Source organism: Chionomys nivalis, chromosome 2, assembly GCF_950005125.1.
Source record: "Chionomys nivalis chromosome 2, mChiNiv1.1, whole genome shotgun sequence".
NCBI lineage: Eukaryota > Metazoa > Chordata > Mammalia > Rodentia > Cricetidae > Chionomys > Chionomys nivalis.
The window spans coordinates 32,260,521-32,504,823 of record NC_080087.1 but is presented as its reverse complement, the minus strand read 5'-3'; the positions used below and the strand labels follow the sequence as shown (position 1 = coordinate 32,504,823).

General features: G+C 39.2%; 1 protein-coding gene across 5 annotated transcripts; it reads right to left on the bottom strand.

Annotated features, from left to right (window-relative positions):
• Nucleotides 1-30,180: 30,180 nt before the first annotated feature.
• Ahi1 (Abelson helper integration site 1) lies at nucleotides 30,181-172,945 on the bottom strand. Of its 5 annotated transcripts, none has more exons than XM_057751696.1 (24): nucleotides 172,727-172,945; nucleotides 157,182-157,662; nucleotides 154,328-154,509; nucleotides 153,678-153,897; nucleotides 152,392-152,584; nucleotides 150,525-150,620; nucleotides 147,852-148,037; nucleotides 147,240-147,392; nucleotides 145,556-145,688; nucleotides 142,331-142,454; nucleotides 138,035-138,264; nucleotides 137,118-137,224; nucleotides 132,696-132,814; nucleotides 130,469-130,599; nucleotides 128,158-128,298; nucleotides 118,078-118,277; nucleotides 110,084-110,110; nucleotides 99,557-99,677; nucleotides 76,026-76,087; nucleotides 58,593-58,755; nucleotides 55,426-55,523; nucleotides 41,672-41,727; nucleotides 36,032-36,134; nucleotides 30,181-31,588 (listed from the first exon to the last, which is right to left on the bottom strand). In XM_057751696.1, exons 2-24 carry the CDS (start codon nucleotides 157,490-157,492, stop codon nucleotides 31,586-31,588), a joined length of 3,159 nt encoding a protein of 1,052 aa, XP_057607679.1. In that variant the 5' UTR covers nucleotides 157,493-157,662; nucleotides 172,727-172,945; the 3' UTR covers nucleotides 30,181-31,585. The 5 variants fall into 5 exon arrangements, 4 of the variants coding, with proteins under 4 accessions (XP_057607679.1, XP_057607689.1, XP_057607671.1 ...); XM_057751706.1 differs by having other exon boundaries at nucleotides 41,672-41,730; nucleotides 118,078-118,274; XM_057751688.1 differs by having other exon boundaries at nucleotides 41,672-41,730; nucleotides 172,727-172,944.
• Nucleotides 172,946-244,303: the final 71,358 nt, after the last annotated feature.

The window sequence follows — 244,303 nt, the reverse complement described above, 5'->3', positions numbered from 1 at the left end:
GCCACCAAGCCTGCCACATGCTGTCGTGCCTCCCTCCCACGATGGACTCTTAGGCCTGTAGAACCATGAACCCAAATATACATCCTCCCTCACGCTGCCTTGTTTGATGAGTCCCAGCGACAGAGAAGCAACCCATCTGTTCTGTCATACAGTCAATAGGACTTTGTTCTTAGTCACTGGTTTACTCTCTGTCTAGGGTGCTGGCGAATAGCTGTAGTTCTGGCTACTTAGGAAGCTAAAGTGGGACATTCACTCACATCCAAGAGTTCGAGAAGAGTTTGGGTAGCATTGTGCTGTCTTTTCTTAAGACAAACAAAAGCAAACACAAGCAACCAAAACATGCATCTATTCCTTCTGAGAAAATGGTAGGAACAGTCAACTAAAACAGGATAAAACTTATGAATACATATATGTACTGAGGCTGGGGATGGTTTAAAATCCATACGGAATGATGGGATTTGGGCCGTGGTACCTGATGTGGCCGTGAGGAAAGAGTGGAGGAAGGGGGCCCTTCTGGGCTTCTTTAACTCTTCCCTACAGCATCTTATTAGACAGCTACCCCAGGGATGCCTTCCTTCCACCCAGAAGAACGGAGCATCTTTCCCAGAGCAGAGAGCCTATGAACAATCTGAAAAAGCCTTGTGCAGTCTCCCAGCTAACGCATTAGGTCTCACCTCTTTGTCCACTGGAGCTATTTCTCAGCTGTCTACATCGGTGGTTCTTAACCTCTGGGTCATGACCCCTTGGGGTGTGTCAAATGACCCTTTCACAGGAGTCACCTAAGATCACTGGAAAACACAGATATTTACATTATAATTTATACCTAGCAAAGTTACAGTTATGAAACAGCAGCAAAAGTAATTTCATGGCTGGAGTTCACCACAGCATGAGGGACTGTATTAAAGGATCACAGCATCGGGAAGGTTGAGGACCACTGGTCTGCATCATCAAACTGGACATAAGTAGCCCAGTTTCCCTGTCTCTTAGGATCAGCAATTCTGAGGGTTTGTCTGTTACATAAAAGCTAAATGTAATAAATTTGTAGGACATTTTCTTGTTTACTTGTCTTTTGTTATAGGACTATATGATTAAGTGAAATGTGGGAAGAAAAAATATAATATACAATAAATATATATATATATATATATATATATATATATATATATATATTCCCTAAAGTTTCTCGTGCTCCATGTGTGCCTGAGATGTTCCACCTGCTCTGTAGCTTGCTGATGTGTGCCTGGCGTGCGTCAAAGGAAGCCACGGAAGGATAGTATTCTCTCTGGGATCAATATATGAAGAGCTTCAGCAAAAAAGAATTCAAAATTCTTTTAGTTCTTATTGCCTTCCTTTGATAGCTCACTTTCCTTAAAGGAATAAATTGTCAATGATTTGTTTATTTTATGTGCATTGTTGTTTTGCCTGTATGTGTCTGTTTGAAGGTGTCAGATTCCCTGAAACTGGAATTGTAGAAGGGTATGAGCTGCCATGTGGATGCTGGGACTTGAACCTGGGTCCTCTGGAAAAGCAGCCATTGCTTTTAATCACTGAGCCATCTCTCTACAGCCCTGCCCAATTTTTTTAAAGTCACATTGTATTTTTTATTTGTGTGTGTAAGTATGAACAGCATGCTGTGTGTGTGGAGGTCAGAGGACTACTTGGAGGAGCCACCAGTTTCTCCTTCCACCACGTGAGGCCTGGGGATAGAATTCAGGCAGTCAAGCTTGGTAGCAAGTGACTTTTTCTGATAAGCCAGCTCACTAGGTACTTCTTAATCCATTTTTTTTTGTTCCTAATGACACAGTTATATCAACTGGTGATTTATCGAGCAAAGAGTTCTATTTTGAGTCAAGTGTCTAGATCAGGGTCAAGGAACTGCATTTGGTATGCTCTTCTTGTTTATGAAATCCTCAAGCACTGACCTAATGAGCTAGCTAAATCAGCACTTAGAGCCAATCTACTGTCAAATGCTCCATTAACCTTTTGTAGTGGTTTGTAGAGGCTACCCCCATTGGCTCATGTATTTGAATGCTTGGTCCCCAGCTGGTGGAACTCTTTGGGAAGGATTAGGAGGTGTGGCCTTGTTGAATAAGGTGTGTCACCGGGGGTGGCCTCAAGGTTTCAAAAGCCCACACCATTCTTCAATATTAGTTCTCTACCTCCTGCTTGTGAACCAAGATGCAAGCTCTCAGCTACTGTCCCCGTGCTATGTCTCCCTGTGGCCATTCTCCCTACCATGATGGCCATGAACTTGAACCCTCTGGAACCCCAAATGAAATGCTTTTTTTTATAAGTTGCCTTGGTTATAGCATTTTGTCACAGCAGCAGAAAAAGTAGCTAAGACTTTTCAGTACATGAGCAGGGTTCATCTACCCATGGGGCAAAGCGCTAATCACCTGCTACATCTCCCTCCTGTATTCTTCCTTCTTAGTGACTTAGGGCAAGGATTACATGCCAACAAGTTTTTGGAAGAGGCAAATCTGTACAGATCAGTAAGTGCAGCTTTCCAAATTCGTGAGCAAACACTCGTTTGGGGTGTGAGGATAAATCTGCGTGCTTTTATTTTGTTAATCTGCCTGTGGCTACAAGCCCCTTGTAGATGTGGAAAAAAATAATCTTTCTTTTCTCCCTACACTATCAGTAAAAAGGCAATCTTTCCTTTTTAACTATTGAAAGTACTTTTTCATTATCTATAAAATTACCCTTTTGGCCCATGGTGTAAATACTTCTATAAGATACTAAGTATTTCTAAGAAATAAGGAAAATTTGCAAATAGAGTCATGTTCCTAAAAAGAAAGCAGTTTTAAGAAATCCAGTTAGCACACACCTTTAGTCCTAGTATTCGGGAAGCAGAGACAGGCAGATCTCTGTGAGTTCGAGGCCAGCCTGGTCTACAGAGCAAATTCCAGGACAGACTTCTAAGCTACAGAGAAACCCAGTCTCAAAAAACAAAACAAAACAAAAATCCAATTATGGTTTTAGACCAATGTTCAGGTTCCCAGGAGTAACTACAGGACAGGGTCTGTGACTGTTCACATCTTTATCATGGTCCCTACCAGTCTCAGAATCCCCGGCTCCCTGATCCTGTGCACCGAATCCTTCAGGGTATCCCTCCAAAATGGAGGCTCAGGTGGGGCAGGAAAGGTTGGTAACAATAGGACTCATGCCACATTGGGGCAAGGGAGAGCCAGGTCACTTCCTCCTTCTTCCTGGCTTCAGTTTTGTCTTCTGGAGTGTGGACAGAATAACCCCCACTATATGTGATCCTCTTGAAGAACAAAGTAGCAAAGTACCTGATCTAAACAAATGACAGCTCAAACCTCAGGTACATGTCTGAGAAAGGAATCTATACTGCTTAGGGTTTTGTTCATGCCTTCATTTGTTTGTTGTTGATTTATTACAAACTAGGGTCATTTAAAAAGCAGGAACTCAATAGAGAAAAGGTTTCCATCAGATTGACCTATGCAAAAGTCTGTGGGGGCATTTTGTTGATCAATGACTGATGTAGAAGGGTCCAGCTCGCAGTGGGTGGTGCCTGAGCTGTATAATAAAGTAGGCTGAGCAGGCCATGGGGAACAAGCCAGTAAACAGTGTTCCTCCAGGGCCTCTGCTTCAGTTCCTGCCTCCAGGAACTGCTCTGAATCCCTGCCTTGGTTTCCCTCAATGTGAAATAGAAATATAAACCAAATAAACCATTTTGTAGTGGCATTTCATTTGTATTTTAATAAAGAAAGCTTGCCTGGAGATCGGGAGAGTGAAACAGCCCCACTGGTGAGCCTTACAGACCAGGCAGTGGTAGCACACACCTTTAATCCCAGTAGCAACGCTAGCAGCTGTAGAAACCAGGAAGTGCATACCTTTAATCTCACTGGTGCACACATTTAATCCCAGCCCTAGAGAGGAATATAAAACAGAAGGAGACAGCTCACAGGCACAGTCTCACTCTGAGATTCCTGGAGGCAGGATCACCATTTTCGGACTGAGGTTGAGGTAAGAGCCAGTGGCTGGCTGCTTTGCTTTTCTGGTCTTCAGGTTGAACCTAAACATCAGTCTCTGGGTTTTTATTAATCTTGCTTTACCCTTTTCTCCCCAAGTTGCTTTTGGTCGTAGCGTTTATCCCAGCAATAGGAAGCAAACTGGGACTGCATTGTTAGGTGAGGCCGTTGTGCTCACACACAAACCTGGAAGGTATTGCTCACTCGCTCAAGAAGGCAACTTGAAGCAGGAGACCCAGCCAGCGTGGGACGCAGGAGGCTGTGCGCCAGCACAGTCAGGCATGCTGTTTAAAGTACACATTGTTTTCTGGAGTAGTACAGTCTGAGATCACAACAAAACACTAGCAACAAAACAAAACAGAAACTCAACAAGCCAGGCACCTAGCCGTGTATTATCATTATCAAATATGATATGCTGTACATAACTGTATTGCTGCGTTTCACACAGCTGCCAGCACAGTGGGTGATTTTACACCAGCAGTCCCCAACCCCCAACCCACGAGCAAATACATAGGCCTATCACGATAAAGACAACTACACCACTAGGCAATAGCAATTCTTCAGCTTCATTATAATCTTATGGGACCACTTGGCTAATATGTAACGATGTGTGTGGCATGAGTTTGTATTAAGAACATTTAAAAACCCCCATGTGGTGGGACATGCTTTTAATCCCAGCACATGGGAGGCCGAGGCAGGTGGATCTCTGAGTCTGAGGCCAGCCTCATCTACATAGTGAGTTCCAGGACAGTCAGGCCTACCCAGAGAAACCCTGCCTCAATAAATAAATAAATAAGTAAATAAATAAATAAATAAAACAACCAAAAACAAAGAACATTTAAAATTCGACAACACACACATGATCCAGCAACTTAGAGGAGCCCATTCTCTATTTCCTACGTCATAAGCAGCCTTAGGCCAATCTTGAATACAGTTGCCGCAGATTATGGTTCATAAATCCATTCTTATTTTGTACATCTGCACTTACTGTTCCTTGAACCACTGTGGACAATTACCCAAAACTGTAGCTCATTAACAGAACCCACAGGCTTTCTTATTAAAAGAAAAAAAAAGTGTGACTTCCAGCTAGAGAGTTAGCTAAAAACACATCCAATCCTATCTGCTCTCTCTCCTCCCTCCCCCATGCTTTCCTATTTCTTTGTTCCAGCTCACCAGCATCCTGAAGTTTTTGTGTGAATACAGGAACAAGCAAGCATCCCCGTGCCTTGCAACTTCTACAACCTCTGCTTTGGAATAGACGAGTTCTTCCCCCATCCGCTTGTTGCTTTTCCTCCCTCTCTGCGACCCAAAGCTCAGGCTGATGCCCCCTCTGACGTGCTGGAAGCGTGGTGGCACCTTCTGGATCTAAAACAGCCTAACCTTCAGGGATCAGCTTGATGTTAGGGCTGAGTTCTATTTTAATGAATTTGTGATTTGTAATTTTTGTGTTTCGAAAGGTCTTTTGGAGATTTTAGTTTCATTAGAAAAGCTTCACTGCCGTTGGAGTACTCTTTCTAGTCAACCTTCTAGAGGTGGTGGCTGGTGAAGAACGAGGGATGAAGGATTTTTCTTAAACATTGTTAAGTCCAAATGGGTAGTTCTGTGAAGCCATTGAAGATTAGTTCAAGAGTGGCCTTACAGTTACGTATTTATTAAGCGTTTAGGCAGAGTTCTATTTCAGTGACTATGGGAAATAACCAAAAATATGGAAAAAATGACCCCAACACACAGTGACTCATTTAAATCAAAGGAGGTGGGGGACTTTCAAGAGATTTTTGTCCAGGTTCCTTATTTCTAATTATGTCTGTAGTTGTCAATAAATAAGCAATGTAACTTTCAAGTGTTCCCATGCCTGTGGATCGGGGTCAAAGTAGAGTCACTGAGACATCACATGGGTTATTTGGGTGTAGGCAAAGAATAATTCTCTCTCTCTCTTTGTATGTGTGTGTGTAACGTGATTATGAATCTACACCACTTCCATCGTCTTCGATAAATACACCTCCTCCAGCTCTCTTTGGGTAGCATCTGACCTCAGAGATAACTTGTGTAAAGACCTGCCTGCAGCCAAGGTCAGAGATGCCTTTGGGGATGAAAGGGAATCCATTCTTGCTCCCTGGCATCCAGTGCAGACAGGCCTCTGCTGTGGAGGTCTGTCCATGGAGGTCCTGAGTGACCCTGGCCGGCCTTCTAGGGGGCAGGGCCAGCGGTTGGGATGCGGGATCAGGCCCGAGAATGTGGGAGGACACTCTCAGGAAACAAGGGAGACTTGGGTAACTCCATAATTCGATGTGACAGTGTGCCCAGGGCAGGGCAGCCTGGGGAGTGGGCCAGGAGTGGTTGGTAGTTAGGAGAGGATTTGCATAATTACATTCACCTGAGGGACTCCATTTATTCAACAATGAAGCTCATTGTGGTAAAGCCAGCAGCTGGCCATACTGTTGGAACAATGTGAGCCTTTGGCCTTATTCTTCCAAACCAAATGCTTGGGCTCTTGGAAGAAGAAGAAAAAAAAGAGAGACAATTAGCATGTCAAATAGAATAGAGTTAGGCACAGAGCAAATGTTACCATGAGGTATAGCCCTCCACTGTGGGACGTGCGTTTCTATGTAGCATCTCTATGCAAGTCAGAAGGTTATATGTCACTCATGTTGCTATGCTTGCATGTGCAGTGTGAACACTGTATTTTCATATGACAGACTTGAGAGTTATACAAAAAAGCCCACGAACAAAAGCAATGATCCGTGAAGCACACATTTTCCCCTCGCTGTTTGGTGGCTAGTCAACAGTTAAAGGCTTCCTTTGTATAAGCCTCTTGCTGTTTGAAGTTCAAGTACATCCTTTTCTGTCTATAGATGCTGATGGATTTGGGAGCTGCTGCTCAGGGTGTAGGGAGGAGGTGCTGTTCGGAAGAGGCCTGGTGTGCTCTGTGTCCTGCTTGGAGGCTGGGAGCGTGTTTACCGAAGACTCTGGATAGATATGGGGGAAGATCTACAGCGAATGTTCTGCCAGGCTCGTTTCCTGGTATTGCCCACATTTATATTAAAAAGAGAGGCACCTGGAGTGAAGTCTATCCCCTTAGGAGCTGGTTCTTTTAACCTGCTCAGAAATGGTTATATCTTCTTTCTCAAAATCAGAATGTGGGATGCATTTCCAAGGGAGAAAAACCCTTAGAGTGTTTGCTTATTTGCAACTTTAATTAAGTTTATTTTCTAAATGTGACTTTGGTTTGCTATTGGCAATCTTTCCTCCCTCCCTCTCTCCCTGCTTTCCTTCCTCCCTTATTTCTTTCATTTTTCCTTCCTTCCTCCCTCCCTACCCTTTTCCTTCCTTCCTTCCTTCCTTCCTTCCTTCCTTCCTTCCTTCCTTCCTCCCTCCCTCCCTCCCTCCCTCCCTCCCTCCCTCCCTCCCTCCTTCCCTCCCTTCCTCCCTCTCAGTCTCCCTCCCTCCTCCCTCACTCCCCCCTGTCTTTCTTTCCTTCTTTTGTTGAGAAGCTGGGGAAGATGACTGAGGAGGCCCTTCCTTGGAAGCTTATGCTTCTCTTTAGCTAATGGAAAGAGTAAAGACCATCCTTTTTAGCTGTTTCCAGGCAGGATGAGAAGGTAGAAGCAAGCAGGATTCCAGAGTTGGATGTCAGTAAGAGGTCTGCCTATCCTCCACTCGGTTGCTGTCTTACAGAGAGACCATCCCGACTAAAGACAAACCTCAGTTGGTCTCTCTTCTCCTGCAAGGAAGGCTGGGTAAGAACAACAAGTGAACGGCACCTTGCTGCCAGGGAGAACACTCTGCCAAAGAGAAAGAGGGAGTCACAGCCCAGCCCCTCCCAGGAGGGGTGGCAGGGGCTGCAACACCTGGCACACACAGGAAGCCTCAGCAGACCCATATCTAAGACCCCATCAGTTCTCATGACCCAGCCTCCCACTCCAGTCTCTGCCCCATCAACCCACCACCCCCTGCCCCGAAAAGGAGCTTTCTCAGACAAAAGAAAGCCTTTCCAAGAACTCCTCCTACTCCCCCTGGTTAATGGCAGTGGTCCCTAAGCCTACGGCCACACAGGAACCATCTGCACACAACCCCATTCTAAGCTGTGATGAGCGGAAGTGCTAGGGACAGACAGGGCAGAAATGGGAAGGTCGTGTTCGCCAAGCATCTTCATTGTCTGTAGAGGAAAAGTCCTAAGGTCCCCAAGGGGATAGCTGAGATGCAGTAATGTCAAATTCTTTACACACACACATACACCTGTGATAAAATTCAATATTTAGGCACAGTAAGAGATCAACAACTAACAATAAGGTAGAGCAATTATAATAATGAAATAAAAGTTATGCCAAGGTAGTCCCTCTCTGAAAGTGTCTTATTCTACAGATCCGAGCAATCTCAGTTTACAGATTTGTTTTTCATTCATTCTTTATTTAAAGGAGAACTTTTACCTCTTCATTTAAAAAAGCACTTTATAACCCAGATGATGCTTCTTCCCCCTTGGGGCTATTAGCAGGAGAAATGAGGGCTACCTGGATACAAACATTGTGATTTCCCCCGACACGCTAACTAAGGTAGCTGCCAGGTGAAGCACAGTCGGGTAGCATATAAAGCACGGATACACTGGCAACGCCAAGAGTCATGTCACGGGTACAACAGAGGACGATGGCATGAGAATTCGTCACAGTGCTCAGGATGGCATGCAATGTAAGGCAGGTAATCGTTATTTCTGGAACTTTCCATTTTGTGCTTTAGATGACAGTTGATTGTAGGTCACAGAGGCAGCAGAATTTGGAGGATGAAGATTACTTTTAAAGTTCTCCAGAGAAGTATCTGTAGTCACAGGATATATATTCCCAAGGGATTTTAATTTCCTTCCTGAGTCGTCCAAGAATTCTTAAGTGGGGGGAGAGAAGGTACCCTTGGACTTCCCTTTATCTTTTTCCTTCCCCCTCACTCCCACTCAGAATCCTTGCCTCGATCTCTCTTCTGGGCCCATTTGGTAGTCTTACTATTACATGTCTGTATTCTTTCCCTAGTCGTTGTCACTATCAGGATGATATTGCACAGTGGTTACTAAAGCTCACCTAGTGACTTGGGGAAGACGAAAGGCAGTACAAGCAGGAAACAATGATATCACCAGATACTGTACTCCTGAAGACTTAGCCTTTCACGCCGTTAGACAAGCCATGGGCGGTCAGTACTGTGGCCATATCTACCCTTGGCCCAGAATGCCCTTGTGCTATCTGCTCTCCTCCTGCTACCCACTTCACTTTCTTCCCCGCCCCCAATTTCCTCCCCTACCCCAATCCTCTTTGGTGGCTTCTTTGAGGAGCAACGCTGAAGGTGCCCAAGTTGGAGGTCTCTTCCCCAGCTTCTAAGAGACAGCCTTACATTTTTACAGAACAATTTTGCCCTTTATTTCCCATCATCTCACCCTCCAGCCCAGTCTCCCTGGGCTATTTCAAACCTATATCCATAGCCATGGATTCCCAAAAGGAAGGTTGATGTTCTTCAAGGACAAACTCTGGAGTTTTCCTTATATAGATGGAACTTTAAAATTGTAAATATAAAACTATCCTTGTTGGGATTTTGATTCCTGTGCTACTGTCCCTGGTCAAGGAACATTCCTTTCCAACTGAAGACCTTCTAGGGCTCTTCTGTGGATGCATCCCTGCTTCCCTTTGCTCACGGAATCTCTCAGTGGCGACAGCCTAAGGCTTTCCTTTGTCCACCCAGCCTCCGAACTTATTGTGTGGAAGTGGCCATGCTGCTGCATTGGAAGCTGTCATTCTCAGCCTTCTTCTGTTCTGAGAAGGCACTGTGAAGGCAGATCTTGTTCCAGAAGCTTGTGTCCTTGGCACAGAGTGGACTGAATGACTCATGACATTTACCGAATGCAGGAAGATGTGGGATGGTAACCTAGAGGTCATGAGAACGGCCACTCCAGGGTGAGCGTTCACCGAGCACAGGCTGCCTTCAGTGCTGTGGCCGGCCAGGTTAGGAGGTGTGCACAGGGCTTCACTGATGACGGGGAGGCTAGAGTCCTGCCCACCCGCCCATCCCCAGCTGCCTGAGCTACCCGAGGACATGGGTTTACAGATCGTTGGCTGTAGGAGGGCACAGAGTCTGCAGCAGAGCGTTTGAGCTGAGAGTTCCTCCCTGCTTGGGGCCCCAAGTGAGTCATTTCACTCCTTCTTCTCTGTCAGTGGAGAAAACATCTCCTTCAGTTAAACGAAGATACTTGAGGCAGGCCATTGTCATCCTGAATTCGAAAATGTTCACAGAGCCCAAACTTCCCATAGACTCTTCCTTCGCATGTAAAAGAAGTTACCAGTTCTCTTGAGTAGCCCCCCTGGTTCTCCCCCAACAGATAGTCCTGACTGTCCAAGCTGGAAGTTCATACGCACCACCAATGCTGCAGCCTGCCCCAACCTTGTTAGGTTAATTCTGACTGCTTTCTCCCTATTCTCTATCACCACCCTCCCACAGCTCCTCTCTTCTCTAGACTAAACTATACCAGTCTTCTAGAAACAGAGTCTGGTTTGCCTGTTTATGTACTTGTGTCTTCCTGTTTGATTCTCGGCCCTCTGGATGAAGTCAACCTCTACAGCTTGGTATACTGTCTGTGTGGTTCTGTGCTCATCTGCCCAGGGCCCTCACAGTCATGCGGGGGTTAGCCAGGAAACAGCAGGCTCCCTTGAGCTTCCCTAGCTGTGCACCTGCTGGTCCCCCCAGGTCCACACCTTTCCCCCTTGTCTATGAGACTCACTGGCCAGTGAAGGTGGGTTCCTACCAAGCTTCTCCCTCCTTCCCTGCACATATGTGCCTACCTCACAGCTGGACACAGAGTTTTTATTTCCTCATAACCTTGTCACCAGTGATACTGCTCTTCTCATTTGTCACGGTTTGTCCTTCCTCCAAGCACTGAACATTTTATAAGCTGAAAAATACCTAAATTGAAGGTTGCACCCACTAGGACAGTAGCAGCTGGCTCTGGGATGATGTGCAGTTACCGAGAACGATGGATTAGACCTGGACATATTCATTATAGCTTCTGAGTGATATATACGGTGGAGTTTTAGAAAAGGCACACACAGTTGTGTATCTAGGCCAGTCTGAATACAAAGAAGCTGTAGATGGAACCTCAGTCATCTTTGACGCTCTACAAGTGAGCCAGGAGGAAGGAGGGAAGGGTGACTTTTCTGTGTAAATCCATTGTTTGCCTTGTCACAAAGAGTTTATGCTGCTTTTGCAAAATCAATTAAGAAAAAGAAATGGTTGCTCAATGAGTAAACACTCTTCCGGAAAGACTTTTCCGAAAAGGAGGACCATTGCTACTTTGGGCATAGCTAGGACAACCAGATGAAGAAATTCCGAGTCCCCGGGAGCTGTAACCGGGCATCATCGCTTGCTTTGCAAAGGGTTTTCCTCTCCTCTAGAGGAGCCGTCACAGTTCTCTTTGACAAGACACAGTTCTACCAAAACTAGTAGGCGTTAGTCAACAGGTCAGTAAGTCCGGCTCTTGACACGGGTCAGCGCTGAGAGTCAGGAAGTTGGGGTCAGTTGAAGATGACTCTGAGGTGAATTTAAATGCAATCGATATAGTACTGTGACTGTAGTGGACATTGTGGCATTGACCAGAGTCCAAGCACACTCAGCTTTTCTGGAGAAAAGAAAAACAGAAATGTAGGAAGGATGATGGGCAATGACCAACTGGACAGTAGCCATGTCTACGCCCTCCATCTTACTGAGCAAGCACATCTTCTTCATGTGTCTTCCATTCATCAGAAAGGAATGGCAGGAAGTGATGACAAAAGAACAAAAATTACTTTTTTGAGATAAGGTTTCATGTAGCCTAGGTTAGCCGCAAACTTGCTATGTAGCTGAGGATGTCTTTGAACTCCTGATCCTGCTGCCTTGACATCTCAAGGGCTCAGATTACAGACTTGAGCCACCATGCCCAGATGTGAACAAACATTTTTAAAAGTAAAAGAACAGGGCCAGTAAGATGGCTCAATGGGTAGAGATGCTCTCACAGGCCTGATGACTGGAGTTTGAAACCTGGATCCCACAAGGTCGAAGAAGAAGGATGCTGACTCTCGAGAGTGGTCTTCTGATCTCTACATGTGTGCTATGGCAATATATGTACACACATATGCTCACACACACGTGTGTGTGCATACACATGCTTAAACACACATGCACACACACATAATACACATAAACACATATACACACCACACATCACATACATTACATTAAAAAATTAAAATTTCAAAAGAAATAGAACATTATCAAGAGAGTGAGTGGAGATATAACAAATTTTTAGTAATGAAAGCTGGAGACAGAGCTACTGACAGAATTTTAGCACCTCACAAAAGAAGAGAAATCAACTGGACTTGTCTTACTGACTTGGGATTCTTCTGCCACTAAAAATCACTAAAAAATTTTTTTCTGACAAAAGAAGAAAATCAATCCACTTGGGCTCTTGGGTTCCCACCTACAATTTTTGTGTTTGTTTGTTTTTGTTTTTCAAGACAGGGTTTCTCTATATAACAGTTCTAGCTGTCCTGGAACTTGCTTTGTAGACCAGGTTGGCCTCCAACTCATAGAGGTCCGCCTGCCTCTGCCTCTCGAGTGCTGGTATTAAAAGCTTGCACTACCACCACCCGCCCAGCCCCACCTACAATTTTTATATGAGATAATCAGGTTTTAAAAGGTGTGAATCTGAGGAGGTGAGAAAGAAGGCATGCCATGCCAGGCATTGGACTTATCTTGACAACACAGAACCAGGTTAGTTGATTTGCGGGGAGGGGAGTGAAAAGGCTATATAGTAAATATTTCAGAGTTTGGGGAGCAAAAGGACAAAATCTAGCCTAACAGACAGATACATAATGAGGGCAAAAGTTCCCTTACAGATTTTTTAAATTAGTGAAACTTTAAAGACTTTATGGTAATTCCATTAAACTTTGTAACATTTTTGTAAGCCACAAAATACTGTTCTTTTAAAAATCTCACCAACCATTTAAAAATGTGAAAAGATTTCTTAGCTCAAGTGTCACATAAACACAGGCTGTAGCCTGGATCTACACAAACACAGGCTGTAGCCTGGATCTACACAAACACAGGCTGTAGCCTGGATCTACACAAACACAGGCTGTAGCCTGGATCTAGCCCGTAAGCCAGGATTTGCTGACCTCTGCCACAGAAAATGTCTGGGTCATCTTAGGGTTCCAGAGTCCCAGAATGACTCAAGGACTGGGTGATCTGGCTTGTTGACTCCTGAACACACAGTAGAATTTGCTCTCCATCATTGTTGAGAAGTGGCCTGATATTTAAAAGGTGATTACGTCATGGAGTACCACCACCATGAATGACTTAATGCTTTTCTTAAGGGACGGGGGTCCCACTCTCTGGAGAGTAAGCTAGTTGACATGAGAGTGGGTGGTAAAGGGGGGCTACCGCTCATGTTTTCTGTCTTCCACATGTTCCTGTTGTCCTTCCTTGTTCCTGCCATGCTATGAGGCAGCAGGAGGCCATAACTGGAAACCGGAACCATGAGACCAAATTTCTTTCTTTAATAAGTCATTAAATCTCAGGTATTCTGTTATATTAAGAGAAAACAGACTAAAACATCCTCCAAGGATGTTAGAATTACGCTGGGAGAACCATAGAACAGGACAACATGATGGACGAGGGGTTGTTCAATAAAATATACCTAGATCCCATTGCAATGTAGGGACAGATGTCTCAGTTCAGGAAGCTGAACATTTAGGGCTGCTGCCACAACATACCATAGAATAAGGGTCTACAAATAATAGGTCTCTATTGCTAATCGTTCTGGGGGGCTGAGAAGTTGAAAATCAAGGATCTTGTCAATGGGCCACCCTGTCCATATACTAGTTGATGAGCTAGGGCAGTGCTTCTCAACCTTCCTAAAGCTGAGACCCTTTAATACAGCTCCCCACGCTGTGGCGACCCCCAACCATAAAATTATTTGTTGCTACTTCATAATTGTAGTTTTGCTACTGTTATGAATTGTCGTGTGAATGTCTGATGTGCAGGATACTTGACATGTGACCCCTGCAAAAGGGTCGTGACCCCCAGGTTGAGAACCACTTGAGTTAGGGGCTGTTTTGGCTGAAAAGGGATGGACTGGCTGCAGTATAACCTGGAGCGTTTGAGTTTGTGATGGTTTGGCACATTCGCTCTCCAAAAGAGAAATTCTGGAACTTCCCATGTGGAGGAGGGGTGGTTGGTCTCCTGGATTTCAGTCCTCCCAGACTGTGGCTTCCTTCTGGTGTTCCCACTTTCCATGAGGTTTGTTAGCCTGACCCAGAAGACACAGCCTAGGAACTCCAGTAAGGTCATTAGTGGCTATGGCAATAGAAACACTAGCAAAGGAGAGCATGCCAGGTGTGTTCGGTGTGATTTTCCGGTTTTGCTGTAACCTGCTGGCTTTGCAACCACATACTACATAGGACTGCTCAGATTCAACCCTAAAAGCTGGGGATAGTTTTGCTGTAAACATGACTCAATTCTCGGCCCATCTCCACTAGCATGGAGCCAATTCTGCTTCCCTTCCCACTGAAACTGCTGTTTGCCAGTCAGATAGTAATCTCCATGTTTGGCAAATAAAAATTCAGGGCATTCAGTCAGGTTTAAATTTTGTCACATTTTTTTTCCTTTTTTCCTTTCTTCTTCTTTTTTTTTTTTTTTTTGTTTTTGACAGCTTCTTACTATGTAGCTCTGACTGACCTGGAATGTTCTGTGTAGACCAGGCTGGTCTCAAACTCACAGAGATCAGCCTACTTTTGGCCCTTTTGTCTAAGACCAAAGTCATGCACTACCATTCCCTACCTTATCACAGATTCTTTACTATAGGTGTGTAGCAAATATATATTCCCAAAACAAATTCAGATTTGATTTGGAATCTTCTAATTTAGTTGGTGGTCTTACCGACCAAGAGACCAACTCTACCTCCTCCATAACGTCTTTCTATTTAATATTCCTCATCTGGGTTCCAGACTGAGCTCTGCATACTTCCCTCCAGGAGAACAGTTCCCACACATGCCTTCATCTCCATTTCTGTACACACAGGAATCCTTGCCTGTCTGGGGAGAAGCATGCTCCCTGAACTACAGTGAGTGACAGCATCCACACTGTGTGGTGTGTCTGTTTGGCTGACATACCAAACCTTGGATATATTTCTAGTTGCTTAAGGCATGAACTCTTAGAGCCCAGGGTAGCCTCCAACGTGTACTTTTTTAGGCTGGCTTTACATTCCTGATCCTTTTGCTTTTTCTCTTCCTGGTGCTGAGATTACATACCTTCCCACCTGGCCTCCTGCACGTTTCTTTGACAGACAAAGCCTAGTTCCTCCCAGTGACCACGCTGAAAAATCCCAAGGACAGTAAAGCTTCCAGGAGAGTTAGAAAAGATTGAGACCTGAGTCCTTCAGTGTTTCCTACAGATCAGAGGATTAAGTCATCAGCCAGCCATATGACATGCCTAGAAGCTATTCGTAGCTCTGCGTTAACCTACTGAACTCCAAGAAACAGCTCCTATATTGTCTCATGTTTCCTTTGAGGCAGTCAGTTTACAGGATGCCCCAGCTTAAAAAGACATAGCCAACATCTTTCAAGAAAACAACCCATGGAGCAATTACAAAAACACAGGCGTCCTTTGCTTCCACTGCTGACAAAGCCCACACCTTCTCCATGTGCCTGAACAGAATGGGCAAGTAGCCATACAATTCTTTGCCTTTTAACCTTGTAGGTCTTGTCTGCTAGATCCATTCCCTTCCTGGTCAACACCATCAGGTCTGGATTTCCTTTTGTCTCCTGTTGAAGCAGTGTCCCGCTGTGTAAGTCGGGGATAACAACCACAGTGTTGTGGTGAACCATCCCAAGATGAGCCAGTCTTTGGCTCTCACACTATAGGCAAGATGAAAGGTGGCCACTGGTTACCTCCCTTTCTCTTCTGTCCACTTGTGTTGTTTTATCTATGGTGCAGTGGCTGCACCTTAATCTGCTGCTATTTCAGCCAGCAATTGTGACTTGGGAGTGCAAACCTGCTTCTCTGGCTGTGTCGTCCTGGTTGCTTAGGCCTCAGTCTGGCAGGAATTCTGTCCCTGCAGGCACTGACTTTGTGACTGCAGTCACGAGCTCTGTCGCGGTTGCTAAAGGTAGTTTTAACTAAATCTCTATCGTTCTATTTATAAATAACATAAATAACACTCGAGATTCAAAGGCTGGGGTGAAAACTTGCTAACCCAGAGCAGCTGAGTAGCAACTAGCTAACCTTCTCTCCTTGTTGGTGTCTTCCCAAGACAGAAGCCTTCTGCTCCACCAAAACAAACAAAGGCTGGGCCACTCAAAATCCTTCCCTACTACTTCTGGCGCACCTCTCCATCTCTTCCAGATGGTTCTAAGGTTCTATGATAACTTTCTGTCAACTAATTGCGAACTCAGCCTCCTGAGCCAAGGTTAATTCTATTTAATTAATGCAAATGCAAACCTGGGGTTCACAGTGTGATCAAATATCCCCCGACACATGTGGGCATGAGGTTTTGAGTTCTTTAATAAGCTTTCCATCCGCCACGCTCCAGCCCCCGTCTGACTCCTGGCTTACTGCTCTCCTACGACTGCCGCATAGGACCCTGTGATCTGAGAGGCCTAAGCCATAGATAAAGATTTGTTTTGTAGCTGTTCTGGGAATTAGAAGTTCAAGATCAAGGTGTCAGCAGTGTTGTCGTGGGGCCTCTCTCTCTGGGTTGTAGGCCTCTGCAGTCTGTGTCTTCACCTGGCTTTTTTTCTGTGCATGATTGCTTGGCGCGTCCATATTTCCTCTCCATGAAGGGATGCTAGACACAAGGATCCAGGCCTACTCTAATAGCCTAATTTTAACTTGTTCTCTACCTTAGGGACCCTATCTTTAATACAGTCATATCGTGGAGTTCTAGCAGTTTGGGCTTCACCAAATGAATTGGGCGGGGGGGAGGTTCACCATTCAGCCTGTAACAACCACTGTATGTCCAGCAGCTAACTTGGTATCATCATACAATAGACAATGAATATATGTTATATTAATACAAGACCTTTAAGATGTGATTGGCAAGGCGCACGCACGGGGGCTATTATATTTCTTTTCACCCACATATTACTCGGGCCAATGGCTGTGTAATAGAAAGGAATACAGGCAGATGGAAAACTTGTGATGCTGCCTCCCAGCGAGGCAGGGGTGCACAGTGAGTTCATACATCATAATGGAAGGCACAGGGCCTCTCTCTGTCATGCTGGAGGGTGACTGGAGAGGTTCCCCAGGCTGTCGTCCTCCAGTCCTCCTTCAGCTGCCTTTGATTTCTTTCAAGCCACATGTCACCACTATCTTTTCTTTGTCATGTCTCCTTTCTTTCTTTCTTTCTTTCTTTCTTTCTTTCTTTCTTTCTTTCTTTCTTTCTTTCTTTCTTTCTTTCTTTCAAGCGGGAATTAAAAAAAAGAGCACCCACCAACGATCTTCTGCTTCTTGGGGGGGATCATGGAAGACTCAACAACTTACCCATTTTTTTTTTCTTCTGAGCTTTGCTCTATCAGTCTTTCAGGAAAGGGAAGACAAAGAAAGAAAGCCCAAAACTTTGATCCCTGGGGAGGTGAAGCGGAAGTTGATCTTCACTATTAAGTTTTTTTATAGATAGCAAAGTCCATGCTTCCCACCTGCACCCAAAGCGTGCAGGCAGCTGGCAGAACAAAGCACCAGGGAAAAGTGGCTGACCAGAACCTCTTAAATTGCCGGGGTACAGGTGCAGCTTGTTTTTCATCTTGGTAGCAGTCACTAGTGATCGACAATATTTTACCCAGCCGACTTAACCCTTTCTTCTCCTGCGTGCACCACGGCAAAGCCCCACAGCTTCAGAAAGAGTTCCTTCCTGTTGTGGGTCTCCAAAAGACTCATTCCAGCAGGGAGGGGGACAGGGCTTCACCCACCAGTGCTTCCTGCCACGGATGAAGAGGATGTCAAAGAAGGCTTTCAGGGTTTGGAAGGAGAGGTGACTCAGGTTGAAGTGAGGGACTTCTTTTTAAGAGACGCCTAGGTGAAGACGGGGCTTGATGTGCTCTGCGCTACTTGACCTAGAAATCCAGTTCCTCTGGCCCGCAGCTGCTTCTCCTCACCACCAAACACGCAGCCGTGTAGGCTAAACCAGAGCAGAGCAGAGACTCAGCCCTAAGGCCAGGTGTAGAACTGCTCCCAGAGCATGCTGGGATGTCTCACTGGCTCTGTAGCTTGCTTGTGTACCCCGAGAGGCTCGTGATATCCTCACCTGGGATTTCATTTCATAGCTGTATGCAAAGACATGGGTTATTGGAAGTCCCCTACAGAAGGGCCAAGTTTGTGTGGCATCTAGATAGACGTGCTGGGATGGTCTAGTGGTCACCGTGGGGGCAAACTGAAGGGTCAAATAAGGGCAAGCTCAATCATAGACAAACTCAAAGGCAAAAGCTGCGAACTCCGCAAGGCTGCAACAGTTAACCATTGGAAAGAGGCCGAGTGCATAGGAGGAATTGCTTCCTAAAACTGAGCCCTCCTAGTGAGAGAAATGGTGGGTGAAGCTGTGGACGCAGGCTGACTCTCCAGGGGAAGGCCCCAGAGCTTGACAGGACTCTGCAGCAATCCCAGACTCTCTAGGCATCCTCAGCAGGGCTGTGAGACCAAGAAAATGGCTTGATAGTGAGCTGTTAGGATCAGGGATGCGTTTTCATTTGGATAGGCACATTCTGAATCTTCTTTTAGTGTAAAAATGAGCACTCTCGATTGTTTTGATCCTTGGACTTATACCCCAGCTGGCAAGACCATGGCCCTGATTGTGCCCTCTCACAGCCCTGCAGAGAGGTTCTGGCTTCTGAATGGGGAAAATGGGAGGCTGGAAGCCCAGATTCCTCCTTCGAGAGTCTCGATACAACTCCAGTGATCACATAGGCTCAAGAAGCTACCATGCTGTGTCTTTGGGCTTGAAAGGAGTCCTTGTGGACCAGCAAAAAGAAATTTGTCTGGATGTTCAGGTTGTCACGCTCAAGTGAGCTAATCAAGAGTAAATCAAGGGAAATTTGTGGCCAAGAAAGCAATCTTTGCCATGCACAAAGCAGACCTTTAGACATGAGACTTGAGTAGTTCTGTGGCCCAAAGCTGCGAAATTAAGAAATAAAGTTTGAATTTTCATTAATCCTGTTGATCGTGGACATAGACACAGTGATTGTGCCTGAGGTGAACACCTAGCTCGTGTGGCATCATGGTGGTGATCCAATGCAGTGATGTTTGGAGGGATCACAAGGGCACAGGCTCAACAGGTGCTTTTTAGTCATCTGTGGGCAGTGTTGCACCCCAGCCCTGGCAGGCAAACCTCCTCCCCTCCATCGGAGCAGAAGACATCCCCAGACTAGGCTGCTGCTTTAACAGACTCCCCAAATACTTGTGTGCGACCACACTGGTCACTCCTACATCTGCTCTCGTCTGTCCTGATGTCGCCCCTGTAGTGTGGAAGCTTTGGCATTAACATCATAGAGGCCCATGGAGAAAGAGAGAGCTGGCCATTATATATACAATTTTCTCTCTGTTTGGCTATTCCAAGAGGGAGAGACTTTTTAAAATCCCCACCCACATTCTAAGAGATTTGCACACAAAGAGTGATAGCATGCTCTAGACTTTGGATATTCTTGACCTTGGGAAAACTTTTTTTTTTTTTTAAAGTTTGTAAAGGTAATTACCATTATTTACAGTACTGAAGGTGAAGCCCCACCCTGGGCTTTAGGCCAGGGGATCTTAGAGTAAGAGTGTAGTGGGGTGAGCCAAGTCCAAGACAAAAGCACAATTATGCTCACCCAAAAGCTCACTCTGTGGAGGGGGTGGTTAAAGGAACACCCACACTAGGGGAGGCGTGTACAGGGAGGGGCTACCTTTGAAGTTCTGCATGCATCTTAAAGGGGGTCCCCCTACATACAGTGTTGGGAATAAAGATGCATGGGTCTCTCATTGTGTTGTGCCATAAGAAAATGGGCTTCTTTCTTACTTGATTTGCCAATGTAAAAAAAAAAAAAAAAAAAACTTCAAATCAAAGAATTTTGGAAGAATCATGAAAACGGGAATGTCTATAAAAGTGGCAGTAAGTTTTCTTAACTTTCCCACAGAAAGGAATGCCAAGTAAAATCCCCATCTCCCTTTTCACTACTGAATGCCCACTTTACTTTCCAAGTTTGCTTTCTTTTTGATTCAGGCCAGGAAGATTTGGGGAAAGATCTAAAGCCATGCTTGTGGCTGGACTCAGCGATGCTTTCATCTGTCTGGTTCTACGAGACAAAACAACAACAACAACAACAACAACAAAAAACCCCAAAAAGCCATGCGTTAATATATGACTACCTGTATTGTAGGGTGTCTTCATGGCTACCATGCTTTTTCTTCCTGCCATGGGCTAATGTCTAACAAGCTTGTAAGAGAGGGTGCCAGTCCTTCACACTCATGGCACCACAGGGCAACAAATGAGAGCAGTCAGTGACAAGGGTACTGGTAACAACAGCCTTGGGGAGCAGGGACAGGAGTCTGTCACCAGCGCTCTAGGCTGTGGGTTCCCCAAGAGCTATCTCCGGAGATGCTTTTGGGCACTGGCTTCAGAAGCGCTCTAGAAGGTGAGGTTCCTCCTTTAGGCCTGGAGTGAAATACTTAGACGGCAGGCTCTAGAAGTCTGAGAAGTTTTGGGGCAGTCATGGTTGCTTCACACCCCAGATGCACGCGTCTAGTCGAACGCTTGTCAGCTGTGCGCTGTTTTCAGCTGCCTGCTGCACCAGGAAGGGCGAAAGCACTGCCCCCACCTGAATCCCAGGGCCTTGGGGAGTCCTTCCAACCACCTGGCTCTGAGGCTGATTCAAGAGACAGGCACAGGATTTGTTTGTCTTGCTTTTGTTTGCACCTCGTACCAGCTGGGGTGCAGGAGGGCCCTGCAAACAATTTTGATTGTATGTAACACAGGCGATGCTAAGAGTTTAATTGGTGGGCTGCTACAGCTGAGTTCCAGAGGTGGCTAGCACACAGGTGACCAGCAGAGGCAGGAGGGAGAGGGAGGGCAGGAGGAAGAGCTGAAGAGACCAATTTTCATCTGCAACGGAGAACCACGCTGACTTTGTCGCCTTTACGTCAGGATGTGAAGCGAATGCACGCTTCCTGCGTCTTAGGATCTCTACACACAATTCATACGTAGGTGGTTTGCTCAGTGACTGGGCCCGAATCTGCCTCTGTTCAGTATGTATTAAGCATGTCTACTGAACGTAGAAAGGAAACACTGGGATTGGGGGTGAAAACCTGGCACCACCATGCAGCGAAGCAGCAAGTGAACACGATGAGACTATTGCCTATCACCGAGGCAGACCTGGGGCTTGAATAGAAAGGGGCTGTATCCTCAGGACCTCGATTTTTGCCTCTATCAACCCTAACAGACATCATTTCCACAGAGTAAACACATTGGCAACGGCCTCTTTTTCTCATCTCTGCACCAAGATAAATTTCCTTTAACACGAAGATCCAGGAGTATTTTACTTACACTTTAAAGGCTGAAGTCACTGAAGTCAGTGTCTCCACAGCAAGAGGCAATTTCAGGACTAGTTGGATCAACCTGTTTTGTTTTTGCAGATGGCTGTTATTGTAAGGCATAGCAGAAATTTGGGTAATATTAAATGTTTTGATGTTTTACTCAGTGTTAAATAGTAGAATGTTATGTTTTGCCCACCGGGATTGGAATGAGCATTTTGTTTAAGGAAAATACAGTATGTAGTCAGCTTGGCAAACTCATGGGCAGTACTCTAACCATAGGAAAAAGGGAATTTTGGAATTTGACAAACTGGAAATCCGATCGTGCCACTCTGACTTAGAAGTCACACCTTCTAACCTTGAGGAACAGGAACCTTGCTTTGAAGTGGGAATAATACTTACCTTGCAAACTTATTTTGAAAATTGAAATAATATGTCTAAAATCCTTGGCAATGAGCTTAAAAAAAAACCTAGCCTGTTCTCAGTGAATGCTAGCTTTTTATCAGAATTGGTTTCATAATTATGGATAATTATAATAATAAATACCTTTCCTTTTCCTGCTCAAATATGATTGTACAGAAGACAGTGAGCTTAATATAATGGTGTGCATTTAATGGCTGTAGCGGCTAAAGTGGTAATGATGCACCCATACATGCACACATATACCAAAAATACAAGAATTCAAAAACCGAGGCTAGAAAGGGTTCATTGGATGATACAAAAACAAACCATAAACTCACAAAGCCCTGAATTCTTGCAGGGAGACATCAGATCCAGTGACAGTGGATCTAGGATCTAGGGTCCCTTCCCTTAGAAAACTATTAAAGCTGCCAAGAAAAGGGTAGTTGGGGTGTCAGGCTCATGAGAAGCAAAGCACACAAGCACAGCTTTAAAAGGCTTTTTACCCTGGATGAAAAGGAATGCAAAATGCCATGCAAATGAGACTTAACCTTCTGGCTCATTTGCCTCAATAAAAAAAGCAAAAGACCCAAAAGATTACATCCACATTTGAGGATCATGTTTTTATGTAAATAAGGAGTTGTTCAGAATGTACTAGGTGTGTGAGGAATGCCATCCAAGGTCACTGCGTGGGTACTCCAAGGTGGAGTCCTAGTTTCGGAGGCTGGCCCTCAGTAAGGCTTTTGAGAATTTAACTACTGTTAACTGTACTGATGCCACGCAGAAGAGAAAAAAAGGGACCCCCCCCAAAAAAAAAACAGAAAAGGGAAGAGTGTGAAAAAGAGTGGAGAATTGAAATGCTCCAACAGGTGCAGGTGAAAGACAGGCACTGTTCTTTGGAGTTCCACAAGATCCTGGTTTTATAGCCTGTGAGCTGGGTGTGGTGGCCCAACCCTTTAATCCCAGCACTCAGGAGGCAGAGGTGGTCAGATCTCTGTGAGTTCAAGGGCAGTCTGGTGAGAACCTGTCTGAAAGAAAAGGGAAAAGGAAAGAAAATGAGGTCATGCAATACTGGACACAGGGGTAGATGCCTGTGGACCATAGCAGGGTGCTAATGTAGTTATATTATTGGTTTGGTGTTACATCTCATTTGATTGATTGATTGCTGTTCTGGGCTTTGAACCTGGGCCCTCACACATGCTGGGACACCGCTGTTCCATTGAGCTACATTGGGATTGACATTCAGGTTAGTTAACATTTTACTTTTTTACCTCCTACTGTTTGAAATCAGCGGTAAGTTCTGGGCATACAATGATATTTCTACACCGTTCCTGTTTCCAGTTCACCATTAGTTTCATATCATGTGGACCATGCTCCAAGAGGCAGAAGGCACAGCACGGTGTGAGAAGACAATGAGGGAGGTCACTCTTCCAAGCCCCAATTAGGAATCACACCACATTCGATATTAAACTGGAATACAATACCCTTTTCCCCACAGAGGTACTGGGGAGGTCTTCCTTAGCATCAGAATAACTTAAGGGCTTGAAAAGGTTGAAAAAGGCCCTTGGAGGCCTTCCTATAGGATGAGTAGTGGGGCTTGCACAGGAAACCCGTGACTCTCATGCCTTGTGACAGGACACTGAGGGCTTTGACTGCTATGTGGAGCTACTCCAGGTCACCATTCCTTCAGGTACCAACTGATTCTCTTTTCTGCTGTCACCTCCAAGGTGATTGGATTTCATTTCAGTGTCCTGCGACACCAGCAAATACCAGGGTAGAGCTACAGGAATCTCCACGTCAGCAGGACAAGTCCAATGCTGTTCAGAATAGTCAATGATAGTGGATGTGGGAATGTCTGGGAAGAGTTTTAAGACAGGCTTTCATTTTACGAATGTGCCATGGGCCTTCCAAGTTGGTGAGTTGATCTAATGAAATTGTAGGCCAAAGGGAAATTTATTGTCCATTAAGAGAACAATGGAAAGTATAATTTATTTGCATTTGGACAAATCCCCTATAGCTTAAATATATTATGCATGCAAGCAATTTGTTTGACTTTTTAAAAATGTTTTTTCTTTATTTTGAAGATGGTAATTTAATTAGGTTTCTTCCTTTATTTTCTTCCCTCTTGACTCTCCCACATAAACCTCTCCACTTACCTTCAAATTCATGACCTCTTTTTTCAGTGTTATTGCGTGCAAAAGAAAGGTTTTGGAAATGGGACTAGAATTTTCTGTGTACCCTTTCCCCCTTTGTCTAGAAAACACAAATTAACATTTAACAATGTTCTTATTTGAACTGTGTTACAGGTTCATATTTTAAGTTCTTGCATGCTAATATATATTTAGCTTTAAGACTTCAACAAGAACACAAACACCTTTTCACAGCTGACTACCTAAAGGGGATACAACCTGATTCCAAAGGACACGTGTGAATGAATCTTGCTGCCCTTTAAATGGGGGGCAGCGCTTGGCTCTTCCGATAATGTACTTCCATATTTTTCAGATGTCAGTAAAGAGTTTTCCTGTTTGGAAAAAATGCAGTGCATGGGGAGGACCCCATTCTGGCGAGCAGCTGTTGAGTAACTCACAAAACCTTGTGAGTGACTTGAAAACACGGGGTGAGGTGTCCTCCTGGTAGACTGTTAAGGGACTCGTTTGGAAATGTAGGGAAAGTTCTAAAAGTCACTCTGTGGTGGCAATTGTGGTAAACACGTGGGCACTTCAAGGTGATTGTCCTAGCTCAGCTGTATCTAGCGTCCCGGAATCAGTTGTTGAATAAATAAATGCAGAATTGCACACAGGCATGAATGCACATCTAAACGCAGACAAACATGTGCAAATCATTAAGGGTCCTAAATTTATTTTTTTATGTTTTCAGCCCTGGGGACTGACCCCTAGGCTTGAGTATGCCAAGTAAGTGTCCCATAGGGGAACTACATCCCCAGCCAGAGTGCCCTAAATTATCAATGTACTTAGCAAAGTAGTTGATTCCAGCTCTTTATATGCAAACAGAATTAACTACTCTCGGCATCTAATTGTTAAAAACAAAAATATTATCTTACATGTGTGTAGAAACATCAACTCCTCTGGCTATTGCTTTGTTTACATGTCTACCTACTATGAACCCTTGATTACTTAGATCAATCATTTATAATACATAGACCAAATAAGGAATATTTATTTATGACTGTAAACAAAGTTGAGAAAATGTAATATTTCCATAATTAGGACTAAATAATGCAGTTTTATAAGATTGTTAGCTAAGAAACATCTAGATTTGGAATTCGGAGTGGCCCTGTCACTGGGTTGTAGGCAAGGTACTTAGTTACAGTATCTTAAAGCACAGAGGCCCAGGCCCTGTAAACCTAGGATTTGGGAGGGTGACGCGGGATGATTTCAAGTTTGAGGTCTGCCTGGACTACAACCTTGCCTCCAAAAAAATAAACAACCAACAAAAAGATCATTTTTGTTTGAACCACCTCTGAGTCTCCACTCCATTTCCGAAGTTTTTGGATGAGCTCTGGAAGGAGATGCTCACATGAAGAGGTGTTGAAGATCTGAGGCTTTTTCTTCACTTTCCATCACCCTGTCTGCCTTCTCTCCTCTCATTCCAACTCAGCAGCAGCCTTCTTCCTCTCCTCCATCTGGGACCCTTGTCCTCTTACTGACATTTTGAGATCCTGGGATCCAGATGAGTCAGGTTCTCCTGCTTATTGAAAGAACTCTAAATTCTCCCAGGAAACAGACAAAGCTATGCACATTTGAACAATGTAACTCCCACTTTCCCAACATCCTTTACTATGGAGTGTGTGTGTGTGTGTGTATGCATGTGTGTATGTGTGCATGTGTGTGTACATATACACATGAGGTCTACGGGTGTGTGCATGTGTGTATGTGTATACTCACCCATGTGTGTACTTGTGGAGTCCAGAGCTTGTCATCTTCCTCAATCATTTCTCCACTTCATATTTTGAGCCATGCCATCTCAGTGAACCTGGAGCTAACCATTTGGGCTATGCTAGCTAGTCAGCCCTGGGTGCCACCTGTCTCTTACTCCCCAGGCCTGGGTTGCTGGTGGGTGCCACCTGTCATGGCTCTAATGTTGGTTGGTGCTGGGCATCTACATTCATGTTTGTGCAAGCACTTTACCTACTACGTCATCTCTGCCCTTGGGCTCATTCTTCACACCAACCACGATAGCACCTGCGTCCAACCAGGCAGTGATCACTCTATAATCCTGGTAGGAAATGGGAAGGACCTTACTGTGAGGATCCATTTTCACAGTAACAGAATTATACTTCTCTGTACTGTTCAAATTTCAAGAGGATGTTACACAAATAGAGGTGGTTTTATGTGAATCTTATTCATATGAAAAGGAGTTTTCTAAGAGACTTCCAAAACCGATTCAAATCTCCCGTAAGACAATCCCATTATGTCTAAGTGCCAAACATATTCTGAGGGGAAGGGCTGAACCGGCTGCCATTCCTCTGCTGGGCTACTGCGGAAAATGCCATGCACGACAGAGAGCAAACCAGGTCCATTCCCGGAGCCCAGAGCATTTCTATGTGTTAGGGAGTTTTTGAGATTGCAAGAGGACAAATTGCTCCTGGATATAGGGCGCCCTGAAGGGTCATGTTTGGGAAGAAAGACTACCTTCGCTTGGCATGCTTGTGGGTCAGCAACCACTATAGTCTAACAGTCTGTTGCAAGCTCCGCGAATGTTTCAGTTTGCCAGACCTGTCACGATAAATTAATTACAGGATGTTGCAGAAATGGCAAGGCTCCAGCAGCATCTTGCATGGTTTAATATAGCCCCATTTCCCCATTTCAATGTATTTGTGGTTAGATAAATCCTCAGAAATTTACAGCTGCTATAGACTATTATGTAGTCTGCCTGCACACATGATAAGTATAGTGAGAATTTGATGTTCTTCAAGTGTGAGATTTGAGTGACATTCCTTTACCACCCTTCATTGTACTTTGCGCCGACAGGCGTATGGACACAGCCCTCTGAACGGTAACTTGTTAGCAGTCAGGGCTGGTGGAAAGCCTGGCTGCCGAGCCACCTTACCCCGGCTCCTAGTTCAGAAAAATGTTGTGGGGCATTTATATTTGTTCACGTTCCTGTGAACAAATTTAGCTCACACAAAAGCCAACTGATGCTCTGCTAAAAACACCAAAAGCTGAACTGAATCTACCCAGCTTTTCTCCAGGGAACCCTCCTTCCTCCACTTTTTTTTTTTTAAATCTTCAGTTGCTTTTTTGCTCTTTCAACAAGTTATCTTCCTAGATGACCTACTGTTTATCCTTCCCACTCTTACGTTCCTTAAGCAAGCCACCTCCACCCCAAGGTCATCTAAGAGCCGTCCTTTGCTGTGGGTTTAAGTCCATAAGAATGTCACTCCTAAATGTTCGTGTGCCTTCTCTCCATTCTGGAGAGGAATCAAATAATGAATTGAGAAACGAGGTAGAATACACCAACACTAGCTTGTTCAGTACTGTGAGTGTCGACACTGACGTGTGCTAGCAGTTAAGGCATTTTGACCTAAGCAATGGGAGTTGGAAAAGGAATTATGGATTATGACATATATGTCCCCTTTTATACAATTTATAAAGTTGTAGGTTCTTGCTAGTAACCATCTCAACTTTTTGAGGCAAAACTAACCCATCCATAAATGGTAGTGAGAGCGAGATTAGAAACGGGAGCCGCCCACAACCTACTGTTAGATGTGAAGAGGATCCAAAGACGGCCTTCTTTGCGTTTACAAAACAAATGTTTTTTTTATGTTACCCAGTTCCCCCCTTAGCTTAAAGCATTCCCTATTCAGCTTAATAATTAGAGCAGAAGGGTATGATGAATGAAGAGCCTCATTACTAACTTTACTTCCTGGGTCTCTGCAGAGAGGAGCTGTCTGCCTTTGCCGACTTAGCCCATTGTTAACCCTAAGTGATGCTGACATTCACTTCTCTTGCAGATAATTGGACCCATCCATAGATTGAGTTCTTCAGTCAACACAGTCTTGTGATTGACACTCTGCTTGATGTTTTTATTATCTTTTATATGTCTGAAAGGGCGCCTTTTCTGTTTCATAAATAGAATGTTACTGTACATGTAATTGGTTTGTTTCTACAGAACCCATTTCTTCAGGAGATATTAGAACTATGGTATGGTAAGGCCTTACTAAGAATAATTACAGAACACACAAGTGGCCAGTTTTTTTTTTTTTTTTTGGTTTTTCGAGACAGGGTTTCTCTGTGGTTTTGGAGCCTGTCCTGGAACTAGCTCTTGTAGACCAGGCTGGTCTCGAACTCACAGAGATCCGCCTGCTTCTGCCTCCCGAGTGCTGGGATTAAAGGCGTGCGCCACCACTGCCCGGCCAAGTGGCCAGTTTTATAAACAATTCTCACTCAGGTATATACGAATTTCTAGACTTTGGTGGAAGGTGGTTTTTGCAGAAGTCTCCAATGTAAGTGCTGCCTCGCTTTGTCCTCTACAGCACTTGAAGACCTGCCATGGACTCTACCGTCCACTTATGGCTACCATGGGCATTTCCAGGGTGTGCACACAAGGCAAGCTACTTAGCTTTCAGAGCCTTGTGTTGCTTATTTGAGAGCACAGGAGTTTTGGGTCCCTCAAAGATCTGTTGCAAGCAGAAATGAAGATTGCATGTAATAAAAATGAAGATCTGGGTAATATTTTCGTGGGTAAGTTCAATCGGGTAAAACTGATACCATAATGTTGATTTAAAAATACTTCCACCATTTAATTAACATCTAAGGACATCAGATGGAAATTAGTTGAAAATATATAAAAATATCATCACTAATATTTTGTTATCATTTTTATTTTTTCTTACCTCCTTAAAAATACTTAATAATGTATGACAAAAGCAAAATGTCATACTAAGCTCTAACATGGTGACTTCCAGAGACAGCTGAGCCAAAATTTCTAAAGAGAAAATGTCATGAAGGATAAAATTTCACAATAAATTATGCATAAAATTAAGAGTCAAGAGCAAGCTTCGAAGTGCCAGAAACCATACACAGAATTTCATATGTAGCAAGTGTTAGCCCTTTAATATGCTCATTTCAGTTAAAAATTACATTTTATGCCCTGAATTTTTATTTTTGTTGTAAATACTCCATGATAGAAATCTTTTAAAAACCTGAATTTTTTAGGTGGTTGGGGAGATGACTTGGTGGATAAGCATTTGCCATGCAAACATGAAGACTAGAGTGTGGATTCCTAGCACCCACGTAAACGTCACCGGGTAGGTGTGCCAGCCTGTATACAGGAACATGGCCACACATGAAAGCACTTATGCATACATGTCTACCTCTCACCATGGAAAAGATGTCAGGTTTTTATTATATTATTAAATTCTTGCAAATCTTAGTCATGGTATATATTTGATACTGTAGACCCCAAGATACAAAGATGGCACCAAACTGCTGGTCTGAACCAATAGTGTGATAACATTCAATACTTTTATAATTACTATGAAAAACAAAGGCTAGAAAAACCCATATGGTGCTGTAAATCCAGTGGGTGTGGAGCCTTAGTTCATGCAGGGGCCTAATCAGGACCTGCGACCTGAAGGCACTGCTACAGGGCATCCCCAGTTCTTCTAGCGGGTGCTAAAGACCTACTCCTTCTCTTCCTGAATGGAACCTAGGCTGACCCTGGCAACCCGGCAGCCTATGGATGGAGTGGACTGAGGAGAGCCCATGGTTCCTGGTACAGGACTCATCTGTTCCTGCTGCCTTCAGCAGGGGCAATATAAAGTCATCCTTCAACTGTTCATGTGCACACGAAGATTGCAGCGAATGCTCCGCTCCTCCATTATGTCTTTCAGTTAGTCTTGAAGTATTTCTACAGCTGTTGAAATGCTTTCTGCTGGATTTATGGCCCAAATCAGAGAACTGACATTCAGCTGAAAATCATGAGCTGGCCCATCTGAACGCTGGGCAACCAAAGGGGGTTATCTGTAATTACTGTCTCAGGGGCAGACATGCGGGATCCTTACTGCATTTCCTGAGAGACCCTGCCTTGAGGAATGAAGAAAGTGGAAGAAGGAAGTGGAAGAAAGTTTAAGGAAGATTCCTGACATCAATCCAGGGCCTCCACACACACAAATGCGCACCTGCACACCCACACACATGCACCCCCACAAGAACACGTGCACACACTCATAAATGATGAAAAGAAAACACTCGAGCCCAAATAGTAGGGACACATGTCTTTATTTTTACTGTTTGAAGCAGCACACTCACAAGATGGACAACAAGCACGTACAGAGTGGCTTGGCTGCCCGGCCCACCAGATGCACCGGGAGCACAGACACACAACCAGAGCAATGTATAGAGAGGCTCGGCTGCCTGGCCCAACAGATGCACCGGGAGCACAGACACACAACCAGAGCAATGCCGACCTGGCGCTGGCAGAAGAGACTCCGGTGCTGGCTGTGGGCTGCGGCAGTTTTCAGTGCCACTCTATGGGTTCGGAAACTCCTCTAACAATGACGATACTATAAAGGGTTCCACAGCAGGCTCGTGTTTACCACTTTTAAGCTTCTACAGCATGTGCAGGGATCAGAGCCAAATCTATTTGTACTAGAAGCTGTTTCACATCTGGACAAGTTTACACCTCAGTGCTCAACCCAGTCTTTCTCACTTCTTATTTCAATGGAAGCAATTGTCTACTTTGGTAAATAAGTTTTTCTAACTTTACCACAGGCTTCGACCTTGCTGGGGTTAAACTGTTTTATTGACAGACTTATCATGGAGTTGAAGACAGGAAAGAGTTAAGGAAAACCCCCAAAGTATGAATTTTCCTGTTATACTCAACTTCAAAACATATGGCTGTATGGTAACGGCATTGTTATTCTGGAAATAAAGACAGAAATAATGTTGTGAAATAATTTAAAAACAAATACTCAGGCTAAAATAAATATTAAACAATATATATCTATAAATTACTTGTATGTTTAAATATGAATTGCCTTTAAAAGTGGAAATAAATTTGGTAGACTATTGCTAGTCCATCCAAAATCACTCTTGGTTTTAGGCATAATGAGTTATACATATAACTCCCTCAAAAACAACGTAAACATTTAGCTTTTAGAAGTAACTTGTTTCTCTTGATGCCTGTTACTGAGGCAGTCTGAATCCACGGTATTCAGAGGCTGCTTGTCTTTTTACACAGTGAGCTTCAACAGCAGATGCTCTGCATTCTGCGCAGAGCGTTACACCAACAGCCACGTCACACACAGCAACACTGGATGGCGACATAGGGGATGCGTTAACAGTGCGCACACTTTTATTCACGTTTGCTGAGTGGCAGTTCTGGGGTTTCTTTATTGGTTTTTCCAACAGCAGCAATATAATTTTGATGCAGCCACTAACAGCACAGATACAATACTTTGACCAATAACACTCACAATGGTTTATAACAATTAAGCCCAGAGGCCACATCAACTTTTTTTTTTTTTAAATAGCCAAACTTCACTTTAGATTTTTCACAAGGTCAATAAACAGTAGATACTTCTTTTCTTCCAAAATCTAAAGAGAAACCCATCTGGCTTAGCTTTTCATTTCACTTCAATTCATCTGGTTGTTTCTTCATTCTTTTCCAACTTTTTACTAGGGAGGAAAGTATACAAAGATAATAAGCAAAGTCTTTCGGTATAACCTTTGTAACAATGCACATAAGAGGCCCACCCCAGCCCACACACTAAACAGAAGCATTAGGTTAATCTAGCTGTAACAGTTCGCCCCTCAGCTGTACTGCTCACATTTCTGTGATCATTAGCACCTGGACTGACTGCCCCTGCACTGACAGCCACCATGAGCAAAAAGACAAGTGTCTCCAGAGAAGACGAGGCGGGATGAAGTGAGCTCTCGGGATGCTAGGAGCACTCTGAGCCGGTGAAGTTCTCCCTTTCATAGGCAAAGATTCTTGTGGAGGACACTTCAATTTCACAAATAGAAAGAGACAGTCAATTTTCATCAGGATTCTTCTATTTACTCCACTTTTATAACTGGGCACATTATTATATTTTCCAGACTATATGAACCAAATGTGAAAATGTGTACTTCATTTTTGATTGACCATGATAGTGATTGCTAACCATGGATCTAGATACAATTTGTGAATAAAACAAATGAAATCATTACTAATCACCAAGAGCTGAGATACAGATGTTTCCTTCTTAGAGACCACAGTGGCCTGCCAGCTAGTGGTGAGCACTGGGGTTCGACACGACTGCTGTGTCACCACCCATGGCACTCTGAACTGTCTGGACTCAAGCACGTCTGCCTTCCTGCTAACCAGAGAGGCTGTCACACTGGACTGTCAGTCTTGGAACGATGGCAATAGGTTAGGTCAGCTCTGCAGAGCACCTCTGAGAAAGCGACGGCTGACACGCTAAGGCAGGCACGGGCAGAGCTGGCGCTTCCCCACTGGCTCTCCTGGGAGTCCAGGTGGAAGGCAAACACTTGGGTTTTTCAAAACAGGCTTTATCTTAAGTGCGTGGTAATATTATTTTTCTCCATATAAGAAAAATTTACATACAAGGTTTGGAAAAATTGTTATGGGTTCAAGCTTCCTGACTTTAACTTTGGTAATGTAATTAATTACACAGAGAAGCTCAGCAACAGAGTCAAGTGAAGCCCGTGAAAGCCGCTACAACATGCTAGGATATAAAAGTAACAGCAAGAGTCAGAACAGTCATTTCTCTTACCACATGTAATACAAAGAGAATGCAAAACTTTCTCCAATTAGAGACTGATAAAAATGAAAAAGAGTAAAGCAGAGGTTCAAATAAATGTAGGGTACAAGTCACACAGAGACCCTAAACCTGCAAAGTACACAGCGGAGGAAAAAGGTCTTAGGGGAATAAGACAACACAACAGACAAAAGAGGAGGGGCTCATGGTGATGGCAGGACAAACAGGACAGAAAGGGAAGGGTGACAAAGGGGGACACAGCTGGAAATCAGTGGGACGGCTTCTTCTGCAGGTGCAGGAGATGTAGGGCAAGTTGAAGGGCGGGGGGGGGGGGGGGGGGGGCCTGCACTGTGAGAAGTAAACAGGAGAAACCCCAGAGAGGAAACCTGAGCGAAGTTTAGAAAAAGCTGAAGCAGCAGCAGTGGAGAACATCTGAAGGGAAATGGCTCAGAGTACCAAGGGGAAGCAAAGATCCGCAGACTGCCCAGGAGCCCGAGGCAGCGTCAGGATGAAAGGACAGAAGGGACAGTGCACCACAGGCTGCTCAGAAGACGGGGGCGGGGGGGCACCTGGCTGCTGGCAGACAGGACAGGGACTTCAAAGAGGAGACACAGTCCCACTTTGCTGAAGCAGGGAAGAGGTCCCATCTAATTCATGATCACAAACCTAAGTCTGAGCCCGGTCTGAGGCATCTTTATACAGAGCATGCCCACAGTGAACACAGGAAAAGAGAGGCAAACTGAAGGCTTCAAAAAGCCACTTCAGACAAAAGGAGAAAGGAGAATCTGTACAGCGAGATTATGAAAACGACTATGAAACCGGGCTAACGTTTGTGTACCAGTGAGCTAACGCCATAAGAAACTGAACCTGGCCCATACACATTCCCCAGGTTTGCTTCTGTGCTGAGACCCAGGCTGAGTGCTGGGGGGCAAAAATGCCATACATGTAGGCAGAGAACCTGTACTGCAGACAGCTCTCAACCTCAGGCAGAAAAACACACCTTACTTAAGGTACTCTATGAGACCTTGGGCCTTGAGTTCTTGTGTAGAAAGGTTAGATCATACTAGAAATTCTGTTCATTTTGAAAGGAATCTTAAAAGTAGTATAAAAATGTTGAGTAGAAAAAAATTAGAAAATACATGGATAAAAATGAAAATCACTCCAACTTCAACACTGAGATAAAATTTGTTGATAACACTGCTTTCTAAATTTATCAATCATTTCTTTCTATTCACAATTTTGTCATATGAATGAGGACCTGACAATCTATTATATAAGCATTTCACAATTTAATAAATTCCCTTTCGAAGAGCAGAATCCACTGGAACAACTTTACAGTCTTTACGAAGACTTCCCATTGTCTTTGTCCCCAGTGGGCTCAGATCAACAGCCTCCTCAGTGACAGTCAAATCAACTGTACCAGCAAACTGAGTCAGAGATATCTCAATCCATGCTTTGCCATAAAGACTGACTTTTCTTTCTTAAACATCTACTTGAAAGCATAGTCTTTTAATTGAATCTCTCCATTGTGTTCAAAAGCTTTCCTACTGTCGAGTCAAAGGACGTTTGTATTTTGAGATGTGGTTTGACTAATTGGCCCAGAATGGTTTTGAACTCTTGGGCTCAAGTGAGTCTTCCACCTTAGAACTCGAGTCACTAGGACGACAGACACTCCGTCACCTCTGGTTAAGAATTCTGCGGACAAGACAGCCTCACATGCCCCCTTTTATGGAAATTAAAAAGCTTACCACCAAACTCTCATCCAGGAAGAACAAATGGATTGCACATAGGGGCATACATTTAAGAGGATAACCTACTTCCTTGTATTGTATTGTATTTAGTTCCTAAATTTTGAAACTTGGTGTCATTTTGTGATGAAAAATATTACTTTTGTTGTTACACTTTTCATTTCATGAAATGATTACTGCTAAAGTAAACACTTTTTGTTGCCAAATATATTTATTCTTTTAGTAACATTCCCTATACATTCTCCACTAGTTTCCTTAGTGATACATTTCTCCTTTTGATGATTTCTTGGAGCTTTCTATATGTTGCAGGTGCAATCCTTTAGGTAAAGTTTTTTTCCAGCCCAGCTATTATTGAAAAGCTTTATGGGACCATATTTTTGCTTTCCAAAAAAGATTTATTTTTATTTTATGGGTATGAGTGTTTTGCCTGTATGTATGTATGTATGTAGTATGTGTGCATGTATGTATGTATATACACCATGTAGTACTCAAGGAGGACATGAACAAGGCATAGGATAACATGGAACTGGAGTTGCAGACAGTTGTCAACTGTTGTATGAGTGCTGGGACCCGGACCTGGATCCTGTGCAAAAAGAGCAAGTGGGCACCACTTTTTTTACTTCTGACATGCATGATCTTAAAGTTTCCATTACATAAACTCAAATATCCACTGCAAAATGATTCCTGGCAGGATACAGGGTAGGTGGCTATATGCTCAGGTTCTTAGAAGCTAAGGCAGAAGAACTGCTTGAGTCCAAGAGTCCGAGTCCAGTCTAGGAAACAGAACTCTTTCCCCTTAAAATAAACAGTAACAACACAAAACAAAACAAAAAACAAAACCACCACATCACAATACAACCAATCAAAACCCAGAGCAAAACCAAAGGCGTTTTCTAATCCCAACATCATGCTTATGTAAAACGCCACTCCCAGGATTAACTATTCATCTAGGCTTTCTGTACAAGTAGATTTACTCATTTCTTTCCAATTAAAAAGTTACGGAACTCTGAATCTAATTCTACAAAGTAACAAATGTATGCTTGTAGGTGTAGTTAGAGCTGTAGCTAAATAAACTTTATTTCAACAGACAAACTACTTGTGCCTGCAGAGAAAACAAGGTCTCCTGAGAGGCTTCCTGCCATTGCTTGTGCTCGCCCTACCGCCACCATTTCCCAAGGGCCTGTCTCAGAGGTAAACGTGCTCCATCTGGCAGTGTAAAACACAAACCGGGCGTTTCCTCAGGCCTCCTCATACGTGGAAGGGCTTCCATGTAGCTCCCACCTCTCTGCAGAGATTCTTGTCATCCCCCTGTATAAAGACCTCTACAGTCTAAATTTCCAGCGCAGAACTTTGGAAATAAAGAAAGACTACTGTGGTGGTCTTTGCCTCGCAGAGTGCAGACAGCCTAAGCTATGCTTCTAGGACGTCATCAACCATTCCTCCAAGGCCTCTAACAGCCTCTCGGCCGCAATGCCAGCGCCCGTCAGTGCTCACAGCGGCAGCGGTGCTCTCTGCATTTGCCACTGTCACCAGGACGCCTGATCTTTCCCTGGTAATGAAATGGCTTCCTCCGGATCTTCTCTCAACCCTGACTGTCGATCCTCTCTTACCTCTATCAGCGTGACTTTCCGGGCTGGCGGCTCACTTCTCTTCGCCTGCATATCTGCTCTGTGTCCACGGTCCTCCCAGTTTTGCTCTCTGCCCTTCTCCATCCTACAGGAAGGGAAGATTAGAAATGAGGAGCCAGCAGGACAGCTGCTGAGTGGGTTAGATAAGGCCTGGATCTAGGGAAGGGACAGCGGGATGCAAACCACCAGGAAAACTACAAGCGCTACTCTCCAAAGGGGTGAGAGGCAGTGCTCCATCTCAGACATGAAAGGGACAAGAATGGAACAAATTCTGTTTAGATGACGAGGGAAAACCAGAAAATGTTATCAATGTAGATGGAAAAACAACCCTCTACTTTCACAGGGTATTTCTTAGAGACAAAGGAGGGAGTGGGAGAAGCTCCTACGAGAGTTTAAAACACCCAACTACAGAAGGCCGTGAAAAACTCAATGGTAATAGCAAAACATACACCATGGTTTGCGCAGTACAAACTGTGTAAAAAAAAAAAGAATATACAAATACGGAAAGAGAGAGACTGAGAAACTAGTACGTACAGTAAGTATGCACAGTAAAGGTGGGAATATCCTAAACAGCTTTAAAAAGACACAAACATTTAAAAATCAAAAGATTACCAGGAATGACAAAGTATTTGTGCACAAAACTGCATGTATATATATAACTCAAGTTCAAGGTCTAGCTTTCAATGTGAACTGTATCCGGAGACAGGGAGGGTGAATAAGCTCAATATGGTTTATTCAGTTAGGACAATAGCAGTGTCTTACAAGGACATGCTTGCTTGTGAGATCATGCACACACTCTCTTCATATGTGTGCAGGCAGAGGCTTTGTGAGGTTATAGTGAGAGGTAGCCGCATTAAAGTCAGGAAGAGAGGCCATATTTAGAAGATGTGATGTACCCCTGAAGCTTAGTAATACTAGGTGTGGAGGGCTAGCTCAGCAGGTAATGCACGTACTACCAAGCCTGACAGCCTGAGTTTGATTCCCAGAATCCACATGAAGAAGGAAAGAGCTGACTCCTTCAAGTTATCCTCTGAACGCCACACACACACCATGGTATGCAGGGCCCTCCTCCAAAAATAAAGAAAGAAATGTAGAAAAAAATTAACAGAAGTCTTTCAAGTATTAGAAAGGTAAAACATTATTTAAATAGATACTCATTTCACCAAAGAGATCACAAATATATATGGGCACACACACACACACACACACACACACACACACACGCTTGACATCATAATCCATTAGGGATAAGGATATACAAGGTCAAAGCATATGAGGTCCCTCTTGAATTGGAAGGGCTGGAATCACAGCCTGACTGTATCTTGTACTGGGGAGGAAGCACAACTCTCTTGCATATAGGTAAGCCTATAAACATGAGAGGATACAGAAAACGTATTAAAACAACTCTAGTCACCCAAATCTAGTTATTTACCCAATAAATATAGATGCAAATATCTATTTGATGACTTACACAAATACTGATAATGAGACAACTCAAAGACATATAAACAGATAATGAATAAACAAATTGTGGTCCTTGAAACTCTGGAAGGGGAGAGAAGTCACTGGTTTTCAAGGGATGGTAGTTACAGAAAGGAAGAAATGAAAGAATGTGAAATTGTTTGTGGTGATGGCTCATGAGTGTCTCTTTCTGAAAATCTGAAATGTATGTCACTTATTATATACCAAGTATATTTCGCTAAAAGTGTCACAAATACACCTGTATATATAAAACCAGACCTATAAAAATACATACATGCACATGTGTGGGCGTTTACTTGTATGGTGTGTGTGTTGATGTGCATGTTGGTGTGCAAGCACTTGTGGGTGCATGTGAAAGCCAAGGACAACCTTGGCGGTGTGCTAAATAGTTTAATGTCAATTGATAGAAGCTAACATCATCTGGGTGGAGGGAGCCTTAATTAAAACAATGCCTCCATAAGATGGGGCTGTACACAAGCCTGTAGAGCATTTTCTTAATTAGTAATTGATGGGGGACCCACCCCATTGTGTGTGGTGCCATCCCTGGGCTGCTGGTCCTGGCTTCAACAGGAAAGCAGGTTGAACAAGCCATGAGGAGCAAGCCCTGTAAGCAGCACCCCTCCGAGGCCTGTGCATCAGCTCTAGCCACCAGGTTCCTATCCTGGCTTCCTTTGATGATGAACAGCACTGTGGAAGTGTAAGCCAAATATATACCCTTTCATTTTTGGGCATCAGGTTTTTGGGCATGGTGTTTCATCACAGCAACTAGTAACCCTAACTAGGGCAGGTATCATCCTCAGGAACACTGTCTGTCTTCCTTGAGACATTCTTCCATTGACCTGGTGCACACTAATCAGGCTGGACTGGCTGGCCAGAAAGCCCCAAGAATTTTCTCTCTCCACCTCACCAGCATTGAGATTACAGGCATGGGTTCCCATGTCTATCATTTTTTAACATGTGTTCTGGGCATGAAATTCATGCTTTTGAGGTAAGGACTTAGCTGACTGAGGGATGACCCAGCCCCAGTTCTGACCCTTTCACTAACCCTCTTGCCACCGTACTTCCTGTAGGTATGGCCGAATCTCTTCTGATACGTTTAATATGATCTTAACTAGTTTCGCTGCCTTCATCCTCACCTATTAATGTGTATTCATACTTACCTCACATGTCAGAGTGATGCTGTTCAAATCTGCTGATCCCTCTATTTAATGGTACCCATGTTACTTAGTATAAAACATAATGCGTTACACGGTCTCATCACTGCTTACCCTCATCTTTTCGAGTTCTCTCAACTGCTTTTCCCATTCCAGAATGCTAGCAATTTCCTCACTGTTCCTTTAGGATACCAAGTATGCTCGTGCCTACAGTCCTGCCTCAAGGCCTTCTACACCTGTCACCCACGTACACGTTATTCAATTCCTTTTCTCCTTCACTCTTCTAAGATCTTTTCTCACAATTCAACTTAAAACAGACTCACTGTAGTGGCTAGTGGCTAGAATTCTAGCTCTTGGGTGGATAAGATCAGGAAGGATCACCCATGAGTTCAAGGCCAGCCTAGGATACAGAACAAGATTTGCAAACAAAAATATTAACAGAACAAACAAAACTCAAAACTGCAACAATTACACCTCCCATTTCTATCTCCTCCCCGTACTTAATTTTTCTCCACAGTATAGCAATTCTAACACAAATGTTTACACATTAGGAAGTAAAATGCCAGCTCTTTAAGGCAAGGATTTTCATAGGTTTACTTGTGTCCTCAGTACCCAGAACATTTTGATGGCATGTTAAGTGCCTGACAAACTTACATTTAGAAAATGATCTGCACAGCGTCCGTGTTCCTTGGCACACTCATAGGCACATATCATGTATTGTTACTAGTGCACACCATTGTCTAGCTCAGCAGCTACAGCAGAAAACTCCCAATCAGCATTTTCTCCATCAGGCTGATGCTCACAGTGGCTGCCGACTCTCACCTGGAATGCCTGCCTTCTCAGTGAGGTCAGAACAGGACTAAGCCCTGATACGGACAAATGCTTATGCAGGCTCATGTAAAACACCAGGCAAACAGAGAGCTGTGCCTCCCGATTCCACCTTCCAAACCTCTGCTGCTCCCAACTCCCCAATCCCACTCTGCAGGAATAAGAGCTCCAGTCCTTTCCCATCACAAGTCTCCGATCCCAGCACTGATTAGTCCCCTCCCAATCTGCCCTTGATAGCGTCACCTCCGTGTGGTGAAGCACCTGCCTCATTCCTGTGTCAGTGTGACGGCTCTGGAGGCTTTTCTGGAAGTCCAGCCAAAGCCTGCCTCCTCCTGGAGGTCTTCTGGCTCTCTTCACTCCTCCCCTCTCACAGTGACCATTTGTGCCACCTCATCTGTATCTAATTATATAATTTTTTGTCTTCTAAACCAAAAACAAGTTTTGGGGGGGCTGGGAAGAAGGGTAAACTGGAACTCCAAACTGCTGCCTTCTAGATTTCTTTCCTCCACTGGCAGGAAGAACGGGATACTTTTCCTTGGGGACACTGTGAGGATCAAATGTGATGATGTGGGCAATTGTGCTGACGTCACACGCACGCACACGCACGCACACACACGCACGCACGCACACACATATCATTAGCACTCATTTCTTAAAAATAAACAGCAAACTGACACATTTGGGCAGCGATAAATAACTGCTGAGAAAAACTACTTCTGATGACAATAGGGTCCTTTTGTCTTTATCTATTTTTGAAGAGCACTTTCCCTAACACACCAGGCTTCCTTGTTTTTTCTCTAAAGTCTTTCTTTCTACCATGGATGGTGTTTGCTAAACCCCATGCCAGCTTAAATGATGGCTTGCCCGCCCTCCCTCCCTCCCTCCCTCCCTCCCTCCCTCCCTCCCTCCCTCCCTCCCTCCCTCCCTCCCTCCCTCCCTCCCTCCCTTCCCTGTACCCCTCCTCATCACTGCTGAGATCTACAGTGGGCTGCCCTGGGGCTTTCTTTCAAACTATAACACTTGTCCTTGACTTTGGATCGAATCCATTCTTAAATTCTTTTATTAATGAGACTGAGGACCCCAAGAAGAGACCCTCAATCTCCTGTATCACTTGGCAATCATTAAGAGACCCCAGTGATTGCCAGAAACAGTATCTTCCCATGGAACCTGTGGCAGAGAATCTAGCTGAGAAAGAGACAAGCCCGGCAATAAGGGCTGGAGACTGAAGTCTTAGTTTAGTAGTGACGGCCATGCCCTATGACATTAGCACCTGGCGCTCCCTCTTGAATTTGTCAGCTATTAAAACAGAGGGGATGTGGAAAGAATTGTAAGGTATCTTCTAGATTATAACTCCATGGCTCTTTTAAAGTCTACTTAAAAATGCCACATCTCTCATCTGCGGAGCAGAATAATGTCTTATAGCATACAGCATGGTTTTATTTGGCAATTCCTGTCATTTCAATCAGGACATACATTATTCTTCAAATTTTGAAAGTATGTGGGACATCTTTAACTTAAAATAATATGTGTCTGAAGGAAGCCCAGCAGGGATGGTCTGTGTGCACATGTGTTTAAAATACGGGAGGTGCCAGCAGACGCTGTACCCAGGCTTTGCTGTGACATAGAGCACATTCACCCTGACGACATCCTGGGATCTGGACGTTTTCCCTTTAAAGCTTCAGAGGAGATACTTCATAATTTAGTTTTACCTAACCATTCACTTGTATTCAGTTAATATTATTTCAAAACATCACTCAAACAAAGTAAATGAAAATTAAAATGAGTCTTCTGCTGTTTAGTGTGTCGCCATTTTATATAACATTATTTCTCTGGCTTCAAACACATTCTTAAATTCTTTTTTTTTTGAGACATGTTTTTTTCTATAGCTTTGTAGCTGTCCTGGAGCTAGCTCTTGTAGATCAGGCTGGTCTCAAACTCACAGAGCCTGCCTCTGCCTCCCGAGTGCTGGAATTAAAGGTGTGCACTACCACCGCCCGGCCACTCTTAAAGTCTTTTAAGAGTCTGCTATTTGAAATTTAACGTGTAGTGTGATCACTGTGCCATGGAAAGGGGACAGGGACAGATGATTCTCATGACGACGACGACAGTAACAGCAGCAGCAAAGCCCATCTGTCTCTCACTGGACAGAGGCACTTACTGGGCCATGGACTGGAAGCCTAGTCTGGAATCCGGGGACCTGTCCTTATTCAGGAACTGCTGTGAAGAGGGAGAGAAAACAAATAGTAAGTCAACAGAAAGAGAAGAGCGCGGTCAGCGTCCACACACTGAGAACCCGTCAGCTTTCTCCATGAAGACAGAACATGAATGTCTACGTCCTATTGAACATGAATGTCTAGCCCAGTAACTTACTCACTCCTACGGAAAATCATGAGCTAATCTACCACAGTTTAAATCTTTATAAATAACATTAGTTTTCAGATGCTAGTACTGGGGAAAAAACACCAAAACAAAATTATTATCATCATCATCAACAACACCCACAAGGAGAAACAGAAAGGAGAGGCTGGTTATTAGCCTCAGGTAACTTAACCGTGGCTGCTGCTTAAGCTCCACACATCTCTTTCACCGCTGCATCTTTTCTTTCTAGTCTTCTCACCATCTCCATATTTTTTATATTGAGGCTCAATTGAACTGAATTTGAACACTCTAAATCTTTTACAATTTTTTTCAGTAAATCTTACTTCATTAATGGCGTCCCCGAGAAAAAGGCTGAGTACACACTTTCAGAGGCTCCAGCTTAACGCCGAGTGCTTACACTTCCTCTACGGAGGGAACGGTGTTTAATGTAACACAGTGCTTTATAAATCAACCCAGTGCTGCCCTAACACAGACTGAGATAATTAGATGTTACAAAGAAGATCCACCTGATATTCGAAATAAGACAATAACTTGCTGGACCGTATACAGATGGAGGATACCTACACCATCATTCAGAAAATGACAAAGAGCAGGAATGGACAGAGCTCTGCTAAACCCTGCTGGAGAACTCCTGCTTTTCCAGCCTCCCCTCCGCTGCAGCTCACTCTGCCTCTCCACGTTTCCTCCTTCATAACCAGAGTTCTGCAGGATGGTGCCTTGGCGAGCTTTGGCACCAAGTATCTTTCAACGAGCATTACGTGCATATTAGAATATTATAAAGAATTTAAGACAACTGCTTTTCCTGACTATGGTTATGTGTTTACTATCAGTCAGCTTTAAATCAAACATTTAGGACAAGAATTAAAGAGTGACGAGAGGGAGTGAAAGGTGAGTGCAGGAGAAGTAACCGCAACAATACAAGAACCAATAGTATATCTTGATTTTTCTTCACTGCTAAAATTGATGAGACTGAGAAAATATACTGAGAAAAAAATATATATCCACAGCCAATTTCAAATTCAAAGTCTAGTCCAGATTGCTGAAAATCCTACCTGCCCTCATCCAATAGCACACACAACAAGCAACAAAAAGCAACAAAGCCAAACTCAGGGAACATTAACTCTCACAGAACTTTCTCCACCTCTTTATGAGCATGTAAGTTCCAAACATATTAATTAAATTAAATGGAAGTTTTAAATTTAAAAAATTTCCTACAAGGTCTAAGTATTATTTCAACTTCATAGCCCAACGGAAGCCAGCATCTTACCAAAAATTTTTTGTATGTTTCTAAACCATGGTCAAATGACTGGACTTAATGAGAGAACCAAACACAGAGCTCTCATCACGAATTCCCACCAATCTGTACCCACTCTGGAGCCACTGAGAAATCAAGCCAAATCTCCCTCTTAAGCTAGTGCTGCCCTGTGTGGGTCTTAGTGTTGTTTATCACAGAGTCTGCTCATGTGAACGGAATGCTGGGATACCCTCAGAAATGTTGTCTGAAGTACACTGTAAAGAGTGTGAAAGAAAGCAGTCAGAATGGCTGTGTGTGTGTCAGAGAGAGAGAGAGAGAGAGAGAGAGAGAGAGAGAGAGAGAGAGAGAGAGAGAGAGAGAGAGAGAATAAAACAAACAAACAATATAAGTTAAATTAGAGAGTCAATACTGTCCATGCTATGTTTCCCCTTGTGGTCTTACCACTGGTATACCTGATTCTCTTTCTATCTCATAAATCTTAAGTTAGCAGGGAGCCCATACTGCAATGTTCTGACACTTAATTTAAAGGACACTTACTTAATGAGGACGAATACTTTAGACCCCTTTACTCACTCATTCCTTGGTCTCGGCAGCAGCACGCCACAGGGGTAGTGACTCGTGGAGGCAGTGGGGGCGGGGGGAAGGAGTTTCTGTGAGCTGTTGTTTGTCTTTAAACAGGAAGCCCCCAAGGCTGGAATGCAATCAGCCCATAGATGCCTCCCACCATCAACAAGGCCAAGGAGCATGGCTGCCCTTCCTTCCCTCCTGTCCACACACACCTCAGTTGTTTTGTGACTCCGTTTCCTCTTCATGGGCACCCTTGATTTGGAGAGGAGGATGAAGAGAGGAAGATGAGCAAAGCGAGGATGAGGAATGGGAGGACCAGAATCTAGAGACTCCTGCTTCCCAAGCCCTCAGCTTCTTGAGGATGATTTTCAATTTAGAATGCAATGAGGCTTAAATATGAAGGGAATGATAAATGGAGCGACTTAAAATGATACCACTGGTTATGTGGAGGTTTACCAAGAAGTAAACAACATACAAACAGCTTGAGGAAAGAGAAAAAGGCCATGCAAACAATTCATCAGAATGGATAGGTCTAAAAACGTGAAGGATGGGCAGAAAATCATATGAATGTTCAATCAATGTATGTTGTAGCTGGCACAGCAGCAGCAGATAAGGCAGGGTTATGATACAGTATAGCTTTATTTTACATGCTGTTATGCACCCACTGATACATTTACCTCTCCAAATGTTTCACCTCTATTTAGTGGGGTTGATTCTTTTTTTTTTTTTTCCTTTTAGAACATAGATACAAGAGAAGAAAGTTGCCAATGAGGGTTTGGTGGTTAAATTCTAGTCTTGGTTCTGTTTATGGTTAACTTTGTGTGGCCCTAGTAAGCCACTTAACCTCTATTGGGATTTCTGTTAACTAGAAAAGGGAGAGGGGCTCAGAACCAAACACAAGCTCTCACAGTACCACACTCTTATTTCTACAGATGAGGAAATGGAGGCCCAGAGTTACCCAGGCTACAGAAGCAGCTGAAGGCTTACACCAAGCTTTCTAAAGTTGAGTTAACAGGAAAACTAATTTTCCGTACAACTTTGTTCGAAGTCTCAAGTGCAAACAGGTAGTAGTATACTTCTCTGGGTTAACAACTAGGTTTGTACAGCCTGGCACACTCTGCCACTGGCATAGATCCCAGTGCTTTAACGCATAGGTCACAGCCTGTAACTAAATGTAGGGCTCTGTCATGCACCTCCACCAAGCAGCCTTGGTACTAAACCCACAGCTTGGACACTTTGTGCTGTGGTTGCCATTATGCCACATAGTGCCAGCAAAGGCTGCCTGAACACAACTAGGATCTGAAATGACTGTGTTTTGGATGTCAGTGTTTTTATTATACACACAGTTTTCTGCACTTATAGAACCAAAACAACTGCATTATGGAATGAAAAGAAACAAACACAGCCTTGTCTTGGTGTCATTCTTTAGCATGTGACAAATTAATATATCTCTGGATTGTTGAGTTAAAATGTTGGATTTTAAAAGTTGCTGCTTGAGTTCCATAAAAATTTTTATTAAATGAAGATTGTTTGGGATTAGGACAGACTTTCTAACTATGTCTGAAATGGCTTTAATGGTTCTTCTGACATATTATATGAAGTATGTATGCAATGCTCTAATGCGAGAGGATATATCCTGAAAGAGAGGTACTTGTTCACCTCTCCTTTAGCTATCAACCTCCACACTTTTTCACTAGCAAAATCAGAATGTCTAACAGGTATGCAGGGGTCAAGTTTGAAGCCAACATGAGCTATCACTCTGCATCCATCAAATAGACCCAAGGACAAGGAACTCTACCAGGCCAGGAATGCGAAGGGCTCTAATCCCCTCTTCTCTATTCTTTTCTCTAAAACAAATCAAAACAAAATGAACAAAAACAAAAAACAAAAGCCAGGGGATCTTTAAAATACTTCTTCTGTCTGTGGACTTGAATCAAAGCTTGTAAACCACAACAGAGACAATGGAGGTGACCTGGGCTAACTTGTCTCACAATGCACTTACACACACTCTGGTCTTTGTCTCTTGGCTTTCTAACACTGTAACATGGCCACAGGCACTGCAGAGAGGAATTTAGATGTCTTTCTCCTTTCTGCTTTGGCCAGAATTAAATAAATTAATTTTCCCTTTCCAATTTCTGTTTGCTGATTTCTTTGGAATACAGGGAAACCGAGGCAGTGAATTTATGGGCCTAAGTACTCTGAACCCTAAACACAGACAACCCTTTCCACTCTTATCACAGATTCTAGAGTGAAGAGTTGTTGGTAACATGTTACAAGGTAGGGTATAAAATGCGTCCTATCAGTGGTTTAATATGATGATCAATGCAAAATTTAATAGCATCACTGGGATGTATGGTAGGGCCTTGGTGGAGGAAGTAGGTCACTGGGGACACTCCCTGGAAGGGCTGTCCTGCTTCTAGCTCTTTTCTCATTCCCTCTTTGCTTCCATGGCTGCCAAGAACCAAGTGGCTCTAATCCCTCATGGCTTCTCTGCAATGGCCTGAAAACCATGAACCCAGCAGACTGCTGGCGAACCCTCTGAAACTGTGAGCCAGAATAAATGTTCATGCTTTTAAACAGTTTCTTGGAGGCATGCTGACACAGCAACAGAGCCGAACCCACTGTGAGTCCAGGGGGATGAACCCACAGGCATGTTCAAGCACCTCTCATCTTTATGTTTCTTTTCTTCTGGTGGTAGTGTTGGGGAGCAAACCCAGAGCCTCAACCTAAGCAAATACTTTCCTCCTGAGCTACATCCCTAGACAAAGAACGCGCTTTTGAAATAGATATTTGATCACATCACCGCTCTGCTTTCCACACTTTGATGGCTCCCGACCACACTTGAATAAACTCCAGCTCCCTAATGTGGCACATGAAAGCTCCCAAGATTCTTCTATTTACTTGGGGTCAGTCTTATCTCTTATTTCAAGCTCTTACCATGATGCTGCCTTAGGTCACCTTAGGTTCTTCACAGGCTGTTGCTAATGTCCCAAAGGTATTCCCCCCATGGTAACTTCCAGTTTCCACAAATGACCCCACAATTTCCCTCACTGCCCTCACTGCTTATGTCTAATTTTGTGACTCTCTGACTAATGCCACTTTCATTCTTTAGGCTGCAATGCAGGAACTAGTTCTGATTCATTGGCCATCACTATCCATACTCCATTTTACCAAGCTTTCTTCAAGTGTTCAACAAACAAGGAAGATGCCGAAGCAGGTGAAGCAGTGAGCATAGGATCCCCAGGTGAGGGTGAGCACCAAAAAAGAAAGCAGAAAATGAACCCAGCTTGAGGAGGGGTTTTCCATACAAGGAAGTGCAGATCTCTCAAAACAGATGCAGAAACAGGGTGAAATTATAGAAATATAGAGAAAATCAGGATGGAAACATGAGGGATTCATGTTTGATGGGAACTCCTGTGAAAGGCAAGAGCCAGTGCTGACTGGGAGCACGGGCATCACAGCTTGAGGGGAGTCGCAGCTTGAGGGGCGTGGGTACTATTTTCTTTGACAATGTGTGGGGAGTGTGGCAGTGTGTCAAGGTGAACAAGTAGAAAGATGACAAGACAGTGTGCCCCACAGAGGCAGGTAGTCACGGTTAACAAGGTGGTGATTTTTTTTGAAAAAAGCGACAAATAAACATAGAACACACATGACATAAATGGACAAGGGGTTTACTCTAGGCTTGGAGACCAATGAGAAAAATTACAGGTCCTAAGTGCTGCTCATGCATCGGGCATCAAGCTGCTAAATAACGGGCTTCTATGAATTGACTTCCTGTGGCCCAAGTGGTCTGGACTGCGAAGAACAGAAATGGACTGTGGGTAAGCAAGAAGTTAGAAAACATCAGAGAAGACCTCTATTTAAAAAAAGTGTGCCAACTAAAGAATAGTATGTGCAAGTATGTATGCACTTGTGAGAATGTGTGTGTGTCACAGAGTGTGGAGGTCACATGACAAGTGGCAGCAGTCAGGTCCTTCCTTGGACTATGTGGATAGCAGAGATTGAGCTCAGGTAGTCAGGCTTGAGAGAAATTACCTTTACCAGCTGAGCCATCTTGCCCAGCTGACACCTACTCCCCCTTTTTACAACTCCTGCAAACAAAAGAGCTATTTGGGTCTCTACTTCCTCTTTTGAGCAAGAATTATTTTCTAATCTCCCATCATGAGGGAGTAATTCTTCCCAAATCAGGTCATGTGGACTATAAGGAAATTCTCTGCATTAAGATACAGTAGCCTGTAGGTGGTGGCTGCGGAGACACACCCACAGTAATTGGGAAACAACAAGGGTGAAACAGAAAAGGCTCACTCAGTGCTGAAATGCTCAAGTCAAAGAGTGCTTAAAGCAAATTTGCTCCAATATGTTGAGAAAGATGTTTTATTTCATGGTTCATTTGAATTAAAAAAGGACCCTTGAATAAGAAAGGATCTATTTCCTTTTATGTTCCTAAAAAGAAACCTTAAAATTAGTACCACTATTGATCACATTACTGTGATTGTTAAGTAATAACTAGAACATCAGCATATAGTTAATTTTCCATGGTTTTTGCAAAGACTAGCATCAATTCCTCAAACACAGGAAACAAGCAGTATCAACAGGTATCTACATCTGATTAAGAGACATTTTATAAAGCCAGGTCTAGTGGCTTATGAGATAGGAGGGTTGCTTGGTTCAAAGCCAGAGAGCAAAACTCTTTTCCTCCCCACAATATTTCAACAGCACCACAAATTCTCAACCCTTGACAATGCACACCACATTCTAAACAATGCATTACCATCCTGGAATGCCAGTCATGCTCAGGGTGAGCATCTGGTAAGTAGGAAGGCTGCCAAAGTGAGCAGAGCAGAGCTAGGGTGTCAGAGAGCTCCCGGGAAAGGTCACGCTGCTTGTCAAGGCAGAGGCAGTGTGGCTGATCATAATCAGTCCTGCCACTATCTAAAGGACATTTCTGACAGAATGACTGGTGGGGCGTTCATCTTCCACATTTCAGATCTCTAACAGATTTTCAGAGAAATGTTATTGATGTCTAGATTACCCTGAAGACACCATCACGAAGAACACACTGTGTTACTCTGTTTAAGAGTCTTAGGGGAGAGTCGTGGGCCACGTGGAACACTGACAACAGCACAGTAGAGTGTAATGTCATATGTCATACATTCGATAGTCTTACTCAAGACTTCTTACCTCAGAGAAATCAATGAATTTACACAAGCAAACAGTCCACGCCCATAATACATTCTGAAAGAACTGGGATAAATCCCCTAAAAATACTTATTTGTGTGTCTTACAAAAAAAAAAAAAAGACAGACCGTTCACTGAAAATCTATTATTAGTCTATAAATTGAGCTTTTGATGGAAGATGGGCATAATAAAACGGAATGTGATAAAGGCTGAGTTTAGGCTCGAATTAGGAGCGAGCTGCTAAATGGGAAAACAATTCATATATATATTTTAAAAATATAAATTTAATTAAGAGGACAACAGGAATATTTTCTAAACCTACTTCTGGGGTCAAACTGCTGAGGGACTGTCCCAACGACTCTGTATTTCAGAGCTCGTGGCAATATTCTAAACCCTGCGCTAGGCTAGATAATCTAAAAACAAGCGGCAGTACATGGGGCCTCATCCTGTACCTAATGTTTTCATGAGATGGTAACAGGAACCACTAGTGTAAAATGTGTGTGTGTGTGCGCACGCGCGCACGTGTGCGCACACTGGGAGACAAACTATGATGGAATTATTATCCGATGCTTTGGGGTTCTCTGTTCTTACTTTGGACTAGACAACAACAACAAAAAACAAAATAAAAAAGGCCGATGCTACTGATTATAATTAGACAGTGCACTTTGGATTAGGAATTGGTCGTTTTGATTAAACCAACTTGCTCTTACTGACTCTACATGCCAGGGAAAAACTGAAAATAATTAAAACACATTCTTTTTACATGAAGAAGAGCTATGATATATAGTTTTAGAACTACCTTGGGAAATTAAAAATAATGGTTAGTATTTGTCTAGTGAATTTTTACAGATAATAACCAAAGCAGCACCATGACTGCTGTATTTCCAGAAGACATCTAGCATTCCTGTGTATAAGTTTCACTAATTCTGGCAGCAATTGAAATTATATGTTGAAACTATATATGAGACACACACACACATATTATACCTGTGTCAATGATGAGCTACTTATAGAAGATAAATGATGCTTCTCAATTTTAAGTAATTTTTAAAAAAATTTCAAAAAAAAAAAGAAAACTGAGAGTTTATCAAAAATAACAACACCCACAACATTTTAGGAATTAAGAATATTCTGGGTGTTTTAGTAATTAAAAATGGTCTAAAAATACAATTTTTCTGTGTCAATAAAAATTGTGCAAGATGTATTAGTAAGAGTAAAAAGAACTTTAAGTATAATTATAATTAATAAAATAAATCAACGTGAATGAAGTCATGCCTGCTCACATGCAGAGATTTTAGAAGGCCATGAAAAGCTTAGAATTAACAGGATTATAAGTGTACAGGACTTATTTTTAATCCTATACTATTTTTTATTCACTAAATTTTATAAAATATGAGGATGCATTACTTTTATAGTAAAACTAATTAAAAATGTTTAAAACAGAAATGAAAAAGTAAGACCAAATTGTTAGAACGGCTTTTTTCTACTAGATGCGAATTGGCAGCACATCTTGGTAGAGAAGTCCTAGATGAGCCTGGAGGAAACATCCATCTCCACACAGGCTACCAATGCTGCTACCAGCCACCCCCACTTCAGTGTGTCAGGATTTGCACATGGAGCCACACAGCAGGTGTGTCCACTGAGAGACCTTGGAGGAGGTGGCAGCTGCCATGCCACTGAAAGGCGTAATTTTACTTTTTATTGAATAGTTTAAATAGAAGTCAATTTAAAAAGGAAAGTTGAGGTTTCTTTCCTTAAAGTATAGAGAATAAAACTGAGCACTGGAACATGCCTGTAGTCCCAGCTACTTGGGAGACTGAGGTGGGAGAACCCTTGTACCCAGCAGTTCATGGTCAGTCTGAGCAACAGAATGAGACCCCCATCTCAAAAACAGAAACAAAACCTAAACTAAAATAAACAGAACATGATTCTTACAAGTTCCATGAGAAGAAGGCACACTGAAACAAACATAAAACAGGCATGTAAAAAACCACAGTGACATAAGACCTGGCTGTGGAAGTTAATGCTTGTCTACTCTAACAAGATGGCCGAGAACAGAGGACATGGTTTGAGACTATGGAGGCTGCACCCCTTATTAGTAGTGTCATCTGAATGAGTCTCTCTCTACTTTATGGATCTCACTTTGTTCATCTGTACAATGAAGTAGCTGAGCTAGAATCATAGCTTCACTCCTGGCACAGCTCCATAATGCTATGTACTCAGACCTCCCACAAATCCTAGTCACTTTTCATGCTCTTTAAAAAGCTTATCTTCTATACGATAATAAGAAAAGGCTTGCTTTCAAAATTAAATCTCTGATGCATTCTTATGGTATGTTTATAAGACAGAATCTTGATCAAATCAACCATACTTATTTTGATAAAGAATTAATTAAAAATACAATAAACTAGGTGCTAGGGATGTGTAGGTTCACATTTATCAAGGTTGATTGTCAGATTCAATGACTCAGTATTCAAGGCGTTTTAGTGCCTGGGGCAATATCATATTTATTGGGGACTTCTTTTTATATTAGCACAGATCATTTCTCTCTCTCCAGGAATCATCACACCGTCTAATACACATTCAACAAAAAATTCACTGGAAGATGTCTGCCTGTCTGTCTATCTATTTATAGGAACATATGCACGTTCCCAATTTTTTAAAGTACTGGAGACTGAACCAGTATCTTGTATTGCTAGGCAAGCACTCTAATACTGAATTACACCCACTGCTCTCTGTAGGATTCTAGTCTAACACATGGATTCATATAGACAGATCAAATTATATTCTCCCAGTAAATAAATTCATTCAACCTTAACTTTAAACCCCGATCCAAGCTCCATCTTTTCTGTGGGAATGTCCTATTTCCTGGCCCACACGGCTTCTTACTCTGTGTGACACTTGCTTTATGCATTAATACTGGTAACCATTCTTGTGCATGCTAGGCAAGCACTCTACAACTCTGCTACATCCTCGGCATAACTACTTCATTTTAAAAACTATTTAATTTGCATGTTGTATGCTTCCCTGAGATCTATTAGAATTAAGGTTTGGTCCTTAAAGGCTAGGCTTGCCATCTGAAGAACTAGCATGCTGGGAGATGGATGGAAGGGTGTGTCTGCAGGATGGAGATCCAAATTGGACACAAGTGCAGTTTGAACTATACCATGACACAGTGAGTCCATCTAAGGAGAAGAAGGATACAGGCAGTCAGAGTTCTCTGGAGTAAGTGGTCCCTTAGGAACACTGGGACATCAGGAAGAGGAAGGTCAAGACCAATTTCACATGAGTAGTTAAATATAGAAAACTCCTAGTTTCTCCTGTGGCTAACAGAAATAATGGAGAGGAAGACACTTAGGGTCAGGAGTACATAGCCTTAATGATCAGTATGGTGCAAATTGGGGACACCAAGATTGCTTGATCTTTCATTGCATTTCATACTAAACCAAAAGCTTTGTTATTGCCCCCATGCTAATGTTATATTTCCATTGCACTGATTTATCTAGGTTGTAAATTTAGTATAGAATTGCTGAGTTGGCGACATGTAGCTTTTCAAAATCCCCATGCTAAATTTCTAAGCCTCACAATGACAGTTTTTGTAGATAATGATAGAATCTTCACAAGTGGAATCTGTGCTTTTACAAAATAGACATAAGAGAGATTCTTCTCTATCTATCTATCCTGTGAGGTTGCAATGGAGCTGCAAACCAAAGTCCAACCTCAACAGATACCAGATCTACTAGCACCTTAACCTTGGATTTGCTAGTCTTGCCAGTCTCCAAACTGTGAAAATTATTCATCATGTAAGCCATTATAAATTACTACATATTTGTTATAACAGTCCCCAACTAAGACAAGCCTCTGCCTAATTTCGTAAATCTGGTGTTCATTAGTAGAAAGGAGAGCTTCCTGTAACCTAGTGGCAAACCTGGCCAGGTCTACCAGTCTTCTCCTTCTTCTCTGTCTTCTCCAAACTGATGAAACATGCAGGAAATCTCTCACTCTTTATTTCTAGACTTTACCCAAGTTATCCCTTCTCCCTACCCCCTGCATTTGAAAGGGATGCTGTTCTAAGCTCGACTCTCTTGCCATATTTTGTTAGTAGATTCTCTGTTGAGTTGTAGAGGGTAAGTGATGACCTCTAAATCCTGCAGAGATGCCGGTTGCCCCCGACCTGTTCCTCGTAGCTGAAATAACAACAAAAATCTCGCCAAATGTCTCTTGGGAGGCAAAATCCCTACCAGCTGAGAAGCTCTAGTCTACCCAGGACTTATCTAGCATTTTGTTCTTCTGTAATGAAACAAACTCCTACGCCTTCCACAATTCATTATGTCTTGATTTTGCCTCCACAGCATATCAGTCTGTGTCTCTTCAATACTTGAAAAATAACTGGCTATCTTGTCTCCTCCAACAACTCCTCACTCTCTTGGCCTCATTTCTCTGAAGTGAAACTTTCGAGAATGGCTTCCACTTGCTTCTCACTTTAATTCCAGCACAAAGCTATCAGGGTCCTGTTGACTACCAAATGCTCAGATAATCCAACGGCTTGACTGGCAGGCGTGTACAACCTGCAGCCTGTATCCCACAAGTTCAAGGACAGCTAGGAGGGTGGTCCAACACAAGATTATTTAAAATAAACTTATTTAAAATATCATTTAAACTTATTTAAATATTAGAGACTTGTAAGTGCATGTGTGTGTTTGTGTTCTTTTTCTTTTTGTAACTCGAATACATGGTTTTCAAGCAGGGACTTTGTAGCATCACAATGTTGGGCACGCCTAAATATATTCTTTGCGTCACCCTTAGATTCCAGGGCATGTCTTTTTCTTTCTTTCTTTTTTTTGGACTCTCTTAATACCAGTGTCAACTGGGCTCTGCCTTTGGCTTCCTTCTCTTCTGACTCCGCAGACCTTATCAGGGCCATGGCCTTTACCACAAACCCCACCTTCCAGCAGGGAGACTGACTACACTAATTCCTCTTCATTTGGTTTTGGAGCTCTACTTTCTTTCAAATCCCAGTCCGCACTTCTGAGTGCTTGTGGATATTTCTACCTGGGATCTCTGAAGACATCAGTAGCAAACTGAAATATCTAAAACCGAGCTGACCAGCTCTCCACAGCCACCTTGTCTCACCGCACCGTTCCCAAAGCTTCCTAGCTCGTTAATTTTGTAGCATTGTCACCTATTCAGCTATGACCAACCCAGCCACTTCAGAGTGACCTTAGGTTCTCGGCCACTAAGCAGCTGAATAATGAAAAGCCAGGCAACCACAGCCTCTGCCTACCTCTCATCCCTCTGGCTCAGTCTTGTATTTTCCTTCTATGTATCCCTAATGAGTTTCCTCATGCTAGGTTTTATTACCTCTATTTTAACTACTAGTGCTAGTGCTATAATTAAAATCATTTTATGTAATTTCCTGGGGTACCCCCCCCCAGGGGAACCCTTGTCTGGAGGATGGCAGAGTGCACTAGGTTGCTTGTGGCCTCCATTTCTCCTCAACTTTTCCCCTTTAAACCTACATTCCTCAGCTACAATTATGACATTCTATACCTTATTCAAGTCCTCCCTCTTCAGGAATGTTTTGTCCTAAGTTCCTGTAACACTTCTTTTAAATCTCCAAAGCTTCAGGCTATGCATTTCTCCCTTGGGAACTATGTCTGGGCCTTCCCAGAACAGAATGGAAGGTTTCTCCCGACATGTTCCCAATGAAACAGGCATATTATCTCCATCCTGGTTCCAAGAGTCTGTTGAAACTACCGGCTCACACATGGCTTGCCACCAGTCCGTCAAAATCGTTAGGGTAAGTGCCTCGTCCACTTATACCAGCTTCATTTGGAGTTACCACAATGCACGGCATGGAAGAACTCAGTAACTATGTGTTGAAAGTCTGAGCCAGAATGGGTTAAATTCTAAAACCACAAGATACATATTGGTGTGTGTGTGTGTGTGTGTGTGTGTGTGTGTGTAAGAGCTAATGTCATAAGTGGAAAGGGGCTAATAAGCCATATGCATAAGAAATACTATTCCTACCAAAAAGATACTGCTTTCTGACGGCACAGACCTTAAACGGCAATGGCATGTCTCTGGCTGATAACAGCTGAAAGTGCCTTCAATTACTAGCAAGTAAAAGGAGCAGTCTTTGAGGGCTAGGGCGTCTTTATTCTGTAGACTCCTGTGAGCCCTGGTGAGTGTGCGCCTTCTAGGTGAGGCTGATGCGGTGTTAGGGTGATGCTGGGGATGCCAGCGCAGAGTGGAGAGCAGCAGCCTAAAGCCACAGGCTCCACTTCCGGGCTGCATACCAGCACAGGCTGGGACTTGGGGGCTAGAACTCTATCCTCTCTGAGCCTCCTCAGTTTCCTTATCTGGAAAATGGCTACAACATTTACTTCATATACTTCTCATGGGTGCCCAGATCAAAAGAAATAACAATGTAAACAATGGTATATCATAAGCATGAAAAATAAAGGAATATTTTATACAGATTGAAAAAAATCAAAGCATCATCTATGTAACACATTTTTGACAATACGTACCTTTTGAGAAGCTGAAGGCTTTTCTGTCTTAGTTTTCTCCTTGGGAGTTAAAGGAGGAGATCGCTCCTTTACCTCTGGAGGTGATTCTCGATACAGTGCTGGAATTAAAACAGGAAGTCATAGATATGATCCAGGAGCACTGTTCCACCAGAGAACAAACTATGAAGGAGGGCAGGTATTTAAGTGTAAAGAAACTGATATTCAACGCTCGGTTGTAGCAGCAGGTGATGAGGGATATGCTCGCTAAGGTAGTCTGTAGTCTGACCCATTAGTTACAGGTAAACAAGCTTTAATCATGAAGATCTAGAATGCAGATGGCATCAATTCAATTGCTATGTAGTCACATAGATGCTTATTTCATTTTTTCTCAACACACAGTTACCAGGAACCTGCTGTATGCAAGGTTACTGCTAGGCTGTCACACAGTCTCTGCTCTCCAGGAGCTCCTGTCTGCCTAGAGGCAGCCATGCCCACAAATGCAGCATCATTGGAAAGGCAGCTAACATCAAAGCCAAAGTGATATGGGGGATGGAGAATCCTGAACAGAGGAAGTGGAAGGGGTGTCAAGCTCTGAAGAGCAGGCAGAACTGTGCCCTGAAGGATAATTGGGAAACAAAGAATGCATAACACAGATTTAGGATAATACTTAAGATTTAAATTTAAAACCCCTTTAATCTAAGATCATAATCTACATAGTCTATTGAGTCTACATGAAGTATATGTATGTAAAAAATCATATGGGAATCTTAAAGTACTAAAGTGAAAATCTATTTTAATTAAGAGTAAATCAAAATCGAGAAATTCCAAAGATATATTTAATTGAACTTGCACAATTAAGATTATGAGTTTTTAGCTGAATGTGAGTATGGGTTGGGGTTAGCCCTAGGTTTTTTATATCTTGAGAAAAGAGTGTCAGATGTGACCAGGAGGAACTGACGGTGTTGTCTTTTCAGTGGCTCAGACAGAGTCAGACTCTTTCACAATGGAATGCTATCTCCTCTTATGGTGCTGGTCTCCTAAACGCCCCTGTTCTCAGCTGAACAGTAGGTAGAGATTCTGTTCATATATAAACACACATTCGCTTTGCAGAATGTGGCTTCAGCTACAGATCAAAGACGATCCCTCCCACTAGTTTTAGGATGGGATATGTTGCTGAGAGTAATTTTCCCTGCTAATGCTAAAATCGGCAGTTGAGTTTTTGGTAAACTTAGGAAAGAAATAGGATAGAAGGGAAAAAGAACCTGCGGAAGGGTGAGATTGAGTTCTTATATTCTCAAGTATTCTGATTGCTCCCTACTCTCACCTACACAAGGCTCTCACCAGAAACAGCAACTAAAGGAAGTATTAATCATTCTAAAGCACAGCAAGAAATGCCGACAGCTGCAGGATGGTCCTGAGTGAGGGCGAGACATCAATTCTGCACAGAGCCGTCAGCCGTCATTGGAGGTGCTCACTACATAAGGAAAGTAAGCTTTGTTAGATTTGAACTCCCTGCAGATCATCTATCTGTAGCTTGTCAAGAGAGGCGAGCCTAAGGGTTTATTTCTGCAGAACATGCTATGGGAGACACATGATCTCTTTATACTGCCAAGTAAAAACAGTATCTGCAGATGTTTTCACTGGTATCTGACAGGAACAGGCTGATTCCTGTTAAAGTCACAGACATACTACCATGCTTCACGACAGCTCTGCCACGGCCACTAAACTTAGTTGTGACCCTGTTCCAGAGCTGGCCCAGGAAAGAGCTGGGGGAGTGGGGATGTTTATGGCAGCCAGGAATTCAGAAGTGTGGGGCATGTGGGAGAGGACTTTAACACCCTCTTAACTCCATCTCTTTGCCCGACAACAGTTTCCTTCCATTATCCCTTAAGCTTTCTCCACTCTGCATTATCTTTAAGCTATGCACTGTGCCTCCAGGAGACCTTACAAGCTGTCAGTCATTCCTTACAGGGGGACAGTAAAAGAAGTCCCTTCATCTAGCACAGTAATTTAGTACAACACTCTTCTTCCTCCTTTCAGTTTTAAGACTCTCCTTTTGCTCTCACAATCGGAACGTGAAGGGGATTAGTATTAGTACTTCTGTTCACTCCTTGAAGGGAATTAGTACTTCTGTTCACTCCTTGAAGGGGATTAGTATTAGTACTTCTGTTCACTCCTTGAAGGGAATTAGTACTTCTGTTCACTCCTTGAAGGGAATTAGTATTAGTACTTCTGTTCACTCCTTGAAGGGGAATTAGTATTAGTACTTCTGTTCACTCCTTGAAGGGAATTAGTATTAGTACTTCTGTTCACTCCTAGTTTGGTTTCAACGGGTTTCAAAGATTAGCATAAAAATAGACTATTAGGAATAATTCTTTGTAGAAACAAAAGAGAATAAGTACTCATAACGGTGTTGCCTATTTCACTTTAAGTCAGAACTGTATGAGTGTCTGTGTAGGAGAACTTAGCAGATGGAGCTCAATGTCTTCATGAGATCCACAGGTCTCCATCAACTGCTGGGCATGGGCTCCAAGGTGGCTTTCCTGACTAGAGTGCCGGGCTTTCCCTAGCATGCCACCAGGCCAGCTGCTGTTAGAGCATTCTTCTGAAGAAGTCTGCTGCCTGCTCCTCTCGTGATAGTTCACCTCACTTTCAGGCTTTCTGTGGCGGCTCCATTTTCACCTTGCAAAGCCTCACAGCAAAACTCCAGATCTTAGAAGGCCTCATCAGGACTCCTCCTGTTCACTCTTCTTTTCACTAAAGCTGCTCAGTGAGCATGCGAATGAGCCAGCCCCTCACTCATGGTTCAGAAGGCCAGAGCTGAGGGATACAAACAGGAAGAGCGAGAGCTGAGGGATTTGAGATTCTTCAGATGCTAGTCAACTGAGGAGTCACTGTGGCGAGCGGGGAGCTGATAGAACTGTGTGTAGCAGCTGGCAGGGCAGAAGGAGCTGCAGGAAGTAGTTGCAGGAGGGTCCCCAGGGATCACCTCCCATCTCACAGCTTGGGAGCTCTCTGGCACCCTAGTGCCTCCTCTTTCCAGCTTTTCCATTGCAAGAATGAAAAATGTTTCCTACTGGTAAACTCATGCAATGGTTATGTAGATAGTACACGAAAGGGTAGAAAACGATTAAATCTTGGGCACAATTTTACCATCTTAGGGTAGCAGGAAGGGAGCATGCACTTACTTTCACTAGCCACATGATTAGCTGGAAAAAACCCTTCCTGCCCCTTTCCTAAGCTGCCGTACCACCAGTCTTCATTATCTTTGAAAAACACTCGGATAATGTCTCCGCGATGGATGGTTAGTTCATCTGATCGGCTCGCTGTGTAGTCATAAAGAGCCACGACCTGAGAGAGAGATAAGACCACCACAGCTTTATCACAACTGTGCCACAGAAAAAGCCCCAACACTCACTTCCTCTTGCAGAAGAGCAGCTGAAACCAAAGCAGGACTTTGGTAAACCTGAGGCTGTCTCAAGGGTTGCTAATAGGATCAGGGGTGGTGGGAACACAGCAGGAGAAGCAAGATAAAAGACTGTGGGATTGAGAAATGGTTAAGAGTATTCAACATACAAAGATTAGTTTCAAAATACCAGATGTTGAAGTTTTAAAGTAAATTACTTTGAAGAAAAAAAAAAAAACAGCCCATCACACACCATTCCATTTCTTAGAAGTGCTTTCTGGTATACCTTGAGGTCCCATTCTCTGCTCTAAGCAGATGCCTCTGAAAGAAAAAAACTTCAGGTTATCAGCTTTACAAAAAAGGAAAAGCTCAATGGAAGAACTTGATTATATAATTCTATTATCATTATTGGCTTTACTGCTGAAGTCTCTTTTTGAGAAAAACTTTTCTTGAAAAAACAGTTTTTGATAGTTTTATAACAGCACCTACACCTTCTGACTTTCCTTTAAAAGCTAATCTTCGCTAGACACCAACTAAGAGGAAAGGCCTTTCTATGATATTCTTCTTGTTTTATAACAATATACATCCTATTTGACTTGTTTTTCTTAAAAAAAAAAAAAAAAACTACATGCAAGTCAAAAATGATGCTGCAGAGTGTTTAAAAGTCCTTTCTAGCATTTGGAAAGAGAGCTCAGTCCATCTCAGATCTGTTGCGCTATGTGAAGTGGGCATTATAATATGTATACACATGAATATGTTTATTCTACTGTTTATTCACTAGACAGGGCTTCAAACTGTGAAATGGCCTCTGAAACTACGTCAATCCTACTGTGGCTGGTGCTGCAGCCACAGTGATAAACCAGCAGCAGGGTCATTTCTAGAGGAGTTACCTCATGTAGGCTTTGTGGGAGACCAAAGGACAATTAGGAATTAGATGGGCAAAGTGTGTAGGTGTGCACCTCAGGCCCATTCCATAGCATGTTTGAGTTCAGTTAAGAGGAACCCCCAACTGGTTCAATATGGTGAAGCCCTGCATTATGAATGGTAGTCAAAGGCAGGGGAAGCTAACACTTGGGTAGTTAGCAGGGTCTGATGACACAGTCAAGGGAGTACTGTGGCTGCATGAGGCTAGCAGGCTTATTTGTACAGTTCTAGTTCTTCTGAAGGACAGCAGGAGGATCAGCTTGGATAAACGTATCATGTAGAAAGCCGCCACATCAGGTTTACGTCATCATGTGGACCAATCCTAATTTAGTTCATAAAAGTGATATATTAATGCTTTCACTACATTTTCCACAAGGGTCTGTTGAGGAAAGAAGCTCTTGAGAGAGGTTCCACAAGACCTAGCATGAGATTGCCCACTATACCCCTATGGTAGTGCCCATCCATTACTGGATGCTTTCTTAGGCTCCAAATGCAGCACACAGACTACACGCTACTAGTTGCTATTACCTGTGAACTTGCCACACACATTTTGTTATGGATCACACTGCACTCTTCAAAATGAAACCTTAAAACCCTAGCCCCTAATATGAATATATCTGGAGAGACAGCCTTTAAGGAGACAATTAAAGTTAAGTGATGTCACAAGTCATCCTGACCAATAGGATCACTATTTTTGGAAGAGGAAGAGATGCCAGAAGCACACAGGCACACAGAGAAAAGGACTATGTGAGCACACAGTGTAAAGGTGACCTCCTGCCAGGAAAAAAAGGCCCCAGGAGAAACCTACACAGCTAAAAATATCTTGGTCTTGGCCTACTAACCTCTGGAACTGTGAGAAAGTAAATTCCTACTGTTTAAGCCACCAAGTTTGTGTATTCTGGTAGCAGCTCTAGCAGACTGGCGTAGTTCCACAACTTGATGGCTTCAGATAAAACCTCATGTGGGAAGCACACATGAGGAATGCCTCCCATGCATCTACTTCCAGCCCTGGTGAGCCTAAGTTCCATCTTTACACTGTCTCTTGAGTGCTACCTCTAAGGCAGAGGCAATGCCTTCCTCATCAAACGTTACAACCATCCTTGTTGATGGAGGATGATGGCTGATGAAGCTTTAGCCTCTAAATCAGTGCTTCTCAACCTGTGGACCAGGACCCATTTGAAGGTCAAAGTGCCCTTTCATGGAGGTCACCTAAGACTACCTGAAAACACAGATATTTATAATATGATTTATAACAGTGGCAAATTACAGTTTTGAAATGGCAATGAAAATAACTTTATAGTTGGGGGTCACCACAACATGAGGAACTGTATTAAAGAACTGCAGCATTAGAGAAGTTGGAAATGCAGTTCTGAAGCAATGGAACAGTCTTTGGAGTGTGGCATCATGACATTGCTATTGACATCTGGCACAGCTGTCTATGTGTCTAACAATAAGGACTAGTGTGCCCGTCATGCCAACAGTCTACATTCTGGCAGTGGAGTCTGATCTTTGGCTATGCCTCTTCTCTTCTATGGAAAGTTCATGACAGAAACTATGTGGCTCAGGCGAAGCTGGTGGTATGGTATTCAAGTATGTGTTCCTATCCAAAACGCTATTACCTTCTCATATGAAAACACATACTCTCTTCTGATAATCAGAGTTTAATGGTGATCTTCTTTGGTTGAATTTGGCAGCAAATTCTGAATAAGTACTGACCTTTCTATCTACAAGATTTTACTGAGTGTTTAAGCAAAACTTAAAAAAAAAAAAAAAAAAGTCGGCAGGCAAAAACCCAGCAAGAGGGCAAGCGCTTTGTCTCCAATGAACAGTATCTGGATCAGCCTCTTGTTCCAGCAGCCTCCCTATCAACAGTCTGTTCGGAAGATTCTCAGTGCGTGTCTTCTGTCACTTACTATTTGGCACCCTACAATGGTCTGCATGTATGTAGGACAGAATTCTTTTCTGCAATATAATTCAATTCTTGAGATAAAAGAGTAGTTATGAAATTTTTCTATAACAGATGTTAAAAGATAAGTGCTAGTGTATACATCTTATTACATGTTGACAATAAAAGGTCTGTGAAATGAAATGTTTTATAAAATCCACTTTGTTTGGGCCCCTCAATCCTTAATTTTCTTCCATGGACAATCAGGGCCTTCTGTGGCCTGGGCTGAATTCCAGGACACGGGCTCGTTTTTATGTTTGGAGGCAGTGACAAATGGACTTTTTAATTTATTTCAGATGAATGTTTTATGAGAACTTGTTGCAATATGTATAAAAGGGAAATCTCTAAAAAAAAATCTCTAAAAAAATATAGCTGGTCTTTGACTTTTGAAACTGTTAGCTCTAAGAACAGACCTCTAAGTTTAAGAATCATAATTGGCAGATGCATCTAATATACCTAATCATAGCTTATCATGGCATGCCTTAAATGTACTTTAATAATTTATATTAAGTCTACACTTGAAAAAAAATCATCTAACAGTAATCTATTTACAGAAGGGTTGAATATTGCATACAATTAACTCAACATTATACTGGAAAACAGCATACTATTCCTGTGCCACTCTGAGTGAGGATCATGATTATTCAAAACAGAATCTCTCAAAGCCAAGGAGACTGCAAAAAAAATATTTACTTTGTTTCTATTTGCTTGTTTTTTGAGACCAGGTCTTTCTGTGTTACCCAGGCTGGCTTCAAATTTTTTGACTCAAGTGATCTTCCTGCCTCAGCCTCCGTGATGGTGAAACGATAGGTACAAACAACCACACTGAGTTAGGCTGGTCATTTGTTGTTGTTCTGTCTGACTCTCCTCTTTCCTTCTTTCCTCTTCCTTCTTTTTTTGGGGGGCGGGGAGGAGGAGTGGGTATTGGCAGTCAAACACAGGGCCTTACATAGGATTGGCAGGTGCTCTGCACTGAGCTATATCTCTAGTCAGGGTTCCTTTTGAGATAGGGTTTTATACACTGTATCCCATGTTGGCCTTGAACTCATGATCCTGCTGCTTCAGCCCACCCCCCACCCCCAAAATCCTGGATTATAGGTGCACTACCCAAATGGGGCATAAACTTTGGTTATGGATGCATAAATTTTTTAGTCTTAATGGAACTACCTACTGGACACTATTTTGTATTTTTAAAAAATTAGCCTGGTTATTATAAGATGCTAGGTGGAGTTTTCTTTGTAATATCTTTCAAGAAATTAAACATTTTAACTATCTCTGAAGGATTCTCAATTACCCTTGTAGGAACATTGAACAGTCAAGTTCAGCAGTCTGGCTGTTCCTTGTACTTTTATCTAGCATGAAATCCAATAGTCAATATTCATAATGCCCTCAGGCAGTTTACCAAGCCAAGTATGTTGAATAAACTCATACACTCAAGCAAGCAGGGCTTCAGCTGGCTTCATCCTCACTGGAGAACTTTGCTCTGCCAGCCTAAAACAAGTGCGACACCGGGACTCTACTACCTTCTCTGTGCTTTCTCCTTAGTTTACTTGGTCTCACACTTTCGTCTTCAGAACTGTGAAACAATGCGTTTTGCTTGTTTTAGTTACCAACTCTGCAGGAGTTTGCTACAACTCCTCCATGGAACTACAAAATGTGCATTTTGCTTTGCAAATGAGTTGGTTTTTCCTGTATTCCTTTAATGTGAGTTGGACCTTGCTGTGCCATGCAGTGACCTAAGGTCATCTTGACCCTTCCCAGGAGAACTTTTAAGTTTTGTCAGAATAATTTAAGAGACAACTTTAGGCCTAAATTGGTTTCACTGCCACGATGCAACATTGCTAATAATTCCACTCATGTCTTTCTACTCTTGCTACCAGAACATGCAAATTTTCCCAATTGGCAGATGGACATTCATCCAAACAATTAAGGGCATGTATAATGCTTACTGGTAAGTTTCTACCAATTAATTAATATAAGATAAAATTTAAAGAGCTGTTTAGCATTTATCTTAAAATTAATAAACTTTGAGGATGTTATTTCTAATACTAATTAAGAAATATTGCTTTTACTATTAAAGCAGAAATAAGATAAAATATCGTGAAAGGAAATTTAATGATAAATCCCGAATTGTGTAGAAACTCATCATTAAATGTTATATGACCCCTTTCCACATAGTGACACTGGATTCTATTTTACTTCATAAGAAGAATGAAGAAAAGCACACCCTATTCCTAGCATAGTATGGCAAATCATCTTCTAATTATTTATGGGAATGGGAATACAATATGAGAGAACCTGATGAGTATTTGTACAAAGTAATCAAGAAGCTGTACTTTTAACTAATCTTTTCTGGATAAAAACAGATAAGGAATCAGAGATAAAGAAAGCAAATAATTTCACAAAACATATCGTCTTGTACTAGACAAAAGCTTTGTTGCTGTCATGCTTTATAATGCTGGTATACGCAAAATCATAAATATTTTATCAAAGTATTTGAAAGCATTTGATTTATATTATGTTCAGATAAAACAACAACCATGAGTAAATCAAACGAATATCAAACTAAGAATCAAGAGAGTGAATTTCCAGTCTTTCTCTGTGTCCCAGGTAAAGTACAGTACAAAACACCAGATTTGTATGACTTTAAAATAAGAGGTTTGTGTAAGATGGTATCTGGTACACCTAACTTTCGATTTATTTTACTACATGTGTTCAAATATTATTTCAGATTTAATAATTCATTGATTTAAAAGTAATTTAAACTATGAATATACTGGATCATATATAAATTATAAAATCTTCTATCTGACTGACGCAATTCCATAGCAGAAAGGTCCTCAGTGATAATTAGTAACAGCTAGAAATGAAAATGGGAGTTCATAAATTTTACTTTAGGCTTCAAAAATAAGCACTTTATATGTGAAGGTTCATTTTTATATGCTGACTAGTGAGCTCCTATGAATTGCTGTGTCCCTCCATATGTTTTGAAAACTAATTACCAATCAGGATCTAGGGTCTATGGAAGCTAACTAGAGCACGGGGGCAAATACATCCTGAATTTGTGATACCACTGGAAGATGGATGAACCTTTAACAAGTGAAACATAGCAGAGTTTTTGCTCAAAACAAATTATGGGGTCCTGGTCTCTTTTTTCAACTTTTTGCTTATTGGCTACAATGAGCAGCTTCATTTTCAATACATACTTTCTCCATGTTGTACTCTCCTTCCACAGCCCCCAAAGCAACAAGGCCAAATATTAATAGACAAGTTCATGTACATGCATGTGAGTACCTAATGTGGAATGTTGACAGACAATTTCATGTATATGCATGTGAGTATCTGATGTGGAATATTGATAGACAAGTTCATGTACATGCCTGTGAGTACCTGATGTGGAATATTGATAGACAAGTTCATGTACATGCCTGTGAGTACCTGATGTGGAATATTGATAGACAAGTTCATGTATATGCATGTGAGTATCTGATGTGGAATATTAATAGATAAGCTCATGTACATGCCAAACCAAGCAAAACAACAACAAACCCACATTATTTGTAACTCTTTTTATACCCATCTAGTTGAAAAGGAACTTGATATAAAAGTAGTTATAAATACATACTGATAGGCTTACAACACATGAAAACATAATGAAAACAACAGCACAGATGATAAAGGTGGGGAAGAGTGACACTAAAACTCTTCCTAATCCAAATTAAATTATATTAAGATGTTAACTGAAATTCTAAAGGTAATTACTAAGAAAACAACTCAATAAAACTGCTAAAAAATAGAAAGGGAGAGCAAAAGAAAGATATGAATTTACCTTTCCCGAAATTAACAGTGGAAATATAACAGAATAACAACAAAAATACATAAGAACACTAAAAAGCTAAACAAAATTGTAGACTTATCCATACCTTATCAGTAATTGAGTTAAATGTAAATAGATTAAAATTTCAAAAAGAAAACTACAGGAGTGAATAAAAGTCATGAATCAACAATAAGCTGTATAAGAGGAGTACTTCAGATTTAAAAGACATCCATTAAATGAACTGGAGCATGATGTGGGAAGTTCGTCTGGATATGTGTTGCTTTTATTGGTTAATGAATAAAGCTGTTTCAGCCAGTGGCTTGGCAGAATAGAGCTAGGTGGGAAAAATTGAAGTGAATGCTGGGAAAAAAGGACGGAGTCGGTGAGAAGCCATGGAGCCACAGCAGAGACACGCTGGAACCTTGCCAGTAAGCCACAGCCACGTGGTGATACACAGGTTAATAGAAATGGTTAACCAAAAATAAAAGAGCTAGCTAGCAATATGCTTAAGTGATTGGCCAAGCAGTGATTTAAATAATAGAGTTTCTAAGTGATTATTTTGTGTCTGGGCAGCTGGGAATGGATGAACAGCCTCCCCAACAGGAGTAGCTGTCTTTGTATCAGGCAAAATGTTCTTCAAGACAAAACCTGTCACTATAGGCAAAGAATGATGTTTTATAATAAAATGCCAGTCAGTCAGGAAGATAAAAGTAAGCACAAGCATGGATTTACCATATACAGCCTCAGAACACTGAAGAGAAAACTGAATTAGAAAAATAAAATAGCTCTAGAATAGGCAATATGTGAGACCACAAATTAAACCTTTTTAAGGATATAAAATTTAAAAACTCAAATTCATAGAAAGCATATTCAACAACTATAACTAACTGAAATGGAAATCACTTACAAGGCGAAATTAGGAAAATTCACAAATATGTGGAAATTAAATAAAGTACTTTAAATAACCACTAGACCAAAAAAGAAAGCTCAAGGATAAATGGAAACAAATAAAAAATTAACAATAATAAGTGAAGATGCAGAAAAACTAAAACCTTTATTCATTTCTGGTAGGATTTAATAGTGATTAAAATATTTAGGAAATCATTTTGGAAGTTTCTCAAAATATTATATATAGATTTACCATATTATGATACAGTTATTCTCCTAAATAGGGAGGATACAAATACATGGGTTGTGTGTATGTATACATGCAAATTGGCATATTCTTGAACACATGTGTTTGTGTGTGAGCAGGCAAGTTTGTGTGCATATGGAGGCCAGAGGTTGATGCTAGGTGTCTTTACTGATGGCTCTTCAGCTAATAAACTGAATGCATTATGACACACTGTACAAGGTTGAACGTTGTGAAAACATTCAGTAAGCCTGATACAAGGGGCTACATAATACATGCACGCACGCACGCACACACACTCACACACACGCACACACACGTAATAAGAGGCTAAATTTTATGGAATGGGAACCAAATTAAAGTGTAGTTGTTATGAAAAATTATAGTTACAACTGGAACAATGGTTGTGGGAGGTGAGGGTGCTTAGGATAAGCATAACGACAGTACAGGTAAATGCACAAACACGAAGATTCAGTTTTCCATGTCAGAGAGCAGACTCTTGACTCTGGCCATGATAGCAAATGGTAAGAGGTTAGATTGTAGAACTACAATGGACAGAGAAAGCAACATATGTGGGGTACCTGCAACTAAAGGAGCCTAACAGTTACCAAGTGTTTACTTGTAGGAACCAATAGGCTGCTAGCAATGTCATAGAAAACTAGAGCAAAATGGGAAGGCCCTGGAGAAGACAGGACTATTGGGCAATACTTTTTTTTTTAGCTTTGTTTTGTTTGTAAGTTTTCAAATAGCAACACCCTAAATATTGATTATAAAGATTATTTTCTTGAATAGAATGGAAACAATAGTCACGATTAGAATAACAGCTGGAAAATGATTCACTTAGGTGTTAGATGTAAGTGTTTCAGTGAGCTTTCAAAATAGGTCTCAAGGAAGAGTGCAAGGAGGCCCAACCCCTCTCACTGGAGACACTCATAACTACCTTCTCATTCCTCCACTCCTGGCTTTCAAACAGCTGTCTGTGGCATGTGGGTGCAGAGCTGCAGGGCAGCAGGTGTCCCTAATTTCCTTTCTCAAGGTCACAGGTGACTCTGCCTATGCACTAGAAAAACCACAGCTTCTGGCCTGCATTCTTCCCACCAAACCCCAAGATCCCCTTCTCATATCCAGGTTACACTGACATATCTCTTTCAGCCCTCAGCTACTGAAAACCTCAAGGCTACTTTTCCTAGGAACTCACCTAGGTTATATCCACTACCTCAAACCATCTGCTTGAGACTTCTTCCTGGGCTGATAGAGTTCTTTACAAGACATGTTTTCGATAACGGCTCTCTCAGAAAGCATCTCTGGAAGGCACTTGTACTGGGCTATGTCCCAAATCAAGGTCTTCCCAGTCCCTCAGCAGTCTGCGGGCTTTGTCACACAGCTCTCTACCTACCTTATTAGTGTTACCCATTACAGTAATGTAACACAGGTTAGAAGGGCTAACAGACACCATATAGCAGATGTCTAAAAATAGCAACTGGGTTACAGGACTAACTGCCCTTATTACCTGAGCAACTCATGATTTCCACAAAATCTGCCTTGTGCTATGGAGTAACAGAAATTTAATGACTTATTAATGTGGATCAATAATACTTCTAGAGTTATTGTTATTGGTCCATCTTCCATAATGCATTAACACATTAAACTGAAGTGTTTCTAGATGATCTTAAAAGACTGTCTGCCTCCTTTGGCATATAATGATGTTAATGAGAATACCCTTGTCTACAGAATTATGATAGACAATGAAATCACTTATAAAAAACACTTTACACAGTATTTGGCATACAGAAAGTGCCCAATATGTTGGAGATAATTATTGCTATTTAACTTTTCAAAAACTCTTCAATTCATAGAGGAATATTGTTTCCAGTAAAACGTTTCTTTAGAACATTTAAAGTTATAAAGATGATGTTATATTCTAATACAGATGTTAACTCCAACTATAAATCTGAAAATAATCTTTTTATTAATTCCCATATTTGGTAAAATATGTTCTCAATTCCCAAAGTGCTCTGAGTGAAGCCTGCCTAGGCTGTACTAAGCTACCAGGAGTTTGTGAGGAGACGTTGGTAATCAGGAAGCTTTCCAACATCTAATGCAACCATAGAATAAGCGTTCTTCCTTTTACGAACTCATCATGGTCTTTACGCACCTAGCCAACCTGTGACTCAATGAAGTGGTTATGCCAAGGGTGTTGGTGTTAAGATACAGCAGTGCTGCCACCTCTGGCCGAGGCACAACTTGCTGTTGGCTGATGACATAACAAATAGCGCCCAGGAAGACGGAATCTGCTCTGTTTGTATTTGTCGAAGAAAGAAACTTATTATTTGAACATTAGTCACAGAAGACAATGGATGCCCAACTAAGCATTAAAAACAGTACCAGTTTGATAGTCTTTATTTATTTTATTTCAAGGCTGGGGATCAAACCCAGGGTCTTATAAATGCTAGGTTCTTATCACTAAAGCTGAGCCCTCTGTCTCTTGTTTGATACCCTTTAGTTAAATTTATCCTGAAATAAGAAATATTTCATGTTCACTGTTTTCTCTTCTGAATGAAAGTTTTCTTTAACAACACGGTTGACGCACGTTTGGTTTCTGTTGTAGAATATTTTGATACTTCTTTAAAGTGATCAAATTTAATTATTTTTTTACAAATGGTAAATTTTAAGTAATCACTAAATCCTGTTTTAAAAGATACACAATTACAACTTTGTTAAATATAAAATAAAACTGAAAATACAATTAAATAATAATTCTTAAGCAAAACACAGAAAAACAATGTTACCTAAAATTAAACCAGTAGCTGCCATTTAATTGTTTTGTATTTTCCTAATGTTTTGAACAGAAAATTCATAAAAGGACACTATAAAATATGACAATTCCAAAGAGACTGGAGAAAGCTATTACGTTGGTTTGAAAGAAAATGGCACTCATAGGGAGTGGCATTATAAGGAAGTGTGGCATTTTTGGAGTAGGTGTGGCTTTGGTAGAGGAAGTATGTCACTGTGAGGTAGGCCTTTAGATCGCCTTTTTGATCAAGTTATGCTCCTGACAGTTGCCTCCTGCTGCCTGTTGATCAAGATGTAGAACTCTCGGCTCCTTTCTCCAGAACCAAGTCTGCCTGTGTGCTAACCAGAGTAACAATTATGAACGAAATTTCTGCTTCAAGAGCTGATTAATGGGCCATCCTAGTAGAAGCACGGAAGAGAGTGGTGCTGAGGGTGATTAGAACTCTGGGGGCCTGGGATCCACACGTTTCAGAGAAGAACTATGTTGCCTAGAGATCATTGTTGTGATGTTTTGGCAAAGAATGTGGCTGCTTTTTGCCCTTGTCTGAAGAGTCTGCCTGAGGCTAATATGAAGAGATCTAGAATAATTTTATTGGCAGAGGAAATCTCAAAAACAGCCTAGTAAAGTCTCTGTCATGTAGTTATTAGTGTTAACTCTAATGACGATTTATAACGAAAGGGAACAAATTGAGAAAGTAAAAATATAAAATGTACAATTTAGGAGAAAAGGAGCACCAGGAAGTGGAATGGAGCTAAATCCTGTGTTCAAAGAGATAAACAGATTAAGAAATGGAATAAAGGGTGACCTCAGGGCAAGATCCCACCCAATCAAGTTTCCAACTTGTGAAGAGGAATTAAAGAAAAACTTAGAGCCAGACGTGGTGGCGCACAACTTTAATCCCAGAATGGGGAAGGCAGAGGCTGGCAGATCCTTGAGTTTGAGGCCAGTCTAGTCTACAGATGGAGATTCAGGACAGCCAAGCTCATGCAGCGAAGGAAAGCACTGAAAACAGAAAGCTGGCGGAGGTGTAACTGAGTGGGGTGTAGGGAATGCTCCAGTCCCAGGAAGCAACACAACTTGGCAGCTTTGGCCCTGTGGTTCTGGCTTTAGAGTCAAGGGTAGATGAAAGGGATTATGGAATCTTTCTCTGTGACTAAGGAAAGCAGAGGTGTCTATCAGTCTATAAACTGTGTGCGCTTCCTCCTATGATCTTTGGTTACACTGCCACTTCGGTCTCGAGTGTCCTATTACTTTTTAAAGTTTGTCCCTCTTTTAAGATCCAGTTTAGTACAACCTTACCCTAACCTGCATTCCCAAGTAACTCTGGTCCTGGGAATCCTTACAGCATTCAGGCCTATTCTGTATTCCTGTACTTGTGTACACGCTGCCATGGTGACATGAAATCCCTTCCATAATTGCTCTGAGCCTGCTTGGTCATTTTATACTTCTTTTTTAAACTGTGTATAGGTCATCTTTCTTATGGATGCAAGAACTAGTTAAAGACACTTTTCCTAGTTTGTGAAGACATGGATTATATGTTTTGTTAGTTTTGTTTTGGTATTTCAATAATGTTTGCCATACTCTTTTCCCATGTATACTGTGTATCTGCTGGTACTTTAGAATTCAGTTCCTGTCACTGTTACTTTATAGTGCTCCAGAGATAGGACCATTTTAGAGTAAGTTTGATGGATTAAAAAAAATAGTAAAGCAAAAAGAGAATTAGAATGAAATCTACAAACAATGTCAGTGGAGTGGCAATGGGAGAAACAACACAAGCTTTATAATTTACAATGTTCCGAGGAGAAAGAATGTGCACGCACTTAATATACTGTTTATTATGAACAGTCATAAATGGTTTTAAAAGAGCAACTATTTTGCATTTGTTTTCAAGTTTCAGTAGAAATTTTAGAAGAACTGCTTTGAATTGCTACTTCATTGATAAATGAAAACAGGCTCTTTTATGGCAAGCTATAAAAGCTTATAGTTTACAGGTTCCCTCTCCACCCTGCAATTACCTACAGGAAGAGCTCAACCATAGGTTCTATTTTATGAGTTTTATAGGGGCATAGTCACCTCAGTTTACATGCTATGAATTCCTGGAAAATGCTATACATTGGAGAAGATAAAGTGTGCCCTTTGAATCAAGACATTTCATTTAAATCCATACTTTTATCTACAAGTATGATATTACAACAATACATTAAACATGAAATTGTCATACTGTACATAAGTATATGTATAAAAAGTATTTTATAAAATGTAGTAATAGAGAATGTAGGAATTCTGTCAGCATCAGGACTAAACAATGAAAACAATATAGCAATAATGATCCAAAATGCTGCAAAATAAGACCTATCATAAAATTTCAAAGAGACACAATAAAATTTACTTTGTATGACTCAATCAATAAATTTATGAACAAATTTAGTGTTGAGGCCAAGCAATACCATGGACACCTCAAATATTTAAAAAGTAACAAAACAAGTCTAAAACTTTAAGGTTTAATACTAGTAAGTTATGTGACAAAAATTCATCAGTTAACCTTTAAAAACTGTACTGTTAATCCAAAGAATGAATGTATGAACAACTATTGAGCCAACATTCAAATTTCAAGTCAATTTGGATATTTTAAATCCTAATGATGAAAGGGCTACTTTGACAAATAATAGGTATTTCACAACAGGCATAACCCTAATAAGAGACTGTACTTTGTCTGAACCTGTTGTAGCAGATGTACAAATATAAATTTCTTAGAAAATATAAACCGTAATCTTAAAACTACTTCAAATCCATCTATTAAAAGAAAATGTGTGCTCAGTAAGAGGATCACTGAACAAATAAGAGCAAAGCATATTAGTAATTATAAAGATGTGAAAGGTAGGATCTTTGCAAAAAATTCAAGTCATTAATCAGAATAGGCCATTTTGATATTGTTTGCATTTTGCTTTATTATTTTATTGAGGAGATTAAATAACAAAACTCAAATTACTAAGAAGCATGTGTACATTTGGCATGGCTTACTATGTTTTAATGTCTTCTGCAAGTATAATAACATGCCACAAAACATAAAATGACATGCTATGCATATGATAACATATTAAAAGGCAGGTATACTTTAACTGTGTTTCCAAGGAACATTTATTCATGTTGGTTGGGGCTTCTTTTTGATTTGCAAATAAGTCCTTCATTTAAAGCAAATAAAGGACTCATGCCTATGCTGACTTAACTATTAACTAACTTTTACACCTGCATTTCAGGGTTCAGACAAGGACCTCTGAAAAATTAGAGACTGATAATTTACCCTTACCTTGCCACAGGCCATCAGCAGGTGCACAGACCAGTCTTTAAAGGGCATAATCTAATTATTTTCATATAATCTTTCTATAATCATCTAATTTTCATATAATCGACTAATGTGCCTTGCTTGCATTTTTGTAGAGTGTTCAAGTGAATACTGTTCAGCAAAAAAGTCAACACGAAGAAAGTTCCAGTTTTAATCTTCAAATCAGAACTGGGATATTAGGTACATATAAAATAAAGCCTATAATGTACAAGCAGGCCTAACAGGTTAGCTATACAAAAGAGTAGTAGGCTAACATTCAATAACTTGCCTAAGACTCTGCCAGAAGGCAGAGATGATCAACTTCTATTATATTTTTAAAAGTTATATTACCAAATAAAAATATGATTGCACAAAGAATACCGAGAGTTAGTTTTAGATATGTATACTTAATTCATCTCTTTTTTTTTGTTTGTTTTTGGAAATGCACTCTTAGGTAGAGGCAAGACTAAGACCTCAGCATGTGCAGGGTTGGGAGTTCAGCTCAGTGGGAGAGCACCTGCCTAACATGCCAGGCCACAGACTCACTCTTCACTTCTAAAACAAGGAAAAGCAAAACACCAGCTCAGCATAGAAATCAAAAGGGAAGTGTGACTTATTTTGATGCAGGGCATCAATCCATTCAGGCACAGCCCTAACTTCCATTAAAGGTAGTGCAAAACCAGGGTGCTATGTATGTCAAAGACAACCCCCCCCCCCACGAACCCAACAACACTCATGTGCTCATGTAACAAATGAAAATAAAAAGTAAGTAAGTCAACTGAAAACAGGGCTAGGCAATGGAGAACAAAGGCACAGCGGTGGTTTTGTTTTCAGGCTAATCTATATTTACCTATGTGGCACAGCATTACAGTGTTAAGAAGCAAACTCGCCCCTATAACCATATATTTAACTGAAAACTCTTCAGAATTCCACCTGGGACTCTAAAGAAGCAGCACACCATTCCCTGGGACAGAGGCTGAGAAATAAGTTACTTCCTGGCTAGCATCAAAACTAGCATTTAGTACTCTACAAGGCATGGGCTGCTGGCTGGCGCACTAGGAGCAAGAGCAAAGAAAGAACAGGTAACAGGTAGGAATGAGGGGCACTGAGGTTTCCAGACAAGTCAAGGTGTCACTTAGCCATTTTCAAATCTTGGGTGATTCCCTTTCTATTTTGTTTTTGGGCAAAAAAGGGGCTTAATACTTGAGCTTTCCAGGCCAGGGAATACAAGGTTTGCATTTACAAATATCTCATGGTGATAATTTTTAAGGACTGATTGCCTTCTTTTTCCCATAAACATATTGGCCTCTTAAACAATTAAAGAGCTCAAGAACAAAAGTTATGTAGAACTATACTTCTGCAAAAGTCAGACTTAATCTGTCCTGAGAACCTCAGGGAATCAGATAATGAAGAGACTTGTGATTCTGTGGAGATGAGCCAAGACTGTCAGCAGGCTGAAGGACTGCAACGGCAGGCAAAACATTCTTCAGTTTGTAGCAAAGAAACACCAGAGTAGCTGGTCCTACCTCAGAACAACCTATAAAAAGAGAGCTGGAGGTTTGGGAAGTTCACACACACACACACACACACACACATGCACACACGCACACATGCACGTGTGTATATGGTATATATGCAAAAATGTGTTGACTATATGAGGTAAAATGGTATGAATACATTAGTAGCTACCATTCATGATCTAGCCATGGGAACAGAATTGTTAAGACAAGAGCCAAGTACTACATGCATAAGAACCAGCTCCGACCTCAGGGTTCTTCTGGGGTCATTACTGTATACCTGCCTTAAATACTAATAACATCCCTGCTCTTGATTCCATGTGGATTAGGCTCTAATACTTCAATTAATAACAGAAATTCATCTATAATCATCTCAGAAACTACATAGCAAGAAAACTTATGGGTTGTACTTTTTAGGGTTCTAGAATCTACATATGAACCAGAAATTTGACACAGGTGCCATAGGAATGCCTGTAAGATTAAATTTCAAAAGTATGAAAATAATCTAAAGACTGAGTACATTACTCAAATACATTAAAAATAACAAATTTCCTTAATTCAGCTTCTAATTTTATTTATTTATTTATTTACTTATTTACTTATTTACTTATTTACTTACTTACTTATTTATTTATTTATTTATTTATTTATTTATTTATTTATTTATTTATTTATTTATTTCGAGACAGGGTTTCTCTGTGGCTTTGGAGCCTGTCCTGGAACTAGCTCTGTAGACCAGGCTGGTCTCGAACTCACAGAGATCCGCCTGCCTCTGCCTCCCGAGTGCTGGGATTAAAGGTGTGTGCCACCATCGCCCGGCTTCAGCTTCTAATTTTAGTAATGAATCAAACTTACATAATGTTGTAGCTACTCTCTTAGTGTACTTACTAAGGAAAACTGGAACGACCCTACAGTTGAATATTTTTCATGGTTTTGTTAGTGACTAACATGACATACATATCATATACCTTAAATGATAAAACACATTAAACTAATCAAATATATAATAAAGACAATTTTCTAGGAAGGCAATTTTTAATCACAAGACAATATCCAGATGCAGTTCAATATTGTTTCTATTTCATTTAAAATGATGAGCTGTTTCTCACAACAGAAAATGGTGAGTGATTTGAAGAGCTTGGAAGACTTATCCAAACGATGAGGGGACTACGCTGAAGGGAGAGCAGATGTCTTCTAGATGACATCATCTTAGGAAAATTCCAACTGGAAACTAGTTACCTGGGCTTATTTCATACACGCATGTTCAGAGACTAAAAGAAAATACCATTCTATGTATGTTACTATAGTAAATAGTATAACTGTCTTTTGTTATCTAGACAACAGGTACAATGTCACTCCCATAATAATGCAGTAAAATAACTTTTAAGAGAAATTGAGCAATAGGGAATTCTTTTACTATAATAAAACATCCACTCTAAATAATACTACTCTAGAAAATAATTCATCTTAGAAGCAAGTACCATATTATATATTTACATTATTAAAAGTATAAATTATTTTAGGTTCAAATATGAACACATGGCTGTTAAGATTGCATGTTATTTTCCTATATTTTGGCAAAAAATAGGTTTTCTTTTATTGTCAACCTAAAATTAATTTCTTGTAGGGCTGTACCTTTGGGAAAGAGAAGGTGCACGAGTTTCCAGGGACGGTGTCATCAACCAGCACCATTCTGTAGTTTCTTATCGTCTCAACAAGGGGAGGGGAGAGGATGGATGGAGGGAGGGAGGGAGCGTCCCTTACCATTGGTGGTGCATCTACTTGTACTTGACGGATGCAAGGCCTTCTTTCTATGCTGATAAATGCTGCAGAAAGGAAGAAACCTTTGGTTATTTGGTTATTATGCTCATTACCTTGAAAACATCATAGAGTTCATAAGAAAGAAATGTTCCTCTCAGAAGGCAGGATTCGTCCAAACTGTCACAAATAACAGTTGGTGAGGTCAGCTAAGCCACTTTCCCCCCTCAGGTGGCATCTAGCAACTGTTGATGATGTATTCATATGCTGCTCTCAGCACAAAAGTTCTACCATTATCTGGTCTCGGCTGCAATTCTTCTGGGAAAGTTCTATTTCTGACTTGAGGTCATTAGATTTATAATGTAACACCATAAAAGCTGTGAAAGAATCACTGCTTCCTTATTTCCCCAAAAGAATAAATAAATCCATTTGAATTTCTCTTTGATATGACTTCCTACTGTGATATATTCTGTTATTTATTCAGTCACCATAGGCTGTCAGAAAGTTCTGCTTTCTCTCTCTTTACAATGGCAACAATAAGGGCTAATCTTGAGAAATACCCTTTTGTCACATGTGGACTTATCTTTTTGTTCCCATTGTCCTTTATTGCATTTCTTTGTCATAAGAATCCTGTAAAATACAAAACACCCTGCATCTGATCTGTAAGACACTAGTTCAAAGTCAGGCACAAGCTAAAAATGAACACAGATGTGGGTCTCACTTACTTTTTAGTGTCTGTCCAGTAGCAAACATGTGGGTTTGTAACAATATATTAGAATGGTTTGATCAAATAATGCTAATGGCTGTCACACAAATGCTGGAGGTGAGAACTACGAAGTCTACTATTAGCAATTCACAAAATTCCCAGGTTAAGCAAAATGTTAAGTTTCACTCTTTTGTAAATACTTATCTGATTTTTCTTAAAGTAAAATGAGTAAAGTGAGATCAAAACAAAACTATACCATCTTTAAAAATGAAACATAATACATTTAAGAATGCAGCTTTGCTTCATCTGAGCACGGTGGTGCGTGTCAGCACTGAGAAGCTGAGGATGCCTGTCACAGCCCTCTAGAGACAAGAAAACAAGAAATTTCATGCACCATTCAGTAAATTCTAGTCAGAAAACAAAACAAGCCTTCAAGCAATATAAAAACAACCCCTCCCACATTTTCAGGGCCTATTGTTTGCCAATAGCTTATGAAGTACTTTAGAACCTCGGTACAACCAACTAATATTAACTGAGTGACTATCTGGTACTCAGAGAAAAAGATGAAATAGTAAAATAAAACAGAACTGTTCTGGACTGAAAAAATAAAGTAGAGCAAACGAGGCAGGGTTTTTCCTTAAGTGTAAAGTCTTGAAGATAACCCCAAGGAAAAGACATTCATTCACAGACTGATCTTACCTTTGAGTCAAAAAAAAAAAAAAAAAAAGACAAAAATTGGAAACATTTTAAACAATTTTGGTTCTTGTCAATTTGTGCAATTTCTATTGTCCCCCATATCTTCTATCCTAGCTCAATCAATGAGAAGAGTGTGCAATGGCTCATTTGCTTTCAAGTGAGAGTTGTCTTGTTTAGTTAGAAATAAAAAGTATTTTAAAAGGATAAGAACAAAACATTTCCTTTATTTACATTCTTAAAAGCTTGAACAACAATTGCAGTGGAAAAAAAGAAAAACCTTTCAGATTTCAGTTTTCAATTTCAAGAGTCAGAAACTATGTTCTTGTGTGTGTGTATAGGCCAAACGTTGGCATTGGGTTTATTCCTCCTTTGATTGCTATAGAAAGTTTCTGGTAACATCTTTAGGTTATTTAAACCCAGAGCTCACAGACACAAATGACCAATCTAGCCAGCATGCTCTATGATCTCCACTGCTCGGGCTGTGAGATCAGTGACAGGATGCCAAGTGCATATGTCATTTACTGCTACTGGAGGTTTGAACTGCAGTCCTCGGGGCTCGTGTGGTAATCACTCCAACCACTTAGCCATCCCCTCAGACTCCAAAGACAGCAATTTTAGAAATGGATTACATAAATTATAATCTTTGCTTTGTTTCAATAGCATGCAGAAATAACAGTTTGAAAACACAGTAGTACATGTTTGCTGAGGCTCAAGTTAAGAACATATAAAAGGAACCAGTACAGAGATGTCTGAAACAGCTTCCTCTTCCAGCAGGTCTTAATTTAAAAGTCTACATCTGACTCTGGCTTTCCATTTATTGGCACACAACACCTGAAGACACATAAGTGGTTTACTGTGCTGGTTAACTTCACATGTCAATTTGCCTAAGCCACGGTATCCAGACACTGAGTCAAACATTAGTCCAGGTGTTTCTCTGAAGGCATTCTATTGGATCGTTGTCACAGTTAAACCAGAAGAACCTGAATAAGGTAAGTTGCTCTCCACTGTGTAAATGGGCCTCATCTAACCATTGAAGGGAAAAAAAAAAAATGACCTTTTCTGAGAGAAAAAAATTCCACCAACAGATTTCCATCAGGCCACATGAAAGGCACAGCAAGTAGAGAATAATGAATTATGCTTTGATTACTTGCTGTGGTTTGAATGAACATGGTCCCATAGACACAGAGGAGGGGGTGGCATTATTAGGAGGTGTGGCCTTGGAGGAGGTGTGGTCTTTTTGGAAGAAGTGTGTCACTGGGCTGAACTTCACAGTTTCAGGAGCTCAAGTCCGTCATTCTCTACCTGCAGTAGAACTCTCTGTTCCTTCTCCAGTACCATGTCTGCCTCCACACTGCGTTTCCTGCTATGATGACCATACACTAAGCTTCTAAACTATAAGCCAGCCCTAGTTAAATGCTTTCCTTTAGAAGAGTTGACATGGTCATGGCACTTGCTGTAAGCAGAGACAGCTCTTATGTTTCCTGGTAGCCCAGATCTGAATAATCACACAGACTCTATATTAATTACAACACTGCGTATTTCTAGTTAGCTCTTACATCTTAAATTAATCCATTTCTATTAATCTGTGTATCACCACGAGGATGTGGCCTACCATTAAGGTTCCAGCGGCATCTACATGTTGTCTCTTTGGCTCTGCCTACTCTCTCTACATATCTCTGTTCCTGCCTGGTTTTATTCTGCCCTACCATAGGCCAAACAAGCTTCTTTATTAATCAATGGTAATGAAACATATTCACAGCATACATGAACTTGCCTTGAGAAATGAAATAAAAATCATTATGTTCCAACAGAAGTTGTAGAAGGCAGGGAGCTCCTGTTAAGTTTAACAAAGGTACTAAAACAGCAAGCGCTTCTGAAATGTACAAATAGCAGGAAGATGCACGCACAGGCTGAACATCCAGCTAGGACTTCACATGTGCCAGGCAGCCTCACAGTGCCACCCCCTGAGCTCTGCTCCCAGCCACCTCATGGAGATGGACTGGTATTCATCTGTGTTCATTTCTTCTGGCTTCTCTTTGTCCCCTTAGCCCTCAATATTTCTCTAGGTATTCTTTCATGATCCACGTGAATTTTAGATCAGTTTATCTGATTCTGGGGAAAGAATCCTCTATTTTAACTAAAATCTTATTAAACTCACATATTATTTTGAGCAGAACTGACAATACAGTGTTACACTGGCACAAAGGACAGAATGTCTTAACATTTCTTCAAGATAATTGTTCATTTCAGAAATATTTTAACACTTTTATCATACTGTTTTGTACATTTCCCACATTATCAAGAATTTCATCTTTGACACTGTTCATGTAAATGAGATATTCTCTTTCATCATGTCTTCTAATTTTCTTGAATATGTAAAAGGTATTAGTTTTAGATATTGTACTTTATATCCTGCTTTGTGAATTTCTATTTTGTTATTATGTTAGTTAGTATTGCTTTGGAGCTGTCTACTCTGACATTATCCAAAAAACGGTTTCATTTCTTTAAAAAAAAAATTAACCAATCGGAAGTAAAACAAAATAAGAAAAGCATAAAGGATATTTAAGGGTGACGAAGCCTCCTTAACTAAAACAGTGCAGTTCTGATTTGAGTTGACATACAGACCAACAGAAATATTTAGAATATTTTTTTAAAAAGAGTCAAATGCATATTAGCATACAAGAATGAAGAGACTGTTTTTGGTTTGTGGTGCTGCACTACTAGATGGACAATTTGAAAAAAATGATCTCTGTCTATCAATCTATACCAGTATAATATATTCAAAATGCATCAGATAATTAAACACTACAAATGAAGACATCCCAATCTTAGACGAAACAGGTAAACTGTGCTGCTAATTCAGCTATGGGGAAACCTCTTTTAAACAAGGTTTTTATATTTCAAAGTAAAATGGAAAAGTGGAGAAAATATTTGTAATCTTTTGTTGTTGTTTGTTTGTTTGTTTATTTATTTATTTATTTGAGATAGGGTTTCTCCATGTAGTCCTGGCTGTCCTGGAACTAGCTCTGGAGGACTAACTAGGCTGGCGTCCAATTTAGGAGACTCACCTTCCACTGCCTCCTAGTGCTGGGATTAAAGGGGCACCACTACTGCCTGGTTGTATCCTTTCTTTTTGATAAATGACAAGTTCATGTTATAAAAACCCAAATATGAAAGGAATTTAAACTTGAGGCAGTATCACTATAAACCCATTTCTAGATATGTTTATCGAGTGATAGGGCCTAAGAGGGATGACTCACAAGCAATCACAAATACACTGAGCCCTAGAATGCAGCTTCTGGATTCCATTATCTATTTATAGCATCAAAACTGTTAAGGAAATGATAGGTCTCGGGGGCAGGAAAAATACAAAGCGAACCTTTGACATCACAAGCAAGGAAACAAAGGTGAAGTGGTTCACATTAAAGGACGTAGGAACAGGTACAACACTCTCTCCAACCCTGTTGAATACAATCCCCAGGTTTTAGCTGGAGAAGTAAGACGAGTCAAAGACATAAGGGGATGCAAACAGAAAAGGAAAACAGTGTAAGTCTCCTTATTTGCATATGATCTGATTCAATATGTAAAATACCCTAAACTTTCTATAGTTGATAAACTCATCCAGCAACGTATCAGAAGACAAAATTAACATAAAAAATTTAGTAGTCTTCATAGATACAAATGACAAACACACTGAGAAAGAAATCAAGGAAACAACACCATTCGCAAAAGCCTCAAAACAAACAAAAACCCAACAACAAAAACTTGGAATAAATTTAACCAAAGAAGTGAAAGATTTGCATAGTGAAAATTTTAAGATACTGAAGAGAGAAACTGAAGAAGATACCAGAAGATGGAAAAAACGTCCATGCTCATGGGCTGATAGAATTAATGTTGTGAAAATGGCCATTCTACCAAAGCAACTACAGATTCAGTGCAATCTTCATCAAAATTCCAATGCAATTCTTCACATAAGTTAAAAAAATATTTCATATGGAACTTCAAAAGACTGACATCCTGACTCTGACAGGGAGAAAGGAGGAAATATGCTTGAACTCATTGGCACAAGAAAGAATTTTCTGAACAGGACCCTAATAGCTCAGGCATTACAACCAACAATTAATAAATGACACCTCTTGAAATTAAAATTTCCACTTGGAAAAAGATACTATCATTCAAGTAGAGAGGCAGATTACAGAATGGGAAAAAAAATCTTTAGCAGTAGGGTTAGGATTTGGAACATATAAAGAACTGGGAAAAAAACATCAAAACAAGAAGACAACAAAGCTAAAAGTGGGCCACATAACTAAACAGAGTTTTCAAAAAATGAAATACAAATGACTGAGGAACAGTTAAAAATGGCCAACATCCTTAGGTAATAAGGAGTTGCAAATTAAAATTTCTTTGATAATTCATTTTACACAAGTCAGAATGGCTAAGGTTAAAAAGAAGAAAAGAGGAAGAAAAAAAGAGCAACAAATGGTGGCATGGGTGATGGACGTGGAAAAAGGAGGGTACCTCTTTGCTCCGGTGGGAGTGTAAACTGATAAATTCATAATAGAAGTCAGTGAGGGGTTTCTCAAAAATGTAAAAATAGATCTACTTATTAGTCAGTTATACCACTTTTGGGTATATGGAGTACACAAAGTACTCCATATCCAGCTCTAGAGAGACCTACTCATCCATGTTCAGTGCTGCTTTAGACACAATAGTTAGGAAATTGAAACAGCCTAAACATGTGATATAGCTGTACAATGGAATACTCTTAGCTATTAAGAAAAATGAAAATTTCAAGTAAATGGATGGAGCTTGAAACAATCATTCTGAGGGAGGTGCCACAGAAAGAAAAGCATCACGTTTTCTCTCATCTCTGGATGTTAACTTTTATTTATTTATTTATTTATTTATTTATTTATTTATTTATTTATTTATTTTGGTTTTTCGAGACAGGGTTTCTCTGTGGCTTTGGAGCCTGTCCTGGAACTAGCTCTGTAGACCAGGCTGGTCTCGAACTCACAGAGATCCACCTGCCTCTGCCTCCCAAGTGCTGGGATTAAAGGCGTGCACCACCATCGCCTGGCTGGATGTTAACTTTTAATATTTGGATATGTGTGTGTGTGTCATTTCGAACATCCAGAGAGGCCAGAAAATTAAGAAGCCATGAGGGAGGGTCTTTCAATGAAAAGGGGATAGATAAAGGGTTAAAAGAGACTATCGGAATAGGAAGAGCTGTACTGGGGTTTGGGAGTGCAGCGAAGGGTGGAGGAGGGAGTATGGGAAGGGGCTTGTAACACCAAAGACTTTTAAAAAGTACACATGGACACCTACTACTACTACCACCACCATACACACACAGAGAGACAGAGAGAGAGAGAGAGACAGAGACAGAGACACAGAGAGAGAATGAGTTACCTACAATAAGGCACTGTGCCCCTACTAGAAATCGCAGTCTAAGAAATAAGGTGGTAGCCAGAAACCAGCTGCTTCTTTTGGAATTCTTGTCCAGCAAGGTCCTACAGACCCACAAACATCACGGACTACTGACACTGCTCTTAGTTACCCCCCAGAACTTTACTGTAAGACACAATTGCTGAAGATACCACATATTTGTGTCTCGGAATCTAGCCTAATCAAGCTGGTACTGACCTGGGTGTTCCCTCCCTACTGACTAGTTTTCGTAGTGCTGGAAGCTGCTAAGCCAGCTACCAGTGGAGAAAGGTTATCATCAGTCACAGCCATCTGTGAAGCCTGGGAGCTACAACAATGACTGGCTTGGCAAGACATGCCCACTGGTACAATAGTGGCCAAACACAATGGGGGTAACTGGCCACTCTGATGGGATCTGTTTCTCTTCACGAGAATAAATTCATGCCTGGCACCATTATCAGGCTGAGAACCTATGACTCTAGCAGAGAACCTACTAAGAATATGCAGCTAAATGGACATAGTATGAAACCAACTTCTAATGGCTTACTTTTAGACTCATGGACCAAAGCCCTCTCAGCCATCAACAGAGAAGATTATGGAGTTTAAGTGCTGCAGTTTCTGGCTGTGGTGATTTAAATAACAATGCCCCCCCACCCCATTGGCTCTTTTGTTTTGATACTTGGTTCCTAGTTGGTGGAATTGTTTGGAAAGAACTAGAGGTTCCTTGTGGTTCCAAAAGTTCATGCCACTCCAGGTGTCTCTCGTCTCTGTCACTGCTTTACAAATGTTGTTTCACTATGTGAGCTCTCAACTACTGCTCCAGTACCATGCCTGCACGTTGTCATGGTCCCTGCCACAGAGATCATGGACTTTAACTGTGCTCTGCTCTATAAGGAACATCACACACACACACACACACACACACACACACACACACACCAACGTGCAAAGATCATTGTGGAAGAGAGGAAATGAAAAAGTATAGAAACTGAGGTGGTGGGTAACTACAAGGAACTTCTTTATACACCTGGGCAGCTTCACATATGAACTCAAGAAAAAAAAAAAGGAATCAATATATTTCACTGAAGAAAACAAGCCAATAAAGTAGGAGGGAATTATCACTTTGAAAAAGCAGCATTTTGTATCTTCTCTCACTAGAACAATTAATTGAGGATGGATGGTGAAACTACTAAGAAAGTCTATTGGGAAGAAGGCATTGACATCCCCTAACAAATGCACAATAACGGAAACAGAGAGAGATCTGGTGTCCACCTCCTTAATCAAAGACTAGACTTAGCAACGCCAGTGGGATATCCTGACAACACATGACACTTGATAAGATGTGCAAAAGTGATTGTCACTCATAGTATTGCCACAGGCTCTGCTTGAATGAAACTCAGTGAAATAAATTTAAAACACTGATATTTTATAAGACAATTAGCCCAGCCTAGGTTAATTGAAATTGATACTAATATAACTAATATAGCTAATACTAAAATAACATAACTACTAATGAAAATATGAATCTTGACTCGAAGCTGGAGATACAGAGATTACTTAAGGCATTTCTGACATAATTAGGGATACCTGATGTGAGCATTTATTAGATAGTTTTACAAAGCCAGTACTACTTTTCATGTATGATAATGGTACTGTGGTTATATATTAAAATCCTTCTTTTCATTAGATGTATGAAGTTTCCAGAAAGAAAAACAGATATCACAAATTTATAGCAATATTTTAGTTTTTGTCTCAGCATCTGATTATCAATCACATGCCTATAATGACAAATACGTTAATTATGCAAGCATGAATAAATAGTTGTTATAATATATATTTATATACTGACTGACTTGCTCAAAAGTAATATTTGGTGCTGGAGATATGGCTCAGTGTTTAAGATCCCTGACTGCTCTTCCAGACAACACAGGTTTAATTTCCAGAACCCACAAACTGTCTGTAACTCTAATCCCAGAAGATTCAATGACCCCTTCTGACCTCCATGGGCAATGCACACACATGGTGCACATTCAGGAAAAACACTCATATATAAAATACAAAATAAAACGAAAAATTTCAAGTTATATTTATTGAAAAGTAGGCATTTTTACCAAACCAGAGGGATGAATTATTTATAACCCTCTCATTAGATTTTGCTGCTTTATAATTAATAAAAACTATGTTTGTTGGCTCAGTGGTTGAGAACACTGGCTGCTCTTCCAGAGGACCTGATTCTTGGCACCCACACCATGGCTCACAAGCATCTGTAACTCCACCTCTAGGGAATTCAACACCCTCCTCTGGTCTCTTGAAGGTATTAGGCACACATGTGGGCAGGCATGTACATCCAAGCAAACCATTCATATAGACAAAATAAAACAAAATAAATTCTATATTATTATTATTATTATTATTGGTTTTTTGAGACAGGGTTTCTCTGTGGTTTTGGAGCCTGTCCTGGAACTAGCTCTTGTAGACCAGGCTGGTCTCGAACTCACAGAGATCCGCCTGCCTCTGCCTCCCAAGTGCTGGGATTAAAGGCGTGCACCACCACCGCCCGGCTAATAAATTCTATTTTAGGGATAAATTATTCATATTACAATCAATATATCAATAACGTGATTTTGGAGACATGCTGTTTATATTCAAAAACTGACAGGAATTTATGAGACGTGTGAACTCAGTTGCTTGTCCACTCACAGCTCTCAGAAGAGTTCCCAGCCTATGCCACTCTTAAAAGATCTGTTCCATTCTTTCTCAAATACTAATAAAATACTAAATTCACACCAGAGGTGTAGCATACACTTATAATTCCAGCACTCAGAAGTTTGAGGCAAGGAATTGCTGGACCCAAGAATAGCCCATGTTATACAGCATCTCTCTGTCTCTCTCTGTCTCTGTCTCTGTCTCTGTCTCTGTCTCTCTCTCTCTCTCTCTCTCTCTGTCTCTCTCTCTCTCTCACACACACACACACACACACACACACACACACTACACTCTTGCCTTGGTTCTTGCTTGGAGAGACACTATTTTCTAGATAACACTGTCTTTCTTTTGTCAAATTCTGTTCAAATATCAGCTTTTTAAGTGGAATGTTCTTTGACTAATCTATTTAAATAATAACTATAAGGCCAGTGAGAACTTACTGGGTAAAGGCACTTAATGCACAAACCTAGACTTGAGTTTAATCCCTGGAGCCCATACAGAGGTGGAAGGAGAGACCTGACTGCTGGGATTATAAGTGTATGCTACACCTCTGGTGTGAATTTAGTATTTTATTAGTATTTAAGAAAGAATGGAACAGATCTTTCAAGAGTGGCATAGGCTGGGAACTCTTCTGAGAGCTGTGAGTGGACAAGCAACTGACAAAGCTTTCGACTGACTTCCTCCACCCCCCACAAACCCATACAGTGATAAAGTTAAAAATAAATTAATTAATAAAGTGATTGTCCTTATACTGCATGTGATTCTATCCCTCCTACGGTTTGGATCTTAAATTTTCTCTACACACCATGTATTGGAAGCCTGATCACTGGAAAAACTAAGGTTGTTAGTGCTGTGCCCTGGAAGGAGACAATAGGATTGAAGATCTTCCTGCTCTCTGTCTATCATCAAGTGAGCAGCTGTGCTAGGTCATCTACTCCCTGCCATGTTATTGTGCTTGTCATGGGCTCAGAAGCCAATGGGGACAATGTGTCACAGCCTCTGAAAACTGAGTCCAACTCCATCTCTACTCCTTATTTGACTATCTGAAAAATTTCATCATTTAAATGATAAGAGCATATACGTTTTCTCTACATTACATGTCATTTCTTCTATGTTTATTTATGTATTCATTGTATTTTTCACTAGAAGGCTAAGATATACCCAACATTTATCTACATAAGATTAGCTAGAATACCAATGAAAGATTTGTAAATTTAGACTTTCAATGGATCTAGTGCCTCAGGCAGAAACACTACTGGGTCCTTACTTAATATATGATTTTGCATTTCAGATTTGAATATATAAAAATAAAATATCTTTATAATTAAAACAAAACAACTAAAACTAAGAGCAAAGTTAAAGCAAGCAAACTGAAGAAATGGTTTATTAGATTGATAAGATGGTGACAATTTTGGAAGATGGGAATCTAATTACACTATTTACAAATAATGGCAATAATAAAATTTGATTTCTAAAGAAAAATTATGTTTTAAGCATAACCATGATTTAGAAATTTCCTATGCCTTTAATTAAAGAGAAGTCAGATTTAAAAATATCCTATCCATTTTCCTTATAAAAGATCACTGATTCCTGGCTGGGAATCAGATCAATGTCTCACTCAGCCACATCAGAGAAGTTTTCTCTAGCAGTAGATGAGAACTAACACAGAGAGCCACAATTGGACAGTGTGCAGAGAGAGAGACCTTGGAACACTCAATTCTAAATGGGCTGTTTCATCAAACCATTCAGGGATCAGGAAAGTATACAGAAGAGGAGAAAGAAAGACTGTAGATCTAGTGGGGATGGAGGACACCAAGGAAACACTGCCTTCCTGACACAACATGACTGTGCACATATGAACTCAGAGACCATGGCGGATCCAAGCCAGATAGACTCTACTGAGAGGGAAGTGGACACAGGCCTCCATTCCTAAAGCAGAATCTATCTCCAACTGATTATTGCTTGCTAAGAAAAACTAATTTTCTCCAATGGAGTCTCACTGGTTATACAAACCACACTTAAGTGCAGGCCCCCTACCCAACAGTAGATGGCCAACACAAAATGAGCTTAATAATATTTTTGGAGATGTTTTATAATGTTTATTTTGGGAATGTTTTTTATTTATTTGTCTTTTGCTTATCTGTTGTAGTTCTGATGTAACATTTTTTATGGGTTTTGTGTGTGTGCTTATGTATGTGTGTCTTGTATTTTTTTCTCTGTCGGTCTGTTGCTTTGTTTTATTCTTTTTTCTTTTTAATTGATTTTTTTTATATAAAGAAAGAGAAAAAGAAGACATGGAGTTGGATGGGGGGATGAAAAGGGTATGGAAACTGTGATCAAAATATACATTTGAAAAAAATTATTTTCAATAAAAAGCTCATTTATAATTGTTATAACTGCCTTTGTCATTAGCTTTTTAAATTGTTGTACTTTCAACTCTTTAAATACTTACTTCAATATACAGATTAAAAGACTAAGATAATATCTTCATAATGTCACTACCAAAAGCAGTGGCACACGCCTTTAATCCCAGCACTTAGGAGACAGAGACAGGCAGATCTCTGTGACTTTTAGGCCAGCTTGGTCTACAAGAGCTAGTTCCAGGAAAGGGTTCCAAAGCTATACAGAAAAAGCCTGTCTCAAAAACTAACTAAATAAATAAATAAAAAATAAAAATAAACAAAACAAAACAAAACAAAAAACCAAAAGAAGCTCAGAGATTAAACAGCAAAAATGAGAAGCCCAATCCCTTCCTATTTTTCTCACAGTCAAAGGAAGGGCAAATACACAGAACAAGCACACACACCTACAAGTGCACTGACGTATCTCCCTTCCATGTGACAACACGAACGCATTACTCACTCTCAGAACGCTGCAGCACCGTCAGCAGCTCTAGTTCTAAAAGTAGGGCAGCCATTGAAAGCCCACAGGACTTGGGAAACACTACCTCTGCCAAAGGTCAGTGACAAAATTCAGAGTCTCAGGTCTGAACTACCATTTAGCAAACCCCTTGAGCACACAATACTGCTCTATATTGCATACACAGCACAAATTTCTAAATGTGACCATGGAACTAAGAGCATTTTATAAAGTTATACATTTAATCATTTATTCTCTCCTGTTTCCCCACAGTGTGGTATGTCTATTCCTGTTAAACTCATGGCCATCACAGCGCTATGACTTCTTTGCTTGTTGGGCTCCCAGACTGGGAGAGCATGAGGACACACTTTCATGTTCTCCTTACCATGTGCTGGGCTGAGGCCCTGCACAGAGCAGGCCCTCATGAATTGCATGGTCTACTTTTTAAGTATAAGTATTCATTTTTAAAGCCAAAGAACTTTTTTTTTTTTTTTTTTTTTGGTTTTTCGAGACAGGGTTTCTCTGTGGTTTTGGACAAAGAACTTTTATTAGAAGATTTCTGCCAAAAATAAAGTGTTTCTAATTCTACTTTGAAAAGGGTTAAGAATTGTGCAAAAGTCATTTTTAAATTCACTAGTTATGAAAATATGCTATGCACATTTTTCTAAGAGAAAATTACATTGCAAAGAGTACACAGTCTCCTTCTTAGACGTTTGTAAGGCAAACCCTCCCACTATTCTAAAGCACTGACCAGTCACGCTGCGCAGTCATTTGTCAGTTTCCGTATTTCTCATCATCCTGGCTCGCAGCCTGGCAGGCAAGGTGCTGACTAAGAACAACACAAAGAACCATTCTTTACATTTCATTCATTTTTTTTCTCATTCAGGGAAACAGCTTCCTGACAATATATACTTAAAATTCTGGAAAATACAAATCAACATTGCCTTGATTTTGGTCTCTAGCCTTACCAGAAGGTCAGGCTCCTGGACCTGATTTCCACTGTTAGTTGATTACTTTCAGTACGTGATGGATATTCATTTCCAGAACACATTACCAGTAAGTTTTATGATATCATAGATACTCACTACTCAACCCAAACTGAGTAAACCACAAATGCAAAAGCACACACTTAAGTTCTTTCAGGGAAGCCTTGGGACTCTCAGTTCAGACCTTAGGTGGACGGCAGCCTGAGGAAGAGTAACTGAGTACTTAACATAGACAGCTCTTTTCTTACCAGAGCTTGTAGCACAGACATCTTAAGATGCTTTAAAAACCCAAGTTTATTTTGTTAGAGCTCTAATTAAGAATTACCTTGAGTCAGAGCAACTTACAAATGAAATAAGAATTATTTTTAAGTCATAGATTATATTTTATTTTATCCCTTGTTAAGGAAGGAAGCATGAGGAACATGCTTACTTGGTTATAGAAATGCCCACTCTAAGTAAATTAGTAAATAAAAATAATATTAAATATTATTTAAAAATTGTAGACTCCTAGAATGGTTGTGAGCAGCACTGGTGTGAGACACGTGACCGCACTGGAACAAAAAAGAACTGAACTGTGGAGGAGTAGTCTGTTGAGAAATGTCAGGAACCAGGAAGCATCCAGCAGAAGAAAGTAAAGGGGAGGGACTTACAAGATAAGAGAAAAACCAAGAGTGTGGTGACCGGAAACCATGCACCAAGAAGTCACCAAATGTATCAGAAGCTGATGATGGGTCAAGTAAGATAAGGGAGCAGAACTGTCCACCCGGACTAGCAGCACCAGGGCCACTGCAGAACTTGAAAAGAACAGATAGAAAGTTCAAACCCTGAACAATGGAAATGACTAGAAACCTTTCCTAGAAACTTTCCATGGGGTAGGTGCTGCAGTTGGTATGAACGCCATCCTGGCTATCATAAAACCTGTGAACATGGAGCCAGCACATCTGGCGGAAGTTGAACTCAAGGAAACCTGAGAATAGCAAAGACTCAAAGGTAAAACGTTTTTAAGGCAAATAGGCTGCCAGCCCTAAATAATGGGGGTGGGGGGAAGGATGGGGGAATGGGGAGGAGTTGTCCAGCATTAACCACAGTCAGGGAGAAGAAGAATCAGTCTCCAGAAGAACACTGGCAGGAGTGAAGGCTTCTAAAGACCCTGTCCCAGGGGTTCCCATTTTTGTAATTATTCTGACATTCTTTTCCTATTTATCTGAACTATACATTGTGCATTATTTGTCCTAGCCACAAATATAAAAACAAACCAGGGAGATTACAGTTCTTCACACAGTTGAAGAGATAAGCCATATTTCTAACTGCTCCTCCATCTGAAGATATGACCAACAAATAACAAAAAGCCATTGGCATGAAGTAAAACATAGAACACACATGCCAGAACTTTGAAAGACTTAGGCAGATGTAATGACCCATAACACGTGACTACTGGCGAAGTCATCCCAGACAGATGAGGGGGCAGCCTATCAATTGAGAGAGTTAAAACAAGGAAACTAGAGAACTCTGGGGGAGACCAATGACAGAAAGGAGGGAGGTGTCAAAGGTGAGTCCTGCCTTCACCAGGAAAAATGGCACTGTGGTCTCAGCCATGAGACCACTTCGGAAATCGCAGACATTTCTCTGAGGACTGTACACTCAAGGCAACACGACATTCTGCTGCATCCATAGAAACCAATTAGCATATATATCTTGCTACACATTTGTAAGAATAAACATTTTCTGTCAGATTATATTTTATATTTATTTCAGTCACACACTGTTCAACTTTTCCTAATCCTTACAATTTTATATTTGAACTTTCTATAAAAAATGTTACAGACAGATAACTTCACAAATCTTCAGAATGAAAATGGAGAAAATGAAATATTTAACACACCAACTGGAAAGCTTTAGAAAAAGTGAATATCAAGAGTATCATTAAGATATGAATTCACACTTTGGTTGTTAGGGTTACATAGTTTTTATATTCAGTAGTAAATTAGACCTTATTTAAAGTTTTCCTACAGCTTAAAATTTCCAGTTGCATGCTTTTATTTTCCACTGGCAATTAGTATACCAACTGTGCAAATACTGCAATACTGCAATATGAAGGCTCCTGAAGAGAAAATCCAAACAAACAAAAAACATAGCAGCACACAATGAAGTGACTAAGAAGTAAGAGTTGAGTGAGTTTCTTATTTTGAACAGATGGGGCAAAGCTGAAAGTTGTAAGGCTTAAACCATATGGACTCTATAAAAATTTAATAAAAGTGATTTTTTCAGAACATAAATGTCTAGGAAATAGCGGGCAGATACAAGCTCATTTGAATCTTCTGACTTAAGTGAGAAAAGTTTGAATTCATATTCTCCCTACTAAATTAGGAGGAATTTAATACTCCATGGGATAGTCGTGATAAATGCATATCCCCGGGCATGGCAATCATCCATGAATGTTGATAATACTGTGTTTAAAAATAAGAAATTACATGTAGCATATATTTTAAACTATCAACAGTGTTGGAAACAATCCAATTATAATAACATCAATCACTATTATAAATGGAGGCTAAATTAATAATAGTAGATTAATACCAATCACTGGATACTTAAGAGCAATGCTCTTCTGGGGAGTGAAATAGTAACCCACACCTTTAATGCAGATGTCAAACACAAGGTGCACAGGTTCCAAATACAAAGACAAACTCTAATAAATGAACTCTCTGTTTTGAAGAAGGGAATATAAATAATGGTGCGTCAGAGGACAAGTCCAAGCAATTAAGATCTGCCCAGTGATTAGAAAAATTCAAATAAGAAATGTGTCCCATCCTCAGACGTTGGGGTTGACTGGTGATTGGAGGGGTAAAGAATGGCATGAACATTAGCTTTGGAAGGAAGTCTTGACCTCTGGTAGATTCAAGGGATGGCTTCAGAATTTATATCATTACATATTCATCCTGGCTTTACTTTTTTAAAGCTGGTACCTTGGGCAACTAAGGAGAGGGAACCTGAAATGACCCTATCCTATACTGATGAATATCTTGCATATCACCTTAGAACCTTCATCTGGCGATGGATCGAGGTAGAGACAGAGTCTCAGTTTGGAGCAACGGTCTGAGCTCTTAAGGTCCAAATGAGGAGCAGAAGGAGGGAGAACATGAGCAAGGAAACCAGGACCACGAGGGATGCACCCACCCACTGTGACAGTGGAACTGATTTATTGTGAGCCCACCAAGGCCAGCTGGTCTGGGACTGAATAAGCATGGGTTGAAACTGGACTCTCTGAACATGGCAGACAATGAAGGCTGATGAGAAGCCAAGGACAATGGCACTAGGTTTCGATCCTAATACATGAACTGGCTTTGTGGGTGCATAGCCTGTTTAGACGTTCACCTTCCTGGACATAGATAGAAGTGGGAGGACCTTGGTCTTCCCGCAGGGCAGAGAATTTGAACTGCTCTTCAGTATCGAGAGGGAGGGGGAATGGTGTGGTGGGAGGAGAAGAGGAGTGGGGATAGGGGGAGGGGACTGGGGGGAGGGGGCAATATTTGGGAGGAGGGGAGGGAAATGGGAAATGGGGAGCAGGTGGAAATTTTAATTAAAAAAGAATAAAAAAAAAAGAAAGAAACTGCTAAAAAAAATCATGCTAGTTACAGAATAAGCTACTATTGTTGGATGAATGCTAGAAAATTAAAGTAGTATCCTCTACATTGGGTTGCTCAGACATTTTACAAGTGATTTCACACTGCATGTTTTCATGTTAGATCTCGAAATTCTTCATGAAAAAGCAGGAAATTGAGGCATGACAGCGTCCACTTCATACATGGAAATCGTTACAGATTCTCTCCACTCATCAGCTTTAAAGCTCCTCTCTCTCAGTTTGGATGCTCACCTTCCTAGACCTGGATGGAGGGGGGAGGACCTTGGACTTTCCACAGGGCAAGGGAACCCTGACTGCTCTTCGGACTGCAGAGGGAGGGGGAGAGAAGTGGGGGGAGGGGGACAGGAGTGGGAGGAGGGGAAGGGAAATGGGAGGCTGGGAGGAGGCGGAAATTTTTTTTCAATAAAAAAAAATCATGAAAAAAGGGCTCCTCTCTCTTTAATACGTACTAACTCTTAAAACACTCAGTTCAGCAATCACTGAATATTTCAGTTCTCTCTTGCCTTGACCTGGGCCTTAAGTCCGACTTAGGTGTTTACTGAACTACACTCATTTGCTTTCTTGTCTGTTTCTGACAACAACAGTAACGACAAAACCTGCTGATTCTTTGAAGGCAAGGTCTTAAAAAAATTGATTTTAAGGTGTGGGGAATCAAACTCAGAACCTGAAGCACGCTGGCCACGCACTGTCCACTATGGCTCCTTCCAGCTTCTTAAGTTCTTACTCTCACCAGTCAGCACCAGCACACTGTTTGGCCATCTGAACGCGCTCTTTAGAAGAGGGTAAAATAGTTAGGTGACTTGCTGAGCAACAACGTCAGAACAGTTTATTAGGCCAAGTCTTAAATAAGATTTCCTCTGCTACTTTAGCTGGAATGCAAATTACACGATTTCAAAATGAGGACGGGAAAACCTTGGATAACCTCATGTTTTTTAATCGCTAACCTTTTTGTGTATTTCAAAGTCAAAAATATTTTTATGGCCCTAGCAATACTCTGAAGTAGGAGATGTAGGTGCGTCTAGCTGGAGAGGGATGTATATGCTATATTCTAAAAAGTGATTTTTTTTAAAAAAATAAAGCCTTTCTTTCAAAAAACTACACATTAAAAAGCACTCTGCTTCTTTTTAATAATATCAAGTACAGTTAAAGATACCTGCTTATAGAAAAATCAGTTAATTCTGTGGATTATCTTTAATCTATGAGAATTAATTAATTCTTTCCATTTATCTCACCACTGAATTGAAATTCTGGAATTTTGAAAAGTTTGAAATCAGAATTCAATAGACAGTGGTTTTCAGCGGGCAGTCTGAAGTTCATTAGGTAACACCGACAGAGCTCTGCCAGCTCTGATGGGCTGAGAACACTCTTTGAAGCTTAATTTACTTTCTTTAAAATGGAAACCCCCTTAACATCAGCTGTGTTTATTGAGTCATTCTAGCTCCTATTTTTTTGCCAAAATGTATTTTTCCTTTGAAATGCAAGAATCATCATGTTTCCAGGTTAGATGTAATCCAAACCCAAGTTTATAATTAAAAAGATATGAAGATTAAATGAAGTTACTTTATCTTGCTTGACTTATCTATTTAATCTGAATTAGATTTAATTTAGAGAAATGATATGAAAAATACACTGAATACATAGTCTCTTTGAACAATAACTTGTAGAGATGATACAAACACTGCACTGCCAGCAACTAAATTTTTTCATATTTTCTCCCCATCTATTCTTAGCAGTGATTGAATATATTATTAACTAATTATTATTAGTAACAGTGATTGGGCATATTATTAACTCATCCACACTTAGGATCTTGCTCTGTGGTCCAGGTTTGTCTTGAAGTTGTAGGCTCGGGTCTTCTTCCTGCCTCAGACTTCTGAGTGAGTGGGACACCATGTATGTACTCCCATGCCCAGTGTCATATTTTAAAATCTAGCTCAACAGTAAAGACTTACCAAGGTGGTTGAATGGGACTTAGATTTAGGCAAAACAACACAGAATAAAATGTCTCTCCAGAGAACCTCTTTATTTCACTAGAGATCAAATGCCACATTACACTAGAATCCAGGCTTCAAAAAAAAACAAAAAACAAAAAAAACAAAAAACAAAACAAAACAAAAAAAAACCACAAAAACTCTAATAAGTGGCAAGCACAATTCTATTTAAAGGCCAAAGGAAATGTGAATTTATTAATAATTGAGAATTAAGATATCACCTCAGTCTCAAAAACCATACTTTCCCAAAAAGTACTATCTAAGTTCTTATTTTTCTGGAAAACCTGGCAAAGTAACTATAACTATCTGCTACTTTGAAGAAGTAGCTAGAAGCACATAGAGGCACAGCCTCCCTGAGGCCCTTGAACAAGGAGACTCCTTGCCCTCCAGAACTCGTGCCCTCCTTAGGGACTGGCAGCCCGAATGGTGAGAATGAAGCACTGAGTTAGATGGAGCTGCTACCAGCTGCATGACTCACGGCAAGCCAGTCCCCCTGCTTCTCAGATTCACTGTAAGTTCACCAAATGATAGGTTCAAGCTCTTGGAAGATTTAAATGATTTTACTCAGTATGATTCATGCTTAACTTCTATAGAATTGTGTTGTGGAGCAAATGAAGATACACATAACATTTTAAATGATTCTGTAAAGACAAAATGCTATTCGTTGGTATTTCTTTATCATATTAAAAATGTATGGAAGCAATTTTGATTTTCCAATTTAGTGGCATATAGGTTTTAGAAGTATGTCCTTATGATTCCCTGGATTTCATCAGTGTCTGTTGTTATGTTCCCCTTTCATCTCTAATTCTATTAGTCTGGACCACCTCCCTTCGTCTTTTAGTTAAGTTGGCTAAGGGTTTCTCAATCTTAATGATTTTCTCAAAGAACTAATTATTTTATCGATTATTTATATTGTTTTTGATATTGTTGTGTCTATTTTATTGATTTCATCCCTGAGTTTGAGTATTTCTTGTAATCTTCTTTTGGGTATTATTTCTTCTTTTTGTTCTAGAACATTCAGGTATGCTGTTAGCTTACAACTTTGAGAGCTCTCCAATTTCTGAAAACACTTCTGAGATATGGTATAACTTGCTCACTATATCATAAAGCATTTACATGAGCTGTAACCTGTAATTTCACCTAAAATGTAAGAATTAGAATTCCATTAAAAAATTCCTTAATAAAGATATAGTTCAAATTTTAAGAAAGTTGACTTATTTATTTCATTATCAGGGGTTTGGAGAACTATCTCAATGAACAATACCTAAAGTAGGTATTTCATGGGAGCCCCTTCCCACTTTAGCTTGTCTCTCACATAAGTTTTTAAAACACAGTTTACCTCATAGCATGTGATATACTTTTTATAGTCATGCCTTGGGTAACTTATTCTCTATAGAAAATTCAAAGTGAATTCCTGGTTTAGTATAGTTTAACCACAATCTGTCTTTGCCACAGGCAACTGCGCAGGGGGCAGAGTGCTGCACCCTGAAGACGTGACGTCAGCAGTAGGGCTGGAGGTCAGGCAGCAGAGGTCGGCCTGGATGTGCAGTCCAAGAGCCTCGTAACTGCTCTGGGCTACTGCTTTCCAGCAACACTGTTTTTAAACCTGCATTTTCAGAATTCACCAAACGAGCTTAATTCACTACAAACTCAGTTACCTCCCCAAGCACAGCATCTGTTTCTTGAAAGCAGGGGCTGTAATACTACGTATCTTTGAAAGGCTACAACAAAGAACCATTCACAACGATTTCAGAACAAAGTGTTTTATAAAGTTTGAGGATTATTAAGCCGTTTAAGAAAGAAATGGTTACTTTTCTAGTAGGTCCATTTTCCTAGAACTTGCTTTGAATAAATAAGGTTAACATAAACTCACTTCAGAGTATGAACTCTAGCACACAAACACTTTTCTACATAGTCTACGGTGCAAAGTCCGTTTCCATTAGTGCTAGTGGGCATCCATTACAGCTCCTGTACTAAGCACTGTAGGGCCTGCACATTTCATCTGGGCTTTCAGTGAAGGTTTCTATCCCACTGTGTGTGTGTATAATATGCATATATATAAATAGATTTCAAGATTTTTTTTTTATTTTGAGTCATGTGTGACCATATATTTGTATATATGGGTATGAGCTCCTTTGAGTACAGGGACCTGTGGAGTCCAGAAGGGGGCTTTGGAGCCCTGGCAGTGGAGTTCCAGGCTGCTTGTCAGAGGAAATTGAACTCAGGTTCTTTGCAAAACAAATATTCATTCTTATGCACCAAGTCACCTCTCCAATCTCTAAGATTTCTATTTATATATATTATATGCACATTATTTGTTTTGGTGTTTCTATATTTCATATCCTAACATATTTATATAATTAAGAACACTTATTTAGCCACATTTAAAACTTATTTGAACAATAGACAAGTAGTAAATTTTTTTCTAAAATATTTTTATCAATTCTTTAAGAATGAATTACAATGTATTTTGAACCTATTCACTACAATTCCTCTCCCAATCTCCTGCTAGACATACTCTAGAATTACAGAATTTTCTGATAGAAACCAAATGCCTCAATTGTCTGCAGGGTTGAGAAAACTGAAGACATTGCTTAAAACTCTATAGTCAATTACAACTGGGGCTAGGGCTGAACACCAGTCCATCTGTCTATGAGTGACGATTTCTTCCACAAAGACTAACTTGTTTGTTTGTTTTTTGAGACAAGGTTTCTCTGTGTGTAGCCCTGAATGTCCTGGAACTCACCTGGTAGTCCAGACTAGCCTTCAACTCAAGAGATCCATTGCCTCCCAAGAACTGGAATGCCCAGCTAGTAGTCATTTTACTACTGATCATATATTTCATCTTATATATAATATATATAAACTTTCTAGGAAGGTTATGACTTGAAATGAGGTCAAGCATATTAGTGACCAAAACAAAGTCAGGAGTAGCCACGTTACCTGTATCCTACAGCTCACTGGAAATGCCTCTGAGATAGTCCATCTCTGAATAGACATTCATGGTACAAATATGCAAACTCACAGAACCCACTGCTATGAAAGTCTAAGGCAAATGGAACGACTCCCACCTAAGCTCCTGAAGTTTGCACGAGCCCCTTTGTCTGATCCAGCTGTTTCTCCATTCTAAATGTTTATATTATCTGTTTCTGTGACAATCACTCTTCCTGCTGCTGGAGCCTTCCCATCTGTCCTTTCTTTTCTTTCCCTCCACAGAACAGGAACGTGTTCATGCTATCTATACCTTATTGGTTGGCAGGCATAAAATCTTCAAACTGATTTAAGATAATACAGTAACGCATCCAGATACTCAACATCTACGCCTTTGAGACCAAGTTTCTTCCCAGAAAAACAAAACAAAACAAAACAAAAAACAAAACACTGACTCGGCAGAAAAACGGTAAGAACTGATGGACAAGAGAGGTCCCTTCCTTTCTAGTCATTAAAAGGATAACCTCTAACTCAAGTCAAATATTCCTGTGCAGTATATGGAATAAATGTGTGATGGATACACTACATGGTATACTTTCCATAATATATAACAGTGATATGTATTACTGTTATAAATTCTGGTGAACATCTGGAACATTAGAAATTAAACTCCTAAGATGTGAGACAACTTAGTTATTATAATCCTTTAAAATTAGGATTTTAAGTATTTTTAAAACTTGGCTCACAAGCATGTTTATGATGTAGATGTCATATTTATATAGTTATTTATACTTACAAAATGTTTTTTTGTCACCTCAACTTAAGAGTTACCTCACTAATACCATTTTCAGTTTTGTAATAAAAATTCTAAGACAGGTGTAATAATAGTTACAACAAGGATTATATGTAAAATTTCTAAATATATAATATAAATATAATAAAAACAATAAAAAATTGAGAAAAAAGATTTCTAAATCTAAGCATTTCCTCATTAAAGTATATAATTTATATAGAGATTAACATAACTTCTATAATGATAAATTCCAAATGTTTTCACAGAAGAAAGGTGATATGGTTCCCAAATTTCTGGGTAAGTTAAGTTCAACTATTCAACTTTAAAATTTTTAGTCTCTTCATCACAGATAAGTATTTTGTGATTTTTAAGTTCTTGATTAAATAATTTGGTAATAGGAAGAATATTGTAATTTACAAACAGTTAAAAATAAAATTATAAGTCAGTTCTTTTATTCAACTGAAAAACTCAATCAGATTTAATATTGTATATGTCTAAATATTGTTTGAAATGATCTCCTTAACAGTATATATGCTCAAGGTAATTAATGTTAACATTACCAATTCTGAACTTTACAATCATTTCTACTTTAGGAAATAAAATTATTTCTTTATGAAATAAAACAAGAGAGAGAGCGAGCGAGAGAGAGAGAGAGATCCTAGGAGAGCATCTCTTTTGTCAAGTGTGAGAATTGACTATTTAGATTGCACAAGTGTTATTTCTGAGTAGAAATAAGTACATTCATTAAAAAATAGCATCGAACATTTAAACAAATATGCAAAGCAGGAAAGCTGCTCACCGGTCTGAGGGAATCCAAACTGATGAATAATCTCATCAGTGGTTAGCACAAACGACTGTTTCACCCTCTGTTTCTTTGTAGGGCCTGGTGGTGGTGAAGTCATTGAGAGATTTTTGTTGACCTGTAATAGGAAAGAGAAATCAGAAAGCACCTTACATTTCCTGGGTTACAATGCAAAAACTAGATGAGAAAGATTTGCTTAGTATCCAAAACAGGACACGCAACAGATGGAGGGGAATGCTAGTAACTTGGATGGTTGGTTTTTACAGTTGGGAGACAGGACAAGTTTTATTAATGAGGGAAGATGATGGCTCAAAATAATTTACCTTTCTAATCTACTTATTTTGGAATTGACACTATGCAATAATACAGGAAGGTTAAGTTTCAAAGAAATACAAATATAAAAGCAACTCCTTGATTGTTTTTAAATAAGAAAGTTCAAATGTTTCCTACCCACATTTTTCTAGTATTTTAGTGAAATAGCAGAGAAGTCCATTTCTCAAATGGAACAGAGAACACCTGTGCTATTCATGTTTCTAGGTATAGATATAATACACTACACTCTAACTTCATGAAAAAGTTTCTATGGCATAAAAAATCTTTTTGTTCAAGACTAAACACAGAATGATTGATTAAAAATGATAATCAAACAAAGTTTCCACAAGTAAATATAATATCCTATAATATGTAAAACCTACCTGAGTGTTCTGAGTATAACAGTTCCAAGAAATTAAATGTATAACAAGTGCATTTTCATTTGAATAGTTCACTAAAATAGTTAAAAAGTTTATTAGCAAATTTATCTTAGAATATAACTAATTTGAGGAAAAATCTAATTTTGTTCATTATGAAAAACTTCATTTAATATTTTTTAAAAATCATAAAATGTGATCACTTTAAAAAAATTGAGATAGTCTAAGTTTTAAAATTCACTTCAAATTCAAATAATCTTTGAATTAACAAAATACAAAGATAACATACATATATAAATATTGCTATGTAAAAATGTCTTTATTTTTATTTTATTTACATTTCTTTAAAGAATCAAAACCACACAGAACTTCACTAGGATTTTCATTGCATTAATGTTTAAAAATGATGTGTTCTATTTAGGCTAATGTTGGGCTATGGTTTACACACACACACACACACACACGCACAAACCCTTTATCTGTCTCATGGATCAGACTGGAGAAAACTTAATTAAGACGATACAGCAATACAGCTCTAGAAAACCAAAATCGTTATGTTATCTCATAAAACATTAAAAATAATAACTTTTCCTGGTATGACCATGGGAATCAAATCAGGACTCTGCACATGCTAGGCAAGTACACCACCCAGAGCTATATTCCCAGCCACAATAATTAGAAGGAGTCAAAACCACATCAGTGTTAAGTGACTGCCAAATGGAAAAATTCTCAGGCTCCATTAATAAGCTCTGGCCAAAGTTAATATATTCTAAGTATATGCTACTAAATAATAAAAAACCTTTGAGATTCATCAGTCATCTATAAATGGAGATTTCAATAAAAGTTACATATGTGCTTTAATAAGAATGTGCCATTAAATTTGACATGGAATTGTGATATTCTACTTATATGTTAACTATCAAGTACTAGGCAATACAGTAAATAGGTTAAGCAGTGCTGGTGATATTGTGCAATGCCAGAGCTTCGTCTGTGTTATAAAAAAATCCACTACTTCTCTCTGTGAAAATAAACTATAAAGTGTGATACAAACATAGTACTGTATAGAATACATAGAATAAATATTAGGTATTAGTATCATCCATCAGATAATCAGGAAAAATCTAATGTAGATGATGCAGTAAGTAATTATTTCCGAATTCTCTGTTTTTAGTGGAAGTTATACATATGAAAAGACATTTATCACTTAACTAATTAACCTCTTGTTAGAGCCACTTGTTAGTTTTCCTTTGGCATTCTTGGAACTCCTTTTCAGACATGTTAAACAGTGTGTCTAAAGTGCGGTGTAAATGAACAGGTGTTTCCTAGGGTTGTAATTATACAATTCTAAGTCTGTATCTATGCCACGGATATGGATATACACAGAATGTGTCTTTCACAATATTCTTCTTTGGCGTTTCATCTGTGCTAAAACAAAAATGAATAGCAGAAAGTTAAAACAGGATGTTAAATGCCTCTGCTCAAACAAGAAGCTTCAACACACTTTAAAATGCACTATTGTTGTGTGTGGGGGGAGCATAATAATTATATGTTTTCCCTAAGCAATTTTTATGATTCTGATCTTTCTTGACATCTTTTTTTGGATACCACTCAAATGTTAATAAAGTGATGAGTACCAACATTATAGAGCAGGTAGCTCAATTTAAAAGATTTGAGATAGCAATCAATTATTATTAGTGGGGATTTGAAATTAGAAGTCAAAAGATTTTCAAAGTGGTCTGACATATATTTAGAATTTCATTTAGAGGAAGAAAAATAATAATATCCATTAACTAGAGTGGAACAACACCTGCTTCTGAAATCTATGCTGGGGAAGATTGCTCCATAGCTTCACAGCAACAGAAAGGTTAGCTAAGACAGGCTACCCTATACCAATACCCTCTTTTCACAACACAGTTTTCGGCTTGCTTCATGCAAAACCACAGTTTGCCCAAGTCAGTTTAATGCCTCCATACTGGAGAAACCTAAAGGCACAAAATTTGAATAAAATTTATAATAAGGAAAAGGAAAAAAAATACCTAGATCTTCTGCCAAGTTAGTTACAAAACTGTTTTTCCCATTCTTTCCATTATAAGCAGCTTCATGCAAAACATGCACGCACTCATTTTTCAGTAGTAGGTTAATCCTTGTTAAAAATCATACTACTCCAACATAAAACTGAACGCAAAAGATTAATCACACTAATTAGTTTCTCTTTTAGTATTTAAAACTTAAAACCCTAGGAAAGATAGAGAACTCCCTTCCATGCAGGTTTACAAGTCTAATCACACCAGCCAATTTTAGATCATCTGTTAGTTTACCAGAACTAGAAATTTGTGAATTTTCAACCTCCAGTGATTCTTTAAAAACTTGCTTAGAGTTAAATCTGAAAATACATTGATGCTATCTTGTTAAAGGTCCACAAATTCATGTCTTTCCCAGACAGCTGCCATTTTCTACCTCAGAACTTAATTCTAAGAGTAACTATATTGCTTTGGCTTGCAGGATAGTGAAATGTACAAAAGGAGTAGTTTGTAGTTTTGTTTTTTTTTTTTTTTTTTGGATTTTTTTCGAGACAGGGTTTCTCTGTAGCTTTTTTGGTTCCTGTCCTGGAACTAGCTCTTGTAGACCAGGCTGGCCTCGAACTCACAGAGATCCGCCTGCCTCTGCCTCCTGAGTGCTGGGATTAAAGGCGTGCGCCACCACCGCCCGGCTAGTTTGTAGTATTTTAAGGAAAAACCTAAACATAATCTACAGACTCAGGTGCTTTCTTTATAACCAGGACAGAGGAGTGCAAAAGAGTTGTAATGAACTACATGGGAAGTTTACAATTGTCAGTGCAGGAAATCCTTACTCTCTCCCTACTCTCAAATCAGTTCATTATACTATCCAAGCAAGAGCTCGGTGTGAAGCAGTCACTGAGAACCTCCCTTCTATAATCTAGTTGTTTGAGCCTGTAACAGATACCAAGGAATCGTGGTTCATAGAGTACATGAAGTTCAAAATTAAAATCAGTCTAGCTCAAGCCACTAATACAGCAATATGCCTCCAAGTACGGCTACCTACCTACAGACTGTTGGTTTCGCTAAGCCTTTACCTCTTTCCTCTCTTGGTACTCTGTCCTTCCTCACAGGGAAACTTCATCACAAATGGCCTGAGTTCCTTACTTCTAAATCTATGAAACACTACACTTCTTGAACCCACTCTGCTTTCTTCTTTCAGTGAGGGAGAAGGGGCGCTTCAGCTCAAGGCTACTCCGTCTTCAAGTTCTCACAGGAGTCAGTAACTAGGCTCTTCCAAAGTCTGCGAAGAAACTCTACAGAGTCCTGTCTGCTTAGGACAAAAGAACAGTAAACCAATAAAAGCTCTCCCTCTACCTCAGGAACTCCCATAGGCTTCAATAAAAGAAAAGTTTTCTGAAAAACAGCATAGAAGCAATACCTCAGCTTATTTCAACTGAGCTCGTCTCCATAGCATGCTAAAATCAATCTTCACTGCGCCATGTTCGCTTTCTTCTCGCCCTTTCCTGCCATTCCTCACGTCTACCCATTTGGTCCCAATGTTGTTTGCTGGATGCGTCCACTTCTTCCCGCATATCACCTCACTTCATGGAGGTCCCCCAGGTAGGAACATCTATAGCATCACTTCATGTGCTCTCTAATTGTGTTGCTGAAATCTATGAAAACCTGTGTATAGAGGTGACCTAGCCTTTCCCTAGGAGCACTGCCACCCTCCCTTAGTGGACCAGGCAGGAATTCTTGACTCATCCCAGACTGCTCCTCACCTGCACATAGCAGGTCCTCCACCTAAGCCAGCCCCTCCACGCACCTCAGAGCAATGAAGATTAACTGGTTCTTATCTAGTTTCCAAATGTCAGGAAGAGATTATATTTTTACAATTATTTTAAAACATTTGCAAATAACTGAAATTAACTCTTGAAACACTATTCTAATTAAACCAACTGTATCTTCTTTATGATGAAAATATACAAGTAGATGTATACAGATAATATTTTTAAAATTTTAGACATGGTCTCAGAGTCCCGGTCTTGAATTTAATATGTAGGTGAATCTGGATTGAATTCCTGATTCTTAGGCCTCTACTGCTTGAGAGTCACCACTAAATTCAGCATATATAAATATATATATATCATATGTATGTAACATATATATTATATATAATAAACTCGGCATATAGTTATATTCTCTGAAATTTCTATCATTTAAAAATTTTTAGAAACATGTTTTTGGTAAATAGTACATTTCAAGATAGTTCTGACTAAAATACCATCCCTTTACAGCATTCTGTGTGTGTGTACAGGTTCATGAGGGTGAGTATACATGCATGTGCAGGGGTATCTGCAAATGATGGAGAGTAAGGATAGAAGTTAGGTGTCTATCTTAGTTAATGTCCACCTTATGTTTTGAGCCAGGGTTCTTTACCGAGCCCATGAGCTCAGCTTCCCTGCCTGTCCCGGCCTCCCCAGTGCCTGGCATTTTCACAGCTCACCATACTTCTGTGGCAGGCGTTTTACTGAATGAGTCACCGCCCCAGCCCTTTTAATTTTTGCTCCATATTCATGTACTAACCACAATCTATGGCCACAACACCCTTAACATGTCCAATCTTATCACATATTAACCATAATAACTAAATTAAACTTGATTGCATTTTTATTAATATAGGATAAGACATGATACTATTTTTTGAAAAGATGAAGTTCCCTGGCTTCAAGATGCTTACAGAGGAATGTGGAGAGGCAGATATGCAAGAAATAGTTGTGGTAACAATATTATAAAAACTTAGTATTCATGTTAGTATCATTAATAGGTTAGTAAAAGAAGAAGAAAAAAGTAAAAAGATTCTTTTGAAGTAATGATGATCTAATATTAGAAAAAGACAAACAGAAAAATTACATACAAAGGCAGAATAAATCTATATATAAAATAAGCCAGCTATGAATAAATATGTCTGAGAGTATGGGAACGTCAGTTTCTTGTGGAATATTTGTTTATACTGTGTGAGTATGAGAAATCACAAACAATACTTATTGGAAAGAGAGTCAGGCAAAAGTGCTACTGATATATTTCCATCCAATTCGGAGGAAAGGAAAGCACAAGGCAATTTGTAAATTGTAAATCACTATGAAGAAATTCTTGGGCTATCTTAATTCAAAAGAGCCTAACCTGACCTGCCACATGGGAAGCAATCGGATGTGACTTCTCATCTCCCCATCGGCAAATCTGCACCTGTGCATCTACCTAGCTTTACCTGCCAATTAGGAGAAGAAAATTCCCTTCTCTTAAAGCCATGTGAGAACTTGTACTTCTACCCTCCCACTCTTTAAAGAACTCCAGTCCATTAGTTACCACCTCCATGGCACATTATCAATGGCTAAATCACTACCGAGCTATTCACAAAGCAAAGAAACACACTTCAGCATCCATCAAATGTCCCAAATGGTTCCTACCCAGCTACTCCCCAGCATGACACACACTTTGGAAAGACTGGCCCGCCTTTGCAATATGGCATTTTTTTCTGTTCCATTTCCAGCCCATTACTAATGTGTTTTTGTGTCCATTTAAGAAAAGTAACCAGAGCCATTATCTTTCCAAATACAAAGGCCAACTCTCTTCTCTCTTTACCACGTGTCTTCACAACACACAGCACCTAAATATTCTTCTTTCTGAAATGTTCCTCCACAAAATCCCCTTGACTTGCCTTCTCAGGAACCATAGCCTCACCTATGCTGTCTCTATAGGAGTCCTTGTCCGATTTCATAGCCTTTTAAAAAGAGCTTTGGTCCTTCCCCTCCTGAACACAAGATTCACACAGCTGTTATCCACTTCAGTTATCCTTGCGCCCGAGACTCTACTTCTAACTCCCGTTCCTTCCACTCCAGAATTCTTCACCTAATTAAAAGCCACCAGCAGCATCTACACAATTGCTAAAAGCCCCAAACAGAAGATGCCCCTCATTTCTTTTACCACACTGGACATATCCGAAGACCTAGCTTCAAAATATATGGCCCCAAACAATAAACTTTATCTTCCCTGTTCACTATTTGCAACTTCATGCTGTTAGTATAGGTCTCCCCTGCATTTCTTCTTTCTAGAAACAGTGTGACTGTCAGCTGATCATTGTGCTTGCAAGACCTTATTCCACTACATCAATTCTCCCATTCACCCTGGATCGTTTCTCCAATACAGCACGTTAACTCCACCCTGCTGAGAGAATTCTTTAAAAGGATGCCCAATCTACTCCATTTTTACCTTTATAGGCCTGTCATAAAGCCTTGCTTGCCTTTGGCCATTCACTACCCAGTTAATCAAAGTAATAATTTCTGATCCTTAAATAACCCAGCGTTCTTATTCCTAGTTCAGGATTTTAGGTTTTTGTTAAATGTTTCTCTCTGGGAAATCTTCCTCAGTCCTCCTCTAGAGAACAGGCCCCAGCCCTTCAGCCATTCTCCATTCTAAAAGTTTATTTTGTTCACTATCAGTTATTATCTGAAATTACTTCATTCAGTTTCATATATATATATATATATATATATATATATATATATATATATATTTTTTTTGTTAATGTTACATCCCAAACACTAAAATACTTGTATAAATATCTGAGAAAGTGCTGGGTGTTGGTGGCATATGCCTTTAATCTTAGCAACAGGGAGGCAGAGGAAGGTCAGTCTCTGAGTTTAAGGCTAGCCTGGTCTACTGAGTGAGTTCCAGGACAATCAGGGGCACACAGAGAAACTCTGTCTCATAAAAAACAAAACAAAACTCCAACAACAATGAAAAACAAAAAAATGTAGAAAGCAATCTGAGCATTCAAAATTTTAATCATCAGACTGAGATTTGAAAAGGAGGAGACACTTTTATTAAGCACAGTATGGATGTATAAGGGAAAGCATAATCGCGCTCTGCTGCTGAGAGTAGTGACCAGTGACAACGGTGACAAGAGCACACAGTGGGGCCAGGAATGGTCCTTAAAATAAGTGGCACTAAGACAACTGGAAAGCTATGCAACATATAAAAATTAATTAAAAATAACCACATATCCAAATGTAATAACTAAAACTACAAAAATCCAAGAAAACAACAAAGAAGTAAATATATAAGACATAGGACCAGGTAATAAGATTTTGTATATGATACAAAAAAGATGGACAAAAGAAAGAAGATAAACTAAACTTCACTAAAACTAAAACATTTTTTTTCTTTTCAAAGGGTGGGAAGAACATACAAGTGGCATTAAACATTTGTAGAAATTATATCTGAAAGACAGTTGCCATTACATATGTCTCCATGTGTGTGTGTGTATACATGCATACATATATATGCATGTATGAAGCACTACTAGAAGTAAATAATAAAAAGACAAAAAATAAACAGGCAAATAATTTCAACAAACATTTCTTTTAAGCTCTCAGGAAAAACATGCCTAAAATGTTCAGCATCATTAACATCAGGAAAAGACAAGTCAAAAATCACACCATTAATATCATGCCTCATACTCTAGAGCAAGGAAAATGAAAAGAATGCAAAGAATTTAAGTATTGGTGAAGATGAGGAGAGACTAGAGCCCTCATACCTTTCCTTGTCAGGTTCTAAAATTATTTATCCATTTTGGAAATGAGTTTGAGAATTCTTCAGAATGTTAAAAATAGTTATTATGTGATCCAAAAAACTATACACTCCCAACTCAAATCCCAGAGAAATAAAAACACAGGTCGACACCAAAATTTTTTCATACCAACACATGGCCATAGCAGCATAGTCTTAAAGCTAAAATGTAGAAACAAGCCGAATGCTGATAAGCTGATGAGCAGGTGGGAAAATGCAACATACACATATTTGGCAAAAAAAAAAAAAGTACTGCAGATGCACCATATAAATGGGGACATCTTGGTGCTCGTAAGTAAAGAAGCCAGTCATAAAAGGCCACATACTAAAGCCAGGTATGGTGGCTCATGCCTCTAATCTAAGCACTTTGGAGACTGGGAGAGGAGGATCACAGTGAGCTTTAGGCCTATCTAGGGGACAGTGAACATCAGGGCAGCGTGGATTCCAGAGCTGAATTCTGTATAAAAACAAAATGAAAGTCTCAACTCCTAACCACAAAGACAACATATTATATGATTTCACTGAAGTGAAGTTTCCAACGTGCAGAAACTACAGACAGCACTTTGTTACCATGAGTCTATATGGATGCATGTTATGTTTATAAATTGGAAAGGGCTGCTAACAGGCATTAGATGTCTTTGGAGGAGGACTTGCATAATGCTGAATATAATTAAAAACAGTGAACTCATACCCCTTTTGGAATTTATTATGATTTTGTATTATCATGTATAATGTATATAGGCACACATGCACCAGAGTGTGCATGCGGAGGTCAGAGGACAGCTTTTTAGAGTTAGGTCTTTACATGGGTCCTGGGGAACAAACTCAGGTCCTCAGACTTTTGTGGCCTGTGCCTTTATCCCCTGAGCCACCTTGCTTCTTACATCTTGTTATGCCATGTTCAGTTGGTATCCCTGGGAGGTCTGCTCTTTTCTGAAGGAATACAGGAAGAGTATATCTGGGGGAGAGAGGAGGCAGCACAGGCTGGGAGGAGTGGAGGAAGGAGTAACTGTCGTCGGGATGTATTTTATGAGAGAAGAGTAAATTTTAAAAAAAGGGTATTAAGATGTGTGAATTATGTCCCAATAAAAAGCTATTTAAAATTATGCAATAAAGGTATTAGTAATGTTAATCTTTCCTAATTTTAATTTCCAAATATATAATTAATTATATTTTTGATGAATGTTGATTCTACATTTGTTACATGCTAGGGATATAAGACGAAGATGCTACCTATCACTCTTGGTGAGTTTTCAGATTAACAGAGGACATTCTCCTTAAATACTGGTTAGGTGTATACAAAATATCTGACTCAACTGACATGCAGACAGCGTTAGAAGAGAAGGCTATGGCACACATTGAGGTGGGGAGAGAGGGAGGAGAGGTAGAGATCAGGGCTAGTCAGAACAACTGCTACCAGTTTTATATATATAACACACTTAAGAAGATTTAGTAATCTTGGAGCTATAATCACTATAGCAATCATTGCTATCAGGAACAAGTTTCCTGAACATCTGCAGCCAAGTCAAAATAGAGCTTGTTCTCTTTTCCCCTCCCCATCTTCCTTCCTCTTGTGTATATTTGATATCCGGTTGACCTGTGATAATTAGGTAAAATGTGATGGGTCCTGACTGATCCTGAGCAGCTCAGTGGTGGGGTAAGCCTAGTACTTTCTAGCATGCCTGTCTTACCCCATGTTCCTGCTATCTGGTGCAGATGCTCAGTCAACACACTACTTTCTTCCTTTGTATGACAGTGCATGAAGCTCTCTTCTAGTCACCCTAATTCTCTCCCTTCCGGATGTCTCATCATTTACCATGTGGCATATAATTCTATTTGGTAAACGACAGACCGTCTATTCAGATGAATTTTGAGAGTGGCTAAGGAGGAGGGAAGGATGTAAACAACTATCGCTGTGACTACTAAGTACTTAAAGGTTGTGTGTAAACGTGGGCTTGCTTGTGAAAAGAGAGTGCCTGCTGTATGCTGGACCTGTACTGAAATTATATTCCGATTGCTAGGACTCCAAATCTTCTGGAGTTCCACCATTATAATTTTGGTAAATTGGAAGTTCAATAAGAAAAGTATACATCGGGTCAATTTTTGTAGAAGCTGCCAAGTCTACAATGGTGCATTCCAATTCTCAAGTATAGCATGAAAGAAACTGTAATTTTAAAGTTGTCTTCCTGGTGATAAAAACTACTTACTTTTGCAGCACAGGATCGTATCACCTCCTAAAAGAAATACAGTACAATAAAGAAGGATTCATAATTTTATTTAGATAAATATTGTCTCTTTTCAAAACATTCAGATGTAAATCTTCTAATAACCAAAATGAGCATTTGAAAGTTTCTTTATCACCCTGGATTGTCACTCTGCATTCTTTCCAATGAGCTGCAAATAATATGAATTCAAGAGACTTAATGACATTTTATAGTAAGGCCAACCTGCCAGTGGCAAAGTCACTGACCTAAACTTCTGAAGGCCCAGTTCTGGTTGTCTCAGGAAAGATTCGGTCTCCTTAATAAGCCTGGCATAACTTTCAAAATTCTGTCCTACCACGGAATTCAGCCAAAAATACAAACTGAACCTGCTAAAGTACAGTTATTACCATAAATGGAATCAATGCCCATAATTTCCAAGTTAGCAATTTTAATCTGATAAAAATCTCATAAATACTAAAGTTGATAAAGAATGGGGCAAGTAATTTTAAAAAGCAGAAAAGGGACAGTTTATAATTCACAGGATAAGGCCATAACTATCCATTTTAAAAAGAAAGTAGTAGAAATCAACGAATAATAGACAAGTTGAAAATTTGCTATTATAAAGACAACAAATATATTATTCAACCCCAATTAGAATTAATCAACATTTATCATCAGCCTGGTATATTAAAACAAAAACAAACAAAAAACCAAGAACAGGCCTCAAGTCTAGAATAAACAAATAAACTAACAAGCAAGCATAAAAGAAGAGCCCTGGGTTTTCCTTTCAGACCCCGCATTTAAAGGTGATGGTAATTCAGGGTCTACAGGAGAACTGGGAACCTCGCTTGAGTCCTGGCCTGGATCTCAACTCCACTCTTCAGTCTGCGTGCATTCCATTGCTCTCTGGGCTTCCTGGACTCATCCTCTACTATCTCCAGTGTTTGAGGAGTAACTATAACAACGCATGCAAAGCACTTAGAAAAGTACCAGAAACACATTACAACAAGGATTACTAATAATGAAATATTACTTATCATTAACTCTACAGAATGAATTGCTTTTGCAATAGAAAAAAATTAACCTTTCTCAATATGGAAATAAATAATTTTAAAGTCATTCCATTCTTACTTCCGTGGCTCTGCTTGGCAAGCATCTCTGTGACCATTGAGCTAGGCTCAAGTTACTGTGAAAACTGGGGCAGTCTTGAGTGGTCCAGCAGATAGAGAGATAGGTCTGCCTGTCATCTGAGGATGGTTTTTCATAGGTTCAGGTCTACAGATCAATTACTTGTCAAACTGGTTAATCCTAACAGGTACCCAAAGTTCCGAGCAGCTGTGGATGTAGTTACGAAGGCAGATCTCTGAATCTAAAAGTTAATAATGAGTGTATCCCTGAGAAGCCTCGCCTGAGCTGTAGAATGCCTTTTAGGTCTTACTGTGGGAGCAGCTGTCAGGTCTGCAAACTTTGAAACAAATGATTTATATGATGACTGAATGACAATGCTCTAAGGAACAGATTATCGCCTACTTCTATGTCCTTTCCTAATGAATAAACACCTATTAAATGCCTGCTGAGATGAATTTATTGTGTAGTTTAAATAATATACAAATAATACCTTAAACCCAAGTTCTATTAGAAAATATTCCTAGTTTAGTTTTTTTAAAGGCTATGTTGAGCTATTTATCTTCTATAGCTAGAAGGAGCTATAGTGAAAATGGTATTTGGAATCTACCAAGATACAGTTACAAGAAACATGATAAAAGACATTCTGATAAAAAGTAGGAAACCCCACCAACCTAAATGCTTGTAGAGCACAAAAAGAATGAGGGTCCCACAGGCTGAGTACATCTTAGTCTATTCTTATACACGCTACCTTATGTACAGACTGGAGGGAAATGGATCATACAAAACATAAAAACAAAAGTTTAGTAAAATATCTGGGCAGAAAAATAATGCTTTCTTTCTTTCTTTTTTTTTAAGCCAGAGACACTGGACAAAGATTTATTTCCAAAGGCAGCTTTTGCATTAACCCAAGACATACACATTCTGTAATTTAAAAGAGAACTCTGTGCTCAAAGCTGAACAACTAAAAACATATGAATTTTCTTTCATAAAATTACTATTTCTCCTGTCTTGGATTTAATTTCTTAAAAATATTTTTGACATTATTTTTCTTTTACACTTGTTTAATTTTCGTTTCCATTATGTGAAGATATAAAATGATATCAGAAAGCATGCCATAAGAGCTAGGTCAAGATGTCAGTTTTCAGACTGAGAGATTAGAGGAGAGTGTCACTATGTCTAGTGCTTACTGGTTCTTGTGTCTACAAAACCTTGTCACACATACAGGGTTCTTTTATTTTATTTTCTTCTATTGGAGATGTATTTTTCTCTAAATTTTAAAGAGTAACATATCTACTACAATTCCTTTTACTATGTGGAACACATCTGATTGGTTATATTAAAAACGCTAAAAATATGCAAGGATCAAAACACTGAAACAACTTAAAGCTATATGTTTTTAATTTTAATTGAGTAACATAAAAAAAAGACAGAAACAAATACAACCACCCTCTACCCTACTTTCCAACTAAATCTAAACCCAGGGAAGAGTGTACTCTGCACCCTGTATACCTCCTGCCGAAGGAGAAAGGGAGCAGCACGGCAAGGACTAAGGCTTGCAGTACCATTCTGGGCACGTTTGCTTTAAGTGTTCAAGGAGAGCACTAAGGGAGGAGGGAGGGGATAACATGTGTTAAGAGCCAAGTTCGGTGCCAACTGAAGAGAAAACAACAGCCCACGAGCAAGGCTGCTTAGTTGGCCTTCAAGAAGCCCAAGGCTAACATTATCTAAAGGACCAAGGTCAAAGAGGCTAGTATTCTTCAGAGAGAGCCTATGGAGCTATGCTAACAGTACACCTCATGAACAAAGCCCCCTTCCTGTCCCCATTTTCACTATTTTCCTGGTGATAGCTGGTTTCTTTGGCACTTAAGGGCAAGAAGGAAACCTCAAAATATGGTTATGAAATATTGATTTCTACTTGGAAGTTACAAGTTTTTTCTTTTATCATTTCTTTGTGGTTTTACTATTTTCCTTTAATGTTAAATGTGTGTGTGCTCTTATAAGCTAATGAGATTTTCTTTAATACAGCTTAATATTTTTCCATGTTGGTGGTTGCCACATATATGAAAACATCTATGTGTATGTATCATGTTATATATTACACATATATACATTTATATTTATCAAACAGAAATCTACAATTTATTTATATCTGGGGACAATTACTAATTTTAACTCTAGCAAGTCTTTCATTCATTTACATAAGAGAAACACTTGCAGCACATAATCCTAGGTTTGGGGTGTGTGTGGTGAGGTGACGCATATTGAATCCTGGGCTCTGGGCATAGTAAGCTGGTGCTCTGCCACTGAACTTCATGCCCATCTCCCTAGTTATTAACTGCTTATTTAACTTCTTGGTCAGTAAAGTTCTATTTGCATATGTAACCTAACATGTACGTTCTTCAGTTAACTTATGCTTATGTTTCCTAAAATTATAATTCATTTTCCCCTCTGGTATATCTAGTTTTATGAGTTTGCATCACAATATTTATACTATGTCAGCTTAAAGATGTATTTAAATATCTGGCAAGACAAGAACTGTCTTAATTATTATCTGTTCTTTTACCTGGCTCACCTGGAGTAGCTGAAAATACTTCTTGGCAGGTCGCTATCATTTATATATACATGGTTTGCCTCTTGAAACCACTTATCAATAATATACACAATTATTTAATACATATACTTCTGTTCTTATCAACAGTAACAACTATCATTATTATACTATATCTTAGACAACTCAGAAAGACTTGCATTCAGGATCTCATTGAATCTTAGAAATTCAGTTAAGCTGAGGTATATTAGAACCCTAACTTGCAGGGAGGAAGATTAGGCTTACTTGATGTACTCGAGAATCACAAAGCAGGCATGGTTAGTCTAAGCCCTTGGGCCCTAGAGGTACCCGCCGCTCCTTTACATGCATTTTTAGCATGCTGCTGAAAACAGTCCCCCACTTATCTTAGTAACTGGGTATTTTAAGTGTCAGCTTTCCTCCTACCATTTGCAATGCAGAGATTTTTAAAAATTTGTCATTGAAATTCCTTTATTTTTATCTTATCCAGGGAGTCTTTTAAAATGAAATTCTCAGATCACCTTTGGACATCATTAATAAATAATCTGATTTATTCTATTTAATAAAACACAATCTAGTTGCTGTTTCTGATGTTTTGCCTATAGTGCCCTTTTCTTGTCAATGTGCACAGTCGTAAATGTATGTATGTGTGTGTGTGGCATATGCACATTTGTAGGCAGATTAGAGAGAGGTAAATGTCAGATTTCTACCTCTATTGCTCTTCACCTTATTTTTGAGACAGGGTCTCTACTGAACTTGAAGCTCAGTGACTGGTTGGCTAGCTGGCCAGTGAGCTCTATGGAGCCTGTGGTCTCTGCCTGATCAGTGCTGGAACTACAGACACACACCACCATGCATGGCAGCTGTAATGAACTTATGTCCTTATGATTGTGCAGTAAGTACTTTATCCACTGACTCGTCTTCCCAGTCTTGAAATTCACAGCATCCATTAAATAGCACTCTTGCTTTAAATGAGATTATCCTTTCTCCATGAACACCAGTCTACTTTTACATTCTCATTTCGGTCTGTCCAGAAGGTTTTATGCAGCTCCATACATGAGTTCACATAGAATATCAATAGAAGTTAGGGAGCTAGTGATGTAGGTGGGTCTTCTCTCTATGTGTTGCTTTCATTGGTTAATTAATAAAGAAACTGCCTTGGCCTTTGATAGGACAGCAGCTTAGATAGGCGTAGTAGACTGAACAGAATGCTGGGAAGGGAAGTGAGGCAGACGCTATAGCTCCCCTCTCCAAGACGGACGCAGATTAAGATCCTTCCCAGTAAGCCACCACCTCGTGGTGCTACACACATTAATAGAAATGGGTTAATCAAGATATGAGAGTTAGCCAATAAGAGGCTAGAACTAATGGGCCGAGCAATGTTTAAAAGAATACAATTTGTATGTTGGTTATTTCGGGTATAAAGCTAGCCGTGCGGGAGCTGGGCGGGAATGCAGCCTGCAGCTACTTCTACAGAGTGGCGCTCCAATGTGGTAAACTGGATCCATGTAAAACCTGAGAGAGCTTAATTCTTTCAAGGAAGGGGAAATACAGTGTTATAGTGGGATAACATAGATATCATAAAAGGGGGTTAAGTGGGGTGGGAAATGGGAGGACAAGGATGAGGGGGCAACATGGGAAGGGATAACTAACACTAAGGACTTTTAAAAGGTCACATAGAAGCCTAGTACTGTAGCAGCTTCCTAAAATATATACATATATATCAATGGAGTTTAGATGAAGTTGCTATAAAATGTGGGTAGCAATACAATACCCCAACAGATATATCATTCCAAATAAAACTTTCAGTACCAAGAATAAGCTACGTTTTTTGAGTAATAACCCATACTTATTTCTAGTGGACTGACATTATGTCATTCAACTGAACGCAAATGGAATCTGATATCCCTCTGTCTAGTTTTTATTGACTGAAAGGGCAATTTATCCTGACAGCTTAACATTATTGACTGTTCTTGTTTTCCATTAAAGTCTATATTTTGGGCAGTACTTTCCTCTGCTTCTATCTTTAATGTCTTCTTGGCCTTATGCAATAGTTTACATACAAAATTATACTATGTCATTTAGCACAAGCAGAAGCTCACCAGCCACATACACAAAAATTAGTTATTATACCTTTTTATGTAGGAATTCTTTTAAAATAAGAAATTTTTGCACTATTTATACTTGAAAAAAATCTATGAAATCTATCTTTTGAATACATATAGTTAATAGCTGCTTTGTTTATAAAAGAAGGGTACCACTCACTATAGTGCCAATGTTACACATCTGCTACAATAAGAGTCAACATGAGCACTTTATAGTGTATTATTAAGAGAATAGGAAGGTAAAGAGTTAGGGAAAATGTCAATATGATGAATCTGGAAAGATAATTAAGGGTATCGATTTATCCCCTAAAGAGGAAGACAAAAAAGAAAACAGATTCTCTATACAAGGGAAGTATAGAAATATATGATGTGGAAATGATGGGAGAAAAGGTAGATTATTGAATCCATCTTTATTCAAAAAATAACTATTAATCTCAAAATATTTTACATTGGTATGGATTTTAGTTTATTTATATAAGTTTAAGGTCAATTTTGTTATGCTGTATGTATATTTCTATGCTTGTTTAAGGTATGATGTTTATGCAGCTCATTTAAAAATGTAATATATAATTAAAAATACAGATTAATAGTTATCTATAATAGTGAAACTTATAGCCACATTAGTTAGGTTTTTAGGTACACAAAGATATATTTCAATTAGATAGGTAATCATAAAACATTTCAAATACCTATTAATATGGCATTTAAAATATTTTAAGAACTCAGACTTTTCTCAACAGTGATATATGTCTGTTCCTGGCAGCACCAATTACTTCAAAGAGGATAACAGGCATCGAAAAAGCTCATTATGGAGTTTGCCTTTAGTGTGGTAAGGCTAGCCATTTGGGCAAGAAACTGCTCTTGCCTGGACTGCTTGACATTATGCGGTATATACTGGACATGCTGGACCCACAGGAAAAGGATTTGCCAAAGCAAGATAGGATGGTTCTTCAGGTTCCTGATTCACAGAAGAAACTATCAGACATTCCACAGGACACAGAGGAAAGCAACTGAAAAACCTTGCCAATATAGGTGGGACAATCCTTCAAATTTCCTACTTCACCGAAAAGTTTGACAGATACTCTAGGCCTTTAGGCTGAAGATGGATGCCCCAATGTTACAGAAGAACTTTGGGTTCTGACTGTCCAGGCAGCCAGATGTCTCTGTCATTTCTAGAGTTTTCCCCTCAACCATCTACTTATACTGAATTGTGAAAATCATCTGAGCAGACCCAGGATATAAATATGCTAAAAACAATCAGAGGTGCCTTCAAGGATATTACAGTGAAGACAAGTTGATGTATGACTTTCTTATATGCTATGGATTGAACCAGACTAACTGTTCTCAACAGAGAGTGCCCTGACCAGCACCTAGAAACTTGCCAGAAATGAAAACTGACAGACTAAGCCAGATATATTTAGGAATACAGCCTGGCAATTAATGCTCTAATAAGTCTGCTAGGGGTCTCTGCCATACCTTGAAGTTCAAGAAACACTCAAACCTAAGCTTTAAGCAAGATATTCCAAGGATTTGAATGCATGGACAGAAATATCTTGTTTAAGTATTATTGTCTGTTTTCTTATGAATTAATTTCACAGTGGTTCTCAACCTGTGACCCCCCTCAATAAACCTTTCTCTAAAATATTTACATTATAATTCATAACAGTAGCAAAATTATAAGTATGAAGTAGTAATGAGCATAATTTTATGGTTGGTGGGTCACCACAACATGAGGAACTGTATTAAAAGGTTGCAGCATTAGGAAGGTTGAGAACCACTTCTCTAGAAGTTTTGGCAGGGAGAATTCATAGGACGAGTGTCTAAACCTACTAGCCCCTACCCTCGATGATCCTATTATACAGAGCTCACATGGTGGTTTCTCTTCCTTTCCTAAGAAATCAAATTGCATGTGTGTGACAAGTGCTAGGTATGATTCTTTGTTTCAGAATCCTTCCTTATTATGTCTTGACCTGGTCTCTAAAGAAATGTCAAGTCCTAATAGTATGAGTTGACCAAGCTTAAATTTGTATGCTGTAAATAACAGCTTCCTAACTACTACTTGAAAAGAACTACATAAGAATAAAAAATATTTTAAGAAATTAACTACCTGCCTTATGTTAATTGTTGTTGGCATGGCAAAAGAAATGGTTTTAAATTTTCAACTACCATAAACAAACAAACAAATAAAATAAACATACTGTGACAGTTTCGAGTCTCTGCTTCACAAGTTGAATTTTTCTTGATGAATTATTTTCAGTGTTGACAAATTCATCAATCTGAAAAGAGCCTTGAGGGGGCAGTTTAGGACAGGTGCATAAAGCATCCTGACTTTGATGGATGCCAGGCAATGGGAGTGTCCCATTATACCGCTTGAACATTTCAGCCTCTTGCTGGGCTACTAAAAAGAAAAAAAGAACCTAAAATTAGCAAAAAGATAATCAAAAATTTAAGCCATGAAATGATAACATTTAACAAACAACCAGAAATTGAACAGTACATTTTAATTGCTAGGTGTCAAGAATGGCAAGATAAAAATTTGTAGGTAATATGAAATCAAGGAAAATTTATAATTTCACATCAAGTAATTTTATAATTGATCTTTGAAGGTAATCCAAATTGAGATATAAGCCTAATATATACTTACATACATATATATTTGAAATATTTACTAATGATACAAAATGATAAAAACAATCACTCACAAATACATAGGCCTAAACCATTTTTATCTCTTTCAGTTTTATACATATATCTATGTAAAATATCAAAATGTAAGTATAGTTTAAATTTTTGTCAATTTAAATACAAAAGGTTTCAAATACTTATAATTACCATTTTAAATATTTTATAATATATAAGAATTATAATTCTAAAACACTCTCCTGTCACTAAATATTTACGATGTTTGTCTTTTCATGTTGTAGATATTGCATGAAAAATTACTTTCATAGTTGGCTTTATTTTTGAACATAACTTATGTCTTGGATTAAATTCCTAGATTGAGACAGAGGCCTGAGTGGTGGTTGTTTTTTGAGAATAGTGGTCAACTATGGGAACCAGTGATGAGAGGAAGATCTTCTTCACTGCACTATGGTAACTATGGTAACCAGTGATGGGAGGAACATCTTCACTGCACTATAACTATGGTTACTATGGTAACCAGTGATGAGAGGAAAATCTTCACTGCACTATGGTAACTATGGTAATTAGTAATGAGAGGAAGATCTTAATTGCACTATGGTAACTATGATAATAAGTGATGAGAGAAACATCTTTTCTGCACTATGGTAACTATGGTAACCAGTAATGAGAGGAACATCTTCACTGCACTTTAGGGTTCATAAAATGCACTCGAATACACTATCTTACTTGACTGGATAAATAGATCTGAAAAAATTAACTCAAAGGAGAAAAATACATAAAGTTATCATTTAAAAACTATTTTCTTAATTATACAATACTGAAATAGAGGACTTTCTAAAAATGGCATGAAAGGAAGGAAATCAAAACATTAACTCAATGGACAAGTATTCTGTATACTCTTTAAAATTACAAACAGAAACATGAGGTGGTGGTATGTGTGTGTGTATATCTGTGTGAATGTTTCAGAAAAAGATTTATTATATTTCATAGATTATCCATTATAGGGTTATGTGAGTCATAAAAAGTTAGGAAATACCAATATTATTATGAAAAAATAGGATCAACTTTGTTTCATAACCATTTAAATCTGCAGACAAATAAAGTCCTACAAGGCTAGAAATTAAAAAGTAAATGACAGGCAATAAGTTTTTATCTTTCAGGATAAAATGGAATAAAGGGAACTTGAAATCACTAAATAATGAACAAATCATATGAGGGAAAAAATGAGCAGATTTCTTTGCAAGAAATATTTTTCTATGTAATATAAGATAGGAGAGAAAACAAAGGCACCTAAGGAACAAAATTTAGGAAGGCATTGACTCCTTAATAGTAGGCCTGTATCTCTGAAAAAATATCTGCATGAAATAAAAACAAAGAAACAAGCAAAAAATACTCATAAGCCACAAGAGTTAGGAACTTCAGTTAGGTTGCAGAACATGAAAGGAATATACAAAAATTAACTGGATGGCTAAACAAAATTATCTGTTTTCATAATGGTAAACAGATCAACACAACAGAGAATCCATCGCATATAGAGACAAGGAGTAAAGGTGACTGTGAAGGACAAACTTTTCATCAAATGCCATTGGGACAGTTGGACACTTCTATGTGAAAAGAATGAACTTTGACCCATAATTCATGTCATGTATTAAAATTAAGATGAAACACAGATACAAGCAGAAAACATAGAGTTATGAAAGTTATAGAATGAAACACAGAAAAATCAATCTGGACCTTTGAGTAAGCAAAAATTTCTTAGATACGGAACTAAAATCCATTAAAGAACAAACTGATAATTTGTACTTCAAAATTTCAAACTTCTGCTGATCAAGGTGTTAAGTAAATAGAAGACAGGACAAACACTGGGAGGAATATCTAAATCATATGCCAGGGAGCATTTGCATGGAGAACTCTCAAATCAAAACTGAAAAAAAAAAAGAAAAGAAGCCAACTTAAGTCTTTAATCCCAGCACTTGGGAGGCAGAGGCAGGCGGATCTCTGTGAGTTCGAGACCAGCCTGGTCTACAAGAGCTAGTTCCAGGACAGGCTCCAAAACCACAGAGAAACCCTGTCTCGAAAAACCAAAAGAAAAAAAAAAAAAAAAAAAGAAGCCAATGTAAACGGATACTGAAGAAGCTCCAAAGATGGCAAACTAGCACCTAAGAAAGCAGTCAACATCACCAGTCAGCAGGGATGTGCAGATCAGAACTAGGGCATAGCAGCAAGCCTGTCAGTCAGAATGGCTAAAATGACAAAGACCTGCCATGTCAGATTTGGCAAGGATCTGAAGAAGCTGGAACACTTCAAGGGGAAATGTGATTTTTGCTTTTCACTGAGACAGTCTCTGTATAGTGGAGGCTGGCTTCGAACTCACTTCCTGCCTGCCTCCATCTCCTGAGTAATGAGATTACAGGTATGCACTGCCATGCCTAATGGCTTAAGAAGATGCATCTGCAATATGATTCTGACCTTTCATTTTTATGAACTTACATGAGGAAAATGAAAGCATTTTCCAAAATAAAAACTTATAAATGCAGCAGCTTTCTTCGTAGTGGCTAAAAGCTGCATGTACGCAGAAGAGCATCAACAGACATCAGATGCACAGACTGTGGTGACTCTCTAGGATGGAGCAATAGCAGGCAGTTAGAAGTATGAGCTATTGATAAATGGTAAAACATAAATGAAATTCAAAATAATTAAGAATGAAAAAGCCAGACTTAAAAGAATTCAAGGTATATACAGCATCGTTTATTAAAAACAATTCTGGAAGATGGAAACCAGCCTAGAGTGCTTTCAAGGAATGAGAAGAGGAGGAAAGCAGTTAAAATGGGGCAGAAGGCAACTCAAGAATGGTAGGTGTGCTCATTGTTTTGATTTGAGGTGACAGCCTTGCAAGTATATAAATTATCAAAGCACAAATTTAAAATCCAGACAGTATATTGTATGTAAATGATCCCAATAAAGCTGTACACACACACACACACACACACACACACACACACAGGCAAATGGCAAACAAAGATGAAAGTGGGTAACTGCTTTTGATATGCAGACAGGACCCACAACAATCCAGTTAAAAAGAATAATCTAACACGATAACAAAGAACTATAGAACACTGCAAAAGAAGAACTAGGTAGCAAACAGCTAACAAAGAAGAAAACAGTAGTAAAACTGTAAATAAAATATGCCTTTTTTCCTGTCTAACTGACTGATGTACTTCTAGACAATTTTTCCTAAGGAAAAAAAATGGGTAAGAAAGGAATGCACTTAAACATACACCACAATTACTGTCTAAAATTATTTAAATAAATTATTGATGTGTGTGTTGGTGAGAGAGATAAAATGGAATATCATGGAATATCACCACTGATTATCAAGTGCAGAAATACAGTTATTGCCATAAAATAATATAAAGTAGGTTTAAAAGTGTGTGTGTGTGTGTGTGTGTATGTGTTTGAGAAAGGATCTCTCTATGTAGCCTTAGCTGTCCTAGAACTTGCTATGTAGACCAGGTGTGTCCAAAATTCACATAAATTTGTCTGCCTCTGCCTCTTTGGGTACTGGTTTTAAAGGCATGAAGCATCAGCCAGATTCTAAATAATATATACAGCATGAACATAAAACATGGGGCTTTTTAAAGTAAAAGTTATCTATGAGATATAGTGCCTGTAGAAAATAGATATTTTGATATCCATACACAACTTCATCTATGCAAACCGAAGAGAAGAGCCAGCTAATACATAGAGTTCTCTCTTCAGACCATGCTGGATGAGTTCCAGAGGACAGGGCCCTGGGAGCAGGCCTGCTGACTATCCCAACTGTCAATGACAACAATTCCTCAGGACCAATTTTTTGTCCGTAAGTGCAAGAGTTGCCACTGCATGTCAGTTTTTTCTTTTTTCGCATTTGACTCCAGTTTTTTGCATATATTTTTAAATTATTCCAGAGTAACAAGAACATTTACTTCACCTTCAGTTATTCAAAGATAGCTTTAAAAAATGAGGAACTACAAAGCTGTAGAAAAAGACTAAAGAGTAGTGTTCCACGCGCCAGCACTTGGAAGGCCTGCTCTAGAGCTGAGAAGTCAATGAACAGCATGTTTGATGATCTCTGCCTTCTCCGTTTTGAAAATTGTGCTATCAACCTTCAATTATCTTCTTGCTGTATGTAAAGCTACATCTAAGAAGAGCCTGTCATTCTAACTTACTCCATTTCCTGAGACTCTGTATTTGCCAACCACAATTTCATCCTCTGAGAAGCAGTCACAAGGATGGCCAAGAAGCACACATACTGGTATCACTAGGAAGTTAACGGGATTTAACTATTTTTTTCTCTTTTTCTTTTCGTTAAGCAATTTTTCCTAAGTATTATGATATACTAAATATGTATTAACTTTTCTCTTTCAAAGAAGATTTTAAACTGATAAAATAGCAAAAGGCACTGACTAAACAAGTCTTTAAATTTTTTCAAAGTAAGATATATTTAACAATGGTATTAAACTATTCTAAATGGAGTAAAATAACAAAACTCCAAATACCCTATGGGTATTTCCATGAAGCCCTGTTAACATTTTATATAAAAAGCTGGGCTTCAGGCAGTTATTTAAATACCTGACTGTATCCTCTGTTCCTTGACGAGGACCATCACAGTCTGCAGAAGTATTCACGAAGCGTACTTTCTCTAGACTACATACAGATGCTGCTTGTGAGTGCTTCAGTTCCCATACCACACAAACACCGATGAACACAACTGCTTAAGACATTCGGTTTTCAGTGTAAAATAGTTGGTAATAGATAACTTTTGGATTTTCCTTCAAGCTCTACGCTTGTAACAATCTGGAGGCTTCCACATTACTTTTAGGCTCCAGTTAGAGATCATGTTGCAATCAGATAGTCCTGTTTTTCTATTTTATCACATTTTTTCTTTGTGCTAATCAATTCTGTCCATTTAAGACTCGGCTCTGAAATAACATGCTACGTTTAAAGCTCACACTTGTAATATTTCATCCTCACCCTTTCATCCCTTTTTAAAAATGCCCACACACATGTACTAAAGCAGGCTTGGAGAACATAGAGACTCCTTTTGGGGTTCAAACCTCTTGGAGGTGAACCAGTTATTGCAGGAGCTAAGTGGCATGGCAGAGGAAGGGACAAGGTGTCAGGAACATGAAGGTGGCAACTGTTATTTACTTAAAAGAATGTTAGGACCCTGAAATGCTAACAGCTTGTCTCCACAGGCTGCCTACAAATGCCCTGCAGTAAGTGCCTGTCCTTTCTGTTGTCTTCCTAGCCACACTATACTGCGCAGCTGGAAGTGTGTGACATGGGCCGCTATAGAAAGACCACCAGCATTGCCTACTGAAGCCTGGGCCGTGACCTTTGTCAGTTCCTAAGCTCATGCCTTGCTTTATAGTCTCACTGTATCGTCTGGTAAGATATGAGGTAAGACTGAGTGTGTATTAGTTTCACTCCACAGCTTAGAAAGAAGATGCATACATACACTTGCTGAGGGTTGAACAAGGCTGCTGTTAGCCCTGGTCACATCGGCCCCTCTGCTGTACTTTACAAGGCACCCAGTTAAGCATAAAAAAGGCCCAGGGAAGAATTCATAGTTCTTGTTGATGTTCAAGACCATCATGTTGATAAATTTTTCATATTTCCTTAGTCATTGAATGTTATTGGCTTTAAAAGCCAAGAATCCATTATATGAGAAATAATAAATACTTCAGAATACAATAAAGCAGCTTCAACAGGCCTTAAAATGTGGCAGATTTAATTTTCAATGTCTTCTACTAGGCTAAAAATAAATATTTAAAATCCCATCCTATAATCAGTACTATCTGGTAAAATTTCATAAAAACATGAGAATTATAATATCTGAGCCTGATTTAGAAGCATAAATGATAATAAGCTGTGGCTATTAAATTCCTACCACCTAGATATGAATATCTTATCATGAAGACAACAGCCAGGCAGCCTAGAACCAAATGGTAGCTGTACCAAGAACTACTGCTTCATTCTTCTGTGGCTTGAGTTTCACTATCTGCATAAAGGTGACAATCTTTTTCAAGTATTTTGGAAGTATTCTATAAGAAAGCACATGATATCAATTTTACTAATGATGCCTTTCTATATTTTCATAAAATTTAACAAATAATTCTATTGCATAAGAATTTTTAACTTTTAATGCAAACATGTACTGAACACGAACTATGCTAAACTTAGTACTTTACAAACACTATAGGCAATTATCAGCTTGACAGATGAGGTCTCTTCCAGCACAGGCTAGCCTTGAATGTTCTATGTACCTCAGGATGACCTAGAAGTCATAATCTTCCTGTCTCTATCTGCCAAGTACTACAATTTCAAGCATGCACCTGTGCTCAGCTATAACAAATTTTACGAACGAAAAGGTGTGTATTTCCTGCACTATGGGAAAGCGTTCCATGGAGTGAAAAATAAAGCCACCACAGTGACAATGCAGATCACTGATGAGTACAAATTCTACTTCTGAAATTTTACAACTGTAGGAATGGTCTTTCAGTTTGACTAAAGTTTTTCCAGTACTTTAACCAATTATGTAAAAAGAATGAAGGCTAGAAGTGAGCAGGAAAATCTGAGTCTGATTCCTGGTTTTATAGCGTATCTAGTGCTACAAAAGGTTCCTACTGCCTCAGAAAGACAGTATTACAGTCCTTCAGAGGAGACGCTGCCACCTAGTGAGAACTCAGGCTCCTTACCTAGGAATAATAATAGTAAGAGTTTGTCAAACAGACTTGACCCTACTTACAAAACTGCATAAACAGCCAGTATATGTCACTATTCAGGCTAGGTACTAGTAATAAACAAATGAACAAGTCTATATTTTTGTTTCCTACAAGGTATAAAAATGCCATAAAATTACATATCCCACAGAGAAACTGATACTATACAGAAAAGTTTTAATATTCAAAAGTGAATTCATTAGGTCATTTGCTAGTAAGTAAATTTTGTGGGCAAATAAGAGTCCAGATTTCAAGAACAGTCTATGTTGATTCAACTCCTATATTCTGTGATATAGTGTGAAAACAACATTTATGTCATAAGACCATTGTGAACAATTTAAACACACGCACACACAAAGTTGTTAAAACATAGTGCTATGTAGGCACTATAATTATTCTTAAATGTGTAGCGACATTACAGAGATATAAGTAGACAAACAATGTTTAATAACAAAACATTTATTGCTAAAGTCTGGCTTCATAAAGTTAATTCAGTAGAAACCGTTTCTCTGCCCAGCACTTTGTTATGGGAATCCTCAGTGTACATTATTTGTGGTACCCTGTGACTAAACTTTGTATCACTAGATGATTAACCCTTTCAACACCAGGCAAATAAGACTGCCTTCTGAAAGTAAAAATCATATTTCTTACCCAAAAAAAAGCAAAAAGTCAGTAGAATGAAAGACTCAAAAGACCACAAGCTGAACATATGCTTAGCAGGGAAAGACTCCTGCTGACTCTTCACAGGTTCTGCTAGAACTGAAAGAAGGTGATGCATTTAGCTACCGCTGTGGTCTCATTTGGAGCTTATTTAACTTACAAAAAAAAATGAACTGCTTCTTTTTCCTTGAAAATTTCAGAAGCTATTTTAAAGTAACCTAGCCGTTCTGTTTCTTTTGAACTGTATATCATTAAAACTTAGTAAAACCGCACATGAACTTCATTCTCAGAAAATATATTTTGAGCAAAATACCTTTGTTAAGAAATAAAGTATAGGGCAAAACACTAATAGGTTAATTAAACATCAAATTTTAATGAAAAATGTAAAGATTATATAAATTGCTGATTGCAGTCTGTATTCAGTCAGTAAAACCCTTCAGACACTGAAATAACTCTTATTTCTGTTGTATCTAAACCATTCAAAAGAACTGAACCAAGTCTTAGATGGTTTGAGGTTATTTAACTTCTTCCTAAGCTTCCCCTTTTTAAAAATAGGCAACAAAGAGTCTGGAGAATATGTTGAAACATTTTCAGCTTAAATTCTTTTTGTAAAGGTGTATTATATCAAAACTGTGCTTTAAATATGCTGCATAAACTAACTGCTTTCATGTGCTGTTTCTCAGATATCATCATTTCTGAGATGCTCACTCAAACCCTTCCTCCTGTACTCTAAGACAATGTGGATACAGTTGGGCTGGGATGGCATGTGGGTTAATAATAGAAAAGAATGACTAACAGAGTAAAGGGGAAGACTGTCTTTTCCAATTCCATTCCACAGAGAGATGCTACTGGCTGTTAAAGCATAAATTCCTGTAAAGTTACATGGCTACTGGTAGATGAGCATAAACACAAATATTAATTTTGGTTTCTTCAACTAGAGTGCATCTCATTTTACGGGGCACCGGTACAGCCACTGTCTCGGAGTCCTTAGAGCTCTCTTTGGGAGGGGGGCACTATTACTAGAAGTATCTTTCAAGAGATGAAAGAGTGGAGGGTCAGAAAGGCAGTAGCTAAGGTCACAGAAGTGAGCAGAACAGGCCCTGAGATCCATGCTACTGTCCAGCTAAAGCACCTCCTTCTTTCTGAGCCAAGGAACGCTTCTAGCAATGAAGAGAGGGAAGCTACTTGAAGACAAAAACAGAGCGGAACTTAACTAATCTTTGAAGTGAAATTTCAAAAGTCTAAAAAACAAATTATAAACTGAATGAAGATGGTTGTGAAATCGCCTAAGAGTCTGAGGCAATAACTGTGCTCTCTTTTTCTGGACAGTAGTTCCAATCCTACAGTAATCAGGGGCAACTCTTCAGTCCATGGGAAAGCTAGAACAGGGCAGGCAACTGTTTCAGGATACTTCTTAGAGCGAGATGCCAGCTTTGGACACCGGGCGACCTGAGAAACCCACTGGCCTTCTCTGTAACAGGGCAGCACAACTCTGCTAACAGCTGCTAGTATACCTCAACGGTATCCACTGCCTGACAGCTCTATTACTAGCCTCAGCAGTTCCTAAACTTGAATATGAATGTAGAAATCATTTCTTCTCTATAAGGACCATTAAGAGAAAAACCTTCATTTCCTGCAGTCATTTTTAAGATAATTTATTGGGAAATGTATACTACAATCTGTACCACGAACAAAACCTTCAGGTTTATACCAGCTCAGTTGTCTAATCACATGTATCATAGCCTTAGATAATTCAACATATTTCATTAAAGTATGTTTATAGCTTCACAATAATAACACCCACACAATTGTATACTTCCATGTATATAACTATTATATATATATATATATCACTCTAGCTTATCAAAATACCGAATGATGTTGTATCATAGTCAAATTAAAGCAAAGAGAATAATAAAGACTTTTTTATTTTTTACAATTAATATATGAAGGTTATAAAATATTTCTGAGAAATATTGTGCAATTAGAAAAGCAAAATCCTAATTTCAGGACAGAAAGTAAATATTTAAAAAACAACATAAATCCAAATAATTTTTATAATAACCTATGCCATCTTTTTGGCTCTTTTATATAGTATAGTAAAAAAGACTATGTTAATTGAAAGGACTGCTAATAAATTTTATAGTGCTCATGCTATCTGGTCCATTATAAAAGTAACCATTACGTCATTTGCATAAGCAGTGGACTTACCATGGAAATCATAAACATAAAGAAGAACTGGTTCACTCTGCCCAAATGCACAAAATGCAACCATATTTTCAAACGGATGGTAGGATATGTCTCGAATAGTTGACTTGAATGGCAGGTCTGAATACATTGCTACTTGTTCTCCTAAAGAGAAAAGAAATGCGACAACTTGTACCATGTCACATATTTCTCATTCCAAGATTATTCTGTACCTTACGTGAAAATACAGCACGAGGCTCATATTATTTGCATAAAAAGCTCAAATACTTGTAGGTGCTGAACACCACTGTGATGAATAATTATCTCTATTTTGCATTTTATTGGCTTCTTTCTGCTTTTCAATTTTTGGGGAAACAAGCTGAAAACACACATGAAGTGTTCTGAAGGGAACAGGTGTGTGTGCCTGAGAGACCTGAGAAAAGTGAGAAAACTATAAGTGACAAAGAATTCGGCAAAACTGGGGTGTTGTAATAAGAGCGGCGGAGCTGCGTCCCCGGCACCCGGCTGCCCGCATGGCTTTACCCAAAATAATTACACGGAAACTGTATTCTTTTGAACACTGCCTAGCCCATTAGTTACAGCCTCTTATTGGCTAGCTCCTACATATTGATCTAACCCATTTCTAATATTCTGTGTAGTACCACGAGCTGGCTTACCAGGAAAGATCTTAACCTGCGTCTGTCTGGAGTGGGAGAATCATGGCGACTCCTGACTCAGCTTCTTTCTCCCAGCATTCTGTTCTGTCTACTCCACCCACCTAAGGGTTGGCCAATCAAATGGGCCAAGGCAGTTTCTTTATTAGTTAACCAATGACCTTCCTCCATCACTGGGGCGGGATTATAAGACTCTAGTTGAAGAAATTCTCTAGACAAGAAAGAATTGGCAAGGGCTCAACTTTTCTGTTTTACTCTTTCTCCTAGAGGCTGAGGTGTTAACTGCTTGAAAGGTCTGTCTTATGTCTAGAGCTAGAAGACACAAACGGAAGTCAATGAAACCTAGGAAATCAGCCACAAGTCAAAAGGCACCAGAAACGTTCATCAGAAATCCTCAGTGTTCACCCACCTATCTACCCACTTACAATTCAGCTTACAGTGTTCTGTGTTTTGTATTACAGTATTCATGAAATACTTTTCAAGCATCTGCACTATCTTATTGGTACAGAAAAAATAAATATGGATTTATAATGTGAAATTCTAAATTTACAAAGACATTAAAGCAATCAAGAACAAATTTAATATGTATTTAGAATACAAATGAATTTAATCAAATGTTCTGGCTTCGTGGGAGCCTAGCCAGTTTGGATGCTCACCTTCCTAGACCTGGATGGAGGGGGGAGGACCTTGGACTTTCCACAGGGCAGGGAACCCTGACTGCTCTTCGGACTGGTGAGGAAGGGGGAGGGAGAGGAGTGGGGGGAGGGGGAGGGAAATGGGAGGAGGCGGAATTTTTTTTTTAATAAAAAAGGTGGGGGGACAAAGAAAAGAATAAAAAAAAGCTATCTGTTGTGGACTGATTAAAACATTCCCTGTGGGCTCACGTGTTTGAATATTTGAGTATTTGGCTTCCAGCTAGTACTGCTTTTAAAGATTCTGAAACCTTTAGGTGGAAGAGGACATAGAGGAGGGAGGAGGAGGTGGAGGAAGAGGAAGTGGAAGAGATGGGCCTTGAAGTTTTCTAGTAGTCCTATTTCCTGTCCACTAGTCAGTCCCCCCCCCCCTTTTTCTCCCTCTGCATGTGTGTGTGTGTGTGTGGGGGGTGTCCTCACCTTATATCTTATTTGAGACAGAATCTTTTGCTTGCCTCTTCAGAGGCCAGACTAATTGGTCTGAGAGCTTCTGGTGTTTTTTTCCGCCTCTGCCTCCTTTTTGCCATAGGAATGCTGGGATACAGATAGGTGTCACTGATTCTGGGTTTACATGGTTTCTGGGGATTCAAACTATATCCCCACACTTACACGGCAAACACCTTTTTTTATTTACTGAACTATTTCCTCAGCCCCTGACTCTCTGCTTCCAACTCGCCATGTGAGCAGCAAACTCCTGCTCCTGCCAGTATGCCTTCCTCACCATTGATGTTATGTCTCTGGAGCTGCGAGCTAAAATCACACCATTCCTTCCTTACATTGCTTCTTTCAGGGGTTTTGTTACTGCGATGAGAAAAGTAACGAATATACTACCCGATTTTAAAACACGAAGTCAGATTTAAAACACGAAGGCATATTTTTCTTAAGAATATCAAAAACCATAGTTTTCACATATTTTAAACTTTCTATCCCATTCCCTAAAACATTTTTTCAAGATCAATAAACACTTACCTGTCTCTGGGTTCCAAACATACACTATTCCATCCTCACTCCCAGAGAAGAGGAAAGTCCCGCATGGGGTCAAAGTGCTATGGATCTTCTCCCGGTAATTCGCAGCTCCGACAAATTTCCTTGCTGCTAGTCTATAGACAAGCAAACATGTGCAAATGTAAGCCATCTTAACCGTTTAAAGACTAGTGGTGGAGGAATGGTCGTTGTAAATACTGAATTTAGGCATTCTGTGATGAAGACTCAAGAAACAAGAGTTTTCATGTTCCTTTTTAATTTATGTGACCCATTTCTTCTCTCCTCTGCTGAGTCCCCATAATAAAGAGAAATAAATATATATAATACAAACTACCTAGATGTTCTGACCTAGAGCAACCGCTGACATTGTTTCAGTGCTACAGGGTGTCAGATAACACAGACTGTATTATGTCAATACACTTATGTCATTGTCTACATGTATTTTAAGAAATGTTCCACTGTTTGACAACCTGCTCCTACCATGAACATGATTTCCATAACAATCTTGCTGCATGTATATGTATTTATTTTTTAACATTTTCAATTTAAATTTCCAGTCCTTGAGTTACTGAGTGAGACACTTCTGGAGTCCTTGCAGTGTGTTTCTTGTCAGCACTCTACTTACTGACTCTCTCACTCCTCCACAAAGCCTTAGGGACAGGATACACTATTTCTCCCACCTGAGAAACAAGGAAGGGGAAGAAAAAGTAGCAGTTGACTCTTTTCCTGCCTATGAACCCAGGTATGATATTATAGGGCTTTAAAAGGGAATAATTTGGTCTCTTAATCCAGTCCTACATTCTATTTTTTTTTTCTTTTTTGAGATGGGGTTTCTCTGCAGCTTTGGGGCCTATCCTGGAACTAGCTCTTGTAGCTGAGGCTGGCCTTGAACTCAGAGATCCGCCTGCCTCTGCCTCCTTAGTGCTTGGATTAAAGGCGTGCGCCACCACCACCTGACTTTACTTTCTATTTTTTTTTTTTTTTTGTTTTTTGAGGCAGAGTTTTATTTTTAAAAGCTTCCCTGTTAGTATTCCTTGTCAAGAAACCTCCACTCGGGCTCCCATCTGCCTTGAGCACATCCCGTCTACACTTTGTTTCATTTTCTGCCCTACAGAAAACCTCTATCTATCTGAGTTCTCCATCCTTCAGGACTGAACTCAAATGCTAGTCTTTCAACAGAACCTTAACAGAAAGTCTAAATTACAGCTGTCACCTTTATTGTTGCTGTAACATATACAGTAATTATTACTCACATTTATATTTATTAAGATACACATATTGAGAGCTGACTTATTTATTTGGTATGCCATGGATGTAAAGTATAGAAAAAAGAATATTCAGATTCCAATACCAGATCTCAAGTTTTTTGTTTATTTGGCATAGAATTTCTCTGTGTATCCCTGGCTCTCCTGGCACTTGCTCTGTAGACCAAGCTGGCCTCGAAGTCAGATTCCAGATCTCAAATTTTAATCTAAATGTTTGCTGTTGTAATGTGAAAGGTAATGACCAGATTATAAACTTCAGATGTAGTAATTCTGCTGTCAGTTTCCCACAGTACCCATGCCAGGTGTTTATGCTCAAACACTTAAGAGCTAATAGCACTAAAAAGATATGTGTTGCATTAATTCACATAGACTGATATGTGTATTTCTAAATAAAATAAGAAACCCATGCGATAGCTTTCTCTTGTTTGTTTCACATGGAATTCAAACACCAACAAAGAGAGACCCTAGTAGTCCATACTGTTTTGCCACACTCCACTAGTCTTCTATATTAAGGTATTTCCCACCCCTTTCCTTTGCTGAAGTAAAGCAGACAAAGAGGCATTACCCAAAAGCCATCTCCTTCACAACCTCCATCTACTGTGTATTACAACACACAGCATTATAATCTCAGTAGTATCATGGAAACAAAAGGTATCTCCCTGTTGATGGTATGAGTGCCTGCGTTTCATTGCAAACATAAAAACAGCTGATTCCATTTCAGCCTCAGCGATTCAAACAGCATTAATTAACTCTGTTGTGCGGGCTGTCTTAGCTATAGCACGCTTAGAAGCAGCTCTGACTTTCATCCAATAGCTGGAAGAAGCAAAAAAAAATCTCTACAGATAATGCCCCCAGTACACAAAACTGCTGGCTCAAAAATATTGCTGCATTTTATAAATGTAAAGTAACCAACTGAAGTAATTCTCCTGTTACTACTAAACACTTACATCCGCAGATCCATGATCCTCAGTGTGCTGTCTTTGGTGTGGATTAATAAACGTTTTCCACTGGGGTGGACCTCCAGATAACTTATTGGAACTCCCCTGAATTCAGTCTCCTTGATTTCCTAATATGGTGTCCAAAAGGAAAAGAAAGTCAAACTATTGCTACTGAAGTGTTTGTTTATAAAGGACAGAATGAATTTTAAAATGTCATTTCCTGCTGAAATAGCACCATATCCATACAATGCCAGCACTTGCGAGGCTGAAGCAGGAGGACTGCCGTGAGTTTGGTTACCATGGGCTACAAGATAAGAGCATTTCTCAACGAAATAAAATAAAAAATGAACCAAAAATTCAATTCTACTACACTGAATATTTTAAAGTTATTAGTAACAAGGATTTTATCAATGTCAATTTATATTTAAGAAGCAAAAATGTTAAACTATTATCTGTTATATAGTGCTATGTTCAATTATTATGTGTTCTGTCTGGTACTCTCTTCCTCAGTTGGTTCTCAGTGTCAGTCAGTCCTAACACAAGTGCTCCACATACATTTCCTTACATGGTCTTCTCTGTTCATATCACGTAAAAATTACTTCCACACTTGGAAGTCTTAGTTAGATCCAGACTTTCCTTATACGTTGGGAGCTGCAGACCCTCAGACCCTGAATGTTCTATGGCCCCTTGCCTGCTGGAGTAAACAACTTGCTTTTCTTTTTTTTTTTTTTTTTTTGGTTTTTCGAGACAGGGTTTCTCTGTGGTTTTGGAGCCCGTCCTGGAACTAGCTCTTGTTGACCTGGCTGGTCTCGAACTCACAGAGATCCGCCTGCCTCTGCCTCCCAAGTGCTGGGATTAAAGGCGTGCGCCACCACCGCCCGGCAACAACTTGCTTTTCTATGCTTGCAGCTGCTCTGAGCACAGAACCCTCAAGAGTTCCTGATAACAAGGAAGTGGTCTCTGGTGGGCTTGCAGCTGAAAAACCCCGAGGGCTAGGGCATGGCCACTAGTTATGGAGAGCCCTATATAAGCTGCCATGGAACATAATAAGATTGTCATTCTTGCTTCAAGAGTGACCCATGTCTCTGTGTGTTCTTTACTCCCCAGACCCTTGCCCAACCACAGTTCCAGATAGTGCATGTGCCACACTTATAAACTTCCACTTTCTATAAGAAGAATGTGCTACTGGCATAATATTTTCATTATATGATTTATATCATCATTGTGGAAAGGCTTTGACGACACTCCTCTCTCCGTTCCTTACAGTTACTTGCAGCAGCTAATGAAGATACCTAACTTATCATGTCATGTAGGATACCAAAATTGAAGAACTAATCTGCCTGAGCCTTGCATAAGAACTACCCTTCCTCACAATAAAAACGACTTATAGTAAATAAAATATGTATGGGTAAGACCAGAAACTATAAAGCTGTTAGCAACAAAGGGGAAAGCTTCTGAGCGTTAGCCTTGGCAATAGTTTTTGGAAGGGAGATGTTGGGGGAAGGTCAATGCCAAAATGTAGGCCAAAATATAAGTAAATGGGACTCCATTAAACTAAAAGGCAGGTACATTGTGGAATAAGCAACAGCACAATGGACTGCAGTGTATACACTCGGAAAATAATTTGTAAATCATCTACCTGCTAAGAGATTAATCCTTTCACACATAAACTTATAATCAGAAAAAACAAGTAACCTGGATAAAAAAATGGGAAAAAGAGTTGAACAGATATATCTCCACAAAGGACATAGAAATGGCTGAAAATACATGAACAGATGTTCAATATCATTAAGGAAATTCATCCGTCATCCATCCATCCATCCATCCATCCATCCATCCATCATCCATCTATTTTCTCTCCTCTCCAGTATTAGTACTATTCATCCTCACAAAACAGAAAAGATTTTCATTTGCCACAACAAAAATGAGTCTGGAAAACACCACATAAAAAATATTGCCAATACGGCAGTCTGAATTTTATGTGGAACTTAAAAAAAATCAAATGCGTAAGAAACCAAGTTACGAGGGAAACAGAAAGCTTTATGTCAGGACACACTGCACAGTGAACAACTCTGGTCATGTAGTATGCAATATGAAGGCTACATGCAATGAGATTATACTGAATTGTGAAAAATAAACAGATGAGCTTCTGGTCACAGAACAACTGAAAGGGCAACGTAACACGATGGTTTGGGTTAATTCAATTCACTATAGCAACAGTTTTACTATGTGCACTCTCATAACCGTACTACAACCTTTAATGTACAGAATAAACATTTTTAAAAAATGATTACCAAAGATCTTTCTTGGTATTGCCACAGGAAGAAAAAAAAACTGCAAATGCAAAATAACTTAGGTGTCAGCGATGCTAGTACTAGGCTGAGCAGAGCTGTCTCTCCAAATAACTTTGGTTAAAGTCCAAAGAGTCTAAGGAAAGTCCCTCAACCAGGGGCAGAACTCTGAATCAGCCTTCTTCTCATGTGAGCTTTGTATTTTTCACCTAGAGGTTCTCCTCTTCAGTGAAGGGACTAAACCTACAGTGGCAGGCAGGCACCCTGCTGCTGCCCTAAGATCAGCAGCTGAACCCCTGCTGCCATCCAGTTCTAAGATCTCTCAACTTTCGTTAAATATCACAGAAAACAGTAAAATACCGATACTACAGACAGGAAGTCGAGTGAGCTAAACTATCACAAATGAGAGACGGAAAAGCCCTGAAGGAGAGCTGAGCAACCAGAAGACATGCAAAAGGGCAAAATCCAAACCAATGTGGGACCAGTGACAGGTACGAATCTGAGAAAGCAATGGCAGATAGTGGTTATCTGTGACTTCCATCCTTCAAACTGTTCTGAACCATAGCCATGCTAAACTAAAACACCCTTGTTTTGGAGCCTGTGTAAGGCTAGTTAGGAGTCTGCACAAGGCCACTTCATCTTTAGGGGCAGATGAGTGAGTACCTCAGCACTTCCCATACTGCTGGCAGAAGACAGCTAAAGATGAAATCAATCCCCTGTTTACCATGTGCATTCACTCCTAAAAGGACACACCAACTCACTTCCTATGTTTAGTTCTGACTGTTTCAAATAATGGTAACATGTAGATTTTCAAGGCAAGCAGATGTCTGGGTTTAAGACACCTGTTTTAAGGTGTTTGAATACTGTTAACACTGTTTAAGCTAATACTGCTTAAATTATTTAATACTGTTTAAGACACTGTGTTAAGACAAGGAAACACAAAAACTTTAAAGCCAATAACTAAGTTGACATTGTAGGTTTCAATCAATTGATTGGAAATTTGTGCCTTTATTAGAGACTTAGCAATCGAGTAAGTGTTCATGTAATTAGAAAATTCTTTTAAAAATGTAATGTATGAAATCAGGCTACATGACGAGTCTTAAGGTGCCCCCTGTTAATCTGACAGACCAGATAAGAGTAACTAAAGACAGGATATTCTTGATAGATCTGATAGACTTGATTTAACTGAAATTTACAGATTTTTTTCAAACATGTTGGTATCTACTGTCAAAATTCATTAAAAAATAAAGAAAAATATGCAAGAGGTAGAAGCTATAACAATATAATAATATATAACAAAAGTAAGATCAAGTTTACCAATCCATTTATCTTTAATTAAAAAGAACTAACAAAATTGCTTACAGAACATAAAACTCTTTTCCATAAGGAATGCACTTCCGTATTTACTTCAATTGGGAACACATTTTTATTTTTTTTTTTTAGTTTTTTGAGACAGGGTTTTCTCTGTGGTTTTGGAGCCTGTCCTGGAACTAGCTCTTGTAGACCAGGCTGGTCTCAAACTCACAGAGATCCGCCTGCCTCTGCCTCCCAAGTGCTGGGATTAAAGGCGTGTGCTACCACCGCCCGGCAGGAACACATTTCTTGCTAGTTTCTATCATTAGCAAGTTTCAAATGAAGCAGTTATTGCGATTAAAGTGACAGCTTCCCATCATAATCACATTGCTCTGACACAGAGCACTGATGCTGTTCTTAGTGACCGTAGAGATCGAGGAGAAAACACAGGCTACCAGTAACAGAAAATTAGCTATTGCTTATGTGCCTATGTCACTGTGAACTTCAGTGAATGCCATGCTGCAGCTCGGACCTCAGAAGACGACAAATGGAATGAGGCTGGAACTTAATGGGAGAGCCGCTGCCTACAATGTTCCCGGCCCTAAACATAAAGAGTAAAGTGTGACCCAAAGGGAAAACCTTCAATCAACTATCAGAAAGACGTGAGAGTTAATGAATGACTATTGACTTTAGCCGCCAGGAAGACATGATAATTGGTTTTTGGAGTGAGAGAAGCTTAATTTTTCAAAGGGCAGACTAGGATGCCCTTATGGTCTTTTCCAGCCCTGTGTTTGATTCTCCTCAGTTTCCTTCATGGTTTCTCAAGGTATGAAATGGGGTTCTGTACCTTATTTACCGTCCAGTGGCGCACTGAGTGCTGCAAATCGGTCACTTTCACGTAAGTGTCCCAAACAACAATCACCCCGATGCAGTCTCCTGAATACATGTGATGACCTATTGACAACAGCAAATCACGCACTTAAGAATGTCGCAGAAGCTAGAAAACGGTATAAAGTTGGGGGAGCCATATACCAGATTAACAAGCAAAGCATTGAATTGCCAATGAAAGGTTTTTCAGTAAAAAGTTAAAAAGAAAAAGACAGCTCACACTATAATCCCAATTATCTTTAAGAAAATTCACCTTTATAGAGCATTTTTGGTAACATTTCCCTCTGTCATTTATCTGAATCTGAATACAAAAAGAAACGAGCAATGTAATCTACATGTATAGCACCCATATACTCATATCCAAACTATTTGAATTGCCCAACATGTATCTGTATTTATCATTATTAGACTATGTAATTTTTTATCTACCTAGGAAAATACCTGTTCTAATATATACTGTTAACATAATCCCAGTGACCATTGAATTTAAAATGATCAGAAAATTAATAAAACCATAATAACAAGTATTAATATCAGTCTTTAAAAATTGAGTGGGACTCAGAAACCATTATGGTCATGCAGGAATACGTTACACATCATTGCTAACAAATATGGTTATTTAGCACTGTGAATGTAATACTTTACAAAATAGCTTATTCAACTGGTGAATACTGCTATGTAGTAAAAAGCTCTTTTTAATTCTGAGCAAAACCAAAAAATTGTCCTTAATTTACTAGAATCTCTAAAGCTGATCTGAGTATCAGTTCAGTAACACAAATATTAATGCAAGCTCTCTCAAGTATTATCTATTAGTTAAAGAAAATAATCTCTCTCTTCATGTAACTATCCTGACTTATAGCATATTCTGTGATATACCTTCATCATCAAAACAGATGGAATTGACAAAACTCCTGTGGACATCAAGCTGGCGGACTAATACAGGAGTATCTTGTCTCATATCAATTTTCCATATCCTTATCATAGAGTCATAGCATCCCGTAACCACCAGCTCTCGTGTAGCTGGATGGAACCTTGCCGTGTAGACGAAGGAAGGATGAGGTAAGACTCGGAAGGTACTTGTACTGTTTATTTCATTCTTCCAAACCCTGGAAAAGGATAGAAAGCGACAGACTGATGAAAGTTCAAAATGTTCTTCAATTGTTTATAGAAGAATATAGCCAATAAAACTTAGGTAAGCAAATGCCAAACAACGATAAACTTACATAAAGTAATATTTATAATAAAAATATGATAATGACCACATATTACATTATCCCACCATTTAAAAAGGTAATTTCTCATGAAATATATTTCATCTGTAACTATAACCTATACTGTAAAATTAAAAACTTATTTTCACTAGGACATAATCTGTTTTATAACCAGTTTTGACACTGGGTAAATATACACTGAATAGCTGGTAAAACATCATTTAACACAATATGCATTAAAAGACAGGGAAGAGGACTGAAGAGATGGCTCAGAGTTCTGGCTGACTTTCCAAAAGACCCAGGTTAGGTTTTCAGAACCCATACAGTGGCTCACAACCATTTGTAATTCCAGTTCCAGGAGATCTAAGAGCCTTTTCTGACCTCTGCAGGCACATAGACTGCATGTGATGTACATACATACACTCAGGCAAAACACTCAAACACATTATATATATAATTTTAAAAGATAGGAAGAAACTTTGAAGGACTTTCCCAATAGTTTGTATGTACTCCTTTTGAAAATGTGGAGGCCAAGAGAACTAGAGAACCCAGTAACTTTGTATTTGAAAGCCTAATAATATACATATAGATCCTAAACACTTAAAACATCATAATTAAATAAGACATTTATTTTTTAAATGTTTATGTGTGTGTGCCCATGTGACACATGAAGAGGCCACAGTTTGACCATGGATGTGTTCCTCAAACATTTCTGAACTTTACTTTTTGAGACAGATGCTCACTGATTGGCTAGATGGGCTGTCCAGAAAACTCCGGGGATCCTTCCAGATGTGTGCTGCTGTGACTGGCTTTTATGTATACATGGTGGGGATCTGTATTCAGGTCCTTGTGCTTGTATGCAAACACTTTATCAACTGGTCTATGTCCTGCTCTATTTGATTAAAATAATCATGGTACTCTGACAGAGAACAAGCTCTCCTACACTAAGTACCACCTTTATGCTTACCACTCCATTTTTTTCCAAATGTGTGTGCATGTGTAAAATGGGCGAAATCTAGAAATGTATAGTAGTTCTATGAGTATTAATCATTGGGTATTTTATATGATGGATTAAGTTATTGGAAACAAAAGAACATATATATATTTTTAAGACAGAGTTTTTCTGTAGCTTTGGACTCTGTCCTGGAGCTCCCTCCATAGATCAGGCTAGCCCCAAACTCACAGAGATCCCTCCTGTCTCTGCCTCCCGAATGCTGGGATTAAAAGCATGTGCCACCACCGCCTGGCAAAAAGAATATATTTGTCTTGAAATTTTTAAATTTCTGTGTAAAACACATGTACCAAATTACAAATAAAAGAAAAAATAGAGTCAGCTATTCAATAGAGACATTTTGCATTTTCTCAGTAGCTGATTAAAATATATGCAAATTACTAAAGGGACAAACTAATAATGAAAGGATGAAAGAATGTTCAGGTGAAAATCAAGCATATATGTCATTGCCAAAAGATTTTATTGAAAAAGCATATTTCAATGAACATATGCTACATATAGAATTGACACAAAATAACAAAACTGCTCATTTGAAAGGAATATTATGATATTTAAAAGTAAAATTCTCATTTGATTACTAATAAATCTTGGTGTTATTATTTGACATACTATACATAAGAGAATAAAATGAAGACCTTCAAAAGGACTCAATACTGTGTGTGTGTGTGTGTATTTTAAATGAAGCTTTTTGTGGAAAAACTGAACTTGTTAGTTCATGTTTTTATGTAAAGGTAGACTCCAACATCAAAAGAAATGTATTAATAGTTTGTAAGCCATTCATAAAGAACAAAGAGATACAAATTATTAAAGAGTAGATGAAAATGCAAAGAAACCCTTTAGATAGGAAAGAAAATGTACATATGGAAAAAAGTTAAAGCAGAGTGTCTGAAATGGGATATAACTCAGGACACATGAGCCTACTGCAGAGCCGCTACAGGTGTTTGTCTTTCTGTTTGTATTAGAAGCTGCTGACTTGAGAAAAACCAGATTCTTCTAGAAGCACATACAGGAGAAAATAAGCTAAAACTATAGGGCAAGGAGCGAGCAGGTCAAAAATGGTTACCTGGGAGAAAGCAATGGAAACACGTGAATATGATCTCAGGAAAACAGATAGAAGGTAGAGGCAGAGGACCCACAACTTGCCACTTGTGAGCATGACCAACCCTCCTAACTTCCTTCTGGCTATCACTTCCTCATTACTAACATCCTCCTATCTCTTGCAGCAGCCGCTTCATCATTTTAGTCCTAGTTATAATGCTTTTTTCTTCACTCAGCGCTTTCACAAAACTTTTTATGATCTATAGAGTTCAATTCATGCCAATTTTAAAGGTACTTAGAGGAAAACATAATGAACGATATGTGACATATGGATACCCATGGTGAAATCTTAGTTGATTTAAAATTTTTAAATTCTGTGTGCGGGTGGGGGGGGCATTCATGTGCCACTGCACACACATAGTGTAAGCAGACAATCTGCATGTGTTGGTTGTCTCCTTCCACTGTGTGGGTCCCAGATATCCCAGGTTTACAGACTAGTAGTCTTTGCCTGACGAACTTCTTCATCAGCACTCTGGTTGGATTTTAATTGACTAAGGAGTCTATGCCCACACAGTTTCATCAAGAGATGACAGATACAAAACCGGGTCCACTGACAGGCATTATGGAGACCATCCATATATGCAGTGAAAATTTTATCATAAATTGAAGTCAGCAAATAAAAGATAATGAAACTGATGCATCTAATGTCTCGACCTGCTGCTTGTGGATGAGAAAAAGGAACTGAGAGACTGAAAGATGACTCAGCAGGGATGAAGGCTCAGGAGACTTACACCTTAAAAGCCTTTGTCATGGCTCAGCAAACTGGACCTTTTCTCTACTGTTATTAACCACCTCTAGATAGAATGGCTGCCGTAAAAGAGTAAGTCAGTCAACAGCTTTAGTACATTTAAGGGAGTAATAACTGCCCCAGACTAATAGAAACGGAAGTAAGTTGTCATTAATTATCACTTTTCACTTAAATATAAACTGAACAATGGTGACATTCCGACCAACAGTCATTTTACATAGGGAAGTTAAGGTTAGCAGTAGAAGGAGCCTAGCATTAGAAATCACTCGGCCTATTAAGCAAGAGCAGGAGGCAGGGAAAGTGAGAATGAAGTTAGTGCAGGTCACAAAAAGATAGCAGTGCAGTTTCCCAGGCGGTAGAGAACGTGTGTCTACCTAGTTTAGATTACAGAGAGAAAGAATCTCGAAACCCTTTTCTTTTTAGATCATGAATATTCAAGGTTAAACAAGGAGCTAAAAGAAATAAATAACATTTACAAATTAGCTCTTAAAGTATTTGATTGAGCCAGGTGTGATGGCCGTTCCAGGAATCCCTGCACGGGGAAGGCTGAGGAAGACAGACTGCACGTTTGAGGTCAGCCTGGGCTACAAGTAAGACTGTGAAAAAAAAATGTAAAGAATCACACAATAAATAAAATGCTGTGTTGTGATCCATATTAAATTGAAAAGGAATAAGTTAAGACTGATTTCATGAAAATATTAATATTTAACAAGCCATAAAGCTTTACGGTAAGTATGTAACCGAGTCCTTTACTGGTTTATACCTACCTACTGAACACTTTGGGTTCAGGCCCCTATACCTAGCCTACAATGAAGACAGAATCCCCAGTTACAATATAGCACAAATATCACACACTTCTTGCAAGATATTAGTTAGCAGTTTACACATAATCATTTGAAAACATTAAGGGCCAGTAATGATATACATTAAATAAATAAAAGAGAGTCAAGAGAATTGGCATCAAGTTTTACTACTGTCTAACCAGACAGTATGTATGATGCACAGCTGTGATGATCAGAGGCGTATTTGTCTCTCTACATTCTCTTAGCTTTCTTTGATGGCAAACAGCACAGACAGTAAGAACTTCTGGAATGTATACTAACCTGGCAGTGCCATCAGATGATGAAGTAACGAGATAGCGATCATCTTTTGACCAGTCAAGATCATAAATGATATTGAGGTGGCCACACAATTCTCTCATGAAACGTCCAGAAGGAATTTCATATACTAATAAAAATATTTAGAAATTAAATATCTAGGATATCTTTAATTCAACAAATATATAAATTCACAACTTCTAATAATTTAGAAAAAGTTAAGCATTATCTGCAAAATTAAAGTAAAAAATATTTACAATATTAACACAATTTCAAAACACAAGAACTGTTTTAATTTGATCTCAGTTTACATAAAATTTTTATATGCTACATTTTGACAATATTCTTTAATATGCTATCAATTACTCATATTGCTACAATCCCCAAAGAACTTTTCATAGTCAATTTATTATAAAAACTAAATAATATTTACACTGCAATTCAGTTTAAATAATTTATAACTTAGAATTTCATAAATAAGGTATTACTTTCCTCTAAAATCAATTAAATTCCAAAAATTTTTGGATGTAATGAGAAACATAAACTACTGCATTGTCAGAAAGAAATTCTAATAGTAAAATGTTAGCATGCATAATGGAATTAGCAGCAAATGAGTTGAATAGACAAAGCAAGGTAGGGCAGATACTCAAGGAAATCTAAATTGAGTGCTCAACAACGACCAGTGCCCAAGTCTCTACTTCCACCTAGTGGTGAAATCAACCACCCTTCAGACAACTAAGCAGTTCAGAACTCAGAGCAAAATCGGGACTTTGGAAAATCTAATCCCCTGTAAAAGAAAAAAGAAGACTTGCAAATGGCGTTACAGAACTCAGAATTAACCGTGCAAGGCTTGGGAGAGCTGGAGGAGCACTCACTTGAGAAAATGGTTGCTTCAGTAAGAACACTGAGCTTTGTGTTGTTACAACTATCTAATTCCTCTTTCCTAAATAAACACTGAAGAAACCGTAAAAAACAAAACAAAACAAAAAACAATGAAAATCAGAAGCCCAGAAACTACTCACTGATGCAGAAGAGGTCTGAAGCTCCCAACAAACAACTCTAGTGCAAAGACTTCTTCCTATTCTATGACCTGTCCTGCTCAAAGCAGGCTCCAAGGCTTAGTGAACTACTTTAGTAGCTTCCCTAAGCATCTGCTTCCAGTGTGCATGCAGAAACAACCAGGGGCACCCTCTAATGCTGTGGTTGCTTTAGATTGATGCCAGCTGGGGATAAGAAGCAGTGCACTAAAGAACACAAAATCTAAATACAAGCAGAACCTGGAATTGGATGGCTATGGAGAACTATAGACACCTTCAAAATATTGCTAAGAATCTAGGTTCCCCACACAAGTATGTAAAGGCAACATGCACAACCAAGAAAAACCTGGGAGGCTTTATATTTATGTGGGTGACCCGAAGTAGCTTAGGGACTTTTTTAAATTGTGTGCTAAATAACTGAAAGAATATCCCAGAATAATGCTCCCTGGCAAAGGGCAGCATCAGACTAGCTGACTGGGTACAGTGTACAGAGGATTAATACACAGCAGAGAACAAATTCTTTACAGAATGTGTCTAGGAGATTAACCGCACAATCCGAAGCAGTAGCACAGCTAAGGTAGCCGAAGGGAGAATAATGGAAGCACTATATTACTTCAAATACCCAGCTTTCAACATGAGGTTGTGACATGGAAACAGACAAACAAACAGAAAAGTATAGCTACACACAGGGAGAAAAAGCAGTTGTCCATACAGAAACCTGGGAAGCCCAGTTCTGATCTTTCTTAGCAAGACAATTAAACCTATCACTGTCACACGGTCAAAGACTTAAAGAAAGCCTAAGGCTCTCCTCGCCAAAAAAGAAAGCATAGGCAAATAAACAGAAATGCTAAGGATGAGCCCAAAAGGAGCATTGGAATTGAAAAGTATAATCACTGAAATAAAGAACTCAAGAGAATGGTTCAACAACAGACCTGAACTAGCCCAAGAATCACTAACCCTGATTTTAGGGGAACTGACACTATCCAATCTAAGGAACAGAAAATGAATGAAGAAAAATGATTAAGTGTCAGAGATCCAACAGACAACACTAAGTCTCCAAAGACAGGTGTGATGGCAATGGTAGGAGCAGAAAGACAAAGGCAGCAAACAGAACATCTGGAGAAATAATAAAGGGATACTTCCAAAATTCATGGAGCAAGCTGGGTGAATTCTCAGTCAGACATCCCATAATCAAAGAATGCAAAGCTAAAGATAATGATTCTTATTATATTTGTTGAGATTAAAGTAATAAATAAATCTAAATATATAATTATTTAAGCACAGAATAACATTTAACAGAGAAAAATCTAACACACACAAGTCATGAATAACCCTTTCATTCTCCAAAAGATAATAATGACAATTAATATGTTGGAACATGTATTTTATGAATATCATGAACCGTGTGAAGCTAGGTTAAGTCCAGTGTGGCCTGAAAATCAGGGCAGATGCCCACGAAGAGCTGGCTTCTTCTAGACAACGAAAGCTAATGTCATTACCGAGATAAAATAAACAACTAAATCCAGAATATTATAATCCTGCTTTTAAAATCTCCCAAGGCTAAATAAAAAGATCTCTTGCCTTTCTGCTGCCTTCCCTACCACAACGGAAGCTTTCTTTGAGGTCCTTCAGGATCACGTATTAGAATTTTAGCACATGGGGGGCTGGAGAGATGGCCCAGCAGTTAAGAGCATTGCCTGCTCTGCCAAAGGTCCTGAGTTCAATTCCCAGCAACCACATGGTGGCTCACAGCCATCTGTAATGAGGTCTGGTGCCCTCTTCTGGCCTTCAGGCATACACACAGACAGAATATTGTATACATAATAAATAAATATTTCAAAAAAAAGAATTTTAGCACATGGCAAAACTGCTGCACTTTGTAATTCAGATCATGACAACTACCAGCTAAAATCACAATGGGCTAAAAGCTTCCCATGATACTCAAAATTCTCCTAGTACTAGATGTGTATATTTAAAATAGACAATGTTTACAAAAATCCACCTGTTTGTTAAACAAATAACATCTTTCATTCAATCTTCTCATTCTGAATAGATATTATACAGTAACTATTCCTTTATTTTAAGAAATATGATTAATTTACTAAGGAATTGTTAAATAAGATTTCAGTTAACTAAAAACCCAATATTGATCACACTGAATACAATCAGATCAAATAGGTAGCGTTATTCTTACGTATAATCGGATATCCATCTCGGCTGGCACAGGCGGCTGCTAATATTCTTCCGTTGTGGGAGAAGCCAAGGCAGAAACACCCTCGCTCTCCAGCATTCAGTGAGAAGAGGTGCTTGTTAGGGATACGACAAGCCTTAAAAGAATTTATTAAAACTACATAAATTAGGAAACATTAAAATAAAATGACCCTATAATTTCCATTACCATAATTTCCTGCTAAAGTTCCTTTACTATAACACATAGGAAAAGAAATACACATACACAGAGTAATGAAAAACTATAAAAAATTATTCTTTTAGTACAGAATTGGTTTTCCATAAAACAAATTTATGTCTAATTAGCACTTAGGTAATCTAAAGCACAAATAAACAATTCAGTATCTAATGCTCCAAAACTATTATTGTTATATTGCTTTCATACAGCCATACTAAGAATGTTTTTCACCTCCTTACTCAATGACAGCAGTCACTTTTCCTAAGGTCAGAAACATTTGAAAGCTACAAATGCCATGCATGTCCTAGTTTAAATTCAGGACTTAGGAATAATCATCCTTGGCTTTTCTCTCCTAAAATAACCACCCACTATTGCTGTCTCCAAGACAGAGAGCCTTGCTTTCTCTGTGGTTTGAGTTATTCATGGTCACTATGGTCTGATAATATTATGTGTAGAATTCAGAAATAAATGATTTCTAAGTTTTAAAATGTGTTCCATTCTAAATAGTGTGTTGGAATTCTGCCACCTTACATCCTACCCTGGATATGAATTATCTCTGCTTATTGTATCAGTGTTAAACATTTTACTGGACCATTAGTGGTGTGGGAGAATGGTCTGCATTCTGTCAATTATATTTTAAATAAACACTGAATGTCCAGTAGCCAGGCAGGAAGTATAGGTGAGACAACCAGACAGGAAGTAGAGGTGGATCACCGAGAATAGGAGAATTCTGGGAAGGAGGAAGCCCATTCCTCTGGAGTTCTGGCCCGACCACAGAAGCAAGATGTGACTGCCCCGCTGAATAAGGTACTGAGCCACATGGCTAACACTGATAAGAATAATGGGCTAATAATGAGCTATATAAGTTATAAGAGCTAATAAGAAGCCTGAACTAATGGGCCAATCAGTTTATAGTTAATGTAGACCTCTGTGTGATTTCTTTGGGACTTAACGATTGCAGGGAACTGGGCAGGACAGAAAACTCAGTCAACACATTAGTAGTTGATTAGCTGTTAGACTATCATGATATTGCAGTGTTTGTGTTCAAATGATCTGTATTTTCATTAAGGGTGGTACCAAGCATAAAAAGCAATGCTGCCAGCCAATTTCAAAATACCAAGCTGTAAAATGCTTCCTTTAAAAGTGTTAAGGATGAGAAAGCCTAGTTCCTGAGCTACTTAAGAGGATGAAGTAAGTACACACAGAGCCCTTATTGTATATCATGAACGTTGACATCACTGCAAATGTCTTTAGCTATATTCATCACAATAGCATTACAAATAGTTATTACCAGATGACTGCAAATATTAACTAAATATAGCTAATAAAGATTATTCAGATGGTCAGGCCAAGCTTACTGGATGGAGGAAGTTGGTGCCAAGTAGACCTTTCCTTCCTTAAACCGTTTTTCTCAAATATTTTGTCAGAGCAATGGCAAATGAACAAATGAAAGCATCATCAACCCTCTCACCTGACCGGGGAGACGTTTCCACTTTATCACTTCCTTTGAATCTTCTAATCCAGGTTCTGTGTCTACTGAACTTGTCTCACGGTGGCGTTCACAATACACAGGTGTACCTTTTTCCTCCTGAAGAGCCATCATAGAGCGGTAAGATGGCTTTATCTAAGTGTGTAAGAAAAATGAGAAAATGTTAAACGTGCACAAACACGCTAAAGCCATGGCACACTTGTGGACGTCAAGTTGTAGGAATTGGTGCAGTTCTTCCTCCACTACAACCTTGAGAAGTTGTGATACCTCGCTACAAAGCCTAAAACATTTTATTTATTGCCCTTTATATGAAAATGTTTCCCATTACCAACTTTCCATCTATTTATTTTCAACTACAAAATAAAAAATTATGCCAAAACAGTTTTCTTAACAGTGAAGTCTACTCCTTAAAACTTACAAGTTCATCTACTCTTTAACTGTTATAGACTAAACACAGTCTTTGCAGGATTCTTTCTGTTACAGAAACCTGTTAAAATCATTCTGAGAGCTTAGATTTTTAAATATAGAAAGAACATTAGGTCATCCTTAATTTTGATAATAGAGGAGAGACATTTATATTCACTATTAACTTACACAGTCCGGAACTTTCAGTCCCCGTATGGTTACGTACAATGTTGATGGATAACGATTTCTTGGACACTTGGACCACCATTCAAAAACCTCAACAACATTTGACTGGGACCGAGGTTTGGTGGGTGGGTAGTAGAGCTGGAGACGAAGTTTTGAATTGATGTTTGCGTTTCCATTGGCTCCCAGAAGCTTAAAACAAGATTTTGTGTAAAATGTTATCTATTTTTGAAAGCACACATCCAATAAAGCAATCACAGAGCCAGAAGCTTGGTTTTAAAAGACTAAAACAGGTTGAAATGGTTTAGCTGTATAGAGAAAAAGGGAGCTGAACCTAGCGGGAGGCACTTTCTGATCAGCTTGGCAAATCTGAAGACATTTTCCAGCAGCACTCTTTTCGGCTGCAGAACTGCTGCAGACTGCTGAGAAGTTACATCATGGCAGCAGAAAAAGAGTGAGCAACAAGCACTTGTTTGAAATAATTACGATGAAGAGGAAAGTACGTATTACTGCACACAAGCATTTCTGCTTCCTGTCGGTACTTTTTCTCTAGCAGTGCTAAAGATGAACCCACCGAGGTCTTGCAGTGTGCCCCAAGTGCTCTGTTACTAAGCTATGTCCCGAACCCTTATTTTCCTTTCAATTTTGAAAGTAAACTACCAGGCTGGTCTTGAAATCTGGAAGTCAAGCAGATCTTGAGCTTGTAGCCCCTCTCCCCTGTCCCGCCTCAGCGTCCCCAGTATCTGGAACTACAGGACTACATTAATACTTTTAATGAGTAAAATGGTATACACAAATCATTTTAAGATAAGTTAATTCAAACCAACCACTCTATTTTTCAGTATTTTAGTTTACCTTCTTTGAAAGGTCTATTTAAAAAGCCAAGTAAACAAAACAAGATAAGCAGATAAATGGAGAGTATTAGGAAAAGAACTCAGCAATTCAAATGAAGCTTTCTTTTACTCCATAATGGCTAAATAGGAAATGCCCTTGTAAGCACTGTGTCCATTGTGAATTTGAGAAGAAAGTTAGTGTTTTGCGGCAGTTCATGGAGTTTTCAGGTGGCTAGGACTGGAAGCAAGGCACCGAGGGCAGGGCACTTAGCGCTACTGGCTAATGCAACTTGGAAAGAAGAAAAAAGAGCCAAGTGTAGAGTTGTCCCAAGAACCTATGATGACCAAAGTGCCATCACAATGTGAGGATACACATGTGCTATCACATGAGACTGGCAAGTCCTTAAGTGTGACTCGTGTAACTATGGAAGTAAATTTTTAATTATATTTTATTTGAATTAATCTGAGAAAAACATGATATGTGTTACTTATGGTTATAAACTCACGAGCCTAGGCAGACAATATGAGGAGAAGTAAGAGACAAGAGGAGAGGTAAGAGATTTGCCAGGATAGTCAAAGTTGAAATGTCCAGTAAGTAACTGTATTCACAAATCCAAAGAACAAGAAACAAAAGTGGGTTTAAGAAAACTGAATCCTTCAGTAGATATTCAACCCTTCTGTGTCTGTAAGTGTGGGGAGATAGTGAACATGAGAAACTCCAAGAGAATTATGCAACAAATTTAATACAACCATATACAGCAAATATAAAATAAAAACCAAAATTGCTCAAAGAATTAATCCAACAGAAACTACTGATAATTTGTAAAGCTTGTAAGTTTTACAATGAAGAAAAAGACACACAGTATTACAAATGGGAAACACATAGAATCCATTACCCTTTATAGGATCAGAGATATGGACTCAAGATTTCATACCTTCTAGCAATGATTCAATATGGATGAATTAAGACTCATTTGATCTTTAAAAGTAAAAAATAAAATGTTGTGACATTAAGTGAGTAATTGCAGTTTATAGCTCATACAGCAGATATGTACAAAACTTAACACAGAATAAATATGAGCAGTTTCTAATAAACTGCTTTTTGTTTAAAACATTATTATTCTTCACAATGTTCTTTAAAACTTAATAATGGCTTAGACTCTCCCATCTATTCAGTGCTCATGTTATGGGGTAAGAAATTCAGGGTTGTTGGCTGAACAATGACCGGCACATTGAAAAGGCTAAGTAATATCTCATAAATTGAACACAAGATGGCAGGAATGTATGTATCTTTGAGTACAGAATCTTTATGATCAAAAAGTATAAAAGGTACACACTGGGTAATTAGTAAGTATTTCAGCCTCTTTTTGGTTTGTTGAGACAAAGTTTTTCTGTGTAACAGCCCTGCTGTCCTGGAACTCACTTTGTAGACCCAGGCTGGCCTTGAGTACACAGAGATCCAATTGCCTCTGTCTCTTGAGCACTGAAATTAAAGGCATGTGCCACCAATCTCCCCCCCTCCACACACACACCTCATGTGTTTTATGTGCATTTGTGTTTGACCTGCATGTATGTCTGTGTGACGGTGTTGGATCCTCTAGAACTGGAGTTACAGACAGTTGTGAACTGCCATATGGGTGTTGAGAATTGAACCCAGGTCCTTAGGAAGAGCAGTCAGTGCTCTTAATCACTAAGCCATCTTTCCAACCCTATTTCAGACTCTTAATAAGTCTTGCTAAGACTTGAGTCAACAACTCGTTGAGACCAAAATGACTTAGTGAAAAACAGCCAGTAAAACTTGGAAGAGATTATTTTAAATGTATTCAAAAAACAGGTGATAACATACCTTAAGAAATGCCCAGGCAATTTTCCGAAAGCCACATTCTTGGTTTTTAACCTCAGAGTTATTCTTAATTTCATTCATGCTTAAAAAGTCAAGAATCTGTAAATATATTTTTAAAATTATTCCACAGAATACTAGACTGTCTAAATTTAATATTCTCTATGGACACATTATCATCTAGGTATTTAAAATGTCTTCCTTACAAGGAATAAAAAATATTTATATCATTTGCTTATTTTCAAATTAACTTATCCAACTATTAAGGATTCAATTTTGATATTAATAATTCCTTTTATTAGGATTTATTTCAAAGCATTAACTGCCTCAAATATCATAACTATACCAGTTAATTCAGTTTTGACTCCTACATATTGTTAAATACTGAAATGCCACATTTTTATCCCATAAATATACATGGTCATGGTTGTGTCTTTTTTGAAGGTAGGAATTTTCCCTTTGGATATGCTATGACTAGGCCTCTCAAGATTTTCATCATATCTTCACCCTGCCTGGATATTAAATATCAAGGGGGTGAGGCAATCTGCCATAGATGGTATTCCAGATACTTGTTTGAGGATATCACTTTGAGTTTAATAAATCTGATTAAAATAAAAAGGCTCGGTTGAGATAACAAATCTTTACAGAAGGCTGGGGATCCACCTCTCAGCCCTCTAGTGCTGTGACTGGAGATATATACCACTGGGCTTTACTTTTAAGTGGGTCCTGGGGAGCTGAACTGAGGTATCCATGCTGTGCAACAGCATTTTATACACTGACCCATCCCCCCATCAACAACATTGGTTTTATGCAAATTTAATGCTTTCTGTGCATTCTTAAGTACATGCATGCATGGAACTACAAATGCAATACATTATATTTTGCAATCAATTTTCATACAGAATGAAATGGATATCTATTTTTATGTTAATATATAAACATGAATATCATTTTAATGCTTACCTAACTGATCTATATATATTTTATTCTCTTAAATTATAAAGAAGTAGCAATAAATAGCAAATGGTAAGTTTTATTAAAGTTCCTTGAGATACATTATATCCTTTATAAACATAACTTTGTATAAATCACACATAACAGCTCTAAAAATCAACCATCAGCTCTGGTCACTGCAGTTTCTTGCTGTTCTCATCTTAAAATTCTCCAGCTTGGTAACATTGAATGAATGGCTTTCTCTACTTCCCTTTTGTTATGGAGAGAGAACATAAGCCAGACAAAGAGGAACATCATACTTTTGAGTTATTGTGGGAAACAAACTGCCCATACAGACAGCTGGAGTGCCTTTAGGAAAATCACTGTCCTCCCAGCCCCCTAGCCTTCGCAGGTGAGAAAACTGGAACAAGTCAGCTCAAAGTCTGCCCATGCCACAAGGCTTCCTGACTGTTCTTCCCATCCACTCCACATCTAAGAAGTTCTGGGCCGTTTTATCATGTGTTACATTGTATTTGCTAACTGATCTGCACATGCTTCTCTACTTTTCCAGGTTACATGCCTATATTTAGATAGTCTGATATAGTTAATGACTTTGCTTTTGTGAGATGGAGTCACAACGGAGGATTACAGTCAAATGGATGATGGCATTTGTGACTTTAGTTCATAATCACTGAGCTGATGTAAAGATTACAAGACATTCTAGAACAAGCCAAGTGACTTAACTCCTAGCACTGGGGAGAAGCTAGCTGATGTGCCGTCTCTGTTTCTAAAAGGGCTTCTCATTGGCACACACAGAGCATACTGCAACAATAAATTCCAGGCATTAAATTCTTACATTATTGCATTATAAAACTACAAAATTTATAACTCATACTTGTATGATATTTACTAAAATTGAATTTTTTTCTTTAATCCATACCTCAAAGAAGAGAATGACTTTTGGACACTCATCAAACTCTCGAAGCAAATAGGGAAAATTTTCATTAAATATAATTTGTTCTTCCCATTCTGGAAGTCTTGATTTTAACTTTTTAAAGTCATATGGTTGAGTCATAATAGGAAGAATATAGTTCACATTGTCTTTTTCATAATAAGATGAAACAGGACGTTCACTGTTCAAAGACAAAGTTTCCATTACTACAATTCAATACACTTTTTTAGAAAAAGGGAGAAAAATGTATAGTCCATAAAAGAAGCAGAAAAATAGCTATAATGGCACAAAAGCAAAAATAATGTTCTTAAACATATAAAAACTATAAATTTTATTAAAAATTAAAATTGATGGCATCTTACTACAATCTTGTATTATATTTTTTCCTTTGGGTCACATAATTTATTATAATAGAAAATGAAAGGTATGAATAACCTTTAATGTACAGAGCTAAAACAGCAGCTTCTTCAGAAGTTTAAATGAGTGCATGATAAAATGCATAATAAATCCAAATACAACTGTAAAAAGAACTCTTTTTCATCCTATTTTCTGCGTATGTATTAACACAACAAATTAAGTGGGTGTCTTTTGTTTTGTAATAATCTTAATGTTTTCCTCCCAATATCCTTTCAAGCAAATTTTATTTTGAATTAGTATAATCTAGTATAATGATTTATTTTATTGTTTTTTTGTTTGTTTGTTTTGGTTTGGCTTTTTTTGATTTTTCGAGACAGGGTTTCTCGTAGTTTTTTTTTTTTTTTTTTTTTTGTGGTTCCTGTCCTGTAACTAGCTCTTGTAGACCAGGCTGGCCTCGAACTCACAGAGATCCACCTGCCTCTGCCTCCCGAGTGCTGGGATTAAAGGCGTGCGCCACCACCGCCCGGCTTATTTTATTGTTTTTTAAATCTAGACTTTCACACATGCATTCTCTCTAGCAATAACCTCAGGGGAAAACATAGTCATTACACATTTGCTGCACCTCAGGTCCATATAACACATTAATCTCAAAGGAAAAGTGGGCAGTTAAACAGTAGATGAACAGTCACAATATTTACAATGAAAATTTATGACCTAAATACTATGCTTGATAGACTTTACACTCAAGACAGATGCACTTCCTCCATTTCCTCTATAAAGTCAAGTTGAGGAATGCCTATTCTCTAATACCAATCCACAGCTCTATGCCTATTAACTGTCAGTCATGAAGGGCAGCAAAGAGGATTTCTATTTCAGACAGTTTCAACTTAAAAGTGATTTAAATTTTTAAAAATTACCTATCATCTTTCTTGACATATTGACCGGTATGCTCATCAACCACATGAATTTTTACCATTGGGTGAGAAATCATAAAATCTGCCTTAAGCCGATCAGTTCGGTGAATGTAAACCCCCATGACAAGATCATCATCAAGCAAACATTTGGGATGAACTGGACTGTCTCGGCTTGTTATTTCATGAACACCATCACTATTCATGTCTTCCTTCTCAACCAGACCTACGGCAGGGAAGAAACACCAGTGTCATAATTGCTCTCACGTTAGGTTTACACAGAATTACTCTGACTATCTCCGATTGCCTTTCTCTGCTCTTAACAGACCTTCCAGGGAACAAAAAGCCTCTGCCAGCTTTCATTCACCAAGGAAACAATTTGCAGTTCTAACATCAGGAGCTTAAAAATTAAATTTTTTATGCCACAAATCAGCTACAAATCATATCCTTCTTTAGTTAAATTAAGTCAGGAACTATAAACTCATCATACAGACCCAGTTATTAAAAAATGAACACCTTACTCCACAAGAATTAAGACACACCAACAAGTGTAGGTTGACTTATTTTAAATTATATCCTTCAGTTTTCAGAACAAGTTTCTAGGGCCAAGTTACCCCACAAAGACACATAATTTTTATTTAATTTAGGCAACAAACCTGCTTTAGTCTTCTTTTTTGTCTTTCTGGGTTTAGGTTTTCTGGTCTCTGGCATATTGTCATCTCCCTTCTTGTCTGCTGAGCGTATTTCCTCGTCAGGCTGAGATCCTGGAGTAGCCGTCTCAAGGGAACGTTCTTTCTTCTGTTCATCTGCAGCTGCATGATCACAGACGTCTGAGGTACTGCAAGTATAACCCAAGAATGAGCCATTATAAATGTGTTATTTTTATAATTATTATTTATGGCATGAAAGAATGAATGGTAAATAGAAAAAAGAATAATATATCATTTTCCTCTTACAAATGTCATCATTTGGAATTTTCTTATATAACAAACTAGGAACCATAGATAATACTTTCTACCTGATGAAGAGCTATGTATCTTGGAAGCCAGTGTAAACAAAGCTATAAACACCACAGTGTACTCTCAGCACCAAGTAGACTCAGGAATAAGGACCACACAATTGGCCTCAGGAGCAAATTGTGATGCTGTCTAAAAGCAAATAAGCAAAGGGGAAATAAAATAATATTTCATGATTACAGACCTGTATTACATGGAATTTCAGAGTATCCTCATCCTGCTGTTGACTAAATGACTAATGAGCAAATGTCTAAATCACTCAAAAAGTAGAAGAAATTCTCAAAGTTTGTTCTTAAGAAACTTTAGCCACACAACTTTTGATTTCTAGAGGCTGGTATATGACTACATTTTTCAGAAGTCTTGATTAAAATAAAATCTGCACCACATGCATACAGCAAGAGGTAGCAGGCAGGGACAGAAACTGGCCTACTGGAGTCTGTTCATAATTTAGGAAGTAAAAATATGCCTTTAAATAATAAAAATTAATTTTCAACATACTCAGCTATCTTTTGAAAAAGAGCACTGAGAAATAAAAAGATTATGTAAAAAGCACTTCGTGTAGTTATTCCTAAAAACTATGCTATTTTTAATTTTTTTCTATTTATTTATTTAGGTTTTTTGAGACAAGGTTTCTCTGTAGCTTTGGAGTCTGTCTTGGAACTAACTCTTATAGACCAGACTGGTCTCAAACTCACAGAGATCCACCTGCCTCTGCCTCCTGAGTGCTGGGATTAAAGGTGTGCGCCACCACCGCCCAGTCAAAACTACCCTATTTTATCAGTCACAAATACTACTCTTACAGGACAGCCGCACTGGCATGCCGCCATCATGTACAGCATAGTTTGAGTTAGACTTCATAAACTAGTTCTCATTTCTCGTGAGAACGTCTTCCTGTTTCCACACCAATGTGGTAATGACTCACAGTACACTATGGGCAGCAGCCTATATGATGGCCCTGGCGGATCTTTGCTTCTTCATGTTCAAGTTTTTCAAGAATCCCACTCTATGACTACCTGCTGGGCCTCATCACCCAGTTCCAATAAGATACGGGAAAATGGATGCTATTTTTAACAGTTTCACTTCTGTCTTGCTATTACTCTGTCAGAACCTTGATCTGGGGAAGAAAGTTGCGGCCTGGGTGAGTTCACAATGGACCCAAGTGGCAAAGAACTTTCATCTCTGACTAAAAGCCAGTCAGGACCAGAGGCTGCCTATAGCACACAGCTGTGTACCAGACTGGAGGCTGCCTATGGCCTCAAGACTATGCACAGTGGTTCCTCTGAGGCCCACCCAGAAGAGCTGGGTATCACTGGTTACGGCTTTCCCTGTCAAGGCATCAGCAGGCTAGCACCCTGACTGAAGCTTATGAGAGCCTGTGAAACCCAGAGGTGCCCAGGTAAGTCACTCTCTAGTGTTCTGAGCAGCAGCAGCTGGGAGACAACAAACATCTGCTGTAGCCAGCTGCCGCGTTCTGGGGGAAACTGTTACAGTGCCAATAGAGAGCTCATTCGTAAACTAAAATATCCTTGAAGCACTTTGGCTTTCTTGCTTTTTCCATATCCTAGGTACAAGTGTCATCCTACATCTTCCAGAAACTTGGGTAGCAGCGTTCACACATACGGTGTGCAACAAGATCATGGGATTTCTTTTTAGCTGGGAGTTTAAGGGAAAATTCCCAAGACTGCCAAAGGCTAGTCACATGAAGATGGAGGAAATAACTAGTTGTTTAGGTAAATGAGGATTGCAGGGGGAAAAGGATTATGCCACTTGGGAGACATTTACCTTTCTATATAAAGAACTTATAAACTTGAATATAGTCTCAGAAACACTTACCATATATAGGAATATATGTATAAGCATCATACATAAAAATAAACTAAAATATTAAATTGCCAATAGTTACCACCTTTGTAATTGTTACACAATGAACAAATGTTATTTGTATAACAAGAAGAAAACATATCCACCCCAAAATCAAAATGAATTTGTGCATGTGTGTGCTTGGGTATAGGGGCTTTCTGAGGCAGGGTTTCACCATGGTGCTCTGGTAGGTCTCAAATTCACTATGGAATGTAGGTTGGCCTTGATCTTCAGAATCTCCTGCCTTGGTGTCCAAGTGCATCACATGCATGAAGCACCATGCTCGGTAGGCCTGTTATTTCAAAAGTGGGTGAAAGCGGGTACATGTAGTCAGTGTGGAGCTAGGATGTTAGTGTTCTGGCTGAGCCTCTTACTGGTGCTAGAGCTTATACCACCTAGCTTCTTAGAAAAACAGGATCATCCCATTACTGCTCCTCACAGGGCCATGGTAATGATTCAGTGAGTGAATTCTTGTAAAGCTTCTAGCAATAGCAAACACAGTACTGCACAAAGGGTCACAATTATCCCCTCAGTGGCTGTTACAAAGGCAGCACTAACATTCTTTGTTACGTTATAGTTTTCACTCAGAACTGGAAGATACTAGCATGTGTTTCTATTTGTCAATGTGAAGTACCTCTTTTCCGGTTTAGATGGGACTGGGACTTTCTTCTTCTTCTTTTTTCTCTTTTCGCTGCCCAGTTTGTCATCGTGTAATAGAGTATCTGCAGGAAAATAAGTCAGCTGCTCTTTTAGTTTCTTTCTTATCTTCTTCTTAATCTCCTTCGCCATTTCTTCAGCCACCTGGAGCTGATAGGAGTCTGCCAGTTCCTCTTTCCCTTCCAGTTCAGCCTTTTCTCCTCCGTCATTTGCATCATCGCCTGCCTCTGACTTGGCGCTAACGTTCTGCTGTGCAGAATCCGCGTTCTCTGGAATTTCTTGTTCCATTTTTCTTGTGGTCTGGCTGACTCTGATATGTATTTTCTTGCTTGCCTTCTTCTACACTAACATTGTCCTCTGAATCTTCAGCTTCTGATGACGTACTCCTCAGTGCTCTAGGTTATTAGTGTTAGTTTGAGTTTCTAAGGTATTCTGAAGAGTACTCTTAGGGTGGCAGCCTAGGAGAATATAAACCAAGAAAGGCTCAGTTCAGCATAGTTCAAGTGCTTAAAGGTAAAAATCAAGATTGATGCCCAACACTACTGAGACAATTACTTGTTTTTTTGTTTTGTTTCGTTTTTGGATAGAATGGTGCTTCTCTCGAGCATCTGATGCGCATTCTCAATTTAGAGTTGCCGACTTAAGATTAGAAATCTCTAAAAGTGATTTTAGATTAACTGAGTTAATTAATATTGATAAGAGTACTTACTTAAGGTCTTTACAGAAATAAATTAACTGTTCAGCTGATATTTCCTTATTGGTAGAGTAATCCAAAATTTAATTTGGTTAAGATATGTTGGAGAAAACTCATCAGAAAGTTATAGATAATAAAAACATTTCAAGTTTCCCATGGAAAAAATTGCATGGGTTATTAATATTGTCTCATAATTATACTTTCAAGCCAAGATTATACAGAAAGGCCATCCTGCATTTTTCAACTATATCACTGGAACACTAAATATTAACTAGCAATTCAAGTGACAAATATAAACACATATCCTTTTGCTAAATTTATTTAAGATAATTTTTTAATAAAACAGCAACAGGCTAAAATTCATAAAAGAATGTTTCCAGTTAGAAAGTACATTAGAGAAACTCTCTAAGAATTTAAAAATAAACAAGATTACATTGATATTCAGCCATTAAAAATGAAATTCACAGGAAAACCGCCGGGCGATGGTGGCGCACGCCTTTAATCCCAGCACTCGGGAGGCAGAGGCAGGCGGATCTCAGTGAGTTCGAGACCAGCCTGGTCTACAGAGCTAGTTCCAGGACAGGTTCCAAAGCCACAGAAAAACCCTGTCTCGAAAAACCAAAAAAAAAAAAAAAAAAAAAAAAAAAAAAAAAAAAATTCACAGGAAAACGAATGGAATTAAAAAAAATACTGAAGGAGGTAACAGGCCCAGAAAGACAAACTATAAGCAAAGCCTAGCTTAGAATTACTACATCTGTATGTTTGAGTTGGAGCATCTGTAGAGGTCTGGAAGCAAGGAAGATACCACAGTGTCAGGGGAGGTGTTAAGGATGCAATTGTGTAACTACAGGAGATAAGACAGTAAAACGTGGGGAAATACTCAACACATGAGTGAAAGATGTGGGGAGAGGACAGAGTTAACAAGAACTCAGCTAAGTTTGTATGAAAAAGCCATGGAGAAGTCTATTACTCTGGCCCTGGAGGAGAACCGTCTCATTCTTAAACCAATATGCATTCTAATGCTTATCCTTATACCCACAGAGAAGTATGGAGAAGTATGCTCTCCCTCCTTATCAAGGCTCCTTTTTGAAGCAGTTAGAAACCACTATAGAAATCTACAATTGGTCAAATGCTGAGAACAACCGGCTATACAACCCTTACACCTAAGGCTCATGAACATCACAGGAGCGAAGAAAAGGCTGTAAGAGCCAGGGATCAAAGACATCTGCTTTGATATTCTCCTATATATGAAAGGGAAGTTCAAGAAACCTCAAGATCCCAACTGTCTAAGCAGGATCAGCATAATGAAAACTCTAGTTAATAAGAGGGACAATCAGTTTTCTCTAGGGATGAAGCCCAATCTCAATGAGTCAACCCTAAACTCATATACATATGAGCAACAGACTCAGCACACGCGCGCGCACACACACACACATACGAGGAAATAGCACATTTAGTTTTATGTATCATATTTCAGGAGCAAAATGTTTAAAATAGTAACATACAAATTTTAAAAAAAAAGAAAATTTCAAAGATGAAGCAAAAATAAAAAGGTCCATTCAATTCTAGCAACCTGCTATGGTGAAAAATGCTGTTTATCTTTTCAGAAACCGTTTTTAGTTATAGCTCAGTAACTGAATTTCTACTATGCTGAAATGAAGCATACACAAATTTTTCTTTCTTTTTCAATGAATATCAGAAATATAGTATCAATGTCCACAAGTCGTGAGGACACTCAGAAGGAAATAAATAAGATAACCAAGACTGCAAAATCAGAGATTTATGATCTCAAAGAAAAGAAATTCTCAGTGAGTAAATAAAAAAATTTTAAAAGCTTACATAAAAGAGCTACAATAATATTGCTTCTTAAACTGGTTGAAACCTTTGAAGTGTGTTAAAACAGGGTAAAATAAAATCTGTCCTCCTCTGATTAGCCTTCCCACAGTTCCTGCAATGTGCTTGTTCATATGTTTTCACCTCCCCAATCCTTTCAGATTGTCTCTACCCTCCCAACTTCATGTTCTTTCTCCCCTTAAAACAAAACAAGAGCAACACAAACCTTGAAGACAAATTTGGGTTGGATGACTACCCTCGAGCATGGAGCCTGTCCTGGAATATGGTTGACACACCACTTGAAACCACTGAAGAAAACTGCTCCCACTTCTAGAAGCTATCAATTTTGAGTAGCTTTTCGGCTAGGGGTGGGGCTTCATACCTACTTCTCCTCTGTGCTGGGATTTTGTTTGGCTTGAGCTTATGCAGGTCTTGTGCCTCTGTGAATTCACACATGCATCTACCTGCTGTGTCTGGAGGACACTGTTTCTTTAAACATATCTATTAACCTGTGGCTCTTGCTATCTTACCTCCCCTTCTGCATAGATCCTTGAAAAGAGGGTTATGATATAGACATTTCATTTAGGGCTGAGCATTCTAAAGTCTCATTCTCTGCACTGACTAGTTGTGCGTCTCTGTTAATCATCATCTACTAAAAGAAGCTTCTCTGATCAAAGGTGATCAATGCCCTGACATATGCATAAGCATCATGTCATGATATGTCATTTTATTAATATATTCACTTAGCAGAATAACAGTAGTCTGTTTTTGCTCTAAGGCCCATGACCTATTTTGCTTCAGTTTCTTGGCCTCATTGACAATGTCAGGTGTGGGCTCCATATCATAAAATGGACCTTAAATCCAACCAAAAGTGGTTGATTATTCCCATAACATTCTTGTTACTATTGCATCAGTGGGTGTACTTTGCAGGTAGGTGATTATTGCAACTCTGAAGGTTCATAGCTGGGTGAGATGATGATTACTTTTTTGCTCTGGTAATGTGTACAGCACCTTCCAGCACAATAAAGGCTAGACAATATGGATAAAATCTCCAATAGAGTACCAGCCTCTCTCCATATTCTTTAACTCAAGTATGTGGTGTCTTCAGCAATAGGCAAATGCCACTGATTGGTGGAGTACAACCAATAGCATTGGCTAAAATCTATAAAGTTTGTGGGTTCCTAAGGAATCCCACTGATCCATTTCTTTGTGTGTATGTTCATGCCAGGTGGTAGACATACATGTTAGGTGTGTATGCAGAGGCAGGAAGACATCAGGTGTCATTTCTCAGTGCCAACCACATATTTTTTAAAACACAATCTCTCACTACCTTGAAACTTCTTGAGGAAGCTAACCTAACAAGAAAACAATGGAAGGCAGACACAGTGTAGTCCAACTAAGATTATAAACACATCTCAACTATTTGTTTAACATGGGTTTGGTGGTTGCACTCATGTCCTCGTTCAAGGCAAGCACTTTACAGAATCATTTCCTAGCCCTCCTTGAGCATGCTATGGTTATTATGTTCTGTATAGATATCCAATTGTTCCAGGACATCTTGTTGAAATTAGCCTTTTCTTTTTTTTTTTTTTTTTTTTCGAGACAGGCTTTCTCTGTGGCTTTGGAGCCTGTCCTGGAACTAGCTCTTGTAGACCAGGCTGGTCTCGAACTCACAGAGATTCACCTGCCTCTGCCTCCCAAGTGCTGGGATTAAAGGCGTGCGCCACCACCGCCCGGCTGAAATTAGCCTTTTCTTCACTGATAACTTTGCCAATTTTATAATGAATCAACTAACCAGGCCAGGGGTATAACTGAGGGGTAAAGTATGTTCTTAACTATGAGCAAGACCCTGGTTTTCAACCCTGAATGAAAGAGAAAGAAGGTAAGGCCAAACTTTCATAATTAATAATAAGTCTGTGTTGTTATTTGGGAGCTGCCTGGTAGGACTGATAAAGACTCACTACACCTAGCATAGTTTTCTTTCTAAGAGGGCTTTTAAGAACATATTCAAATAATTTAAAAGATATACAGTATTCAGGTTATCAACTTTTGGGGAGTGTTTTTCCTTTGAGGTATTCCATTTCATTTACTAAGTTTACTGTCAGAGATATTCATACTATTCTTTACACTTTCAAAGTCTATAGGCCTACAGTGAGTCTCTTCTTAGATCCCAAGTACTGGTGATTTGTGTTTTCTTTCGTTTTTCAAAGTCTGGTTAAAATTCATGAAAAAAAGAGCAATTTTCCCACAGCCAGTGAAATGGCTCACTGGAAAAATACGCACGCTGTCAAATCTGACAACCCCAATTTGATTTCCAGTACCATCATGATAGGAAAGCAAACTCCTACATGTTGTCCTCTGACCTCTACGTACACACCACATACGTGCACTCACAATAATAAATGAAAAATTAATTATAACACATAAATCTATTTTTTAAACCAAATAAAGCAAACAATACAGAAGAAAGGCTATGAAGCGCCATTCTAACCAAGATACAGCCACTGCCATCTCGGCCTTATGGGATCTGAGATTCTAGGCCTGCATGAGACTTGCCCTACAAGAGTCATCCATGGGACCCAACTCCTCACTGCTGAACTAAGGGTTAGTAACAGAATCTGGGAGAAGAGGACCATTGCCTTCAGTTATTTGCCCATTGCTGAAGTCCTAAGCTCCAGTGGATAGGTTCAAACCGTGGGTCACACAGATGGTCCTGGAACATTCAGTAAATAACAAATAAAAATTTAAGTTCGTGGAAAAGAGATCTGTTGAGAAGGAGGCCTCACAGGTGGGAGGGAGCTATGAGAGGGTGGAGGGAAGATAATTAGAATACATCGTACCTGTTTATAAAATTGTTGAATAACAAAGCAATTTAAAATATATTAATATATAGGTTTATTTCAAATTGTTTCATGTATATTTCAAATCCCAAACAAGGTCAAATTTAAGGACAACCCCTTGACAGGATGCTAGAAAGGGACCTCCCTGTTACTGGGATATTATATACCTGAAGCCTTGAGTCATACTGTATTACTATAAGACTTATTATTAACAATATGATCTATAGTGAATATATTTTCTTTGTATAAGGTTCTGTAATTAGAGTAGCTATAGTCACTCACTCAGGCACTGCATATGTGACTGACATACTCTTATCCACATAAAGCAATGGACACCAAGACTTTTTAATGGGCTGAATCCCATATGCTGTTTCTCTCTGCTGATTTTATTAATCTGTAGCCTTTTGGGCTAACACAATCCAAGTACATTAGCTTTTGAGTACTGTGAATATCTTTAGTAAGTTAGCAAGAAGCTGGGACCCTGAATATATAAAATAACCAATCCTACCACTCCTTTAAAAAGATTTGGATTTACTCTTTTTATTTTCCTCTTCTATTTATTCTGGGATTACTTATCGTTGATACTTTTTTTGTGAAAGCTTCTATGATGGATCTAAGATATCTTTATTTAACACATCTAGTGTGTATAATTAGTTTTCTGTTGCAGTGATTAAGTACCATGACCAAGACAACTTAAAGGAGAAAGGGTTTGTTTAGGTTGCCATAGTTCCAGAAAGGATAGTGCAGCATGGCAAGGAAGGCATGAAAGCAGGAGCTTAAGATTGCCTGGCAACAAAGAATCAAAGAATCACATGCTCTCCTTTCTTCCATCCTTTAAATCTTAACCTGTTTTTATTAGTGGGTTTTTATAGTCAATGTATACTTGTAACTTTCTTATCTGCCAGTCTTTAATTTTCCACTTCTTGAATTCTTTTGAGTTGACTTTCATCATTATAAATCATGGGATTCTTGATATGTCAGAGTTCAAACATATTTTCTTCTGCTTGTCCTTTTTCTTTTTCCTGTTTCATTATTTTTCTAGATTTCTCCATACCATCATTGGCTTTTCAGATATCCTTTTAAGCAATTACTTCATATTTTACAAAATAAGTCTAACTTATCACCATCTACAGATAAATAATGTCATGTCACATTTTGTGAATGCCTGTGTATGTATACATTGAGGGTAAATACATGTGTGTGCAGTTACTTGTGTGTGAATACATGTGAAGGCCAGAGGTCAACTGTCAATGTCATAATTCACTTCCTTTGAGAAAGTGTCTCTCATTGGCCTGAAGCTCAATGATAAAGCTGGACTGGCTCCCCAGTGAGGCCTAGAGTTCCTCTTTTCTCCATCTCTCCTGATTTCTATTCTTTCAAAATATAATCATGCCATGAGAAAGTGCCCAGCTTCTTAACAAAACTTTCATCATCTGTATTTTTCCACTTTCATTTTTAAACTTTGTGGCTAATTTGTTTGGTGAAATTTGTACATACATGATCTGTAAAAAAAAAACCAAATTTCTCTCTCTCTCTCTCTCTCTCTCTCTCTCTCTCTCTCTCTCTCTGTGTGTGTGTGTGTGTGTGTGTGTGTGTACGAAAATTAACACTTGCTTGTACGGGTAGGTATAGGCACATAGATGCCACAGCATTTGTGTGAGGGTCAGACGGCACCCTTCCTGTGTCAATCCTAGCCTTTCAGCTTCTCTGAGACAGAATCTTTCTTCACTGCTGCATGAGGTTAGCTGGCCTGAGATACACAAAATTCCCCATTTTCTATCTTCCTTCTCTCTGCAGATACATGTTGGGATTATAGATACTTATATGCAAACACTCAAGATATTTAACTTTTGAATTCTACATTTCTTACATTAGTTTCCTTCCCTTAAAAAAATAAATATAACCTGAATTCTGATAGCTTATAAAGTACAACAAACTCCTTTTCAAATAAGATTTATGTTGCTTAGTTGTTCCAAATTCTAGTATGAAATAAACAGTAACTACCCTCACAGGTAAAAATCATGACATTTTCTTTCTTGCATATAGGTTGTTTTGCTTAATCTTCGAAAACTATTTGGTTAAAGGAGAGAGAGAGAGAGAGAGAGAGAGAGAGAGAGAGAGAGAGAGAGAGAGAGAGAAAGAAAGAACTGATTAACAGTGAAGGCCAAAATGAAAAGCTCGGTGTACAAGTGCACACACAGAAAACAATAGAACACTAACATAGCATGTTTTTTAATGACATACAAACAGAAAGGAATAAAACAAAACACTATAATTGACGACTAAATTTCTGCTAAAAAATGTACCATTTGCTATGATATATAAGATTTTCTGCATGGTTTTTTGGGGGGGGTTGATTTTGGTTTTTTGGTGGTGGTGGTGGTAGTCTGTATGCACATGCATGTATGTGTTTCTGTGTGTGTAAACACTAGAGATCATAATAAAAAAATAGAACTGAAATACTGAGGTAGTTTGAATACTGAACAGTGCACTTACTATGGGTTTAAGTACAGATTCTTTATAATACTAAAGGAATCAAACCATAGTTCGTTACTGATTTATTTTTATTTTGAGTTTCCCTCAAAATAAGCTATATCCCTCAGTTCAAAGTGTGTCTCCAACATGAAAAGATAATCATCCCTTAAGAATCATTTCTTCTTAATCTACAGGGTAGGACATTACAGAAGAAATCCCAATAAAGGCAATCCACTGAATATCTGATATAAAACAGTACTCTATGCTCTTCACAATTCTGAGTAAAAGCATTTTCCTCAACAATGTACAGTGTACACACTTTACTGGTGTGTTGTATTGGTAGACGGCAACAGTCAACATGAACCACATACTTTAAGGGCGATGTGGTTCTAATGTGAACTTTATTTATTTATGCTATTTATCATGACAGACTTACTGATCTCAGTGCCAAACTTTATAACTTTGGTAAAAAGCTATAATTTGATGCAGATATTTACATATAACCAAATGAACAATACTCACTGTGATGTCTTCTCCAGATTTCCAGATTTATTAAGTATTTTCTTTAGATTTTTAGGGTTTTTGATTTTTCTTTTACCTATTAGACAGTTTGATGCTTTAAGTAATTCTTCAAAGTCAACTTTAGGTTTTTTTTTTTTTTTTTTTTTTTTTTTGGATTTTTCGAGACAGGGTTTCTCCGTAGCTTTTGGTTCCTGTCCTGGAACTAGCTCTTGTAGACCAGGCTGGCCTCGAACTCACAGAGATCCGCCTGCCTCTGTCTCCCGAGTGCTGGGATTAAAGGCATGCACCACCACCGCCCGGCCTCAACTTTAGTTTTTAACTTTGCTCTCAAATGTAAATGAAGACACAAGCAATTTTCCAAACTACTCTTACTATACAAATGTGTACTATTATTATGTTAAGGATATAGTCTTATGCTTGAGTTCCCTGATTTTATTAAAACAATTTAGTTCCTCTTTCTTCAAGTGATTTTTAAATATTTTGGTGACACAATTCTTCCTGGTACTTCTCTTACCTTTTGGAGACTTTCTCATAAATCCTCCTTTGCTCAGATACCATCTGAAGCACACTAGCACCTCCCTCCATTAGTCATGTGACCTTAGACAGGCTATTTAACCTTTCTAAATTTTGTTTTCCTCCAGAGGTGCATGAGAAATAACTAGCATTTGCTTAGCCTCTAGTCAGCAATGAACACATATTATTTCTTTAAAACAGAAATCAAATCACATTATTCTCCTGCTTAAAATACCACAGATTTCTCATCCACTTGTGATAAAACCAGTCCTTCATATGTGCCATAGGGTTCTAGACATTCTAACTCAGATCAAAACCAATGTTCACTTAGATACTGATACCCCAGTTATATTTCCTTTTATAGTTCAGGCAAAATAAATCCCTCTCATGGGAATGAATCTGCTCTTATTGGTACAAGTTTCATTCAATTTTTCAGCTTAATAAATAAGGGTGAAGCTTCTTATTTAAACATTGCACCTAAAAACCTCAACTGTGTTTTCTGCTTCTCACTTACCAGAGACCCTTTTCTCTCATAGTACTTAACCCATCTGGAATACAGATAATTACGTGGCTGCCTGCAGAAACACATTGTCTTGCCCAATGTACTATGTATCTTATATCCCTATATTATATTCATGTCACTAACATGAAGTCTGGTGCTGAGGAAATAGTTGATAAATACTTTTTCTTTTTGTTTAAGATCTGTTTTTATTTATGTGTATGTATGTGTGTCTGCATATGACATATGCCTTATGTATGTTCAGATAGAGGCAAGAGGATTTTCAAATTTAAGGGTAGCAAAGTGCATATAGTGATTTCCAGGCTAGTCAAGGTTCTGGTGACCCTGCCTCAACAAAAAACAAAGAAAAAAAAAAGGAATAGAAGTGGGATGAACAGATTTATGGGAAACCGACACGCTCACTGAGTTCAGAATTTTTATGGCTACTTTCATGCTTTATTGATAGGGTTAAATAGCTAGAGCAGAAACCAAACTTAAAATGGGTATTTCTATTTCTAAATATTATTTGACTAATTACATCTACTTTGTTTTTCTGCTATAGAATTCCTTAAATTAAACCAAACTTAAAAATGAATGCATAAAACATGAATTCTGTAGATTTCATCAATGTCTTACCAGTAGACATCTACCAGCTTTATGTCAAGAGCTGGTAAATAGGGTTAAGGTTGACTCAGTCAGAATCCTACAGAAACAGATGGCTAATGTGTAATATAGAACATCCAAATAGAACATCACAGACCATCCTGCACTTGAGATTGTGCTACAATGTTTTCACTACAGCATCAGGTTTACTTTAAAGTTCTGTTCTCTTACACCAATCTTCCATGAAGGGTTGTAGGACGTCTGAATTAGATTAGGATACTGGTATCAGGTTAAGTAAGCTGCATTATATTTGAATAAACTACTTTCACATACCAAAAAAAATTGAGAAAAGCAGCAAACAGCTCCCTCTGTATGTTAAACTTCTAAAACTATTTTAATAAGGAATGCTTTAACAGGCTTTGAAGGAATCAACCTGTCAAGAGGACACACTTATTACACATTAGTAGACATAAGCTTCAGGGAAGATGCCCTGTTTGCCGTGATAAATCACAGAACAAGTCAACCTGGAGGAGGAAAGGGTGGATTTGGCTTACATTTGCACATCATAGTCTGATGGAGGTGGGTCTTGTATCTTATCTGTTGATTTCATTGGTTAAAGAAACTGCTTGGCCTGATAGGACAAAAAATTAGGTAGGCGGAGTATACAGAACAGAATACTGGGAGAAATAAGCCGAGTCAGGCAGTCGCCATGATTCTCCCATCTGACACAGACGCAGGTTAAGATCTTTCCTGGTAAGCCAGCTTGTGGTGCTACACAGAATATTAGAAATGGGTTAGATCAATATGTAAGAGCTAGCCAATAAGAGGTTAAAACTAATGGGCCAAGCAGTGTTTAAAAGAATACAGTTTCCGTGTAATTATTTCAGGTAAAGCTAGCCGGGTGGCGGGACGCAGCCCAGCCCGCCGCTCCTCACAACAATAGTCCATCGTGAAGGAAAATCAGGACAGGCTATCAAGGCAGGAACCTAGAGGTGGGAACTGAAGCAGAGATCACAGAGGACCACTGCTTACTGGCTTGCTCCATTGCTTGCTCAACTTGCTTTCGAATATAACTCAGGACCACCCACGGTGGGCTGGGCCTTCCCATATGGCTCACTGATCAAGAAATGTCCAACAGTCATGCCCACAGGACGATCCAATGGGGGCAATTCCTCAACGCTTTTTCTTTCCAGGTGAACTGTGTCAAATTGACAGAAGTTAACCAGCAGAGTAGCATTTATGGATAATGATTTTAAGTATGCCTGTGTATGGCATTAAAAATTATGTGACAACAGAAAAGCTTAGGACAAGCATTTGTACCATTTTTCGCTAACGAATACCTTATGTGTTTTGTGTCAAAGCTATCGAAACCATGGATAAACTCAACACATATCTTCCCAAACTGCCTGTTTTATTTAAGAATGGGGACATGTATCTGTAATGAAAATACCAATTCCTTCAGCAGAATACAACGTTTCTATTTTCAAGAATAAAACTGGAGGTAATATTAGAAAATGAGGGAAGGAGAGAGGAAAGAAAATGAAAAACAGAAACATATTTTGTACTGACTCAGGCTTTATTAGTTAATGGTCCATGTTTTCCAGGCATCCTCATCCTTGTTCCTTGGGAGAAAAAGAGAATACTAAAAAGAAAAGAATGATTATATAAATGAATCTACTTAACACATGCAGCAAAAACCACTATTTTTGTTGCTAAAAAGTGGTGTTTATTCTTTAAGTAGATACAGACCTAATAAACCTGGTCACCTACTTTCCTTTCTTAAAAAAAAAACAAACTTAGTTCTTGACAGTTTCATATACAGACAGACAGATAGACAGATAAACAGATGATGAATTTTAGTTATTTTCACTGCCCTTTCGTTCTCTCACCGCCATCTCCCTCCCCCACTGAAACCCTTCTCCCTACTAAGTCCCCTCCAATTTTCAGGTCCATGTGTGTGACTCACTGAATTTAAGTAAGGTTGATTGTATAAGCAAGAGTGACAAATATTTACTAGAGCTTGGGTAACTTACCAGTGAGTACACTGCTGAAGAAAATGACACTCTCGTTCCCAGTAACCATATTCTGCCAATTGTGTCTAAGGCAGGGAAGCGGGGGGGGGGGGGGGGGGGGGCTGGCCGTCCACGATAAAATGTTGAGGGGTCTACCCTTATACAGGTTAGCCACAGGAGCAGTGAGCTAACGGGTTTAAGTCATCTCACATCCAGAAGACATACTCCTCAGCACAAACCATCCACCCTCCACTTATTATATTTCCCCCGTCCACTCTTTCTTGTTGCTCCCTGAGCCTGCGGGTGGTGGTGGTGGTACAGGCGTTCTAATCAGAGCTGAGCACTCAACAGTCACTGCGGGTGGTGGTGGTGGTACAGGAGTTCTAACCAGAGCTGAGCACTCAACAGTCACTGCGGGTGGTGGTGGTGGTACAGGCGTTCTAACCAGAGCTGAGCACTCAACAGTCACTCACCCTCAGCATTTTTCTTGTCATCTACTTTCTAATCCACACCGAATTACAGAGACAGAGGCTGCGAGGCCAGTGTGATCAGACCCTTGGTCACACCTTTGCCCTTGAAGAGAATGTTTTTAATATTTTAGAAACACTACATAACTAGTACAAGAGGTAGGAGAATTGAGGGTGGTTTCTTCTGTGTCTCTAGAACTAGAATAAGTGAGACAACAGTATTAGCTATAATATAATGCAATTACTATAACAGAACAGTTTTAAACCCAACTTCTAGTATTAGGTTTCCATGGCTACCTGTGTGACATTAGACATTCCTTTACCTCCTTATTTGTAAACTTTGCCTGACAGTGCTTACTCACGGTTCTATGGGTTATTCTAGCAATTAAATGACTTACCACAGTGCATTAAACAAGTACCAATAAATAGCAGGTACACTTACAACAGGAAATTCTTATGGGAACACAACTTAGTGTGAGGCACACTGACTGGGCATCTGAGACGTTCTAAGCAACCACAAGCATCAAAACAGTTATCAAACTTCTGGGTTCAAATCCTAGTTTTATCTGTCAGAAGACTACTACCTGTGCCTCAATGTCCTAATTTTTCAAGGGAATAAAAGTGAACCATTCGTAAGATTTTATACAGAATAAATGAGAACATACAAGCAACACACTTGGTACAATATTTGTCACATTGCCGGGCGGTGGTGGCGCACGCCTTTAATCCCAGCACTCGGGAGGCAGAGGCAGGCGGATCTCTGTGAGTTCGAGGCCAGCCTGGTCTACAAGAGCTAGTTCCAGGCCAGGCTCCAAAGCCACAAAGAAACCCTGTCTCGAAAAACCAAAAAAAAAAAAAAAAAAAAAAAAGTCACATAGCAAGCTTTCAAATATATGCATATATAGCAGTAATAACAGCCATAATAACATTTTTAATAAAAATAATAGCATAATATTATGTTTAGTATGCAGTAGAATGTATTAAGCCAGTAGAGGCTGCAGATTTGGGCATCACCTATATATACGATAGTTTCAGTAACATAAAATACCAAAAGGTTTAACTCTGGACCCCACAAAATAAAAAGAATTCGAGGAGAACGGCATTTTAAAAAACTGAGAAAAGGGAATGTTACACAGAGAAAATAATCTGTACTGTGAGGTGTCAAAAGATGCTACAAAATTTGAAGGATGCCTACTAGATTTACAATCAGGTAGCCACATGTGCCACAGCTGTTTACAGAAAGCTGATGGCCACAGACGTAAACAATGTGAATGTGGGAGAGGCATGTAGATAAATTCTTTCTAGAATTTTCTTCCACCTCGGAAGGACAAAACTATCTTGAAAGGATTTGACTTTCTTTGGTTGCCATGGAGAGGGGAAGCTGAGGGGACGCTCAATGGTGGAAGCCTGTTACGCATCTGCAAGATCTGAATTTGATACCAGCACCCCAAAATTTTCCACTTTCATCTGTGTAAAATGTTCTGTTCTGTAGCACACCCCCAACACACACACACACACACACACACACACACACACACACACTACACTGCTAGCCTCTGAAGGGCCAGCTCTGTGCCTCAGTTAAAAAAAAAAAAGCTGTCAACAATGATTCTAGTACCATTCTGTGATTTACTCATAAATGGCTTTGAATAAGGTATTAATTTCACTAGGCCTTGTCTATTTTAATGCCCAACATCTTAAAATGGCACCTACTTGTTGAAAGGAGAAAAGGGAAATTGCAAAAAAAAAAAAAAAATTACACATTGCAGGTGCTTAGTAAATTCTTTATGTCCAGTTAACAAATAACTAAAAAAGAAAATACATGATTAAATATATATTATCTAGTATTATTTGATATTTTGAGGTACAACTGAATAAACCCTAATATTTAATCACAACACAGCAAATATATTACAGAAATAATCATCTTTTAATGTTAAGGTATACTACAGAAAAACATAGAAATAATATCTCATATTTAATTAATAGTATCACCAAAATTTAAGGTTAGGTTTAATAAAACATCTTTGAATTTTGTGTTTATCATTTTATAAAACAATTTTTTGATTTTAGAAATCATCATACATGATATTAGATGTCATTATACCATTATTTTAAGACTTCCCCATTCGAAGAAGCTTTACAGGAGCCTCTAAGAGAGACTACGCAGAAAAATTAACGGGATTCCATTCCCTCCCTCCTTTGAAAAACATGGAGTATACGCCTACACATCAAGGCAAGAAAAAAAGCATACGCACTTGATGATTCGCTCTTTAACAAAATTTCAAAGCAAAGAAAAAAAGCAACAGAAATTTTGTTTGCATAATTCAACCAATAAATCAGTGATAGTCCTCATAAATAATGATATTCTAAATACTGTTAAAAATTCTTTTGGCATTTGAATGTTTCAAATATTCTTCTAAAATTTCCCCATCTTCCTCTAAGTCTTCTCCAGAAAGCTCAAACAATAATTTATGCAACAGGTGAAAAACCTGTTAGCATCTTTTTCTAAGAAAAAAAAAAAAACGGAGAGGAAACGTTTCCGCGAATGTTTTTGCAGTAACAAAAAAGGCAGAGCAAGCATTTGGTAGGTTTTTAAGTAGCCTCCGTGTGTGTGTGTCGGGGGATGGGGGGGGGGGAGTCGTATACTGAAATGACCCTATCGATATAATCTGACTCTTATAAATAGAACCCTCGATCACTCTTCTTAGAAGTAATTAAGAGAGCACGTCACTTGGCTGTCATTTAAAGGGAAAGAGACTTGGTGCGCATCAACGTGAGAAGCTTTTAAGCCCGAACTGGGAGCAGAGAGGAAGAGGCTGCATCCCCTCCATCCGAGCACCAAGCCGGGCAGCCTGGACCAGGAGAGCGGGAAGTAGTAGACGTAGCTCGCAGCCGCATCCCTCGGCCGCGCGCGTGGGACTAAGGCCGAGCTCGACCTACAAGGCGCAGTGCTGTCCCGCGCCCCGGGTCTCCAGCAGCCCCCTCGCCGCCCCCGAGAGGCCGGGCCTGGCCGAGCGCCCGCACCCCGGCTCCCGCCACAGCGCGCCCGCGGGATACTCACAGAGAGGAGCGCGCAGCGCGGCCTGTCCCGCCCGAGCGACAGCCCGGCAGTACGAAGCGGTTCCCCGCGCCCGGCGAGGGAGAGAGACGGCCCCTCAGCCACCTCCACCGCTGGCGACGCGCGCTTTGAAGAGTGGGCCCGGTGCCGCAGTGCGGGCTGCGCGCCGCCCGCTGACGTCAGGCCTGCCTCTGCCGCCGTTACCTAGGTAACCCGGTCGGAGGGCCCGAGGTCTCGGCTGGGCCGCGGCCCCGCCCCCTCCCCGAGTGCAGCCGAGCGCCGTCGGCAGCTCGTGCCCGCGGGCTCTCGGGATCCGGCGGGCACGCGCTCCGGCCCGGGTGCACGCGCGCGTGGCCGAGGTTCCGTGCGTGGAGCCGGAAGCCGGTCACGAGGGCTCCTTCTCTCCGCGGACAACATGCCTTCCGGGGTGAGAAGCGCCATGCTTCAGGACTCAAAGGCGTGGGGGTGGGGAGGGGTGGAGAAGCAGAGGTGGAAGCCGACGGGGTTGCGCCCAGCGTAGAAAACCTAATTGAATGAATGAATGCATGCATGCATGCATGCAGTGCGGCCCAGAAAGACTTGTCACCCCCTACGCAGTCGCGCCCACATAATGAAACGTATTTTTCATTGTGAATGAAGAGCCCCACTGCACACCAGTTCGCAGGGAGGACGGATTCACAGTTCCACTGGCGCCGTTGACTGAATTGAAAACAAGAATTAAGAACGTCACGTTTTCCAAACGCCCACTCCCCCTTTGTTCATTTTTGCTTCAGGCGCCATCTTTGGCTGTGAGTCACCAGGAATGGAAAAATACTCGGTGCATCATTCCCTCCACGAGAATTAGAGGCCATTTTCTGCAGCTCCCCTCCCACACAACCTGCCTTTGTGTGGGGACGGTATTGCGTGCTTTTGTTTGGAGGCCAGCTTTCCTCTTCTTATTGGCATCATCCTGCCTAACAAAACATGCATGTGGTTTTCAAAATGCAATGAGGAGACAACGGGCAAAGTCACCTATCGAAAGCCTGCCAAGTGGAGCTGCTGGGTTTTCCACCCAAAAATCTCAAAATTCCCCTTCTAAATCTTTCTTGATTTATGCTACCACCATCCCTTCAGGGTTTCAGCAAGATACCCTTAGGGGTTCTTAGATTTTTTTTTTTTAAATTAAACCTGTATTTTTTGTGTTCCCACTGTATAGCCTATCCATCCTTACCATTGCCCGAGGCAAGCTGCCAGTATGAACTAATGGGGAACTGCCCCATTCACGTATCCTGACTTCAGTTTCGTTGACTTTCTTTCGCTCTGTCATGAGGCTAACCTTACTAATGTCGAGCTGATAATGCTACCAACCTCTTTTTTTCTTTTCTTTTCTTTTCTTTCTTTTTCTTTTCATTTCTTTTTTCTTTCTTTCTTTCTTTTTTTTTTTTGGTTTTTTAAGACAGGGTTTTTCTGTGTAGCCCTGACTTACCACCCTCTTTTAAAAATTACTTTAAAGGAGAAAATCTAATCACTTTGTCACGGATACAGATGTTCCCTCCATCTCCCTGGGTTTTGTCTCTCATTTCCTTCTTTTCCCAATTTTAAAATTATGGACATCACAAAACAGGCAATATTGAGTTATATGTTGCACATAATTTTATACAATATTGAATTATGAATATGACGTTAAACAATTTACACCCTTTACAGCCCTGGTCCTTGATCATAGTGTCCTCCTCTCCTTGAAAATCTTTCCTTGTAAACGACTCCCAAATGGTGTCCCTTCTGTGGATCTTAGTAAGTTACCTACTAAATGAAATACTCCGAGCACTGCAAACATGTCCACCTCGCTAGACTGTGGGTGCCAGTTCTATATATTTTCATTGCTTCACTGTTTTCGTCCACAGCATGTACTGAAGTATCCAACAGTACTTAATCAGCATTTGTTAGATGAATAGCGAGCTCCTTTTAGAACTGTGCATTGTGTCTTACTTACTTTTCATGTTTCCACATAACTGACATTAAAATTCCCAGTTTCACAGTTCTAATGCTGGTTGCTTATTCTTGGTCAGTTATTGTTTGGAGCACACAGTTGGCTGACATCCACACCAGTGACCGTTCTGATCTCCATCCTTTTGACAGCTTGCAGAGGTATATATACGGGATGGGTGTTTGCAGAGAGCTACAGTGTGGCATGAGATAGTATTTCTAGCAGAAATGACATTTAAAACCTAATAACATGTACAGTTGTTTGGGTTGCAAAAAATTCTGGGTAAAATGATCTACGTATCTGCCTATCTATGGTTTTCCCCTAGTTTTGCCGGTTGGAGACACCTAGGAGAAACAATGAGCATGAGCACACGGTGCCTACAAGATCTTGGTTTCCTGAGCACCATTCTTCTTTAAAAGGTCTAGGGCCTCTTGGAGAAACAGTTAATCTTACAATAGGAACAGATAATATACAAAACAGAATTGAAAAATACTGTACCAGAAACGAAGGATGTTCTTACAGAATGATGAAACATACCAAAGATTGTCAGAAGTCATCTTGAAATGGTCACAACTGCGTACAGATGACTCAGTGTAAGCATCATTATAATCATATGTTACAATGCACTAACCAAGAATACTTAAGGCTATAAGTGAAATAACAGAATATTTCAAAAAATTGAGATACAGAGTTCTTCCTTATGAGTGGAGGTGGGCGGATCTCTGTGAGTTCAAGGTCAGCTAGTTCCAGGACAGGCTCCAAAGCTACAAAGAAATCCTGTCTCCAAACACACACACACACAAAAAAAAAAAAAAAAAGAAAGGTTCTCCTTTACATTAAAATTCCAACCAAGAAATATAGAAGGGATGATAAGTGCAAAAAATATCACCATTTGGCAATCTTTAGAATAATCATTTGTTTAGGAAAAAAAATCCTCACTGTATGCTAAAACCAGAGGTTAAGAGTTTAAGAAGCTCTTAATTTTATTACTTCACACATACTAAGTAACCTATTAAGTACATATTTGTAATAAAAGGGAAAAGGCACAAACTTGACACTGTAGAAATCTGCCAGCAGTGATCAAAATTACTGTTACCAGCCAGGCAAATATCAGCATCAAAACCCATCTGGAAAGAGGCACTCTATCGTCTGTCTGTCTGTCTATTATCTATCTATCTATCTATCTATCTATCTATCTATCTATCTATCTATCTATCATCTATCTATAATCTCTGTGATATTTTTACCAAAAAACCCCATAATCTAAATCATAGCATGAGGAATGATCAGATAGTCCAAACTGAGGGACATTTAACAAAGCATAGACTTGTATTCTTCAGGTATCAATGCCGTGAAAGGCAAAGTAAATCTGTTTTTTTTTTTAATCAGAGTAAAGTAGTTTAGCAATGTTCACCTCTTAAATATGCTACTCTGTTGTACAAAAATATTTTTGTGGTTTCAGAAAATACACAGTGGTGACATATGTAAGGAAAATGAAACATCTACTTTCGCACTGGTTTTTGTTTTTGTTTTTGAGACAGGGCCTCTCTTAGTAGCTCTGGCTGTCCTGGAGCTCTTTTTGTAGACAAGGTTGGCCTTGAAATCACAGATATCCTTCTGCCTCTGCTTCCCAAGGACTAAGATTAAAGGGATCTGCCTCCATACCTGGTCGTGTTTCTAAATCTTATCACAGAAGTTTAACCTCCACAAGCCCACTGCAGAAGTTGGCATCCAAATACTATCTATCATTGTGATCATAACATTTCGCCATCACCAACTAACATCTCCTTTTTGTTTGACAATGTAAAATGCATTTAATTCATTTATAAAAGTCCCCATAGTCTAGCAATTGCAACATTGTTCAAAAGTCCAATATTTCTCCTGAGACATAGACAAACTTGACTGTGAGGCCCTGTAAAATAAAAACATTAGCAATCGCGCGTGCGCGCGCACACACACACACGCACACATTAAATACAATATTTCTAAAAGATAAGGTACCGGGGTTTCTGTCTCAGGTACCTGGGTGGACAATGGCTACCTGTTTAACAACACAGACAGTCAGAGAGTACTACTATAGAGATGTTTAGTTTCAGTAGAATATATCCAGCAGGCTGAAGTCTATGCAGCAATAAACACATTAATTAGCTCAGCCTCATTCTAGAAAGAAAATCTGCAATTTTAGTTCTTCTCCAAGAGAGCAAGGTTGGTGTCATTGCTGTCCAAAAAGAAGCTGTGACAGTGTAATAGTAATAAAAGTTGACGACCACTTACAAAAGAAAATGCTACATATGTATACACGCATATGCATACTTGCAGGGATGAAATTGTTTAAGGGTATTCAAATCATTTGACATGCAAGTGGTGAATTTTATTAAATGAAATGTGTGATCGATGTCTTAGTTACCTCTCTCTGTTGCTGTGATAAAACATTATGATGAAAGCACCTTAGAGTGGAAAGGATTTGTTTGGCTTACAATTCCATGCCACAGTCCATTGTGGGGAGCTAAGGCAGGAACTCAATGTAGGAGCAGTAACTGAACCAGAAGCCATGCAGGAATTCTGTTTATTGGCTTAGTCCCCTAGTTTGCTCACTATGTTTTCCGATACACCCTGGGAACACCTTCCTAGGAGTGGGCTGAGACCCCCAACATTAATCATTAATCAAGAAAATGCCATGGGCCAGAGAGATGGCTCAGTGGTTAAGAGCATTGCCTGCTCTTCCAAAGGTCCTGAGTTCAATTCCTGGCAACCACATGGTGGCTCACAACCATCTGTAATGAGGTCTGGTGCCCTCTTGTGGCCTGCAGACACACGGACAGACAGAATATTGTATAAATAATAAATAAATATTTAAAAAAAAAAAAAGAAAATGCCATATAGACTTGTCTCCATGCCGGCCTGATGACAACATTTTATGTTAGCTATCTAGCTTGTGTCAAGTTGACAGACAAACAAAACCACCTAGACAATTGGTATACAAAAGTTTTAACCTGGGGTATAGGATGCCCATCAACCAGACTTGTATTCCCTTTACTACTTGTATTCATGTACTAAGTCATCAGAATGAACTCATTGCATCCTTGGTGACTTAAAGAATAGAAATTTGGTTTTTCACTCTTGGAAGTTAGACGTTCAGGATGAACATATCTGCAGGATTTCTCTCCTTGGCTCTTGTGTGTTCACGTGATCTGCTACCACTCTACCTGATTGTGTCCCAATGTTCTCTAAGGGCTCAATCATACTGGTTTAAGACCCACCCCAATGACCTCATTTTAAATCAGTTATCTCTTCAGAGACCCTTTCTTTAAATATAACCACATTCTAAAGCATTGGGCTCAGGACATAAGTGAATGAATTTGGAAGCGGGTATAGTACAGCCATAACAGTGTTTGATTGAAACAAAAGTTCTATTGAGTGGTTGGTTTCTGCCTCAAGTGAAATGACTATATAAAGATAAGTATTATGCAATCAAATTTTTATTGTGGTCTAAGTATTAGATGCTCTTAACAACCCTGTGGATGTGTAAGTATTTATCTTAAATGCACAGAATGACAAAATTCACTTTAAATATGCTTTCAAGTATTACACACTAAAATCAAAAAGTAAAGAAGACACTTCTATATCTAAACTTTGCTACTTGTTCAAACTGACAATTTTGCCGTACTCTTTCTTTGTATTTGCTATTTTCATAACAAACATATAAAGTAAAAAATACACATATTATGGAGAATTTGAAATATAGGGAGCATAAGAAAAGAAAAAATAGTCAATGTCACTATTGAAAGAGAATCTTAATTAGCTTTTTTGACAAATTTGTTTTCTGTCTGTTTTCATGCATTTTAAATTTTAGTCGTATTGTATTTTATATAAATATACATCTTATATGTATGTGTATAAATATACATTTTATATGTATATTTCTGCTCTCTTGAATGCATGTGACACTCTAATTCCATTTTCATATTATTCTATATGCCACATATAAAAATTTTTGCTTTATGCTTAATATGCATTTAAGGCAAAAATTCAAATAATCTAGAGGTTTATAATCTAAAATCTAAAAGGCAGTTGTAGGTTAGTCACATATCATGGTCTTTCATTTTTTCTTCTGGTAGTTTTCCATGCACACACTATTACCCTACATTGTGTCTGCGTGCTATCAATTTTGTTTTACCATACTATTTTTGTCCTTCATTGTATGTTATTATCTTAGAAGACTTTATGCCAGGAATCCAGTATAGTTGCTTAATATGCTGTCATTTCTATTACAACAAAGGAATATCATCTTAATTCTAGCAAAAATGCCAGAAAATGATATGATGGGTTGTTTTAAATAAGAGCGCTTTCTTACGAGACTCATTACTGTTTATTACTCCCCCTTTATATATTCTGCAGCTCTTTTGAATGCAGTCACTTCTCTTTGTCTAGCTAGTGATCGCATATTTTCTTGCCTCTCCATCCAAGGCTCTTGGTGTCATGTGGTTATTTGCTTAACTTCTTGATGCTGTGTCCCTGAGATAAGTTATTATTTAGTAGCTAGGCACTTTCTTCCAGTTCTACAGTCCACAGGCCATCCTGAACTTCAAGACTCGTAAACCTAACTGCATACTGCAAGTCTCTATTAAAATGCCATATAGATACCTCAGGCTTAACTTTCCTAATCCTGAACTCTGTATTTTCCGCCTCCTTAGAACATACTTGAAGGAAATTTTCTCCATATCTGTTAATAGCATCTACATTTTCATCATTATTTAAGCCAAAAACCCATCACCTGACTTTTTTTTTTTGATCTTTCTCTTTCTCTTAAACCTCATACTCATATCCAACCGATCAGATCAGTATGTATTTGAATTCTAATCCATGTAAGAAAGACTATGCTTACAATTTTGGAAGGGAGTTTTTTTTTCTTCCATCCAGTCTTTGACTCTGACCAACATACCTCCCTGTTTCTCTCTGCTGTTAGAGAAAGCCTGCTGAAAGTCCATACAGACATCTTTGCTCCACCACAGCAAGGCCATGGAGCCTGTGCTCCAGACGCCCATTATCTAGAACTTCATTCTTGCAATTAATAAACCCTCCCAGGGTGAGAAGCTCGCAGTCCTTGTTTCCCATCTTGTTTCCTCTCTGCTTTGTGTGAGTGTGTGTGTGTGTTGTGTGTATGTGTGTGTTTTTGTGTGGATGTGCGTGTGTGTTCCTGTGTATGTGCCTGAGAATTTCCTCTACCTTTCATCAAAGCCAATCATACAATTCTTCCAACATTCTGATTTTCAATTTCCCTTTCAGAGTATCTCTTTGAGCAAAATCATGTTATTTCTCTTTAATTCTGAATGTTAATGATAATTGGTTTGCAGTAGTCATTTTCATTCAGATTTAGACAATGACTTCTCAAAAGAATTTTCTTTCTCATATACGTTATTTGGGGTGTAATTCTGAGAAAACCATTTTTATGCATAAATACAGACTTGGCTGGAATTCTCTGAGCTTTCCACGGTCCATAATTCTCTGTAGATTTGTTGTCTACATATGAATTCTACTGTATTAGGAAACATTTTGACTTCTTGGAGTCTTTCATAAAAAATATAAACTTCTGCAGAGACTAAAAGAAAAGAGTAAATCGTCATCATCATTATAATCAGTCATCGTCATCGTGATTGTCATCATCATCTCCTCACCAGCACCTTACCACTGTCCATCCTTCCTCTTCATCCATGCTAGTTTGTGCTCATTCTAGCGTTCAGAGGCAATGACCACTAGAGGGCAGCATAGCAACACAAATCCATTCGTACCTGTGCTTAAATTGCTGTAAAGGGTGTATTGCATTACAATCTCCTATTCACTGTCATGTTTCCAAAATTCTTTCACTGATATTTAATTTATGAGCCTGAATTAAACCTTTTAATTTAATTTATTTTTATTTCTATTTTATGTTCAAGACTGTTGACTTGAATGTATGTATATGTACCTTTTGTCTACCCGATTCCCCTGGAGGCCAGAAGAAGGTGTCAGATTCCCTGGCATTGAGTTATAGATTGTTGTGAGCTATCCTGTGTGTTCTCGGAACTCAACTCAGGTTCTCTTTGGGAGCAACAAGTGCTCTTCACCACTTAGCCGTCACTTCATCCATCTATCCATCCATCCATCCATCCATCCATCCATCCATCCATCCATCCATTCATCCATTCATTTTGAGACAAGGTTGCAGTAAACCCAGGCTGGCCTTGAACTTGCTTGCTGCTGGGAATGAAATTGGACTCTTCATCCTCTTGAATCTATGTCCTGGGTGCAGGATTATAGGTATGGACCACCAAGCCCAGGGATGAGTGCAGATTCTAGAATCCTGCTCGAGTCATTTATCAGCCGTGTGACCTACATATGTTACACTTATAAGCCTCGCATCCTCAGGAGTAAACGGATATGAAAATTCTTAGAGAATGAGTTATTGTGAGGATAAATGGTTCAATATGGTTAGAGCATTAAATTGTTATGACTGTTATCTGTGTATTTTTATTATTTTATTACTATCTTTACATGTTTAAATAACATGTTTTTCTCTTAATTTTAATCAACTATATATATTCTTTCTCTCTTTCTCATTGGTTTTTTTTCAAGACAGGCTTTCTCTGTATATCCCTGACTGTCCTAGAGCACACTCTGTAGACCATGTTGTTCAGAATTTATTTTCTAAACATCTGATAAGTGTTTTATAGTGATCAAAAATTATTTATAACTTCTAAGAGTTTTATTTGATCTCTAATGTTCAGTTTTGTAAGATTTTATTTATTTATTGCTTTACAAATAATACCATTCAAAATTTCCACTTTCTCCCCTCCTCCCATTTTCTTCCCACCCCCACTCCCTCTCCCCCTCCCCTTCCAGTCCTAAGAGAGGGCAGGGTACCCTGCCCGTGGGAAGTCCAAGGCCCTCCCCCTTCCATCCAGGCTTAGGAAGGTATGCATCCAAATAGACTAGGACCCCCAAAAAGCCACTAAGTTTTGCAGGATTTTAAACACTCCATTTCAAACTATTACACCAGGCAAGGTTCAGTCAGAAAACATTTGCACAGGGAAAGTAATTGTGAACTTAATAAGTAAAAGATGTATTGGTGACTAAAAGGGACGCCGATGGTGTACAAGAGTAGTAACTGCGGTAAGCGGTACTCCTAGGAACAGTGCATGAGTACGGAATCAGAAACTGGCAAATAGGAAGCCTAGAGGGAGCCCTGTTGCCACAGAAACACACAGGCTGCTGCTATGACAACCAAAGCGACCCTTGCATTCGAGATGAGAGAGAAATGAAATGACACCAGAAAGAAAGGCTCTTCTTCTCGATAGTGTATGGCCCTCTTAATGAGATGGTGAATTCAATTTTCTAGTGTTTTGCAATCGTCTTCTCTAGAGATATTAGTCTATAATTTTCTTTCCCTACAATGTCATTGTTTGTCTTTGGTATCAAAGCAACTCTGCCCTTGTTCTTTCAGTTTCAGTGTTTTGGAAGGGGCTAAAAAGATTGGCATGGATACCAATAAGGTGATCTGCAACTAAGCCTTGTTTTGGGGCAGATTGATTACGGTTCCAATATTCTTATTCACCATTGGCCTGTGCATTATATTTTTAAAAAAATTCATCATGATTCAGTCTTCTTTTAGCATGTTTCTAAGAATGTGTTAATTTAAGGTTGTTGAATTTGGGATATAATGCTCACAGTAACCTCTAAAGATTTCTTTTCTGTATTATTTACTTTATTTACTTGGATATTTTTCTTTATATCTTAGTCTAGCTAAAGGTTTATTAACTTTATGTTTCAAAAGATAAGTTAGTTTTAGTGGCCTTTCCCAGTGTTTATTCATTTTTGCTTTAATCTTCATTAGCTCTTTCCTTCTGATAATTTTAGACCACAGTTTGTTCTTTTCCTAGTATATTAGTGCATTTTTTAGGCTATGAATTTTAAATAGTTATAAATAGGCCCCAAAAAATCTTTATTAATCAAAATAGGAACCATTACAATACACATTTCTTTTTGGCAATGAGAAATAAATGTATTCCTGTAGCATAAAAATCCAGGCCTTGGGATTTGATTGACTTTTGGAAAGCATATTCTGCATCCTGCCGGTTATAGAAGTAGTTTTTCCTGCAAAGAGCTGTTGAGGTGCTCAGAGGAGTGCAAGTCTATTGAGGAGAGCTCATTTGCCTACAATGGAGAATCTTGTAGCACCCTTACTTCAATTTTTGAAATATCTGAGTGTACAGCTTGAGGTGAGGCATCATCCTGGAGAAGAACTGGGCTTTTTATGTTGACAGAGACCATCTGAACCTGTCGCAGGTTTCAGTGTATCTCATCAATTGCTGAACACTCTGCCACGTTGTGACGGTTTCACTGGGACTCAGAAAGCTGAGGAGGATCAGACCAGCAGCAGGTGATGACATTGTAAGCTGACAATTACTGGGATGAGTTTGACTTCAGAGCTTCTTTTAAACCCAACCATTAAACTGGTCATCAGTGGTGATTGTAAACAATCCAATCAAGAAATGGTTCGTGTTGGGGCTGGAGAGATGGCTCAGCGGTCAAGAGAGCTCGTTGTTCTTCAAGAGGACACAAGTTTGGTTTCTAGTACCTATGTTAGGTGGTTTACAACATCCTGGAACTTAAGTTCCAGAGTACTTGACACTCTCTTCTGACCTCCACGGCACACACATAACACCAGCATCACACACACACACACACACACACACCTAGAAAAAGTTTAATAAGTGGTTCACTGTTGCATAGAATAAGAGAGAACAATAGCTTAAAACAAAAAATTAAAAAAAAATTCCTGTTAGCTCATGAAACACCCATGTAATGAGCTTTTTCACCTCTCTGATTTGCATCAAATGACAAAGGACCATTGAATGGTTCTTGTCTTAGTTACTGTTCTATTTCTAGGGAGAGACTCTATGACTAAGGCAACTCATACAAGAAAGCACTGAGAACTTGCCTGAAGCTTCAAGAGGTTGGTCCATTATTGCCATGGCAGAGAGTGTGGCAGCAGGCAACCATGGTGCTGGAGATGTAGCTGAGAGCTTGCCTTTGATCTTCGAGTTGCAGATCAAGAGAGAGACACTGGGCCTATCACGGACTTTTGAAACTTCAAAGCACACCCACCTCACATCTACCCCAACAAGGCCACACTTCCTAATCCCTCCCAAACAGTTCCACCAACTAGGGACCCAGCATTCAAACATTTGAGCCTATGGGCACCATTCTCATTCAAACCACCACAGTCCATTCCCTTGCTACTGTAGGTTTGTAGCCTTTGTGGCTGCATCATAACAAAACCTGCATTTAGTCCAATTTAAAGTCCCATAGTCTTTTTTTAGTTTCGAAGATGCCTAAAAGTCCAAAGTTCAAAGTTTCTTCTGAAACTCAAGGCACTCTTGTAACCACAATCCCTGTAACATCAAAATAAAAAAGCAGATTACATACTTCCTATATGCAACGGCACAGAATATATATTACCATTCCAAGATGGAGGAAATATGGCAGAGGGAGGAATCACTGGACCAAAGCAAAACTAAAAACCGGCGAACAAACTTCAAATCCCACACCTCCATGTCTCGTGTTGAATGGCTTATTGATTGCTCTTCCCTTTCAACTTTGCAGAATGCAACACCTTTTTCTCTCTTGAGTTGGTTCCACACCATGTTGGCATCTCTCCTGGGTAAGTATCCGATGGCTCTGGTATCTATCTGAGGGGCCCCTGGCGGTGGGACCAGGATTTATCCCTGGTGCATGTGCTAGCTTGTTGGAGCCCATTCCAAACTGATGCTATGCTCAGTTTTAATGCAGCAGGAAGGAGCTGGGTCCTGACTCAATTTAATATGCCCGGCTTTGTTGGCTCCCCATGGGAGGACGTACCCTTTGGGAGAAATGGATGGGGAGTGGTGAGGGAGGACTGAAGTTGGAATGTAGAATGAAATCTTAAAAAATAAATAAAGAAAAAAAATTTCTTGAAATTGTTTTGGTTTAATGCTATTTAAATGGTAGAAAACAAACACAAATTAGTAATTTATTAACAACAGAAGAATGAAATGAGAAATGAACATTAGAATGATCAATAAAATAGCCATATTTATGAAAAAATATACTCCAGTGTCCACTGACCAATTTCAACAATGCAAAAACCAAAATTACTTTTTACCAGTCTAATAGCTCCATAAAGCACAGAATTAACTTTTTTATTTGACATCTTTCTTTTTCCTATGTAATTTATTGCTATAAATGCCTTTACTAAATTTTTTTTCTCCTAGGAATTTCGCATGTTGTATTTCTGCATTTGTCTTAATGTTTTCTTAAATGTTCCTTTTGTTTTCTTCTTGGTCCAAGGTTTGTTCAGGGTTATTATTAACCCTAAATGTCCACTAGCCAGTGGACTATAGGAGGAAAATCTGGTATATACCATCAAGAAATTGTTCCTTCCCCTTGAAAAAGAAAATCTTCCCATTTTTGACAACATGGATTGATCTAGATATATTGGGCTGAGGAAAATAACTCAGACACAGAAAGCCAAATCTGTACGATCCCACAGACTTATGAAGTGGGAGTGGACTAGTGATGGCCAGGAGCTAAGGACAGAGAGAAGGAATGGTTAAAGAATACAAAGTCTGGGGTACATCAGAAACCTACCACATTGCATGATGTCTAGAGACACAGTTTTATACTCTAGTCTTAAAATGTATTGTCAAGTAATATCTTATGTCAAATGTTAGCCATAAAGATTGAAGGTGTAAAGGAGATGAACGTTTTAGATTTTGATGGATATACAAGTGAATACTTATTTCCAGATTTATCAAATCATATCATGAAATACACTTCAATCATCCTTCAATCAAGTGGGTTAAAATAAAAATAAAATATGACAAAATACTTCATCACTAATGACATTGCCAATTTTAGCTCCAGTGCTTTTTTTTTCTTCCTCAACCCACATAAAACCAACTGCCAATTACCAGATGTTGAGTGCAGTTGCAGCATCTCAAGCAGGAAAAAGAGGAGACAGCTTAGAATCAACAGGTAATAAATTATTAATTGCTATAACTATCCACGGGCATTTTCAAAAATCTTTTTTATTTTATTGCTGTTTTCTTTTTTTCTTTGAATTATTTCAACTTTCTTTCCAGACTTTCTTTTTTTCCCCCCCTTTTAAAAATCTCTCCTAGCCACTCTTTAAAGTCTGAATCTAAAAAAAAATATTGGGGGCTCCCTAGTTATTTGTTACTTGTTAAGAAATAAAGCAGTGAGAAATGGGGCAGATTGACAGCTGAGGTCTTCTGTGAGTCAACACTACTTTAGTGTCTTCATCAAATGGTGGAGTTTCTATGGTGAGCTTTAAGTCAAAATCTTGCTTGTGTGGTAGATCCCTGGCTGGCGGTCATCTCATGGTTGGGGAGGTAAGTAATGGGAGCAACCTTTTTGACTTCTACTTACATTTCAGCTTGTTCCTGTGGTGGTTTGAATGTAATTAGCCCCCATAAACTCATAGGGAGTGGTACTATTCAGAGGTACGGCTTTGTTGGAGTGGGTATGGCTTTGATGAAGGAAGTGGGCCATTGTGGGGGTGGGGTTTCAAGTTTCCTATGCCCAGGATATCACTGAATGCTGCATGCAAGATGTAGGGCAGCTGTGAGATATTTGATTACACTGTGTAAAGATATGTCACTCTGATTGGTTTAATAGGAAGCTGGATGAGCAATCAATAGCTAGGCAGGATTTCCAGGCACAGAGAACACCGGGAAGAAGAGACGTTAGGGATGCAGAGCAACCTGCATGAGCATTACAAAGCAAAGGTAACAGAGTCATGTAAAAGAAGTAGATTAGCCGGGCGGTGGCGGCGCACGCCTTTAATCCCAGCACTCGTGAGGCAGAGGCAGGTGGATCTCTGGGAGTTCGAGGCCAGCCTGGTCTACAAGAGCTAGTTCCGGGACAGGCACCAAAGCTACAGAGAAACCCTGTCTCGAAAAAAACAAAAAAACAAAAACAAAAAAAAAGTAGATTAAAAGAAATAGGTTAATTTAAGTTATAAGACCTAGTTATTATCCAAATTTTCATAATTAATAAGTCTTAATGTGTCATTATTAGGGAGCTGACGGTCCCGATGAAAAAGTCTGATGACTTAGGACTCTCTGCTACCTCTCCAGCACCATGCTTCCCACCATGCTACCATGCTCCCCACCATGACTATAATGGACTGAACCTCTGGAGCTGTAAGCAGGCCACCCTAATTAAATGCTTTCTTTGTAAGAGTTGCTGTGACCATGGTGTCTCTTCACAGCAATAGATACCTTTAACTAAGATGGTTCCCCAGTTTAACTACAAGTTCTACTATCTCTTTTAATTGCTGTTTTCTCTACTTTTATGTGTTTCTTCAAGGCCAGTTTTTATTTTCTTCAGGTTCTTGATACTTTGTGTATTAGTTTCTTATGGCCACCCTAATAAATTCTTAACTCACAGAGTAGTTTAAAATAACAACACCATCAACAACAACAAAAAAATTATTTCATGAGCCTGGAGGCCAGAAAAAAAGAAAAATGATGCCATCCCCTACAGAAGTTCAAGGGGAGGGTATGATCTCGGTCACACTGAGTTCCTGGTGACAGCTGACATTCCTTGGCTTATAGTTACATTACTCCCGTCTGTGCTTCTGTCTTCATAGGGCCACATAACCTGGTGTCTGTGTGATTTCATGACGACTCTTCCCAACTTTAATAGAGATGCTTATCACTGTATTTAGAGTCTGCCAAGAAAAATCCAGGTTCATATTCTAACTTTCAGCTTGCATTATCTGTGCAAACACTCTCTTCAAAAGGTAACATTAAGGGGATACTTGGGGTAAGTCATAGGCTTACCCTTGGACATCATCCTTGAGTTGCCATGATCCTTACTTCTTCATAGCTAAGAAATGAGTTGGAGTGTGATGTCTAAGGGTTTGCTCTCTGACCTCATTATATGTTAGTAATTTTGAATATGGGTTTTCATACTCTCTCAGTAATATGTAATGCTTGCTTGTGTGTGTATATATGTGTTTATGTCCAGTATATGTGTGTTAGTTTCTTTTATGGCCATTTACTGGGCTGTTAGGAAAAAGGATAAATATATGTGGTCAGTCTAATGTCTTAGCTTGGCATATATTCAAAAGAATTTTTAGAAGGTGTTATCTGAATAAATCAAATTAAGCTAAAATTTTAAAAGTACAGGATATGCCAGGTTATGTAAAAGAATTCAACAAACACAATTTCAATCCTTTTAATATTTTTCCTGCTTCAGCCATGATCTACTAAATATGCAAGTTCTTCAGGTTTCCATGGTAACAATAAGCATTCAGCAGTTTATCTGACACCTCTCAGTGATGGCAGGAATTGCATAATAGAAAGGAAATATCATTACCTTATGCAACACTAGTCATTATGACATTTTGGATATGTATCTTACCTTTGTAAATTTCTGACTTCTTTTGCAGGATTAACACTGAAAAATTCTGGCTATTGGTAACAATAAATGGCATATATGCTGTCACCATGCTGTGCATAATTGCTAGACGGTCATATAATTTCTTCTCAGTAAGCCAGGCTGTGTATTCAGAATTATTCTCAATATAGGACTATTACTGGAGCCATCTCTGTTCCTAATTCCCTTCCATAGAGAGCTCATGACTTCAGTATAGCCTAACACTGTAGGTCTATTGTAGGGTTGTAATTGTGACATCTCTTCTGCTCTAGCTAAGATGTTAGAGAGGCCAGCACAGTGTCTTCTGTCCCACGAGCATGTAGTCTGTCCTCCTCTCCATGTAAGAACACACCAACAGGCTGCCTTCACTGAAGCAGAGGCTAGCCTCCCAGCATGCACAGAATTCTCAGGGACCTTCATTTTAGGACCTTTCAAGCTGCCAATGGTGGACTAAGAACTGAGGAGAGTCTGTGGTATGGTTCCAGTCCAAAGATTGGCTGGCCCAACAATCAATGTTTCAGTTAGAATCCTAAGGCATGGAAAAACCCAATCACAGTTCCAATGGCGTGAGATGGGAGGAATTCCCTCTTGTTCAGAAAATAAGTCTTCTTGTTGTCTTTAGTTCTGTGCTGGTTGGTTTTTGTCAGCTTGGTGTAGATCTAGAAATATCTGGGATGAGGCAATCTTAATCGACAAAAAATTACCCCATAGGCAAATCTGTAGGGACTTTTCATTGTTAATCAGTGATTTGTCCAGTTCACTGTGGGTGCTGCCACTCCCAGACAAGTGGTCTTGGATGATGTAAGATGGCAGATGGAGCAAACCATGGGGGAGGAAGCTAATAACTAGCATTCTTCCATGACCTCTGCACCAGTTCCTGGCTGCCAGCTCCGGTACTCGAGTACTTGAGTACTCAAGCCTTGGCTTCTCTGATGATAGACTATTCCTGTGAGTCAAATAAACCCTCTCCTCCCCAAGTTGCTTTGGTCATTATGTTATCACAGAAGGGAAGCCAAACTGTGACAAAGTCTTTGAATGATTTCTTAAGACACACCAATGCTAACAAGATCAATCTATCTGATGTGCTTTAGTTTTTCCAAACTTTAACTCATCAAAACTACTCTAACAGAAACAACCAGCATAATGTTAGACCAAATATCTGGACCCACACTGCTTTATTTGAACATTCATTCATTTTTTTGACTTTTTTTTAGTAAGAAACGATAAAATATTAAATTTCCCCTTTTTAATGGAATGAAGAAATAGAAACTTTTTTGATATGACATCACAGATGATATGAACTGCATGATGATATTGAAAAGAATGAAGTGCAAACAATTGGAAAGGGATGTCATTGCCAAATTCTGTCAGCCTGTGCCATTGCTTGCTGAGGCCCTATTGAAATGCTAGGTATATGCTAGCTGAGTACATAGTATGCTCACATTGGGGGACAGTAAAATGTTTCATTTTGGTGTTAAAATGAATAAATAAACTTAATCTAATATCAAAAAAGAGTTATATTCTATTATAAGAGTGAATGAAGAGTACTAATGTAGTTTTATGTGTATTTTAGTTTATTTCGGGGTTTAGAAATGCCTAACCCTCTGTCTCCTTTCATCACCTAAATGTTTTTTGTTTTTTTTTTTTTTTTTAAAAAAAAGTAGAAATGCCTAACCCAACAGCTCTTACTTAGTGATGACTAATGGCAAGTGTTACAAGATGTAAACAGTGTTCTCTAGATGGTACCCAAGCTTGGCAAGATGATGGGAGCTCCATTTCTACAAATAAAGTCTGGGATCATCTGCTACCCTAGGCCTGCTATTGAGTGAGCTCTGTATAAGCATTCATTGGCCAGCAATATTAAACCTGTGTTCCGGATCCTCACTGCACAGTGTAGCTAGACTATTGTCTCTGTTTCCGTGTGCACATTATTCTCTGCTGGAAGGGGATTCCAGCCTTGAATCCCAGCCAAATAGTCTGGGTCTGAGAAGCCAACTAGTCTTGCCAACGTCTCCTCTCCAGGGAACTTGGATCTTATCCCAGTGTTCTTCCCTCTACAGCCCCACTGATGAAGGTCTTGTTCCAGGCCAGACAACTCCTCCCAACCCAAGCATAAAACTATCATCATCAGATACTAGTCAGTTTCTGGTACTTTACCCCCTCCTCCTGGCTTATTTGAGATGATGACTACCAATCTAGCCTGTCTTGAGCTTGAGTTCATGTGTTATGTCTCAGATGTGAAATTTGGAGAGTTCTGTAGCCATATCCACAAGGTTGACCTTGCCCCACAGTTGTTGGCTTGTTTCCCCCCTACAGAACCACAGCCAGAGTCCTCTCCTGGTTCTCCTGCCAATACCAATTAGATCACAATACTAAAGAGTAAGAATTTCCAGTAGTCTAGACAATCTGCTTTTCTGAACAAGTCTTTAGATTATAATGCACCTTATTTATGCTTATAAGTAACATTTGATCCTTTCTGTAGAGTATTAGGCCCCCTTACAAAATTGTCATTTTCAAAAATGTCCTTTGATTCAAATATTACATCCAATGTTTTTTATTTTTGCAAGCAGTATGGTCCTAATTCAACATATCCAGCGGAGTTCAAATCAATGGTTCTTCTAGCTTCAACAGTATTAAGCTTCTACTATGTTCATGGCACTAGACCAGATGCTGTTATAATGATTTTTCATTTCCAGGAAAAAAATAAATTCAAACATGGAATAGAAAGTCTAAACCCATGAAACTGGACTTACTTTGTGTTTTAGAAATTCAGCATACCATAGCTGTGTGCTTCAACTTGGTTCAAAGAGGATGATAAAATAAGACATTATTATGGTTGGGAATTTGTTATTATTTGAATAAATAGCCAAGTGAAAAATGCTTTCAAAAACCAAAGCATATGTACTTGCAGGGTGTAATGAAGTTACACATTCCCCCACTATGGCCACTGTGACATATGGCCAGTTCAGAGTAGCTTACCACTAATCCTGACGCTCTTTAAGGTGTCCAGCTTTCCAACTCCTTCCCTTTGAAAATGCCTGTGAATTTTACTTGCAATAAAAAAGAAATTCATGGGGCTGGAGAGATGGCTCAGTGGTTAAGAGCACTGCTTGTTCTTCCAAAGGTCCTGAGTTCAATTCCCAGCAACCACATGGTGACTCACAGCCATCTGTAGTAAGATCTGGTGCCTTCTTCTGGCCTGCAGGCATACATGCAGACAGAATACTGTAAAATAATAAATAAATAAATAAATCTTTAACAATAACTCATAACATTTTATTACTTTTGGATGTGACATTTCTATTGAAGGATACCTGGATTAAATCAACATATATGTGTATACATATAGATACACAAATACATTATTGAATGTATTTGGGTTTTCTAATATTCTTACCAAAGAAGATAGAGATTTATGTGTGTGTGAATAGGACAAGAACAAAACTGCCTGAGCTGCTATTGACTTCTTCCTGAAGTCTTCCAGCATTGAATTTTAAATATACTCTTGAACAATTCAGAATTATTGCCTTTTGTTTTTCAGATATACAGAATAGAAAACAGACTGAAATGTAAATGTACTAGATAACCTTCTAAAATAATTTTGCAAGTCTATACAATAATGTTTGATTTAGAAACATCAGCATTTAGATTTTATGCTCTAAGTGTCACATCTATGAATGGAAAAAGCCACATGGCTACAACTGTCCAGGAAGACATCTTGCTCAATTGTGTCAGATTATCTTGACACAATCCCAATATATTTATTTCATAGGTGTTTTGCTCTCCAAGTCTTTCTGACCCTGAAATTATAAAGACCATACTTAGTAAGTTAAAAGGTGACTTGTAAAATAAGATTTTTTTCCCCTCGAATGGTGCCTAATGTAAGTGAGAGGTGAGCAGTATTGTATGATAAACATTTCTTCAGATGAGGGATCTGACTTTTACAACTACTTTTCCATAAGAGTCTTAGTATGGTTATGGTTTCAAAGACGATTTTCCAATTTTAGTGAAAGTACAATTTAGTAGAGAGAATTATGTTAATATAATTATGCTAAAATATTGCAAATAGTAATTCAATAATCTGTGTCTCTCCAGCTATCTCTGTTTCTTTCTGCCCCCCACCCCAGTTTCACATATGCCAGGAAAGCACTCTGCCACTGAATTGGAGCCCCAACCATTCCTCACAAAATGGCCTACTACAGTCTTAAATTCACTCTGGGGCCTGGCAGGACTGCAAGTTGGATTCTCTTTCCTTACCTTCTCCAGTAGCTGGGATGATAGATCTTCATCACTTGACCTAGTGAGGATGTTTCCAGTTATTGAGATATAGATCATGAAGTTCAGATGTCAGCTACTACTTATCTAGTCAACTTGAATATTTAATAGTAGTAGGTTGTAATTATCAGAAGGAATATGAGAAAATATATTTCCAAATATATATAAAATATGTATAATGGTGAACTGAATCAAATAATCCTTTCATGGGGAATATGTTATAACAACTGGCATTTAGTGATTCTTTACTGTATTGCTTGATTCTTTGCTAAGCACTTTGTAGGCTTTATCTAATTTGATATGTAAAGACCTTTGAAAGATAGTTATGTGGCTATCTGCTCAATCATACCACAAGGACATGTGCTCAACTAAGCTCATAGTAGCATTATTTGTAATAGCCAGAACCAGGAAACAGCCTAGATGCCCCTCAACCAAAGGATGAATAAAGAAAATATGGTACATTTACACAATGAAGTACTACACAGTGGTACAAAATAATGATACCTTGAAATTTGCAGGCAAATGAATAGATCTAGAAAAAAATATTGAGTGAGGTAACACAGACCCAGAAAGACAAATATAGTATGTATTCACTCATAAGTGGCTTTTAGGCATAAAGCAAAGAAAAACCAACCTTCAGGCCACAACCCCAGAGAAACTAGACAACAAAGAGGACCTAAGAGAGACATACACGGATCTAAATAGGAGGAGAAAAAGACAAGACCTCCCGAGTAAACTGGGAGCATGGGGATCATGGGAGAGGATTGAAAGGGGAAAAAGGAGGAAGGGAGGGGAGAGGAGAAAAATGTGTAGCTCAATATAAACAAGAAAATGAATGAATACATAAATAAGTAAATAGTAAAAAAAGAAAGAAAGTAAGAAAGAAAGAAAGAAAGAAAGAAAGAAAGAAAGAAAGAAAGAAAGAAAGAAAAAAGAAAAAAAGAAACTTGGGCTGGCCAGATGGGTCATCAGGTAAAGGCTCTTAGTGTCAAACATGATCATTGAATTCAGTCTTTGGAACCCACATGGTAGAAAGAGAGAACTGACTGCAGCAGGTCATCCTCCAATTTCCACATACATACCACAGTGCACACCCCCCCCACATACACACATGTGTACAAACCTGAACAAAATAAATTAAAATGTATTGAAATATATTTTTAATTAGCTTTATTGTAATGTTGCTGGTGCTATAAGGAAAAGTAAGTGTTCCTACAAACAAATTGGGATCTTCAGCATAACTTCCTTTGATCCATTAGCATTTTCTCATTAAGTTCGTTCTTTGACAATTCACACACACATACACACACACATACAATGAACTCTGTCCAATCTTCATCCTTTCTTAGCATTATCCTCCTCTCCCTACTAAATCTCTTCCTTTCTTCTTTCCTTCTCTCTTTCCTTTTTTCCTTCCTTCCTTCCTTTCTTCCTTCCTTCTTCCCTCCCTCCTTCCCTTCTTTCCTTCCTTTGTTGAAAGGAGACCGCTTGTTGTTTTCCAGTTGCTCAGCTCCAAAATAATCACACACAAACTGTATTATTTAAAACACTGCTTGACCCATTAGCTCTAGCTTCTTATTGGTTAACTCTTACATCTTCATTTAACCCATTTCTATTAATATGTGTTTCACCACATGGCTGTGGCTTTCCAAGTAAAGTTCCAGTGTCTGTCTCCAGCAGGGCTACATAGCTCCCTTCTTACTCTGCCTTCTTCCCAGCATTCAGTTTAGTTTTCCCTCCTACCTCTATTCCCTGTGCAGGCCCAAGACAGTTTCTTTATACCTATGGTATTTACAGAATACAGAGGGGAATCTCCCTTCCTTCTTTCCTTCCTCCCTTCCCTTCTTTCCTTCCTTCCCTTTTTCCTTTCTTTCTTCCTTCCTTCCTCTCTCCCTGGTTCAAGACTTCCAGTTTTATTCTGTGACCAGTTTCACTGAGCCAGTGTGATCACTGTGATCATTGAAGTGGACTATTCATTGGAGCCTTGGGGTCACCAGTGGTCATACAATCAAGGTTACATCTCGCCAGTTACAGATTATTCTGGTAACACAGTCACTGCTTCAGTAGTATTTTGGTCACAACTCTTATATGAGTATCTCTTGTCTTGCAAACTTGTTCAAAGAAAAATCATCTCTTTTTAAACTTGTCTTGGACATGGTAGGAGCAGACATTTATTGAATTTTTATACTTCATTAAAAATTGATAAAAATAACACTATGACATAGGAATATATGAAAAAAATTAAGGATTAAATAAGAATACCTTGTGATTAAATTACCTCATTGTTGCTTAATGTGTTTAGAGGTTTAATATATTAGATACCATTTTTGTTTTTACTACCAGTTTTAGTCAGGCTAAGTAATCTGCCATTCTGACATAAACAAAATGACTCATAAATCCTTTGAAATGGTTTTACTGTCCTTGAGTGAAAACATTCATTTAACAAGTGTTTACTGAACATTTACTAATTGCCAGGTGTTACTGCAGCCACTGAAGACAGAGGTGAAGATAGGAAGAACAAACCAAAGTCCTTTCTCTTATCATGATGGTAAATTCTAGTGCAAACAAGAAGTAGAGGCGAGGCAGAAAATAAAACTGAGAAGAAAGATCACGATTATGAGTGTCTCTGCTTCAGTGTGAGGAGTTGGGAAAAGCTCCACCATAGTTTGCGGAGATCTGAGAGTGGGAGGGACATGAATCTTGCCAGCGTAAAGAGGAGGATGATTTAGTTGGAGCACAGTGAAGCAGCACATTTTTCAGCTATCTGAAACAAAGGCAGGAACTGCCTGAGTCCCTCTATTCCAGACTTGCTAGGTAAGTGTGGGAGAAATAATTCTTAGGAAAATGTTCATGTGCTTGAGTTTGACACCACAGGGCCTTTCAAAAAGTTTTTAGGATAATTTCAAAACCTCCTACTCTGGTCACTTAAGTGACTAGATGGCATATAAATTCTTCGGGGACATTATTATTCTTCTGTCTTATTCTTATTTGAGGGAGGTATAGGCGATTGAACCCAGGGTCCTGCCTGTGCTATGCATCACTCTACCATGAAGATATAACTCAACCTTTTCCCCATGTTCGTTTGAGACAGGGTCTTATGAAGTTGCACAGGCTGGTCTGAGAATCACTCTGTAACCAAGAAAGGCCTTGAAGTTGCAATACTCCTGCTCCAGCCTTCAAAATAAAGGGATTACAGGCCTGTTCTTTTATATGGCCCAGCTTTCTATTTCATTTTTGTGTTTCTGAGTCATCTTGTTATATCTTCTGCCACAGCAGATATTTCATCTGTACCCTTAGACACCCATCCACACAATCTGTACATTTGAGGAGGACTATCAACCTCCTTCCTAATCATGACCAATGACTGGCTTTCTTAGGGAGACAATTCCAGGTTACTCTGTTTCTCCAGCCGAAACTTTTACCCCTGGGCCACACTCTTGACTGACCTCCATTGATTTCTCCTCCATATCTGATAATCTGGATACACTGTGAACTGTGCTGCCCTTTACAACCAATACTTCATCAGACTTTCAGCTCTTCCCCTATTTACCATTCGTTTCTTTTTGAGCACTGTATCTCATCTTTATCTAATGTATCTCATGGATTCACTCTCTCAGTTTCTTAAACCACTTTTCAGCATCTTTTCATCGTCTAGACCCTATGACTCATTGTTGGAGTCACTGTTTAGCAACAGCATCCACAAGTCTTTTCTATCCCTGAACTTCCCCATGCAAATAATTACTGATGGCTGGTATCTGTTTGCTGAGCGTCTAATAAATGCCTCCTGGTTCTGTTCTTTGGAGCTGGTAAGTAACTCTGTTTTCAAGAATCTCTCAAAATTTCTTTCACCATCCCCGCATTAGTCTAGTTTTTCATTTCTGTAGTGAAATAATGGAGTTTTCCATTCCAGGCCCAGTTTGTTCTCTCTGCCTCCTGCCAGTGGATTGGGATGTGAGCTCTCAGCTACTGCTCCATGACCATGCCTGTCTGCTTGCCTCCTGCCTGCTGCCACAGGACCTGCTATGATGGTCACTAACTCTCTATAATTGTAAGGAAGCCCCAGTTAAATGTTTTCTAAGTTGCCTTGGTCATGGTGTCTCTTCACAGCAGTAGAACAGTAATGAAGACAACAAGCTTTTGGATGAATTTTGATGGAACAAGAGGATTCCTTACAAATGCTAAAGTTTTGCAAATGGTAAAGTTTTGCAAATGCTAAAGACTGGATAGCCATCTGTGCCATGTGGTGCTACTAACATCTGAAAGCTTGATACTTACACAGGTAAAAAGAAACAGCATTAGCAACATGGTTTATAAATCTTAACTTTCACATCAGAGATACGCCAGCCTAAAGGATAAAGAACCCATGTAAAAACACTTTTTCCAATTGAGTCTTTTCAGCATAGCTCTGCAGTAGCAGAGTCTAAGACAGCAAACTCCTTATTTATTACTAACAATAAAGTAGAAGTAGCTTTATAAATTGCATTGATTTCAGTCCCCTTATTTATTATGAATATTATAGATTAATTGAAAAATAACTTAAAGTTCAAAAATTTTGCATTGAAAAATTTCACTGTAATATTTAAATGTTCGAAAGCAAATCCCTTCCTTTGAGGTTATTTATATTTTCAAAGTTGTATATTAAGATTTCTCCCCTTGGCTCCCCAGCTACACTTCCTTATCAATATACTTACTAATTCAAGAATTATAGATTGAAGTTCTAGCAGCAGAGAAAATTGACAAAATTCTTACTTTCACAGAACTTATTTGTGAGGGAGAAGGGATGTAAATAAAATGATGTTATAAATATGCCAAAGGTGAAAAGACAGAGTAAAAATAAAGCAAAGAAGGAGGCAGCATGTGGACAGATATTGAAATATTTCAATGCCATCCTACTCAAATTCTTAAACTAATAAAACATACAGTTTCTGGAATAGGTATTAGCTACACTCCAATCTCCATGCAGATTCCTTCTTGCTGATCCAGGAGGATCACCCCTGTGGACTGCAGAACTGAAATGTGCCTCTCTTCACCTTTCCCTTTTCCATTTCCTTTTGTCCTTGGGGTGTAGACAACTGAGGTCATGGCACGGTCTGGGAAGGCAGAAGAGAGAGAGAGAGGTGTAGTGGTGTTTTCTTGCCATCCAGAACTTCACAACAGTTTTAGTAATGGTTGTATTCCTCAACAGCTAGAACTCATTACTGGTAATCCCGTTATCAACAGTACTTGCTGTTACCAGCATTTTTGCTTTTCACTTAAAATTAAATGGAGTGGTAGTGGTGTCTCCCTTTTGCTGGACTCTGTACTTTGCCTGCCCTGCTGATATGAATGACTCCAAATGAAATATTGGGAGCTTGTTGTTGTTTTGTTTTCTAAGTATGTCATCTCTTAGCTCTGACCCAGACAGTTTTGAAACTATTTCAAAAGATCTGTATTACAGAGTATTTTCTTTAATAAAGCCATTTTAAAGTTTTTATATGAAGATACTTACTGAAGCATCATGGTTAATAGGAAAGTGAAAACAGCTTATATACAAATGCAGTCATATCAACACAATAAAATACTTTTCATCTCCAAAGTAAGACTGGGAAGACCATAGAAATAAAAGTATTATTCTCAAATGAGATGCAACTTCATTGTAACTATGTACAATTATGGCCATATTTAAATGAGGGTTAGAAGATAATAAGAAAATATAAAGATAATTGTGCTTTGGTATAGATTGCCTGATTTTTTAATTTTAGAAACTTATGTAATTAGGTTTTAAATTATTTTAAGTGTTTCACAATATTCAGAATTATAACATTTTAAGTAGTATACCTAACATAAATCAAGATAAATGCTCCAAGCAAGGGAGAAAAAAATTGCTAAATATTAATGTTCCTCTTCTTACATACTTAATTACAAACCCAGACATGAGTGATTAATATACCTGGCTTCAAAGGTTGAACTCTAAGCCTTGTATATTGGAAATTATTATTTTATGTATAATATTTGTTTATAATCAAAGCATAAGCTCTTAAAATTAGCTTTAAAGGGAAACATATTAGCGTGTATACACATGCATGCATACTAGATGACTTGGTTCTTAGCTTTTCAATGAGCTCCAGTTAGTAGAATTTAGTTTTATGTGCCTGTTTTTCAAAATATCCAGGTTTCCTTTTTCAGCCCTATATAGACAAAGTCATAAAGATGATCACATGCTAGCTTTCAAGGAGTTATAAACGAAGAGGAACAAATTGTTTAGCAGAAGTTTGCACTTATTTCAGATTTCTTGGCAGATAAGAAGTACATGCATCTGGTTATTAAGACAGTGATTTTATGAAGGTCATGCTCATTCTACAGAGATCTGAAAATAATGTTCCTTAGCACACCGAAAACAACGGCATTCACTGAAACACAATGACATGAATCCAAACCACTATGCCCAAATTACTACACAGCCTAGATTTAGTTGCTGGGTATATTCTCTTTATCCAGTTGCAAAGTACTTCATATCATTGGCAATTCTATGTACGTATAGACATTCCCAAGCTGTGGTGGGATGTTGGCTCTTACCATACCCATCATTGCACTCCCTCCCACATAACAAAGAAAACCTGTCTTAGCATCTGTTCTAGAACCATTTATTATAGGCTACTAACAAATTACCCCACAAGAGGTCACCAAAGCTCTAGTGTTTTGTGTGCGGTTTTCTGAATTTCTCCCTTCAAATGACATAGACAATATTATACATTTCCTGGTTCTTGTTTTTCTTTTGCTTTTGTGAGAAAGGGTCTTATTTTGTAGCCTGAACTGGTTTCAAACTCAAAGCAGTCCATTTGTCCCATTCTCCAAGGGCTGAGAGAGTAGGAATGGGCCACCATATCCAACTCTGGGGTTTCTGACTTTCTACCTTGGATAAGCAACTGAGAGTCAGTGTTTACTGTAGCTCTCTACGTCAAGTCTATAACATGGGTTTCAGAGCAGTTTTCATTACAACTCGTTGTTTTTAATTTACCATTTTAAAACTTTCTTTTTGTGATTATACTGTAATTACATTTCACCCTTCCCTTCTTTCCCTGCAAACCCTCCCATATATCTATCCCTTGCTGCTCACCTTCAAATCCATAGTCTCTTTGTTCACTAATTGTGCACAAATATATGAATATATACATGTATTCCTAAATATAAGCTCAGCCCATACAATGTTACTTGTATGTATTTGGTACCAGTTGCTTGCTCTTCCCTGGGAGAAGACCACCTCCCCTGATCCCCGCTTTCCTCAATTGCCTAGAGCTCTTTGTATAAACCTGAGGTCTTATGTGCTTTTCCCCATCAACTTTGGCAGGTCCACTTGCCATCCTTGTTCAGTTCACGTTTGGGAAGTCATGTTGGTGAGACTTCATGGGTGTAGCTGTGATATTACCAGGAGACACCATTTCATAGCAAACTCCTTGATTCTCTGGCTCTTACAATCATACACTCCCCTTTCCACAGTGAGTGTTTTCTAAGTGTTAGGTCTGGGAGTGTTGGGACTGTTTTGAAGATTTTTCCACTGGGTTTGAGCTCCATAACTCTGTGCTTTTCTGTGTGTATAAGGAGAAATGTTCATAATTTGTTGTTAAGGATGATGATTGAAAAGTTTTTGCACCCTGATAAGCTTCTCCGTGGACACAGCAATCCAAATCAGACCAAATCAAACCAAATTAGCCACCAGCCCAGGCCAGAGCTGAATTGGAATTCAGATCTTGGAATTAGAAACCAAACCTACCACCTGAGTTCAGGAGAAAAATTAGAGCTACCAGCTCCAATTCACCACATCTTAGCTTCTATGTAAAGAGGGAAAATACACAGAATCTGGATACTGTATGTTAATGTGTTGTCTTTGAATTGTTTGACTGCTGAGGAAGAAGCAACAGCTGCTAAAAATCCTACATGTCAGGCAGTTATAGAAAGATCAAATAAAACTATAAAAGATATGTTAAACATAAAGAGATGAAAATATCCCCAGAAATGGAATGCATAATGCTTTATTAACTTTGAATTTTCCAAATGCTAATGAGAAAGGAACAACAGCTGCAGAGAGACATTGGATAGTAGAAAAAAATATGGGATTAAATCAGCCAATATATTTTAAAGATGTACTGACCTCAGAAGGGAAACCAGGGCATGGTTATGTTGGGTAAGGGGTTTTGTTTTTGTTTCCACAGGAAGTGAGAAGTTGTGGATTCATTTTGGGTTAAGAAAAAGAAGGTTTGATCTAGGAAGACCCCTTTTTAGAGCCCCTCTGTTACAGTGTCCTGTCCTCTGGGTTCCACTCCAGAACAGTTTTAAGACTGCTGACTAAAATGACCTGGCCTCACAGAATACTCCAGTCAGGACTTGACCATAATCCTAAATTTTCTTTTTGTGCCCATAAGAATATCAGGTGCCCTCAATCATCAGGAAGTTGCCTAGAAACCTATGCCCACATTTCCCAAGAATGGATTATGGGGATTATGTTTATCTTTGTTTAGAGTCCTGGTTACAAGTTGTTATGAATAATGGTCAGGAAAAAAAGCTAAACAAAGGAAATTTGATTTAAGGTTCTTGTTTTGAAAATATAAAAGGGAGATATAGATGTGATAGGATAAAAGTGTAGATTATTGAATCTACTTTAAAAAGCAACTACTAGTTTTAAATGCTTTACATTGGATCAGACTTTTGTGTATTTTATACACTTTGTATATTGATACAAATTTGAGAATAATTTTGTTAAAACGTACTGTGCATACATTTCTAATCTTGTTCAAGGTATTGCACCTATACAGCTGATTTAACAATGTAATGCAGACCTCTAGTCCTTGAAAATTATTATTACTAACTGTTTAGGGTAATAAGGAAATATACGTTAACAATTAGTCACTTATTATAATTGAAGTCGTACTCACATTAGGTATGTTTTCAAGGTCAAACAAAGATGTATTTTAGATAAACAGGTAATCTTCAAACAGTTCAGAGATCTACAGATGTTTTAATAACCTAGGTTCTTCTTTTTTATGACAATGAAACGTATCTTCTCCTGGCTGCAGCAATCTACTTCAGAGAAGATAATGGGCACTGAAGAAACTCCACATGGAGTTTACTTTCTTTGTGGCAAAAGTAAGTCACTGGGCAAGAAAATGCCCCTGCCTTGACTGCAGACAGTATGCTGTCCTAATTAGACAAGCAGGACACAAAATACCCTGCTTCACAGAAAAGTCTGTAGGATATGCTAGGCCTGTAGCCCAAAGATGGATGCCCCAATGTTACAGAGGAACTTTGGTTGACTGCTCAGAAATCCAGCTGTTTCTCTTATTGCTCATATTTTTTTTTGAAAGTCACTTGATTGCACTTCCTGCTTACTCAATATTATTTCTTTCTTGGATCTCTGAAGGAGTTGAAGACTGATTGTTATAATTTTCCTTGTTTACTTGATGCAGAAAGCAAGTCATAGTAGAAAATAAATTAGGTCAAGACTTTGGACTCACTGAAATAGGATAGATATGAAGTGTTTTCTCTGAATTTGTCAAATGCAAATGGATTAGATACTGTTAATTCATTTATTTCCTGTATATATTGTATATAGTTATTGTACTTACTATATATAGTTTTTCTTATATTAGTTATAGTTTTTTTTTATTTTAGACAAAAAGGGAAATATAGTGACATTTCACTTGTATCTTAATAAATAAAACTTGCCTGAGGATCAGAAAAGTAAAAGAGTCACAATGGTCAGCCTTATAGACCAGGCAACAATAACACACACCTTTAATCCCAGTAGACATACTAGTTGGCCATAGATTAAATGGTTTTCCTAATACAAGAAAAACATGTTTTAATGAAAAAAAATGCTTAAAATTTGAGACTTCTACCCTCTCTACTCTCAAAAGAATATCATCCTAACACAAAGTTTGATTTCTTGGTTTCTCCATCTCTTGGGTCTTAAAGGAAATGGTCTTGCTCTTAGTATCCTTGGCTAGTGAGATTTCAGGTGCACATCCTGCCATCAAGTGTCACTGGCTACATTTTTAGTATGGCCTCTTTTGTGGAGCAGGGGCTCTAGGCACAGACTTTTCTGATGTTATTTTTGCCTTCTCTAAATGAGAATCCTTAATTTAAAATACTGTGATTTGGACATCTTTACCAAGAAATGGTTTATCATTGTTAATCAAATATTCTAACAACCTTATAATTGGTTTCATAGGAATAGCATTAAATTTTATTTTATTATTTTTTTTAAGACAAGGCTGGCCTTGAACTCATAGAGATCCGCCTGCCTCTGCCTCTTGAGTGCTGGGATTGAAGGCGTGTGCCACCACTTCCCAGTTTAAAATTTTTAAATATTAGTAGAGATGCTTTCTTGAGTCCTCGCCCAGGCTGCTATGTTGTTCCTCAGTTGCAGTTGTCAATCCTCCATGTTCCTGTTAGTAATCCTGATAAACTTATAGGCCCATCAAGCTGGGCTTGGATGGAATCTTCTTTCGCTATTGTTGTCCTCTCTCCAAGAAAAAGAATGTAACAGTCTGTTGACTATACCAAGACGGCAAATTCTGAAGGCACAAAGAATGGCAAGGGAGCATGGGGCCAGCTTTGACATGGTAACTTTGACATGGTTTTTAATTACTGCTTTATTGGGAATGTCCTTTTTAAAGTGGCCTGATGTTCATCATGTCAATGTCCCCTTCCTGTGCATTATGTTGAAAAAAACCCACAAAGCAGCTTTATGAACATGGGAATGTCGGGTTGATTTAGTTATGAGGACTGTCTTCATGAGTGAGACTAGGGCCCTTAAAAGGACGTAAAGACTTCTCAGCCTACAGAACTAGATTTTCTATATTTATAGTCAGTTTTACTCTGTAGCTCAGGCTGGTTTCAGACTCACTATGATCCTCCTGCTTCAGTCAGCCTTTCAAATTGGAAACAACATGAGTCATCAGGGCCTGGTCACATTTTCTATTGTAAATCACAATCAAAGGTATTTGTTGCTGGGACAGTGGTGACACGTGCCTTCAATCTGAGCACTGAGGAGGCAGAGCCAGGCAGATCTCTGTGAGTTCAAGTCCAGTCTGGCCTACAGAGCAAGTTCCAAGACAGCCAGGACTACACGGAGAAACCCTGTCTCGGGAAGAAAACAAAACAAACACAAAACGTATTTTGTTATTGAAGCCTAAATGAAACAACTGACCATGTTTTAAAAAGGAGTAGCCTGAACAGTATTTGGAAGCCTGATAATAGTTATGTATCACTTAACAATGGTAGACTCTTCTAGTAAGTATGTACTGCTTATGTAACCTCTGGAAGGGGTCTTCAGTCATAAATTTCAGAGTCTTGTACCTCCTCATGAAACGAGATTTTGACAGTAAGTTGTCATCAAGTGACTGACCCAGAAATGAAACTAAAGGTGATCAAGAACTAGGAAGTGGGGAGAAAAGTCACTGATGGCTATTGCTTATTAAGTCAGCCATTGCACCATAGCTGTGCCCTCGAAGAAGGAGTGTGACAAACTGTACAGGCAATCTGCTGCATTGAAGGCCAAGTGCTTCATAAGCCACCCTGCCCCCTCCAGGAGGTCTATGTATCTATGAATAGGAATTAGCTGTACAATAAACCTCCAGGTCACACTAAAAAAAAAATAAACATTTCAACTGTAAGGATGATACACCTATAAAAACTCCAACACTATGAATATTGTGAATATTAAATAAGTTGATTTCTAAGGTCCCTTCTATCTGGAAGATTCAATGACTCTCTTTAAATTCTCCTGCTTTTGAGCAGTAGAAGGTTCATTTTTGTTTCAGTGAGGTGGAGGTCTTCCCTGTTTTGAATGGTTGTTTTATTACAGCAGCATAGTTTGAAGTTAAAGGTTCATCCATTTAAGATTTATTTTCCGTAGCTTCCAAGATTTTGCATTATGTTCTCAATAATACTTATCTATTTTTATCTCTAATATCTGTTTTAATGACCACACCGTTGAGCTGCAAAATGCAAATGGAATTCTTCCCCCCATTTCATTCTGGAGAAAGGTGCCACTTTAAAAGTCATGATCATGAACTAAAAGACCCAAGTGGATAATAATACAGAGATATTGAATTTCTATTTGACTTTAGCCATCCTTCAGGGGAAAAAAAAAATGAAAAGCAAAAGGAAATAGGCTAGCTAGGAAAGTGGGGTATGAGCTATACCTCCAATGGATCAGAAGGCAAATTCTAAGGAACTACTGATAAGTCATTTTTAATGCCAGTATAATCTACTCTACCATCCTGGTCTAGTGTTAGCTGAGAAAGCTCGCTGGCTGTCTGAAGTTTGCTCATATCAAGCTCTGATGGGCACAGACAGAAGACATTTCAAGGACCTGCTGATTACAAACAAAACAGAAGGTCACAACCTTCTAACCGAAGTTGGGAAAGATTGCATTTATATCTTTGTTTTTATTTATTTTTATTCTTTTTTAATTAAAATTTCCACCTGCTCCCCATTTCCCATTTCCCTCCCCCTCCTCCCAAATATTGCCCCCTCCCCCCAGTCCCCTCCCCCTATCTCCACTCCTCTTCTCCTCCCCCCACTCCATTCCCCCTCCCTCTCGATACTGAAGAGCAGTCCAAATTCCCTGCCCTGCGGGAAGACCAAGGTCCTCCCACTTCTATCTAGGTCCAGGAAGGTGAGTGTCCAAACCGGCTAAGCTCCCACAAAGCCAGTTCATGTATTAGGATCGAAACCTAGTGCCATTGTCCTTGGCTTCTCTTCAGCCTTCATTGTCTGCCGTGTTCAGAGAGTCCAGTTTCAACCTATGCTTATTCAGTCCCAGTCCAGCTGGCCTTGGTGGGCTCCCAATAGATCAGTTCCGCTGTCACAGTGGGTGGGTACATCCCTCGTGGTCCTGACTTCCTTGCTCATGTTCTCCCTCCTTCTGCTCCTCATTTGGATTTTAAGAGCTCAGACCGTTGCTCCAAATTGAGTCTCTGTCTCTATCTCGATCCATCGCCAGATGAAGTTTCTAAGGTGATATGTAAGATATTCATCAGTACAGGATAGGGTCATTTCAGGTTCCCTCTCCTCAGTTGCCCAAGGTACCAGCTGGGGACATCTCCCTGGACACCTGCGAGCCCCTCTAGAGTCAAGTCTCTTGCCAACCCTAAGATGGCTCCCTTAGTTAGGATATATACTTCGCTGCTCCCGTATCCACCCTACCTATATTCCAACCATCCCATTCCCCCAAGCTCCCCCCATTCTCCCCTTCTCACTTTTCTCTCCCCATTTCCCCTTAGCCCCTTGCCACCTCACCCGCAAGTTCCCAGTTTTTGCCCGGCAATCTTGTCTACTTCCCCTATCCAGGAGGATGACTACACGATTTTCTTTGGGTTCACTTTCTTATTTAGCTTCTCTAGGATCACAAATTATATGCTCAATGTCCTTTATTTATGGCTAGAAACCAATTATGAGTGAGTACATCCCATGTTCCTCTTTTTGGGTCTGGGATACCTCACTCAGGATAGTGTTTTCATTTTCCATCCATTTGCACGCAAAATTCGAGAAGTCATTGTTTTTTACCGCTGAGTAGTACTCTAATATGTATATATTCCACACTTTCTTCATCCATTCTTCCATTGAAGGACATCTAGGTTGTTTCCAGGTTCTGGCTATTACAAACAATGCTGCTATGAACATAGTTGAACAGATACTTTTGTCATATGATAGGGCATCTCTTGGGTATATTCCCAATAGTGGTATTACTGGATCTTGGGGTAGGTTGATCCCAAATTTCCTGAGAAATCGCCACACTGATTTCCAAAGTGGTTGCACAAGTTTGCATTCCCACCAGCAATGATGAGTGTGCCCCTTACTCCACAACCTGTCCAGCAAAGGCTATCATTGGTGTTTTTGATTTTAGCCATTCTGACAGGTGTAAGATGGTATCTCAAAGTTGTTTTAATTTGCATTTCCCTTATCGCTAAGGAGGTTGAGCATGATCTTAAGTGTCTTTTGGCCATTTGAACTTCTTCTGTTGAGAATTCTCTGTTCAGTTCAGTGCCCCATTTTTTAATTGGGTTAATTAGCATTTTAAAGTCTAGTTTCTTGAGTTCTTTATATATTTTGGAGATCAGACCTTTGTCTGTTGCAGGGTTGGTGAAGATCTTCTCCCAGTCAGTGGGTTGCCTTTTTGTCTTAGTGACAGTGTCCTTTGCTTTACAGAAGCTACTCAGTTTCAGGAGGTCCCATTTATTCAATGTTGTCCTTAATGTCTGTGCTGCTGGGGTTATACGTAGGAAGTGGTCTCCTGTGCCCATGTGTTGTAGAGTACTTCCCACTTTCTCTTCTATCAGGTTCAGTGTGGTCAGACTGATATTGAGGTCTTTAATCCATTTGGACTTGAGTTTTGTGCATGGCGATAGATATGGATCTAATTTCATTCTTCTACAGGTTGACAACCAGTTCTGCCAGCACCATTTGTTGAAGATGCTCTCTTTTTTCCATTGAATACTTTTAGCTCCTTTATCAAAAATCAGGTGTTCATATGTTTGTGGGTTAAAATCAGGGTCTTCTACTCGGTTCCATTGATCGACTTCTCTGTTTTTATGCCAATACCATGCTGTTTTCAATACTGAATCTCTGTAATAGAGTTTGAAGTCAGGGATGGTAATGCCTCCAGACGATCCTTTATTATATAAGATTGTTTTGGCTATCCTGGGTTTTTTGTTTTTCCATATAAAGTTGATTAATGTCCTCTCAAGATCTGTGAAGAATTTTGATGGGATTTTAATGGGGATTGCATTGAATCTATAAATTTGGTAACAAAGCAAACTTACACAGTTACAAAAAAATATCGGTAACCACCTGTGTCTTATCAGATCACCATGGATTAAAGTTAGAATTCAACAACAATGCTATCCCCAGAAAGCCTATGAACTCATGGAAACTGGACAGTCAACTACTGAACCACACCTGGATCAAGGAAGAAATAAAGAAAGAAATTAAAGTCTTTCTTGCATTTATATTTTTTATACTTGCCTCTTGTCTTCACTGTATTCTGACCTGAATACTGAGGCTTTTTTTGCCTTTACAATCAGCTCACTGAGCAGTCGAGGGAAAGAGAAAGCAAGATACCAGACAGCTACAAGATTGCATAAGCACCCAAACCTTTACTTCTTTTTTTTCAGTGTTTCATAACTCAGAAATCTGATTGTATCTTACAGTTGATGGTGTTGTACAGACACTGTGTCTGGGTGGCAGTCCTAAGTGTTCTTGATTTGTGCAAGCACAGGCCTACTCAGAACTCTTGATATCATCATTCATGCACTCATTTTATGCATTTAGATAGGGTGAAAGCATTTTATTTTTTATTTATTTATTTTTTTTGCCATTTGAAACAGATTTAAACATTAGGCCACGCCTGAGAACTAGCATAAAAAGCTGTCAGGCCAAAAATAGTGAGGTGGGGTGTATCTTTTGTGTCAGCAGGACAGACACTTATGCATTGGGATAGTCTCTTTGCACATTGTGTGAAGATGTGTTTCTGCCCTCCATCTCCTTCTGATTGGTTTAGTAAAGAGCTGAATGGACAGGAGCCAGGGAGGAGAGGATAGGCAGGACTTCTGGGGAGAGACAGGAGCTCTGGGAAAGAATTTGAGGTGAGGGGGATTTATAACCAGACATGGAGGAAGTGGGACACTTGGTACTGAGGAGAGGTAATGAGCTATATAGCAGAACATAGATTAATATAAATGGGTTAATTTAAGTTTTAAAAGCTAGTCAAGAACAAGTCCAAGCTAAGGCCATGTTTTCATAATTAATAAAGCTTGTCCAAAGAATGACTTGTTACAATCCTGGGAGTAATAACCTCCATTTCTTATTTTCTTGTAAATTGGTGAAGTTTTATGAATCTTGAGAAAAGAAAACACAAATGAGCTAACTTGAAGCTTTGAACAAGATATAGGCAAGAGAACGGTTTTTCACCTTGTCACAACACATGAGGCCTCTGACCAGAAGCATCAGCATCATTTAAGGTTTTAGTGGAAACTGGATCACAGGCTGCACGCCTGACTCTCGACACCAGAACCTGTGCTTAATAAGGTCCATAGGGGATACACGAGCACATCACTGCCTGCGAATCTCTGACATCATAAGGAAGGCAATTCACCCAGATGCAGGAGACGTCACCAAAATTCACAAACAGCGAGCAACTGATGGGATGGATTCATCTCTTGTGAGGGCTGTCATCAAGGTGTCCAACTGCACTACCAGAAACTTCCTGCTGTGACATGTGACTTGATGAAAGTAAAATTGATGCTGTTAGTTGGTTAAGTAGGAAATGCCAACAAAACCTTGGGCTCTTAGATGCATTACATCCTTTCATTAAGATAACTCTTTTGGTATGCATAAAATGAAAGTTCTAAGTAATAAGACTATTAAAATTTTATCGGACTATTTAAACAAAAATCCCTCAGTGTTTAGCAAGCAAACAGTGTGGTTTGTGAATTCTGGTGTTGCAGAATTGACGGAAAGCAGTGTAATACAGTATGCTAAGAGCTACAGCAGCAAGACTATAGATAAGGAGGTGCACATCTCTCGCAATTAGGGAAGGTTATTTTAAGACAATGTTAGCAGATGAAAATGGACTGGAGGAAGGTGAGATGCAGGGAGAGAGCATTCTAGGAAGAGTGAGTCACCTTTACAAAGACATCAAGACTGCTTGTCAAGAAGTGGCAGTTCTGATTTTTTTTCTGGGGGTGTACAGAGTTGGAAGAGAAGGTAGATTGTGTTTTACTATGTTATAGCTATGCTGCTATAGCAAAGGAAAATACCTCTGAAACTCTAAAAGTACGTGGTGTTCAAAGTTCTCCATTTTCCATTGGAAGAACTGAATTCAGGATTATTATTATTATTATTTGTAGAATTAGGTTTTTAATTTCATGAATGAGGCTAGCTTAGAGGAATGGAATCCTTTTCTGCATATTATTATTGCCCAAAGTTATGCCTAAATCCCACTCACAGAAATTCCAATTTCTGTGGCTGGAGAGATGCCTGAGCACTTAAACATATTTTCTTTCCCTCCCCCCATATATATGTCTGTCTATCTATCTATCTATCTATCTATCTATCTATCTATCTATCTATCTATCTATCTATCTATCTATCTATCTACCTGTGTGTCTATTATTTTAAATAAGCTACACAGTCTATGGGAATATGGTTTATCCCCCTCCCCATGGTACTACTCTATATAGTATTCATAGCAACGATCTTAGGCTGAAAGGAGTTACAGGTGCTATAGGTGGGTCAGTCAAGGACAGGAACTTCAACACCAAGAACTTCTCAATACAGACAAAACAAAGCATTGTTCAACACCTTCCCTTGCTGTGTAATGACAGCAGTAACCTGTAGTAAGGAGGTCGCTAGTTAGTTCCTGGCCATGTAGCCCCAAAATAATCACACAGAATCTGTATTATTTAAATCACTGCTTGGCCCATTAGCTCTAGCGTCTTATTGGCTAACTCTCACATCTTAATTTAATCCATTTCTATTAATTGGTGTATTGCCACATGGCGGTGGCTTACTGGGTAAAGTTCTGGTGTCTGTGTCCTGCAGGGCTATATGGCTTCTCCCTGACTCTGCCTTCTTTCTCCCAGCATTGCTTAGTTTTCCCCACCTAGCTCTGTTCCCCTATAGCTCTGCTATAGGCCCAAAGCAGTTCCTTTATTAACCAATGATATTCACAGCATACAGAGGGGAATCCCACATCAGTAACCTGTTGGGCAGGAGTAATGGGGAAATGGAATATAATTTTATGCCATTTCTTCTTTAACTTGATGACTCATTGACACCTTTGGCAGCTCAGAACTCTCTCCTTCTAGCATAACAAATCTCTTTTCTGGCATCATGGGGCTGTAAAAGACAGATTCTCAATGTTCACACTCAGCCCCAGGTCAGGCACAGCTGGTAGAGACTGTGAGGTGTGCCTACCTGTCTGGTAATTCAGCTGCTTTCTGATGGTACAGAAAATTGGCAGGCCCTTGTATGAGCTGTGCTGGACAGCTCAAGTGGTAAGTAGCAGGGAGTTAAAAACCCAGGGTGGGATGTTCTCTCTATGTCTACCTTCAGAAAAGTTCTATGAGCTCACTTAGCCTTGCACCCCCAAGCTTGTGGCCTGGAACTATAAGGCATCATGGTAGTAAAGTATAGCATTTATGTTTCTTGCTTGCTTCTCATTGCAATAATTTTGCGTTGAGAAACACACCCTCAATTCAAAGTCTATATATTTCAAGTAACATGGGTTCATAAAAAGAATTTGGCAATAACTTCTCTGTTTCAATATTGTGAAATACATTAAGGAGTATAGGTATTAGGTCTTCTTGGAAGTTCTGGTAGAATTCTGCATTGAAGCTGTCTGGACCTGGGCTTTTTTTGGTGGGGAGGTTTTTTATAACAACTTCTAATTCTTCGCGACTAACAGGTCTATTTAGATTGTTCACCTGGTCCTGGTTTAACTTTGGTATATGGTACTTATCTAAAAAAGTGTCCATTTCTTTTACATTTTCCAATTTTGTGGCATACAGGTTTTTGTAGTAAGATCTAATGATTCTCTGAATTTCCTCTGTGTCTGTGGTTATGTCTCCCTTTTCGTTTCTGATTTTATTAATTTGCGTATTCTCTCTCTGCCGTTTGATTAGTTTGGATAGAAGAAAACTTTCCCAACCTTAAGAAAGATATTCCTTTGAAGGTCCAAGAAGCATACAGAACACCGAATCGACTGGATCAAAAAAAAAAAAATCTCCTCATCATATAATAATCAAAACACAAAACATACAGAATAAAGAAAGAATATTAAGAGCTGCAAAGGAAAAAGGTCAAGTTACCTATAAAGGTAAACCTATCAGACTTACACCTGATTTCTCTATGGAAACCATGAAAGCCAGAAGGTCCTGGATAGATGTGCTGCAGAAACTAAGAGACCATGGATGCAAGCCCAGACTACTGTACCTAGCCAAGCTTTCGTTCACTATAAATGGAGAAAACAAAATTTTCCAGGATAAAAACAAATTCAAGTAACATGGGTAGTCCAAAGAATACAACCTATTTATACAACACTGGTGAGGTGGCAAAAGTCGTTTTTATTTTTTAAATTATGGCTAAAAGATCAGAAGGATAAAAAACCCCTCATGATTGAAAACTATATAGGACTTAAATTCAAGTGTCAAATAATAAAGCTTGTTATAGCACAGCTGTGCTCATTGTACATGCATCTGCTTTCAGTTTACAATGGCAAGGCAGAATAATGGTGAGTGGCAATGTGGCCTGCAAAGCCAGAAAGTATCTTACCTGGATGTTTACAGATAAGCTTTGCCGACCTATAGATCATCGCTGTCCCCATGGTAGCAGGGAATGGTCAGTGCGTTACTAAGATGGAACACCTGGATCATTTTTGAGCTGTTCCTTCTGCCGTCTTAAGTCAAGTCCTTATATCAGGAACCAGGTGTGAGCCTCTGAGGATGAGGACTCAGTCAAGCTTATCTCAGTCCATCCAAACTCTGGAATCTTCAGCTATCAGAAGCAAGAGCTAAAAGCTTTGCCGCTAATAGGCAAGGACACTTAACAAAACCACTTGGAATAAACTCGCAAAGCATCATGGGTGACTGCTTTTGCCTAATGGAGAGGTTGTCTCCAGGTCATACATAAAAGAATGAGAAAGAGAGGGCAGAGAGAATGGGTTGACAACACAAATAAATGGTGCATTTCAGAGACAGAGAGAGACAGAGAGAGACAAAGAGAGAAGGAGAGGGACACACACACAGACACACAGAGACAGACACACAGAGGGAGGGAGGGAAGGTGAGAGAAAGGATGCCTCATCTCAACCTCAATGTGCTTGCAAGTTATGCAAATGTGGGTGGGTCTCCAGAAAGAAGGTCAGGGCGCTGTGGTGAGGCTGTACCTTCTGTGGCACACATGGAAGTCAGCAGGTCTCCACCTGTTCCCCCTCCCTCTCTCCTGGTTACTGATGGCCTCTCCTTGGCACAAAGAATCCCAAGGAAGTGGAAAGTTTCCCCAGCAGTGCTGTGGAAGGAGAGAGTTCTGAACTCACTAGGTAGGATTTTCACAACCCCCTTCCCTGTCCCCAGCATGAGAGTTTGACACAGAAATTAAATTAGGTCAAATACAAATGTTTCTGACACACAAGGATTTAGGGACAGAGACCTGTGGTGTTCTAGGCCATCAATGTCACTCCTCCCCTACTCTAAATGTGACAGCAACAGCATAGGAGGGTCAGAACAGGTCACTCAATCTTACTGCATCACAGTGCTGTTTGCCTCCTCTCCAGCCCGTTTGATAATGAAGACTATTCTTCACCAAGGGAGGGTGAGTCACTGGCTCTCACTGGGGAGCTCTTCGGGGAGATTTTCATACCTAGTTTATTTTCTTTTACGTATAACCAGTGGATTAATAAAACAAAACACTGTGTTTTATAATTGTTCCTCTCCTTTAATCCATAGCAGATTTTGTGGAAACATTGACATAGCAGCTCTTTGAATAGCTCTCCTTCAACCAAAGAAAGAACAATATGAGTAATCTATTATTTCTAAAAATCTCAATTTCCTGATGCTGTTTTTTTCCCATCAGTCACCTGGGGAAAAAGCAAGGTAAGAAAACAGACACAATGAACTATGGTAAAAGCTTTTCACTAGCAACACAGAATGAGACTTTGGTGCTGTTTGGGCCCACAGAAGGATGGGAAAACTGAAGAGGCAAGTGACTCTTGGCCTGGGAACTATCCTCCATACTCCATCCTGGAGGTTATTGGGCAAGTCTGGGTATACTTCCGGCTGTGCTTGTGGAGGAGGGAGTGGAAGGTGTGTCTCTGGCATGGCATTTACTGGGGAAAGGCTTAGGATGAGCACAGCCTCACCCGTAACAAGGAATGTCCTGACTTCAAATGTCAATAACGTCAAGATTGAGAAATTCTTATACAAGAATAAGATTTTGCAAAGAAGACAAGAGCAAGCGGGGAGGATAAATAGGGTTTGTATAGACTCAGATGAGGCGTGTGGACTTTTGTTTCAAAAGAGGGGGAAAGCCATAGGTACCTGAAGAATTAGATCACTCTTTTATATTTATGGCACATTTTAAAGGGAGACTGCTTTACAGACATATTGTTACAGAGTTTGAAAAAAGTAACTAAAGCTATTTTTTTTTGCACTAAATAGCAATAAATACACAAACAAAAATACAAATGTAAGAAGGCATGGCCTATTTCCATTCAGCTTGATTGTAGATTGTATAGGCCAATACATGCCCTAGAAAAGGTGGTCATGTGACCTTTGCTTTGGGGGTTCTTCAATGATAAATTAAGGAATGTAAATCCAGTTGTGATGAGAAATGTGTGCATGTGGAGAGGTCCTGTGCGTGTGCATGCACGCACGCGTGTGCGCACGCACACACACACACATACACACACACACACACACACACACATGCTTTTCATTTGTAAAACCTAGAAAGTCTAAGGTCTTCTAGAGAGATTCACAAACTGTAGATTAAGGAAGGATTTGTTGCTGCAATCTGTGATTGGAAGGCTGGCAAAGGCTAGAATATCTGTTTGGAGGTGGAATTCCTTCTGAGGACTGTGAGAGGCAATGTGCACTGTCCCATCGTCACATTCGTGGGTGTCTGGGTTAGCTGATGATGACTAAATTCCTTGCAGAAATACCGCTCTAGTTCCTGCCTTCATCTCACAGGGCATTTCCCCAGTGTGCATGTCTGGGAACAAACCGCCCCTCTGCTGTGAACCCCAGACATTTTGGATTAGGGTCAACCTAACAACCTCATCATTACAGCTCCCAGGCCTTATTTCTATTCTGAGATTTTGGGAATAATGATCTCAGTATATGAATCTGGAGGTGACAGGGACTTTAAATAAATATGTGGCATTTTCTAAATTGTTCTAAATGGATAGCATTATATAATTTTCTACTTTCCCAAGTATATCAGTTATAAGAAAATGTTGCAGCAAAGGCAAATGAGACAGAACCTTAAAATACTTTTGAATATTTATTATTTCTTGATATATGTCAAGACACACCCATATATATATATATATGTAGAGTCGTTATTATATTTCTTGGCAGAATTAATGTTAGTAATAAAAGACATCTTTAATATAAATTATGTAATTCCATCTCCAAATCCTATTAAGTTATTTTTGAGGACAAAGTTTCCAGGATGAATTCTAGCAGATAAACATCCAAATCATAGAAGATGAATAAAAAACATCCAAAACATTGAAGATGCATAAAGTAAATTTAAAAATGCTCTTAACCTCTTTTTGAGGGCTGTTTGGTTTATTTTCAACTTCTTAGTTCTAAAAGAAATGGTACGGTAAATGCTACTGAACAAACATCATTTACTTGTATATATATATATATTTTTTTTTCAGATAAATTTCTGGGATTACAACTGGTAAGCCAAAGGGTGCAACCACAATAATTGCTATATTAATAAAAGAACAGTTGCCATTTCTCCATTAATACATGCTCATTTGTCCTCCATAGGGTTCTTTCAGGAGATCTCAGTAACACTGGTACTCCTCTCAGATGGAGTTTGTTTATGCTGCAATGCTAATTAAGTTACTATTGAAATATTAAATTGTGCATTTCTTTTAATGTTTGTCACCAAAATTACACTCCATATGTTCCACTCTTTGAGTTTTAGCTTCTCAAAAATGAATTAAAAATGCATGTTGAAACTATAATTACAATCTAAAAGGCTAAAAAATTGGGAGGAGACAAGGCATTAAGTCTGAGAATTTTTAGAGAGAGGGTTGCCCATCCAATCTGAGCATTTCATAGAAGGAGGAACTAGTTGCTGGGTGCTCTGCTTCTCCTATCTTTCAGCTTTCACCCCCCTAATGGCTGATTCTAGGTTTTTACTGTTAAGACCAATTAGAATTTGTGCAACAATTTAGAGAGGACTTTGCTTCGTGAAGTTCTGTGATTATAGAAGGGTGATATGGGATGTCCTTATGTATATGTTTTGCTTTTATTGGTTAATGAATAAAGCTGTTTTGGCCAATGTCTTAGCAGAGTAAAACAGGAAATCTGAACAGAGATAGAGAGAGTAGGCAGAGCCAAAGAGATGCCATGTAGCTGCCAAAGGAGAAAGATGTCAGAGCATTACTGGTAAGCCACAGCCTCGTGGCAATATATAAATTAGTAGAAATGTGTTAATTTAAGATGTAAGAGCTAGCTAGGAATATGTCTGAGCCACTGGCTAAACAGTGTTGTAATTAATGCAGTTTCTGTGTGATTATTCGGGTCTGGGTGGTTGGGAAATGAAAGCACAGTCTGATTTCAGAAGGGCTGTTCAATTCTAACTGGTTTCACAACAAAACAACCTTCTCCTTTTATTCAAGGTAGGGTTGTTTCAGGACTGCCAGTAGATGCCTAAAACATCAGATAGTACTGATTCTTATATGTCATAATCTTTTTTCTCTCCCTCTCTCTTTTTCTATGGTCCTTGGAGCATCAAGCCAAGAACTTTTCACACTCTAGCAAAGCTTCTTCCTATGAGATATCTTTCTGGCCCTGAAGTTTGTAAGTCAGGCATAGTAAAAGATAACTTTTGCAGGGTCCTGGTGGGTATCCTTTGGGGGAGAGGGAAAAGTAGGTGCAGTACCAATGAACAGGCATTGGGAACAGGTTGAAACAAGCTCCGGTTTATTTTTAAAGGAAGGGGTAAGCCTTATATACTCCCCATCCTGCCTGGGAGCAGGGGTCTGCTGAGCAGGCATCTGCTGAAGTGATGTGGTCATTGTCCACAGGTTCATGTCATCTCCTGCCAGACTGAGCCACTGTTGTCAAGGTCCCCTGGCATAACTAGGCTGACTTCTAGGGAATAGCTACTGTGCTTGCTCTTTACTATAGGTGTAGGCCAGCTGGCTCTCAGGCCCATAAATGCTTAGTCATACCACAAACAACAATGGATAATATAGCAGAAAATTCTAACAATGTTTTATAGAACAGGCTGCAGTTTTCTTCCCTGGGACTGTAAAGTAAAATAGTGTCATTGGATAGAAGCTCTGTGAAACCACCACAGCTGGCCTGCTAACGTGGTGGCTACTAATGACTAGTCTGTATGTTATATGTTATATGTTTGTACAGTGGGCAAAGTGATGGCTCACATGCTGGACCATGTGAAGTGGCACAGTATGAGATTTCACCACCGTAAAATCACTGTTTGAGAACTAGTACAGTGCCCAGCATTAAATACATCTCATAATTAGTAAGTAGCTGTGGTTATGTAAGAGTGAGATAACCATTTTAATGTATTCATTTTTAACACTTATGCTTTTGTATGTGTGTCTGTCCCTGTGTGATGTCTGAGTGTTTTGGGCACACACATGTGGAGATGAGAGGAAAGCCAGCAGAAGTTGATTCTCTTTCCACCATGTACGTCCTGGGGCTCAGACTCAGGTGGGCAGGCTTGGAGGTAAGCACCTTTGCACATTGTATCATCTCATTGGCCTCGCACACACTATTGATTTTAACATAAGAAAACCTATGCATAGCCAAGTGATCAATTAAACGTATAATAATTTCAGACTCGTAAGGCCTTAAAGTATTTTCCTGTGTTGCCTACTTTCTCAGAAACTAAAGAAGAGGATGTCTTCATTGCTGATAACGTGATAAGTCAAGAAAGAGGTTCAGGCAACAGAATTATAACAGAAGTAAACCCAAGGGAATTCCCAACGTTGTTGCAAGTTGATAACTTAAATACTTTGCCTATTTGCCTGCTGAGATATTAGTCTTTTCCTTAATGGTGAAGGTCTTTATTAAGTATGAAACCCCGTGTCTATTTGTGCAGTTGCAGATTTTATCTCTAGGTGTTCTTGCCTTTTGATCGGCTATGACTTATTTTATTATAGAGAACCTTAAAATTTCTACACAATCAAACTCACCAACCTAAGTATAATTTTTAGTTTTAGATTCAATGGTCCTATTAAGTAGGAATGAGAGTAGGTACATGGGAGGTACAGAATTGCAGGCCATAATCCTATATATAATTCAGGTTGCACCTACAGTACTATTTTGAGTTACAGAAACTAGACTAGCCACTTGATTTCTTTGGACTTTAGAATCTACAAAATAATGAAATTTTTATTAGATATTTGCAAAGTCTCTTGTAACTATGGATGTTGATCTATTTTGATGTCATGTAATGGGAGGCTTTGGCAACAAATTTAAAACAACCTCTGGAAGAATAGTTAGAAACTATTGATAATAAAAATGTTCAGATCGAGATATAAGAAAGACTAGTTATTTAAAACCCAAGAAAAATAAAAATCTAAATAGCACAAACTTTCCAAGTGACTAAGGACATCAGAGAGAAAAAGGCTACGCCCTCCTTTCAGCTGTGGTTTGGTTATTCCACAGCAGTGTGCGTGGAAGCAAGAGATGTCCAGCTGGAAAGGAGAAGCAGGTGGGGACTTGCAGATGCTCTGCCTGCGGCACACTTTTAACTCAAACATGCACTTTTTGTTTTTCTGCTAGAACAGCTCGTTCACTGTGGAGACACGTGACCATAGAGCTTTGAAACTCACCACAGGACAGATTTACAGAATACTCTCTTCTTACTCTCCCTAGCACAGGCAGGAGGAGGGCAAGAGATATCTAAAAGGGAGTTCCTAGTCCCAAGACTGTATGACTGTGTTCTTTCTATACTAGCACTCCATCCAACTTTTACCCAGCTCTATCTCTGTGGTCCTTTTACAGTGCTATGACCTGGGTAGAATTTTCACCAGGATTATCTACAAACAGGAATGAGACAGTGCATCATTTGTTTGCATAGGACAGTGTAATGGCTAGTTTTTTGTCAACTTGTAACAGCTAGAAACATCAGCGAGGAGGGAACCTCAATTGAGTAAATGTCTCCGTAAGATTGGGGAGTAACCTATAAAGCATGTTTCTTAATTAATGATTGATGGAGAAGGGCCTAGCCCACGTTGGGTGATGCCATTCTAGGCTGGTGGTCCTAGAAAAAGGAAAAAAAGCTGGATAAGCAAGCCATGAAGAGCAAGTCAGTAAGCAGCACTCCTCCATGGCCTCTGCATCAGCTCTTGCCTCCAGGTTCATTCCTTGTTTGAGTTCCTGTCCCATCTCCCTTTGATGATGAACTGTGATGTGGAAGTGTAAGTCAAATAAACACTTTCCTCTCCAATTTTCTTGATCATAGTGTTTCATCGCAGCAATAGAACCATAACTAAGGCAGACATAAAACATTACTTGTCTTTTTTTTTTTTTTCCAAGGCAGGGTTAGTTTTAGAGCCTGTCCTGGAACAAACTGATGTAAACCAGGCTGGCTTTGAACTCACAGAGATCCGCCTGATTCTGCCTCCCGAGTGCAGGGATTAAAGGCGTGATGCAATATAAGCACCTCTCTCCCCACTGGCAGGTTTTTCATGTGTTCATCCAGATCATCAGAAGTGGACCCGATTTCTCCGCTTTGCACTAGACTCCATTTCTCGTATTTTCTGTTGAAAGTTGATGCTTAGTCTCACATGCATACCGTGATAAAGTCTTCACAGTTGAATAATTTGTGATTTTGTTTGGCCTTGCTGAAAATTACATAGTCGGAAGCATTTCATTAGTATCAGAGAGACAATAATATAAACTTCCAACCTCCATCAGAGTGAATGGTTAGGGGTTGAATGATCTTGAAAACCCACTGTATTTTCACACACTTGAGACGTTGATTTGGGTAATAGACTATAAAAGAGCTCTTTCTAGAGTAAGCAATATAAGTGTATTAGGTTTTTGGCACATTAGAAGTCTTCCTAGGCCGGGCGGTGGTGGCGCACGCCTTTAATCCCAGCACTTGGGAGGCAGAGGCAGGCGGATCTCTGTGAGTTCGAGACCAGCCTGGTCTACAAGAGCTAGTTCCAGGACAGGCTCCAAAACCACAGAGAAACCCTGTCTCGAAAAACCAAAAAAAAAAAAAAAAAAAAAAAAAAAAAAAAAAAAAAGAAGTCTTCCTAGATTAAGTTCTAAATGAGAAAAAAATTATATTCATTTAAAAGAAACTGAAATATACTGAAGACACTCTATTAAAAGATGTGTATTCATTATAACTGCAGAGTCATTTTAACAATGATTTTATATGGCTGTATGATGCTAAGCATTTAAGAAGGTTAGACATCCTTTTAATTATAAAATAATGGGTACATGTTATCAAGTTTTGGAATGTAGGGAAGAACACAATACCATCACTCTAGTAAACTATTGTTTGCATTTTCATTTTTTCATTCCAGCAAGCCATTGCTCTTATTTGCTATTATCCTTCCAATTTTCGTCTTTTTTTAATTTCTAACTTATGTGTATGTATGTGCTCCTATGTGAGTTTATGTATACTATGTGCATGCAGAATCCCATAGAGGCCAGACGAATGTGATATGCATCCTGCAGCTGGAGTTACAGCTGTGAGCCACTGTGTGGGTGCTGGGATCTGAACTCGGGTCCTCTACAAGGGCAGTCAATGCACTTAGTCACTGAACCATCCCTCATGTGCAAGGTTTTTGTATAGTTGTATTATCTGTACTCAGTAGCATATTCAGTAGCGTGCCGAGTAAGTTTTTAAATTAGCTACATTTTCATAATCATATTTGCAGTGGTAAAGATAATGAAAAATAGCTTAAAGGTATATTGTAACTTGCTTAAACTTTTCTGGTTTCTTGTATTTTTTTCATTTCCTATTAAAGCACCATTATCATATACATGCATTATATCTACTTTTTAACCATATTTGGGTGATATTTTTAAGAAATATGGTTAACAAATTAAAACTTATAACATTTTTTATAGTTCTTGATACAGATAAAAAACCACTTTAAAATTATTATATCCATTTAGAGTGATGAGCATTGTGGAACACTCTCCACCACTAAATGAGCAGTGTAGAACTTTCACCACCACTAAAGTAGAATTTTAAGAACCTATTTCAGTAAATTAAATAAATATTATTTTTATTCTGTTTGGGTTTTAAAATAATAATTTTGGCAGATTGGGTCCATTTAAAATATTTAGTTAGACAGAATATAATCAGTCATCCAAGAAGTTTCTGGTGGAATTTAGCAGGAAGGGAGAGAATAAGAAAAAGAATATTTCAGTTGGTTGTGGGGTGGGGTACAGAAAGGCTTATGTTTTAAAAGAAAAGATCTTTTTCTACATTTTTGGATTCTAATTTTAAGACGTGATCAGTTCCTATTCCTTTACTACAATAGCAATAGCTATCATCTGCTCTTTCAAGAAAACATTTATTAGTTTTGTCCCAGAGTACATTCCCTTTCTGTGAGTCAGGCAGAGGTGCATGTGAAGCCTAACCGTCACCTACCTGTGTTGTCAATTTTAGAGTACAGCCTGGTGAGGGGACGACATTTTAAATCTAAAGCCCAACTTTGGAGACTACAGCTGAGTTCTTTATGTATGTATTTTATATAAGTAACAGTCCAATGGTCTCTTGTCATTTGGCTACTGGTGACTTAAAGCCAGTGACTCACGAGCTTTGTGATCAGCAATAGACAGAACAGAAAAACATAGCCAGGGGCTTAGTGTAGTTCATGCTTGAGGTAAAGGCTGCAACCGACTTACCCCAAAAGGTGTGTGTGTGTGTGTGTGTGTGTATGTGCCTATGTGCATGTGGGCAACCACCCTATCTCCCCAAAAAGCAATGACCCTTCAGTTATGTTATCATCTACATAATGCAGGAGCCAGGGAGACACTGTAGCTCTCTGTGTTTTGTGACTTTTGCCTTTCTTATGGTTTGGTTCTGTAATGCCACCAAAGGCCATGGGTTAGAGATTTGGTTTCCAGTAGAACATTGTTGGGAAGTATTGAGAACTTTAGGACAGGAGGCGGGGGTTGGCAGGGCTCTAGGTCATTGAGGATGTGTCACTGGGGGCACTGTGGGGCTTCAGTCCATCCTCTTTCTGTGTTCTGTTTCCTGGCTGCAATCTATGTCGCTGTCTCTGCTCCTCACTATGATGTCCTCTGCTCCCCATCACGATGCTCTTTGCCCCCCACCATGATGGTCTCTGTTCCTCACCCTGATCTCTCTGCTCCTCACCCTGATACTCCCTGCTTCTGACCACGATGCTCTCTGTGCCTCACCACAGGACCCAAAACAATAATGTGCTGATTGGTCAGGTCCAGAAACCTCCAACACTATGAAGCAAAATTAATCATTTCTCATTATAATTGCTCATCTAAAGTAATTGGAGTGATGACAGAAAGCTGACTAGCATGGTCTAGAAGACCCATAGTTTTCTTTAAGTCAAAAACCAGGACTGTGTATTTGGTTCCTGGTTCTGCTACATAAAACAAAGCATAAGGTGAATATCAGTTAGAGGAAAAAACAGTTTCTATGTGGGCTAGTACACACTAGTGCCTGTGTTCAGCAAAAGGGTCTGGTGGTACACTAAATGGCACACAGGTTTGAGTGTTTCTGCTTTTAAAGATAGACAAAAGCTGTTATGGCCTCTAAACAGTAGACGATCAGGGAAGGGATCTGCAGAGATAACTTAGTTAAGAGTGCATACTGCTCTTGCAGAGGACCTAGCTTTGATTGCCAGCATCCAGGTTGGGCTGTTCACAGCCACCTTTAACCCCAGTTCCAGGGCGGATCCAATGACTGGGCTCTGCAGGTACCCACCTTCATTCACATGTACACACCCCCATAAACGTAATTTTAAAAATAAGTATTAAAGCAGATGTCAGAAAGAGAGGGAATGGCTGATGAAACAATGGCCCTGAGAGATAGCTTCTTCATGAAGATATGACTGAGCAGGCAGCAGAAAGGGGAGGAGACAGCTCAAGAATTGACGGGTGACATGTCTCATTCAAACGACCACAAGTTTAAATGTGCTTGATGCAAAATTTATGTTTTAGAGTGATTTAAATGGCAAATCTTATGCTATGTGTCTTCTATCACAGACACAAACTTGTTTCATAAAATTACAGCCATCTCTTGACAAACCAACCTTTGGAACTATATCTATTTTTATAGTTTACATTTTATAGAAAGATTTAAAAAAATATAAGATCTTTCATATTTGCAAGGTATGGTTTCAGTTCTCATTTTTATTCCTAAGTTTGGCCATCAACATTGCTTATTAAGCTCTATAAATATTCAAAATACAAATTTCTGGGCTCTGTCCCAGAACCGCTGAAGCATAATCTCCAGGAGTGGGAGCCAACATTTAGTATTTTAACAGGTGCTTTGAGGAGCCTTAGGCAGCAAAAAAATTTTTAACTCCTCAAATTTCTCCATCTTCATCAGGATCTGGTGCGGCTCTAGAGAAGTGCACTGTGAGTTTCTTTTCTTCTTGTTGTGGCATAATGCTCGATAGAAATAAATGAAAAGAAAAAGGCTGTTTGGTTCATGTAACTTAATTTCTTGTGAAGGAGAATTGTGGAGAGCACAACAGCTCGTCACATCACGGCAGAAGAAATGAGAGAAAAAGTGGGTGAGGGGAGGGACCAGGCAGAAGCACCCCCAACCCTGCCTAGGGGTCTGTGTCTTCCAGCTAGGTCCTACCTCCTACTTTTCACTATCTTTCAATAAAGATATCTTATTGTAAATCTATCAAGGGATTAACTCATTAGATCAAAGCCAACAGATCTACTTGCTTCTGGAAATACCACCATAGACATCCTGTCTTAGGGTTTCTATTGCTTTGAGGAAACACCATGACCAAGTAGCAAATTGGGGAGGAAAGGTTTTATTTGGTTTACACTTCCACACCACTGTTCATTGATGGAAGTCAGGACAGAAACTTAAACAGTGTAGGAACCTGGAGGCAGGAACTAATGCAGAGGCCTTGGAGGGGTTCTGCTTACTGACTTGCTCTCTATGGCTTGCTTTTTTTTTTTTTTTTTTAAAAATAGAACCCAGGACCACCAACCCAGGAATGGAATCACCCTCAATGGGATGGACTCTCCCCCATCAATCACTAATTAAGAAAATGCCTTTCAGCCAGATCTTATGGAAGCATTTTCTCAACTGAGTCCCCTCTTTTCAGATAACTCTAGTTTGTCTATCAAGTGAAAATAATACTATCCAGCATACATACCCAGAGGTGTGTAAATACTCTCATAAACACACCCAGTAGTGTGCAAATACCCTCATAAAAACACCTCATAGACACACATAGTGGCATGTCTTTCTAATTTCCTAGATATGTCTCAATGCAGTCACTTGACAATATAACTATTACAAGGGAAATGGACTTAAATTTTTTATTCTTTTAGCAAATGTATACGAAAACCAGCCTCAGGGAATTTAATACTTTCTTAAAAAGACTTATTTTATTTTTAATTAAATGTATATGTATATGTCTGTGTGTGAGTATATGTACATGGGAGTATAAGGACCTTCAGTCAGAAAAGGCATCAGATCCCCTGAGCTGGAGATACAAGGGGTTGTGAATGGCCTGATGTGGCTATTTTGAACCAAATTTAGGTCCTCTGCAAGAACAGTATATACTCTTAGGGAGCCATCTGTGCAGCTAATATTTCATCACAATAATAAAATAAAAATAAAAAAGTTAACAGATAAATTAATAAAAAAGATAATGTTTTGCAAAAGAGGCTGAAGAAATATCAATAATAACAGGCACTGAATTATTACCATCCTTAATGAAAGTTTAGTATGACATATTGTTTGATTCATGAAAAGAAGACTTGAGATTTCTGATATATCAAGCACTATGGAGCAACTAACACATACATTACAATTAAATATTAGATTATAAGGACATTAACTTACTTTAAAAGCCTCAACATGAATGCTTACCAAGCATTACTATACAGACATGTCATAATCCTAATGGTTATTAGTTAAGTGTCTTTTGCAAGATTTGGTAGTCAGGGCCTTTGGGGCTCACACAGAAGAGTGCAGATGCAGGACACTAGATTTCAAAGCGGTACAGAAGAAAATGGTTCTCAGGCTTTCTCACCAGTTTGGCTCACGGGGTAGATTTGTCTCAGCAGATCGTACACCGGCAAGAGCGACTCTGTAAACATTCTGGAAGTGGATTTCCTACCAGAGCAGACTTCCAACGACAGGTATGCTTTGCTGAGACTGAACACATCATCTTTCAGGTTTTTATTTACTCTGCTTTTGAGTTTTCTGTGTGTCTAGCCATTGCATTTCCCTTCCCACAAACCTTTTATTTTCTGTGAAAATGTTGAGCCAACCAGAGGCTCTGCCAATCCCAGGACTCAAGAGCACAGTTCCCGTGACTAGTCGGGGATTACTATAATCATTTTCGTCATGGGCATCAGCATTATGCACCTACTCTTCATTACTTTAAGAGAAAATGGACAAGTAACTAAAAGCATTTTAATAAATGTGCCAAGGCGAGGTACTGACATTTTAGGGGAGCAGTTTTGCCACCTCTCGTCCTCTCTTTTTATTGAAAAAGAAAGGAAAAAAAAATAAACAGGAGCTGACTTCTCTCCCATGGAGGATAGTGATGAAGGTAGAATTGGAGAAGCTGAAACCTGTGGCTCACCTTCTGGCTTCTAGTAATTGTGGTCATATTTGTCCTGTTGAGGGCACCAGAGACAGAAGGACACTTCTATAATCTCTAAAAGCTGTTTCCACCAGCATTTCTCAATGTCAGGGGCGGATAAGTGGGGCTCAAAGGAGGTACAGTAGTAGGGAAGCCATAACGGAATAAGAGCCTGGACCCTCTTAATTTTTTCTGTACAGGGCTTTAAAGGGGTAAGAGTCATAGGAGAGATAGTAAGCACCGATCAGATGCTTATATGCTTACATGGGGGAAGATTCGGATCCAGGAATAATTGGACAGAAGAAAAGAAGTTGGCCCACTGCAGCATCCTGTGCTGTGGAGCAATTCATTATGTTACATATTACCATTTGATGATGGTGGCGGGGGTGGTGGTGGTGGTGGGATGTGTGTGTGCGCACGTGTGTGTGTGCTTGTGTTTGATCATACACACAGAAAAGTGAGCCTTTCCATGAACAATGTATGAGACAAATAGGGAAAGATGGTGGGAATGTGTCCGTGTAAAATTCAACCTCCTGGCAAAGATCAATGCATACTTTAGAATTGGGCAGTTTTCAAGAAAAGACTTTGGTACAAACTCTGTTTTTAAGACTGTATTTAAAACTATCAGAATCTATAGCATTTTTTTTGTTTTGTTTTGTTTTGTATTCTGTTGTTCTGATGGTGAAATCTGCTTGCTGTCAAGGGTCTGTGAGAAAATACCAGTGGGAGGCATTTTCTTCTCCTTTAACTGATTAAACTGCGTGGAGCCGCTGTGATGATCTCCTCTGTGTTTCCTTTGGCTGCAGATAATACCACAAAGCTCACTCGGTGACGCACATGGGCAGCTGATAACACCTGACATGTGAACTTGAGCCAAGTGGGTATTATCAGAAAACAACCTAAAAGCCCCATAAAACTCCCCACCGCCTGCCTCGAAAACACTCCTTCTCTAATCTTTTAATGACACAGCAGATGATAGTTTTAATTTTGCACATTGAGACACTTGCATTGAAGCCTAAAATGAGGATAAAAACATGTTCTTTACAGGCTACAAACACAATAGACTACATAAGTATAACATGCATCTTGTTAGCAGACAGAGTAACTGAAAATTGTATGATATTAGTATCATTCCTTTGGCTTTATGATTAGGTATTAGACAGTGTTTATTTAATTTTCAATTAATACCTTATTTAGAGCTAAACTGGCAGAATTTTAAAAAGCAACCCACGAGCTCTGCAAGGTTTAAAGAAACACTGCTCTGCTGGTGTGTCAGCACCAAAGATCCCTGCTTTAAGCAGCACTTCAGCCACTGCATTAAGTGTGCTATTTGCTGTGGTGTTTTAAACTAGTCTGCTTATAACCATCATTTTTCATTTTCCCTACCTAGAAACTACGTAAGGACTTCTTGTAGTGAATGTACAAATTTTACTCTCCATTACCCTATATTTCTCTATCCCCATATTTCTCTTTCCTTTCTTCTGATGTAGGTTTTGATTAAATTGTTTTAATACCTTTTCTTGGTTAAATTCCATGTTTATTATGATTATTCAAATAAATCCAGCACCGAGCTGCAGTGAATTAAAATTTTTCTTGTGCAGCTTATTATTTTTTCTGTATGTCCATTATTAATTTATTCCCACACTCCCCATTGGACAGACTTAGGGCAGTCTTCCATTTTAATGTGTTCAGATATGGGGAGGCATTGCTTGGGTTTCCTTAGATGAAAACCTTCCATAGGAAGCAGTGATTGCTGTCACCAGTAGCTGCTCTTCTATATGGTCCAACTGTACATGTTCTGGTGCTGCTTCCAGACAATGACTGAGTTTGGTAAAGATGTTAGGGTCCATTCTTACCCTAGTATCAACAAGTAGCCTTTGCTGTGAAAGTTTCCATTGGTGTGGCCAAAACTTTCTCTTAACTGTGTTGTAGTCTAGTGATTTTCTGCTCACTCCCCTGTTCCCCTTTCCTTCCATGGGGCGAGTTATTATTCTTTCACAGTCTGAAGGGTCTTCATGCTTAATCCAAGGCCAATTTCTTGGTCTTTCACAGTTGCTTCTCCTGAAACTCTTGTAGAACTAATCTTATCTTGATACTTCACAGAAGACAGATGAAGGCACAGAGATACTGGGAGAGATCTGAGAAGACAGGCAGGGAGATAAGATTTGGGAACTGGCTTGCTATCTGCCTGCATGGTGAGGACCTGTGAGTTCCATGGAAGATGGATTAGGTACAGTTGGAGGCCCAGTCACTAAGTATTTCAATCGTGATGATTTGGGAAAATGGGCATCCAGCGGGTGGAGCAATGGACATTAACATTCTGTTGATGTCCTAAAAGGAAAATGGAACAATGGGGTGGAGTGGGGTGATACACAAATAGTTAAGAACTCAATGTGAGGGCCGAAGCTGCTCTTGGTATCTTGTAAGTAACCATTTATGTTCTACAGTGGAAGGATACAGTCGAAAAACAGACGCAATGTTTCTGAGTTAAAGTCACAAAGTACTTGAGACATTTGAATAATTAAGGCAAATCCTGGGACCCAGCAACTTGGGATGGAGACATCCAGGAAAACATCCTGGAGGAGTGCTGGCACTATAGATTTCCTACAGCCTTAGAACCTACAGTGATAGATACTTCCTCAACAATGAAGGACAGTGCCTTCTTATGGTAGAAGACCCTGGTGGAAACTCTTTTCCACAGGTTGAGTGTCACCTTAGGAATGTTTCCAACCCCTTTCATGATCACTCAGATGATCACTGGGACTAAGAGCTAAAATATCCTTAGTGAGCAGCTTGATAAGAGGACAAGAAAGAACTTTTATGTGTTGGGAGGAACTAGGGCACTCCATGAAGATTTAGATTTTTAGGAGGCTTGATTAACAGGCTTGGGAATGAGAGTGTAGAATGCATATGAGTGAAAATGTATTGACTTTTGGGCAGTTTATTGGGCAAAGGATTATTAACACACTGGAAAGGAACTTAGGCAATGAAACAGACTTGTTGCCAGTGAGTCTTTGGCACCTAGTGGAAGCTATGATCTGAGTGAGGTGAAAAGGATGAGGGTAGAAAAATGTTAAAAATAATGATTTAAAAAAAAGCTAAACAGAGAATATTAGATTCAGAGTTTTTTTTTTTTTTTGGCTTTAAAGGGGGGAAATGCTGTGGGACAATGGTTTGTACCCTGTCAATTGTATTTTAATAAAACTCTGATTGGCCAGTAGCCAGACAGGAACTATAGGCGGGACAACCATGAAGGAAGTAGAGGCAGGGTGATGAGAACAGGAGAATTCTGTGAAGAGGAAAGCTTGTTTGGCAGTCGTGACCCAGCCACAGAAGAAGCAAGATGTGACTGCCTCGTCAAATAAGGTACCGAGCCATGTGGCTAACATAGACTTGAATAATGGGCTAATATAAGTTATAAGAGTTAATAAGAAGTCTGAGCTAATAGACCAATCAGTTTATAATTAATGTATACCTCTGTGTGATTTCTTTGGGACTTAACTACTGCGGGAACTGGGCAGAACAGAAAACCTCAGACAACAGAAGGATCATGAAAGTTACTGAAAGTCAGCAAGGAGAAAAGCTTTTGTATATTCCTGAAAGACTACAAGATGAAAGAGGCCCTAGGCAGCCAAGTGGACAAAAAGATTGGATGTTGGTGTTGGTGTTATCTAGTCTTCGTGATCAGGAACTAATGAATGACATGAAGAGACAAGTTATGGTGACAGGAATAAAAGGTGTGTGTGTGTGTGTGTGTGTGTGTGTGTGTATTCGTGTGCGCACAGTGACCATTCATTTACCAAGATCAAAGTATCTGCTACCTCTGACCATCCAACTTGTAGGTAACTAAGAGGAATGCTAGACCTCTGATACAGCACAATTGCTCTAGAGACCAAATAAGCACTTGGTGGCAAGTCAAACATATTGGAAATAATACATTCTGGAAGAACCACTGTTTGTCAATGGTTTCCCCAATCAAGGGTAGACATCTATTTTTGGTATACTTCTGTCTTTTGTATCCACAGGGGTTGACACATCACCATGTTTTCAGGGTTTACACAGCATCGGCTCTACCAGCGTGAAATTCTATATAGCATGGTATCAGAGAAGAGATTCGTTTGGCAGTGATAGGGTCGTGAGGGAGACTATGACCACGGCATCACTAGTCTTACCAGTTGATGCTCCACCTAGAAACAGCTGCTTCAGACTGATAAGAGATCCTTGCAATGACATGGTGGTAGTAAGGCCAATCCAGTAGCATTTCCATCCGTGATTATTTGATTAACCAATGCGTGTATGGGAGTTACTTACAGAAACATAGTTAAGGAGTTATTCACAGGAGTATGGGTAACTTATGGTACTACCCAAGAACAATATTTCTCCCAGCAATGGATCACTGCTTTTTTATCCTCAGTGAGGGATGATGTACTCTTCCTTAAGTACATCCTCTCTTCCATGAGGAAATGAAAGCAGCCCTATTCTTGTCACTGAATGTCATGTCCAAGTAATCACAGCTGCTCTGATTTCAAGACAGCAATGCAATGCCTGCCATTCCTCTGGAACTAAATTCCACAGCATCTGAGTTCTACAGAGAAACTAAATGAATAGGAATCTACTCCTACCCACACACCTATACATATGAAACAAATTTGCTTCTTGGGTTACAAATATATATGCGTGTGTATTTGTATATATATTAACAATCTATATAATTATACACTATATGTAACTATATGCATATATATTTAAATCTTTAATGTTTGCCTTGAAAATTAGGTAATATTGCCCCACTGGCTGTGAAAAGGGTGCTGTGTTTCTTACTCCATTCCTTTCTCATATGACATTCACTTAAGAACTCCAGTTGTGTGCCTGGCGTCTTTCTTAGTTTAGTAAGAAAATGTTCAATTAATCAAAGGAGGGGATGTCTGATGTGTGAATCTAGTCATTTTAGAGTATGACAGTTTGCCATAGGTCAAAAATGAAGTATCTGATGGGCTCACCTATTTAATGAGACACGGAACTATTACTTTATACAGCATAGGCAAAAGGTTATTCCATCATTGTTATTTTACTTCAAGTACATTCAAATGATTGGAAGCTGAAATGTATAATGTCTCTATTGTAATTTAGTAGATGGATTATTATCATGCCTTTTAATGAATTTTCTTTTTATATATTCAAAGACAATGTCTTGAAGGATTCTAAAACTCTTATGAAAAGATTACCACTAATAGATTATATAGAGAGTCTCTCTTGGGTTGCAAATTATAACGGCTCTGACTTTGAAGAAATAATTTGCTGCAGTAATAATTTATGCAAAGTTAAAAGAACTATCATTAGCTTGAGGAATAGTAGTGGCTGGTCATAAGTCATCACCTAAAATGAGCCATGTTGTAGATCGTATTTGTTTTTTTGTTAATGACTTCAGCAATTTATTGAAGCATGAATAATATTTACTTGTACACCCTATTAGTGTTTCCAATTTCGTTTGTGTTTATATTCTTATTGGTAGCAGATGGAAATGGATGAGCATTGTTGGGCACTTTGTGTATGTAAGAATTTACTGGAGAAAATGAAGTATTATAGCCTGTCTAAGGCCATACTAAAAACAGCAGGAAAAGGGCCACTGGGCTAAGTGCTGTCTTGTAGTAGTTACTGTCATGACATGAGTTATGGCACTTTGTGGTGAATGGGCTTAAATGGCTGAGCACCTCCGAAAGCAGTGTTGACCTTTGGGCAAATACAGTGATGAACCAGAGACAGACAGCAAATCAATCACCAAGAGTTGAGTAAGGAGGATGAATTACACTGCCCAAATGTTGGTAACTTTATGACTCTCTTTGGGAACATGTAAGCACTTAAGTCTTTAGGGTCTAAATTTGGGCAATTCACAAGTGTGATATTGCCAGCCTGTTAAGCGAGGCAGAAATTATGCAATGCTTTTAGAACACAATTTTAATAGGAGCCTACTGGAAACCAGACAGGGAATAGCACTATTATGTTAATGACTTTTATTTTATTGTGGTAGAACTGTTAATTGATTCCATGAAGATGGAACAAAAGTGCCTTTCTAGAAATCCATTTGTCCTTCTAGGAAGCGACAGAGGGGGCAGGATTTCTCACTTTTGTCAGCCTCTGACTTAGCCGTTCCTTTTCATTCAGAAAATATTTTCCCTAATAAGTGTGTGGAAATATTGTGTGGTTCAAGTAAAAGACAAAACTACAAAACTATGAAGTCTCTAATTTCCTTAAACTACCCAAAATAGTCTAAGCACAGCCATTCATGGCTTTGCTTGCTGCTGAGATGTTTGCAGAGAGGGTTTGCACTCCTCAGTACTTTCTACTTTTGTGACTTTCAAACACAACTCCTCTCACTATTCCTATATTTCACTGTTGCAGTAAAATACATGCAATGAAGTTCAACACATTCAAGTTTTTTAGAATAAAGTGTGTCCCTTCTGCTTCCATGTGGGATCCAGTCACAGGGGCTTCCCATGTGAAACAAGCAGAAAGTCAGGTCTATGTATCTAGAAAAATAGTTCTAGGATTTTAGACATTTGACACAAAGGTATCACAGAATTGTGATCCTCTGAGGAAATGAATGAATGAATTCATAATTATTTTTGTGCAGTACAGAGCACATTAAATGCACCCTGGAGACGAGAAAGCTTACTGTGTTGAGGAGAAAGAGGTTACATCAGAGCTCTGTGGAAAACCATAGATGAGAACTGCAGAAGAGACAGATTCTTGATTCAAGATATAATTTGGATACAAATTTGCTTCATTTCATTTCATTTCATTTTTTACTTCTGTCACCAAGGAAGCTGCTAGGATCTCACTTGGACTTAGTTGATTTACAGCTTGTGTTTTCCTTTTCTTTCTGTTGCTATGATAAAACAGCAGGGCAAAAGGCAATTTAGGAGAGGAGATGCTATTTTTTGCTTACAACTCCAGATTATAGTCCATCATTACAGGGAAGTCCAGGCAGCAGGGACTTGAAGCCACCAGTCACATCACATCCACAGTCAAGAGCAGAGAGAGAATAAATGCATGCACACTTAGCTGGTTTTCCCTTCTTACAAATTCCAAGACCCCAAACCAGGCAATGGTGCCACCCACCTGTTTTTAGGCTGCTTTTCTCCCCATGTCAACGAAGACAATCAAGATAATCACCCACAAACTTGCCCATAAGTCAAACTGACCTAGACAAGTTTTGTCAAGTGACAATTGAAATGATCAGCACAGCTAAGAAGTACATGTGAGTGAAGACCTTAAAGACAAGTCCTGACTGGTTGATGGTGAAAGAACAGATGTGCAAATGTTCCCTGACTTCCTTCTTCTGACAGTTGAGGAGGAAGAGGCTCAAATTCGTTAACTGTTTTATAGTTTTACATTTATGTCAAAGTATAGGATCCATTTTTTTTTGTGTGTGGGGGGGTGGTTGGTTTGTTAACTGTTTTATAGTTTTACATTTATGTCAAAGTATAGGATCCATTTTTGCAGGGGAGTTGGTTGGTTTCTTTTTTTTTATTTTATTCTTTTTTAATTAAAATTTCCAACTGCTCCCCGTTTCCCATTCCCCTCCCCCTCCTCCCACACATTGCCCTCTCCCCCACTCCCCTCCCCCATCCCCACTCCTCTTCTCCTCCCCCCAGTCCATTCCCCCTCCCTCTCGATGAGACTAGGTATCACTCCGTAGCTCAGGTTTGTCTTGAAATCATAGAAATGCTCATGCTTCAGCCTCCCAAGTGCTGGAATTTCAGCCACCATGGTTAGCTCCCACTCTGCATTACTTTTGTAAAGGGAATAAGAATAAAACATCATTCTTCCCACATAAATGTCTAATCATTTTGCTTTATTATTAAGACTACTTTTTCAAACCTATTCAATTACCTTGACATTTTTTTTTACTCTATTATTTTTTTTTATTCTTTTTTAATAAAATTTCCAACTGCTCCCCGTTTCCCATTTCCCTCCCCCTCCTCCCACACATTGCCCCCTCCCCCCACTCCCCTCCCCCATCCCCACTCCTCTTCTCCTCCCCCCAGTCCATTCCCCCTCCCTCTCGATACTGAAGAGCAGTCCAAATTCCCTGCCCTACAGGAAGACCAAGGTCCTCCCACTTCCATCCAGGCCCAGGAAGGTGAGCATCCAAACAGGCTAAGCTCCCACAAAGCCAGTTCATGTATTAGGATCGAAACCTAGTGCCATTGTCCTTGGCTTCTCATCAGCCTTCATTGTCCGCCATGTTCAGAGAGTCCAGTTTCAACCCATGCTTATTCAGTCCCAGTCCAGCTGGCCTTGGAGAGCTCCCAATAGATCAGTTCCACTGTCACAGTGGGTGGGTGCACGCCTCGTGGTCCTGATTTCCTTGCTCATGTTCTCCCTCCTTCTGCTCCTCATTTGGACCTTAAGAGCTCAGACCGTTGCTCCAAATTGGGTCTCTGTCTCTACCTCGATCCATCGCCAGATGAAAGTTCCTGTGCCATTCTCCTTGGCCTCTCGTCAGCTCTCATTGTCCGCCACATTCAGAGAGTCCGGTTTTATCCCATGTTTTTTCAGTAGCAGTCCAGCTGGCCTTGGTGAGCTCCCAATAGATCGGCCCCACTGTCTCCGTGGTTGGGTGCACCCCTCATGGTCCTGACTTCCTTGTTCATGTTCTCTCTCCTTCTGCTCCTCATTATAACCTTGGGAGCTCAGTCCGGTGCTCCAGTGTGGGTCTCTGGCTCTATCTCCATCCATCGCTAAAATTGGGATCAACCTACCCCTGGACCCAGCAATACCACTCTTGGGAATATACCCAAGAGATGCCCTATCATATGACAAAAGCATTTGTCCAACTATGTTCATAGCAGCATTATTTGTAATAGCCAGAACCTGGAAGCAACCTAGATGCCCTTCAATGGAAGAATGGATGAAGAAAGTGTGGAATATATACACATTAGAGTACTACTCTGCGGTAAAAAACAATGACTTCTCGAATTTTGCATGCAAATGGATGGAAATAGAAAATACGATCCTGAGTGAGGTAACCCAGACCCAAAAAGAAGAACATGGGATGTACTCACTCATAATTGGTTTCTAGCCATGGATAGGGGCCACTGAGTCTATAATTTGTGATCCTAAAGAAGCTAAACAAGAGGGTAAACCCAAGGAAAACATATAGATATCCTCCCAGCTATGGGAAATAGACATGACTGATGGGCAAAAAATTGGAATCTTGGGGGTGGGGTGGGATGGGGATGAGGGGTGATGGGGAGAGAAAAATGTGCAGGAGAGGATGAGGGGAACTGGGGGAATCGGGGTGATTGGGGATAAAGGAAGGTTCGATAGGGGAGCAGGGAAACTCATACCTTAGGTAAGGGAGCCACCTAAGGGTTGGCAAGAGACTTGAACTTGGAATGGCTACCAGATGCCCAGGGCAATGTCCCCAGTTAGTTCATTGGGGCACCTGAGGATAGGGAACCTGAAATGAACCTATCCTATAATCATACTGATGAATATCTTGCATATCGCCATAGAACCTTACCTTGACATTTTTGTTGAAAGTCGTTTTATATATATTTCTGAACTCTTAATTTTATTCTATGGGATTTTTTTTTTTTGGTTTTTTGAGACAGAGTTTCTTTGTAGTTTTGGAGCCTGTCCTGGAACTAGCTCTTGTAGACCAGGTTGGTCTCGAACTCACAGAGATCCGCCTGCCTCTGCCTCCTGAGTGCTGGGATTAAAGGCGTGTGCCACCACTCCCTGGCTATTCTCTGGGTTTTTAAAATTTATTTATATGTTGCTTTCTTGATTGCTATAGATTCAATATGTTTTTCTCTGACTCTCATGAGTCATTCTATCTTTATGTGGCCTGCAGAAATAGAAGTCAAGTTGTCAGGCTTATTGGGTAAGCTTTAATCCATTGGGCCTTTGCACCAGGTCCTTCAACAGAATACTTTTGTTTTTATTTCTGGAAATTATCAAGATACAGAATACTTAGTTATTTGCGTCTATTTTTTTTGTTTTTGTTTTTTTTCTTGTGACAACAATATTAAATCTATGGAGTCTGGTGCCTTGATGAGGCAGGGTAGGTAACTGATTCAGAATTCTGTCCTAACCAAGTTCATTTCCCTTTTGAGACACACATTTCACAACCACACAGCATGAAATGCTACCACAGAGACTCACAGTAGCTGACAGACACAGGTTTCCCCAGATCAAAATCTTGTGCAGGGAATGGGTTTGTTTGGAAATCAAATAAATGCTATTTAAATTTGGAAATAGATACATCTGTAAAGGGCTCTAGAGAAATAAGGCAAGTATCTGCAATATGAGAAGGTTTTCTTAATTCCCTCTGAATACATTTGATTAAAAATCAGCAAAATCATTTGAAAACCCATTCACTTGGGTTCTAGTAGTTATTTTGCGAGAATCAGCATTTTCCAGCCCCGTCTTAAGACAGTGCAGTTCTCCTGGCTGAGCCAGTGACACTGAAACCACGGAATTGAGTTTTACTGAAAGGGACCCACCTGCACATTGCTCTCTTCTTATGGGGAGTAGAAGGAAAGAATCAATAAGATTAAACTTGTTCTAACATAAACGCACCTAACATGGGGATTTCAAACGAATGTACATGTTTTCATTTTATTTTGCTTGTTTAGTCTGACAATTACCTTTAAAATATTTTTGGCATATTAGATTTTTAAAAAATTATGCAAGTGAGACTTTTGCCTGCATGAATCTTTGTGTCCTGTGTGTCTGGTGCCCACAAAGGACGGAGGAAGATGTTTGGTCTCCTGGAACTAAAGTTAGAACAGTTATGAGCCACTATGCAGGTTCTGGACACTGAACCTGAGTCTTCTGCAAGACCAAGAAGTGCTCTCAATCCCTGATCCATCTCTCCATTGCTCATTCTTATAAATTCATTTTTTAATTGAAAGTTTTCACTCTCTCAGACTTCATTATTATTTTAGAACAAGTACTGTCATGATCAAAGTTAGACAATGCTCTAAACCTGAAGGAAAATTATAGATAGTAATGAAGAAAACAGTTTTAGGATGAATAGGGGTTTGAATACCTAAGTGAATAGCAGAGTCCACCCTCACAAAACCAGTGAATGAACATTCATGACTAAGAAACATGACTAAGGGCCTGCTGTCAAAGACAACAGGCTGTTGAAGGCAGGCAGAGCACACAACTCATGGATAAAAATCAAGAGATGATGAGCATTTTCTTTCTATTCATTAGGCTCTGATTCCAACCTCATACATAAAATGGGTTAAGTGCACAATGCTTGTGCCGAATGGTTGCTGTGGACAAAAGAGCTATCACAGTATTGTGATCACCTCATCATCATGATGACAAGGATGATATCATAATTGATAATCTTGCTTAATAAGCAGGAGACTACTCTGAATGACTTGAAGGCTAACGGTAGACCTATGACTATTGCTGATTAATAAATTGATTCTTTTTATTATCAGTTGAAATTAATAGTTGATCTGATCCAAAAACACTGAAGGAGAAAGGAGAGAAGGGTGTCCTCACTGGATCCTTAAAAAAATACACTATGCCATGTGGTGTGCACAGGGCTCTATTTGGAGTGCCATTGTCATGAGTCTTTCCATCACAAGCACATTCCTCCAGCTCAGGCCCAAGTGTGTCTTTTTCCGTTTTGTCACTCACATGGTTTTGTCACAGTGCTGATGTGCATGAATGTGGCTGTTCTGTGGTTTTCTTATGGGTTCTAGAAAGTCACAGACCAGGCAAATGGTTATAGATCACTTTATCTTTTCAGATATAGAGTGAAATAAAATTCTTAAATGCTGGAGCATTACGGAGTAACCTTGCAATTTTAATTTGCTTTTCCATGTTTAAAAACAAAATGCAAAAGGGTTACAGAAGTTCAATGGACACAAAAGGCTAAAAGTTAGAAATAATTAACACAGAATGAGACCCTTGAACCTATGGAGTAAACAAATGGCACCAACACACACACACACACACACACACACACACACACACACATCTTACTTGAGCTCATTTCTCTTACTGTTCTCTATCTCAAGTATTTCTTTTCCTGGGAAAAAGTCTGAGGGTGTTTCGCAGTATTTTTAACATGAGAAAAGGCTAATGTAATGTAATATGAATCTTTAATTTGCAGTAAGTGGTAGAACAGAGAGAGACAATATAAATCTGATAATGCCGATAATAAAAGACTTGTTACTAGATTAAGAATATTTAGAAATGCTGTTTGTTTCTTGATAAAGTTAATCAGGATATCCCAACGGAAGTAGCAAATTAGTTGTTTTCAGTCTTGAAATCTTGGAATTCTCTCTTTTCAACATTCTAAGAGGTGGTAGACTTTCAGGAAGAGATGGCTTCCTTGGGGAATTTTTAGTCCTTCCTTTTTCCCCCTTTAGTGAAATCCTGTCTTAAGGAGCAAAGTAAATCTTTTTTTGATCCTCTTACCTGAAAAATATGTGTTTTGAAAAACTATTTGTTTTTTGTTTGCTTGTGTGTGAGTGTGTGTATCTGTGCATGTGTATGTGTGTATGTGTGTGTGTGTGTGTATGTGTGTGTGTGTGTGTGTGTGGTAGAGGATCAGATCACCTGGAACTTGAGTTACAGAAAGTTTTGAACTGCCTAGTGTGATTTCTGGGAACTGAACTTGGGTCCTCTAGAAGAGTAGCAAGTGCTCTTAATCAGTCAATCAACTCTTTGGTCTTCTAAATATCTATTTTAAAGGCAAACTTAGAAGCAATATTTTTGTTGTTAAGCTGTAGAATGGGAGATATGTTGCTTTCTAGTAACAACCCTCTCTCATGGCCATACAGTAACCTCAGATCTGAGCTTCAGGAACCTCAGTGTGTATATGAATCCAACCATCTTATTGGAGCTCTGGCCTGGGGCTAAAGATTCTGCACTGACGATGAGCTTCCAGGGATTATCAGCTGTTTTTTTTTTCTTGCTGTGTTGAAACATCATGACCAAGGCAATTTATAGGAACAAGAATTTATTAAGAGTTTATGTGTACAATTCCAGAGGGTTAGAGTCCGTGATGGCAGAGCAAAGGCAACAGATGGGAGCCATGGATGCTGGAAGAGAAACTGAGGACTCACATCTTGACCTGCAAACACAAAACAGAGAAAGTGAAACAGAAATATCATGGGTCTTTAAACTCTCAAAGCCTCCACTGATGTACTTACTCCTTTAAGGTAACACTATTCAAGCATCCCCAAACAGTATCAGCAACTAGGGACAAAGTGTTCAAATGCTGAGACTCTGTGGGACATTTATTATTCAAAAGACCATAATGCCAAGGAGAGATGCTTTGAAGTTCACCAATCCATAGGCTAAAATCATAACCATAGAGATTTCGTGAGGCCCAAAGTAGCTTTAAAATGTCTGTCTATCTATCTATCTATCTATCTATCTATCTATCTATCTATCTATCTATCTATCTATCTTTTTTTTTTTTTTAAATTTAGATGGGGTTTCACTCTAGCTGGTCTTGAACTTGTTATGTAGACTAGACTGGCTTCAAACTCACAAAGATCCACCTGTCTCTGTCTTCCCAGTGCCAGGATTAAAGGCCTGTGCCATCAGCCCTGGCTGCTTGCTGAGATTTGGATTCAGTGTATCTAATACAGGGTCCAGGAATCTGTTGACAGACTCAGTTTGACTCTAGTGCAGCTATTCTACGGACCAGATTTTGGTTTAGCAAGGATGTGCCTGTTGCAATTATGCACTGGAACCTCACCAAATCATCATAAGCATAGTTCCTGTGCATCTGCAAAGCCTTAAAAAAATCTTTCTATCTGATTTGGAAACCGTTCTACAGGTTTGTAACAGAACTACCATTATGGAACAGCGAGAGGGCCACTGGGCAAGAGAGTTGGAGGCATAAATGTGGCAACCTGAGCTTGAGCCCTGGTACCCATGTGAAGGTGAAATGAGAGAACCAACTCTACAAAGCTGTTTCTGACCTTCACATGGGCCATGGTCTGTGCCGTCTCCCTAGCCACAACCCAGTGAAAAAAAGAAGAACCACCATGTCATGAACATAGTGAAAGCATTGCAAAGGAGAGCGCACACAGTCTTAGGAGTTACAGACAGTTGTGAACTTCCCAAAGTGGATGCAGAGAATAGACCTCAGGTCCTATGCAAGAGCAGTATGTTCTCTTGATTGCTCAGATATCTCTCCAGTTACTTTCTTTCCTGTTTATATTTCCTTGATTTCTTTTGTTTTATTGCTTTAGCTAAGACTCTAAGGATAATACTGAATAAGAGTGGAGAAAGTAGATACTCTTTTTTCATTCCTGATTTAAGGTGAAACATTTAGACTTTCACTCCATTTGGTATGAGGTTGGCCATAGGTTTGTTGTATGTAGGCTGTGTTATGTTGAGGTATGTTTCTTTTATTCCAGAGTTTTTATGATGGAGGGGTGTTAGATTTTGTTTGTTTGTTTGTTTATTTATTTATTTTTATTGAAAAAAAATTTCCGCCTCCTCCCACTCCTCTCCTCCTCCCCCCACTCCTCTCCCCCTCCCTCTCCAGTCCGAAGAGCAGTCAGGGTTCCTTGCCCTGTGGAAAGTCCAAGGTCCTCCCCCCTCCATCCAGGTCTAGGAAGGTGAGCAGCCAAACTGGTTAGGCTCCCACAAAGTCAGAACATGAAGTAGGATGAAAACCCAGTGCCATTGTCCTTGGCTTCTCATCAGCCCTCATTGTCCACCATGTTCAGAGAGTCCGGTTTTATCCCATGCTTTTTCAGTCCCAGTCCAGCTGGCCTTGGTGAGCTCCCTATAGATCAGCCCCACTGTCTCAATGGGTGGGTGCACCCCTCGCGGTCCTGACTTCCTTGCTCCTCATTTGGACCTTGGGAGCTCATTCTGGTGCTCCAATGTGGGTCTCTGTCTCTATCTCCATCCATCGCCAGATGAAGGTTCTATGGTGATGTGCAAAATATTCATCAGAATGGCTATAGGATAGGGCCATTTCAGGTTCCCCATCCTCAGCTGCCAAAGGAACTAACTGGGGACATCGCCCTGGGCACGTGGGAGCCCCTCTAGGTTCAAGTCTCTTGCCAACCCTAAAATGACTCCCTTAATTAAGATATATACTTCCCTTCTCCCATATCCACCCTTCCTTTATCCCAACCATCCCATTTCCCCAAGTTCTCCCCATCCTCCCCTTCTCACTTTTCTCTCCCCATCTCCCCTTACCCTCATCCCACCCCACCCCCCAGATCCCAATTTTGAATAAATGGGACCTACTGAAACTGAGAAGCTTCTGTAAAGCAAAGGACACTGTCACTAAGACAAAAAGGCAACCCACTGACTGGGAGAAGATCTTCACCAACCCTGCAACTGACAAAGGTCTGATCTCCAAAACATATAAAGAACTCAAGAAACTAGACTATAAAATGCTAATTAACCCAGTTAAAAAATGGGGAACTGAACTGAACAGAGAATTCTCAACAAAAGAAGTTCAAATGGCCAAAAGACACTAAAGGTCATGCTCAACCTGTTTAGTGATCAGGGAAATGCAAATCAAAACAACTTTGAGATATCATCTTACACCTGTTAGAATGGCTAAAATCAAAAAGACCAATGATAGCCTTTGCTGGAGAGGTTGTGGAAGAAAGGGTACCCTCATCCATCGCTGGTGGGAATGCAAACTTGTGCAACCACTTTGGAAATCAGTGTGGCGGTTTCTTAGGAAATTCGGGATCAACTTACCCCAGGACCCAGCAATATCACTCTTGGGAATATACCCAAGAGATGCCCTATCATATTACAAAAGCATTTGTTCAACTATGTTCATAGCAGCATTATTTGTAATAGCCAGAACCTGGAAACAACCTAGATGTCCTTCAATGGAAGAATGGATGAAGAAAGTGTGGAATATATACATACTAGAGTACTACTCAGCGGTAAAAAACAATGACATCTTGAATTTTGCATGCAAATGGATGGAAATAGAAAACACTATCCTGAGTGAGGTAACCCAGACCCAAAAAGATGAACACGGGATGTACTCACTCATAATTGGTTTCTAGCCATAAATAAAGAACATTGAGTCTATAATTTGTGACCCTAAAGAAGCTAAATAAGAAAGTGAACCCAAAGAAAAACATATAGTTATTCTCCTGGATATGGGAAGTAGACAAGATTGCCAGGCAAAAAAAAAAATTAGATTTTGTTAAACTGATCTCTCTGTAATATTCAAAATCTAAGCAGGTGGATCTATTTTAAACTTATGCATTAGGAACTTTGAGAATCTAAGCACAGTCCATAGACTCTTGAATTAAGAGGGCAGAACTATTAGAGCTATGAAAGAGCTTTTTGGTAGTACTTACTAGCAGGTTTTACTTCTGGAATAAAATTATAATGATTCTTAAAAATGTCTCTAAAAGCTTTACATACTTAGGAAGTAGAAATCCTGTCAATTGTGACAGAAAATTTATTATAAAGAGTGGCTTAAATTTGTTACTAGGAAGATTCTGCAAACCCTTTGCTCATATCTCTGCTTTTGATGTCTGCTAAACACTTAAGACTATATAAAATTCAAAACAATGCTTTCCATATCTTCTTTTCTCATCCTTTCTCACATTATTATTGGAGAGAGGTGCTCAATTATTATGTAATTACTTACTGCATAAAATCAATTGAGAGTTGACACTTTAATCAAATTGCTACGGATGAGATCAGTATTTGCTATGATTAAGATATGAACTGATAGCTGGGCAGTGGTGGCACATGCACTGCATCCCAGCATACAGGAGGCAGAGGCAAATGGATCTCCATGAGTTTGAGGCCAGCCTGGTCTACAAGAGCTAGTTCCAGGACAGCTAGGATGCTAAGACTGTTACACAGAGAAGCCCTGTCTCAAACCCCCCCCCCAAAAAAAACCCCAACAAAACAAAACCAGCTTCATCTTCAGTTGATGGTGCTGTTGACACATGATTGAGTCATGAAGGGTTAACTTCATCTATAGACTTATTTGCTGATAAGTTCATACTATAAGGAGGTACAGCCTATGAGGTCTAATTGGAAGAAGGAGGTTACTAGGGGCATGCCTTTGCAGTGTTATCTTATTATAGATCCTCTTTTCTCCCTCCCTCTCTCCCCTCGCCCTCCCTTTTCCCCTTCCTCCCTCTTTCCTGACTGTCATAGAGTAAGTAGTTTTCTTCCCCGTGCCTTTATTACCCTGCTAATTTTTCTGGCCAAGCCCAAAAGTGATGAAACCATACAACTGTGATCTGAGACTTCTGAAACTGTGAACTGAATTCTTTCTTTTTTAAAGTAGATTTCCTTAGATGATCTGTCATAGATTAAAAAAAATTGAATAATACTTTTATTATACAAATTTTGATGAAAATATAATTTAAGATATGAAGAACCTATATGTCTAAAATGTTAATAGTGAAGATTTTTATATAATTAATATATAATAAACATTAATATTTAATATAATATTTTAGTAATTTAGAAAACTTGTTATATCTGCATATATATTTTCATATATAACATTGGATATAGTTTCTTGAAGTTAATCAGATTCAGATAAAAACAAAAACGTTAAGACTTAAATGAACCTAAAATTAATTTGAGAGCTAGAGAGATGGCTCATAGGATAAAGGCGCTTGCCTCATGGAACCACATGGCTGTCTTTTGACATCACACGTGTACTGTAGCATGGGTGAGCTCACATGTTCACGCACACACGCACACACAAATAATCAAAATGACTTGTAAGTAAAAAATTTAACATCCTTATTCCATTTTTTTGTAAGAAAAAGATTAACCTATGTGGTTCCTCACTAAGATTCATGTTTTGCTTAAAGTTTACTGGGCAAAACTAAACAAACAAACAGATAAAGAAAGAAAGAAAGAAAGAAAGAAAGAAAGAAAGAAAGAAAGAAAGAAAGAAGGAAGGAAGGAAGGAAGGAAGGAAGGAAGGAAAGAAAGAAAGGATGGAGGCAATTGTAAAGGAAAAGACTTGGCAAATCAATGAATCTTGCCTTCTAGGGGAAAGTACAAGCTCTGAAAGAGAGTTTTGTGTATTATAAACATGTAATTTAAAGTTGGTACAATAAAAGTTAGTTATTCTGTTAAAAATATTGAAATAGCTCACTTCATTACTATTCATTTAAGATACTTTAATAAAGGAAATTATTACTCAATTTATATATATATGTATAATGGTTTATGCTGAAATCAACATATACAGATAAAAATGACCAGTGATCTAAGAAAATATTGCAAAATATATCTGAGGGTCAAGTTTAAGCATAATTATATAATAAATGAAGCATACTGTTAATGGGAACTCATTAATGTTTTCAATAAACCTCATACATGATAGATCAAAGTAATTTTAAACATTATTTAAAATAACTGTTCATTAAACAGTTTCATGTTGTGGAGTTTTCCACTTGCCACACCATTTGGAAATACAAGTTCCAGATTTGGGACATTTTGCACTTAGGTGTTCAGATGAGGGATACTGCGTAACAGTACAAACTATATTCAGGAACTCCCTAAGCTCCATCAATATAAAATTGGCAAAAAGTAGTATTTCTATAGTCATCCAATGTGACGCTAAACATTTGGGATAGTGTTTGTATCTGATATCATAAAACCATGTTATACTGTGGGTGATTGTTTTTATGAGACAAATTATACAAATGATTGCATGTGGATTAAACATGTACAAAAAGTTTCACAGTATTTTCCCTTTCAGTAGAAGACTATGGGTAAGTCTGTTTCCTTACTGTGAGTTTAAATAATATTTAGTTCAGACAGTGGTGGCTCATACCTTTAATCCCAACACTCAGGCGGCAGAGGCAGGTGAATCTCTATGAATTAGAGATTTATGGTTTATGGAGTGAGCTCCAGGACAGCTAAAGCTACACAGAAAAACCCTGTCTTGAAAAACAAAACAAAACAAAACAAAATTTACCATTCAGCTAAGTTTTAAATAACCATGTAAAGGTTGAATTTCTACATTTATTGTATTTAGCTTTGTGAAAACACAGGGGTAGTAAAACATTTCATGGAAAGTATCTCCAGCTCTTTAAGATTTATCTAGTCCCATCACAAATGACACATTAATTATAGCTTATAGATGATACCCATGTGTAGAAGGCCATTTGTTCCTCATGAAATTGCTGAGGGAAACTGAAATGCACAGAAAATGTACTCTAGGTTTTGACAGCATAGATATTTTTTATGCTAGCTGTGTACACACACACACACACACACACACACACACACACATTCTGTGTGTTTTGGCTTCCAAAATACGTTCTAT

What these genes read in the sequence shown, in the direction of transcription:
- Ahi1 (XM_057751688.1), bottom strand. Translation starts at nt 157,492, where the DNA reads ATGGAACAAGAAATTCCAGAGAACGCGGATTCTGCACAGCAGAACGTT. An exon ending in GCCACTGGACGGTAAATAAG is followed by an intron (nt 132,815 to 137,117) that starts GTACAGAACCCC and finishes ACACCATATTAG; the next exon opens with GAAATCAAGGAGACTGAATT. An exon ending in GGCTTCCAGTCCATGGCCCA is followed by an intron (nt 36,135 to 41,671) that starts GTAAGTGCCTCT and finishes CCCTTCCTGTAG; the next exon opens with GATGGAGAAGGGCAGAGAGC.